Raw genomic sequence first — 214,295 nt, 5'->3', positions numbered from 1 at the left:
GAGCTACAAGGAAATACTATGCTAGATGAACTTGACACATATAGATGTTGGCCTCATTTAGGACAAAACACATTTGGAAATTGGCAGCCGAGTTTGAGGGGAATGGCTTATTTCAATAAAACACATCACATGCAATGTGTTAACAAATGTAAAATGGGAAACAAATAGGAACACTTGCCCTTTCTGCCAAGTCTACCAGTGGTGACTTATTTTTATATGGAAAAATGACAGTTCACAGATTCACTGGTTTCTTCCTTCTGTTTCCATATGGAAATGATTACCTTTTTGCTGTTTTTCTTATCAACTGTTGCTATGATTTAAAATACTGAACCATATCTTATTTCGAAGGAATGTAAAAAGTGGTCTCTTCATCTGCTAAAAGGCACACCCACTGCTGTGTTTTGTTAACCAAGAGTACTTAAAAATAATTAGATCATAATTTTTACAAGATAAAGTTAAAAGTAATAATTTAGCATTGCAGAGATCCCAAACACTGAAACAGTTTCCCAAACCAAACCAGCCTTAATGAAGCTCTGTAACTGAATTACCTCAGTAGGGGGTAAGCTGGTTCTGAGGAACTTTGCCAAGTTAAGCTTAAAGAAAGTCATAAGTTGAAATCATTTTCTTTTTGAGAAAAGAAAGCATAAAGTACCAGTGGGAACAAATATATTCCTAATTTGCCAACTCATGGACTCAATGGCAGGTGACTATTGGAGGTTAACTCCAATTAGAGCCCTGGGTTCACTCATTTATGTGAGTTGAACTTTTTTTATGTACATTATTTTTTAATGCACAACTGCATTATTTGGTAGGTGTGGATACCTAAATATGTGTGAAATTGTTCTAAACGTTTACATGAACAATTTTGTTTCTTATCTAGTTTGAATAATGTCAAGTTTTTGCTATTAGAGTTCTGATAACTTAAAAATGAACCAAAGAGTTGATGCCAGAGCTTCAAAATAAGGGCTGGTATTAGGTCTGGAGGAGGGCATGGCAGCCCACTCCAGGATTCCTGCCTCCAGGATCCTGCCTGGCGAGTCCCACGGACAGAGGAGCCTGGTGGGCTGCAGTCCATGGAGTCGCGGAGAGTCGGACACCGCTTAGCGACTAAACAACAACAGAATGACCAACCAGCTAAGACAACGATGGAATCATAGCTTCCCGGGCAGAGACATCCACAAGCTCCAAATATGTAATTTCTTTTTTAAAGAAATATTTATTTATTCATTTGGCTGAACTGGATCTTAGCTCTGCTGCTCGGGATCTTCGATCTTTGTTGTGGCTTGCAGAATTTTAGTCGCGGCCTGCGGGATCTAGTTCCCTGACCAGGAATAGAACCTGGGCCCCCTGCACTGGGGAGTGATGAGTTTTAGCCACTGGACCACGAGGGAAGTCCCTGAACGTGTAATTTCTTAGATTACTGAGTGACTGATATACTATGTGTCACTCAGACATTATCCCACAGAGCCAAGAGGTAGCCCTGTAGGCAGTAAGTACAGTATAAAGTCAGGCCTACTTCTTATTTTAATCAAGCCTTTTCACTCTTCTCCATTTGTGCTTTTCTTAAGAACTAACTCTTTGACACAGATGTACAGAACAGACATTTAGACTCTGTGGGAGAAGGTGAGGGTGGGATGTTCAGAGAGAACAGCATTGAAACAAGTATACTATCAAGGGTGAAACAGATCACCAGCCCAGGTTGGATGCATGAGACAAGTGCTCGGGGCTGGTGCCCTGGGAAGACCCAGAGGGATGGGATGGGGAGGGAGGTGGGAGGGGGGTTCAGGATGGGGAACACATGTAAATCCATGGCTGATTCATGTCAACGTATGGCAAAAACCACTACAATACTGTAAAGTAATTAGCCTCCAACTAATAAAAATAAATGGGGGGAAGAAAGAAAAGAACTAACTCTTTAGGCAGTAGAACCTGTTTCTTCCCATTCATTCTCTCTTGCTTCGATCTTTGAGGGCTCCCCCACAACACCTCACCAATGTTATTCAGTCAACCAGCAACACCTTTCCCTCTTCCTTAACCTGTCCCTCAGAACTCAGGAAGTGTGCCCACCGTTCACGGCTTTCAGTCCATTCATTCACCCAGCCAGGATCCATTCAGCGCCAGGCACTGAACAAGGATATGTGGACCAATACCACAAAGTCTAAATGAAGGAGCTTTCAATGTAGCTAAGTCTCTGTCCATATCTGGAGCTACAAGTCTAGCTTCCTAATTATTGCTTACTATTTTGCCCAGGGCTTCCCAGGTGGCTCAGTGGTAAAGAATCCACCAGTGCAGGACATGCAGGAGCCACGGGTTTGATCCCTGGGCCGGGAAGATCCCCTGGAGGAGGAACTGGCAACCCACTCCAGTATTCTTGCCTGGGAAATCCCATGGACAGAGGAGCCTGGCGGGCTACAGTGCACGGGGTCACAGAGTCAGACGCGACTGAGCGACTGAGAACACAGCACACAAACATCTTTCCCATGTCCACATTCAGTTTTTTTTTCTTTAAACAGGGAAGCTGAGGTACAAGGCAAAGAACAATGAAGCGGGCCCTCTGGTCTAGGCTTTTGGTTTGTCTGGAACATCTCCTCACTGGTGCTGTAGACTCTGCTCTGCAGTGTACATACCAGTGATTCTTCTCCTGACCACCATGTTTATCACACTTGCATTCCTGTCCAAATTTTGTCTTAAAACATGCTCCATATGTTCCCATCCTGCTATTCTCTCCCCATGAGCCCAGGGTTTGGCAGCCAACCCTTTCTTGTACTTCCACCTACCTTCCAAATATGGTTTTGTCCACCAACTTGTCATTTTTGGCAAATAACAACAGTTATTTAAGAGATATTTGCTCATCTATATCAATCACATTGTTTCCTATGGGTTTTAGGAATGTGAGCATAAAAAATTTGGCTTTATATTTTTAACTAGATATCTTCTTATTCCTACACTCTGAAATGTCTTAGATGAAGCAATGTCAGCCTTATTAGTAAATGAAATCCCATGTCCCACTAGCAGGAATGTTAAGAAAAACAATGTAAATATTTTAAGTTTCCAGAGAACACAGTGTCAGGTCAGTGTTGGAGAAGATATGGCTTCAAGGGAGAGGAGGGAAAAGATAGAAGAGCCTAATCATTTAGGCTCTAGGGAGCAAGTGATGCAAAAAAGACATGAAAAGGGAGGTCAGAGAACTGATGATGATGATCCCAAAGAACTGCTAATAGTTTACAAGCATAAACTTGATGGTTTTCGAATTACGGATTTTACCTAATGGTAAAGAAAAAAAAATCCAAGAATAACTTACACAAATAGCACAGGGAATTCCCTGATGGTCCAGTGGTTAGGACCCTGCACTTCGCAGGCAAAGGGCCTGGGTTCAACCCCTGGTCAGGGAATTAGGGCCTGGAAGCCGCAGCAATGCAGCCAAAAGAAAAAAAGAACAGTATAAAAAGAAACAACAAGCTAAACTACGTGTCACTTAGCAAATAATCCTGTCTTACTTGAGTTTATTTCCTTTGCCAATGATGGAGCCAAAACAATGGACACCTTCATGGTTTCTCTTGTCCTATTTGGGTTTAATTATTTACATGCTAAGTACACAAAAACTCAGGTTTTCGCGCAATCTTTTTTCCGAACATTTGCTGTCCAATAAGATAGCCATTAGACACATGTGGTTAGTAAGTATAAAATACATGCTGGATTTTGAAGATAATATTAATAAAATCATGTAAAGGATTAATATTTTAAACTGTGTAAATGATATTTTGGACACAATAGGTTAAATAAATTATCCAAATTGGTATAATACCTGTTTCTTTTTATATTTTATTCTTTTCATATTTTAAAGTACAGGTACTAAAATTTTAAAAATTAGATATATGGCTTGCATAATATTTCTGTTGGACAGGGCTATTCTAGACATTTCAGGAGCAAAATCCTGGGAATTGTAGAAACTGGAGTTGAACAAAGCTTGTCCTTACTAGGTGAGAGTTCATGGGAACAAGATAGTAAAAGAAACATGACAGGAGGCAGAAAGGTGGGAATTTCCTTTTCTAAAAAAGAGGCCTTTGCTTAAGCTCGGCTCATGTGACCAGCATGAAAGAGGCAGGATGTGAGCTTAATTCAACAAACATCCATCGAACACCTGCAAGGGAAGACTGTGCAAAGATGAGGAAATTTTAAAATGAGGTAAACCTGCCTCCTCCCCTTACGGAGTTCACCATGTGGTGTATTTCTTGCTGCACAGCCTGTGCCTAGCTCGTGTAGATACTCTGTTTACTGAACAGAGTAATACAGATGTCTAACAAACTCTGGAAGAGATGTAAAGCTGCAAAACTACAGACATACAATAAAACCCATCAAAGTTCCCATATTAGCAACAGATCTCACAGCTATTAGATGCAACTAAGGATCTGGAAATAGAATTGAAAATATTTTGTTTCTGAAGTCATCTTATATCAGTAGAAGCCACTTAAGGCAATATAAATTCAACCACCATATTAAGAGAGTGAAAAAGTGCCTTGGCTTGCAAGTCCTGGTCTAAAATCTAAATTCCATCTCTGAACTCCTGTATGTGCATGCTCAGTTCAGTCATGTCCATCTCTTTGCAACACTGTGGGCTGTAGCTCACATAGGCTCGTCTGTCCATGGGATTCTCCAGGCAAGGATGCTGGAGTGAGTTGCCATGCCCTCCTCCGGGGGATCTTCCCAACCCAGGGATTGAACCCAGGTCTCCCACACTGCAGGTGAATTGTTTACCATCTGAGCCCCCAGGAAAGCCCAAGAATACTGAAGTGGGTGGCCTATCCATTCTCCAGGGGATCTTCCCAAGCCAGGAATCGAACCAGGGTCTCCTGCATTGGCTAATAGATTCTTAATCACTGGACCACCAGGGATGTCTCCCTTGCATTTTTTTTTTAAACAAAGTTATAAAAATTCAACACAAACATAAAATAAATTATTTTTAAAAGGATGTTAAGACCTGGAGATAGTTTGAAGAACAGAGGAATAAGTCAAACGAATCAGAAGCCAGCAACAAGGGGTGGAAGTAGTAATGGGCCTCATCATTCTGAACTATCACAGAAATAGGGAGTAGGAATAGCAGGATGCCCCAGGTTGAGTCAGGCGCAGAGGAGGGAGAAATGAAAGACTTTGGGGTCCTATTGTCTCACCATGTTCTTCTAATGAACACTGCCCACTGGATGGGAGGCTAGTAAATATATCAAACACAAAGTCTGGGAGCAGCCTGAAAAAAAAGCTGTATAAAGTCAGAAATCATTTATGTATGAAAGAATCTTTTATCTCCTCCTTGCAGAAACCAGGCATGTCTTTTATGCTCAGATTCCTTTTTTTTTTAATGCTCAGATTCTTTATGTTTGAAGAAGGACATGTGGAACATCTGCAAATTTCTTTGATCTTACATTTTTCTACAAGTCCTATTTTGCAGCTTCTTTTGTCTTCTAAAATTGTGCAAAGCACTTGCACACCCATGCTTTTACCAGATAGGTATCTCATTTCATCTGATTCCCTCCAAGAGCCAGGAACAGTCACACCCCAATTCTGCCAGGCTTCAAAAACTGTGCACCCTCCTGAGAGCGGAATACTCAAGTTCTGTGCCCTTCTTCTCTACCCAAGGATTATGACACAGTAAATCTCCCCTTGTGAACTCTGGTGCTCCTGGTGAGTGGTATGACTGTGGTCACATGTCATTGATTCTGAACTCCTACCCAAGCCAACTTCAATAAGCATAACTCATTTACTGAGGCGTGTAAACAACCCCGGTGCTGAAGCAGCCAAATGGAAAGCTGCCTTTACCACACGCTCTAGAAGGTGTAATAAAGCCATGATTCTGACTTTTTGGCTTGGCAGAGGCGGCTGGGAGGATGCCCTCCCACTTACTTGGGAATACTAATGGCATCTGGGTTCTAGGTGGCTGCCACTGCTGTCTAGGCGAGCACTGCTGGAATCTTGGACTCTGGTAGAAATATACAGGAAATCACATTGCCAAACTTTTCTCCTTATAAAGACAGACGATCTCTCCAGGAATCACCATCCTCCCGGATCTAGGAGGGAGGAGCCACGGGGGAAGCCAGCAGGATACAACTGTGGGGAGGAATTTTAAAGCAGTTTCCTGTGGCTCCAAGGCCCAGTCACAGGGCCATTCTTTCACAATGGTGCCACATAGCATGGGGCGGCTTCGATGATCACCCACAGCAAAGCACAGTGGACGTACCACTCTGCAACCTCGGTCCCCAGCATTTTGGCACCAGGGACTGGTTCTCACGGAAGACAATTTTTCCGCGGATTGATGAGGTGGGGTTGAGGGGTGGGGATAGTTTGGGGATGATTCAAGTGCATTTACATTTATTGTGCATTTCTATTATTATTGCATCAGCTCCTCCTCAGCTCATCAGGCATCAGATCCCAGAGGTTGGGGACCCCTGTTCTAGAGAATTCTCTGAAAAAGTCAAGTTTATTCCCTGACAAGGAGTGGTCTGTGGATGGCTCACTCACTAGGGATTGGGGAGTTGGGAAAACTCTATGTATTCCGATACAAGGTCCCACTATTCTGTTGGTGTCTTCCCTTCATATGTTCAAAACAGAACAGTGACTCTCTCCCTCCAACTTGATCCTCCTCCTATTAATATATCCCTGGCTCAATGATCAGTAATTACTGCTGTCTGCTCAGAGTTCCCTGGTTCCTTCTTCATGTTTACTCCGTCTTTTACTTCCTCTTTAGCAGGATCTTACTTAGGTAGCATCTCCTGCCTGCTTTGGATCTCCGCTAACGCTTCCCCCAGGTTATCGCGATACCCACCCGGCAAACACTCGGCATGAACCGACCCTGTGCTTGGCTCTGAGAACACGGCAGTGTCTGCCCTGCTGGGGCTTCGGGCTCCAGTTGGAGGAGACAGTGAGGAGGACGACACAGACCAACCACTGGGCTGGCCAGAAAGTTCCTTCGGGTGTTTCTGTACAGGCGTATGGGCAAACCCAGCCTTCCCTGGTGCTCTGGCGGTTGGGAACCTGCCCGCCAGTGCAGGAGGCACAGGTTCGGTCCCTGATCCGGGAAGAGTCCACGTGCCGCGGGGCGACCACGCGCACGAGCTGCGATGTCTGAGCCCGAGCTCTGCAACAAAGGAACAGTGCAGAGGCGAGCAGCCCCCGCTCCCGCACCCAGACCGAGGCCACACCCAGCAGCAAGGCGCCAGCGCGGCCCAAGTTAAACAACAGCTTGTTAAAACAATGGGGAAGATAGTACATTAAAAAAAAAAATATGGGAAAACCCAAACCAACTTTTGGGCCAAGTCAATAGATGTGTATTTTATGTACGTACTTTAAAGGAAACAAAATGAAGCTAGGCAGAGAATAACACAGGTTGAAGCTTTCTTGGTCTTGGGTCTTGTTTATTCTACCCACCCTCAACACAACCCCCTCACTGGTGTTTCCTGGTGTCTCTCCCAGGGCTTTCCCCTCACCCCACCTCACCCCACCCCTACTTGGAAATTCAAATGCCACACACATCGTCATGCAACCTTTTCTGATCCTTCCTGGTCAGCAATTCTCTTCCTCTTCCCAGTTTTTTCTTAAGGCCTCCATCTTCCTCTACATTTGTAGTTACCTGCATATTTGCATAACCCCCAAGAAGACTGTAAGCTCTTGAAGGGAGATCTCTTTTCAACACTTTGTCTCCTCCCTACTGTATCTTAAACCAGGAGAGATTAAAGTGGAAAAAAAAAAAAAATCTTTTCCCCTCAATGTGGCTAATACTACTACTGGCCCTATTTCACAGGGCTGTTATGAAGATCAAATAAAACTCAAGATGTGACAGTGCTTCGAAAAAGAAAAAAGGTGTGTACCTTTGTACAGACTGCTTTGTAATCATAATCATAGCAAACATCATTCTGGAAACCTGCCCACACAGGATGGCTAAGAGTGGAGCTGCTACAGGGGTGCGCAAAGCAAAGAATGCTCATCTGGTTAAATACCAAACTCTCTGGGGCTATGGCCTTGATTTTCTGCTATCTCACTTTTCCCATCACCTACCTCGTGATCACAAGATGAAACAAGCAAGCAGACACTTGGACTTTTGCACTGGACTTTTCCACAGAACTGAGTGGCTAAGAGCCAGCCAGAACACCTAGGTTTAATTCTTGCTCTACTTCCTTGCTGCCTCCAGCAAATCACTGAACTTCTCCTGCCTTCATTTCCTCATGCGGCTGTTGGAAGGATTTAATGATTAAATACAATAATGTAAAACGACACTGAAAGCCCTGCCTGGTACAAAGCAAGCAAGCAAGCAATCATGATCAAAGTCACCATAAATCCACTGTGCTTCCTGGTGCAGGGCATATCAGAGGAGGTCCCTGGGAGCCAAGCGTGACTGCTGCTGGTGTGGGGCTGCGCACAAGGAACACACTCTGGAGGGGACACGGGAGCGGAAGGAGGCTGTACAAAGGGCAGAAGGGAGAAGAGGCATCTCAAGAGTCTCAGGAGTGGGGCCAAACCACATGAGGTTCGGTAGAGAAAGCTCAGCAGCTGTAAGAGGCTTAGGACAGTCTTGCAAGTGAAAGCGATTCTCAAAGACACTAGGAAGCGCCCTCAGAAACGAAAGGCAGAAAAAAGCCTTCTCTCATCATTTTTGGCTTTCATCTTTTTAAGTTGTAAAAGGAGGTCGAGGACAACAGGGTTTTCTGATGACATGGAGCACTGGGCTTCAGCACTTCCTGCTGGGAGAACTGAACCCAAGCTGTTCTTTGCTGCCTGGTGAGGAGCCAGAGGAAGACAAGAGTAATCTGAACAGGCATTCCCCACCTTCGGGGAAAGGCGGAACCCATCCTTCTGCAAATCCCAAACTGCCTCACTCCACAAAAACAATTTTTCCCTCCGTCAGAAACAGACGGGGACACAATTAAGCAATGCTGTCGGGCTGGGTCAGTCACAAGTGGCCTGGAGGAAAAAGCTGCTCATGCTGTTCCCTAAAGGGGGATAAATGGCAACAAAGGGAAATGACGTTTGGAATTAGTTGGGGTTGGGGGGGGGGGAGAGAAAAGTGGCCGGCAGAGGCCTCCTTGAATAAACAAGGCTTTTCCCCAAAGGGCTCTGGGTGGAAGGCCGTCAAAGCAAGCTGTCCACACTCCTCCCTGGAAACTCCGGAGGCTGGGACTGTTAGCTTCGATAGGTGGCCCAGGGTCCCTCTCAGCAAGGATACCCAGAAAAAGCCAGAGCCTCCCCCTCCAGAATTCAGGAATGTGGTTTCCAACGCAAACAGATACTAACACTGCAGAAATACAGCTGGAGTGTGTCCAAGCCTTCCCTTTATGTCCTTTGAGTCATTTGGAAATGGTTAACAAGCGGGTTGAACACCTGGGCTGATTACCCCAGAAGGGGATTTCCAAACAGACCGTGTGCTGTAAAATCATCTCTTCCCTTCCCCAAGCAATTCAGCTCCACTTAGTCTCTGAGGTGTGCCCTGAAAGATGCCAAATTTTCTAACTCTGATTTGAGGCTTTACCGAGTTACAGCAGCAACTGCTGCTGACACAAAGGAACAAGGCGCCAAGTAACTGTGCTTTTTAAAAAGGTTTATTTTAAATTAAGAAGAGCAGATGTCCGATGTTTCAAAAAGCCACACATTTGTGGATTTGGCTGACAAAGCCTCTAAGTTGCGTTTCATTTCTGTTCCGAGACTCAGCCAGCCACTCAGAACTGACTCACTCTCTCTGGGCCACAGTTTGGGCCGGCATCCCAACTACAGAGTCTACGATCTCAGACCTCGAATCCAGGGTGTATGGGGAGAGCGGGGGCCATGTAAAACCACCTTTTTTTTTTTTTTTTTAAGTAGCATCAACACCCACACAGCAAACCGTGGAAGGCTAGTAGGTCAAACAGTGAGCAAACAGCTGGCACCTGCCTGCCCCAGCGCCGCACAACTGTAAAGGCAATGAATAAGCAGCTGTCCAGAGCAGGTTTCTGTTATAATCCCTCTTGTGAGTTCTGGTTCAGTATGCAAATACATGCAGGTTATTTGCTGCACTTCAAGCCCTCATTCTCAAGGCAGAGACGTTACCTCAAGTGACCTCTTGGTCTTGCTGGAAAGGGAGGGGCCAGGAACCCCAACCCCTGACTACCAGACACAAACGACTCCATTGCTTTTAGAATTTTAAAGAATATCATGGGCTTTCTTTTCTTGTTGTCTTTGAGAATAAAGGAACAAAACAGTTCACAGGCAGCAGTTCTGTGTAGCATTTCATTTACTATGTTTTGGGACTACCAGAGAAGCTTTGATCATGCCAGTTAGAGGTGGAATGTTACTTGGCTTTCAAAAATGGACACTAAAACTCCTGCTTAGGTTGTCTTAACCTTTTGGGAATACACTAATAACTATTTATCAATAGAATAAACCAATCTTGTGTTTTCCTTTTTTCTACTTTTTGGTTGTGTCGCACGCCCTGTGGGATCTCCGTTCCCAACCAGCGACTGAACCCACACCTCCTGCAGTGGGGGCATGGAGTCTCAACTGCCGGACTGCCAGGGAAGTCCCCCTCGTGTGTTTTTCTAACAGGAATGGGACTTTCAGGTCTACTGGGGAAGATCTGGCAGGCCACCAAATCAGAATTTCCTTTTACTGTTTAAAACCTCTTGATACTTAGCAAATCTCACTGGATATCATAGATGGAGTGTTACCAATAAAGTTATTAAAAGCTGACCATTCCCTTTTTCTTTATCTACCTTCTAGACTTTTTAGCATTAACTAACTATATAACAAATTAGAAAATGTCAACATTTAAAGCTGGTAAGGTTAGACCCTGGTAGCTTAGATGGTAAAGAATCTGCCTGCAATGCAGGAGACCTGGGTTCAATCCCTGGGTCAGGAAGATGCCCTGGAGAAGGAAATGGCTACTCACTCCAGTATTCCTGCTTGGGGAATTCCATGGACAGAGAAGCCTGGCATGCTGCAGTCCACAGGTTCGCAGAGTCAGACTCAACTAAGTGACCCTTCATTTTCCAAGGTTAGACAAGAATTTTCAGTTATTCATAGTAAATTTTGTGTATCTGTGCTTTGTACCTTAATTAGACTAGCTCCCCCCCCCTTTTGATAGGGAAGAAGCGGATTTACTTAGAGATGCACATCACAGACAATGCAGTCAGTCTCAAAAGGCGAGAGCCGCAGTGGGAGAAACACACTCCAAGCCGAAGTGTGGGCCATCTCAGAAGACAAGAGACTTGGAGGCCTGTTTCTAGATTTGAGAAGGTTTTGGTATTACTAATCAAGTCATTAGTTCATTAATTTCTGCTTTTCTCTATTAATCTGTATATTGGATTTAGTTAATAAGTTTTTTAGACAGAGCATATTTACTCCCAAACAAGGGGACATATACAGACAGCATTTAAAATCCTATTTTTGAAGTGAGCGAATGCACTGTTGTAAAATTCTCACATGTGTAGCAAACGCTGTCTTTGATGAATTAAAAAATTGCTAACATACTAACATTAACAGCTTCGTTACATTTTATCTGATGTAATCCTTAGGACAACCGGGCTATATTATAATCTATATTTTTATAGATGAAATCAAGGCTGAGTTGAAAAACTTTCTCCAGGTCACATTATGTTAGAGGCAGAAATCTAAACCACTGTTAACAGACTAAGCACATGGGTTTCAAAACATATGGAAAGGTTTTTTGATGCTAAAAAGATTGGGGACTCATGAGTTCTTTACATATGGGTCAAACAGAGTTCACCCGAGTTTATAAGAGGGCAGTTAGTTGTTTTATCCAGCTTCTTGCATAATTTGTACTTACTGGATCGCTTTGAGTAACAAGCCTCAAGCTGTCCTCCAAGAGCTAGACAGCAGAACACACTGGGAACACACGCTACTCTGTATCCCTAACACAACAGTGTATTTCAGAAACATCACTTCCAGCCTTGTCTTTTTCTGGATTTTTAGAGAACAGATACAGAGGCCATTATCCAAATGAAAATAAAACTCTTGGCTCTAAGCTCTATACTCTGGGTTATGGATATACAGAGAATACAGAAAACACCTCATGCTCCTACATGGCGTTTGAAGGAAGGTGCTCCTTAGTACTTGTGTATACACCTTAACATGTTGCCTTGTATTGTCATTGCTTGACATTCACTGAATTGAGGCAGATAAGATGCTGCGGATATTTAAGGCACAGAGAGACTTAAAACAGAGATGGAATCAAAAGAATTCCCAGGCCCTTTTTTTTTTTATTTGCAGGAACATCAAACCATCCATTTACAAAGTTTCTGGCCTCCAATCAGCTGGAATTAACTAGGCCTGTCTTTGGGATCGTGTTATCTGTGTCCGCTTTGGTGGATTAAAGAAAGGAACCAACCAACTGCAGGAACAGGAAGGTAGCACGCGGCTCCAGCTGGAATTCAGCAGGATCACCTGAGCATGCCACACCTGAACACGCAGCGCAGGGAAGGAGAGCTGCTCTTCATTTGTTTTCCGCAAGAGTGAACAATCCACCATCAGAAGTCAAATGTATTATAATCACTTAGACCTTCAGCCTAAGGAACAAGGCTTTCTAATACTTTATTCCAAAATAAATTTATCAACAAATCCCAAAGTCTAGTACAAACAGTACAAATCAGATTTGCTTTCCTCTTTCCTTTCTTCAGACAAACACCAAATAAAATGCAGGTGAAGGTGATGAAAGACAATGGGAAGCCAACTTAAGAGACTTACACAAACCCTAAAGAATCTAAAAAACTGTAACAGTTAATGTGAGTTTATTGTTGCTTTTCAAGTAACTACTGCTAGAAAGTTTCCAGGTAGGGGGTAAAAGACGGTTAAGAAGTAACCTTTCCAAAACTCACAAGACAGGTTGCTTGTCCTTTATTTAGTTTTGATCACACAGACTATCCCAATTTTGCATAAAATCCTCTTGATACAGTATTATGGCATAAAAGAGTCAAAGTGCCACTAGACCTAAGGACCAATTCTTTTAACCATAAACCATGGTGCTGGGTAATGTCTGAATGGGAACATTTGATATGGATGGTCAGATGAAAGATACCAAAATGTCAGACAGCCCATCGACTGCTGTTGCCATGAGATTCAACAGTCAACATCAGTCTGATAAGCTACCCGACAAGGTGGTACAGCCATGGAGATGTCACGACGGTAGGCAAAACAAGCAGACATTCAGGCAGGATTTGATCAAACAAACCAGGCATTTCTGGTTTGTTGAGATTTAAACTCAATTCTACACTCAACATAATGTCAGTACCAACTTTCCTAAAGGAGAAAAGTGAGACTATTTATCACCATGCCTCCCCACCCTGCCCTGAGCAAAATAAAATGACCAAGTTCAACCAGAAACATCCGAAAGGAAAAATCACATAAGAACAAACACGAAAGAAAGGAAAGAAAATTAGGTTATAAATAAAAGTAAATTTCTGTCTGCTAAAATCAGAATACGTGCTGAGTTAAAAATTAATTGCTATGAGAAAGCTTGTTTTTCTTTTAAAACAGGTTATTTTTCTCTCCATGTCCTTTGATTTATATACTATCATCTCTCCTGTTTTCACAAACCATTAAGTCCCCTCCATACATCAGTACCTAAGGTGCCCTTTCAGCAGTGTGTAGCCAGCTGCCCAATTTCAACCCAACCAAAAAACGCCTTGGTGGTGGCCCTTTCATGCAAATAAATGAAGGCGTAAGAGACTGAGGCTGTGGTGGATATGGCAAGGCTGAATTTAGTTGGTAGAAGCTAAAAGGAAGTTTAAAAAAAAAAAAAACGCTCAAGAAAATGGACACAATTTTGGAATGATCAAAGATGTATTTATAAAGTTTTTTCATGACTTCATTCTAAATATACAGAATAAAAAATGGTGTCAGCTCATTTGTGAGACACCAACAAGATTTTCCTTATACTGTCTCAAAATTGAAAGATCAGTTTCCCAAGAGGGTGTGCAATGCATCATAAAATGGCCTTTTTTCGAAGGTGAGAGAGGAAGGGTTGGGCAGGATGGCATATTAAACTTTACCATGATAGACATGCAAGACTGTTATCCAATCTAGTATGATTTATATACACTTTTGATGACTTAGAAAAACAAAGAAGTCATATTTGACAAGCCTAAAAAGCTTGAAATATTTAACATACTTAGGAATTATTTTGGGGGGATGGTGCTTGGAATTCTTTAATTGTACCACATGGGCCTTTGAAAGTAACAAACAGAAGGCCAGTTTCTGTTAACTTTGCTGCTCAACATCACATTCCACCCTAATAAAATACAACTTGGATTGAACCGAGGGTGGATTCCTTACCTTAACAAAGGAAAAGTATGTCAGTGCAAGATGTGGACTAAACTGCTTTCAGGGGGGAAAAAAATAAAAACTGACACAGGTTGGAAGAGATAATTTTCCCTCCTGATCTGGAGTCCTCCCACTTTAAGGCAGAACCCTTCCATTTTAAGTTCTGCAGTTAAAACCTCTTCCTGCTTATTTGGTTTTCTCCTTTGGGTCCAACCGCTGCTGGATTCGTTTGGCGTAACTCTGCGCCATGGAGTTGATGATGGACAGGACGAAGTAACACACCATTGCAGCCACCAGCTTCTCAAACGCCCAGGACAGCCAGTTCTCCCCCTGCAGGAAGGAAGGCGGAGCCACCCACGGGGAATGCTTCGTTAGTCTGGTTGTGGAAAGGGAGTCATCTACTATGCTTTAACCAAAGTAATGAGAACTCGGAGCTTATAACCTAATAAACAATTACAAATGAAAAGTCTTATCTCTTCAGCTACCCTGAAATCTACATTCAGGCCTTCTTCTCCCCAGTTATTAAGGTTTCACTTTGTTAAAGTCAACGTTGAATACAGTTTAGAATGGGGTGTGAGGTCATTTCTTGTCTTTCACTACATAAAGTCTTTGATTAAATTCTACTATCTGAAGTCATCATGGGGATACCTGTAGAGAATAGTGTCAAGATAGTTTTATATATATCCTTGTTCCAATATTAGGAGCAGCTTTTAAAATATAAATGTTATCCATTTCTGGAGTTATGTTTGGTCAACTGAGGGCAGCAAAGGGCCACATAAAGAGTTGTAAGGTCATTAAAAAAACCAACCAAACCAAACAACAACAAAAATAACCCTATGCTTCCTTCAAGTTCCCCATTTCAGGTTATTGCTTACTCATCCTCTTCTAGTCATTTCCTTTCTTTGCTACAGAACTGTTTATACAAAAGGCAGGTTTAGTTTAAAGTTTTTAAGTTCAGTTATGTTAACAGCTTTAGTTTATATATTTTTTTAAAGATTATTTTTCCCATTAATGAAAAGAAAAAGAGAGCAAAAACAGATATTCAAATGAACTCATTAAATCCAATACTTTGTTATGCTATAAATCTTAACTTTCTAATCCACTTGGAAACTATACTTGCTACTTATAAATAAATCATTGAAGATCAAGGTAATAACTCATCCTACATAACATATCCATTATTTTCCATTAGCCCAATACTTGTTTTGGGGAGCAATACAAAACAGAAGTTACATTTTTCTGCTTTAGACAAAGACACATTTGCCAGTAGGAAGTACACAGAGCTTCAGACTTCTACTAAGCCTGACAAATCTCACTCTATTTGCCTAAAAATGCCAGTGAGTGCTGCGAATGTAACTGCAGCCCGAAACCGTGGGGGTGGGAAAGAGAAGAAAACCAGGGAAAAGTCTCACCTGCGGTGTGCCCGTTTCGCTTCTGTGGTGAAGCTTCTGCCGCTGGGCCTCCAGGTATTCCTGGAATGGCTTCTGCAGAGATGGACCTATGCCGGGGACAGCACTGGAGGCATAGTACAATAACCCCGGGAAAAAAGACACATTTGGGAAGAAAAGCAGGAAAGAATGTTAAAGGAAAATCCACTTACCGCCTTGACTCAAAAAAGCAGGGATTAGACAGAAAGAGGAAAAAACCCAACAACAATCAGCAGAGGTGGCGAAATCCTGTGAACTGTTCCCAATGGATAAATATTCATCCTTTCCCAACCCCTTACAGGAGACAACTCTCTCCCACCAACATGTTTAAGAAGGAAATAGGGGCTGAGAGTCCCTTCCAGTAGAAGAGGTAGTTCTCAGAGTGAGGCGAGCTCAGCCGGCGTTGCACACTGGTGTGGTACAAAGAGCAAAATGAATGACTTCTGAGAAGTCTCACATTTATCACCACCAGTTCCTGTAAGAACTGGTTTGAACCGATTAATAAGGAAATGACTTATGCTTGTGTCATCCCTGGTTGAAAAAGAAACTGCCCGCCCTCTCACTGACTTGTCCCATCTTCTCAGAGGAGGCGGTCCTTTCTCAATCCAAGTCCTTATTAGGACAATCTGTGCGTCATCCTTATCCAAAAAGAATGCATTAGCAAATTTGGGAGGCACCTCCCACTAGTCAGAAGTCAGTGATTAACAAAGGAACAAAGAAGGAACTATGAACCTTGAATCACGTCGTGGTTTATGGTGGATGGCTTGCACAGAAACTACACAACATTACTAAACAACTTGTTCTGAGATGACTGGGATAGTGATCTCTGATAAGTTTATGGGCTCAGAGCTCCCTCTCACCTAGAATGTGTGCAGGCAGTGCTGTTAAACCGGTTTGGCAACTGTAGTCACCGGGCTCCCGATTTAGAAATGCTTGCAGGCATTTAAAAAAAAACGGTAACTTGGGGCGACTTAGAAAACCAAACATCTCTACTTTCTATACCCTCTATTTTCTCATCTGTCATAACAGGGCTAAAAGCTAAATGAGCCCAGTCATTTTCCTGGGGCCAGCAAAGGGTATTTCATGTATTTGCAACAGTGCCTAAAGTATTAATGTCACCACCTTTTTTCTAGAACAATTTCAGTTGCTGCTTTCTCTAACAAAAAGCAGTACAGAAGAGAAATTTCTTGCTACTATATTTACCAGAGGGTAACAAATCCATACTCCTGGCTGACACTTTTCCTTGATCCTGTTAATGATCAACCAACAAGCCCTTAATAGAGTCCTTATTTTATATCCAAACTGTAATTGGTGCTACAGGGAGAGACTAAAACTGCAAGAAGTGGTCTACGTCCAAGAACTCAAATCATTATTATATGGATGCAAAACATACTCGCAGGCACGCACACACACACACACACACGTGAACTCATTTGCGAACAACAGAATTTATAAATCAGTAATAAATTTCTCAATTTTTTGGTAGAGAAGACACACTCCAAAGAAACTGAAGGGAGAAAAGAAAGACCAGTGTGGGGTGAAGTTGTTGAAAAAGTCCTTTAAGGAATACTGAAAGATGTGTAAAAATGCCTGAAGAGATATATGTAGTAGAGTCAATGACTGCACGGATGATTCCAAAAGACCCATAAAACAGACCTCAAAGACGGAGAAGTCTCCTTCCCTCGCACAGACGTCTATGTGGCCTCACGTGAGCCTGGTAAACCAGAAGAGCTGTCTCTGAGCTCTGCTGCTGTTTTTCAGTAATGACTTTTCTACAAGGGAGCAACAATAGTCCAAACTTTCTCTTTAAAAGAAAGGTTTTCCTTGGGTAGTTCTTTATATAATGCATAAAAGAATGCAAATAGCTCATCCACTTACACTTGAAATAAACCACAGAAATATAAAAAAATCCAATAAAATAAATGCATAAGAAGACTGGCTTTGAAGATTGCAGATTTTTAAGAACTTTCCTTCAGAAATTGATTCCTTTTGGGTTTTTTTGGCTGGTGCACAGCTTGCAGGATCTTGGTTCCCTGATCAAGGACTGAACCTGGCTCCACTGCAGTGAAAGGGCCAAGTCCTAACCACTGACCAACAGGGAACGCCCAGAAATTTATTCTTTCACCCTTAATAACAATACCTTATATCATCATTTTAAACTCCCAAGGGTGGCTAGTTAAGAAAAAAACTTATTTAGTGAGATTGAAATGATTGTAGGCTTCTTTGAACGGCTAGGATGTACAGGAAACAACTTCTGTTTCTTCAGACCTCTAACTTCAGACCAAAGTCAAGTAAAGCTATGGCTTACAGTTTTCCTCAAATCGTTCTCGGGCTCCAGGTCAAGTCATTATTTAAAGAGAAAATTAAGAATCAAGACCCAGTGTTAGAAAGGTTCTACTCTGCTGTTGTTGAGGGAAATGAGGAAAGGACTAGCAACAATCATTCTAAATTCCTTTCAAAATAACTGAAAAGCATAAGTGATTTGCCATTATAAGTCCATTAAGGGCTACTCTTTTAGCTGATAGAGAATATATGTTTACATGATGTGTAACTTTCAAAGAATTCTCCTGGACTAATGAAGAGGTTAATTTTTCAAGGTGCTATGTTATTACATGCTTTAGAGTTTTGGGTGGTGGGATGGGAGAGTCAGTTTTTCATAAGAGACTAGAAACACTTGAAAATAGAAAGAAGTTAAAAGTCTTTTATAGCAACATTTTGACCAAAACTTTTATGAAGAAGTGCCACATGATCCAAATAAATCTAAAAAGTTAACATATTTGAAATCTAGGTAATACATGTTACATAATGAATTTTAGTCAAGTCCTCAAGTTTTTAAATATATGCCTCAAAATCTTAGTTTTATTTTAATTTTTTTATGTCTATAAACAATGGCTTAGGTCACACATGCCTCAGCTTATACAAAGCACTCTTATACTAGAGTTTTCTAAATTAACACTAAAGCTCTTTAAGTAATGGACTAGATAAAAACTGAAATTATAGCTTTTACTCTTAACATGCATTTAAGGAAAACAAGAATGCCATCCCCATGACCTCATCCCTCAAGTTATTTTCAAGCAGCAGAAGTAAGAGCCCATTCTAGGAAAAAGAAAAAAAAAAGAGTCCATTCTGACATTCAGGATTAATTTAAGGTACACGCATGAAGAAAGGAGGGAGGAATAACTTGCAACACAGTTGAGTGTCTTTTTATAGTTGGCTTAGGAAATAACTTAAATGCCTTTTCTGAAAGCCATTAAATTCAGAGTACCTTGTGCACCTGGCTAAGGGCCCGCATCTCAACCCATGGTGGGTGGGTAAGATGCTGCAGTTAGGTGCTGATTGAATTCAAAGTATCAGAGTTACTCAATACTAGTTTCCCGTCAGTGGTTGTATTTAAATATACTTAAACTAGCCTTGTAAACAGCCATTTTCTCTAGGTGACAAAGCCTTAAAGAAAAAAGGGAAAACAAAAGCAAGAATAAAATTAATCTCATCCACTTTTCCTTGCTGTAGAGACCTTCAACATGGTGGGTAAAAAAAAAGCTGTGTGGACAGTAATATGTTGATATTTATTTCCTGACATACAAAAGCACTTTTCAGGTAATATAATCATGAAGAAACAAATTTCCAACAAATTATTTAAATGACAATTTTTGAACTTAAGAAAGAAAGAAAGAAATCCTCAGAAAATGCAAACAGAAGAGGAGGAGAAAAGAAATCCACAGAAGTCTAAACCCGCCCAGAGTTCAAAAGGAGTTTCATGGGAACAATATTCTGCATGCTTATATACCTAACTATATGTTAAAACAGAAACAAGACAAACTTCTCTGCAAAATTCTGTCAAGGGCCGTGATCAATACAAAAACAAAATCTATTATTTTTCTCTAGTTTTTAAAGCGTATGTAACTCCGTTTTTGGAATCACTTATAAGAAACTTGTATCTTAAATTCTCCCCATATCAACTCATTATAAACAAAGGTCTGCACTGTGTTCCCACAAAAAGCCAGAAAAATCTTCCAGAGGAAGCATCACAGTCAGCAGAGGTTGCATAGAGTGGGTGATGTGATTACTCTGGTTTTTCACAATGCTCACATTTTCACTTGTTGGTTGGTCATAAGCATATACACCCATTCCAAAAATTCATAGGTCATTGTTATTCGGTTTTCAAGGAACTCCCTTCAAACTGTGTTACTTTCAAACAAACTGGTTCACTAGATGTAAAAAACACACCATTTGATTTACTTTGAATCCATCATGGACACAGTCATCAAACTAGCACTTACTACTAAAAGACCTGAAATCTTCCTGTTTGGGGTTCTTTTTGGATTTTTCCAGCCAGATGTGTGTGTGTTTTTTTTTTAAACTATAATTATTATTAAGTGCCATCATAAACCTGGGGCATAGTGCTTAGTAACACAAGAGTAACATAAACTTATAAAAAATTGATTTGTCTTGCTTAGCTCTATTTATACAGTGCCCATGTGAAGGTTATGCAGTTAAAATGCCTAAGGGAATTAAACAGGTATAATTAAGTAAAGTTCTAACATAAGCTCTTCTTTCTTAACCACTTTTTTTGAAGACCTTAGCATTGATGTGATTGTGTATGTCGTATCATTGGCTTTCCAATATACTAGAAACTGCCTGACATGGATTCCAAGTAAGGCTAAAGGGCAATAAACCTTTGTTATTCAAGTTTTTAAATGTTTTAAAATTAAGAAACATTTCTTTAAACCTTTATTTCACTATTTGTGCAGTACTTTGAGGCTGATTTATTTAACATTCCTCTGATGATTAATTAGAATATCTAAATAACATTCTCAGGGTGTGATTGGTTAAACCACTGAAAGCTTATGAATGTGAGAAAATGACTTTAGAAGATACAGTTCAGGGGTAGTATTAAAAGAAAGGGAAAAGAAGAGTTTAATCAAGTCTACTGCTGCTACAATTCAGACAGCATAATAGTCTTTTGAAGTAGCCTGTTTTTTGATAGCACCAAAAGCAGCTTTTAAAGGCAGAGAAGCCTAGACCAATGGTCTGTGAACATTTCTGATATATGGATATTACTCATGCAAAGAGTAAAATGTATAAATACAAATTTAAAAGGATAAAATATAGATGAAACATTAAACAATTTAAAATGTCTCATTATGATGACTTTCATGTTATCTTTAGCAAATATTCCTGATTAATGGGGCACAGAAAAAACAATAAATTGCAGCATGCCCCCTGTAAGCCCCTTTTGTACTGAGAACTCCTACTCTTGCCCTGGGCTTCCCTGGTGGCTCAGTGGTGAAGAATCCGCCTGCCGATACAGGAGATGCAGGTTCGATCCCTGGGTCAGGAAGATCCCCTGGAGGAGGATAATAGCAACTCACTCCAGTATTCTTGCCTGGGAAATCCCAGACAGAGGAGCCTGGTGGGCTACAGTCCATGGGGTTGCAAAGATTCAAATGCAACTTAGCAACTAAACACCACCACTCCTACCCTGTACTTGTAATACCTAATTTTCAATCTTCTGACATATGGATTGAGGGAGTGCCAATCAGACTGATGGTACGCTACATCCTCCATAGATGTATAGCCATAATTATATCTTTGTATAACCATAATAATGCTGTTTACATTACAAAAACAAAGAAAGGAAATGACAAAGATGAAAATAAATATAAATAGAAGTTCTATTTTAGTCCCACTCCAATGGTGGACACCACTGGTTTAGACCAGGGAACTAAACTGCAAGGGGTACAAACACTATATACATACATACATACATACATACATACATATGTGTACACACACATATACACACATATACAAATATATATATACACGAGTACATATACAAATATATATATATAAAATCTATACCTGTTCCCAAAAGGTCAAAATATCTTCAGGTTTAGTTAGCAGACCAACTCACTGTAAAATTGTTAGGTAACACATTAAGAGAAAAAAAGAAAGCTATTTCTACAAAGATCCAGACTAAAGGTCTCTTTTCGCTTGCCCTTCCATGCTTTAGAGTGAGTGGCTCTTACAGACCACTGTAAAGCAGGCCTTTAAGAACCTGGACAGTCAGACCTCAAGAAACTGAGATTTGTGCCCACAGTTAAACTTATATTTATGTTTTAAATGAGTATTAGAGTTTTTAGAATGTTCTTGATTGAGTGAGAATCACTGTATGTAAATCAATAAATCAAATTTATCCTCTGACTCCAGAGAATTCCCCTATCAGCTGAGATTTGGCCTGGGAGCTGAGGAGTCCTAAACAGACTCTTCTAGACTGAAGCTACAGACTCTTCTGCTAAAGAGATTAAATTTTATAGTTAAGGTACTGTGCTGTGCTTAGTCACTCAGTGGTGTCCAACTCTTTGCGACCCCCTAGACTATAGCCCGTCAGGCTCCTCTGTCCACAGGGATTCTCCAGGCAAGAATACTGGAGCGGGTTGCCATGCCCTCCTCCAGAGAATCTTCCTGACCCGGGTATGGAACCCAGGTCTCCTGCTTTGCAGGCGGATTCTTTACCGTCTGAGCCACCAGGAAAGCCCAATTAAGGTACCAGTAGGATATATTTTCAGGGATGAAATAAAAGCCCATCCATACCCCACCTCCATTACATGCTGATCTGTCTTCTGAACAAAAGAGGCAATGACAGTAAAGCAGAAGTTCAGTGACAAGGTGGACTAGCAAGTCCCTTTCTTGATAACAGTCTTATAAGTAATTCTTTTGTTTTAAGAAATGTGCACATTTTAGTCAAACGCAGTAGAACTGAACACCACTCCTCCATAACCATCCCCCCTCACCCCGCCCCCGCCGGGCAGTGAGGCCAGGATCTAAACAGGCTTAACGGTTAGTATTTTAATGAGTTGTCATTTCCTGTCTGATAAAGATTCTCACAGTATTTAACCACCAGTTTCCCTGGGGCCCGACCAGTACTAGAACTCTATTCATAGTGACTCAGAATGGATCTCAGACTGCTAGCCTGATTCAACAATGATAGATCGCCCTACAAATGAAAACAAAAAAAACACACACAAAAATACCAAAAAAAAAGACCAAAAAAAAAAAAAAAAAAAAAAAAAAACAACCAACACCCAAAACCCTGTCTTTCCTCCCAAGGTAGACTGCTCAGGAGATGAAGCAGGAAAGGCAGAGGGGAGATAGTTCATCAAACAATCTGTCTGAAGAAGCCAAAGGCCATTATATGCTAACATTTATTAATATTTATAGCCTTCTAGTCCTCAGAGATTAGAGAAAGAAAAAGAGAAACAAATTGATCCCTAATTGACCCGTTAACCCAGGAATATGACAAGTAAACGAACTGGTGTCAGCAGCAAATCAACTTATATTTAACCTAGTAAAACTTGAGATCCCGAAATCCTAGGTGACTGAAATGAAAGTGTTAAAATCTAGGGCTTTCTCATATACACAAGTTTGAGTTGATAGTCTCTGGCACCATCTAAAATTCGCTGTGATTCAACCTCAGGATTTGGGATTAAAACATCTTGAGTTTCATTCACAGCTGTGCCCCTTTCAAATTATTAAAACCTCTTTTGTATTCAAGTTAGCCTATTGTCTACTAAGTAGAATTATAAACACATGACACCGTCAGTTTCTTAGCTGCTGTGTAGAAGGAAGACCACTGCTTTATTCAGAAACATCAGGTGTATGGTTTCTACTGCCTCACAGCGTATTTCTATCACCAGCGTCTTTCAAAAAAAGTAATTGGCAATTGCACTTGCTTTTGAACGTTTGGAATTGTTTTCTATGAGAATCAGAATGAAAGTAATACCTCCTTACAATTAGCAGCTACTCTTTGAAATACTCTATCATTAAAGGGAAGCTTTTGAAAACAAACCTCATTTCAGAATGTAGACTTGAGCAACAGAAGCCAAACAGGCATTTATGTTAATGAATGAGGCCAGAGCTAAAGAAGTGGTCTATGAGAACCAAGTAAAGTGATTGGCTGCCAAACAAAACCCTGTTAAAAATCAACTGATTTCAGTTACAGAAAATGACAGACTGATGGTAGCTTTATATGGTGACAAATTCATCTGTGGCTGGCTGAACGACCCACTGGGTTCTAAGAAAGAAAAGAAATCAGCAACAGGGACCCACAGATCCAAAGGTCAAGAATACAGAATAGTTTGTGGAATTTTAAACTTAAGGTGAAATAGCATGGAACCTTACTGGCCTTTATAGAATGATGGTAAATGGATTTTAAAAAAAGGTGACAATATTGACAGGAATTTAATCTCATCAAGAAAAATCTAGTTACTCCAACCATCAGGCAGAAAATCACTAAATGCAGTAGATAACCTCAAAAAGAAAAGCCAGGATCTCTGACCTCAATGAACTTCATCCAGAAGAGTGATTATAGAGGAAGAACAGAGGGAAATGTATTTAAACCTACAGTACAAACCCCAGTAGGTTTCTCAAAATAACACGGGTAGCACCAAGTTTCAGCAGTGCTAGGTTGATACAAGTGTGAACAAGGAGACCGGGTAGAAAGCACTCATGCCGGCTTCTTGTCACATGAGGCAGCCTTTGGAAACCAGCTCTCTCGTCCAAATCTCCAACTTCAAGCAGATTTCCTCACTGCCTTCCACAGAGCTATCTCAATGTCCCTCTTCTCTGCCTCAAAAGATTGGGAAATCTTCATTCCAGCCTTGAAGGAAGAAGTGGTTAAGGAGGATAAATCAATCCACTCAGGCTTTTGATCCTATCTCCTTACATTTCTTACTATTTACATGAATTTGAATATGTTTCAGTTTCCCATGAAGCCAGTGATAATACCCTATAGATTTTATTATGCAGTTTCATAAAAATATGTAAAGCATCTGGCATAGAGTTCTTACTAAATGCTAATATCCAACCCATGTCCTTCCTTTTTTTTTAATTTGCATTTTCCATCTCGAGCTTTTTACTAGAGTATTTCCCTCAACCTAAAATATACAGAGGTCTCCCCTAATAATGAATAAACGAATTCAATTAGTCAACAAATATTTACAGAACATTAAAAAATGTGTAAGGTGTGACCCTGGCCTGACTTTTTCTTTACCCACAATGTAGTCTGATATAACTGGTTTCAGTTTTCCTCATTCTACTGAAATGCTCTAATTATGGTTAATATTAACTTCCTAATACAATGTCCATTTCTCACTTTACAGTCTAACTCCAGAGATCTTGCTTTAACCTTTCACTATCCTGCCTCCCTGTAACTATAACAAAAATACAAAGGAGTTAAGAATCAAAAGAGAAGATAAACTACAGGAAGAGGACATGAAGAGGAAGGACCTTTCTACCTAAAGTACAGAAGATTATATATATTAAAGTCAGCATGTACAACTGAGTCTCAGCAGCTGGGGTCTTAAAAATCTCTGTATCCTCCTCCAGTTAATACAATTATTTGTGTCCCACATTTCCATAACTTTTTCTGATTATCTTACAGTGATCAAAAAAAGTCAAATAGAACTGAGTATGCAAACCATTATATTTTAAAATGAAAGGACAGATTTTTTTTTTCTGTAGAAGAAAAAGTCCAGGCCAACACAGCTCATTCTGACCACCTGTCACAGAGTGAGGAACAAGAAACAACATTAAGATTCAAGCACTTAATTACTCTGGTTAAAATAATCTCTCTTGCCACAGGCAAGTCTGACTCTGAGGTCAAATGTCAAGTTAACTCAGAAATAGGAGACAGCAGAGCATGGAACATTCTGTATCTGGTAAAGAGTCCCTGCTCCAGTCAACCCCATCCCCCGAGTTCAACGACTGAAGTGTGGAAACTTTCTTGTGTGGTGAAACTGGGGATTTTGTCTTCCAATAAGACCCTGGCAACCGAACAATGAGCCAATGATCTGCTTATGATTTGTTAAGAGTCATACTCTTGATGTTATTTTCTGGGAATTCTCATCCTCTATTTGTGAGAATACCGGAACATGTCATCTTAATCATGATTTTAAAGTTAGACTTTGGTCAGGCTCTTTAAGAAATAGGTCCAGGTCTCTCATTGGAGAAAATCTAAAATTAAATAAAAATTAAGTTTAAAATCTTAATTAAAAAAAAAAAAGACTGTAACAAATGTAAGGCCTTTGAAGCTCCAAAGTTCCCTGGTTCTGTCCTCTGACTTACGTCAACTTAGGATACAAGAGAGTGAAAAAAAATCCATTACATGCTTAATCTTTTTTCAGAAACTTTCTCTGTCCTCTTGACAAAAATACCATAAACCAAAAGGCTTTTTCAAGGCTATTATCTTTTTCTAACCTTTCAGAATATGTTACTGACATTGTATCTGTTCACATTTTCATATACAACCAGATAAATCCTTTGACTTAGGAGCAGATAACAGGGACATCTTGCTCTAAGCCTACTGATGCTAATAGTTACTTTCCAGAACTATGCAAGAAATAAATCTACAAATTATTCTTTCCGGTCAAGGGAGGGGAATTATTTACCCTTAAAATTACAGTTTTAAATTTACAGTTTTAAGTTTTGGAAGTAGGGCTTATATTCTCTCTGGGACCTTAGGACTGTCATACCATGACATACTATACTAAAAATACCACACAGGTCAAAGGCATACTTATTATGTAGCTGGGCCATTTCATAGTTACACTAAGACTAGAAGCCATTTGGGGAAGGGAGATTTCTTTCAGCCATCAGTATAGCATTCAAAGCTGTATGAAACTGACAAGAACTCTCACCAGCAGAGATGTAACTGTCAGCTCTAAATGCTTATTTCCGTGCCACCTGGGGAGGTGAGTAGCCCGACATGACAGGCCACAGGTGCACCTGCCTGGACAAAATGTGACCCCAGGCAAAACTAACTTATCAAAACTAAGAGTTATCTTGCCTATGTCCAATCTCCCTTTTGTCTGCCTTCTCCTGCTTCCGTGTTATCCCTTTAATCATACTCTAGGCTCTACTACTTGCTCACCTATCTTGCAAAAAAAAAGAAACATTCCAAATGTTTATCAATGGGAGAGTGGATGAATAATTACTTAATGGGATAATATATAATGGTTAAAATGAACAATTTCTATTTTTTTTTTTCAGGTACAGAGTGTATTACCAGAGACACAGCACAGCAGGTGGGAGAGCAGACAGAGAAACTGTTCAGTGAGAAGCAAGGCAGAGACGCACGCCCTGAGAGCGAGGCTGTGGGCGCCCCCTTAGTGAGGGGGCCCAAAATGAACCATCGCAGTGGCACAGAGTCATGTCAGCAGCATAACAGTCAGCAGAAAGTCTCCAAAGATTACACATAGTCTGATACACATTTCATTAAGTTAAAAAGACTAAAATAAAAAATTATATGAGTTATTTATAGCCACTCTGAGTCCACATCCTTATCAATAAAAGAAAGGAAAATACGGATCACATAGGACTGCAATTGGAACTAAACAGTAACTACAATTCTATGTGAAGTGTGTTCACGGTGTTTAATAGATAGTACTCTCAAGAATTACTCGTAAACTCTTTGATGAAAAACTTTGTCCTGGTAAAAGGCATTTTACTGATCAGAGAGTAAAGAAATGGGCACTTTCTTTAGGAGAAGTAAAGTGAAAGTGAAAGTGAAGCTTCTCAGTCGTGTCCGACTCTATGCGACCCCGTAGACTGTAGCCCACCAGACTCCTCTGTCCATGGGATTCTCCAGGCAAGAATACTGCAGTGGGTTGCCATTTCCTTCTCTGGGGGATCTTCCCAACCCAGGGATTGAACCCAGGTCTCCTGCATTGCAGGCAGACGCTTTAACCTCTGAGCCACCGGGGAAGACCTCTAGGAGAAGTAGGCCTTCCTCAATCTTTCCTGAGAGCACACAAAACAGTCACCTGATACCTGACCTTTCTGTTCACAGTCAGCAGAAACCTCGGAAAACAAGAGGGGAAAACAGGCAACATAAAAATGGAGAGGAAAGGCATTTTTAAAATCCACATGCCTTAGAATTTTAAATCACTGACACGAGTGAATTTCAACTACATTTAGGGTATTTTGAGATAGGACATTTCACATTTTGACTGCAAGTTGGAAAGATTACCAGTGGTCTCCTGAGACTGGGGAAGAAATGCTACTCAAAGAAACACTGTTTGAAAGAATAGCAATTACAAGTGGAAACAGAGAGGAATTAAATAAGCAGCCTGTGTCAGGGTTTATATTCAAACTTGGATTTGTTTTGCCCAAAGCCCATCTGTTCTTTTTACATTTTATTCCATAGCTGTCCTTACTCTCAGGATTCATTTTTCATGCTTCCTTGGCTTTAGTATCTCATAATTTTAAATTTGAACTGTTGCTGACTTTGTCTTTATTTTTTCTTTTGATTTTTATTCTACCATGATAATTCATCACTCCCTTAATTTTAGGTATACAGTTTTAAAATATGGTTCAAACCGTGGTCCACTGGAGAAGGGAACAGCAAACCACTTCAGTATTCTTGCCTTGAGAACCCCATTAAAAATATGAAAAGGCAAAAAGATAGGACACCGAAAGATTAACTCCCCAAGTCGGTAGGTGCCTAATATGCTACTGGAGATCAGTGGAGAAATAACTCCAGAAAGAATGAAGAGACGGAGCCAAAGCAAAAACAACAACCAGTTGTGGATGTGACTGGTGATGGAAGCAAGGTCCAATGCTGTAAAGAGCAATATTGCATAGGACCCTGGAATGTTAGGTCCGTGAACCAAGGCAAATTGGAAGTGGTCAAACAGGTGATGGCAAGAGTGAATGTTGACATTTTACAAATCAGTGAACTAAAATGGATTGGAATGGGTGAATTTAACTCAGATGACCATTATATCTACTACTGTGGGCAAGAATCCCTTAGAATAAATGGATTAGCCCTCACAGTCAACAAGAGTCCAAAATGCAGTACTTGGATGCAATCTCAAAAACAACAGAATGATCTCTGTTTGTTTCCAAGGCAAAGCATTCAGTATCAGAGTAATCCAAGTATATGCCCTGACCAGTAATGCTGAAGAAGCTGAACGGTTCTATGAAGACCTATAAGACCTTCTAGAACTAACACCCCAAAAAGATGTCCTTTTCATTATAGGGGACTGGAAGGCAAAAGTAGGAAGTCAAGAAATACCTGGAGTAACAGGCAGATTTGGCCTTGGAGTACAGAATGAAGCAGGGCAAAGGCTAATAGAGTTTTGCAAACACCCTCTTCCAACAACACAAGAGAAGACTACACATGGACATCATCACCAGACAGTCAACACCAAAATCAGATTGATTATATTCTTTGCATCCAAAGAAGGAGAAGCTTTATACAGTCAGCAAAAACAAGACCGGGAGCTGACTGTGGCTCAGATCATTAACTCCTTATTGCCAAATTCAGACTTATTGAAAAAAGTGGGGAAAATCACTAGACCATTCAGGTATGACCTAAATCAAATCCCTTACGATTATACAGTGGAAGTGACAAATAGATACAAAGGATTAGATCTGATAGAGTGCTTGAAGAGCTATGGACAGACATTTGTGACATTTCACAGGAGGCAGTGATCAAGACCATCCTCAAGAAAAAGAAATGGAAAAAGGCAAACCAGTTGTCTGAGGAAGCCTTACAAATAGCTGTGAAAAGAAGAGAAGCTAAAAACAAAGGAGAAAAGCAAAGATATACCATCTGAATACAGAGTTCCAAAGAATAGCAAGGAGAGATAAGAAAGCCTGCCTCAGTGATCAATGGAAAGAAATAGAGGGAAACAATAGAATGGGGAAGACTAGAGACCTCTTCAAGAAAATTAGAGATACCAAGGGAACATTTCATGCAAAGATGGGCACAATAAAGGACAGAAATGGTATGGACCTAACAGAAGGAGAAGATATTAAGAAAAGGTGGCAAGAATATACAGAAGAATATGTAAAAAAGATCTTCATGACCCAGATAATCATGATGGGATGATCACTGACCTAAAGCCAGACATCCTGGAATGCGAAGTCAAGTAGGTCTTAGTAAGCATCACTATGAACAAAGCTAGTGGCAGTGATAGAATTCCAGCTGAGCTATTTCAAATCCTAAAAGATAATGCTGTGAAAGTGCTGCACTCAATATGCCAGCAAATTTGGAAAACTCAGCAGTGCCCACAGGACTGGAAAAGGTCCGTTTTCATTCCAATCCCTAAGAAAGGCAATGCCAAAGAATGCTCAAACTACTGCACAATTGCACTCATCTCACACGCTAGTAAAGTAATGCTCAAAATTCTCCAAGCCAGGCTTCAACAGTATGTGAACCGTGAACAGATGTTCAACCTGGATTTAGAAAAGGCAGAGATCAAATTGCCAACATCCTCTGGATCATCGGAAAAGCAAGAGAGTTCCAGAAAAACAACTATTTCTGCTTTACTTACTACGCCAAAGCCTTTGACTGTGTGGATCACAACAAACTGTGGAAAATTCTGAAAGAGATGGGAATACCAGACCACCTGACCTGCCTCTTGAGAAATCTGTATGCAGGTCAAGAAGCAACAGTTAGAACTGGACATGGAACAACAGACTTGTTCCAAATTGGGAAAGGAGTACGTCAAGGCTGTATATTGTCACCCTGCTTATTTAACTTATATGCAGAGTACATCATGTGAAATGCTGGGTTGGAAGAAGCACAACAAGCTTGAATCAAGATTGCTGGGAGAAATATCAATAACCTCAGATATGCAGATGACACCACCCTTATGGCAGAAAGTGAAGAAGAACTAAAGAGCCTCTTGATGAAAGTGAAAGAGGACAGTGAAAAAGTTGGCTTAAAACTCAACATTCAGAAAACTAAGATCATGGCATCTGGTCCCATCCCTTAATGGCAAATAGATGGGGAAACAGTGGAAACAGTGACAAACTTTATTTTTGGGGACTCCAAAATCACTGCAGATGGTGACTGCAGCCATGAAATTAAAAGATGCTGCTCCTTGGAAGAAAAGTTATGACCAACCTAGACAGCATATTAAAAAGCAGAGACATTACTTTGCCAACAAAGGTCCGTCTAGTCAAAGTTATGGTTTTTCCAGTAGTCATGTATGGATGTGAGAGTTGGACTATAAAGAAAGCTAAGCACCGAAGAATTGATGCTTTTGAACTGTGATGTTGTAGAAGACCCTCAAGAGTCCCTTGGACTGACTGCAAGGAGGTCCAACCCATCCATCCTAAAGGAAATCAGTCCTGAATGTTCACTGGAAGGACTGATGTTGAAGCTGAAACTCCAATACTTTGGCCACCTGATATAAAGAACAGACTCATTTGAAAAGACTGATGCTGGGAAAGACTGAAGGCAGGAGGAGAAGGGGACAACAGAGGATGAGATGGTTGGATGCCACCACCGACTCAATGGACATGAGTTTGACTAAATCTGGAAGTTGGCGATCGACAGGGAGGCCTGCGTGCTGCAGTCTATGGGGTTGCAGAGAGTCACACACAATTGAGGGACTGAATTGAACTGAAGTTTTAAATATCCTTCAAAGTGCTATATTCCAAACTTCACTAGTTTAGTTTGATGATTTACCATACACACATACACACACACACACACACACATTTATAGTATTAACAGTGTGAAGAGGGAGAACTAAGAAAGGAGAATATTTCTATGGCAAATTACATGCAGTATTTTCAGTTTAGTTCAATGAGTCTATGGAATCAATTTGACTGTTCTCCCTTCCTTTTGTTTTTTAAATTAATTTATTTAATTGTCTCCTTTCCTTTTCTGAAATAAACTGCTAAGCTATTTATTATTATATAAAATAAGAGACTTAGGTCTACTAAAAATTCATTCTCCTGGTTTAAGTTAATTTTCAGTCTAGGCTTGAGGATATTATTTATTAATTATCACCTGAATCCTTGTATAGCATTTCCTACTTCAAAATGTAGGAAAAGAAACCATGTCAACCTTAACTGGAGAATTTGATTAAAAGATAAAAGTTATTACAAAGATCATAAAGATAGCCATTGACATCTGGTAATAAAGAATTATTATACTGCTAGGTCTAATTGTTTATACTGTTTAATATTTTATCTGGAAAACAAGTTGATGGGTAATCCCTACAGACAGTGCTAGGCGGGAAATGATGATATCAGGACATTCCAACAAGTGTCCTGCAAATAGCTTTTAAAATATGATACATGCAAAACCAAACCAAACTACCACCCATTCCAGTAGGCCTTGAATATCTCAGAATAACTTTATGCAAATCATCTTTAGGAGGAATCACTGGAATTATTATTATTTTTTAGGGGCTGTGCTAGAGGAGACAGTCAAGGGAAGGGACTATTGATTTTGAAAAATATAGGGAATAAGAAATTCTTACTTGAGTATATTGGTCTAGCTTAAAAACACTTTTATGGGTACTTACTGTAATTTTATTTTTTGACCACACTTAATGGGATCTTAGTTCCCTGACCAGGGATCAAATCTGTGCCCCCTGCATTGGAAGTACAGTCTTAACCACTGGATCCCCAGGGAAATCTCATATTGCTATTTATTACAGATAACTAATGTAACCTCTTAGAAACTCCAAAGGCTGGGGAAACATAAGAATCTGGGCTACACAAATCATTCGCTAATTCCTATTGGCCAGATCTTTATTTGAACACCATGTGTTCATTTATTCACCAGATATTTATCAAGAACCTGCTATGTGTCAATCAAGATGCCAGGTGCTGTGGACACAACAGCAGACAAAAATAAGCATGGCCTTTGCCATTAAGAAGCTTCCAGGTTAGTTGCAAAAGGACAGTAATCATACACCCTTCAAACATGAACGTAAAAATGCAACTGTCAGTGCATGCGCTACATACTGCTGAGAAAAGGGGTTCCTAGAGAAAAGGGTAATTGTGACCCAGCCAAGGAAGATGCATTTGTGGACATAATAGCTGAAATCTAAAGGATATTATCTAGGCGAGTAGTTCTCAGTGGGACTGGTGGTGACAGTGGCAGTTTACTACTTGTCAGGGAACATGTGACAATGTTTGGGGATAGTTTTGATTGTCACAACCGGGAGATACTAGAGGCATCTAGTGAGTAGAGGACAAGGATGCAGCTAAACATCTTACAACGCACAGGGCAGTCCCTAGCAACAAAAAAGTATCTGGCCTAACACGTCAATAGTGTCAAGGTTGAGAAATCCTGAACAGGGCAAAGGGAAAAACACGAGCAAAGACCAGTCACGGGAGACTCAAGCAGAGAAAACTACAGGGGACAGATCATTCAGGGCCACAGAGACCATGGTAAGGAGTTTTAGCTTTACCGTAAGAATGAAGGGGGAAAACAAGATCCTACCGCCTAGCACAGAGGAACCATATGAATATCCTGCGATAAACCGTGCTGGAAAATATTAAAAAAGAGTGAATATATATGTGTATAACTGAGTCACTCTTCTGTACAGAAGAGATCAGCACAACAATGTAAATCAACTATACTTCAATTAAACATTTTTTTGAAAAAAATGAAGGGGAAAACAAACGAAGGCTTTCAAGAAAAGGAAGAACCAGGGAGTGAAGACCGTGGTGATGACGAGGTCAGACGCGATTTCTAAAAGGTTACTAACCGCAGTATGACAGATAGATCGGAAGGAAATGAAACTGGCTATGCGTGTTTGAGACAGGTAGCTAGCTAATGTAACTTCTTAGAAACTCTAAAGGGTGGGGAAACAGAAGGTACTAGTGGTGAGGATGTAGAAGTAGCTGGAAAACTTCCTTCTCTACATGTTCAGGATGAAAAGAGGAGAAAGAAAGAATGTCTTGTGCTGCATGCACAGTCGTTCCTACGACGTGTGAGTTTGTGCGGTAGTCCTGTATGTTCTTCAGAATTCTCTCAAGGTGGCACAATAATCTCTAGGAAAGGATGAAATGTCATCTTCATATTTCAAAAAAGGGACAAGAATATTCCTTCTTTCTTTTTGAATATGACATAATGTGATTTAAAAACCACTTTATAAGTAAGAATTCAGGCAACAAAAAACTGGAGTAAATAAAATTTAATTTACAAAACATAATCTATATTTCTAATCAGAAGTGTAGGAAGTAATAAAATCAATGGTTGACTCTACTGAGTATATTCTCAAGAATATGTTTTTCCTCAATTGCTATATTAATACTTAAGTAGAAAATTTTAAGAACTGTTTTATCATAGAACATACCATACACAGAAAAGAGTAAATAATATACAATGAATGGTCCAAAGAAAAATAAAACTATTATTCATGAACTCACTATCAAGTGGCAATTTTTCAATAGCAAAATTTCTCATAAAGTTTTTTTTTAATAAAAGGTTTCAGGATAAAGTTTTGTATTAAACTACATAAAGAGCACTTCAATTTGACACTTTTTAAACACAATTTAACACTTACCCACTAACCCACCAGCATAGGACATTTATGCTATTAAATAAAAAGAAAACTCACACACACTGAATTAAAAAAAAAAATCATATATTGAAAAAAAAGGACTCATTTACTATCTGGCAGGATTCACATTCAAGTTGACATTAATTTGAATAACCAAACAGTCCTTTCCATACCGTTTTATCAAAGTAAATTCCAAAAATTTGTGACACTGTCATTTAAAGCATATGTTAAAACTGTTGTTACTCATTTAGACATACAAATAAAAGCTTCAGATAGCCTTTTAAAACAGCCTAATTTTTCTCTAATGAAGTAATAGATTCATAACACATATTTTGATATCTTATCAAGCCTTACTTAATGAAATATTAATATTTTATGTAAGATTATATACAAATGAAATACAACTGTGTATCTGGCATCCAATTTTGGCTGAAAGTCATAGCATTGTCCCAAAGCACCGTTAAAGTCTTAATGATATACACATGTCTTGTACTAAAGAGAATTTCATATTTCTTTGGAGAGGCAAGTCTCAAACTGCAAAGCTTCTTTTAAATCAAGAATTATATGACTTGATACATGTTTGGCTCAGAATTAAACAAGGATAGTCTGAGCTTCATCATTTCCTACTGTAAGAGGTTTATCTTCAATTTAACTAATAATGGGGCAAAAGATTTTTCCTACTCAAAAAATAAAGAGCTACCACAAAAATTCTATACCAATAATTCTTTTTTATACCTCTCCTCTCATTCAAACCATGATGATATTATTAGTTCATAAAGAATTACTCACCCAATGAAAGCCACCATCTGCTCCACTATGTGTTTGCTGAATGTTACGATAACGAAGATTTTCTGTAAAGAAAATGCCAGTTAAAATAAATATATCTCTTATCATCAAAAAAAAACAATATAAACTCACAATTCTGGTAACAGTCTAAAAAGGTAACCATGCTGCTGCTAACTGCAATTTAAAAAGCTCTTAAATGTGACCTACTTTGTATTTTAAAGATGTTTTTCCTTAAGCACAGTTCTCATCTTGCCAGGATACATGACCATGTCTGAGGGAAAAATATGAGTCATGAAACCCAAGGCTGGGTGCATGATCCACATGTTCTATGTGTTTTAGAATGGTGTATACAACTGAAGTCATGGGTTCCCATATGGCCTCCATCACTGAAATTAAAGTTGATCAGTTTGACGACAGGTGTCTGGGCTAAATCTAATCCAGGGGATCTTCCATATCCTTTATGGAAAGTTTTTACAAAAGAACTTGAATAGCCAAAGCAATCTTGAGAAAGAATACAAAGCTAGAGAAATCAAGCTCCCTGACTTCAGACTACACTGCAAAGAAACAGTAATCAAGACGGTATGGTACTGCGACAAAAACAAAAATACAGATCAGTGGAAGAGGACAGAAAGACCAGAGATTAACCTCACACACCAAGGTCACCTTGTCCTTAGAATATACAATGGAGAACAAAGTTTCTTTAATAAACGGTGCTGGGAAGACTGGACATCTACAGGTAAAAGGATGAAATTAGAACACTTCCTAACACCATACAAAAAATAAACTAAAAGTGGATTAAAGATCTAAATGTAAGGCCAGATACTAAAACTCTTAGAGGAAAACAGGCAGAACACTCTGACATAAATGGCAGCAAGGTCCTTCGTGACCTCCTAGGGTAATGAAAACAAAATTAAACAAATGGGACCTAATTAAACTTAAAAAGCTCTTGCACAGCAAAGGAAACCATAAACAAGATGAAAAGACAACTCTCAGAATGGGGGAAAATATTTGCAAAGGAAGCAACTGACAAAGGATTAATCTCCAAGATATATAAGCTCATGCAGCCCAATATCAAAAACACAAACAACCCAATTAAAAAAGTGGGCGGGAGACCTAAACAAACATTTCTCCAAAGAAGACATACAGATGACCAACAAATACCTGAAAAGACGCTCAACACTGCTCATTATTAGAGAAATGCAAATCGAAATACAATGAGGTATCACTTCACACTTGTCAGAATGGCCACCTTCAAAAAAAAATCTACAAACAATAAATGCTGGAGAAGATGTAGAGAAAAGGGAACCCTCTTGCACTATTGGTGGAAAAGTAAATTAATACAATCACTATGGAAAACAGTGTAGAGGTTTCTTAAAAAACTAAAAATAAAACTACCAAATGACCCAGTAATCCCACTATAGGGCATATAAACTGAGAAAACCATAATTCAAAGAGATACATGTACCCCAATGCTCACTGCAGCACTATTTAGAATAGCCAGGACATGGAAGCAACCTGGATAAAGAGGATGTGGTACATTTATACAATGGATTATTACTCAGCCAACAAATATAGTATACTAATGCACATCTACGGTATCTAGAAAAATGGTGCCAACCCCATGGACCGCAGCACGCCAGGCCTCCCTGTCCATCACCAACTCCTGGAGTCCACCCAAACCCATGTTTACTGTGTCGGTGATGCCATCCAACCATCTCATCCTCTGTCGTCCCCTTCTCCTCCTGCCCTCAATCTTTCCCAGCATCAGGGTCTTTTCAAATGAATCAGCTCTCCATCAGATTCTGGGTAATTTTCTGTTTGGTGTTACTGAGGCATTCTTCATTGATTAAGATACTGATACCTTACTTAACTCATTAAGAAAGATGCCTTTAGGCTTACAGGTAGCAAATATTTTCAACTCAGCAAATATTACAAAAAGTAACTACTATGGATAATGTGAGCATTAACAAGACTTTCATGAAACACAAAGATGGGAAGAATACTTCTTTAATATGCTGAAGAAATTTACAAATTTTCCGATATATAGTAGAAAGATGATTAAATACAAAAAATAATACGTATAAGGATAAACTATAAAGGCCTCAGCAGTAAAAACAATGTATTACAGAAGTTCACAGAAAGAAAGAAAAGGTCACATAAGTACAACTAATTTGAGATTCTAGAAAATGATATTAAAACTTAGCTTTAAAGGACTTATAATAATTCTCTGAATTGTTGTTGTTGAGGTTTAGTCGCTAAGTGATGTCTGACTCTTCTGCTACCCCATGAACTGTAGCCCGCCAGGCTCCTCTGTCCATGGGATTTCCCAGGTGGGACTATTAGAGTAGGTTGCCATTTCCTTCTCCAGGGGGTCTTCCTGAGCCAGAGGTCAAACCCGCATCTCCTGCATTGGCAGGTGGGTTCTCTACCACTGAGTCACCAGGGAAGTCCAATTCTCTGAATAAAAATGAGTAATTCTAAATTCTTCTAATTCCTAAAAACTAACTCCACTGCTTTGTTACTGTGTATTAAATAATAACTATAGCCTATATAATTAAATGGGAGGGAAGTGAAATAAAAATAAATAACATCATGTAAGCCATCCACTGAGCATCTCAGGAAAGTGGTTAATTCAGACTGAAGCTTATTACTTCAGGTAGAAGATCGATCAGGCAATGATATTTTCTTAATCAATGTCTGAGGGTTAACAAAGACACTGACCCTGCACAGCTGATATGTGGGAAAGAAACAAGACCAGAAGAATAAGCTCACAGTCCTTTCTGGTATTTGTTTAGGCATCTAGGGCTTCCCTGCTGGCTCAGCTGGTAAAGAATCCTCCTGCAAGGTAGGAGACCTGGGTCTGATCCCTGGGTTAGGAAGATCCCTTGAGAAGAGAACAGCTACCCACTCCAGTGTTCTGGCCTGGAGAATTCCATGGAATGTATAGTCCAGGGGTCGCAAAAAGTCAGACACAACTGAGCAACTTTCACTTCACTTAGGTATCTATTAATGTGAAAAAGATATTTCTTATCTTATGAAAAAAGTAAGCATGTATAGATATCCAACAGTTACAAGATGGATGGTGATTTATAAACAATCTTATACAAATGGTGTATGAAGATTATGAAGCTAATTAGACAATTACTGTAGATCATTTAGTGAGAAAAGCATTAATATATGGGACTCTTCTAAGTATCCATACTAAAAGCCAGTTACTTAGAGCTATAGATCTTTTACTAAAAAACAGAGCTAATGATTTGCTCTCAGTGATTACACCACGTGTTTTCCCTACCATCATTTCCTAACATTCAAAATAAGCCAATGCCAGGATAATTGCACAATTTCATTTCTTGAAAACAAAACAAAGACTTTCTTTTTATATATAACAGTTTGAAAATTCACTGTGCTGGGCTAGACACTTAAGAACATATGTCTCAGAATCACATTCATGCTTGAGGTCTGAATGGGGATTCTACCAAATAAAAAAAAAGGCACAGATCCCCAAAGAGCCCACTCAACCATAGGTACAAAGAAAATAAGGATAGAGTATAAAAGCAAAAAAAAGATATGAGTGTAGGGAACTAATGGCACCAACAGAACAAAGAAGAAACTATACATCTGCAAAAGAAGATTCCTTCAGATTTTGGAAAGAAGAATCATAGGCTGAATCATATATTAAATATTTACTGAGTGCTAACTACATGCCAGATGCTATTCGAGGCACTAGAATACCTTGGAGAGCCAAGAAACAAAAAACTGTCCTCACAGAGCTTATATTTCAGTATGTGTGCATGTGGTGGTAGGGAGAAAGTTGAGAGGCAATAAATAATACACATGCTAAGTAAATTTTATGGTACATGAAATATTATATGAGCATGTTGACTTCTTCATCATTTAGGAGAACAGAAATATTTCTAAGGTATTGTATACAGGTATAAGAATTGAACGTGTCCAGTAGAAAGAGAAATCCTTAATTAACATTATCAGGTGGGTTGATTTCTTTTAGGGGATGTTTAACAGATAACAAGATATAAATAAAATTAACAATATATATCAGGGGAAGTTGTCTAGTTTAAACTGAGGAAAAAAGAGAAGAGGACCAGAAGAGTTTACTATCAGAATTACAGAAAAGTCTGTGTGTAGTGTGTCTGCCCTATTGTTTTAGAAATACTTATAATGTTTATATTACTCACTAATACTGCTTACCCAAGGAATGAGAAAAGTTTGTGGCCCTGAGCTATATCTGGATGCACATCAAGTGACATGCCTTTAGAAAGTATGTCTCTCTGATACAACGGAATACAACAAATGTATCCCGTGGTCTCAGTTTAGTGAAGGAACTCAGATTTTTTTCCTTTCAGAAACACAGATGGGATTTTAGCATTCTTTCTTTGCTTCCTCATAGATACAGGGAATGAATGAGCTTTGACTTTAGAGTTTGGTTTGAATTCTAAGCCCTCCTATCTATGAAATGTGGATAATAACCACATCACAGGATTGTTCTGAGATAACCAATGCAAACTGCTTGGTATAGGTCCTGACAAAATAACAGGGCTTAAACATTTCAGTTTTTGTGATCATATAAATAAATTACAGTTAAGGCAAAGCAAAAGAACGGAAAGAACAATGAAGTTGAAGCCGAAAGACTCAGGTTCAATTCCAGCGGTTACTCTTTTAGGCAACCATTACCTACTTCCTTCTCTAAGTTTGATAATTACAAAATAGGAGTAGTAATTTCTCTATCCCAGAATTGTAAGAATTAAATCAGATGGCATACATTAAGTACTTTAAAGTGTGAAGCACTATATTAAAAAATTAAGCATTATTATCATAACTTGAAAAAAAACTGAGAATGTTAAACACTCTGTAACTATAGGGTACTTTTAGCATAATATATTTTACTGTATTTTATAGAAAGTTAGTATAATTCATTAAGCAGAATATATAAAGTTTATGGATTCCTAGAGAAGATTCTATTATAAAGGGAATGAAAAGAATCTGTTATCATTCCTTAAGTATTAACACTCTCAAAGGACTTCAAAAAGCTAAATGACTTTATTATTAGAAAAATCCTATTATAGTATTTTAAATCTTTACCAAATAACTAGCATTCCAGTATTTAAAAACCCATCGTCTTGAACAACACACTTACTTAAGTAGGAGAAACTACATTCCTTGAAGGAGGAAAAATAAAGTCTTGAAATTTTAAGTGATTATCATAGCAGGATTAGAAGACAAGCTCAATAAGCTCACCCTAAACACCAAAATCTAGTATTAGAAAATGGGCAGGCAGAAGCAGCTCAAGCTTTCCTTTTTTTTAAAAAGAAAAAAAAATAATAATACTTTATTTGTCTATTTGGCTGCCTCAGGTCTTAGCTGTGGCAGATGGGATCTTCATCATGGTGCACAAACTCTCTAGTTGCAGGTGTGTGGGCTTACTTGCTCCCCGACCAGGGATTGAACCTGCTCCCCCTGCATGGCCAGGTGGATTCTTAACCACTGGACCACTAGTGAAGTCCCTCAAGTCTTCCTTTTCATTCTTCTCTTCTAAGAACTGGAGGTAGAGAGGTGGTGAGTTGAAACTTGGGGGATAGAAGTCCTTTCAATTATTATGGAATCAGGCCAGAGTTGAAGACATTACTCACTGTTCTTGCCTTTCCCCTGGTGAATGCTTCCTTGCAAGCCTCATTAATTAAGACATTCTTTTCAATGTTAACTCTATTTTATTCCAGTAGGATTTGCCTTTTATACTACTCCTATCAATTCATATCAAAGTCTCAGAAGCACATATTCATTTCCTCTCATTTAAGTCCTTGGTCTCTTTTCTCTGCTCTTGTACACACACACCCACACCACCCCCACCCCACACACCCACACCCTTATCCTAAAGATTACGTTAAGAGTGGCTTTGAGACTAGCAGATTCTCACTTCTCTAACCAAAACCCACATCTCTTTGCCTCCTCAGGGCCCACTTTCTTCTCCATTCTCCACACTAACACCTGGCTGGTATTTTGTAAAGGATATTAGTGCCTTGAGAGGAAGTGTTATATATAGAATATGTGAAAGAAAAGTAGAATTAATGAAAGAGAATACTTCCTCAGCTCAAGAACAGTTTTTGTTTGGTAAAAGTCTTAAATTAAAAGTTTCAGAAGGCAAAAGTGAAATAAAGAGAAAGGAAGGGACAGAGGAAGAAAGAAGGAAAGGAAACAAGGAGGAACAAGGGGCGTAATTTTCCAACAGAAGAAGGGTAAAACCGCCCTCAGTCCAGTAATCTTCAGTGACGTTCTGGGTCTGAATAGCGACCCACCAAGAAGCAGAACTCAAAATCCGAACAGTTTGTCTTGGCAAGAGCAAGGGGAATATGTTTTCAGTGCCTTTTAATGGGCTCATCATCACTGAGCAGGGAGTCGAAAGGTATAATTACCTGTATATGCATCTTAATTATTGCTTTTCCAATCAGGGTTGCACCAAAGAAAGTCCAAAAAGGTACAAGAAAGTGTCCACATGTTATTCCAGCCAGATCAAACAAAGGATTTGGAATCTATTCAAAAGAGAAAAAATAAAATGAAACGTCCATATATAATCCAAAAAGCAGTTTAATTTTACAACCTATAGGTGTGTGGAATTTTGCATTAATCCTTGTCCACCACTTCAAAGAGAGGTATGGATTCCCTGATCAGTGCTAGACTGTCTGGAATTTAATCCCGTTCAGTAGATACTTGACCACTGGACAGCAGTGAAGTATAAATAAAGAAAAAGCCTCAAGATTATTTCTGTAGTTATTAGGGTCCTAGAATCTTTGGCTTGAAATAAGATTATCTGGAAAGTGCTCACATCTATAGAAAACATTCTTGTAAATTCACAAATACATTTACAGGTGGATGTGCTTTTCATTTTTCAACATAAAAAATTAACTTTTTGTATTTTACTTTATGACAGCCCAAGGCCACAGGGCCATGTGATTTATTCTAGGGAAAAATCAAGTGTGGAAACACAAGAGCACAGATACAGATGTTGTGAATACTCAGTCCCAGACAAAGAAGTGATTCACAACAAATACCTTTCCTGAACATTCCCACATTTCAAGAATGCTAAAAGACAATTTCATGCAAAAATGCAAAGAAACCACAAGCTGTTTTTGAGCACTTCATCCATTCTTCTCCCAAAGAAGTACTCTTGTCCTTGTGTCTATGTTGGTGGAACCACTTATAAGCTAATTAATTTATATAATTTCAAGTCTGTACTTTCAAAGAAAAGCCCAGTTGCTTAAAAGATATTTGTTACGTATGTTCTTTTAAAAACAATGCCATAACTAAATCAGAATTCAAGTATTCTTTTGTTAAAAAATACTCAAATTCAATAATACAATTTTTCTTATCCAAATTTAAATGCTTTCTGTAATTTCATGTCTTACAACCATTGAATAACTGTATCACTTCCACATCCTTACAACTGTCATTTCTTTTATTTCCTCATATGACTCTCATAACTCTATGAATTAAAATTTTAATAGATCCCCTTTATTATCAGGCTCTACCTCATACTGAGATGGAAATTAAAGTGTACAAGATATGCAAATCAGAGTGGATAAAAATTAGAAGTTGTATATTGGATACTCTCAGAAGAGAATAATCAATGTTGTTACAAAGGCATGTTATTTACTTTTTTTCAATTGTTAACCTAATACACAGAAAGGAAGATTAGAATAAAAAGAACTATTATGTAGCTTTGAGATTTTCCCTCAGCTAGCTTTGTTTATCTTAGTTTAAATGTTAACAACAAAATTACTAATTAATAAACTTCTCCTTACCTTACCCTTTACTTACCTTACCTTAAATCAAGTATATATACTTTTAATACTTTAATATATATATATTAATTTCCTAGTAAAAAGCTCCTAGAGGGTCAAAGTGATCTATTAATTTATGTTAAAAATTGACTATTCCTAGTCAAAAATAAAGATGATTGGCTAGCATAGAAAGTTGAATTTTAGCAGGGAAGACACAGGTATAGATGAATGCCAAAGAATAAATATTTTTTGCTTCAATAAATTGAAGGTACTTGAATGATGAAAGCTAACTCTTACTGAATTGTTACGTGCTTTTCTAGGATTTTTACATCAACTCAATCTCCAAAACAATGTTATATGATATGACATCCATTTTATAGATAAGAAAGTGAGACAGACAGGTCAAGCAACGTGTTCAGTATCAGTGGCGGCACAGCAGGCTCTCAACCCAAGCAACACGACTCCCGCACTTCTCTCTCAGCTTCTAAACTAAGGACATCATCACCATCTAGGCCTCTCAGTTTAATCCTATACTGCTGGGCTTCCACAATACCTTTCACTTAGCACCGTCTCCCTCACTAGATTTCAGGATCCTTTAGAAAAGGAAATACAGCTTTCACTTCTTTGTCCAAGCACTCAGGGGTTGATACAAAGCTGATGAATAACAGTAAAAAATGGATGGGCACTGTGACAGTTCATGTATTATCTTAAATCCTCACGGGGCTGCAAAGAGTCGGACACGACTGAGCGATTGAACTGACAAAATCCTCATATAAGTAATGAGTGTCTCGATGCCCTGTTTTAAAAATTAGAAATGTGAAAGTCACTTAGTCACCTAGTCACTGACTCTTTGCAACCCCATGGACTATACAGCCCATGGAATTCTTCAGGTCACAACACTGGAGTGAGTAGCCTTTCCCTTCTCCAGGGGATATTCCCAACTCAGGGGAAGATCCGCTGGGATTGAGCCCAGGTCTCCCACATTGCAGGTGGATTCTTCATCAGCTGAGCCGCAAGGGAAGCCCAAGAATACTGGAGTGGGTAGCCTCTCCCTTCTCCAGCAGATCTTCCCAACCCAGGAATCGAACTGGGGTCTCCTGCATTGCAGGTGGATTCTTTACCAACTAAGCTATCAGGGAAGTCCCAAAATTAGAAAACTAGGGCTCAAAGAGAGTAAACTGACTGAAATTACATAGCTAAGAGGAAAATCTGGTTTAGGAACCTAAGCAAGCCTGACTCCAAAACCAGTTCTCATCTCACTACATCACACTACAACATACCCATACATTGCTCAGATATTTGTCAATGTTATGATAAAGAGCTTCTCCAATAAAAAGAGAAGTTAGGTGATGAAAATTTCAAGTACTGCCAGGATTAAAAGGTAGTAACAGAGGCACATGGATATTTTAGAATATCTCTAGAATGTTGATTGGTTGTTGCTGTTCTTCAGTTGCTATCATGCCTGACACTTTGCGACCCCACAGATGTAGTGTGCCAAGCTCCTTTGTGCTGTCCTCCACTATCTCCTGGAGTTTGCTCGAATTCATGTCCATTGAGTGAGTGATGCTATCTAACCATCTAATCCTCTGCCGCTCCCTTCTCCTTTTGCCTTCAAGCTTTCCCAGCATCAGGGTCTTTTCCAGTGACTTGGCTCTTCACATCAGGTGGCCAAAGTATTGGAGTTTCAGCAACAGTCTTTCAGATGAATATTCAGGGTTGATTTCCTTTAAATTTTGGCACCAAATGTCTTCCCTTTACGGGTATTTACTTTGCTAGGGTGGGAAAGAGGGTACTCAGATATATTCATATCCTAATACATAATGGATAAGGAAACTATGTACCAGCAGATAATAATCTTCTGAATTTACTGATAATAGCAACTTTCATCATATTAACTAGATGCATCTAGTTATTCTGGCCAAATCTACCACTGAACTATCAAGAATTTTGTACAAACTACCAAAGAAAACTTAGATCAAAATGCTTCATTTCAAATATAACTGTTTCTATTAAATTAGAAAAGGACCAGGATAAACATCAACTCACCAAGGATTGTCAATTTCACAAATTTGCAATTTGGGACATTAAGTTTTTTTTTTTAACGTTTCCTGTGTGAGACACAAATAGTTTGACACAAACAGTTTCTTAGTTCACTGTAGCCATAGATGCCCTTAATCTTGCCACAGATGTTTCAACTACCAAGCTAGGTATTACAGTCACTTAAGGAGGTTTTATATGAATTTTTCCTTATAACTATATGCTTGAGGCTTTGGAAAAGAAGTACCTATCTATAACTCTGAAAAGAATGAAGTCATTGTCATTTGCTTAAATGCACTTCACTATATATTCTTTATAGGAAGGATGGATTTTGTCTCTTTTTTCTTATATAATCAAGCCATTTAGGTTTGAAGTCATCATGGCAGGAGGAAATGCTTACAAGTCAGTAAATAAGACAGAAACCTAAACCAACAGAAAACAGCTCATTTGATGAGTAAGATGAATGATTACTAAAATTACATTCATTAAAAGTGATAACTTTTTAAAAATTCATATATCTTTAAAAACAAATTGAATCAAAATATAAATTCACCGTTTAAATACAATTTACTTACTGAAGCACAGGCCAAAATTCCAAAAAATCCAACCTTCTGTACTAGATTTTGAACTGCCAGTTTAGCCCGGGAGGCGAAATCCTGTATAAAAGGAGGATATAAAAACATTAATGATCCCCTCAGTTGCCTATTTTATACACAGTATCAATAATGTATATGTGTCAATCCCAAACTCCCAATTCCTCCAAAAGAAGGTTATATATGCATATGTATGGTTGATTCATTTTCCTGAGCAGTAGAACCTAACACAACTGTGTAATTTACTCCAATAAAAATTAACTAAAAAAAAAATTAATGAAAAGTAGAAGGAAGAAGGAAAGATGGCTCTTTACAGTTTATAATATTAAATGTCTAATAATCTGAAAGCAGTGATTCATTTAATAAGATGATATTAAAAAAAATTACAGCAGGTTACACTGAAAAACATGTGAATAAAATCTTGATAAAATATTAACTACACAACCTTAAAGATAAACTTATAATACATTTCAAGAATAAGCCAAAACACTGTTACTGCATTTTTTTGGTTCTCTTTGGATTATCTTAGAGATGAACAAAATGTTATAAACCAGCCATAAACCAACCCATTTTTTTGGAAATGCTAGTTTACTACTTACCTCTTTCTTGTTCCTTTAATAATTCACAAGACTTACTCCCTGATTAATATCAGGGTAGGAAATCAAAGAATTTTCCAAGACAGAAAATGAAGACACCCCTACTGATCACTAGCCAGAAGATGGAAAAAAAGTTATGTGGCCGTAACTTCGCATTCATTACCCCCAAAACAAATAACGTCCTACACTGCAAAGTTTGTGCTAGAAATAAAAATAGTTTTCACAAACATTTTACTGAAAAGGCTCAAGCCTTTCAGTAATCCTGGGATGCAAGTAGAGCAGATTCTTTACTGAAAAGGCTCAAGCCTTTCAGTAATCCTGGGATGCAAGTAGAGCAGATTCTTCAGACTCTAAAATCAGTGCTCTTTTTATTTCACCATGTCATCTCCCAGACTGAAACATACATTTGGCTGGCTAGTTTATTCCACACTCTTCTTCTAGCATGTGCATGCTAAAATTATATTTATTTATTTTTCTCAATAATCTTATAGAATATTCATAATATAAATGATAGAATAGGATAGGAATAGGGTTTAAAGCATTTGTGGATTCCGACTTAAAAAAACAAACACACCAAAACCACTTTAACCCAAAATATTATGTTGAACAGTTCTATCAAATGACTACAACAGTGAATACTGAAATTAAAAAAAAAAAAAAAAGAAGACCATCCTCCTACTTACTTATTGAGGGTGGTGAGAAAGTCAAAGCAATTAAAGCAATCATATATATTTTTAAAGATGTTAGCAATTAATACAAATACTTTCAAGTTCAAACATACAGGCTCTCAAAGTTAATCATTACATTCTACAATGCAATTTTGTAATTTTACAACTTATTTTCAAACACAGAATTTTTCTTTTCAGATTAGGCTTACTATTTCAGCAAATAAATTGTTTCAGATTTAATATTTTTAAACAACTGAATACCACAGGAAAAAGTTCTTTGCATTTCTTAAAAAATTTCTAACTGAAGGTTTAATTTTTTCTTAAATTAACATTTATTGCATTAAGTGTGAAATAATGATTTTATCGATTTAAAAACTGTTGAGGGACATATAATGAAATCAGTTTTCCTATTAACATTTAAAACAAGTTATACTTCCATTTGTTTTGAATAACTTACATAATTCACAAATTACTAAATTTGTAATTCATAAATGCACAAAACTGGCCATAATTAATAGTAATGTTTTGAGTTTTAAATATACCAAACAATACTATTAGATTATAAATTAGTTATAAAATTTTAATTACTATAGCCCAAGTGTTAAAAATATAAATTCAGGAAAATGTCTTTCTTTACAACTCTTGATATCGTCATAGCAAATCTACTTTAGTGAAAGATGGTATTCACCTGTGAAGAAAGAGTAAAATAAAGAAAACAAAAACTATACAAATTTTATTTTAAAAACCACAAAAGTTTTTATAAACCTATCTTCCAAGTCAGATTAATATAGGAACATTTTTCTACCACAGAATTTATTCAATCCTCAATATACAAAGTTACAAAAAACTCATTTTTTTGCGTAAAATGGTGTAGACAAGATCAACAAAGCACTGAATTGGAAAGGTCTGCTGTCCTATCTCCCTTTATGTTAATTTCAAGGCTTTAGAATTTTGCATTTATTTAAAGCAAGTGACTATGATAGTGCCATTATTTTAAACTTATGTTATTTTTCTACTATAGAGATACACATACATACACTTAAATTAGAAAACAGGTATGATTATATTAGTTGGTTACATAGAGGAGAAAATATTTAACACTATGCAGATCAGCTAACACACAAAATAACACAAATATTTAAGCCTTCATAAGTTCGAATAATCATGTTTTAAAAAACATCCTGGAAAAAAAAAAAATCCTGAAAGTAAGGAGCTATTTTATCCCTTGACAGCATCTCTTTACTCATCAGAAATTAGACAAAAACAGAGGAAAATAGACTCCCTGTCCTTTTGGATGCCCGGGAGTGCATTATCAGTTACCCTTAAGAGCACTTTAAGAATCTTTATTTGAAGGAAAAGGGTCACTCTGCCCAAATCAGTGAAATAGAAAGCTCCCTTTACTCTCTTTCTTCTTTTTAAAATTAACTTTTAGCTGGCATGTCTCACAATGAAAATAAGTTAAGTGCCTTTTTAACAGGGAGCTTTACTTTTTAAAAAGTCTGAAAGTCATCTACTGAAAACAGATTTCATAAATCTTATTATGTGTTACACACACACACACACACACACACACAGAATGACCATGCTACTTTCAGTTCCTATTAATTTATTTTCCACGTCTTTCACAATATTCTCGGAATTAAAATTACATTTATATATTAAATAACCCATAAAAATTTATTTCAATTAAACCAATAAGTCTGCACAGTTACTTTCATTACAAGAAACCAACAGCAGGAGCATACAGCTTGAGGCAGAATTTTGTTTTTCCTTGCCAGGGTAGTGAAAACAAACTCAAGGAAGCATTATACTAGTATCCGTACCAAATCTGAAATATTTTACAATGGTAAATTAACTCATGTTTAGATTTCATAAACATAACTATATTTTGTTGCTTTTATTTTAAACTTATTTCACTTTTAAAGTCATATTCAAAACTTACTGGTATGGCTTTGAAGGCTTTGTTAACACATTTATTAAAAACATTTTAAAACTGTCTAAAATGTCCTACACATTAAATGTGGTTTTACGCTTTTGTTTGCTGCTCTGCAGTTTTAGAAGTTTTTATTTTTAAACAACTTCAATACTTTATTATTTGCATAATCTGATAGCTTTCTAATGATGTAAAAGTAACATTTTCTACACATTAAAATATTTCTATTTGTGTTCTCTTTTAAAGAGAGAGAAATGTACTGTAGATAAAATATTAGAATATGAACCCAACTGACACACACACACACTCAGCAAAAAAACCCTCTTTCACTAACGTTTAAAAGAACAATTTCAAACAAAATTTGCTATTTGGTTTAGGCCATCAGATAAAATAAACTAGACAAGAAAAAAATGTGTACCCTAATAAACAACAATCATTTAAAGGAAAAGTTTAACAAATCAATATGTTAGGTTTTCAACATTAAAGTTAAATATCAAAGGAAATTAATACTTCATTTTAATCTTTTTTCTTGTGTTTGTGGGAACAGTGTAGCAAGGTCAATTTGATTACTTCCTCAACTGTCTTTCTTCATAAAAAAAAAAACCTGTACAACTAAAACCAAATTCCTTTTAATAGTTTCATTTCTCTGGATTCACATTTCACAACATTTATGTATTTCACAATTTTAGTGCCCAAGAGCTCAGTTTCATCCTCTAGCTCTACCTAAATAAGTATTATGCATTCACAGTTAGCAATCATAGATCACTTTCTACTTTTTAGAAGTAAATAAACAAAATACAAGTAAATAAAATTATCTTTCCCACTCTCACTGACAGATTATCATGCTTCTAAAAGTAAGAACGAGAGACACTAGGAACATTTTCCCACTGATTACAGAAGACAAGACAAAGAGAAGTTACAATAAATACTTAACTACTGAGATTTCGAGGATTAATAAAGAAAAGCAGACAATGCTTTCCAGTATGAATATTTCTGTACTACTTTTGTTTCATAATTTTTTCTAAGAAATATTTATGATGAAGATAAGAGAAATTTATATAGCTAATTATAATTAGATTGCAAAATACTAACTTTTGAAGAGGTTGACTTAGATTTAAATATTTGCAATAATATTTATCTTCAAGTGGTAACAGTAAACCTTTTCACTCTCATGATAAGGGATCACATTAAATTCTAAGATTTCCTTAAAAGCAACAGAAAATCCCTAACATGTTAAATGAATGCAATATTACTAGAGATAAATATGTATTTGGTCAACAGCTTATGTTAGTTTGAGCTGATCTATCACCATCAATGTGAGGTAACCGGTCAGCAGTTTTATAAATCAATGGCTTTTTAATATATTATATGTTAAAACTTCTGCTGAGTTAATGCTCTTCTTGGGTGTGACACTGAATTGGCTCCACAGTTCATATTAAAATTCACAGAGCAACTGCTTATTGTCTAATAATTTCTTGTTATAAGAGGAATTTGTGTTAAAATAAACTGCATTTGTGAAGTTCTTTTGACATCTAAAAATAACTTGCTAATTTCTGTGTTCTATTCAAATATACTGTATCATGTTATTATTCTGTATTAACCAGAAATGGAGTTAAGACAGTAATAATGACTTAATATTGAAAGCTGTTTCAGCATCATGGACAATCATTCTGAAATATTAACTTGTTAAGATACTAATAACCATGTAATTAAGTATTTTCTACAATGAAATAATATTACATGTGGTAAACAACATAATTAATGGGTATAATTATCATTTTCACAAAAATTAGAATGAAACACAACTCATAATTTTAGAATCTTTCTCCTCTTAAAAACAGAATAAAATGCAATTTTATTATTATTTTTTTATTATTTATTATTATTTATTTTATTATTTTATTATTATGCAATAACTGCAATTTCCTGTTATCAGGACTCTTTCTGAGCTCTTTCACATACAGATATGAATCATTAATTTATTAAATGCAAAGTGAACATTTCATTTCAGTGTTGACACCCTCAACAATATTATTAATGTAACTGATATGATTAAATATTGCATATTTGAATAGGTAGGTCTCCTTTAAATGAAGTATAATTTCAAAGGAGTCACATATTACCTATTTTGTTTTTGAATTATAATGGACTCATACAAACTAGCAATATGAAGATTGTTAGGAAATAAACTCTAGAATTACAAGAAGTAGGGGAATTAACCTGATGAAATAAAGTGATTGCAATAATGGAAACTAATTAATAATTTTAAATTCAGTACCTATAGGATTATAGGTATTGAATTATAAAATAATTTATAAAATAATTTTATATATTTGTATTTATTTATATATATAAATATATTTATATATATACTATTATATATATATTAAATATATATTTATTTATACACCTATAAAATTATAGGTATTGGATTATAAAATACAACACATTTTCCCCAAAAAAGTGATCAGAAAAGAACGGTTCAACTACTTTCAAAAATGAAAGTTTCAATATCCAATTAAAAAAAAAAAAGACTTATTTACTTTTTAAACTTTCTGGCTGTCCTGAGTCTTCACTGCCACACACAGGCTTTCTCCAGCTGCGGAGAGCAGGGGCTTCTCTTGTTCCGAAGCATGGGCACTAGGTCTGTGTGCTTCAGTAGCTGGGGCTCATGGACTCTACAGTGCGGGCTCAGTAGGCACATGGGCTTAGTTGCTCCGTGGCATGTGGCATCCTCCCAGACCAGGGATCGAACCCATGTCCCTGCATTGGCAGGCAGATTCTTAACCACTAGACCATCGGGGAAGCCCTCAATATCCAATCTATAGATTTTACATTATTAAGCCAGAGATGACAACGAGAATTTCTGTTTAAATTGGAAATTAGGGTAAAATTCTATAATCATGCAAACAGAATGTATCACATAAACACATTTCAAAAATGCAAAGAAACTTCATTCTAAAAATAATTTATGGAGATTTAGAAGTTTTAACAGGAGATTAGACAATAGGAGTTCTCACTCAAGATACCAACATAGAAGGCTCCTGAACTCATCTCCTCCCATGAACACACTGAACTGAACTCACAACTCCCATCTTCTTCCGGTAGAGTGAAAGGGTTGGCTCCCCACAAACCCACGTCTGATGCTCTAAATTTTAAGAGTTCCACCTGATGGACGGGCCCCGCAAACATCTAGCTTTGAAAGTCAACAGACCTTGTGTCCATGAGACCCACAAGGCTATAGTGAACTAAGAGATACCAAAGTAAAAAAGCAGTATTTATATACCTAAATGGAGAAATAGACACCAATACGATAATAGAAGGTGACTCTTTTACCAATGGATAGAGCATCCAAACTGAAAATCAATAAGGAAACATTGGAGTTAAATGACATGTAAGACGAGCTGGACTTAATGGACATATTTACAGAACAGTCCATTCCAAAGCAGCAGAATATACATTCTTCTTCAGCACACATGGAACATTATTCAGGATAGATCCTATATTAGAACATAAGGTAAGTATTAACAAATTTAAGAAGACTGAAATCATATCAGTATTCTCTTCTGGCCTCAATGGTATGAAAGGAAAAATCAATTTCAAGAAGAAAATTGGAAAATTCACAAATATGTGAAGATTTAACCACATGCTATTGAACAATCAATGGGTCAAGGTACTTAAAAGTGAAATAAAAATATTGTCTTGACACAAAAAAATTGGAAACACAAAATTTATGGGATGCAGCAAAAGTAATTCCAAGATAAAAACTGACAGTGATAAATGAATACATTAAGAAATAAGATCTCAAACATCTAACTTGATCCTGAAGGAATGAGAGCACACAGAGCAAAGTCCAAAGTTAGAAGGGAGGAAATAAAGTCATAGTGGGAGTAAATAAAATAACTAGAAAAACAATAGAAAACTCAATGAAACTATAAGATTTTTTGAAAAGATAATAAATTAGACAAAAGTTTCATTAGATTCACCAAGAAAAAAAAGAGAGGACTTATAGAAATAAAAGAAAAAATGAAAAGAGGAGACACAGCCGATACCACATAAATACTAAGGATCATGAGACTACTGTGAACAATGACATGCTGAAAAACTGAACAATCTAGAGAAATGGATAAATTTCTAGAAACCTACAACTGACCAACACTGAATCATGAGGAAATAGAAAATGTGAACAGACTAATTACTAGTAAGGAGACTGAATTAGTAATTAAAAACCTCACAACAAAGTAAAGTCCAGCACCAGATGGTTTCACTGGTGAATTCTATCAAATATTTAAAGAACTAACACCAATCTTCTCAAATGCTTCCAAAAAACTGAAAAGGAGGAATCACTTCCAACTCCATTTTAAGAGACCAGCATTACCCCCAAATCAAAAACAGACAAGGACACTACAAATATAGAAAATTATAGACCAATATCCCGATGAACACAGGTACAAAAATCCTTTAAAAATAGCAAACTGAATTCAACAACTCATCAGAAGGGTTATTCACCACGATCAAATGGGATTTAGACGGCTTCCCTGGTGGCTCAGTGGCAAAGAATCTGCCTGCCAGTGCAGGAGACACAGGTTCGATCCCGAGGTCAAAAGACCCCCTAGAGAAGCAAATGGCAACCCACTCCAGTATCTTTGCCTGAGAAATTCCACGGACAGAGGAGCCTGGAGGGCCACAGTTCATGGGGTTGCAAAAGAGTAGGACGCGACTTAGTGACTAAACAACATCTCTAAATTGTGATGTACCACATGATCATCTCACAGCTGCAGAAAAGCATTTGACTAAATCCAACATCCATTCATCATACAAATTCTCAAAAAGGGGGTAGAGAAGGAATCTAGTACGGCAAGGCGTCAGCTAATATAGTCTTGTGAAAAACTGAAAGCTTTTCCTCTAAATTCAGGAACAAGACAGGATGTCCACTCTTACCATTTTTATTCAAATGGAAAATGAAAAAGTAAAGCCGTATCTGTTTGCAGATGATATATTATATACAGAAAATCCTAAACACTTCAGCAAAAAGCTGTTGGAACTAATCAACTAATTCAATCAAGTTGGAGGATAAAAAAAAAATCAATATACAAACATCTATTGTGGGGACTTCCGTGGTGGCTCAGTGGTAAAGAATCTGCCTGCCAATGCAGGAGACACAGGTTTGATTCCTGATCTGGGAAGATCCCGCCTGCCGTGGAGCAACTAGGCCACAAATACTGAGTCTGGGCTCTAGACCCTGCGAACCGCAGCTGCTGGGCGCACGGGGCTGCAACCCCTGCCTGTGCTCTACAACAAGGGAAGCCCCCGCAGTGGGAAGCCTGAGGGCTGCAACTAGAGAACAGGCCCCACTCGTGGCAACTGGAGGAAAGAGAAAAGCCCGGGCAGCAACAAAGATCCGGCACGGCCACAGACAGACAGGTAAATAAATCTAGTGCGCTTCTATACACCAATAGTGAACTATAAGAAAAGGAAATTAAGAAAATATATGCATTTACAGTTATACCAAAAAAGAATTAAAAACCTAGGAATACATTTAACCAAGGAAGTGGAAAACTTGCATACTGAGGAAAGAAATTAGAAAGACATGATACACTCAAGGATTGGAAAAATATTGTTAAAATGTCTAACCACTCAAGGCAATCGACAGAATCAATGCAATCCCAAATAAAATTCCAAAAGCATTTTTCACAGAAACAGAAACAATCTTCAAATTTGTAGGGAATGACAGAAGATCCAGAATAGCCAAAGCAATCTTGGCAAAGATGAACAAAGCTGGAGCCATCATGTTTTCTGATTCCAAACTGTATTACAAAGCATGTGATATTGGCTTAAAAACTGACACATAGATCAATAGAAAAGAAGACAGCCCAGAAATAAACCCTCATATATATGATCAATTATTTATGACAAAGGAGCCAAGCATATACAATGGGGAAAGAACAGTTTCTTCAATAAACGGAATTGGGAAAAAAAAGATAGCCACACACAAAAGAATCAAACTGGACCCCTATCTTACATCACACACAAAAATCAATTCAAAATGGATTAAACGCTAGACCAGATGATTTGAAACCATAAAACTCTTCCTAGAAGTAAACATAGCGGGTGAGCCCCCTGATTTTGGTCTTAGCAAAGATTTTTTTCTTCTTTCATCAGCAACAAGAAAAGTCAACCTACCGACTGGGAGAAAATATCTGCAAACTATGTACCTAATAAGGAGTTAATATCCAAAATGTATAAGGAACTCATACAATTCGACAGAAAAGAAAATCTAATTAAAAAATAGGTAGAGGATACGAACATATATTTTTCCAAAAAGAGATACATATGGCCCATAAGTACAGGAAAAGTTGTTCCACATCGCTAATCACCAGGGAAATCAAAACCATAATGAGATAACATCTCACAACAGTTAGAATGGCTATCATAAAAGAGACAAGAGATAATGTGTTGGCAAAGATGTGGAGAAAAAGATGGTGACCGTTGGTACGAATGTAAATTGGTACAACCAGTATGAAAAGTGAAACTGAAGTCACGAAGTCGTGTCTGACTCTTCATGACCCCATGCACTGTAGCCTACGAGGCTCCTCTGTCCGTGGGATTTTCCTGGCAAGAATAATGGAGTGGGTTGCCATTTCCTTCTCCAGGAGATCTTCCCCACCCAGGGATTGAAGCTGGGTCTCCCGCATTGTAGGCAGACACTTTACGGTCTGAGCCACCAACCAGTATGGAGGTAACAAAAAAAATTAAAATTAAAACTACCCCTATGATCCAACAATTTCATTTCTGGGTTTTGATCCAAAAGAAACGAAATCACTATCTTGAAAAAAATATCTGTAACCCCCCACACCGCCCCCAGTTTATGGCAGCATTATTATAATAGCCAAGACATGGAAACAACCTAGATGCCTTACTGATGGATGAATGGATAAAGAAAATGAGGGATATGATAGATAGACAGACATACACACTAATATTAGTCATAAAAAAGAGCAGTACTAAATTATCTCACTTATATGTGCAATCTAAATAAAGATCCTGATATCACAGATACAGAAAACCAGGCTGGTGACTGCCAGACACAGAATAATGGAGGGTGGGTGAAATGAGCATATGTGGTCAAAAGGTACAAACTTCCAGTTAAAAGATCAATTAAGTTCTGGGGATGTAATGTATAGCATGGTGATTCTCGTTAATAGGACTGTATTGTATATTTGAAAGTTATTAAGAGACTAGATCTTAAAAGTTTTTCAAAAGAAAAAACTTTCTGTAACAATATATGGTAATGGATATTAATAAAACTTGCTGTGGTAATAATTTTGCAGCATATACATATATCAGGTCATTATGCTGTACACCTAAAACTAACACAGTGTTAGGTGTTAATTATATCTCAATTAAAAAAACATAAGAATTCAGCAGTTAAAAAGAAGGAAAAAGCAAAAAGGAACTAATGGTTCCTTAGACAGTTCTGAAGTGGGGCAAAAATCTGTAAATGACAAATATGAGAAATCTCTGTATTCCAATATGTAATGAATAAACATTTATCTTCTTCATATCCCAGCCAGTAGATGAAATTTTTAGGAAGTTAAAAATAATGGTTATAAAACAGTATTGGATTCTCTAACTAGAATTATCTATTGCTTGCTTCTGTCACTATCTAAAAATGTGATATGGCTTTCTTCTCTCTGACATGTTAAAAACAAAACTGAACATAAAGGCCATCTTTTCGCCTTCAAAAATGGGGGTTTGCATATAAAAATATAAAGATAAAAATTTTGTTTTTTTAATCAAAATCTATGAAGTCATGTCTAAAAATGAACACAGAGAAGATCTATGTATTTTCTGAAACAGTAAGAAACATTTACTTTGGCAACGAGCTAAATTTAGTAAGTACTAAAAACCTGATCCACATAGAAATCTGAAAATTCAGATATTTTTACTATTCATATTCATGTTTCTATTATTTAATGAGGTTTTATGAGATTGCATACTGTGAAAACTTAGTGGGTCACAAATAGCATCGTCTTATAATGAACAGAATAAAAATGTGAGATCAATACATGTGGTATAAGTAAACTGCTGTTTAGTCACTAAGTCTGTTTCATTATTTCATTATTTCAGTTACACATGCATAGGCTCTAAGTACAATCAATGTCGTTCGTAATATGAACATGAACATGAGTTTTGGTAAACTCCAAGAGTTGGTAATGGACAGGAAGTCCTGGCATGCTGCAGTCAATGGGGTTGCAAAGAGTCAGACGCGACTGAGTGACTGAACTGAACTGAACTGAACAGATGATCCTAATGAATCTGTGGTAATCAGGAGCTTTGATAACACAAACATATTAAGGTTGAATAAATTCAAGCACGAAAAGAGAAGAAAAGCTTTAAATGCTGAGTTTTGGGGAAAATACATATAGTTTTTATTACTCATACAGAATTTTAGAAGACAAAATTAGAATCTTTTTAAAAAACCAAAATTCTTATTTAAAAGCAATTAAATTCAACCCATTAGTGCTGGTAACTAAATATATATATATCTCAAATATATATGAAATATATGCAACATCAAATGACAGAACATCAACTATGTAGTTTAGTTCTATCATTTATATATGTATATATAAATGTATATTATAAATATAATTTATAAAATATGCATATATATGTTTATATATATATACATATACAGTATATGCATGCAGTGTAGTAAAGATGAGGACACTGTTTAACCATTAATTCAACAAACGTTTAGTACATGCCAAATGCATGGAACAACAGATACACTGAATTAAACCGATAATCTGGATCCTCACTGAGCTCACAGCCTAATGGGAGGAGACAAAAACCAAAGAATGGGGTGGCAGGCAAGTTGTAATTTTAAATGTGACAGCTGAAGAAGGACTGAGGTGAAAAGGTGATCTTTGATTAAAAACCTAACGGAGGTGAGGGAATCAGCCAGGTTAAGAATGTAAGGGAAGAAAGTTCCAGCAAGTTTTTTTCCCTTGAGAGATAGAGAAATAATCTAGTGTGTATATGGGGTGGTGGGTTGCAATTGGCAGAAATGCGCAAAGAAATGAAGACTCGGGAAGCCTACAATGACTAGGAAAGCATGAAAAACAAAAAAAAGTGCTTAAACAGAATATACGAACACCAATTCTACGGACTTAATGCAGCAACAAATGATAGAGCACCAATTATGCCATTTCCAAACTTCCGTTAGCCACAACTTCTTCATCTTTTCTGCAAAATGATGATAAATAATATCTATCACCATGATAATTTAGAGATAAAACTGATTATGGGACAAAACTGTTTACACTGATATTACTATCAAGGGAAAAAAACCTGCATGTGTGTGCACCAAGTCACTTCAGTCATGTCCGACTGTGTGTGATTCTATGGACTGTCCTGCCAGGTTCCTCTGTCCATGGGATTCTCCAGGCAAGAATTCGGGAGTGGGGTGCCATTTCCTTCTCCTGAGGAATCTTCCTGACGTAGGGATCGAACCTGCGTCTTTTATGTCTCCTGTGCTGGCAGGCAGGTTCTTTACCCTGGCGCTACCTGTGTGTGTTCAGTCACATCTGACTCTCTGTGGCCCCATGGACTGGAGCCTGCCAAGCTCCTCTGTCCAGGGGGATTCTCCAGGCAAGAATACTGGAGTGCACTGCCACGCCCTCCTTCAGGGGATCTTTCCAACCCAGGGATCGAACCCAGGTCTACCGCATTGCAGGTGGATTCTTCACCGTCTGAGCCACCAGGGAAGCCCCTGAGAAGCCCCCCAAAACCTGAGATTGGATGAAATAAAATATCTTGCCCAATTTCTTACTCAGAGACTATGTGAGCTCAGTTCAAGCACAACGTAACAAGTAAGGGAATAAGAGGTTTTCAATTAGTTTCTAACTTCAAAAAGAGAAGAGCAACATAGCAATATCAAGGAAGGAAGAGGGCTGTAAAACAGAAGGAGGGAAGGAAGGAAATGCATTAAGAACTGAAAATCTATCATATCTGCCCTGTACAACCAATTGGTTTACCAAATATTCCATGAAAAAAGGGTAATGTTAGATGAGGTTACTATTTCTGAATACCAGTTCTTAAGCAACATATTCTTATCTCCAGAAAGAGGAAATTTTTTAGTTATTTACACCTGTAATGGTCACCATGGCATTACTACTTATCTTAAAAGTAAAAGTGAAGTCGCTCAGTCATGTCCAACTCTTTGTGACCCCATGGACTGTAGCCTACCAGGCTCCTCCATCCATAGGATTTTCCAGGCAAGAGTACTAGAGTGGGTTGCCATTTCCTTCTCCAGGGGATCTTCCTGACCCAGGGATTGAACCTGGGTCTTCTGTGTGGCAGGCAGACCCTTTACCATCTGAGCCACCAGGGAAGCCCACTTATCTTAAAACTCATGAATCAACTACTAGGTGGTCTAGGAGGAAGAAGAGATGGAAGAAGTAAGGAGGCTTTCTTAGGGGCTTACCCTCAGCATTTGTTAACATTTTCAGATAAAAAGTAGAGAACCTTTTTTGGAAGGTTCAGGTAACCATTCAGAGCTTTTTCCTCCCAGTCCTATCACTTCATGGCAAATAGAAGGGGAAAAAGTGGAAGCAGTGACAGATTTTATTATCCTGGGCTACTGTAGATGGTGACTCTAGCCATGAAAAGATGCTTGCTCCTTGGAAGGAAAGCTATGACAAAACTAGCCAGCGTATTAAAAAGCAAAGACATCACTTTGCCAACAAAGGTCTGTATAGTCAAAGCTATGGTTTCCCAGTAGCCACGTACGGATATGAGAGTTGTACCATAAAGAAGGCTGAACGCCAAAGAACTGATGCTTTCAAATTGTGGTGCTGGAGAAGACTCTTCAGAGTCTTCAAAATCAAGCCAGTCAATCCTAAAGGAATCAACCCTGACTATTCACTGGAAGGATTGATGCTGAAGCTGAAGCTCCAATACTTTGTGAGAAGAGGTGACTCATTGGAAAAGATCCTGATGCTGGGAAAGACTGAAGGAAAAAGGAAAAGGGGGTGGCAGAGGATGAGATGGTTGGATGGCATCAGTGGACTCAATGGATATGAATTTGAGCAAACTCTGGGAGATAGTGAAGAACAGAGAAGACTGGCATGCTGCAGTCCATGGCATTGCAAAGAATCAGACCTGACTTAGTTACTGAACAACAACGTAGTCCAAGTTACTAGCAGTAAAACTGGCCAGTATCTGCTGCTTTCTTTTCCTCTCTCTATTCCTGCTTAGATTTCTGTTGACAAGAAACTATATGGTGATTTTTAGGAAGACAGGCAGGCAGGCAGGCATCCACTCCTATCAGTGCTTGCTGGCCTCTACTTGAAATAACAATGAACACTGTCGCCCAAGAAGAACAACAGGGCTCTAGACATTCAGGGAAAATGTCTGAGTATGCAAGATTTATTAGAAATGACACATTACACAAGTAATGCATTTTTCTTTTCTTCTCTTTTTCCTGTCTGAAGCCAGTATCTCCTCATGTGATCTCCTCATGTCTCACCAGAAAGGGTATTTACCAAATCTTACTTGATGCTAGAGAGGGAAAAATCACCCTCTATTTTTAGCATTTATAATTGATTGTATTTTGGTTTCAAGTAACTAATAAATAACTTTTATTTCCAGATTCAAACTGGAATTTAAAAAACAAAAATCATATGACAATCTGCTGTGTATGTAAGAACAAGAATGTGAAAAAGAAAAAAGTAAAAATGGTTGTAACTTAAACATGCAAAGCTATGAAAACCAGGTCAGTACAGAATTTACAAAGTTGTCAGGGACAGGAAATTTAAAGACTGAAAACAAAGGATAAAGATAAATGGGATCATCACCATGATGAAAATGCAAACAGTAGGATTCTTTCCTAAGACAGAACCAATCATCCCACTAAATAAGTTTATAAATGGTACTGGAAAAAGGAACAGAGCTTAAGTTCCAAATCTATAGTTGAAATTAGAATTTTACGGTAGGAAGTGCCAAAATCATGGCAATAAATTTAAGGATCATGTAAACTTAAGGAGGAGGAAACATGGCAGGTACGTTTCAAAGCAGACAACAGGAGGATAACATATTTACGGATTATTTACATACAAAATGATGGATTATGAAAGTTTTAAGTTATGAACAAAGGAAAGGGAATTGAGAGTGGTCTCCTAAGTAAATAGTTTATCAAAGTAAACAATTTATTTTAAAAATTAGCAAAATGCATTGCCAAACAGGTCTGCAGTTGTAGAAATCTGAAAATACATAAATATATTAACAGTAAAAAATCATGTGCAGCTCTGACAACTTCATGTTAGAAAAGATATAAAAGAATTAGATAAAGATACCTCGGGGAATTAAAATGATCAAAGAGCTTTGGGTATATTAGATACAAAAAATAATTATTTTCTCTAGAAAGGCTGAAAAGGTAACTGACATTTCTAAGTTATGAAAAAAGGATGAAAATTTATGAAAAGAGGAAAAGGGAAGTGTTTTCTTTTAAAAAAGACTTACAATACTAGAATGAGGGTGGCACCCTTTATAACTTGAAAGAGGGAAATTTAAAACAAACTAACACAGACTTAAATAACAGCCTATAAACTTACTGATATCTTTACCTCAGGAAGTAGTAAAAATATAAGTTTTTGTAAGTTTTGATAAATTATTGGATGAAGACCCTTATCAGGGAATGTGGAGAAGCAAGTCTATATAGTACATGCCTACTTTTGAGGGGAGAAATGAATTAATGACCATGCCCACTTCCACGTAACTCTAGTTTAAGAGCAGGATAGTCATGTTGTTACATTATAAGGCCCAAGACAGGAAAATGGGAAGAACACTCTACCAAGAAAAATTTCCTTAAATGCTCAGATAGAGAGAACTACAGATCTATTATGATAAACCAAGAACCTTGACCAATTAGAAAAAAAAAACACCTTTTGAAATAGGAAATGAGCAGTCCATGCCTTGAATTGACTCTGATCTTAGGCCAGAATCCCTAGGAGCATTCAGAAGACACAACAGAGGGTGGGTTTGTATTTAGTGTATTACTGATTTGCAAACCCATGAGCAAAAGCACAATATACCGGCGGTCCAAGTTTCAGTGAAAGGGGCCTTTCTAAAGGCACTTTACAAAAGGTCTTTGAAATACAAACCTGAATAAAAGCTTTAAATTGGTTTAACAAAGGTAACCTAACGCCTGTTCACTGCTTGTCCCCCCACCCCATATCTGTAAACAGGTGTGCAAATGAGAAGAACAAAGCAGACATATAACAAAATTATATTTTTGTCCAGTGTTTAAAAGCAAACTAATAAGAAAAATCTTAAACTACTCATCGTACTTTGAAAATGACTGTGTTAACCTCTATTTTCATTTTTAAATAATCTAATTTCAACTAGAATTGCCTGATCTTCAAAACAAACGTTTCTCTTCGAGAATATAAACAATTTTAAACTTCCATTCTGTAGTAGTCTTTCCTGTGAGAAATAATTAGCTCAAAATTTTCTATCATGTTCTTTTCCCTAAATTGATTTTGTTACAAAAAAAGGGTAAGCAGAATAAAAATGATTTTTAGGAGGTTTAATTTAAATGTATTTATTAAATTTATCTTTAAAATAAAAGTCTGCCCAAAATGAAGTGATTAAATACAGAAATGAACGGGTAAAACAAACGGATCTAGGAATGCACAATGAGCAGACATGTTTCCCAGTGGCCATTCATTCGGCTGTTTGTGTCAAACTGCAACTCTTTCCTGTTAATACCACTCTAAGAATGGGTTAAAGAAACAGAAGAGTCAGAAAAGCAAGAAGGATCAAAAGTCTGGGAGTGGAATGGAGAGAGAAGAATTCAAAATAAAGTGAAACCTTCCCAAGAAAGTAAATAAAATGAGGCATTAAGAATTCCACCATAACTATGCTACATGTGCTTAAAAAACTACAACTACATAACTATCTTAAGTGCTACCTTTTCTTGTTGAACCAAATGTAAGTGACCTTTATGTACCAAAAGCTAACTGTGCTAGTAGTTGCAATATCCTGCAACAGAATCCTTCAAAAGAGACCACTTGGAATTGCTTAATCTTGATGGTACTTAGTGGTAAAATCATGAGCCAGTTCTGAAAGAAGATCTAGCAGGCCTGCCTTTTCATAAACTTAACGTTGTTGGGTGTGGTTGGTTGATTCTGAAAAGAGAAACTACAATAAGCCTTGGTAGCTTTGACACAGCCTTTAAATGATAAAATAAATGGGTTTAACATTTGTCTCTAATGTTTATTATGGTAAAGTTGATCAGTTTAACCCTTTGCAAACAAGCAAGGGATCTTGAAAGCAGGAAACTTTTCTGTGGAACTCCTGACGCAACACAAACCATAGCAGTTACTGCAAAGCTTAATGCAAACCCTCTAGAGTCCACGTTGACAAATTCTTTAACAAGCCCTGTGGTTACAGGGAAGCTGGTTTCACTCTGACTCACTCCTACTCAAACAGTTTACTGGAAATGAAGGGGAGGGGGAATTTTCAGAGAAGTCATGTGATGGCCAGACAAACCACAGCCAGTAAAGGTTCAACAGAGTCAAAAACAGGTCCCAGCAACAACCGACACCCCGAGTGTTCAACTGGCACAAAATTATATGAAAATGAGTCCTGTTGGGTTTCTGATCATCCACACCATGAAGTCTCTCATAAATCTCTGTATATGTTATAAAAGAACAGATACTTTACAGAGGGAAAAACCAGCAGGCATTGACATGGTCTGTGCAACTACAAACACTTCATAGGAAAATGTGCTTAACAAAAAAACGGCATTAAAGGAATGTTAAGGCACTTCAGTGAGTGTGTAAATAATCATTATTAAATGCTTTCCCATTGTCTCTAACCTCAAATGATCAAACATATATTCTATCATTAGCAAAAAAAAGTAAAATTAAAAACCCTTTAATTATCACCTTGCGCTTTGAGAGGATGTTCACTGACTACACTATACTCAGTATCTTGTAATGATCTACAATGGAAAAGAATCTAAAAAAGTATATGTACACATACACACACACACACAACTAAATCACTTTGCTGTACACTGAAACACTGTAAATCAACTATACTTCAATATAAAAAAAAGATATTACTCAGTATTTAAAAAAAGAATATTACAACTGATGAGCTTTTTTGGTTCTTAAGTTATATGTTTTCACTAAATAAAATAATGTAAATAACCTGAAATTTCTGAATAGGATATAGATCTTATTAAGTCAAAAAGGGGTATTTTTAGCCTCAAATATATTTAATACACACTAGTAAAAGATATCAATATTTAAACTTGGGGACTTAGTTTCAATAAATCAGACTAAGTGTAAGTGGCAAGTATTAATTAATTTAAATACTGCTGTCTTAAACGGAAGCTAAGAAAAGCTTCTGTTTAAAATAAAATCAAATCCAGAAATTACAAAACAGCTTTTGAGGAACTACTTAATCTAAGGTGATGTAGACTCACGAATTATACCCAATAAAAAGACAAGCTGACCATGATAAATATGGAGGGGAATACTGTATTCTTTCAAAAGATGAAGTTCTAAGAAATTTAAATTTCTTATTTCTAACTCAATTCTCAATTTTCTACAGTGACAGGAGTAATGAGAAATGGTAACTTTCACAGTCAGCAACTTAATATCTTGCGAAAAAGAATCCAAGTAGCTAGGTCACTTGGACAGATGTCGTTTAGGAAAGCAAATTTGTTCAAACCACGTTCTTCTAAGTAAATATGAACAACATTCCCACCCTATTGTGTAAGTTTTAAACACAGAAATACCACAATCACCCCCATGTTCCCATTCCCCATTACTTCAATAACCCTGACAGACCTAACTTTTTAGGGTACATGAAGCAAGTAAGTTACTTTATCTTTTTCTAAAACTCTTTTATTCCAAATGTCTTTAATTTTTCTTTCCTTTGGTTATGCAGCTTATAGAATAAACAAGTCACCATAATAGCCTTCATTTTTTTCCCTAAAGCACAGAACTTTACAAGCTTTGTTTTACTAAATGTGAATTAAAAATTATGTCATTTAACTTAATGATGTCTACTACATCATCTTCAACTCTTGCTTTCTGATGACTTTTTTTTGGCTGCACCACAGACAAATTCATGCTCCCCTGCGGTGGAAGTGTGGAATCTTTGGACCACCAGGGAAGTCCTCAGATAAAATTTTTTTTAAATGAGACATTCTTTAAATTCTATAGTGCTTTGTAATCAGATGATTATTAAACTCAAAGATGGAAAACAAATCTTTTTTATGTAAGAGGATTTCTGTGTTGAAAAATATTTTATATTTTATTCTGTGGTGGAATAAGACTAAATGTTCCCCTTTGGCTGAGCAGCAACATGGCAGTCTGCAAGAACAAGCACCTTACAAAAGGTGGCAAAAAGGGAGACTAGAGGAAAAGTGGTTGATCCATGTTCTAAGAAAAACTGGAATAATGTCAAAGCACCAACTATGTCCAATATAAAAATATTGGAAAAAGTGGTCATGAGAACTCAAGGAACCAAAATTGCATTGGACAACAAGGGTCATGTTACTGAATTGAGCTTAGCTAATCTGCAGAATGATGAAGCTGCATTTAGAAAATTCAAGCTAATTACTGAGGATGTTTAGGGCAAAAATTGGCTAATTTTCATAGCACGGGTCGTGCTTGTGACAAAATGTGTCCCATGGTCAAAAAATGGGAGCCCATGAATAAAGTTCATGTTGATGTCAAGACTACCGATGGTGATGAGCTTCATCTGTGCTTTGTTGGTTTTACTAAAAAGCACAAGAACTAGATTTGGAAAACCTCACACTCAGCACCGACAGATCTGCCAAAACCAGAGGATGACTTGCAAGAACTTGTCAATACTGACTCCAGACAGCTTTGGAAAAGATATGGAAAATGCTTGCCAATCTATTTATCTGCTCTATGATGTCTTTGTTAGAAAAGTTAAAATGCTTTTTCCCCAAGTTTGAATTGAGAAAACTCATGTTTCATGATGAAGGTAGTAATTTTGGAAAAGTGCATGGGAAAGAGACAGGGGCTAAAGTTGAACAAGCTGATGGATATCAGTTATCAGTCTAGAAATCTGTATAAAATTCAGACTTGTAAGAGTGACAATAAAAAATTTTATTTGTGATGCTAATAAAAAAAGTATGAATATTAAATGAATATGTTTCATCTAGTTGTACATTTTCTCTCTTAACTGATATTTCTAGTTCATTCAAAGAATCTATCACTTGAGTAGTATGTGCAAGACCATGCAGGTGCTGCCAAAAATATACACTTCTTTTGTGGTCTCCTCTCATGGAGTTTATAAGCTCCTGGGTAAGAAGAGAAAAGACTAAAAGTAGTTCTAAAAGAAGGCTGAAAGTGACATAAGAAAGATATAGCAAGAGATGATTTCCAGGGAATGGGAAGTTTTTTTTTAAAACATGTGCCCTCTTCCAGGTGGATAATGCTGCTAATTGTACCATTCAGGGAGAAAATTCACAATTTTGGGCTGATCCAAGAAACGCTGGCCTGGATAGCTATGCAGCAATGTGTGACTGAGCTAAGGATCACCCCATTTCTCAGAATCCTGAGGCCTTCTTATCAGTCAAGTCAGACTACAACCTGAATGGGAAGATTATTGAGCAGCAAAGTTTCACGACCAGAGGTATTTTTCAGAAAATTATTTTTGCTGCTTTATTTGGAAATAGATTGGGGAAAACAGAGCTGAAAGAGGAGATCTATTAGAGAGTCACTAGAAAAGTTCAGGGGAAAGGTGATAAACGCATGAACCAGCAGCAGTAAGGGAAAAAGAGAGGACAGATTTGAAGATACTGTGGCAATAAGTAGAATCAACAGGCTTTGAACGATACTGGACATGGGAAGTGAGGGTGGCATCAGAAGACTTAGATTTTGACTCCAAGTGATTATGAGGATGGTGATATCATTAACAGAACAAAGGAGAAAAATCATAAAGAGAATAATTAAACCTTGCATGAAATAGTTCACAAGGCACATAAACAGCTCTCTAGACCTAACTTTCATAAATGATGCTAGAATTGTTCAAGGTCATAGGAAGCTACATTCATTCATGTCTACCTCCCACAGACATCTAGTAAAAACATGATAGGAAGCCAAGGGCAAAAGGAAGTCAGCTTAGTGGAAAAACACTGCCTAATCTTGCTCTTGGGTCACAAAAATAAAGTAGGTACCATAAAAAATTAGAATTTAAATAAATGCATTAATAATCTTTTCCCTCCCCCAGATACCTATAGAACAAAATCCAACCATCAGTCAAAACTGGAATTTAAGTAAATACTTAGCTTTAAATTGTTACCTAGAAACAATTTCCTAGTAAAAGCATATACATCCTTTAACAGAGCTGGAGAGCACACATAAAGCAATGACAGCCAAGGTTTTTTTTTCATACTTCCTGCTGATAAACTTAATTCTACCAAAGGGCTTTACCTTCAAAAATAAAAAACACATTTCCCACCTCATTCCATTTTACTTAATTTGCTATTTTACCTGATTTGCTACTCTAGCTACAGTTGATCCAACTTTTTAGTATTTTATTGACCTTGTCAAGTTGGGGGTTTTACAGAACACCATCTATGAAGAAATTCCAGCACCAAAGTCAGATAAACTTTTGGATCTTTATGAAACGGATTACTATAAAAACTTTCAAATCCCAATCGATGAACTATAGCTAAAAAGATGTTATGATTATAGATTACCAAATATAATATTCAATTTATAACAACAAAACCTAAGAGAAAACTATTATATTAAAATCACTGGGAAAACAGTGTCAGAACAATACACAAATAGGTAATGACTTGAAAAAGAAATTTAGGTTCCTGTATTATATGATAGGTAAAAATACTTTAATACATAAAAGATTTAAAAGTAAACGAATAAAACCATAAAAGGACTAAGGAAATGCACTGGAATATCATAATTGTAAGGGTTCAGGAAGGTAATTTTAGGCATAACTCCAAAAGGAAACATCTAAGGTAATGGAATAAAGATAAAAATGTAAACTTCTTTATCTAAAAAGCAAAATATGGTAAAACACACAATAAACAATATGGAAAAATTACTGGCAGCATATGACAAAAAGAATCACCTTAAAAATGTCAATCAATAGGAAAATGAAAAATACACTAAATACAAAAAAAAAGGTAAACTAATCAGTTAGATAAAGGTTTTTTCTTTTTTGTTTTTCTGTAGTTTCAAAATTTTATACAATAAACATACTTTGCAGTCAAAAAGAAAATTATTAAAAAAAACAAAGATGTGGAAAATAAGTTGATGACACTGAAAAATGTTCACAATATTTTTATATTAAAAACAAGTCAAAATAATAGACAGAATATGATTCACCTACAAATATTTACAAGAAAAAGGAAGGATGAAAACATACTTTTTTTTTTTTGAAAAGATACTTTGAAAGTATACAAATATCAATTTTCTACAATAAGTTGTATATAATCACTTTGCAATGAGAACACAATTTTAAAAATCAATATTAAAGGTGTTATGATATATATGTTGAAAAAGAACCTAAGACTAATACATAGCATATGATTTTAGTTTTTATTAAAAAAAAGTTATCCATACAAAGAAAATAGTCTAGAATATGGTGGTTATTATCCTACTTTGGGGAGTAGGTGTGTGTGGGTTTTCACTTTTTATTTTTAATACTTCTGGAATGTGTCAATCTATAAGCCTTGACACAATATGAAAATATGCAAACCTGGAAATAATAACAGAAGTAATGAGCTTAAGACAACTTTGTTACTAAAAACATAAAAAATGTTTGCAACATCACTGACTAAGAAATAAAGTAACAAAACTGTCGTAAATTTATTTGCATATTGAAAATAAAAAACAAACACAAGGATGTATTCCAAAAGTGTATCAAAACAATTGAAGTATCTTACTTGGATATAGTAATATTCCACAATGTTAAGTGTGAACAAACAAAAACACAAACCTTATATCTGACAAACTTATTTTACAAAACTCTTCTGTGACTCATGAATTAAAAATTAGTACTCAGCCAATTTAAAATGTGGAAAACTGGCAACAACCCCCACTCCAACTATTCCTTCACCCGCAAAATAAATAAAAGTTGGGATTCCCTCCTGGCTTAGTGGTAAAGAATTCGCCTACCAATGTAGGAGACCCGGGTTTGAGCCCCGATCTGGGAAGATCCCACACGTCGCGGGGCAGCCGAGCCCACACACCCCAAGTACTGAGCCTGTGTTCAAGAGCCCAGGAGCCGCAACTACGGAAGCCCTTGCACCCTAGAGCCTGTGCTCAGCAACAAGAGAGGCCATGGGCACGAGAAGCTTTTTACCACACTGGAGAGTAGACCCCACTTTACACAACAAGAGAAAAACCTGTGCAGCAATGCAGACCCAGCACAGACACAAATAAATAAACAAATTCGCATTAAAAAAAAAAAGTTAAAAACCTCATAAAACCCCTTATCTAAACCTGGCGAGAAGTATGTAGGGATAGATATACCTATACACTGAAACCTATACTAAAGGTCACAAAACGGATGGATACTGGTAAAAAAGGCAATTAAAGGCAATAAAGAAAAGAAAAATCAAATGTAGCAGGAAGAAAAAAAAATTTTAATAAATTCTTCATTTTTTGTTGCATTAACCTGGATGAAAATGGTGCTATGTTGGCTTACAGTAAACAAAGCGCTAGTCTCAAAGTCAGAAAATTGGTTTGAGTATTGGCTCTGAGATTCCTGAGTGTTTCCTATTCAAATCGGGCAAAACATCTTCTGCATCATGGCTGTCTTGAGGCACTTCATTCAAGTGTCTTATAGATAGATTCTTATGAAATTAATGGAAAGAAAACTGATAGGGAAGATGACAAAATTGTTAGGGATGAGTTACTTCTATCACACTATTTTACTTCTTATTTCTAGTTTACATATGTTAACTATATATGGGATGTTAACTATAATTTGGGATATAAATTTTAAATAAAATGTTCATAAAGAGTATATAATTTCTGATGCTGTACAGTGGCTAAGTTTTGTCTGACTCTTTGTGACCCCATGGACTGCATGATGCCAGGCTCCTCTGTCTTCCATTATCTCTGGGAGCTTGCTCAAATTTCTCACTAAAGAACATGAAACAGAAGTATATATTTTGTTTACTTGATTTTTTAATACAAGCAAGTATGAAATTAGGGAATAAGAAATACATAGTTTACCCTAAAATAGTGATGCTAATTATTGGCTTTATAGGACAAAAACAGTTAAACCTCATGACCATCAGAACTGTTGTGTACAACTCAAAACAAAGTAGAATTAGAGAAGATCTATTCTAAAAGTAATCAAAATAACTATGGTTGTAAGAGATGTAGGAAAAAGATTACGATGCTAATGGTAGATAAAGATTTAGAGTCTTCCAGATGCAAAAGTCTTTAACAGCTCAAATTATATGAATAAGATGAAACATGATTTACTTCATCAAATTCTAGAAGATGTGAGTTTTTGGAAGTTGAGCTCTTAGATGGTAACAAATTTACAGAATGCATTATTTACAACCCAAGTATCAAAAAAATGTGAAGAATGAAATGACTTATCCAGCTTATATTCTACTCAATGCAGGGAGCTGCTATGCAGTGATCCATGAAAGGTATCACATAGAGTGAGACAAGGAACTCATTCTTTTTGGAAATAGCAATACCATTTGTACACAATTAAAACTCACAAGAATTTTTAAAATTGAGCCAATGGGAAAAAAAAAAATTGAGCCAATGTGGGCCTCAATAAGCTTTCACTGGCTAATTGTAAGATGAAGCTTTACAGTTTCTCACATGAGTATATCCTCCTGTCACAGGAGAGACAACTTTTTGTTATCCGACAGGCTCATCACTTCCCTCTTTCTAGGAAACATGTCTAAATTCCTTTTCTACAATTGCTCATATTATATGATGTCAAGATCAATTATCACCTCATTCTCCCTCCTAGAGAAATTCTAGTTTGTCCGGTAAGCTTTCTATGTCAAGATGACCAAATAAGACCTTTGCCCCGGTGGGAGGTTAAAGACAACTGCAAATTCTTTGTTTACTCCTGGAATTGAGAGGTGGGTCTAATTTCCCTTTCTGAATCTGCACTGGCTTTAGTGACCTACTTTGCGCCAACACAATGTGGCAAAGTGACTAGGATTCCCAAGGTTATGTCACAAGAAAATCTGCATCTTTCAGAACACTTGCCAGAACTCAGGTGCCATGATGTGAGGAAATCCAAGAAGCCCCATGGAGAATAACTTGAGGTCCTAAACCAAAAGTCCAACTGAACTCCAAACCAACAGCCAGAATCAACTTACCAGTTATATAAGTAAACCATCTTGGAAGCAGATACTTCAACTGATAGTCAAGCTATTTTGCCCAAATTGCACAGCTGTAATCAATATAAGCTATTCTTGTTTCAAATCACTAAATACTGGGGTGGTCTGTATACTCAGCAATAGATAACTGGAACACCTTTTATCTCAATAACAACTCCAAACAGAAACACTGAACTCTGTCTTTGATGAAAATAGCACTAATTAATTAAGACAGGGGCAGATGGGAAGAAAATATTGTATCCGAGAGCCTGCAGTGAAAGACAGGGAAAAGAAGCAAATTGATCTGTATCCACACCACAGAACTCCGCAATGGATCAGCATCAGAATTGCAGAAGAAAGGAGGACAGGGCTGAAAACCAGGAGACTGTATAAACAGTGCTTAGCGCTGTGAGACAACTTCCTGCCCTAGTCCTAAAGAACACATCAACTGTAGACTCTAAACAAAGAAAACCAAAGGTTCTAGACTCAGGACCTGTTTGTGCAGGCACAGTCAGACTTACCACAAAGTAGGTTAAGTGAAAGTCTACTAAGTAAATGAAGATTTCTAACCTGCCTCCCACAGCTTAGCTTTAGAATGTCAGCAGCAAAGTTTATAATCCCTAGGCAAGAAAATAGAGAAGACCCATCACTAGAAAAACTGAACTGTCCCAAAGGAAAGATGGATAGGAACTGATACACAGAGGTTCCAATAAATCAGGTGGCCTGCCACTCCTGTACCTTGCCTCAACATACAAAGTTCCCATTCAGCTTTATGTACTTTATATATATATATATATTTTTAATATAAATATATATATATATTTTTATATAATATAAATAGAAAAAGAAGGATCATCAGGCTTTGGGGAAACCTTCCAACAGGAAACAGAATAGACAAAGGGAAAAAAAAAAATGCCCAGCGTACTGAAAACTTGAAGAAACTGGGGGAAGTATAATACAAACTGCTTTCTGAAAATAAATATATGACAATGGAAAAACATTTTAATATCAGATTATAGAAGAAAAGTTGAAGAAATTGGATACAAAGTCAAATGAGATAAATATTAGGAGGAAAATTATAAAGAAAAATTAAAGATAGGCTATAGATCCCAATATCAAAATAATTCCAGAAAGTAAGAGTAGAGACTAAAGATGGTAAATTGACACACAAAAAATACAAGAAAGTTTCCCAAAACTAGAGGACACCAGGCTGACAAGTTTCCTGAGAGCCTCGCAGAATAAATTTTAAAAAGACCATAACTCAGACTTCCATAGAGGCCCGGTGGCTGGGAGTGTGCAGGTCAACGCAGGGGACACAGGTCTGACCCCTGGTCTGGGAAGATCCCACATGCCTCGGGGCAACTAAAGCCCACGCACCACAGCAACTGAGTCCTGAGCTGCAACTACTGACGGCCGCACGCCCTACGGCCTGGGCTCTGCAACGAGAAGCCTGTGCAAAACCAGAGGGAGTCCAGTACAGCAATGAACACCCAGCCCAGCCAAAAAATAAAAGAATAATAAAACTTGAGTTCTGATCTAAAAAAAAAAAAAGCCCCCTATCTCAGATAACGAATCTAAAAGCTTCTAGAAAAAAAACCAAAACGACCAAAAAGACTAACTAGAGAGGGCTCAGCATGGCATTGGGCTTCCCTGGTAGATTCGGCGGTAAAGAATTCTCCTGCAATGCAGGAGGCCCAGGTTTGATCCCTGGGTCGGGAAGATCCCCTGGAGAAGGAAATGGTAACCCACTCCAGTATTTTTGCCTGGGAAATCCCACGGACAGAGGAGCCTGGTACAGACCATGAGGTCCCAAAAGAGTTGGACAAGACTTAGCAACTAAACAACAAAATCAAGAAAAGAGGAAGATAAGGGATCCAAATCAGGAGAAAAACAATAGTGCAGAGGGTTTCTGAAATTAAAAAAAAAAACCCACCAAATACAGACTGCAGTAGGAGCATGCAGGAACCCAGAGAGATGACCCCAAGAAAAAAACAGAGTTGATAAATTAATTTGTGTTACCAAGCGGAAAGTGATGCTGAGAAGTGTTTCACAAAACTGATAGAAAGAAGAGACTGAAGAAACTATACAAGTGAAAAAATGATTTGACTTCAACTTGCTGATTTTATATAGATAAAAAGGTTTTGGTATGTTAAATGACATGTAATTAGTGTCACAAAGGACAGAGGTATCAGTTACCACAAATGGGGATACTCAACCATCTATGGACATCGTTTCAGTAAATGGAATTTACTATCGATGCTGCCATTCTGAGTTCTGGTTCCAGCTTTACTTCTAAGCATGTAAAATGAGGGAAGTTAACGATTTCTACGACCAGTGTGTTCTCTTGGAAAACTTCTGTTAGCCTTTGTCCTGCTTCAATTTGTACTCCAAGATCTCTTGACTTTCTATTTTTGCATTCCAGTCCCCTATAATGAAAAGGACATCTTTTTTTGGTGTTAGTTCTAGAAGGTCTTGTAGGTCTTCATAGAACTATTCAGCTTCTTCAGCATTAGTGGTTGGGGCACAAACTTGGATTACTGTGATGTTGAATGGTTTGCCTTGGAAACAAACGGAATCATTCTGTCATTTTTGAGACTGCATCCAACTACTCTATTTTGGACTCTTGTTGACTATGAGGGCTCCATTTCTTCTAAGGGATTCGTGCCCACAGCAGCAGATAAAATGGTCATCTGAATTAAATCTGCCCATTTCCGTCCATTTTAGTTCACTGATCCCTAAAATGTCAATGTTCACTCTTACCATATCCTGCTTGACCATGTCCAATTTACCTTGATTCATGGACCTAACATTCCAACTTCCTATGCAATACAGTTGTTTAAATCACTGGACTTTACTTTCACCACCAGACATATCCACAACTGGAGAAGGGGGCGACAGAGGATGAGATGGTTGGGTGGCACCACTGACTCAACGGATACAAGTCTGAGCAAACTCAGGGAGACAGTGAAGGACAGGGAAGCCTGGCATGCTGCAATTCATGACACCACAAAGAGCTGGACACGATTCAGTGACTGAACAACAACAAACCATTTCTAGATCTGCAGCTTTCTACAAAATCAGCTATGAAGTTTTACCTCATCAGCCATATTCACCTGACCTCTCAGCAACTGACTACCGCTTCTTCAAGCATTTCAACAGCATCTGCAGGGAAATGCTTTCACGACTGGCAGGAGGCAGAAAATGCTTTTCAAGAGTTTGCTGAATCCCGAAGCATGGATTTTTTTTTTTTCCGAAGCATGGATTTTAAAGCTACAGGAATAAACAAACTTATTTCTCATTGGCAAAAATGTGTTGATTGTAATGGTTCCTATTTTGAATAATAATGATGTGTCTGAGCCTAGTTATAATGATTCAAAATTCATGGCCCCAAATCACGATTACATCCGCACCAACCTAGAAACACGAAGATACAGGTTGATGGACAGTTTTTGCTCAGGTGTCAAAGGCCTTTTTCCCCCACAACAGTGGGTAAGTTTATTTTAATTCTCCCTTTTTCACTGGGGAATTATGTTTCCTTTAAACATGGTAAACTATTATTTTTCAAAAAATTAATTAGGCAGTTCTACTATTTTGGGCTCATAAGTGGTCCACCTATTTATCCCCCTTATTTATTCAGTGGTCTGCTCAGAAAGACTTATAAACACATAATGGACAAATAATGTTTCAGTTCTTGAATCTCACTGGCTACATGAATTTATCCTGATTTAGTCTGAGTTGTCGTATTGACTCTTTCCCTATTCTAAGAACATGATTATAACCTTTTTTTTATTTGGCTGTGGTGGGTCTTCACTGCAGCACTGGGCTTTCTCTAGTTGTAGCACACAGGCTTAGTTGCCCTCCTCAGCATGTGATACCTGAGCTCCCCTACCAGGGACTGAACCCGAGTCCCTTGCATTTTAAGGCAGAGTCTTAATCACTGGACCACCACGGAAGTCTCTATAATTATTTTTTATGATTCTAAATATTTTACCCTAAACCATGTATGATTTCTTTTTTTACACTGGTAGTTTTGTTCCTCAGAGAAACTATTAAAATTTTTACCTTAATCACAATCTGTTTAAGGGATAATTAGCTATTTTTTCCCCATTGATCTTACTTGTGCAGTCTCTGCATGTTCCAGCATTTCTTCAAATTCCTGATACTCTTCATCATCTGGTTCAGCACCTGAGAGGCGAGCTGCCCTGGCCATGAAATATGGAGGTAGCTCTCCAATTGCTGTACCGATACCCTGTGTAAAAAGAACAGAACACTTACATGAGAGTTTCTCAACACAGTGATGCGAAGCAGATTAAACTTTTAATTTTCAATATCACCAAAAGCATGTTAAGATGTACATATTAGGAAGGAAAAGACATGCTACATGATCGGGAGGACATGAGTTTGAATCCTGCCTGACCTTAATACGGATCTACGCAATGCCTCACCAGATAGCATACATAAAATTCTCAGGCAATCCTGGGTACACTGCAGACACTAAATTAATATTAGTTCTCTAGCATCTCTATTTATATCCTGTGTTCTTATTTTTATATCTCTTTTCATTTTAATTTTAGAAATAGCTCACAGTTTTCTAGACTTTTGAAATTTTTTTTTAATTGAAGTATAGCTGATTTATAAATTTAGTTTCAAGTGTAAAACACAGTGATTCAAAATTTTTATAGATTATATTCTATTTAAAGTTATTATAAAGCATTGGCCTATTTTTCTTGAAGCTTATTTACTTTACACACAGCAGTTTGTACCTCTTAGCCCACTATGGCTATCTTGCTCCCTTCCCCTCTTCCCTCTCCTCACTGGCAACCACTAGGTTTATCTGAAATTGTTATAACCCCTCATTTTTAAAAATTTATACAAAAATATATGTTCATACACTGTTAATTTTGTCAGTCTTCCTCTCCTTTTCAAATGATTTGCTAATGAGCACTTGATAGTATAGCTCTTAGATGTATGTTTTCTAGGAAATCTTCTTGTATTTAGGATGGTGCTTTAATCCGAATACAACTTTTTTGTGTGCAAAGTTAACAAACTGTAGTCAGGAAGCCCCTTGAAATCTCAACATTAGGATGGATAAATTTTCACCGCAGGAAAAATGTTGATTTCCTCAGGACATTGAGTGACTCATGTTTCAGTCACTTTGTGGATTCTTGTTTTTGAAGAGAATTTTTTTTTTTCCCAATCATTTTAGGATATAAGGATGAAAACAAAGGTAAAAGAACCAGGAACTTGGTTTGAACTTAAATGGCTTAAATACAGGATAGATAATGCAAGAGACCGAGAGTACCCAGGAAAATTCTTAACTTTGAGCCACCCTTCTCTGCCCTGGATCATAGTGAATGAAAAAGCTTCAGTAGTTTTCAGAAACAACTTCAGGACTTTTTGTTTGCTCTGTCCTATGGCTCTGCCTGCTAATGCGTTGATAAGAATCCTCAAGGAACTGTACCAAATTCAAGCATCCCGGGTTCACAGTGTTATACGCCAGTGTGTAAAATCAACAATCTCCAAGTTTAGCTGCATTATCTACATGCGAGCCAAGAGTTAGCAAAAGAATATAATTAAGTGCCAAAAGAATAAGACTAGTTAAATATCTAGTTAAAGAACAGAGAAAGGGGAGAGACATACACAGAGAAGGGTGCTGGAAGAAAGCATAAATCATATTCTTTGAAACAAGAAAAGTTAATTTTGCCTCGTCTGGAGGATGTTAGAGAACTAATTATTTTAAAAACTGGAAGAGAAACAGTCAATTATTTATCCTGTCTTATCTATATGGAATATAACTCAGGGTAACCAAATTGATGATAAGAAGAAGTTTCTCTTTACAAAAGTATTCCAGTCATTAACCAAAGAAAAAATGATGCAACTGGAAAGACCCCATTTTATAAACCCCAGGAAAATAATGGACTTATATAATAATGGTGTTAATATAAACAGATAGCCAGACATTATTGCACTATGTGACAGAATACACTAGACCATAAAGTATATTCCTGCAAAAAAATAATTTTCCCCCATGTCTCTCAATCCAGCTATCAATTCACAGAAAACAGATAAATATATTTAAATAACACCAACTGGAATACAAACAGGATAATTCAGACCATGGAAAACTATATTTGACAAACAATCCAGTTTCATCAACCAATACAAACATACTGAAAAGAAAAAGAAACAAACAATCAAAAAAATTTGAACTCTAATTGGATAATAGATTTAAAGAGGCTATTTCTAAACTCTCTTAGGTGTGACAATGTTTTTGAAGTCCTAACATTGATATTTACAGATAAAATATGCTATGTTACCTGGGATATGCTTCAAGATAATTGTGAGTTGAGTGAGGAAGTGTCTAGATAAAACAGTATTAGCCACAAATGAAAGCTGGGAAAGCTGGGTAGCCATTAGTGAAAGGTGGGTGATAGTATATTGAATTAATTATATAACTTCCTATACTTAAATTTTTTAAGACAAAAAGTAAGAAGAAAAGTTAATTGCAACATTCTATTCAAAACATGAACTTCTCTTCTTCTCAAATGTTCAATAGTTCTGAAAACAGTCATATGATTCAAACTCACGACAAATTTTCTTAAAATTAAAAGGAAGTAATAATGAACTGAAATGAAATTAAGACCTACAAACTATTTTATACTTAGTTAATCATTTTCATTGTTCTATTTTAATTCTGTTCATGTTTTCCCATATTAGCAAGGAGATGGTAATCAGAAGTTAGTATTCTACTTTTTACGCATATAAGTAAAAAGGAAACATAGTCTTCCAGACAGGTCCTCTCAAGACACATTATATTCTAAACACAGAAGTTGGATACCAAAGACCATAATTTCATGATTCTTACAAATAATTTTATAATTCTTGCAAAATCAACATGAAAAAGACAAAACTAAACTGTGGAACACTATAAACTGTCAGCCTAAGTTTAATTAAGGGGAAGAAATGACTGGCTTCCTTTTTGCAAAAGAAAGAAAAGTGGTATTTAGTTAAGCAATAATTCAGAAAATCTTCTAAAAATTTTTGACTGTATATCAATTTATTATCTTGAAGTTCCTGTTTCTTGAATTGGAGAAGAGTTTAATATGCACAAAATATGCAAAACCAATAGAGAAACATAATAACTTTGTGGAGTATCAACTTTACAAAAAGATTTTTAGGAGGAGAAAAATACTGAATTTTTGTACTTTCAAAAAGTTTTGTCAAGTGGAATCACAAGTAAATTATGAGCATCTTGCTTTTCTGTGTTAGGAATTATAAGTTTAATGCTAAAAATCTGGGAGTAGAAAATTTTATATATGCTGACTACTCAGAAGTAATGGTAGTTTGGTATTATCAGTATGTTAATAATCTTTAAAAAACAAAGTCATTTTTCTGTTAAATATTCTATCTACTATAAACATGAAATAGAGGTCAAAAGCCAAGTTTGGAGGGTAACTTGGAACCATTGAGAAATTTAAGGTTTTTACAGCAATGTTTAAAAAAATTATACCAATTCTAGTAAAATTATCAGACTGTTTTACAAACAAAAAGAGAGAGAAAATGTGCATCCAATTTCCCTTTAAGTCAGTTTTAAAATGATTTCAGGAAGGAATGAAGTTCTGATATACGCTCCAACATAGATGAAACTTGAAAACATTATGCTAACTGATGTAAGCCACACATGGCTTACATGTGATTCTATATGACTCCATTTACATGGGGTATCAAGAAAGAATTGGCAATTTCACAGAGGCAGAAAATTCAAAATTACCAGGGGCTGGAGAGAGTAGGGAATGAGGAGTTATTGTTTAACGGGTGCAGAGTTCCTGTTTGGGGATTACAAAAAAGTTCTGGAAGTAGATATTGGTGATGGTTAAACAACACTGTGAGTGTACTTAATGCCAGTAAATTGTGTATGTAACCTGTTACGTATATTTTACTACAATAGGAAAAAAACCCCAAAAAACCAAAACCATGAATTAACAAATAAATGAATTTACACCTCCTCACTTTATACCTTATTATCTTTAAGGAGTAAAATCAGGTAGCAGGCCACTGGTAGGACTGAGAGACAGAGCATATCTCTAGATATTCCCTGAAACATTGCTCTCCATGGAGATGTCCCCTGAATCACAGACAAGGAAAAATCTTTGTACTATGCAACAGATTTCTCCTTCATAGCACTTATCACAATTAGTTTAAATACTTATATAATTTTCCCACAATACATATATATGCATTTTCCCATAACTATTTCCCTTATTAGAATATAAAGGAGAAGGCAATGGCATCCCACTGCAGTACTCTTGCCTGAAAAATCCCATGGACGGAGGAGCCTGGTAGGCTGCAGTCCATGGGGTCACTAGGAGTTGGACACGAATGAGCGACTTCACTTTCACTTTTCACTTTCACACACTGGAGAAGGAAATGGCAATCCACTCCAGTGTTCTTGCCTGGAGAATCCCAGGGATGGGGGAGCCTGGTGGGCTGCCGTCTATGTGGTCGCACAGCGTCGGACACGACTGAAGCGACTTAGCAGCAGCAGCAGAATATAAAGCTCCATAAGTTTCACTCACTGTGAAATTTCCAACACTTGGAAGCTTAATAACTATTAATGGAATCTGAAATAATAAATGAAAAAACATATGGAGCATTACACAGAATGGGTGAATTTAACTCAGATGACCATTAAATCTACTACCATGGGCAAGAATTCCTTAGAATAAATGGAATAGCCATCATAGTCAACAAGAGTTCGAACGCAGTACTTGGATGCAATCTCAAAGACGACAGAATGATCTCTGTTCGTTTCCAAGGCAAACCATTCAATCACAGTAATCCAAGTCTATGCCCTGACCAGTAATGCTGAAGAAGCTGAAGTTGAATGGTTCTATGAAGACCTATAAGACCTTCTAGAACTAACATCCCAAAAAGATGTCTTTCTCATTATAGGGGGCTGGAATGCAAAAGTATAAAGTCAAGAAATACCTAGAGTAACAGGCAAATATGGCCTTGAAGTACAGAATGAAGCAGGGCAAAGGCTAATAGAATTTTGCCAAGAGAACACACTGGTCATAGCAAACACCCTCTTCCAACACAAGAGAAGACTCTACACATAGACATCACCAGATGGTCAATACTGAAATCAGTTTGACAGACTATATTTTTTGCAGGCAAAGATGGAGAAGCTCTATACAGTCAGCAAAAACAAGACTGGAGTTGACTGTGGCTCAGATTATGAACTCCTTATTGCCAAATTGAGACTTAAATTGAAGACAGTGGGGAAAACCACTAGACCATTCAGGTATGACCTAAATCAAATCCCTTATGATGATACAGGTGAAGTGACAAATAGATTCAAGGGATTAGATCTGAAAGACCGAGCGCTTGAAGAACTATGAACAGAGGTTCATGACACTGCACAAGAGGCAGTAATCAAGACCATCCTCAAGAAAAAGAAATGCAAAAAGGCAAAACTGTTGTCTGAGGAGACCTTACAAATAGCTGTGAAAAGGAGAGAAGCGAAAAGCAAAGGAGAAAAGGAAAGATATACCCATTTGAATGCAGAGTTCCAAGAATAGCAAGGAGAGATAAGAAAGCCTTCCTCAGTGATCACTGCAAAAAAACAGAGGAAAACAATAGAATGGGAAAGACTAGAGATCTCTTCAAGAAAAAAGGGAACATTTCATGCAAAGATGGGCACAAGAAAGGACAGAAATGGTATGGACCAAACAGAAACAGAAGATATTAAGAGGGGGCAAAAATACACAGAAGAACTATGCAAACAAGATCTTCACAACCCAGATAATCACGATGGGGTGATCACTGACCTAGAGCCAGACATCCTGGAATGCAAAGTCAAGTGGGTCTTAGGAAGCATCACTATGAACAAAGCTAGTGGCGGTGATGAAATTCCAGCTGAGCTATTTCAAACTGGAAAAGTTGATGCTGTGAAAGTGCTGCACTCAATATGCCAGCAAATTTGGAAAACTCAGCAGTGGCCACAGGACTGGAAAAGGTCAGTTTTCATTCCAATCCCTAAGAAAGGCAATGCCAAAGAATGCTCAAACTACCGCACAATTGTGCTCATCTCACACGCTAGCAAAGTAATGCTCAGAATTCTCCAAGCCAGGCTTCAGCAATATGTGAACCATGAACTTCCAAATGTTCAACCTGGATTTAGAAAAGGCAGAGGAACCAGAAATCAAATTGCCAACATCCGCTGAATCACTGGAAAAGCAAGAGAGTTCCAGAAAAACATCTACTTCTACTTTATTGACTACGCAAAAGCCTTTGACTGTGTGGATCACAACACACTGTGGAAGAGTCTTAGAGACGGGAATACCAGACCACTTGACCTGCCTCCTGAGAAATCTGTATGTAGGTCAAGAAGCAACAATTAGAACTGGACATGCAAAAACAGACGGGTTCCAAATCGGGAAAGGTGTACGTCAAGGCTGTATATTGTCACTCTGCTTATTTAACTTATATGCAGAGTACATCATGAGAAACGCTGGGCTGGAGGAAGCGCAAGTTGGAATCAAGATTGCTGGGAGAAATATCAATAACTTCAGATATGCAGATGACACCACACTTAGGGCAGAAAGCAAGAAGAACTAAAGAGCCTCTTGATGAAAGTGAAAGAGGAAAGTGAAAAAGTTTGCTTTAAACTCAACATTCAGAAAATGAAGATCATGGCATCTGGTCCCATCACTTCATAGCAAATAGATGGGGAAACAATGGAAACCATGACAGACTTTATTTTTGGGGGGCCCCAACGTCACTGCAGATGATGATTGCAGCCATGAAATTAAAAGACGCTTGTTCCTTGGAAGAAAAGCTATGACCAACCTAGACAGCATATTAAAAAGCAGAGACATTACTTTGCCAACAAAGGTTCGTCCAGTCAAGGCCGTGGTTTTTCCAGTAGTCATGTATGGATATGAAAGTTGGACTAGAAAGAAAGTTGAGTGCCAAAGAATTGATGCTTTGAACTGCGGTGTTGGAGAAGACTCTTGAGAGTCCTTTGGACTGCAAGGAGATCCAACCAGTCCATCCTAAAGGAAATCAGTCCTGAATATTCATTGGAAGGACTGATGCTGAAGCTGAAACTCTAATACTTTGGCCACCTGATGCGAAGAACTGACTCATTAAAAAAGACCCTGATGCTGGGAAAGATTGAAGGTGGGAGGAAAATGGGATGACAGAGGATGAGATGGTTGGATGGCATCACTCACTCAATGGACATGAGTTTGAGTAAACTCCAGGAGTTGGTCATTAACAGGGAGGCCTGGCATGCTGCAGTCCATGGGATTGTAAAGAGTCGGACACAAATGAGCAACTGAACTGAACTGAACACTAGTGATACAAATTGTGAAATATCAGAAAGATACAAACTGAAAAGAGGTAAGCCACTGATCAGCAACACCAAACAATTCATTTTAATGGGCTCCAAAGACTTATATGAACAGACTGAAAGTGAGGTTGCCACTGATTTTTATAACTGGAAGTACATATTTCATACATACATATTTCAAGGATTTTACTGATTTACTATATTTATAATGAAATGAAAAATATGGATGTGAACACAAATGAGATCAATTTTATGAAAGGATAAAATATAAAAAATATTTCCAGTAGTTTTCTTCATCCAAATGGAAACTGTTATTCATTAGGCATTAACTTCTCATTCCCCACAATGCTGGTAACCTCAAATCTACTTTAAAAAAAAAATTTACCCCATCATGGGGCTTATTTTTAAATTAACTAATTATTAATTTTATTTAATTTTTGGCTGCGCTGGGTCTTCACTGCTGTGATGGGCCTTTTCTAGTTGTGGCAAGCAGAGGTTACTCTCTGTTGCAGCACATGTGCTTCTCACTGAGGTGGTTTCTCTTCTTTAAGAGCATGGATTCTAGGCCTGTGGGCTGCAGCAGTTTTAGCAAATATGCTCAGTTGTTGCAGCATGTTGGCTTAGGTTGCTCCATGGCATGTGGGATCTTCCTAGACCAGGGATCAAACCCACATCCCTTGCATTGGCAGGCAGATTCTTAACCACTGGACCACAAGTGAAGTCCCCCCAAATCTGTTTTTGTGTCTTTATAACAAATCTGAATTCTCTTGACAGTTGATTTAAGCGGAATCATACAATATCTTTCTGTGTCTAGATTATTTTACTTACCATGTTTTCAAGGTTCATCTATATTGTAGCATGTATAAAAATCGCATTCCTTTTCATGGCTGAGTAATATTCTGTGTATATACCACACTTTGTTTATCCACTCATCTATTGAGGGTTCAGCTCAGCTGCTCAGCTGTGTCCTACTCTTTGCGACCCCATGAACCGCAGCACGCCAGGCCTCCCTGTCCATCACCAACTCCCAGAGTTTACTCAAAACTCATGTCCATTGAGTCGGTGATGCATCCAACTATCTCATTCTCTGTCATCCCCTTCTCCTCCTGCCTTCAATCTTTCCCAGCATCAGGGTCTTTTCAAATTAGTCTGTTCTTCACATGAGCTGGCCAAGGTACTGGAGTTTCAACTTCAGCATCAGTCCTTCTAATGAACACCCAGGACTGATCTCCTTTAGGATGGACTGGTTGGATCTCCTTGCAGTCCAAAGGATTCTCAAGAGTCTTCTCCAACACCACAGTTCAAAAGCATCAATTCTTCAGCGCTCAGCTTTCTTTACAGTCCAACTCTCACATCCATACATGACTATTGGAAAAACCATAGCCTTGACTAGACGGAGCTTTGCTGACAAAGTAATGTCACTGCTTTTTAATATGCTGTCTAGGTTGGTCATAACTTTCCTTCCAAGGAGTAAGCATCCTTTAATTTCGTGGCTTACCTTTCTGATAATATGAATAATGTTGCTTAACAGTGAGCTACAAGTTTCTATAGTTATATTTGAGTCCTGGTTTTCAGTTCTTTTGGGTATTTACATTAGAGGAGGGTCACAGAGTAATTCTATGTTTACATTTTCGAGAAACCACCAAAGTCTTTTTCATAGCAGCTGAATCACTTTACATTCCCACCAGCAACCTGGGAGTGTTCCAATTTCTCCACATCTTCACCAATACTCATTATTCTTTTTAAAAGAATAATAGCCATCCTAATACATGCGAAGAGGTAATCCCTTATGGTTGGATTTGCATTTCCCCAACAACTAATGATGTTGAGAATTTGTGAACTTATTAGCTATTTGTATCTTTTCCTTGGAGAAGTGTTTATTCAAGTCCTTTGCCCATTTTTAAATTGGGTTGTTAATCTTCTTATTGTTGAGTTGCATAGTTCTTTAAACACCCTGAATATTAAATCCTTATCTGATATATGACTTATAAACATTTTCCTCCTTTTCGTGGGTTCTCTTTTCACTCTCGTGATACTGTACCCTTTGATGTACAAGAGCTTTTAATTGTAGCAAAGTTCAATTTATCTATTTTCTTTCTTTTGTGGCCTCTACTTTCAGTGTCTTATTTAAGAAACCACTGCCCAATTGTTATGCAGATTTGTCTCAATATTTTCTTCTAAGTGTCTTAGAGTTTGAACTCAAGTTTAGGTCTTTGATGAATTTTGAGTTAATTTTTACATATGGTATAATGTAAGGATCCAATCTCTCTCTTTGCATGTGGATATTCAGTTTTCCCTGGGCTTCCCTGGTGTCTCAGTGGTAAAGAATCTGCCTGCCAATGTAGGAGACATGGGTTTGATCCCTGGGTCAGGAAGATCCACTGGAGAAGGAAATGGCAACCCATTCCAGTATTCTTGCTGGGAAATCCCATGGACAGAGGAGCTGCTGTCCATATATATAACCTCTGTATTCAGTGCAGAGGTTACAAAGAGTTGGACACGAAGTAAGGGGCTAAACAACAATAACCATATTCAGTTTTCCTAGCACTTTTTGTTAAAAGGACTGTCCTTATAAATGGTGAAAACAATAGAAATCAATTTAAACATAACTTGATATATGCTACATTTTTTGTCACAAAAGACAGCTTCAAAGAAGGGAATATTGAAGAACAAACACACACAATTAATCAGCGTTTTCTGACATTCCTGTAAAACTATAATAAGCAAAGCCTAATGCTGACTGCTGTGAGGGTAATACATTTAATTTAAGCTACAGCCTGAATTTTTTTGAGAAGCTAAAAATTTATTTGGGGAAGTAAGCCACTACACCAGTCAATTCAAGTAATTTGAGGCATGCATGGAGCCAGACCAAATGAGCGTTTCAGATAGTACACACCATAGGAATTTGGAAGAGGTAGTTATCACTGCCAGCTGGGATAAAAATTTCTTTGTTGGCATTAGTGTTAATTGAGCCACATATATCATTTTGAGAGAACAAAAGAAAAACAGAAAACTGAAGTTTATATACATATACCCTCTACCCTCTCTAGCATGTTCCAAGTAACTAGTTATTTTATTAACAGCTTTTCATCAAAGGACTAATGTGATGAAATTTATAAAACATATGCAACTAGTACAATGAATTTGTTTCCAGTATTTTTAAGACAGTAACAGGAAATATGACAATTTTTCCTGTTTTTCATATTCAACAAATTCAATAAATGGCATTTCCCTTTTAATTCTTTTAAAGCACAGTGTAATCTCTAACATTTGACTGTGTTTCAAAACTGCCTCTCCTGTGGGCACTGTATTCATCTTCACTTTAATTAAGGCATTTAAGAGATGTGTTTCACATTTTTTATTTTGTAAGAAACTGTTAAGGGAAAAAAGTTACAGGGAACATAAAACTTAATAATTCCAAATAATAAATTAAAAAAATAATTCAAGTGGCAATCAGAAGTCTTTAGCAACTGAACTATTCCTCAATGACAGACACCTGAATGAATTTAGGCATATAAAAAATGCTTTGTGTGGATATAGATTAAAATACATTTACCACTGATCATGTAGTTCAAAATTTCCCAAAATATATTAACCAAGCCATAGAAAGAATTGATACTACTGAAAGTAAAATCATCATATAGTTTGATCTCATTTCAAATACAGTAAAGCTTAGTTTATGAAGAAATGTCTGACCTTTAGTATTACAATTCAGAAAATGAAATGAATCTTCTAAAACTAAACACAGAGTATTTAAATCTAAGAGAGAGACATATAATACTTACCAAATTTGGACTGATATATAACCATTTGCTACATGTTTATCAAATTTTATAAACATCAGTAAAACTTTATAAAGTAATATATTTGCATATTTATATTCATTTTCCCTGCTATTGTCTCCTTGGCATCAATACTTGGTGGTACCTATAGTTTCCTGCCTTCCTTCTGCATGTTATTTTACAAAGAGAGGCTCTGCTGCTGCTGCTAAGTCACTTCAGTCGTGTCCGACTCTGTGCGACCCCACAGACGGCAGCCCACCAGGCTCCCCTGTCCCTGGGATTCTCCAGGCAAGAACACTGGAGTGGGTTGCCATTTCCTTCTCCAGTGCATGAAAGTGAAAAGTGAAAAGTGAAAGTGAAGTCACTCAGTTGTGTCCGACTCTTCGCAACCCCATGGACTGCAGCCTACCAGGCTCCTTTGTCCATGGGATTTTCCAGGCAAGAGTACTGGAGTGGGTTACCATTGTCTTCTCCGAAGAGAAGCTCTAGAGATTTCTTTTCCACGGAAGTTAGGTAGTTGGTGACTTTACTAATTAATTATTTACTGACTTGGTATATGTTTGGATTCAATTTCAACAAGGTACAAAGATCAAGACAGCGAGGTTAATTTTAGGTAAGCATGAAAACGGACATCTTACCCACATGCAGGCCTCAATCCTAACTTTTGAGATGATGCTCCATAAAGAAATGGCTCCTTCAGTGCCCTCTTCATCTGGGCAAATAATCTGATCAGGATAAGGCGGTTCAGGGAAATTAACTGAATTGCACTCATAAGCAGCTAATGTAACTGAAGCTATATGTGGACCCTACAAAAAAAAATATGAGAAAACTTTGATGAGAAATGTTAAAGAAAAAGAAATTATCACAATGTTATTTTAATGTTACCTTAATCACTACACATTAATAGAAAAATGTTAGCTTTCAAAGAACAAGAATTCACCCAGGTATTTCAAGATGCAACTGATAATTTGAAAAAATAATCACTCCCAGAATCTCTTCAAGGTTTACTTTTTTAAAAACCAATTTCAAATTTATGGGGGTAAATTTACATATAGTAAGTCATTTTTTTAGATCTGTAGTTCAGGCTAAGTTTTGACAATTATGTTTAGTCATATAACCATCACTAATCAGGATACAGATACACAGCATTTCCATCAATGCAAAAAGTTCCCTTGTGTCCTTTTGTAGTCAACCTCCTTTCCCTAACACGAGTCTCTGGAATCCATGATTTCTCACTTGATTCTTATTTTATTTATCCATACATGTCATTTGTAAGACATGTAAAAAACCTCCTGTGCCCCTACTCTTTAGGCATACTTTAAGAATACTACTTTTTTCCTTACGTAAAAAAGTTGATGCAGACACAGAAAAATAAACTTATGTTTACCAAAGGGAATAGTGGGAGGGGGGGTGCGGAAATTAAGAGTTTGAGATTAACATATATACACTACTATATATAAAAATGTAAACAAGGATATGCTGTATAGCCCAGGGAACTATATTCAGTATCTTTCAATCACCTACAATGGAAGAGACTCTGAGAAAGTATATACATACACGTATATAACTGAATCACTCTGCTGTACACTTGAAACTAACACAGCATTATAAACTAACTGTATTTCAAAAAACAATAGTTGATGAAGTAACTACCTTATTTATCTTTCTCACTGAGATTTAAAACAAAAATAAAAGTGTGCAACCAGTACCAATGAATTTTTCTTTTAAAGTAATTTTTTCTATGGAAGATTTTGTGCTGCTTTGTACCTTTCTTTTTGAACCATTATAAATTAATAATATATTAGATTAAAATGAGTTAATATTTAGATGTGTGATAAAGGTTTAAATATAATGGTTCTCAAATGAACATGTATGCCAATATGAGGTATCTGCATAATAATCAACAAGGGGCTTTGTTAAAAATATAAATTCCTGGGTCCCCTAAGCATAAACTGATTCAATAAGTGGACATGGGAACGTGTATGTTTTAAACAAGTTCCTTTAGGGTTTCAAGTAGGTTCTTATAGTCTATTAACGGTCAGAAAATAAGCAACCTCAGAAAAATCACTTAACCTACTCTTTAGCAAGGCAAAAGAATCAGATTCATTTGATGGCTTTATCTAGTTTCAAAATTAAAAAACCCTAAATACAATCAAGCTGTCAATAAAATCTATTGCTAATTTCCAAGGTTCTCATGAAGTGTAAGCTCTAGAAGCTGGACACTCTTAACATGTTGCTCTAACATACATGATGCCAGTATTCACTTTAAAACATACTATTGCCATAAGCATAACTTCTACAGCCAGATGTTCTGACTGAGGTTCCGGCCTCTGCCTCTTACTAAGTCTTGCTTTCCTCATCTATAAAATGGTAATGATAAAACACCTTCAGGACCTACATTCTGGGGATACTGTGAGGTTTCAATTAGTTAATTTTAATTTATATAAATATACTTGAATTAGTGCTGGGCATATAGTAAGCCCTCAGAAAGTATTAGCCATTCACTGTTATAAAGAAAAATACTGTATTTGCAGAAAAAATTATACACACACATACAGATGTATATATAGACACACATACAGTAAGTGATCTTTGGATTTAAGAAAGTCTTTTTAAACCATATGGTAAAAGAATTTGTGGTTCAAAGACAAACTGAATAAGATGTAGCAATGAGAATAAAACATTAAAGAACTCCTGTTGCTATAAAAATAAAAGGTGATATTAAGCACATTTTTTTGTTGCATGTAATATGTAAAAGAAAGATATTCATAAATCTAAGCTCCCGTTCCCCCTAAATGCAGGGGCACTTTGTGTTCAAATAAAAATCTATAAAAAGAAGGCCTACACTTGGCACTGAATCAATTAACTATAAAGTTTTCCTCTGAGCCAAAAAGAAACCTATGTGAATTTTTAGTCTGTTCCTCTTTTTCTTGAGTTTTAATTCACAGAAAACTATAAAAAGTAATAATAAGTTTAAAATAATTATAGAATCTTTTAAAAAGGAATGGTATTTTTTTGAGAAACTGTGATTAATCACGAAATCTACAGCTGTTTCTCTGAATATTATTATGTGCATAAAAGATATTTCACAGTTGGAGATAAAAGAATTATTTTGTGATCCTACACACACACACAAACTAAAGTTTGTAGAATTCAGAGGAACTGAATAATTAGTGAAAAATTTCTTGTTGTACACTTATAGATAAGCATCAGACGCAATTAAAAAAAACCTGTTAACTTCCACATTTACTATGTGAAAACACAAAAGAGAAATGTGATACTACTTAAGGCAAGACAAAAGAAGTTCAAGAGTTTGTTCATGATATCCCTACACAACTGTCCTCTACAAACGAACTCTGGGAGAACAAAACTTGAACTTAGACACTAAAATAATGAGATTTCTGGGATACAGAGGAAGGAAAAAACTACATTTCTATTCCAGAAATATAAAAAAAATATGCACCCCAACTGATTAAACAGGTCATTCAACAAGATAAAAGACTTATTCACAGTTTTAATTTTAAGTGATTCTAAAAAGGGAAAATTCTCAGCAATCTGGTGAGAATATTTTCCCTAAAGAAAGGACGGTTCACACAATTAAATTGATATATACTTTCCATAACCACACTAATAAGTCATGATTACTCAGCCTCAGTGGCAGATGTGGTGGTTCCCAGACAAAATGAACATGAGTAACTCAGCTTCTGGTCCGTTGCTCATTCTCAAGAGCCTATTGAGCCTGTACCTCGACATTTTAGTTTAAGCTATGTTAAGTAACAGCAAGCCTCAACAGTTCTTTTTAACATTACAAGTTAATAGTTCCTAAATATAATGGACTTGACTGAAATAAATATTACATGAATCCAAACACAAAAACCAAAAGATGATCATTTTGATTAAGAATTTTAACAGCTGCACATATTAAATTACCTTTTAAGTCGATTTTCTAAAACCTACAATTTACTACAATGTTATTAAACATAAAAGAATCACATTTAAGCCATAAGGCTAGCTGGAGCAAAACATAAAAGTAATACCATGTACTGAGCAGGCAGTTCCAGCTCTCATGCGAGTGGGCAAGTATTGATATGCATGGGCTAGAGATTCTAGCCTATGGCTGAGGGTTTTCTGCCTTATACCATGAAGTGACTGGAACAGATGTTCACTCCTACATGAAACAACTGGAAACCCTACAAAAACATGGGACAGTTCTTTTCAGACATTGTACCACAGGTAGTACGGTGGTACTTTCTTGACTGCTGAGAAAAGGGATACAAATGCAGAAGCCCTGTGATGACTTTGGCTTTCCAAGTGTAGACACACTGCGTGTCTGCAGCAAAATCCACAGTCCAGGGGACTTCCCTGGTGGTCCAGTGGTTAGGACTCTGGGCTTCCAATGCCAGGGTCCTGGGTTCAATTCCTGATCGAGGAACTAAGATGCCACATGCGCTGCAACTACTGAGCCTGTACGCTCTGGAGTCCCCCCACCACAACAAAATGACCCTGTATGCCACAACTAAGACTTGAGGAAGCCAAACAAAAAACACATTTTTTAAAAATTCATATTTGGTGAAACAGATCAGCAGCCCAGGTGGGATGCATGAGACAAGTGCTCGGGCCTGGTGCACTGGAAAGACCCAGAGGGATCGGGTACAGAGGGAGGTGGGAAGGGGGATCGGGATGGGGAACACATGTAAATCCATGGCTGAATCATGTCAATGTATGACAAAAACCACTACAATATTGTAAAGTAATTAGCCTCCAACTAATAAAAATAAGTGAAAATAAAATAAAATACAGGAGAGAAAAAAAAAATTCATATTCCATGGGACTTCCCTGGAGGTGCAGTGGATAGGAACTGGCCTGCCAATGCAGGTGACACAGGTCCCCTGGAGGAGTATTCCATATGCCACAGAGCAGCTAGGCCTGTATGCCAGCTACTGAGACCGAGTGCTGCAGTCACCGAAGCCTGCATGCCCAGAGCCTTCACTGCGCGGCAAGAGAAGCCAGTGCAATGAGAAGCTGCGCAACGCAACTAGAGAGTAGCCCCTGCTCACCAAAACGAGAGAAAGCCCGCACAAAGCAACGGACACCCAGTGCAGCCACAAAGTAAAATAAAGAATAAAAATAATAAAATCTGTTGTCCAAAGAGGAAGACCCTAAGAAAAGCAGGGTAGTACTGCTGCATTGAGAAGAAAATTTGAGTTTGGGGGGCTGAGTGGCTGAAATCTGTGGGGCAGAATACCTAATGCAGAGAAAGGACTCTCCATTTGTGTGTGGGGGTCCCCCTGAGACTCCCGCACACCAAGCTGCATTGCATGCTACGATGAGATTCTATAAGACCAGGCAAAGTACAATTAGTGAGAAAAGAAGCTGGACAATTCTTAGCCTTCACCCAGGGCTGGGAAACACCTGAACTTCAGTGAGCTAGAGTGGAAAGACTTAGCATTCAGGGATGACCTTGCAAAGAGCCTAGTAAAAGCTAAATAGACCACAATAGAGGTTTTAAAAAGACTTAAATGGACCAAGTCAGCCCACTAGTACCTTAGTGCCCAGCAAAACAAAAAAACTGATACTCTGTAAAGGATGATGACAAAATCCAAATAATCAACAACTTAATACCACATTTCATCATCTAATAAGAAATAGCTAGATATGTGAAACAGTTTGGAAAATATGACCCATAACCTGAAGAAACAGAAACAGACCCAGAAATGTTAGATATAATGGAATTAGCAGACAAGGCCTTAAAAAGATTAGGTGGGACAAAAAGTTTGTCTGGGTTTCTCTGTTATGTTATGGAAAAATCTGAATGAACTTTCTGGCCAACCCAATGTGTTCAAAGATTTAAAGCAATAATCAGCAAATTTTAGCCCAGGGGCCAAATTCAGCCTACCACTAGTTTTGCAGAGTTTCAAAGAAGGTAACCATTTACATACATGGCTACACGTGTCACCTCTGGCTAGTTCTCTGCAACAGTGGTAACACAGAGCAGCTCTGACCAAGACGCTGTGGTCTATGAAGTCTAAAGCTTTTATTATTTGGACATTTACAGAAATAGTTTGCTGATCGCTGATTTAAAGGAAAACATAAACACAATGCAGGAAGAAATACAAGTATCAAAATAATAAAATGGAACTTCTAGAGCTGAAAATGTAACATCTGAATAGAAAAATTCACTGGATAGTCAACAGATTAGATACCACAGGAGAAATATTAGAGAACTTGAAGACAAGGCAATAGAAAGTATGTGAACCAAAGGACACAGAGAGTAAAGGCTATGGAGAAGTGAACCTCAGTAACCTGTGGAATAATACCAAACAGTCTAATATATGTGCAACTGGAATTCCAGAAAGAGAAGGGAAAGTGTGTGTGTGTGTGCATGTGTGCATGTTGGCAAAGGGGTGGCCAAATATTTTCAAGATCTGCTGAAAAATATCAACTCATCAACTCACAGATTTAAGAAATTCAACAAACCTCAGTCAGGATCAACATAAAATAAAACACAATCAAATTGCTGAAAATCATCATAATCATATCATAATCAAATTCTATAATTCAGCAATATCAGCAATATCAAGAAAATCTTAAAAGCAGAGGGGATAAAAATAACACATTATACAGGCATATCATGCTTCACTGTACTTTGCAGATACTGTAATCTTTACAAATTAAAGGTTTGTGGCAATCTTGTGTTAAGCAAATTTATTGGCTCTATTTTTCCCACAGCATTATTATTTAAGGTATGTATATATTTTTTAGACATGTAATAGAGTAAAATATATAGTACACATAACTTTTAGATGCACTGAGAAACCAAAAAATTTGTGACTTGCTTTATCACCATATTTGCTTGTGCTCTGGAACCACACCTACAATATTTCCAAGGTATGACTGAGTCATCTACAGGGAAATACAGATAGGGCTTCTCACCAGAAACAAACCAAAAACCAATAGAATTACTTCTCTAAAGTGCTAAAAGGGAAAAAGAAATCTGTGAATCTAGAATTAAGGGAAAATATATTTCAAAAATAAAGATGAATTAATAACATTTTCAGATAGACAAAAGCCAAAAGAATTTGTTCCAGGAGATCTGCACTACAATAAATGTTAAAGGAAGTTCTCAGAAGAAAAGTAATAGCAGATGTAAACTTTAATGTACACAAAGGAGTGAAAAGCATTGGAAAGAGAGAACACCATTTTTCCTCATTTTAAAATCTCTTAAAAAAAATAACTAGTTGTTTAAAGCAAAAACCATGACGTATGTCGGGACTTCCATGGTGGCTGAGCCATAAGTAAATAATCTGCCTGCTAAGGCAAGAGATGAGGAGACATGAGTTCGATCCCTGGGTGGGGAAGATCCCCTGGAGGAGGAAATGGCAACTCACTCCAGTATTCTTGCCTGGAAAACCCCATGGAGAGAGGAGCCTGGTGGGCTACGGTCCACAGGGTCATACAGAGTCAGACATGACCGCACACACAAGCACACACATAAGACACATGCAGAAGTAAAATCTAAGTCAGTTCAGTTGCTCAGTCATCTCCAACTCTTTGCAGCTTTATGGACTGCAGCATATACAACACAGCAAATATAAGACAACAACAGTAAAAAGTATGGGAGGGAGAAAAGGGAGTATAATATTATAATGTGGTTATATTATATATCCTGAAAATAACACTCATTTCACAAGAAGGTAAGTAAAGAATAAGAAACAGGTGGGGACCAGCAGTTTAAAGGCAGACTTAACCATACTGACAACTAGATTAATTGCAAATGTGCCAAATATACAAATGAAAACGCAGAGAGTGTCAGACTGAATTAAAAAGCAAGACCTCAGTATATGCTCTCTACAAAAAGCCCATTTAAAATATCCAGATCCAAAAGTAAAGCAATGCAAAAAGATAAACTGTGTAAAAATAATCATACAAATGATGAGAGTATTCTACATTTATAAGAGACTAAGCAGATTTCAGGAGAGGGTATATTATTTTACTAGAGATGAATAAGGACATTTCATAGTGATAAAAAGGCTAATTCTCAGGAAGACAGAAAATCCTAAATGTGTATGCACCTAATAACAGCATGTCAAAATATATAAAGCAAAAACTAACAGAACTAAAATGAGAAATAAAGACATATCTACAATTAGAGTTGAAATTTCAACACCCTTCTTTTTAGTTGATAGAATAAACAAACTGAAAACCAGAATGAACACAGAAAACTTGAACATGGAACACTATACCCCAAAATAGCCAAATACATATTCTTTTCAAGTATACATGAAAGAGTACACTGTGGTACAAAGTGAGTCTCAGCACATTTAAAAGAATGTACCATGAGACAAGGTAATACAAGCAGCACTTCTTAAGGAAAAGTAGCAAATGATATCCTCAAAAGTTAATTTTTCTATTTAAGGACAGTGTCCTTAAATCTATGTAGTGGTAGTCAATGGAAGTTAAACAGCTATATACAGCACAGGCTGTTATGCCCCAGCACAGGAAGCTCTATAAATTTCCTAGCTAGCAACCAGGTCACTAGTAACATTCACTAACTGCCTCTGAGAGTTCCTAATTACTGCCAATGGAAGTTCCCTTTAATGATCCGAAAGTCAACTTTTATGATTGGGATGAAAAGTTACACTCCCATCAGAGTGACAGGTTTTTAGGGTCCTTTTTTGGGGTGGGTGGTTACTTCAACATAGTCATTCTAAGTGAAGTCAACTCAACAAGACAGTTCAGTTTTTTGTGACATATTGAACATCTGGTTTTGCTTCAGTTCAAAGCCTCATATATCTTAGTCTCATGAGCTGATTACACTATATTTTCCAAAGTTTTGATAGTGGAATAATTTTGCTCTGTCCAGGATAAAAAGATGTAGTGCTTGGCCAGGCTAGAGGATGTCTGGGTGAGAGTAAGACCATAGTTAGCTTGGGGGTGGATGGGGGGTTGGGGAGGAGACAATATTTCTAACAAAAGCAGATACAGGTATTTGCAGGAAAAGTATTTTAACTTAAAACATTCTTTTAAGATAAATTTTACAAGTTATACTTCTATAATTTACATTCTTTCAGGAATAGTAAATATACTATTAGCTCTATCAAATTAAGAGAAATTTAGAATGAAAAAAAAATTATCCTAGAGGTAAAATGATCATTCCTAAAATTCTAACACACAAAAATATCCTAAGCTGGTAGTGAGGAGTTCAAAGCAGTGCCCTGATAAAGCAGTACCTATATAAGTCCTGAGGAAGCAATCCTGGTGCCACAAAAACAAATTAGTAAATGACAAAAACTAGTCTATGTATTGTTGCTTCATTTAAAGACAAGTGTTTTCTGGATTTTTAACTTTGTTTGGTTCCTTTGGGGGCCCTTTTTTCCAGAGACATTTTTTAAAAAGTGAATACCTAAAATTATCGTATTAGTTAATTGTAAGCCTAATTTAGCCAAGCTTTTTTATCAACCAAGATGACAAATATGATATCACAATAATAGTGTAGTATGGGGACTTCCCTGGAGGGCCAGTAGTTAAGACTCAGAGATTCCAATGTAGGAGGTCTGGATTTGATCCCTGGTTGAAGAACTAAGTTCCCACATGCTGCGCAGCTGGGGGGCTGTCCCCGCCAAAGAAGAGTGTAGTATGTGTATGTATGAGTTTTTTTAAGGAAGATGAGCAGACAGACAGACATTCTTCCACTCCAGGCAGCTCCCTCAGAACTGATAAAACATTCCTAAAGACTGGAGTTGTTTGTATAACATCTGTAATGTCAATTCATAGCCTAATCCATCATCCATACACAGAAGTCAAGTGTGATCCCAAAGGCAAAATTTCCAATTAGTTTTGTCTGGAAAGTTTAGGGCAAAGGTAATAAAATCAAGAATCCTGTGCTGATTCACTGGGAAAACATTTGTTTGCCACACTCCTTCACTGAGGAACAAAAGGAGTCAGTGGTTAGTCTGGAATGTGATTCATTAGGAATATCTGGGTGATAAACGAAAAGAGATGACAAATGGTTGTCTGTAGGACTTGCAAAACCTTTGTTTTCTTTAAGTCCAACTTTCAGGGGAGTTCAGAAATGCTTTTACAAACAGGAATTCTACTCTTCAAATTCTTTTAATCACTGCTTTTCTCATTGTAGTCAGAAAACAACTTTACCTAAGGTTATGGTGTACAACAAATAACTCTAGAAGGCTAGAGCATAAAACTGTTGACTCCAAAAGGACACTGAGAGGTTTAACTAGTGTTTGTGGGTTTTTCTCTATGAAGAAGAGTTTATAAATTAAGCCCCTATTCTCTCCCTATAAAAGGTGCTACAGTATGTAAAGAAGCAGTAATTTGGCCAGTAGTTAATGTGGATTTTAGTTTTCCAAAAATCTGTTAACTAGTTAACTAGATGTACTCAGACTTCTATCTCACGTTCCTCATTTGATGAAAAGCCTGATTAATAACAATGATAATAATGCCTGTTCAACCTAAGTAACAGAGAAATGTAATGAGGTTATGTAGTAAAAGAGTTATGATAATATAACCAAAATGAAAATGTGTAAACTCTATAGTTCAGGCTCTAGGTTATAAGGACCTGTCTTCAAAGTCATTTTTATTATATTAAATCAATCCATAAGTAAAGATATGTTTCACTTTTCTTCTCTAAACCTAAACAATTTTGATAATAAAGTTGATTTAATATTCAGGAGGAATGGACAATGTATTTATAAAGAGAACTTTTAAAAAGCTTATAAATTGTCTAAAACATATACCCAAAAGAACAGATTTCAGGTAAACTGAATCTTACTAGCTCTCATTTAAGCGCACATTAATAGATAGTGACTTCAGGGCAGGAAGTCAGTCAGTCTGTGCATATCCTTCTGGGTTTGGTGAAAACCCAGCCCTGTCCTGGAGATCCGGGTTTCTACTTTTGATGTGGTGATACTCTTAAGAGTTAATACATGAGTCATTCCTTGGGGAAAGATGAGGAGAAGAGCTGATCATGCCCTCATCAAAAAAAGGGCAAACAGATCTTTTCTAAGAAGGGCCTGATGGTCTTCCCGCAAGAGCCCTGAGTCACTGCATACTTATAGCCAGAGTCATTATACCTATACAGAGCAATATTAGGTCACACTAGAACCTTCCTTTTGGCAATTTCTTCCTTTTTTTGTCTTACAGAGGGATAGATAGGTAAGCTATGTAGCAATCATCAGAAGTCAAGCAGGAAAAAATGTGAAGAGGTTGGCTAACAATTTTTAAAAGAATTATTCCAGCTCATGGCATTAAAAGATTACTACAACAGTTCTCTTACTGAAACTGCTTCACTATTTCACTTCAACCCATATCCATGCAGTTTTTCAAATAACATTTTCTTTAGGCAATAAATAGCCAAGAGTCAAAAAGTATCAGAAAGGCTTTATATGTATACATATAAAAGAGTACGATAAAGTACTATATACAAACTATGAAGTACTTATTCACTAAAGAAAACAGGGTGCTATAGACGGAGATGTTCTATAAACATTTGATAGTAATCAAGATGTTGGGTTTTTTAAAATGTACAACTTTTACCATACATTAGTGATGAAATAACACTAAACTTTAAGGCAAAATCAGATTTTTAAATTTTATACAGGGGCAAATATCTCACTACTTACTTTCCTTATATTTACTACATAACAAAGAGCCCCAATTTTTCTTATTAAAATGGTCTTTGTTTATGTTTTTAAGTAGAATTCTTTATTCATTTATCTTATTATCATATCTGATAACCACATTCTAAACTTACAGTTTTATGCCCATGGTTTCTCATGGTACTTAAAACACTCTTGACATTCACTGATTTTTACCAATCTTTATCTAAAAATGATATTCTTAATCTAAAATGGTCTTTCAACACAACAACTTAAATACCATTCAGATGATAATGACCTGATGGTATATCTTTTTTATAAAATCTGATCTACTTTACAATGTAACTAAATAGCTTTCAAACTTTTCTATGTACCAACTGCCATCGAAGTAAGACAGTTCTAATGTGAAAATCCCTCCCATTTTGATTCCCAAAGGTGAGGGAATTCAGTGGTTAAACTAGATGCCAAAGAGAAAAGGCATTTTGTACAATACATTCAGCCTTCTATTTACAGCTCAATATTTGAGAGTCTTTAAAAATTTTAAGGTGATTGTTGATAGTTTTTGTTCTCAGAATTCTTTGTCTAAGAGCTGGAGTTGTTTTGAAAGGAACATAGGGCTTGGTAAACCTTTCTCCAGGAAACTGCTCCACCTAGTGTCAAAACTGTCTGGGTACACATTATTAGTAAATTCTTACTGAAGGACTCACTCTCTTTGTATTGTTAAACAGAACAGACTTTATAATCATGAATAGCATACACAGTTTGTTGTTGCTGTTTGTCACTATCTCGTGTCCAACTCTTTTGTGACTCTACGGACTGTAGCCTGCCAGACTCCTCTGTCCACAGCAGTTCCCAGGCAAGAATACTGAAGTAGGTTACTGTTTCCTATGCCAGGGAATCTTCCCAGCCCTGGGATTGAACCTGGGTCTCCTACATTGGCAGGCAGATACTTTACCACTGAGCCACCTGGCAGTTGTTAAATCACCTTGTCTTACAACTTTAGGAATAATAATGTACATGCATATAAGGAGCACGTCTGAGATATATTTCTCATTATCAAGTTCCAATGCTCCTGCTTTTAACCTGGTTGTTTACAAAATTATGAATCATATATTCTAGTAATGGGAAATAATTCTAATGTGGCTACTGAAATTACCTTATCGCTTCTCCCAATTATTTGTAACAATCTAAATGTAATTCAAAAATTATTTCTCAAAATGATTGCAGTGTTGTAAAGGTTGTATTTTTACAACAGACTGGTTCTGCACACATCAATGGTTTCAAACATGAGATTAGAACTAAATTTTGTTGTCATCAGGCAGCTCAACTGGAAGAAATTCTTTTACTTTTCTCTTCATGAAAAGTTGCTTTTTTTCTTAACCCCTTGATGGCCTTCCAGACCACTCAAGCACTGGCACAACTATACTCTCTCCCAAACATCATGTTAAGTCTACTGCTATGACCTGGAAGAGAGAAGAAATCCTTTTTTGGCAAGCGGAGAAATCAAATGCATAACACGTCACGTAAAAATCCTTAGAGAGTGGTTTTCACTAAGGCTCCCAAGTTCAACATGCTTCTTCTGGTGTATTATAGTCATCCCATGAATTAGAGCCAGGGTTAGCAAACTACAGCCTGTGGATTAAACCCAGTCTGCTATTTGTTTTTTGAATAAAGACTGACTGGACAACAGTCACATTCATTCCTACACAGTGTCCCTGGGTGCTTTCTTATTACCACGATAGATCAGAGGAGTTACAAAAGGGACTGCACGGCCTGCGAAGCCTAAAACATTTACTGCTTGGCCCCTTTACAGCGAAAGTGCTGCCCCTGGGCTGTCGTCATCCCTTGGGCCAAATCATTATTAAGGTGAAAATTCTGACACATCCAAACACAGAGAAACATCAAAGAAGTTAACAGCAGTCACGTTCTCTTTATTAAGCTGTTTTTACTCTGGGCATTATTTCCATTAGTAAATAAGCACTCAAGTTCTGAATCACCTGAAAGGGAACCTGCTACATACATGCTAAGACTAAAATAAATTTGTTAACGGATTTCTGGAAATTAGTATGTAAGAGAAGAGGGCTTAGAAGACGTGATCTTAGAAAAATCTACTCGCCACAGAAGCTCTTCTGACTTCTGATCTACTTACAAAAGGGGCTTCCCAGGTGGTGCTAGTTGTAAAGAATCCACCTGCCTATGAAGCAGACTCAAGATATGCAGGTTCAGTTCCTGGGTCAGGAAGATACCCTGGAGCAGGAAATGGCAACCCACTCCAGTATTCTCGCCTGGAAAATGCCATAGACAAAGGAGCCTGGTGAGCTACAGCCCACGGGTTCGCAAAGAGTCAGGCACGACCGAGTGTCTGAGCTGTGCGAGTGCACACATGTGCACACACACACACACATTACTTATTAAAAAGTAAATCAATGAAATCAGTAAACTTGCGCTACTTGCCAGGCAAAATCAGCTCATGAAATAGACATCAAGTTCATGAAATAGTCATCTACTACAGGTGTACTTTTGCAAAATAACTATAAAATTCTAAAACAAAAGAGCAGATGAAAAAAAGTGCATAATGCAAGCATCTTAATAAATTATTTCAGGCACAGGTAGTGGGTTCAATCACTGGGTCAGGAAGATCCCCTGGAGAAGGAAATGGAAACCTACTTCAGTATTCTTGCCTGGGAAATCCCATGGACAGGAAGGCCTGGCAAGCTACAGTCCATGGGATTGCAAAGAGTTGGACACGCCTTTGTGACTGAGCAGGAGCACCTACTTATATATATATACATGCCTACTAACCTTATTAAACAGATACCCTGTGGATCTATTTCTATTATTTCTTGTTTTGATGAAATTATATTGTTTCCTCAGATATCTGATTACTTTGGATTGAGTGTCTGACTTATTATTTTTTTAATATAATGTGACGCCTAGGATGACTTTATTTTCCTCTAGACTTAAAATTTACACCTGAGCTTCAGCCTCTGTATGGGCTGATTTGTATGATATTCATCCTTACATTTAAATTATGGCCTTTCAGGGCCCCAAAGCCAAGCCTGCAGGTTTATCAGGGCATATATTTGACCGGTTCCAAACAATGTCTGAAAAGGAGTGTTTTAAAAATAAAAACAGAGTACGACTAATGATAATAATAATAATGATGATGATGATGGTCACTTAACATTCACTGAGCACCTTATATATACTAGCCACTGAACTGAAAAGTATACATGTCTTATTTCATTTACTCCTCCAAATAGCCTTATGAGATAGGTACTATTATTATCATTCCCATTTACAGCTGAATAAACTGAGGCTTAAAGAGTTAAGATATTTGCCAAATATCACAGAGTTAGTAATACTGGACCATGCATTGAAACCCAGCTCTGACTATGCCCTATTACCTACCTCCCATGATAGGAATATGTTAGTCCTATAACAAAATCAACCTCCATGACTTGCATATTTTTAAATAATAAAGAAAAAGAATTAAGGCATTGTACCTGAAACTGGGCATGCCACAGGAGTATGTTCTGCATGCAAACATATATGACAATGAAAAGAAGGTCTAACTAATAACTGCTTAACTAATTAATGAATGTGTAAAATTATTAAAAAAAATTTTCATTCCCATGCATTAACTGGTACTATGCAGCCATAAATACAGAAAAAAACAGAATATGCCTCTAATCTATTTGAGGGTTTCATATTTACCCAGAATAGAACCTGCAAATACAGGATAGTATATTGGTTGTATTAGCAATGCCACCTAGTGGCAAACTAATATACCCATAGATAGAAAAAAAGTCCTAGAACAGTGGTTCTTAACCTTGCATGGGTTACAGAGTCTGGAGAATCTAACACTATAGGTCCTTTCTCCCAGAAAGACGCACAGTTATGAAGATATATAGCAAGTACAGTGTTCAGGAAATTAAAAGACCTCCTGAAACCCATTTATTGACTCTTAGAATTAATGGAATGAACCAACTAACCCAGCCGAGCTGTGCCATGCTAAGTTGTTTCAGTTGTGCCCGACTCTTTGCAACCTTGTGCACCACAGCCTGCCAGGCTCCAATGTCCATAGGATTTTCCAGGCAAGGTTACTGGAGTAGGTTTCCACGCCTTCCTCCAGGGGATCTACCCAACCCAGGAATTGAACCCATGTCTCTTACCTCTCCTGCATAGGGAGGTGGATTCTTTAATATGAGTGCCACCTGGGAAACCCCTCAACTAACCTAGAGGCCCAACCAACTTCCCATGAGCCTTGAGAAGGAATCTATTCATTTTTCCCTTCAATCTCTTCCTCTCTGTTTAACAATCACTATTTCTGCATAAACATTGCAGACAGATTCTTTACCCACTGAGCCACCAGGGAAGCCCTCTGCATAAACAATATCTAACTTTTCCTTTGTGGTTACATACCTGTTCTCAGCAAACCGCAAGATTTCTACTGCTCCCAAATCAATTTACAAAATTTGACAGTAGGCCAAACAAGTCATTTTTCCTGGTTGACTTTCATTAATTTTAACATTTAATCAAGCAACTAGTCTTACTTCTAATGCTTAAAGAAATGATGGAGAAAAAAAAGATGAAAAAAAAAAAAAGAAATGATGAGAAGTTCTAGAACATCTGAATTAAGTTATAACTTTCAACTGTAACTAACTATAAATGAAATTGCTGAATGATAAACTTCAAAATCAAGAAAATTTTTCCATTTTAAAGGCAGATACGTAGGTAAATAATATTTTAGGAAATAAAGTAACATTTTCAGATCACCATTGAGTTAAACAGTGAGTTATAATTAATTAAATGATTACTTCCAGAAGAGGTAACTTACATACTGGGAAGAACCTAATTGAGAAATTTTGTCTATGCAGGAAAAATTTTCCTATTTCACTTTAAAATCATAATTTCCAGTAAAGAGAACCATGATCAAGAATGAACTAAATTTTTTCTCTGTTAAACTCAGGTTCTTTTTCACCTATTTTACTATAAATTATTATCTTCTTTAAGTTTTTCATGTGGACAGTTTTTAAAATCTCTACTGAATTTGTTACCATATTGCTTCTGTTTTATGTTTTCCTTTTTGGCTAAGAAGCATGTGGGATCTTAGGTCCCTAACCAGGACTGAACCCATACCCCCCCCCCCCCCCCCCGCACTGGGAGGACAGCACCTTAACCATTAGACTGCCAGGGAAGTCCCTTGCTGTAAACTGTTGTCAAAAGAAGGGTCATATTTCTGACCAAACTTCTCTCCTAATATAGTCAATTGTTCTCTTGACTGAAGGGCACATGGAAAGGGTGCCTATTTCATCAGCATAAAAATGTATGGCATGAGAACGTTAACATCACATCTCCTTAAGTGAGGATTATGTGAAGGCTCATAAATGAAAGATGTAATTAGGACTTTCCAGATACAATCACATTTCACAAATATAAAACAAAAGGAATGATGATCTATAAGGAAAAAACTGTATCAACCATCACCACCAAGAAAACATTAAAATCTAATCATAGATTATTTTGAATCACTTTTTAAATAATAAGAGATCAAATTCTTAAACTTTTATTTGATACTGCTTTGCCTCTAGTTTCCTGGCTATTTTTCTCCATAACTGCCAAAGTTCACAAATGCATAGTCTACACTTACTGATGACATTTTTTTACTACACATTTGCTACACTATTGTTTATTGACTATCTTGGCCCTTAGAAGGACTACATGAAATAACTCAGGTAAAGAGCTGAGCACAGAGTCTAGCATGTGGTAAACATTCAATAGATGTTAGTCTATTGGTCAGGATAGGTTAAAATAACAAATAGCCCCCAAATCTCAGTAGGTTAAGACAACTAAGTTTCTATCTCCCTTACTCTACATATCCATCAGAGGCTAGCAAAGTGAATAGTCTGAGACTTGGGCTCCAGGTAAAACACAGCATGACAAACATTGAAACTTCCATCAGGAAGCAAGATCTATCAATTATGCTCACATTTCATTGATGAAAGCAAATCACCTAGCTGGAGTTCAACAGGATGAAGATGCAACATCTCCTCACAAAAATGAATACCAAATATGGATAAAAAACAATAGAATTGACTTCAGTTAGTATTAACTCTGATGACAATAATGATGACAATGTTTGCCATTTTTGGCAGTAGTAGCAGAAACAGCTGTAGTTAACTTCTTGGAATCTGACTTTCATCCCAATCAGGTAATTAAAAATAAACAAAAACCAGTGACATCTTTTATCTTCCTTTTGTTTGACTTCTCAGAAAATTATTTTTTCCAAATACTTGTTTTTCTTCATTTTCCCTATTAAACCTAAGGAATTCTGGAAGGAATTCTGTGTTTAAGAACTAACAAATTTAAGAACTAAAGATAATCTGGTCAAATTGAAATGGCATATTCTGGGTACCTCTTTATATTTCTAACATTAATATATTGCTCTTCAAGATTTCTCATTCTGAATTTGTTTGCTATATTGACCTTTCATCCATTTTTGATCACTACTATCTAAAAAAGTGTTCTTCTGACCAAATCCTCACTGATTCATGATAAAAAAAAAAAAAAAACTCTCAAACACACACACACACAACTCACAACAAACTAGGAACAGAAGTGAGTTTCATCAACTTGATAAAGAACACCAACAAAAACCTGTAGCTAACATGATATGTAGCTTCATGGTGAGAGACTAGAGGCTCCCTCGCTAAGGCTGGGAACAAGGGGATTTCCTTGCCACCACTCCAATTCAACATCAGATGGAGCTGATGCAATTAAAGACAAGGGGGAAAAATGAAAGGGTACACAGATTGAGAAGGAAAAAAACAAAACTATTTGCAGATGACATGATTATCTTACATAGAAAATCCTAAAGAATCAACAAAGTCCTGAAACTACTAAGGTTGCACAATACAAGGTTAATATACAAAAGTTGATTACTTTCCTACGTATCACCAATTAATATACATGATCTATAGATCATGTCCCTAGGCACTTACCCAAATGAGCTGAATTCTTATATATGTATCTCCAAAACTCTGCACATGAATATTTATAGCAGATTTATTCATAATGGTTATAACCTGGAAATAACCATGATGATCTTCAATGCATGAATGGATAAAAATTGTGGTGGTACACCCAGGAAATGGAATATTATTTGGGAATTTAAAAAAAAAATGAGATATTGGCACTTCCCAGTGATCCAGGGGACTTTGTGCTTCCAATAAAGTGGGTGTGGGTTTGATCCTTGGTTGGGGAATTAAGATCCCACATAAAGTGGGGCATGGCCCCCCAAAAAATAAAGAACTGAGGTATCAAGCCATGAAGACAATGGAGGAACTTTTCATCCATATTGCTAAGTGAAAGAAGTCAAGCAGAAAAAGTCTTCTACTGTATAATCCCAACTATACGAACAAAATCAAAACTTACAGAGAGAGTAAAAGATCAGTGTTTTCTTAGGGTCTGTGAGTAGGGAGAATGAGAAGGGTAGGAATAAACAGGTATAACACAGGGTATTTTGAGGAGAGTGAAGCTATTCTCTGATACTGTAATGGAGAACGTATAACATTAAGGTCTTGCCAAAACCTATAAACTATATAAAACACAGAGTGAACTCTAATATAAACAATTGGCTTTAGTTAGTAATGCATCAATATTGGTTCCTCAACTGTACAAAACCGGTTTTAATGATCAAGATTAATCATGAAGGTGTGGTCACACCAGATATCCTGGAGTGTGAAGTGAAGTGGAACTTAGGAAGCTTTACTATGAACAAAGCTAGTGGAAATGATGGAATTCCAGCTGAGCTAGTCAAAACCCTAAAAGATAATGCTGTTGAAGTGTTGCACTCAATAAGACAGCAAATTTGGAAAACTCAACAGTGGCCACAGAAATGGAAAAGGTCAGTTTTCATTCCAATCCCAAAGAAAGGCAATGCCAAAGAATGTTCAAACTACCACTTAATTGCTATTTTCACATGCTAGCAAGGTAATGTTCAAAATTTTTCAAGCTAGGCTTCAACAGTACATGAACCAAGAACTTACAGATGTACAAGCTGGAAAGGCAGAGAGGCCAGAGATCCAATTGCCAACATCTGTTGGATCATAGAAAAAACAAGGGAATTCCAGAAAAACATCTACTTCTGCTTCATTGACTATGCAAAAGCCTTTGACTATGTGCATCACAGCCAAAGCCTTAAATGTGTGGATCATAACAAACTGTGGAAAATTCTTAGAGATGGGAATACCAGCCCACCTTACCTGCCTCTTGAGAAACCTGTATGCAGGTCAAGAAGTAACAGAACTGTACACGGAGCAATGGACTGGTTCAAAACTGGGACAAGGCTGTACATTGTCACCTTGCTTAATTTTACTTCTATGCAGAGTACATCATGAGAAATTCCAGGCTGGGTGAAGCACAAGCTGGAATCAAGATTGCTAGAACAAATATCAACAACCTCGTATATGCAGACGACCCCACCCTAATAGCAGAAAGCGAAGAGGAACTAAAGAGCCCTTGGTGAAAGTGAAAAAGGAGAGTGAAAACTCTGCCTTAAAACTCAGCATTAAAAAAATGAAGAGCATGGCATCCAGTCCCATTACTTCATGGCAAACAGATGGGGAAACAATGGAAACAGTGACAGACTTTCTTTACTTGGGCTCCAAAATCACTGTGGACAGTGACTGCAGCCATGAAATTAAAAGACGCTGGCTCCTTGGAAGAAGAGCTATGACAAACCTAGACAGTGTATTAAAAAGCAGAGACATCACTTTGCCAACAAAGCTCCGTATAGTCAAAGCTGTGGTTTTTCCAGTAGTCATGTATGGATGTGAGTTGGACCATAAAGAAGGTTGAGCACTGAAGAATTGATGCTCTTGGGCTGTGGTGTTGGAGAAGACTCTTCAGAGTCCCTTGGACTGCAAGGAGATTCAACCAGTCAATCCTAAGGGAAATAAACCCTGATTATTCATTGGAATGACTAATACTAAAGCTGAAGTTTCAATACTTCAGCCACATGATGTGAAGAGCTTTCTCATTGGAAGAGACCCTGATGCTGTGAAAGATTGAGGGCAGGAGGAGAAGGGGGCGACAGAGGATGAGACAGCTGGATGACATCACTAACTTAATGGACATGAGTCTGAGCAAACTCTGGGAGATAATGAAGAAAGGGAAACCTGGTATGCTGCCGTTCATGGAATCGCAAAGAGTCAGATGTGACTGAGCGACTGAACAACAAAAATGCAGATCTGGTTATTTTGCTTTTAGGGCACTTAAAAGTAACTCTAAATGCTATTGACAAATAACAAAAATCAAATTAATCTAATGCTGAAAAACATGGTCTGATCCATCTGGATGCCAGTTTATTACCAGCAATGGTAATGCCACAATGTTTTTATATGGTTTTTATGTATAACGCAACACAGTTCCAGATGTTCCTTGAATTTATCTCCACATTGCTTCACTAGAAATAATATACATGGCACTGAGAGTAATGAGAGAGTGATACTTCTCTTCAAACAGTTTTTGCAGAATTCCTTCTAAACTTGTGGAAAAAATTTAACTACATTCCCTTAATCCTGCACTGTGATCAAGGGCAGAAATAACTACTCAGTTTACAGAAACAAAGATTTGACTTTTCACTCAAATACATGTTGTAATAAATGTTTATTTGTATGTTTTAAATCCTTTACTGGTTACATGAATCAATGGAACTAAAATAATAATGTGTTTTCACAAGACAGTTTATAAATGCCATTTTATAAAAGTTTCTCAAGGATATGAAAAGAAACAGAAAACGTGAAACTTCTGTTTCAAATTTTTCTTACTCTTACTTATTATGGGATTTATAAGCTTCGTTAGAATCCCTTTTAAGATTCAATAGAATCTGCTAGTTGGGTTGCTTTATAAATACTTCGAAATTAATCAAATGCAACTAATGAGTTCCTTAATCTGTCTTCCCAAGGAATCTAAGAGGACAGGTCTAGAAAAGAATAGAAAGGTAACTGGTATTTTCTTCTTTCCTCCTCTGCCTCAACCTCTAGTATAGCATTATATTTCTAGAATAATTAAAGAAACACTGATATGATCACTTATCTAGGATTTATGTTTCTATCTGGGTTAAAATTGACAAGCAGTCATGAACAGAATTCTAAAATACCATGTTTTAAAATTCCCATATACTCACAGAACTTATATATTATGGATTAATTCTTAGGCTTCAGACCACTAGTTAAGCAGCCTTCTGAATAGTCATTTCCTAATATTTATCATACTTGCTTCAGAAATGAATTCACTGAAGCATAGAGATTGGAAGTGTTTGCACTGCTGAGCTCTAGTCAGCCATCAGCACTGCTATGACAACTTCTCACCTGTCTTCTCCATCAAGAGCAAGCTATTTTCAAATATGAAATTGTTTTCAATACATTATTCAGAGACAGGAAGAGAGTGAAACAAGAGAAACATCCAGGGCACAAATTTAATGAGGCCTTCACTCATGCGCCCTACATTTCTATGACCCTAAAAGTAACTATATAAACTCTGTGCCCTCGATGTCAGGCTTGTCACCCCCTAGTCTTAGCTCTGCCATTATTAAATGTATATTTTTTTAGGAAGGGTACATTTTATATTTTAATTTAAAAGAGTTTAAGAAAGCATCAGTTCTACACACATAATACTTCATTAATTGCATTCAATAAGAATACCAAAATAACTACCCAGTTGTGTACACAGTTATCTGAGAATGTGAGGGAAGACACCATTTCTCATTTGCTATTAACACAGAAAGTTACTGTCCAAGTCACTTCTAACGCTTACATGGAATTTCCTACAACTAAATAACTTCAACTATTACAATGTAACTGCACAAGCAAGAGAAACAGTATTCCAAAATCGCCGACAGAAAAGATGTTTCCTGGCTGAATTAATATAAGTAAACAATCTCATTTGCCTAAGGCTTGTCCCCTCCCTTCTCTTTTTAAATTCTCAACTCAAAAGGAAAACCAAAACAGAGTTCCAAATCAAACCTAAAGCACTGATTGGGGCTCAGACGGTAAAGCGTCTGCCTACAGTGCAGGAGACCCGGGTTGGATCCCTGGGTCGGAAGATCTCCTGGAGAAGGGAATGGCAACCCACTCTGGTATTCTTGCCCACCACCCCCCAAAAAAGGGGCTCAAAGAAATATAAAACACAAAGATATTCAAATAAAAACCTTAGAATTTTAACTTCTGTAGTGTAAGCACAAATTAAAACATAATCTCTTTCAATGTTGATTATTAAAAGATAATCTTACCAGATAAAGCAGAAAGGTGTGCAGCCCTGTTCCAAGCCCAACAGAAGACAAAATTCCTAAGCCTATCCAGTAGGCATACAAAAGAAACTGTTTCTCTATACGTTGCACATACTGAAAAACAAAAGTGATAAGGTGATAAAAAACAAAATCAGAATTCTTAAGCAGAAATATATTTATCAACTACAATTTAAAAAAAAACAAAGAACTTAAGTTTCCAATAGGAAGAGTATTAAGACTGAAGCTCCTTAAAGAGACCTAATTCCTCTAACATGTGGTAGCAGAGATGACCAAAAAAAAAAAAATCATGTGATTGGAATAAAGCTCATTTCTACGTTTTAAAAGTCCTACTATTACAATGACATTTGTAGGAAATATGCAAATTGCTGATAACTATGAGAATAAAAATTTTAAAGACACTTAAAAGTTTCACAAATTTTGTTTAAAAGAGCATGATAATATACAGTGGTTAAGAGACAGGTGGTTATTTATATAATATTTGGAACCAGAACTTATTCTTGTTGATCCTAGTAAAAAAATGTACATAAAATTATTTTTATATATTTAAGACCAAGATGCTTTACAAGCAAGCAAACTGCAGCCCACTGGGATACAGACTTGGAAGATTTCCAGAGTTTAGATGCTCATACTGGACAGTAAATCCATCAAGCTGGTTCCCTGGAAACTCTTAATAGCACACACAGATTTCTTTAAAATATATTTAAAACCTGCACTTATATGTATAAAAACTTCTCTGATTAGAAGCAAACTGCTTCACCCCACTCCTTTGAATGCCATTTATTGTTTCCTAATTTTATAAGCAATATGTGTTTATTACAGACAAGTAGAAATACATAAAGTAAAAAACAACTATCGCCCATAATCTCCACCCTACCAAAGATAATCACCATTGGCATTTTGATGAATATAGAGGTAAACTGCTCTAACATGTGAAATGGTACCATTTTAGAACTATTTCCTTACCAGAATACATGAATATTTTGCTATTTTAACAAAAGTTATTAACAAAATGTCCTATTTTCCCTTCATTTATGCTGTACATATAGACAACAGGCAAGCGAACTTCCCCCCACTTTATACATATAAAACCGAACTTTCAATCTAGGATGATATATGAGCTTTGATAGGTCACAGTATAGAAAATATGAAGACTCTGGTAGTGATTAAAGAATTCATGCTGCTTTGACTAAATATTGCCTGGAAAGTTACATTTAAATCCTTAAAGGTAAAAAGTAATGATATATACCAAATGTAAATACTAAGCAGCCATGAACTACCACAAGAATATTTTTAATATTTGGCCTTAAAAATAAGACATTAAGATACCATTTATGATACAAATTTTTAAAAAAATCAACAAAACCCACAACAAAACCCAAAACAGTTCCATTCTGAAACCGCCTGGGATTAGGGAAGGAACAAGAATAGTGCTGGACCTCTTACCTGTTGATGTGCTCCTTCAACATAATACGTAGCTGTAAGCACAGCAAGCAGCAGTAAAAAAGACACCACAATGCTTTGACGATGCCATAATCTTAAAAGCAAAACAAAAAAATGAGACACATCACAGTCTCATTTTTAGGATTCATCACTCTCAAGACATTTCTCATTTAAACAATGAAGTTTTTTTAGCTCAGGCTTCGAAGTGGTTCTTGGTGGACTGAGCTCTTTTGTTCTTAAAGACTACAGTCTCTTGATGTACAGAAGAGAATAAACAAGATACATGGGTACAGAATCTAATTTCTTACTGCAAACCCCACTGCAGCCCTCCCCATACCCCCAAATTATTGCTTATACTCCAACCTCTAAGTGGGACAGGCCAAAGAGGATATATGTGTACCTCTAGCGGATTCATGCTGTCGGATGGCAGAAACCAACACAACACTGCAAAGCTATTAGAAACGAATTTGAAAAAGTATATACTGGATAGGGCACTAGCCTTTAGTCAGAGGACTTGGATCAGAGTCTCTGAAGTACTGCACTTAGAGTAAGACACTCAACTAATCTGATTCTGTTCCTTGTTTTTAAAATCATAATGATCATGTACTTATTTTACCTTCTTCACAGAATTGCTAGAAGGATCAAATGAACTAAAAAGTGTTACAAAATACTTTATAAACTGGAAGTACAATAAAAATGTAAATATTATTACAGATATCTTGGAAAGGTAAACCAGAAAGTGATTAAGGCAATTAAAAGTTCAACTTGCTCTTTATGATATCAGAAACAGGGCTTATAAGTACTAAATTTAAAGATAGAACACAATCTCCATGGCAGAGTCCTTTTCATTGGATCAAACTATCAGTAGTGCCACGTATCCTGAACCTTGACCTGCTAAAGAATCAGTGTATCTAACGTACACAGGCCTGATTGCTCCTGAAGGTAAAGCCAGAAAAAAAAACTTTTCATTTTTAGGGTTCTTCTTTGCATAAAAGATTCAATAGGAGACAATGGTCAACTCTAATAATCCAGTGAACAAATAGCAGTAAGGTTCCCTAATCTATTTTTCTTCAAACTACATATAAAGAGGAAAATAAATATGTTCCTGTAACATTCTAAATTTAATTAATCCATTTTGACAGAGCAGGTGGCAGGAATAGGAGATTGCTGAAGACTTCTAGAATTAGTAAAAAATAGTTTATATAAAAGTTAATGGAAGACTCCTTACTTTGAGGTCCATTCCTTCAAGATTACTAGGGTTTCCAGAGAAAAATACTGCAAGGTAATGAGTGGCTGTCTCCACAGGACAATATTCTGTCTTTCTTCTCTATCCCTCCTCTTCTTTTCATTCACTGAAGAGGGGTCTGAAAAAATTAGTGCAGAAGTTAAAACAGGATGCTACTTTTCCCAGTCACTCTCAAAACTCACCTATCTTCCCATCCCACGTTTGAAGGACTGCACAGAAATCTCAAAAGCAAACCACCTGATTCACACTGTGCCAAGTCTAGGCTATGTCCTGCTGTTCTTCTCTTACCATTATTTTTGGAATTATTTTAGAGTCAGGACACAAGTTCCTCTTATACATTACCGAAAGTGAAGTCACTCAGTCGTGTCCGACTCTTTGCGACCATATGGACTGTAGCCTACCAGGCTCCTCCGTCCATAGAATTTTCTAGGCAACAGGACTAGAGTGGGTTGCCATTTCCTTCTCCAGGGGATTTTCCTGACCCAGGGATTGAACCCGGATCTCCAACACTGCAGGCAGACACTTGACCACCTGAGCCACCTGGGAAGCCCATACATTACTGGAATACTAAATTAGTCCACTTTCTATGAAGGGCAATTTGGCATCATATCATAGAACAAAGTGATTTAGAGCTCAAAATGTGAAGGCCAACTAGTAGTGTTAGTCACTTAGTCACATCCAACTCTGCGATCCCATGGACCATATAGCCTGCTAAGCTCTTATGTCCACAGAATGCTCCAGGCAAGAATAACTGGAGTGGGTTGCCACTGCCTTCTCCAGGGGATCTTCCCAACTCAGGGACTGAACCCAGGTCTCCTACATTGCAGGCAGATTCTTTACCATCTGAGCTATCAGGGAAGACCAGCAGGTTCTGCTCTAAAAAAACTTTGTGAAGGGACCCTGGCTCTGCCACCTCCTGGTCAAAGCGAGTTAACCTTTCTGTGCCTCAGTTTTCTCTTCTCTAAATAGAACTACTTTTTAGGGTCTTGTTAAAGATTAAAAGAGTTAACACATGTATATATATGTGCAATTAAGGTTACTTATTATTGCAGATAATAGTAAATCTCTTGGCATCATCTCTCAAAATTATAAATGCACATACTCTCCAGTTGAGCTATTTAAAATCCTAAAAAATGATGCTGTGAAAGTGCTGCACTCAATATGCCAGCAAATTTGGAAAACTCAGCAGTGGCCACAGGACTGGAAAAGGTCACTTTTCATTCCAATCCCTAAGAAAGGCAATGCCAAAGAATGCTCAAACTACTGCACAATTGCACTCATCTCACAAGCTAGCAAAGTAATGCTCAAAATTCTCCAAGCTAGGCTTCAACAATACGTGAATCGTAAACTTCCAGATGTTCAAGCTGGTTTTAGAAAAGGCAGAGGAACCAGAAATCAAATTGCCAACATCTGTTGGATCATAGAAAAAGTAAGAGAATTCCAGGAAAACATCTATTTCTGCTTTAATGACTACACCAAAGCCTTTAACTGTGTGAATCACAACAAACTGGAAAATTCTGAAAGAGATGGGAATACCAGACCATCTGACTTGTCTCTTGAGAAATCTGTATGCAGGTCAAGAAGCAACAGTTAAAACTGGACATGGAACAACAGATTGGTTCCAAATAGGAAAAGGAGTACGTCAAGGCTGTATATTGTCACCCTACTTATTTAACTTATATGCAGAGTACATCATGAGAAACGCTGGGCTGGAAGAAGCACAAGCTGGAATCAAGACTGCCGGGAGAAATATCAATAATCTCAGGTATGCAGATGACACCACCCTTATGGCAGAAAGTGAAGAAGAACTAAAGAGCCTCTTGATGAAACTGAGAGGAGAGTAAAAGAGTTGGCTTAAAACTCAACATTCAGAAAAATAAGATCACGGCATCTGGTTCCATCACTTCATGGCAAATAGATGGGGAAACAGTAGAAACGGTGGCAGACTTTATTTTTCTGGGCTCCAAAATCACTGCAGATGGTGATTGCAGCCATGAAATTAAAAGATGGTTGCCACTTGGAAGCAAAGTTATGACCAACCTAGACATTACTTTGCCAACAAAGGTCTGTCTAGTCAAGGCTATGGTTTTTCCAGAAGTCACGTATGGATGTGAGAGTTGGACCATAAAGAAAGCTGAGCGCTGAAGAATAGATGCTTTTGAACTGTGGTGTTAGAGAAGACTCTTGAGAGTCCCTTGGAGTGCAAGGAGATTCAACCAGTCCATCCCAAAGGAGATCAGTCCTGAGTCTTCACTGGAAGGACTGATGTTAAAGCTGAAACTCCGATACTTTGGCCACCTGATGCGAAGAGCTGACTCATTGGAAAAGGCCCTGATGCTGGGAAAGATTGAAGATGGGAGAAGGGGACGACCAAGGATGAGATGGTTGGATGGCATCACTGACACAATGGAGATGAGTTTGGGTAAACTCTAGGAGTTGGTGATGGACAGGGAGGCCTGGCGTGCTGCAGTCCATGGGATCGCAAGGAGTCAGACACGACTGAGTGACTGAACTGAACTGTCACTCAATAATTCTACTTAGGAGAACGATTAGGTGTAAGGAGAAATGACTTTATACAAGTTTACTCAGTGTGGTGTTATCTGCTTTAGTAAGACGGAGGAGTGATTAAAATATGTTATACCTGAACAATAGAACACTAGGCAGCCATAATAAAGAATAAGTTCTTGGGACTTCCCTGGTGGTTCAGTGAATAAGAATCCACCTGCCAAAGCAGGGACTCTGGTTCAAGCCCTGGTCTGGGAAGATCCCACATGCTGCAGAGCAATGAAGCACGTGGGCCCCAACTACTGAGCCTGTGCTTTAGAGCCTGTGCTCCACAACAAGAGAAGCCACAGCAATAAGGAGCCTGTGAAACGCCATGACGAGCAAGCCTGAACGCAGCAGCGAAGTCCTAGTACAGCCCAAAACAAACAAACAATAAAAAAGAGCAAGTTCTTCATGTACAATCTCTAGAAAATAGTGAGTTAAAAATCCCAAACAAATGCACACCATGGAACAGAACAGTACTGTGTCATTCTCACATTAATTTTAAACTCCAAAGGTGTAGGCAATAGTAGAAGAATATACAAATGTATGTGCTTGCTGAAAGGAATGAAAAAATGACACGTAAAAGCTCCGAATGGGACGAGACTATGACACATGCAATGCCTATCTCTGGATCCTGGGACTCCTGGTGAAATGATTCAAAATGTATTGACAACCAAAGTAACGCAAAAGTCAGTTAAGTGCTGCAAACACATTCTGCAAAGCAATGTAGTGATCAAAATGAACAGATGGGAACTACTACTTCAGAAAGCTTGCAGTCCTTCCAGTAGAAGATTTCTAGGATATAATTATTACTCTGCTGAAATACTGATATTATTTGCAACGTGTTTGAGAGGTCATATGATTAAGCTAAAAAGAAAATCATTACAATTAACAGAAAAGGAAAACCTTTCACTTTCTTTTAAACACATAAAGGAAAGTTCTTAAATCATCTATATAAATGATAACTATAATTTTTAGGATAAATGTATAAATAAGAGTCATACATACTGAAATTTACCACAAATACCTAATTCAATTAAAATACAAATTTACTTGTCTCAAACTAAAATTTCAAAAGAAATCCACAATAACCACATTCTGACTTTTTGGATAATTATAAAAATTACAACTAGAAGAATAAATAAATTTATAATCTATCTCAAAGGTTACAAAATAGCATGATACAACTGAATGGCAAACAAAGTCAAATAAATATTACCACACCGTAAGATTAAAAAGCGATAATTTTGTATCTAGAACACTGCTGATGTGACTATGGCCAAGCTGCTTCTGCTATCACTGTGAAAAATCACCTTATAGGCCCTTATACATCCACAATTTAATTTACTATGAAGATGAAACAAAAGATAATCTTTTACAAGATTTATAAGAATTTTATGTATTTTATATATTATTTTATTAACAAAAGATAATACATATTAGATATATTTCTATTTTATTCCAATGAAAAGGATATCATTTAAACTCACAGATCTTCTCCCTTCAAACCACCATCCTTTACCTGTGAAGTTTCCATTATATTGTTCCTTGTTCATTGTTACACGTCTCTGGTCACAATTTTTTCCATTCTCTGCCATTTCATAGATCAAAAACTCTTGAGGAGCTAATAAAACAAAATAAAATCCAGTTCTATGTTACATATTCCTGCTTTGCTTCTGTGGCTGAATGACACAGAATACAAAAACAACATGGTAGGAATCCCCACATGCTATCTCAATGTGCTGACACCTTAATTTTTTCTGTTATAATCAAGATTTAATAATCTGTATAAATGTCTAATAGAAGTATTAAAAATAAGAAAGACATGTTGTTGCACTCCTTTTTCAAACAGCTATCCCAGTGCTTTTCCAGATTAAAATTTGCAGGCGATTTGTCCACAGAAGGTTATAAAATACTAGCACCTTCAAACAGATAACTTATGTCTAAAGTCTTTCTAATTCATTAATACCATACACACTATCTACTCAAATTTTACCAATCTTTCAGTCCTTTGGCATTACTTAAAAAAAAAAAAGGATTACATTATGAAACATGTTAAAAATGTTGACAACAGATCCAAGATTAATTATATTTAGCAAGTAATTCCACTGAAAGAAAAAAAAAAAGTACAGGCAAAGAAGGTGAAAATTTTAAATGTTTAAGATAAGTTGAATGTACTCTTTAGGGACTTGCCTGGTGGTGTGGTGGTTAGGAATCCGCCTTCCAATGCAGGGGACATGGTTCCGGTCCCTGGTCAGGGACTGAGGTCCCACGCGCCCTGCCTAACTACTGAGCCTGTGGGCCCCAACTGAGACCTCAGGCAGCTGAGAGTGAGTAAATATTTAAGTGTACTTGTTATATCACACTTCATATTACGAGTACAGATGTAAATTTTTTACTTAAAATCTCTATCTTACAACACATAAACTGTGCTGACGTAATCATTCTATGCAAAAACATCAGATTACCTGTGCCACTCTTTCAGGTGCCAGTAAAGCAAACCTTGCTACTCAAAATGTGTATCACTTCAAAGTCTCAGTGCTGAGTCCTCTGCATGTGCCGTGAGTCCTGCTAGATTTAGACTCAGCTGATGACAATATGACGGAGTCATGGGTTCAATCTTCCTATAGTTTGTTAGTTAGAACTATTTTATCCCTTGACTAAAATTCCAACTATACTTTAGGCTTCATAAAGGAAAACAAATATAAGACTATAAAGGCTGAAGAAAAAGTCTACATTCATTACCCCAACAGAAGGTTTCTTCTTTTAGACACAATCCATTTCTGGACACCTTTTTTTGTTGCCTTCATTTTTCAATAAACAAATTAACATATCAGGAAATAAAGCATAGGTTTTCCTCAGCACAGATGGAGAGCCTGAAGCAGAGGACTGTGAGTCTAAAATCTGGATCTGCACACCAGATTTGCTACTAACTAGTTGTGTGATTTTAAGTAAGTCTCATTTTTTTCTAGATCTTGATTCTTTGGATCTACAAAAGGAGAACAAAAATTCTCATGTCCACAGGATTGATGACAATGAAGGAGTGTGTATTTGGGCATGCTAGCGTGCATATAAACATAAATGGCAATACACCAAACGGGGAGGTATATGAAGCAGTAAACTTAGCAACTGTCTATGTGAGAGAAAGTACTTCATAGCACAGGCCTCACACCTACCACATAGGTTACATCAGTGCTTTTCATTCAACACTCAGTATAAAAGTTCTGGGGTCAGTAATGGCCACTGAAGACACAAATGTGAATAACACAAGATTCTTATCCTCCAGTAGTCTGGTAGGGAAACCAGATGAACACAAGACTTCAATTATAACACAAAACAATGAAACAGATATACAATAAATACCTTAGCAGAAAGAAAACAGGTTTTGGAATCTAACAGAACTGGATTCAAATCCAAACTTTCCAGTATCTATTTTAAGCTTTGGCAAGTTTTTACATCTCTCTGTATATCAGTTTCTTTAATTTGTAAAACAGAGATAACACAAAGGGTACTCTGAGGATTAAATAAAATAAGGTACATAAAATACTAATATTGCCTCATCTTTTATAGGCACTCTGTATATGCCAGTAACAATGATGACAATGTTAGGTAGTTAGAATAGGGAAAAAGGAGTCCAAAATGGTGGTGGCTAAAGGCTTCCCTGGTGGCTCAGATGGTAAAGCATCTGTCTGCAATGCTGGAGACCCAGCTTAGATCCCTGGGTCAGGAAGATCTCCTGGAGAAGGAAATGGCCACCCACTCCAGTACTCTCACCTGGAAAATCCCATGGACAGAGGAGCCTGGTTAGCTACAGTCCATGGGGTCGCAAAGATTCGGAAACGACTGAGCGACTTTACTTAAAAGACAAAGAAGGGAAAAGCTTGTGAAAACAGAACAAAGGAAGGTCGGAAAACTGGAGTGAGGACCTCAGGTAAAACAAACAGCACTCCAGGCTGGTCTGAATTTACACAGGGAAGGCCTAGGAGGAGAGAAAAAACATAAAAAGAGGAGCCAAAATTGGGCCAGGGCCTCTCTTCTCTTCTTGTCTTTTGGGTTGGCATGCCCTCACGCCTCAAGGATGTATTTTCCTTTGCTCTGTAAATAAAACTGAGCTGTAACACTGGCCTGTCTGAGGGCTGTAATGCTGGTCCATCTAGTCGCTTCAAAGTTTTGTTGCGACAAGACAGAACTGAGGAAACCACAAACTCCCCCGACAATAAGGAGACAGAAGGCACCGGATGAAGTATGGGAGGCAGAGGGCAATACATCCATAGTAGTCACAGAAGCTGAGACTTGATTCTGTAAACTTGTTACACTTCTGTGACGATGGTTTCAAAGACAAGCAATTAAAAAAAATATGAAGATAATTTGTGAAATCTGTATGATCAAAGCATCACTACAGGTTTACAAAATACAAATCCATTCCACAAATCATACTTTCTGGTTTTGTTAATAAAATTAACTGAACATATCTTAAATGAACCATATAATAAAGAAGTTAAAAATTTTCCATCTTCCAATCATTCAATAGGAAGTTAAAGATTTTCCATCTTCTAACCATTCATATATAAGTTCTGTAAACACTTAAAACTGCAAACTCATATTCAGCCAAATTCTGCAGGCAATTTATTTTCGAGATGAACAGCCATTCACCTACATCACAATAAAGAACATCTAATTAATTTGTGATGCAAAGATGTAAGAAGGCACAAAAGAGCTGATGTGTTATAAAGGAAAACTCTAAAACCTTTCCCCCTACAAAATATCAATAACTCATTTCCCCAGTCTTACTCTTTCCCATGGTTATCACCTTTGAGAGACAAAGTTTTATTCAAAACAACTTGGGTCTGTTTAAGTTCTTACTTAATAACAATGGTATTATGCAACCATTCAAAGATGTTTTACAAGACATTTCAAGAGGAACTTTTACTTGAGCAAATAATGTGTTCTTACACAATATGCTAAAAAAGAAAACAGTCCACTGACATTTCCTACTCAAAAAATTCTCTAGAAAAAAAGTCTGGAATTTTGTTTTGTAAGAAATAACATAAGAGACTAAGTTATTTTAGTTTGTCTACTTCTTTACAAACAAAATAAATTCAGAGTTTAAAAAACAGTTTTTGAAAAACTTTTGCCAACCTCTAGCCCCACACTTACCTACTAGAGGTTGGGAGACGAGGCTGAAAGTTCAAACCCTCTAATCACCTCTAGGTTTTTTTGGTGACTTCTCCCCACTCTGGAGGTAACAACGGGCCCAACAAAAGTTGCCTCATTAGAATAAAAGGTGCTCCTTTCACTTACATCACTCAGGAAAACTACAAGGGATTTGGGAGCTTTGTGCCTGGAATTGGGACAAAGACCAAATATATATTTCTTATGCCATAATTACTCAATTACATAAGGACAGAACTACACACTTACAGAAGAAGAGAATATGCTGATTATGGGCTGACTTGTACCTCCCCCCCCTCTTATATGCTGAAGCTCTAATCCCCAAAGTGACTGTATTTATATTATAGTTGGGGCTTTTAAGCAGGTAATTAAGGTTAAATGAGGTCCTAAGGGTGGGACCCTAATCAGATAGATCTGGTGTCCTTAGAAGAGGAGGAAAGAGACACCAGAGACCTCTCTCTGTATGCATACAAAGGAAATGCCATGTGAGGACACAGAAAGAAGACAGCCATGCACCAGCCAAGAAGAGAGCTGGCACCTTAATTCTGGACTTCCTGCCTCCAGAACTGAGAACATTAACTCAGTGCCCCAAAGCTGCCAATATGTCTCGACTGATCTGAGGCCAAATCAGGGCAAGCGGCATTTCACCTGTACTCCACACTTCAAGACTGAATGCATCCATGCTACTCTAATTCTGTTCTCCTTCCCACCTGAAAATAGCTTTATTTCCTTGGAGCTTAAAAAAAAATCCTACCAACATCGCTTACTAGTTGTATAACCTTGGGTAAGTAATTTAAGCTTTTGCATTTGAGTTTATTTGTAAAATATCCCCATTCCTATTTTCATGTCATCCTTAAATGTTCTTCATGTTGCTCTGAGGACTCTCATTTATTTTCTCTACTTTAAGAAAAATTATATATAATTGTCCTGCACAGCGTCTGGCTGGCACACAGCAGGCACTTAATGTTAGCTTCTCTACACCCTTTCCAGGAATGTCTCAATTTTCCAAAACAACCATAGTCAATACTGCCTGAGTATTCATTTACAGGCACTTGTTTTCCATATTTCTATACTATTCAAGAGCCTGCACGACTGATTTTTACAGAAGCATTGACAGAAAGATCTTGGTTTGTTATGCTAGATAACAAAAATAATTATTTTTCATCAATGCAACCACTTTGAAAAGTACCAAAAGGACAATCTGTTAAAAATCATTATAGGATAAAAAAGAAAATGTTTGCTTCTTGGCAAGAAAACTATGACAAACCTAGACAGTGTGTTGAAAAGCAGAGACAATACTCTGCCAACAAAGGTCCGTATGTATAGTCAAGGCTATGGTCTTCCCAGTGGTCACATACAGTTGTGAGAGGTGGTAAAGAAGCTGAAGCAGAGGACCGAAGAATTGATGCCTTTGAACTATGGTGCTGGAGAAGTTTCCTGAGAGTCCCTTGGACAGCAAGGAGATCAACCAAGTCAATCTTCAGGGAAATAAACCCTGAATACTTGTTGGAAGGACTGATGCTGAAATTGAAACTTCCGTATTCTGGTCATCTGATGCACACAGCTGACTCACTGGAAAAGTCCCTGATGCTCGGAAAGATTGAAGGCAGAAGGAGAAGAGAGCATCAGAGGATGAGATGACTGGATGGCACCACTGATGCAGTGGACATGAACTTGGGTAAACTGCGGGAGATGGTGAGGGACAGAGAGGCCTGGCTTCCTGCAGTCCATGGGGTCGCAGAGTAGGACAGACTGGGTGGCTGAACAAAAAAAAAAAAAGCTCTAGCCAATGTATCGAGGGAAAGATGAAATAAACATTTTCAAGGAGAGCCACTTTTCAGTTTAATGAAGTAGCACAAATTCTGAAAATGTTACTAAATATTGTCAGTCAGATCCCTGGATGTGGGAATAAACCCAAAGTATTACTAGCCTGTTTAAAAGACTGAAATCTCCTCGAAAAGGAGCCTAGCACATAGACGTGTTCCTGACATTCAATGTAGCCTTGCACAGAGACTGTTATAATATCAATTTGGATGGCATGCATTGAAGTTAGTTTTGTTTCTAAGAATAAAATTGTTGAAATAAACTCTACAGGTCTATGGATGGGATGAGGAGACAAAAATACGAAAGCAGATTAACTCAAATATCTAACAATTTTCACTGTGCAAATATATCTAGATACAAGAAATGCTTTAAAAGGCTGTAACTAGTAGATTTTAAATACAGCTGAAGCACACTTAAAACCTAAGGTTGATATTAAAATATGTGGAGTTTTTTGTTTCTGTTGCTCAGAAAACTGCTAAAATCAGCTCACAAAGGTTCTTTGTAGGCTGTGCATCCAGTGTACTAAGACTATAATGCTCCATTCATTTTAAACATTAGCTACACTTGTAATGCAAAAACAATGTCAAACTAAATTACTGTGAGTTCCCCAAAGTGACAGAAAAAACACTGGAGGATGTCATGAAAATACAACTTACTGAGTGACACAAGACTCACTGGAGAATTTACCAAGATGAAAATAAAAAGGAAACAGAGTAGTCAATTTTCTTCGTCACTGAATTCCAAAATAAAATGAACATACTTCCTTTTAAGAAAACCATCTATCCACATGATTCTACTTTCTCACAAAAATATTAAGTCAGCTTTCTCAATAAAACTACAGTGTTTATCATACAAGGCACACAAAGACAGCCAACTTGAGAGTATTACATCTCTTGGTAAACTTTTTTCTTTTAGAGTGTGTGCCCTTGGTTGGATTATTTAGTATATTCAGTCACAGACCATTCCAAAATAGTTATAGACTTCCCTAAAAAAAGGTTAAGAAACTGCAATTTCTTCTTGGAAACATAATAAATAAATACTGTAAGTGAAGAGTAATACATCTTGACCAGTGAGATTCTGACACAGTTTTCTGTTTGTGCAGGAGCAGAAAGGCAAAGATAATTCCAACGCCATGCACAGTATCAGAGTGATTATCAGACCCTCTGACTCCGAGCCAGAGAGTACCCATCACATGGTAGTGACAGTTCAACAATCTGTTCTCTTAAAATTCACAATTTGAATGAGAATATATGAAAAACATTCCTTGAATCTAACTTTCTAAAGTTTGGGGAAATGAAAAAAATTAAAATCCCAAGTTAGTTAACAATTTAAAAGCATTCAGAATGTCAATAAATCTCCTAATAATGGGTTAGCAGGTTATAAGCATATTTTTCTGTCCTAAAATATCCCTCAACTTAATGAAGCGAAATGTAAAGTATAGGCAACTCATCAAACTCTTCTAATTGTTGAAAAAGGCCACTGCTCCAGGTCTAATTTTTAATTAAATTTTAAGTAAAAATCCAAATTAAAACAAAATAAATACAACCTGAAAAACACTTTAGGAACTCCCTTTTTGCAAGTCTGATAGGTTTTGGGTGTAAAAACACGATTTTATCTTCATAGGCAAAATGTATAACTTGTAAAATTACAACCTAAAAATCCCATTTTTCACTTTCTCTCAACCTACTTCTAAATGTTCATTCAGTTTTTTATAATCAATGCAATCTTAGCAAAACATTTTCACCAAAAAGATGGAGAGTACGAGTAAGGTCAAGAATTAAGATAATAAAAGGAGTAACAGTCTAGATCTGGGAGACTCTGCTGAGAGACCTTCAGAATGTCATTTCGCACCCTGACTCTCCCTTTCCTCATCCAATTATCAGGCACGTAGAACAAGAGACTGCCATAATTTTCTTCCTATTCTAGTAGTCTACGAATCCTACTCAGACTAAGGCCAGGGTTTTGGATTTCTATAATAATAACTACTTCTGTACAGTGATATATAGATTGCATAAAGAGTTGCTAATATGCTACTAACAACATTTTGCAGGAAAGTCATTTTTACACTTGCCTTCTACAAATCAGAAATTGAGGGCTCCAAGGGCCCCAAAGAGCAACTCAGCAGCATATAAATAACAAGGTAAGAGTTTGACCTCACTTTCTCAAGCCCAAATTCAATCTCTTCTACTACACAAAACAGTCAAATGACAGTATTTTCAATTCTCACCAATGAATTCTGGGGGAAAAAAAGACCAAAAAAAAAAAGGCTCAAAGGTTTAGCTTGTCCTAGCATTTATAAATGTTCCCCATTATTAGAATTAAGAGAACACTAAGCTCTATTGCTTCTCATTATTCAAACTGACTCATCTGTAGGTTATTACTGTTTGTATATTTCTCTGACAAAACTTTACATTCTGATTGCTTAACAGATCTCACTATTTTATTGCCCCTAAATGCCTGAGGAACAAACATAAGCTACTCTATACAAGCCATTAATATGAAAAGTTAAGTCACAGAATATTTTCAAATGACAAGGGTATATGCTTCAGATTATTTATATCAAAATGAAGGCTTTAATCCAGATAACTCTAAAATTTGTGATTTATAAACAGATTGAATTCACCTAAAGAATACAGCACCAAAACTTATAACATAAAAATAGATTAAAGATACACAGAGATATGAATAAATGCAACATTATATTGGGAGGTTTCAAAACAACAATTAATTACTGATATTTCAAGCAAACAAAAAAACAAGAACAAAACATCCAGGAAGGCAGAAGATTTTACCAATAAAATTAAGAAATAAAATATAGGGAGGGCAGCTATGTACAAGATTCAGCATATGACCATTAGAAAATATAGATTTTTTTCATAAACCACTTATGATTATTAAGCTAAGAAATAAGTCACAAAAAATTCTAAACAATGGGCATCATAGGCCACATTCTCAACCCAGAAATCATGTCAAACTTTAGCAACAAAAATATAAGATTTGCACATATTTAGCAGCTAATGCACACAATTCTAAATAACTTGGGTCAAAATAAGAGAAAACTGAAAAATGCTCAAAACTACTGGAATTAATAAGTGAATTTAGCAAAGTCACAGGAGAAAAAGTCAAAATCAATATTATATACTTGGAATAAACAGAAAGTTAAAATTTTCAAAAGTGCATATACAATAGCATCTAAAATACTTAGAGGCAAGTTTGACAAAATACGCACAAGACCTATTCTAAAAAGTTTTTAAAAATAAATCACAGAGGATCTAAATAAATGGGAAAACATGTATCACGCTCACCATTAGGAAGGCTCAATATTGTTACTATGTCAATTTCCCTGAAACTGATGTATAGCTTTAATACAATCTCAAACAAAAACTTAAGCAGGCTTTCAAAAAAATCCAAAGTGACAAATGGATTCAAAATTATATAGAAGTACACAGAACTTAGACTAGCTAAAACAATTTGGATAAACAACAGAAGTGGAAGACTTGCACTAACTGATTTCAAAACTTGCCTTACTACAAAGCTACAGTATTCATGACAGTGTGGCTTTGGCAAAAGGACAGACGTAAATTAATGGAACAGAGTAGCGAATACAGAAACAGACCCACATACATAGGGTCAATTAATTTTCAACAAAAGTACAAGGCAATTTAATGGTGAAAGGAATAGCCACTCAACTGAATATTCTTATAAAAGAAATGAACATTGACCCTTATTCTCATATGATCAACTGATTTGAAATGGATCACAGATCTAAACATAGGAACTAAAACTGTAAAGCTTCTAAAAAGAAAAAAACAAAAACAAAAAATTTTGGCAGTCTTGGGGTAGATAGATATTTCTTAGGATTTAAAAAGCATGAACCATAAGAAAAAATATATATAAACTGGACTTCATCAAGTTTAAAAACTTTTGGTCTCTGAAACACAGTTTAAAAAAAAAGGTCAGCCACAGAATGAGAGAAAATACTTGGAATATATATATCTGATGAAGTTCTTGTATCCAGAGTATATCTATCTTTCTATACACACGTTAGAGTAATAAACAATGAAGATGTGTTTTACAGGCATAGAGACAGACAAACTGACCAAGAAACAGAAAAGATGGCTTCTCCAAAGATTCTTGTTGGACTTTCCCGCTGGTACAGCGGATGAGAATCCGCCTGCCAATGCAGGGGACGTGGGTTCAATCCCTGGTCCGGGAAGATTTCACACACAGAGGAGCAGCTACGCCCATGCGCTACAACCACCAGGCCTATACTCTAGGGCCTAGAAGCCACAACTACTGAAGCCCATGAGCCTAGAGCCTGTGCTCCACAACAAGGGAAGACGCTGCAATGAGAAGCCCACGCACCACAAAGAAGAGTGCCCCCAGTGGCCGCAACTAGAGAAAGCCCATGTAGCAACCAAGACCCAGCACAACCAAAAATAAATGAATAAACAAACAAATAAAAATTTTAAGAAAGATTCTTGTATATTTGGAACTCTACATGACAGAAATGGCAAGACAGATCAGTGGGAAAAGAAGAGACTACTCAAAGTGATTATCCATAAAAGAAAAGAAAATCTGGATCCCACTTTGAACCATGCACAAAATTCGATTCCAAATGGACTGAAGATTTAAAAGTCAACAATCAAAACTTGAAGAAGAAAACATAAATTCCTTTCTGCCTTGGGGTAGGGAAGGATTTCCTGAGACACACAAAAGAGCTGACCATAAAGAAAAAGACTGATCAACTGGACAACTTGAAATTAAACTTAAAATTCATCACAAGGTATCTTAATGAGACCACAAGCCAGAGGAACATATAACTGAAAAGAACTAGTAGCCAGAGTACACACAGAATTTTACATTATTAAGAAAAAGACAACGCTACAAAGCTGAAACAGGCAAAAGGCATGAAGAGGTATTTCATCACAGAGGATCTACCTGACCTTACTGATAATCAAAAAATATAAACCAAGGGACTTCTCTGGTGGTCCGGTGGTTAAGAATCTGCCTGCCAATGCAGGGTCTGATGCATGGTCCGGGAAGACCCCAGCCACAACTACTGAAGCCCACTCATCGAGAGCCTGTGCGCCACAAGAGAAGCCTCCGCTCCCTGCAGCGAGGGAAGGCCCATGCGCAGCAACAAGGATCAGCACAGCCAAAATAAGTAAATAAATAAAGTCATTTACTATTTCTCATGGTTCTGTGAGTTAGATTGGGCAGTTCTGGTCTGGGCTAGCTTGGCTCTAGAGCTGGGCTGGTCTAAGCTGGATGCTCCAACCAGTCGCCCACACCCCAGCAGGTTAGCTTGGGCCCTTCTTCGCGCGGTGGGCTCCGGGTTCATCAGAACATTATGAGAAGACCGGCCCCGACGTGCACGTGCTTTTCAAGTCTCTCCTTGTGGTCATCCTTCCTGATGTCCCTTTGCCCAGAGTAAATCACATAGTCAAGTACAGAGACAAGGGGTGGAATAACAGGCTCTAGAAGTAAAAATCATATTGCTGAGGGGTATGCATAAAATGATGAAAAGAACTTGTGACCATTCTGGAATCCAACAATTTCATAACCCACTAGATCACTCTTCTTTACATGCATTCCTTTGTATTGAAATTTGTATTTCTCATCCTGACCTCTAGATTTGTACACCTAATGGCAGAATTTGCATGAATCCTAATCACCAGAAATTTAACATGTACTTTCTTCTCCCTCCCCATCCCCCTTCTTGTAATAAACCTGGTCCTTCCCAAACCTTTCCTTTCCCAGTACTTGGCATAACCATCCACCCAGTTACTAAATCCAGAAGAACAGTCATCCCTGACTCTTCTCAATTCCTTACCCCTCATATCCAAGACTAAGTCCTACTCCATATATATCTAGTGTCCACCCACTGTGCTCTCCACGTTTTTACATCCACTCTGATCCAGGCCATTCCCTCACTTGGACTACTGCAATGGACTCAATGTCTCTCTCCATTTCTACTCTTGCCCCCTTCAATTCATCTTTCACATATGAGCAAGAATAAACTGCTTATAAATCATACTCCTCTCCTACTTGAAACTGTAGAAAGACTAGTGCTAATTACACTAAAAATCAAATCCAAACTCATTTCCATAGTCTACATAATCTGGACCCTGAAAGGTTCCTACCTCATCTCACATCACTATATTCTTGGTGATCCATGCTAGTCTTAAACAAGGACATATCCACATTAACTCTCTCTCAAATCCTTGTTTGTTTCCTTCCTAACATTTATTACACTGTGCTTATCCTTTCATTTTTGTATTTTTTTCTCTATAGTGTTCCTAACTAAAATATCTATTGGTTTTTGTTTCCCACTGTTTTCCCCAGAATTTGGTAAAAAGCTTAAGACATAAGGTGTTTGTTCACTGATTGGATGAATGGACAGATATGGCGAGAGATACTGCAAAATGATCTTCTCATGCAAAGAAAGTAGTTTACAAGACATCGTTAAGCATCAAACCCCCAAATTTCAATTCTCAAAGTCTGTGTTATAGCTTACACATATAATGTAAACTGTTAATAATACAAAAAAGTTGAAGTAATGCCCTACAAGAACAACTCATTTGGTTACGAATCCTACATATGTTGTAAAATATTCATGAAACGTGAATATATACATGTATATATTTATTGAAACTTCATTAATAATGAGGTAACAATAACCAAGTAAGCAGCAACACAAAGATATGCTTCCCAAAGAGGGTTGGGAAAACATTCTCAGCAACTGCTCAGTAGACCACACAATGACATAACAACTTCGGTTAACTATCTGGCCGCGCTTTTCTAAGGCTTTACTTAAACCTTACTCAGCTAACCCTAACAATAAAGGTATGTACTAACCTCAATATCTAGGAGTAAACTGAGATAATAAGAGGCTAAGTAATTAGCCTAAGGGTTACCCAGTAGTAGATGTGGAATTTGAACAAAGGCCATCTAAATTCAAAGCCTAGGCTCTTAACACTATTTATGCAGTCCTTCCAGGGAAATCTATAAAGATCAAGATTTTATTAATGAACCTCAAGAATAAGAGAAAACACCACAATGACCTACTGAAAAGATTTTTTCATTTCTGGAACACTGACAAACTCTTTAAATTATAGTTGAGACTAAATAAGTTTGGCGAAATCAATGGAAGCAGAAAGATTCTTAACCGGACAAAAAATTAACTCTTCTACAGTGGCTCTTTACCCAGAATGAAATAATTACACTGAAATTATAAACAGCTTGGGGAAATTTTTTTATCAGGAGCAAAGAAATTAATACAGCTTCCTCCTACTCATTAGCAAGAACACTCACTCAAGTAGAGACATGTGTTACAAAGATCTTCTGTCTTTTCCACTTGCCAGAAAGAAGACACCTTGATATCCAATAGTAGTGAAGCATGAACTCAAGAGTAACTATTCTGAAGAACAGAAGTAAATTTTTCCTTTCTTTATACCACTCCACTGCAAATCTTGCCAAGAACAGTTTTTGTTTTCCTAGAATTTACAAGACTAAATCAGCTAAAAAGGGGGAAAAAAAAAATGTATTCACACATATAGATCCCTTTAGTACATAAGAAACCATTTTCGTGCACGCCAGGAAATATTGCCAAACCAAATAAAGATGCCTGGAGACAACCTCAGCAGAAAGAAAGAACACTTGGGACCTCATTTCCAGCTCAGGTTCTCGCACTACCTAAGCCATATGACCTCAGGCAAGCCAATTACTGACTGTTTCTGGGCCCTGATTTTCCCCTCTGTTAAATGAGCAGAATCCAACTATGTGTTCACAGAGGTTGCATCTCATTCTAAATATTGCTTTCAATAAGTTTCAGTGAAATAACGTAAGGCTTTAGCTAACTACATGTAAGCACCCAAAAGTTCAACTTCCTCTACACTTGTAAATTCTTAAGTGACAGTACCTGAAGGCCAAAAAAGATCAAATTTAAACTCCCAAATGCAAAACTAAACTCATTTTCAAGACACCTACTTATTAACCAAGGTGACTAATACAGTAGATTACAGTTTCAACTACTCCTGGCCAGCTTTTATTGCGTTCAAAAGGAGGGCAAAGATCATCTGACAAAAGTATGTGATAAAATTTTCAGAGAAGAAACATACTTAATAATACAAAACATCCAATTCTGAAATGATCAAAGTTAACAGTATTCTCCACTGATATATTTTCTGCTTTCAGAGTAAAATAACAGTATCACTATATTGTCATTTATATAGTGATTTCACATTTACTATCTCACTTAATCATTGTGACAATCTGTGAAGTAAGCAGCATTTTAATCAACACAATTCAGGTCAGTTTAGAAAGTAAGGTAACTTACCAACCTACGCTCTGCAAGTGTTGGAGCCCAGACTCCACTGTAGGTCTTCTGATTTAAAGTTTAATGATCTTTGCAATCCTAAAAAGTGATAATTCAAACCAAACTCAGGAAGAAGTTGGAAAGTGGGAAAATCTGGATAATCAGTCCCTGAATAACTGGACTGAACAAAAAGAATATAAGACCAGGTTTAGCAGTGTCAAGTTAAAAAGAAATTTACCAGCTGTTAAAAATGGTAACATCTAATTTATATAATTCCACATCTCAAAAATCTTGTCACCTGATTTCAGACAACTGTGAAAAAAATTTTTAACTTAAAAAGAAGAAAAATATAAACAAGAAAAAAAATATAAAATAAAAACAAACTGATTAAACTAGCTATAAGATATTAAATTGCTAAAAGGCACATTAAATCACTTCTTGAAATCTTTCAGAAATTTGGTTATTCTGGAATGTTAATCACAGGTATTAAATTATGCTAATCAGGTAGGATATAGTCCTCAAAGGAAAAAAAAATGCTTCAACCTTTTAAAATAATATGGGCAAAGAAGTATAATACAAAAATCTCTACTGTAGAGTCATTTCACACCTATATAAATTGGCCTCATATGTCTGGGACCCACCACCTCTTCCAAAGGTCAATAAAAACATAATCCAAACATAATGCATAGAATGCTGCCTAGTAAATAACAGTTTCTTACTATTATCATTTATGTTAAGAATACACAACTAAAATCAGGGCTGAAGACAATAATACAATTAATAGGTAGTAAGCAGTCAGAACATTAAATTCTCTACAACATTAGAAATACTTGTACAAACTCTTCCAAAGGATCAGTGCAATCTATCTACAAAATTTTTGACAAGCTCTAAAGGGGAGGCGAAAGACATTAAAGTTAGGAAAAGGAGCTATGTTGTCAAGACAGGTATCAGTGCCACAGCTTATATATTATGAGATTTTTTTGATAGGAATTTTCAGGAAAACAAACAAACAAACAAACAAAAACCAGTGCAAAACTTACTGGAGGTCACAAATAACTCTCAAGCAGTGTCACATAGGGTCACATATGGCTTCCTGGAAGTTTATCAGAGATGTAGCTAACCTTCAACTTTTATCGCAAATACCCTCACCGTAAAGAAATACAGGCGGTCAGGGATTTGGAAAAGGCAGAGAACGCTATTCCTCATGGAAGTGGGAAATAACGTGGAGGTCCTCTGCCAGAGATCTACGGAGGGAGGCCCCATTCCCTTGGCCACCAACGCTTTAGAAGGCACTCACACGTCTGAACTGTGTTTAGAAATGAACAGATGATGGAATCAAGGGGTAGTGGCTGGGAGAACGGGAACCCCGCTGACAAATCCCGAGAAACAGCTTGGTCATCAGCAGGCGAGATCTTCATTTACTCTAAGGTTCTAGACTCCGAGAGACGAAGAGGGGCTGGGTACTCTACAGAAGCTCAGGGCGGCTTCCCATCCCACCGCGATGAGGGTGAGGGGAATGGTCGGCAGTTCAGTGCATGGGTTCAGCTTACCAGTGGCCAATCACCGGGAGGTGTCCCAAATAATTTAGATACTGTCAGACTGAGACAGAGTCAGCAGCGCTCTACAAGACTGCTGGCAGTCGAACCACGGTGCCCTACATCTGCACCGTCTGGGCGCAGAAGTCGAGCTCTGAGGATCGTCTCAGGCGTCCGTCCCCAGTTCCCCGCGCTCGCTTACCTACCCGCTCTCACTCCGGCTTCTCGGATCTGGGGATCCTGAAAGCGACTCCCGACCGACTCTCACACCCGCCGCTGGGCTCCGGCCAACAGGAACTCGCTCGCGTCACTTCCGGTCCGTTCTCCCCCGCGGGAGACCGCCTCCAAAAGAAAAACGTTCCCCTCTCCTTTGGGCCACCTCAGCGGGTCGTCGCGGGATTTCAGTTCGGGTCTGGGTTAGGGACCTGTGGGCGGGGCCAAAGGAAGAATGACTGTTCTCGTCGCCGTTCTTGATCCGGAACTTGTTGTCGAGATACCCCGGAAGAGGTAACTCGCGTGAGAGCGGCGTGTTCGGTACCCAGAACTGAAGAAGGCGAAGGCGCCAGTGAGGCGGAGGAGAGGTGCGCTTGGTAGGTCGGCCTCTCCCGGGAGAGGGATGTTCTTGTTGACCCTCCAGTTGGAGTGTTTATTACTGTTTCATTCTATAAGAAATCACCCCCTCACTCTCATCTCCTTTCTGAACTGTCTTCCACCCAAGTGGCCCCTGGAGCCACTCTTCCGGTTTGGCCAGTCGTCTTTTGAAAGAAAGGACCTAGCTGCTAGGGAGGGGAAGGGCCCAAAATTTTAGTTCCCGGTCAAGGGCTCCGGTCGGGGAGCATCGATGCTCTCGCTCCGAGTGTGAGAAAATACCGAGCAGGCCTCACACTCTGCCGAGTTTTGAAGACCCACATCGTAGCAAGTTGTCCAGTGCTAGGAGGAAAGAAAAGACTTCTAAGAATATGATGGAAAAGTTGCCGCGCTGTGTCCCACGAACATAAAGAAATCTCTAATCCTTGAACATTTTACCCCAGGCACTGTACTAAATGTCGCGAATATGCGCCACAGTGGTTATGTGTGATTGCTCCAGGACGTTTTTGTGTTTTAAGTGGAGAGATAATTATTTAAGGGAGAGATTGCTGCTTGAAAACACCTGGTAATTTGGTGTGACTGAATAGTGGACTATGTAGCAGATTAGGTTAGAAGGATAAAATAGGTTGAAACCAAATTGTGTATTCTTTGAATTTCTGCTAAGGGATTTATATTTTATTGTTACCCCACCGAACTTGAGTCCGCTTGTGCAACTCGTAACGAAAACCAGTCTGTTGACACTGGGTTGTGGTGAAGAAAAGCACGTTTATTTCAGGGCTCTAAGCAAGGGACTGGGAGACAAGCCTCAGATCCACTCCAATTGGGTGTTCAGTTAGGGTTTTGTTTTGTTTTTTTAAGGAGAGAACAAAGAGGCTGGAACTAATCATTTTTTGACATTTCTGTGACTTTTTTTTTTTAATTGGAGGATAATTGCTTTACAGTGTTTTGTTGGTTTCTATTAAACTCTGTGATTTTTTTCATAATTGTAGTTTCAGGAGTCAGGATGTCTCTGGTTTATAATTCTTCTCTGGCCAGGTGGTCCGTGGCATGAGGGTCTGTTAACTCATCTTGCCCGGGAGAAACGACCTGAGTTGTAGGTGGTGTCTGCAGTTTTACTGTATTGACAGTGTATTGACAACAGCCGTTTTAGTCATCAGCTCTGGTTGATTAGTCTCAAGTTTTGCAGGATTGAGGTCACAGTGGACAAGAGAGAGAATAAAGTTTTGGATAGAGAGATTAATCATAAACTTGGTAAGGGGACTGCGTATTAGGAGGACTTGGTTTCCTTATTCCTTAGATGCTTATCCAGTGAGTTTTGAGCAGAGAAATTACAAATCAGATTTGTGATTTATAAGTACAATTAATTATAATGGCAGATGTACTAGGACAAAATGAAGAATATGAAAAGATTACTGGAAGTTTGAGAGGGAAGGAAAAATACTGAGTTCAGTATAGACCACTTCATAGACATCTAAATGGTAAAATCTAGCAGAAACTGGAAGTTCAAGTGTGGAGCCCAAGAGAGGCTGTAAGAATCCTCAGCATCTATTGTTTCAGGAATAAGTGAGATTGTTCATTTGACAAACTATTTATTTATTGTCTATCTCCTCCTACTAGAATGTTAGCTCCACAAAGAGAAGGATTTTGTTTTGTTCAGAGCTCTATCTCCAGGGTCCAAAACTGTGCACAATAGGCTCTCAGAAAATATTGATTGATTGAATGGAAAGAGGATATATAAACCAGCCCTGTCAAATAGAAATTTCTGCAGTCATGGAAATGTTCAGTGTCTTGCTAACTCAGAGTGGAGCTTAGCCACTTAAAAAAGTCATTTAGCTATATGTGGCATCTTCGTTCCCTGACCAGGGATCAAACCTGTGTCCCCTACATTGAAAGGTGGACTCTTTTTTAAGTAGAAAAGAATAGCTTTATTGTTTGCCAGGCCGAGGGGACCACAGCAGGCCCTCAAAACCAGGAGTCCCCACTTGGGGAAGATAGAGAAGTTTTATAGTAACTCTTCAAAGGGGGCATGACCAGCTCGTGGCCATTGTTCTGATAGGTTGGCGGTGTGGTAAGTGGGAGTCAGCATCATCGACCTTCGGGTCCACTGGTCTGGGGTCTACATGCTTCTGGTCCACTGGACCATCAGGGAAGCTCCCTAGCCACTTCTAAGTTGTTGAGCTATTGAGCATTTGAAATGTGGCCATATGTAACTTAAAAACTGAATTTTTATTTCATTTTAATTAAGTTTAAATAACTGCATTTGGCTAATAGTTGTTATATATGACAACATAGGTAGAGACTGAAAAGAGGGTGAATTAGCTTGGCTAATACACACATCAGTGGCAAACAGAAAGAGATAATGGGGAAAAGGTGTCAGAAAGGTAGGATGATAATAGGGTGAATGTTGTGTTAAAGAATTCAAGGGAAGAAGGTTTAAAGAAAAGTTATCAGTGATGGTGCAGAAAACTCAAGATGAGGCCTAAAAAGTGGCAGCTAGATAGTGTCTTAATTCTTTAGCAGTTTCAGTCGAATGGGAAAGGTGGGCAGGTAACCGAAGAAATTTAAAGATGAAGAGGAAAAGTGAGGCAGTGGTTTAAGGGTACAAGAGGATGGATTTTTAGATTGGAAAAGGCCAAGGGGCAGTTGCCAGTGGAACAGGATTAGCGGGTGGAGCATGGTTCAAGAGGTAATAGAATCACAAGCATTGGTGAGAGGGGTTTAATCTGGCCATTTGAAGGCACCAAGAGGAGGGTCTTATAGGACTTGTTCCTTTTGCAGTGCCATCATTGCCTGGGACAATAGAGATGAGGCTAAAAATAGTTGACCTTAGTTTCAAGCACTGGGTTTATTGATAAATGTTTATAATAGATATGCAGAAAGGGGGACAACCTGAAACACCTTTTATGGGTTAGAGGATGATCTGATCAGGCTGATAGGAGATTAAAAGAACAGAGATGTTAGCATTAAGCTCACATTAATTAGAATTAATTGGAATTAGGGACTTCATAAGATTAGGGACAGAAGCAATAAACAAACTTGGTTCTTTCTGGAACTTTTTCTGCTTTCTATTTATGGTGACTCATTAGTATATCTTTTTAAATAAAGGTGAGAAAATGAGAAACTTTCCACCATGACCTTTTAGATGAGTATATTTTATACTGCTCTTACTAGTTTTGTTGCTGTGGATAAGCAACTTCTCTGATCATTATTTTTCTCATCTTTAAAGAGAGGCTGGTACTATCATCTTATTTTCATAACAACAATAATGGAAGTAAAGGGTTTTTAGCTTGCTATTCAACACACAATAGGTCCTCTGTATGTAGTGTCTTTCTCAAGATAGTACCTGAGTCTGGTATGTGGAATATTTGGTTATTTTGCAACCTAGTAATTGGTGCTGAAAATCCTTCTAATTCTTTGACATTGAAGTTTGTATATATGTATTTTTATATAATTGAATGTTTGTTCTATTTGTAGTCTGGCAGTTAGATTATCATAAAGAAGTTCTGCTGATCTGTAAGCATCATATAGTAACTAAATGATAGATGCTTTATGAGATAATGTGGGTTCTGATAAGAATTTTTTTTTTTAAGAATTTTAAAAATTCTTTTGTGTGTGTGTGTGTGTGTGTGTGTGTGTGTCTGCCAAGGCATCTAGAGCCATAAAGTGCTGTCAGTGGAGCCCTGTGACCATTTTAGGCACAGTTGTGAAAGAGGACTGAAACGAGGTGCTGAAGATCTGACGGTTTATGACCCTCTTTGTCACTCTTTGTCACTCTCCTCTTATCCCTGATACCTGTTTCCTCAGGGTTCCTTTCTTCCCTCTGTATGCTTGACCCGGTGACCTTATCCGCTTATCAGCCTTCAGTCAACATGTTAAGTTCTTTTAAACATGTGTTTCTAGCTTACGCTTATCTTCTGACCTCTAAAATGACATGTCTTTTTCTTTTTCCTGGACATCTCAACCAGGATGTCTTTCGGTCAAATCTGATACAATATATTTAAAACATTTCAGTGTCTTTTGCTCTCAAACCTGCTGTTTTCATCAGTAAAGAGTATACCCCAGTCTCCATTTGTTCAAATCTAGGTGTTGTTCTAAACTTCTCCCTTTCTTCTGTCACCAGACTTCCAGTGAATCACCAATTTATAGAGGTGTGCTTCCGCCACTTCTTTCCTCTCCCATTGTCACCACTGCTGTCTGACTGTCATCTCATCTAGACTGCTGGGAAAGGCACCGTAGAGTAGTGTTAAGAACACAGGCTCTGGAGTCAGGCTGCCACTTACTAGCTTTGTGAACTTGGGTGAGTGACATATTCTCTGCCTGCCAATTTTCACATCTGAAAAATGGAGATAATAATTACATGTTTACTTAAAGGACTTCGGGGTTGGGAACACTGAAGGAGACAGTTCATGTAGAGTGTCAGTACCTAATATATAGCAAAGTATTCAGCAGTTGCTACCGGCCATGAAGTTAAAGGACGCTTGCTGCTTGGGCTTGCCTGCAGTGCGGGAGACCCGGGTTCAGTCCCTGGGTTGGGAAGATGGAGAAGGAAATGGCAGCCCACTCCAGTACTCTTGCCTGGGAGATTCCATGGACTGAGGAGCCTGGTGGGCCACAGTCCATGGGGTCTCAAAGAGTCGGACACGACTGAGCGACTTCACTTTCTACTCCTTGAAAGTTATGACCAACCTAGACAGCATATTAAAAAGCAGAGACATTATTACTTTGCCAACAAAAGTCCGTCTGGTCAAGGCTATGGTTTTTCTAATGGTCATGTATGGATGTGAGAGTGAAGAAAGCTGAGCACCGAAAAATTGATGCTTTTGAACTGTGGTGTTGGGAGAAGACTCTTGAGAGTCCCTCGGACTGCAGTCCATCCTAAAGGAGATCATTCCTGGGTGTTCATTGGAAGGACTGATGCTGAAGCTCATGGCCACCTCATGCTAAGAGTTGACTCATTGGAAAAGACCCTGATGCTGGGAGGGATTGGGGGCAGGAGGAGAAGGAGACGATAGAGGATGAGACGGTTGGATGGCATCGCCAACTCAATGGACATGAGTTTGAGTAAACTTTGGGAGTTGGTGATGGACAGGGAGGCCTGGAGTGCTGCGATTCATGGGGTCGCAAAGAGTCGGACATGACTGACTGAACTGAACTGCTATTATAACATTATAGCAATCCCCTGTATCTAATCTTGCCAGCTTCTAATTCCTTCTTTATACCGAAGTCCCAGGTGATCTTTTAGAAAACAAAAATCATTTCCCTGCAGCAGTGTCTCATCGTCCCTAGAATTCCAAGCTGCCAAACATGGCTTACGAGGCCTTTTGCGGTCTGCTTCCTGCCCTTCTTTCTTGCTTTTTCCTCTGCCGCTCTCCCCTTCCATCTTCGGGGTGTCTGGACCACTTTCAGGTCACTTGCACACCATATTTCTCTCCTCTGGCTTTCCTACTTGGTGTTCATTCTGCCTGAAAGGATCTTTCCTCATTCTGTCTTCTTACTGATCCTTTGTTGCATTTTAAATATTTCCTCAAGGTGGCCTTCCCTGACCTCCTGAACTGAGCTAAAGCACTTTATATACTCCCCTACCATCTTTTCATAACATTGCCAGACATGTACTTGTCTCTCCTCCACTTATCTGGGAACTGTCAGTGGCCAGTTTTGTTCATCACTATACTCCCAGTCTAGCAGGGTATGTGTCTGGCACAAAGGAAGCCAGCAGACATTTGTGTGTTTTTTTTGTTTTTTTTTAACTTCTCTTTGCCTTCATTTCCTCATTTTCAATATATAGAAAGAATGCTGACCTCTTACGGTTATGTGGATCAAATAACACAATACCTTCAAAATACCACTGAAGCTTTGAGTTATGACAACATGAAGTCTTACTAAAATAAAAATGACCCTGGCAGTCAGTGGTTAAGACACCACTCTTCAACTGCAGGGGGCACAGTTTCAATCCTTGATTGAGTAACTAAGATTCCTGCATGCCACATGGCATGGCCAAAATTTTTTTTAAAAAATAAGAGATTCAAAATTAGGATTGGGTCATCTCGAAACCACTACCAGAATGTAAGCTCTGTGCATGAAGGGACTGTTTCTCCTCTACTCCCCTAGATTCTAGAGCACAGTTAATATCTGTGGGATGAAGGAGGCATAAAAATAAAAGAAGAAAGCAGATGCACCTAATGACAGCCTTTTGACTGTACTGCACATACCTATTCCTATAGCAACACTCTGGACTTTGTATCACCTTATAATGTTCTATTTCTAAACTCAAAAACCCAGATATCTCTCTCTAACCTCAGCCAACTGCCTTTCCAGTTCACTTCCATCATACCTATTCTTAATAGCATGTGGATATCCCCTGTCACCTTCCTGTCCTTACTTCCTTTCTCATGGCCTGTCATTGCAAACATTCTTGCTCTCACCCCAACTTCCCTTATGCCCTTGTGTCTTGGTGCTCACTGTTAGTAGAATTCAAACTTGCATAAATCCAGCCATCTGTTATAAAGGGGAAGATGAAAGAAGAATATGAGAGCGGCAGATTTAGTTATACGTTTGGAGGCAGTGATTAGGTGGTTTTAGTCTTTCGCCTTCTACTTTCTCTGTGAAGTATTAAGTTATCCCTTCTGTGTTTTTACCTGAACTGAGGCTGCTAAGTACTGCTGGAGAAAATCAGCTGGTAGATATGGTACCGTTATCCATCATTATTAATCCTAACCATGTTTTCAACATTGCTCCGCAGTCCTACAGTTGGAATGAGCGCAGCCATCACCGCTGCAATCCTGCTGTTTTGCTGCAACTTAAATATCAGTCTCCCTCTTTTCAACTCCAGTTTGACTTTTGTACAAACTGTCTTCCTCCAAGGAACCATTTCCTGTTTGCAAGTCCACTCCTTTGAGATCTGGAGGCAGCCATGACTTATATGAAGCTCTATTTGCAAAGGCAATGAATTTTTGTTTCTGAATTAGAGACTTGAGTCATAAGGCACTGGAGAAGTGGTTCTCAACCCTATTGCGGGCCCAACACACACTTTTAAAAAAATAAAATTTGTAACAAATGTAAAATGGTATAGACATTTTAGAAAATAGTTTGGTGGTTCCTCCAAGTTACAGAGTTGCCATATTAGACCCACCAATTAAGACTTCTAGGTAAAACCCCAAAACAAATGAAAACAAATGTCCACAGAAAAGTTTGTATGTATAGCAGCATTGTTCATAATAGCCACAAGGTAGAAACAGCCCAAATGTCCTTCAACTGAATAGATAAATAATGTGGTATACCCATTCAATGGAATATTATTCATCAGTAAAAAAAGGAATGAAGTATTGATACATGGTACAACATGGATGAACCTTGAAAATATTATGCTGGATGGTAGAACTCTGAAACAAGAAGCCACCTTTTGTATGGTTTGATTTATAGGAGTGTCCAGAATAAGTAAATCCATAAGGACAAGATGAGTGGTTACCAGAGACTAGGGGACGGAGAAATGAGAAGTGAGTGCTAACGGTTACAGGGGTTTCTTTGGGAGGCAATGAAAGTGTTCTGAAATTAGATAGTGGCAGTGGTTGCACAATATTGTAGATGTTAAAAACACTGAATTGTACACTTTAAAAAGGTGAATTTTATAGTATGCGAATCACATCTCAAAAATGAGGATTTCCCTGGTGGTCCAGTGGTTGAGAACCGACCTTGCAGTGCGGGGACGCGGGTTCAATCCCGGGTCAGGAACCGAGACCCCACATGTTGTGGGGCAGCCAAGCCCATGTGCAGCCACCCGAGGCCCCACACCATGCAGCCGAGACCCAGAGCAGCCAGTAAAGTCTAACGTCCTGTACAGTCTGTTCTTCTCATCCGTGTGCAGTCTTTAAAATATCTGATAAGTTTGCACACTTTGCCTACAGTATAATTTCAACATCCTAATTTTAACTTAAATGAGGATTTTTTTAAAAATTAATGATAAAGTATGAATTTCCAGGACTGCCATCTGTGCCACGCAGATTATACACTGTAGAATTCCAAGGGCACCACTTCTAAGGTCTACATACATGATGTACTTCATAAATGCTTAGATACCGTGTATTCCACTGGAAGAAACTGATGACTGTTTATACCTATACACTGAAGTATACTGAATCCAACAGCCTCAGATGTAGACTTATGTAAATGCTTTATTGATGATTCAGACACCATGAACAGCTTTGCTGGGGTAATAGGAATTTCTAAAGTAATAAAGGAGAATCTTCCTTTGTTTTTTATTATGGTTGTACTACTGGTAAATTCAGTGTGTTTTAAAACTATGCAAAAAGTACTTTGCATTCATATGCAAGGTGACACTGGGGTCTAGGCTCAGAGGCTAAGGTTTTCACCTACAGTAATGTCCAGGGGCACCAGTATTCACGCATGAGGCTTTCAGCTTTCTGTGCCAGGGTCGGTAGACGTCAGCAGCCCACCTCACTCCAGGCCCGTTGCTATGACAACCAGGAACTTGTCTGAGGGGTTGGTACATCAAGAACTACTGCATTATTGAAGACACAAGTGAATAAGCACTATATTTCAGAAAAGAGTGAGTTACTCCTGGTTCTTTTAGATACTTTAGGCATTTTGGTAAAACAGAACATTTCCTTTCTCCACAAGACTTAGCAAAGACTGAGGAGGAGAGCTGTTATATCTGAGAAGTGTACTCCTCACATTGAGATTCAAAATGACCTAAACTGCTTTGCCTGTATTTTTGAATTTTTTCTAGTACCCAGGGGAGAAAAAAAAAACAGTACCTCCCCAAGATCCAAAACAAATTTTGCCTTTTTTCTGGATGAATTAAAGTACTGCTGCTTATATACTGTCAGAGTGTTGTCTGATAAACGTGTAACTAACTTCCCCTCCCTTGATAATCACTGCTTTCTTTTCCTCTCAGATGATCTCCAGATCCCTGGTCATGGAGTATTTGACTAATCCTGGTGCACTTAGCTTGGCTGCCGGAGTTGCCTGTGGCGTGTGCCTGGGCTGGGGCCTCCGAGTGCGCTTTGGAATGCTCCCCAAGAGCTCAGTGAGGGAGACAAATGCTGACGCTGAGACGGAAGCAAGCATCCTCGGAGAGAGTGGGGAGTACAAAATGATTCTTGTGGTTCGAAATGACTTAAAGATGGGAAAAGGGAAGGTGGCTGCCCAGTGCTCTCATGCTGCTGTTTCTGCCTACAAGCAAATTCAAAGAAGAAACCCTGAGTTACTCAAAGAGTGGGAATACTGTGGCCAGCCCAAAGTGGTAGTCAAAGCTCCTGATGAAGAAACTCTGGTTGAATTACTGACCCATGCAAAAGTGCTGGGACTGACTGTAAGTTTAATCCAAGATGCAGGACGTACTCAGATTGCCCCAGGCTCTCGAACTGTTCTAGGAATTGGACCAGGACCAGCGGACCTAATTGACAAGGTCACCGGTCACCTAAAACTTTACTAGGTGTAATTTTGTATGATGATGGTGGTCCCACCACCACAAGTGTTTGAAACTGTCAAATTCTAACAATAAAAGCTGAACTTCTTCCCCCAGCTAAGTATTCTTGAGATGAAATTCCATTCACGTGTTCTTCTGTCATGTACTTGGCCTGGTTACAGAGTTATCTTGGGCTAAAAAAAAAAAAAAGTTTGGTTAATAGTCCTGGTGATTCAAGTGATGAGTGCTGAAACAAGAAATGTTTAAAATGAGAGGCACAGATCACAATAAAATTGGCCTAGAGGTGGGAAACATTTCCTGTGAGTGATTAGGCCCCTTTGTGTGTTACTAGGTTTTCTTCCAAGACTATGTTGCTGTCCTCCTTGGAGGATCAGGGGTTCTAGGGTATTCCTAATTTAGATGTAAACTGCAGTTTGTTTTTCCTTACCTCAGTTTTTGAGTATTTAAAATCTAACCTTGTGGATTCTTCCCAAAGCTGAGGTTTTTCCAGCACCCGCGTGCCATGTTTCACATTCATTCCCTCGCCCACGCTGGCTAGACTTTCTCCGCGGTGGTCCCACATCTCCAGTCCACCCCTTTCCTGACAGTGAGGGCACTGAGACTTGTGAAGTGACTCACCTGGACCTTGAAGGTGGTTATGGGCCCATAGAGAAATTCATGGTAATTGTGCAGTGGCTGTTACTTAACATCGTAACATCCCAGTATTTTCTTTACCTAGAACTTAAGGAACTGGACAGTTCAACTACTTATCTCCCTTTTGATCTTTGTACATTCAGCATGACATAATCCAAATAATTACCAGCTGCCCAGAATATGAAGGTTCCCGGCTCCCAAGAGCCACATAGCTTCCTGATCTCCTTTTTGGCAAAAAGCCATTTGTCTTGAAAGCTTCCTTTGGGGGGATTCTGACAGTATTTCTAAATTCAGAATATTCCTAAGAACTTCGATGTCAGGGAGATTATTTTGGTAACAGGCACATATTGATTGCAACTCACCATGGTTAACTTCAACAATTAGCATTAGTTAGTTGTTAACTTCAACATAAGCAGCCATGTAGCACAACCGCAAGGTCTACGGTCAGTGGCGTCTGGCCAGGACACTAGAGACTCCTGCAGCCAGGCTGAGAGGCTCCAGTTGGTCAGCCTTTTACACTGGTATCTGACAGCACAGAAGAAATCGCAACTCTGAATGACGCCACAGTAGCAACTGTTTCTAAACAGAATGTTTATACTGGTTTCCAAAGTGATGCAACAGCATGTAACTGAGTTGAAGGGAACTCAATCCTAAATGTGTGATTCCACTTCAGATAATTTCTGAGGCTTGCCTCAGATTGATGGTTCCAGGTTCAAAGACAGTGCATTCCCAACAGGACCATCTGCTCTGGCTGACAATGTAATTGAGGAAAATCATGGCATATCTACTAGAACGAATAGTATACAAACACTGGTAGTTAAGGAAACATGTTTTCTAGCTAACCTGTACTTTGCTATTTATTTTGTAAGGTTCATAATTTTATTTCATGGTTCACAAAGCAGAGAACCCTGGGGTCTCTAAAGACACCTGCAAAGGGTCAAAACAATTTTCCTGATACTCATTCTTTTCCATTGTTTTGACATTTGCAGTGATGATAAAAAAGCAAGGGTGGGTAATACTGCTGGCACCTTTCACAAATCAAGACAGGGGCACCTATCTGTACAAGGAGTCACTGTAGTTGTCACTGCCCTATAATTTAAAAAGCTTAATGTCCTTGATGAAGCAGTAAAAACATTATTAAATTTGACCCGTGACTGCTTGTCTCAATATTCTCTGTAATGTCAAACACTGCTGGTGCACACTGAGGTGTAACTGTCACCTTAAGGAAAAAAAAAAAGACTTGTGTGGCTGAGTCCTGAGCTGAACTAGCTGCTTTTGTCATCAAACATTTTTACTTGCAAAACAACTGACACAATCTAGTTATGCAGATCTAGATGTTCAGCAGATATAAACTACAAAAGATTCATTTTCATGGTTCCAGAGTCCACATTTCAACTAATCACAAGTGTCTAGAAAGGTTATTAAATCCGCCTTCCAGTGCAGGAGACCAGTTCAATCCCTGGTCAAAGCACTAAGATCCCACATGCTATGTGGCCAAAAAAGACTTTTCCTTTCCTAACTAAATAGCTGTATGAGGCCAAATTTTGAATACAGAAGAGTCTCTGTTCAAAAAAGTTGTAAAAAATAGTACAGTGCCATTCATTCTTGCTTGACTTCTGTTTGGGGAAACATGCTCACATTATTGCTTACATTAACATGCAATGCTTATTAGTGTCATTTAAATGGGTTAACAGTTTTAAAAAGTTGTTTTAACTATTAATAATAAGTAGGAATAGATACAATCCCACATAAACTAGTGCTCTTTGGGATCATCAATAATTTGAATATGGTTACTTTATAGTAAACTTCTAAATCAGGGAGTTTAAAATCTTTTATTCTTTTTCAAAATTGAGCTGGTTATTCTAGGTTTTTTCACTTTCATATTTATGTGAATTTATGGCGGGGGAGCCTTCTATGATACCGACAGAAATGATACCGACATCAACTTTATAGGTATTTTTGGTGAAAACTGGCATCTCACAAGTTCTGAATCATGAATGTATTTTCTCTCTCCATTTGTTTTAATCTTCAGTTTTTTCAGCATGATTTTGTAGTTACCTTTTGTTAAATTTATCACCAGTTAATTCTCTATTCTTGTTTTGCAAAATTTCATATTGGTTTTATTGCTCTTTTAATTTTGAGACCTTGCTAAACAAGCTTTTTAAAGAGCTATTTTTATAAAAACATTGCTTAGGATTTGCTGCATACAAGATTAGGTCACCTATGAATAAAAATAGCTTTACATCTTCAAAAAAATTGCATATTTTTGATTATAGACAGATCCTAAGAAAAAGTTTGAGAACCACTACAGTGAGATATCTGCTTACATGGAGACCAACCTCTTGCTATTGTACCAATGCCTGTGTTGAAATGATTGTCAACAATTACACCTTTTTTTGGTGTGATGTCTACATTTGGATACTAGGGAGGAGGATCATTGAAAAATGTTTACCTCGAAAGTTTCCTATTAATCTTTTTCCCATTCTTCCCTTCTGTTTTAGTTACTTTTAGAGTGGCAACAACTCTTATTTTTAGTTCCTTCTGTCAGACCATCAACCATCATCCTATTCAGAGGAAAGTTATGGAAGATCCCTTATAGTTTATTACTAATTCATTCTGTTTCTTCTTGTACAGCACTCAATACTGCTGCCCAGTATTGAGCTACCTGTTTTGTGATTTAAACACTTCTCCAAATAATCCTGAAGAACAGTCATGGTGTTAACATACACGTGAGGGGACAAGCTCAGAAGCTCAGCCTGCCCTCAGTTTAAGCCCGAGTAATGCACTGCTGCAGCTCCTCTTTATACTATAGCCCATCATATGGATGGTCTAAGTGGCAACTCGGTATCACAGACACAGCACCAGGTTAAAGTTTTTAAAAAACAATTCTTAACTATGCTGTAAGAGAACCTGTACGGAAAAATTTTAACTTGTTTCTATTAGGGAAGGGAAAAGAGGAAAATTCCGTTGATAAAAACCAGTTGATTCTAAGTATGTCTACGAGAACAAATCTTGATTCTGAAAAGGAGCTCCCAGGGACCATTTTTCTTCTCCCTCTTGATGTTGATAAACATGAAGAAAGAGGGCAGAGACCCAGGAGAAACACCAGTATGCCCAGGACCTGAGCAGCAAGATGGTCCCTAAGACAAATCAAAAAACGAAAAGGGATTTTTCCAACTAATACAGTAATTTCCTATAGGAATATAGGTGGTGGGGGGAAGAAGACAGGAGTTCTAAGGTTTAAAAAAGCACTTCTGTGGAGTTTATGGTTAATGACTCGACTTTAAAGCAATACAAAGCTAGGTGGGGGCTCTCTAGCTCTACTGAGAATTAACTGTGAAATGAATTTAGGGTAACATTCTCAGTCATACACCAAAAAACTTGAATTCAAACACTGGTTTTAAAAAAATCAACTTAAAATATTCATAATTTGAAGACCTTTACAATTCATGGTGAAGGACAGCATGTTCACTATGTGCTTATACATTGTTATTTCAAGTTAATAAAATTTAACATCCATGACCTCTTCATCTGAATGAAATGCTTAAACTGGTTAAAATGATGGAGGTAGCCCACGTCAGCACTGATGGGTTTTTCTGACCTCTGCATGGACCTCACAAACTACTGGAATGCACAGTGTGATGCAGTGTTTTCACATGTCCCAACCCCTCTTCTCTCTATACTACCTTAGTATCCAGTATGAAATGGTTCTTGTGGTTTAAGAGAGATTTAAGTAAAACTGCCATTCTCCATGTTGTTTCCACAGTCCAGTAATTTATTTTAAATTTGAGTAATTTCAAATTCCACAAACAAAACTGAAGAACAGCAATATTTTGTCTGAATTCTTTCTTCTGTACACTCAGTGATCTAAAACACCACAATATCCAACATACACACACCTCAGGGAAGGGTTAGTAAATACACACAGATTGGAATCATGGTGCTCTGTTCCTGAATGGAATGGTCCCACAGAAAGCACAGGATACAAGCACAACGTAAGGGCACCTGTTACATGTGAAGTGAGCAGAAACACACTAGCGTCTTCTATATGCGTCATGAGGAAACCTGCATAGGTTAGAGGGCCTTTTATGCTCATTTAAGTCAGGCAAGTTGTCTGTAATGCATTTTTCAAACAATTTGGAGAGCACTGCGATCCCATGGAGGATATGCTCGTTAGTGTTGTCTTTGTTGGCATTGACAGTCTTGCATGGTCATATACCAGTATTTTTGCTTTAGCTTGTCTTGGAATAAAAGATTTAAATGCATTTAGACAATACATACTGTAAGCTGTTTACATACACTAAATTTAAGAGATTCAATATTAGAGTTTTTTTTTTCTTTAAACACTACAGAGTGCAAATCAGGTTCTTCACAACAGATTGAGTATTAAGCAGTTCTTCAAAGAATGAGGGGGGAAGAAGAAAAGCCCAAGTGAATAAAACATTGAAACTATTCCCCTTTGAAAATAAATTCTAAAATGATACGGAATGTGAAATAAGCTTTTAACATAGGTGATCCGAGTTTATAGTTAGAAACAAAAAGTAGTCCTTCATGAAATAAAGGTTACAAGAACATGTGCCTGTTTTCCCCTGTTATAAACTGAGAAGCGGGTAGAGACGATGTTTCGGTACGAAAATAGGCGACTACAGGATCAGCGTTCCGTCTCACATGCTGTACCCAAAGCCAGGCTGTGGCTGCCCATAGGGTGGTGCAGTGTACCCATACCCAAACGGCGCCTGGGCAGGGACTGCAACGCTGGGTCCTGCTGTCAGCATCAACTGGGGCTGGCCTACAGAAGAGAAGAGGGGAGCGGGTGGGGGCGAGGAGGCGGAGAGACCGTTAGCACTGCAGGACGACCACACCCGACCCCCGACTCCAGCAGCATAACCACAACTCAGAATGAATTTCGGGGGGAGGCACTTCTGACTGACTGTCTCAATTTTAGCATGGCAGTCACCCTAGGAAGGGTCCTGCCTAAAAAGCCAACAAAAACCATGCAGGGCCAAGGGCCAGAGCTGTAAAAGTAATTATGTTACTTCAAATGTCATGTAAAGCAATATGCACATGCATGCTCAACATGCTTAGGCAAGACATTCAGCAATAAGCCTATCACTACCACATGGTGTTTGCACATTTTATCTGGTGACAATATAATTAGCACAGGAAAACAATTTTTTAAGCTACACATTTAACACAACTGAACTTTTAAAGTTAAGATTTTAATTCTTGATTTAGACGTGTCTAAATGGTAACAAGACCAAGTATCCAGTACCAAAAAAAGAAAAAGTTGAGACATATTCAAATATGCATTAGGTGTGAAATACATTAGAGGATACAACCTCTTTCAAATACTAAGCTAACACTCATGAAGTTTAAACAGTTACTGTACAGAGGAACCAACCTGTGGAGAAACTAGCTAAATAGAAGAACATACCTAGCACCTCTCCCCACCTCCTGCAAAAGAAGTGATCTTAATCTCCCTCTCTAATGTAAATCCAGAGTAGTATTTCTCCCACAAGTGACCTAATGTCTCTCCTTTGGTGAATAAAAACCCAAACTGCCTTCAGTGAATAAACTCTTCAGGAACCAGCAGTTTGTTAAAAAACCATTTCTAACTTTGATACTGACATTTCCCTTGAAGTTTCAACCCCACTTTTTTTTCCTAAACAACATAAGCATTTTTTTTCATTAAGCTTTTCAGTTTCTTTGTATCACAATGGAATAATGAGAAAACAAGAACAATAAGGAAAAACTGCATGAGTGTGCAAATCTCTAATAAAGAGCAGAGAACTTCAAGGCAACGGGAGGCAGGAGGGAGCTGCCTGACAAAGTGCCAGAGCCGTTCTCACATCATGCTTCTCCACAGCCAGCGGGCCAGGACCGGGGTGTGTGTGGGTACGTGGGGGTGGTACCGGGGGTGGAGTGCTGAGAAGGCGGCACTGTCAACAGCTGTCTTTAGCTCAACTCCATTTTCAACTGCTTACAGGACTATCCATTTAAACACCCTCAAGGTAAGCCAAATTCAGTAGCTTCCCCCAATTATTCCCCCCACCCTGTTTCTACCTTGTTTCTTATCACAAATATGTCAAACATCTTGTTCCCATCTCTAAGAATCTACTTTATGTTCTCCAACTTTATCAAAAGGACCCTGTCCTCTAAATTCCCAAAGTCCTTTTCATGTGAAGTAAAAACTGGAGATAATGCCACAAGAGATTTGTGTAGTGTCATCTCCTTTAGCAGGCTGAGATACAGTAGTTGTAATTGTATACCTTCCTCCCAACACCACCTGGTTAAAGTGCTATAACCTACACCCTTCAAATTCACTACTCAAATCACTCTGTTCACCAAGAGAAACAGAAGGGAGAAGGATTTCAGAAAGGCACATGTAAGAAAACATTAAATTGCCTTAAATATTCAGAGAGTCTGAAGATCCTCTCTGGAAAATCTTCAAATGGAAACTACTCAGTTATCAGTTTCAGTCAGAATTTAAAGAGATGTACTCCTTCTGTAAAGCATACTTAAGATGACTATGGCATGTTCTCTCACCTTCTCCACTTGAAAATTGAGTTCACCAATAATTCTTTGTCAGTAACTCATGAATAGGCAATCAGTGATCAGGCAATAGATAAATCAGGTTCTGATCTCAAGTAACTGTTTTTTGAGATTATCTTTGCATTTAAAATTATCTTAGTGAATAACATCAATGCCTGCTCTAAGGTTGTTTTCAGAAAAAACTGACAGTAGAGACTTATTCCTTAACTTACTGAGCCTATGGCACTTTAGAATGAACTGTTTGTCTACTATATTTCTGAGGTTAAGCAAAGAAAGAGATTACCATAAACAATAGGTTGTGTCTCCGTAGCTTGTTCTTCCTCTTTTCTCAGTGATTCTGAAGCATCTAATTTATCCACCTAGAGAAAAACAGGTAATGGTAATTAGAACCTCAAAAGTATTATAAACCTAGGTTTATGGCAGAAAGTGGAAAAGCCTTAGTATGTTAAATTTTGTCAAAATAAAACAGACTAGAGTAGAAAGAACATTTTCAGGCCCCTTCAAATTCAATGGTAATGTTCATACTTCAGTCAAGGTGATTTTTAGCACTGTCATTATAAACCCTCAGGAAGGAGGGATTTATAAATGCCATAAAAGCTCACGCCAGGCTACAACTGGGCATGCTAGGATGCAGCCAGCCTGAGGGAGGGAGATAACCAGAAGGAACCACTTTCTCTGATGAAGTTTTAGCCCTATTAAAGATAATAATGAACTCATGACTGGGCAAGACTTCCTTCCCCAAAGGAAATGGTATTCAAAAAAGTGAAACAAGTCTTGTGACTGGATAAGTACGTTTGCAGAACCAACTATCTTTTTTGCCAACTGTGCACAGCTTCTGTCAATACTAATTATGTGTGGGCTGAAGTTTAAGATTCAAGTGGCTCCATATTTAATCTTTTTTATATAAAGACAGGCTGCATGTGTTAATGCTCTGTTTTCTAAGTAACCAAGAATGTCTGATTTTCCCCCAACTTCTTTGAGAAAGAAATGTTTAGCTTTTAATTAAGCCCAAGAAGTAAATGACTGTTATATACTAGCTATTCTAAATAAAAGTGGATAGTATCAGACAGAAATAATACTCTAGAGGAGTCCAAACATATTAGTGAAAGAAAAGAGCTGAAATACATAGATCCTTCCCTAACTAGTTGTGTGACCTTGGCAAACGACTGCACTGACCCTCAAATTTCCTTGTCTATATAGTCAGTCAGCTGAATGAGAAAATCTACAAAGCTCCTTCTAGGATTAGCACAATTTGAATCTGGAATTCTGTGAAGGATTAGGGAGGATGGCAGCAGGACACAGACTAGGAAATCTCCACCATACCACTTCCACTTGCCTATTAAACTGTGCTGTATCTGTCTTTTAGACTATATAGTCTTGTCGTTGGTATATCATTACACTTGATGTGAAACTAAGTTTCAAATCTCAATGTTATCTATTACTAGAGGGTTTCAAAGTCCTAAGGGTGCTGAGATGGGGAGGCAAGAGTGCAGGATAGAACTTTTTTATGAGTGTTCACTGCATGTCCTTCAAAAAAGGCAAATAGTGAAAAATCACTCACAAAAAAAAAAAGACATGCAGGGCTTCAGTGAAAAGGCTTTAAAGACTTGGTCCGGGAAAGGTTAAAGCAGCACCTAGTTTCTATTTGCAACTATTTAAAAAACACTGTTTCAATCCTACACAGGCCATTAAGGTTAGGACAGTATTTTACATGTATTTTAATTGTTTTATAGTGAGTATCTTAAATGTGGGTCTAATCCACCCTAATTTGTCACAGAGCAAAATGTGAGAAAAGTAACATGAGTCAGACTCTAGACACCTTCAGATAAAATGTGGTTTTTCTACCTAGGAAGATGAGTTATTAGTTTACTTCTGTATTTCATTTTTAAAATTTTATAACCTAAGGGCTCATGTGTTAAAACTACCCCGCTATCAAATGAAAGACTACTATGGAATGTAAGTACCACAAGAAACACTATTTCGCACCCAAACTTAAAAACAAAAATCACTACAGCTCTCTAATTTAAAATACAATCTGTGACACCAAGGACAGTCAGATGGGGTTTTGCTACGTATCCAAGAGTGAGCTAAAGAAGTTATTTTTAAAAAGTACATGGATGAGTGTACATTAATAACTTCTAAGAAAAATCAAACAAAAAAACCCACTGCATAATACATTGCCAGACTTTCAAGGAAAAGATTCTAAAGTGAACATATGTTTAAAAGTTAATGTATGAGTTGGATGTTGAAGACAGAAGTATGTTAAAGATTCAGAAGAGCTAGCAATGTCTAATGCCCAGGCACAGACATAGGCAGGTTGGGCATACAGACAAAACAAAAAGTAACAACTGTGAAGGAGGAGCATGGAGCTAAGCAAATATTGATTTTTCTATTTAATGGGACAGCCTCTGGCACAGCAATATCCAATTATTGTTTCCAATGACCCAATTTGGACTCCTCCAAACAGAAAAGCAAAGAAGGCTTTTATGAACACAAGCTTTTGTTAAGAGCTGTAACAAAAGTTTCTGATCCTTAGATTAAAAAAGAAAAATTACAGGTAAACATGTCACTGAGTTCAGTTCCATTTGTACTATTGAAAATTCACGATAATGTAAAAGGCTTTTCCACAAAGACTGCAATATGCTGCAGAGGAAAAGTTTAACATGCAGTCAGTTATTTTGGTGTATGTGTGCATGAAAAAAGGCAAAAGTACTGAAGCAAGAAGTGAGATCTGAAGATGACTGTTGCTATACAGGCTCTCAAGAAACACACACAGCCCACAGCAATGCTTTCAGAGTTTCAAAAGTAGTATGATGTAATTGCAATGACTGCTGTACATGCTTGATTTAAAACAATGCATAACACTGCAGTTCAATTACCTATTTTTCACACACACGCTTTCTAACTGCCTTGCTTACTAGCTGCTGAAGGGCCTCACACACAATGCATTTTACTCAGGTTTGCCCTAAGTTCCAATGGTGACTCCAGTTTGGTTCAACATAATTCCAAAGTACTGTCCCCCCTCCAAATTATTTTAAATTGCTTTAACTGTCCTTTACCTTCCCACCCTTTTCTCACCACAATTTGATACCAGACATAAGTTTATAAGTTTGTTTCATTTATACTGGGACAGGGACAAGCCAATGAAGGAAGCAGCAACCAAAAGGTGCCTAAATTTGACTTTGGACAAGCCAAAGGGATGAGTAACAGCAAATTTGTAGCTTCAGAGATGTACCTTATTATAGAAAGCAGAGGTTAAAATGGTTTCATATTTTACAGAAATAATCCATGTTGCTTAGCAACAATTGTAGCAAGCTAATCTGATGATTTAAAAAGTTTTGATTCCTCTTGAAAATGAACTAGCACCATAAGAACTGGACACCTGGAGAAACATGAGGAAAGTCTCTTCGGAAGCAGCTAGTATCTCTTGTATCTACTTTCAGCAAAAAATTAGTAAGAATCAAGAGATCAGAAACTGGATCACAGTCCTTCAATACCCCCAAAAAAAACAAAAAAACAAAAACACACACACCCCCCAAAAAGCCTTTTAGGGCATGTATATACATATTTAAATTCAACAACTGTCAGGCACGCTCACAAAATAATACCAGAGGCTGTTTAAAATTTACTTTGAGTATTGAGAAAAATCCTATTATGGTCCAGATACCCTGACAGGGAAGAGAAATTTCCTGAAACTTTGGAATTAATATGGAAACTCAACATGCTCAGTTTTTAATAATATATTTAAGAGAGACTGTGAACCAACTACTGATAAGCCTCCTGCCCTTCCTAAAGCCTATTAGCCGATTAGTAGCAAACATCTACTAATGTCCTAGAGCTCTATTATAGTTATATTTTAAGGGACTTGCAGAGGCTTTAGTGAAAATTTATTGGGGGGAAAAAGCAGAAGCAGCAGTGTAGAAAAGGAAGGAAAAAAAATCATGCAAATTCCTTAGACTTAGTCCTCCAGACTTAAAGATGGAAAAGAATCAACTTTCACCTTTTCCTTTATTGCATCAACCTGCAAAGGAATTCAGAAGGTGCAGCTTAGAAAAAAAATCAAATTCCATATTGAGCATAAAAAGGTAGAATCAGCAACAAAGGTTTAGGGGAGAAACATCTAACCACTAAAAAAAGGTATGAGAGAAGTGAAAATAAAGGGCATACTGGAAGCAAAACTCAGAATTCTTTTTTAACTTCAGAGCTTATTGCAGAAGAATTTATGCTAAAGTCAAGTGTGAAAGAAAGCAGCTTAATCGCTAGTAAAATTTACAGCACTTTGGTTAACAGCAGCTTAGAGCCAGGTCTCACAAGTTGGCAGTATGCATAAAAGAAGCTATTCTCATCTGTGGCTAAGATAATAAAGCAACTTTCTTTTTCCTGTTACATTGGATTTAAGCAGTTTCTACAAAGAAAAATGTTAATTCTCAAAAAAACTGTAACTTAACACAATGATATCTAATTAGATGGTAGCCCAAGGAAATACTCAGTTATACTGGGGGTTGTTAGTAGTGCACCTCCTACCCCGACACCCGCTTTTAACTCAGACATGCTGAAAAGATCAGATGCGAAACTGACTTTAATAAGCATGTTTTGCTTTGACAAAATGGATCCTTTAGGACTATTTAAAAATGTTCCACAGCAGGACAGGGTAAAAACATCCTAACATCAAAAACAGATACTAAGAAGAATAAGTTAATTTTATAAGATGATTATACCCCCAGCTTGTTTAATGCACTTTTAGGAAATGTGTCATTAATTGTTAACCTCCTATAATATTTTTAGGGTTAAACTATCAAAATATTGAGAAGATTAACAGGACATTAATAATACAGATGCAGCTTTCCCATGGGAAACAGGCATACATATTAAAGCCAAGAACCAACCAAAGAGAAGGGAATCTACACTATTAAGTAACGGTCATCTGAGTTATAAGAATTGATTTGAGGAAGACGTTATTTGGACAAAAAATGTTTCTATCAAACATTAAAAAAACAAAAACAAAAACCCATACAACATGGACATAATACTATCTGCCCTTCAGAAATACATTCTGTGGTATTCTGAGTGTAAACATTCTGCCAAGATATGTCTGAGTTACCTTTCCATTCAATGTCACTTGTCAGGTATTAAAAATTACTGGAGAATAGGAATATTTTATGATCAACTATATTAATTCTACTAGAGAAAACACTTGAAAACAAAAAATCTATACATGGAATTTTACATATCCTCAAGATAATTAGTTCTCAGAGGTGCCATTACCTTTGTCAAGTATTCCTTCATGACTTGGATGAAATAGGGCATGGCAAAATCCATGATATTGTGCCTCCACGCAGTTTCCAGGACAACATCTGGCCTTAAAAGATCATAACAAGTAAAGAGACACGCTCCAAAGCACTCTCTTTTTTCTTCCTGCAAAAACCACTGTAGGAGCTCTTCAGCCAATTCAGTATCTTTAGATTCAGAGGCATACTGCATTGCATCCTATTTAAAGGAAAGGAAGAAAGTCAAACATTAAATTCAAATATGATAAACTGGTAAACTGAACAACACAACAGGGGAAAAAAAACTCTCAGTTATATCATTTAAGTTAAGGATTTCCTGAAAGAAAAGGAAAAGACAGAGGAAAGCATTCTTTTTTTAACAGAGAGGTCTGACATAAGCATACAACAGTCTCCAACATTAACAAACTGACATAATTATCATCTCCTCAACTGGAAGCTGAAAGGCAATTTGCAAATAGTATTTGCAAAAACTAATACCTTTATAGACCATAATCACTTCTAATATGCCATCTTAGGACTCACACAAATCATCTAATACTTGGCTTAAAAGCCCCACCCCACAATCCTTCTTCACCTTGTACAGGCTATCTTTCTTGCACAGCTCTACACTCTGTTTCCAGCGATTATTGCCTTTGAAGAGGTAAGCAGCAATTCTTCTGAACTCAATGAGTTCATGCTTTTCCAAACGCTGAGCAAGTGAGATATTGTCAAAGTTGTCATAAGCATCTATTGATGTTCTCAGAGCCTTAAAAAATAAAACAAAGCCATTGAAATGCCAAACCAGTATTTCATTTTAGTTTAAATTTTATGTTCCATCACTCTTGATCAATGAGCCATTACTGTATATGACTGACTGCATGTAATGTGATCACTATCTTGCATGATAAATATGTTTAATACAACTTGATCAATCAGCCATTACTGTAATTAAGACAGCCTAGATTCAAGAATCAAACCATAAAGTTGTACTATGAACAAGTATCAATATTCCTCAATCTAATTGTTAATAACAATAAGGTCCTTGAAGGCACTACAGAATTTCTAAGGGAACAATTTTCTCCAAGGTTTTCAGTGTCAAGGACTAACTTGAATGGTTATGAAACTGGAAAGATTTGTAATTTGGAGGGTTAGATTTTATGCCCTAGGGAAACTCCTGATACAATTCAACATGGTATTCAGTCATAGAGATCAGCATGGGATCTGCACCTGAAAGAAAACCATGTTGACAAAAAAAGAAAGAAAAGGCAATTTAGCTTAACCTTAACTTCTACGTTTTTGCAAAATTCTTCACAAAGGAAAGTTTACTAAAAGACAGGTACAGATAAGCTATTGGGCAAGAAAAACAAGTGAATGAAAGAGTTAATACCATATAAAGTTTATGAACTAGTTTAAGAGATCAAAGACTTTTTCAACTCAATCTACAATATAGATGTTTACAGATGAAGTAACCATAGTATTTTTCTAAAGCATTAACTTGGACTCTGCAAACTTGGCATTTAATTAGGAGACATCAGATTTATCAATCCTGAAAACCTCACTAAATTTAGATCCAAGGCATACAAGTAAGTACCTACTGTTTACAGTCCTAAGGGATGATAGGCTTTTTTAACTGCAAAATATACCAACTTTACAATCATGAGAATTGTAAATTTTGAGAATACGTGCAAGAACCAAAATGTTTTACCTGATAATCTTCTTCTGTAATAAAGAGGTTGTTCAGTGATTCATTCACAGATTTGTTGTTGTGGTTCTGAACTGAACGCAAATAGGGTTTCACCAGTGGTAGCTGTTTAACCTTTAAAATAAAGGTGTGAAAAAAAAAATAAAAATAAAATAAGGGTGTGTTACAAATGTAGTACATTGCTAACAAAGTTATCCAAGAATGTCTTAGCTTCTTGCTAAGCATTTTTGAGGTTTTAAAAATTACCACCTTGCTGAAATAATTGACTGCACGAGTATGATCCAACCGTGGAGACAGCACCATCAGCAAATCATTTAACAACAGTGGCTTGAATTCTAAGTAGAATTGTATTGCTCTGTAGTATAGCTCCACATTGGCAACCTAAGACAGCAAAAATCCATACATGAGGTAGAGTTATTTCCACGTGAGCTTCCTCCTTCTAAAGACTATCTTCTAAAGAAGGTAACACACCTTGGTAATGATGTCTTTGAACTGCCCTTCTTTCCATGCATCAGTCGGATGATTCATCATGGTAATTATGGCATTATCATATTCTTCATATTTGTCATACAAAAACACCAATTCTGCCCAAAGATGGGCTTGTTCTGCAGCTCTTAGCACCTGCACAAGGAAGATTTAATTGCTTTAGATACAGGTCTCTAATTCTAGTTAATAGCAAAAAATAAATTTTTAAATGAAAACTGAAATTTAGTTTTAGCTATAGAGTTGCCTTGCAATGAAAGGTTAGTTACCTTAGGAATATTCACTCTGGACCAGAACAGCTCCAGGTGCTCCCTCATTTTCTGTGGCTTAAACTTAGAATACAGAATAGCTAATTCAGTGAACATCCCCATGTGAGCTCGCTCAAGTCCCAGTGCTGCTTCCAACATGGTTATCAGCTCTTCAAAATACCCACGATCCTAAATAAGAGAAAAATGCAATTAAAGATGAGAACATCAGTGGCAAAAGATCTCAGTTAACATAAAAGTTAACATGAAAGACTTCAGTGCACTACCTGATAGTAGTTGATAAGTTCCTCCAACTCGTCTGCATGTACTACAATATGAAGCCCACACATCTGAGCGAGACGGAACTCCTTCCCATCCACACAGGCAAAGCAGACCTACAATTTAAAAATTTTCAATTATGTGAACTCAAGTGTAACATGGCTGGTTAATTCAATTAATCAGTTTAAAGAATATTCCTAAATAGCATCTTAATTCATCCATCAAACTGTCATTTAGATTACCTCTTTCCATGTTCGAGTACTGTTGGCTTTCCTAGCTCCATCAACAGCTGCCTGATATTCACCCAGGTGAACCAGAGTAGATGCCAAGCGTCCAAAATTGGAAACATTATTGTACAACAACTTAGCAGCATCATACATTTTCTCATCATAACAACGGTCACCAACCTGAAAAAAAACACAAACCATTTTCAGTAAGCCAAAACTCAGTCTTCTTTCTAAAGTTAGGACTCAATTTATTATGAAGAAACATCTTCCCAGTAAGATTTTTCCTTAGTAACTTTCAGTTGTCATGTGTTGATCCTAATATGCTAGTAAAGTTGCCCAACTATTTTTACACTCCTTAAAAAGAAAAAAATCTGAATGAGAAACTCACTTGCTGGATATGAGCATTATTTGGCCCATTGATGAACTCTTCCAACTCTGCTAGGCGGTTTGTTTTAGCCAGTGCAAAGATCAATTCTGTCTCCACATAGGACTCACGAGCCTTCTTGCGGGCCATCTGCAAGTACTTTACCAGCTCTTCCCAGTTTCCTAGGTACAGAAAAACAAATTAATAAATCCAAACAATAACATACCAACATCAATCTTCTCGTTCAAGTAAATGAGAACTGCTATTAATTTCCTTTTCAAAGAAACAGTAGAGAGAATAACAAATGTAAACCTAGAAAGGGATCAAAATAGTGAAACTTCTATTAATGCCTCTGTATTATTACTGACCAAATGAAAAGCTGAATCCTTCTTCTCCTTAAAGTTATCAGATTAGAACTAGATCAGAATTTAACGAGACTTCAAAACAGAAAATTAAACTTCCCCATAGAGCTTTTAAGTTCACAAAACACAGCCTCTCTTTATCTGCACTAAAGAGGAGGGCAAACCACCAGACAGTCTCTAGCTCCAACACAACGCAGAACGGATGTAAAACTTAATGCTCAGCTTAGGCACATCTTCTGGCAAACACATAAAGGTGAGAAGTCATACCACTAGTATTGGCGGCCTGAACAACTTCCATGTACGATGAAGGATCATCTGCTTTGATGTAAGAATCGATGGCTTCTTTCACCATTCCTTTCTGCAACTGGGCTTTTGCGAGCTGACTCCAGACTGCCGGTTCATTGCAGCGCTCAGCAAACTCATATGCCCGATCCAAGTTTCCAATATGTTCGATTAAGACCTAGGCAACCAATTCTTCATCAGTTATAGAACAATGAATCTTACGACATAGCAATTACATTTAAACGGTTAGGATTTTATTGCTCTTCTATTATCACAGCAATAAATTGCCCTTTCTCAGAGGACAATGCATATACTGAACCAAGAGAAGGCATCACACTTAGGAAATCAGCTCGGGTAATGTGAAGGTTTACCTGCACTGCTGAGGTATTGACATCAAATTTCCGGAAAATGGCAAATGCTTCTTCAAAGAGCTCATTGCTGATGGCGATGTTGGCAATATCTGGGGCATCATAATTATCCAAGCGGTTAATGTACTCCATAACACGGGTACGGTCAGCCTTGATTGCAGTGAGGATGAGGAGGTTTTGCAGGTTTCTTTAAGAAAGAAAGATTTGAATGCAGTATTTGAAAAGCTCATTAGTCATAACAAATAAACACTGTAGCTATTAAGTATTTGGTCTTAAGAGGGAGGGTCACAAGAGGGTATTAGAAGAGTGAGAATTAAGGCAACATTCTCTAACATTTGTCTTTGTTCCTTTCCCAAACTGACAGGCCATAATTAAAGACTGACTATAAAGAGCCAGGAAACCCCTCTCATAGCATACCTGTGTTCACTGAATACAGAGTTATCAAGGACAATTTTCTCCAGCAGTTCAATGAGTTCATTAGGAAGGTCTGCTGTCATAAAGGCCTTGACAGTTACTGACACTTCCTCAGGGTCCTGAGTTTCAGACAAGGCTGTCTGTACAACCTGCAGAGGATATACAAAGAATAAGCACTGAGAATCCAGGTGGTTTTGGTGATATTATCTAATAAATAAGCTGGCCTCTCAGTAGAAAATGAAACAGGTCGAGAAGAAGGAATGAGATAAAATACCTTTAATTTACCACCCAAAGATTCTTCTACGTAAGTCCACATATATCCGTAACGTGTACTTCCAATTTTTTTTTTTTGGGGGGGTGGGGAGAAGGCGAGGGGGAGAATCATCCTACTTTGTATAATTTCTATCTTTTCCCTGACTAAAATTATCCCTAATAACCACTCCTCATTATCACTTTAATGGTCACATAAAGTTCAACCATATACATGTGGCATTGTATACTCAGCAATTTCTCTATTTATGGCTATTTGCATGGCTCCCAGATGCATCAATGAGTATTTGCTCTAAGAAGTTTTGTATCAATTTGGGATTTTTCCTTAGAAATGCTTCCTAGGAGAGGAATGAAAAATTAATATTCTTCAATTTACTCTTCTGTATTTATACTTCTATTAATAATTTAACAAATACTAACCTTCAATTTTTAAGGTTTTAAAAAATGTTTTCAATTTTTATATAGTTATAAACTCAAATCTTGTTTGCTTACTATTGAGACTTACTTAACGTTTATCTACTAGATCATTCACTAGTCTTTATCTTTTGCTGATTTACCATTCTCTTGAATGTTTCCAATCAATTTACTTCTCATTTATCTGTAACAGTAATTCTTACTAATTTTATTAAATGTCTAATTTACTGTTATCCTTTTAGCTATGATGAATTGAGGGAGTCTTATGTAATTAAATTCTCTCCTCGGGGAAGTATTTTCTGGAGAAGATACACTTCATTTTTGTTAACATTTTCATACATATATTTTAGTGTAACCTTTATTTTCTTCTATTTTTTACTGCCATCTCTCACAGTTAAATATGATCCATTTGAGTATATTTGGTATATGATGAGGGAAAACATTTTATTTATAGTTAAAAAGATGAGCCTTAAGTGCATTTGGAAATTTTACCTGATCAATGAGGGGTCTCCTGTAAGGATTGCTTTCCAGCAGCACACTACCCCACAATTCTGGGTCCTTCCGCCGTACCAGATAGCGAGAAAGACTTTTGAAGAGGGAATTCTCATTGCAGACCTAAATGAGAAATTAAAGATTAATTTCAAGGTAAACAATAAAAGCTTTCTATAGACTGACTTTAATTTTAAAAGGTTATATCCTATCATTATACCCTATTTAGTGTTTTATACCAAAAAAAAATCTAATACTTCTACATGTAATCTTTAATAAGTCACAACCATATTTTTCTTATTAAAATTCAATTAACAGAAAAAACACAGTTATTAATTTTTGAAGGCTTTTAAAAAGCACCCTGATGTTAGATCTATATTTGGACTTTATATTTTACTCTATTGGCCTGTGTATTCATGCACCAGGATGCAATTTTTAATTATAGAGGTTTTGTAATGTGCTTCAACATCTGGTAAGGCTAGTCCATCTTCAGAGCTTTCCTTCAATGTTTATTTTCCCATGCGTATATGCATACATATGTTCATACTTATATGAATTTGTATGTTCACAGATGCATTCTTTCCCAGCTCTGATCAATCAAAGACCTTAGAAGGAAATACACCCTAGAGTCTAGATCTGGGTTTCTAATGGCACTTCCCACTAAAGAAAATCAAAGTTCTTCAAAAAAATTAATGATACACGGCAGGGGAGCATATAAAATAAGCATGGTATAACTTGCTGGGCCAGGAAACAAGATGTGCTCAAGAGCAATGAGATCATGACACAAAGCCATGAGAGGCAGGCTGATGGGATTTCTATCAGCCAAAACAGGGATAATTTGAAAATCAAAACCATGAATTATTAACCCACAGAACTCGTAAGTGCACGAAAATACACATGCTGACTGATAAATGTGGAGAAAGTGATGAAGTTGGAAAACTGTCATTTTGCAACCAACACATTAAGAATAGCTTACTTAGAATTAACAGATTCAAAATTGGGGGCAGGGACACACACAAAGAGGATACTCACATGGTCTTAACTGTTTCTTCACAGACTATTTAATACCTGCAAGGGGAAAACACACACACACACACACACACAGTAGGATACTCTCATGGTCTTAACTGTCTCCTCACAGACTACTTCATACCTGCAAGGGGAAACACATCTATAAGGGGAAATTTATTTCTACAATGGAGAAGCTGACTTGATAAAAAGTGACCCCCAAAATGAAGGACTAAAGGCCATCAGGTGCTTTTGCATGTTACAGCATAAGAAAAACATCACTTAAGTAATGTATTTTGGATGGAAACATACAATCTAAATCTAATCAGGAGGAATAATAAGAGAAATTCAAAGCAAACAACATTCTATTTTTTTAAGAGATGTTTCACTAATAAGAAATATACAGCAGGCAGTGTGGAAGCTGTCAGACGCTGGAAGGAGGCGGGGCATGTGGAGCAACTGCTCAGTGAGTGCTGGATTTCCCGTGTGGTGATGAAGACACGGAACAAGAACTCTGAACAAGAGAGAGAGAGTGACTGCCCAACACTGAAAATGTGCTAACTGCCACTGAATTATTCACTTTCAAATGGCTAAAGTTATGTGAATTTTACTTTCAATTAAAAAGAGAAAAAGACTATTTTTACAATTATGCCTGTCGATAAAAGACAAAGAAAGGCTGAAGAATTGTTTCAGGTTAAGAGACATGAAAGATATGACACATACAAACAGTATGTAATTCTAGGCTAAAGGGAAAATTTTCTTTTAAAAGACTCTCAGGTCAATTGACAAAACCAGAATGAAACAGATTTTTAACAGTATTGTACTGGTGTCAGATTGACTGAGGTTGCTATCCATAATGTGGTCATGAAGGAGAATACCCTTATTCCTAGGAAATATACACTGAAGGGTTACTAGGCCATGAGGTATGCAACTTATTCTCATAAGGTTAAAAGTTTAGAGTGCTTTTACATATACACATATATGTAAAAAATATATACGTGTGTGTACATATAAGTGTATGACAAAATAAGTGATAAAACCAGGGGGCCTAAATGTCAGTGGGTGAATATAAACTTAATCAACTAATTTGGCCAGTTTAAATTCATAATTATCAGCAAAGTTTTTTTTTAAAAAGCATGTATCCAAAAAAAAAAAAAGCATGTTATCTTCCAAAAATGTGCCATATCACCTAAAACCACCCTGAAACTCTCAAAATTCACTAGTCTAACATTATATAACAGGTTTTAAAAATGCTATCTTCTCTATATGCATTCAGCCGGCAGTACTCACATTGATAAGCTCCAGATCACATTGGCCACGCTCGTAAGCAACACAGGCCAGATGCGGATCTCTCTTCTCACAATACTTTCCAACAACACGACTGTCATAGTAAGGATTTTCCCGAAGAAACCTCTCTGGATTGTTATTACTGTCTATGTAGATTTTGGCTAGTGCATTGTGAGTAGCAGGCTCTTCACAGCCCTCATGAATTCTGGCCTCCAGCCAAGGCAGAAGCAGTTTCAATCTAGTAAAAAAAATAAAACAGGAAAAGAAACACACAAAAAACTCACATCTACACATACTATATTACAAATAGCACACTTTTGACATGCTATGTAAGTACCTTATGGTTTATAAAGTGCTTTCCCATACCCTATTTTGAATTCTCAACATTCCTAACAGAAACTGGGAAATTAAGACTCAGAGATGGTTAAAGGATTTGTCCAGCGTCACACAGAAGGTATATAAGACTATCTTTCATACTCTCCCAGACCTATCTGCTACATTATCTAGACAGGATATAGAGAGAAGAGACTACAGATTCACAGATTATTCTTTTTTATATGGGGCAAATGGCTGGACTTTTGAGTAATGTTGTTTAGGAGGAGGACAGAGATGTGGTATGAGAAAACAATCTGAGGTTCCTCTTAATTTTACCACAGTTAACACGTGATATTACGTATAGCCAAAAGAAGCAGTACCCTAAACACATACTGGGAACAAAATCTGGTAACTTGGAAGCTCTAGTTTTAAAATTCTAGCAGTCATAAAACCAATCACTCCATGAAGGGTCACGGTTTTGCTAAGTTATAGCTTGTGTTCCAATGGTCCAGATGACCAACACTCTTCCCATGGTTTAAATAACATGTTAAAGAGTTACAAGAAATCCACGGAAAGAGGTGGCAGGCTATAGTCCATGGTGTCACAAAAGAGTTGGATACGACTTAGCAACTATACAACAATAATCACTTTAAATCAGTTTCAAGCTTTAAAAATATAAAAATCAGTATTATATTCTATATCTCCATTGTCCTTAAGTGCAGAATTTTTCAAACATTTTCTGAAACATTTAGATATAAATTCTGTGATTACCATTAGTAGAACACTTGTACCAAGCCAAGTTAAAATTAAACCCTATTTTTTTTTCCCTTTATTTTTATTAGTTGGAGGCTAATTACTTTACATCATTACAGTAGTTTTTGTCATACATTGAAATGAATTAGCCATGGATTTACATGTATTCCCCATCCCGGTCCCCCCTCCCACCTCCCTCTCCACCCGATCCCTCTGGGTCTTCCCAGTGCACCAGGCCCGAGCACTTGTCTCATGCACCCAACCTGGGCTGGTGATCTGTTTCACCCTAGATAATATACATGTTTCAATGCTGTTCTCTTGAAACATCCCACCCTCGCCTTCTCCCAGAGTCCACAAGTCTGTTCTATACATCTGAGTCTCTTTTTCTGTTTTGCATATAGGGTTATCGTTACCATCTTTCTAAAGTCCATATATATGTGTTAGTATACTGTAATGGTCTTTATCTTTCTGGCTTACTTCACTCTGTATAATGGGCTCCAGTTTCATCCATCTCATTAGAACTGATTCAAATGAATTCTTTTTAATGGCTGAGTACTATTCCATGGTGTATATGTACCACAGCTTCCTCATCCATTCGTCTGCTGATGGGCATCTGGGTTGCTTCCATGTCCTGGCTATTATAAACAGTGCTGCGATGAACACTGGGGTGCACGTGTCTCTTTCAGATCTGGTTTCCTTGGTGTGTATGCCCAGAAGTGGGATTGCTGGGTCATATGGCAGTTCTATTTCCAGCTTTTTAAGAAATCTCCACACTGTTTTCCATAGTGGCTGTACTAATTTGCATTCCCACCAACAGTGTAAGAGGGTTCCCTTTTCTCCACACCCTCTCCAACATTTATTGCTTGTAGACTTTTGGATAGCAGCCATCCCGACTGGCGTGTAATGGTACCTCATTGTGGTTTTGATTTGCATTTCTCTGATAATGAGTGATGTTGAGCATCTTTTCATGTGTTTGTTAGCCATCTGTATGTCTTCCTTGGAGAAATGTCTGTTGAGTTCTTTGGCCCATTTTTTGATTGGGTCATTTATTTTTCTGGAGTTGAGCTGGAGGAGTTGCTTGTATATTTTTGAGATTAATCCTTTGTCTGTTGCTTCGTTTGCTATTATTTTCTCCCAATCTGAGGGCTGTCTTTTCACCTTGCTTATAGTTTCCTCTGTTGTGCAAAAGCTTTTAAGTTTCATTAGGTCCCATTTGTTAATTTTTTCTTTTATTTCTAAAATTCTGGGAGGTGGGTCATAGAGGATCCTGCTGTGATTTATGTCGGAGAGTGTTTTGCCTATGTTCTCCTCTAGGAGTTTTATAGTTTCTGGTCTTACATTTAGATTTTTAATCCATTTTGAGTTTATTTTTGTGTATGTAAACCCTATTCTTGAGATGGTTTCACTGCTAGAGGAACTTCCTACTTAACCTCATTACTTCCCACTAACCTCATTTACTATGTCAGCACTTTGTGAACACAAAATGTCCTGGCTAAAAAAAGACTTAATGATATAAGTATCAGAAGCACTCACACTATGTTCTGTTCTACTGGAAATTCCTAACTCATATTATCATATCAAGGTTCAACTTAAAAACAAGTTTAACCCAGAGTTACACAGGGAATGCTTTTCTCTTGTCATACTTGATAATTTATCAGAGAGGAATTAGTTACTAGGTATCATACCTAAAAGGCTTTTTACATAGCTTACATTAAAAACACATAGCTATGTGGTTTGACTTAATGTAGTTATAAACATGCAAAAAGAAGGTGAAGGCTCATTACTAGAGAAATGTAAATCAAAACCATAGTGAGGCATCATCTCACGCTGGTCAGAATGGCCACCATCTAAAAGTCTACAAATAATAAATGCCAGAGAGGGTGTGGAGAAAAGGGAACCCTCTTACACTGCTGGCAGGAATGCAAACTGGTACAGCCACTATGGGTAACAGTGTGGAGATTGACCCAGCAATCCCACTGCTGGGCATGCACACCGAGGAAACCAGAACTGAGACACATGTGCTCCAGTGTTCACTGCAGCACTGTTTACCGTAGCCAGGACATGGAAGCAACCTAGATGTTCACTGGCAGATGAACAGATGAGGAAGGTGTGGTACATATGCACAATGGAATATTATTCAGCTCTAAAAAAGAATTCATTTGAGCCAGTTCTAATGAGGTAGATGAAACTGGAGCCTATTATACAGAGTGAAGTAAGCCACAGAAAGAAACATCAATACAGTATATTAATGCATATATATGGAATTTAGAAAGACAGTAAAGATGCTATATGCAAGGCAGCAAAAGAGACACAAGATGTAAAGAACAGACTTTTGGACTCTCTGGGAAAATGCAAGGGTGGGATGATTTGACAGAACAGTATTGAAACATGTATATTACCATATGTAAAATAGACGACCAGTGCAAGTTCAACGCATGAACCAGGGCACTCAAAGCTGGTGCTCTGGGACAAGCCAAAGGGATGAGGTGGGGAAGGGGTTGGGAGGGGGGTCAGGAAGGGGAGACGCATGTGCATAAATGGGTGAGTCATGTCGACATATGGCAAAGACCACAGTACTATACAGAAATTATTTTCCAATTAAAATTAATTAATAAAAAAGGTGAACGACTAGCTTAACAGATATTCTGTATGACAGCCATATAGAGCAAGTTACAGCTATCTTATCACTTCTAAATTAGGTATCTCTAGGGAATTAAGATCCATGAGTACTGAGTAGTTTTAGGCAACTAACAGGTTATACTTCTATTTAATACCATGCTAGGAGGGACTAATAATTTATCCTACTTGTGAAGATTAAAACAGTACTACACCTGTTTCTTTTTTCAACCTCAGCAACAAGCTCATCAGTAGAGAATTGACCTCTTACAACAAGAATCAAGTTTTTAATGACATCTTCAGAGCAATCAACATCAAGTAATCCCCCAATAACCACAGGAAGTCGACTTGGATTCACCTATGGTTTAAAAAAAGAATGTCATTATGTTACTAAGAAACAAAACTGAAGAGTTCTTTAAAAAAAAAAAAAAAAGCAAAATGCAAAAAAAAACGCATTTTCCCTCTTCAACCTCAGTTTTAAAATTCAGTAATAAATGGGTTCTAAATTTGAAACCAGACAAAGGAATTTAGTAGGAAGTCTGCCTTGCTTACTCCTAAGGAGAAATAAGTCCAAAGAAGCGAGAGGAACAGAATGACTGAAAATATTATCTGGTAAAAAGACCTCCATCATAGCAAAACTGACCTTCTATTTCTGGAGTTAGAATGCTAAGTTTCTAATACATTTATTTAAGATGGTTTTAACAATGTGATTTGGAGCCTATGGCCTCGACATGGATACCTCAGGGACTATCAGATAAGTAGGGCGTAGGCCACTCAATTTTTCAACTACTGTAGTTCTGTTCTGTTTTACATACTTGGAATGCATGTACAATTTTAATTCAAGAAAGGACTCCGCTGAGGAGAAAAACTCTGAAAGCCACCGCAGCACACCACCCTCACTGCACACGGGGCTTCAAAAGGGTGGAGACGTCCAGTGTGAGAAGTGAGATCTGTAAGGCTGTATTTTCAAGTATTTAAGTCTTACTTACCTTCTGTACATATATCTCTATATACTTCTGAAGATTATTTCTATATAAATAGAGCACCAAATCATGGACAAAGTCAAATCGATCACACACAATGATAAGTGGTAACTGATCTGTTAGCTTCGCTTCCTGGGGGGAGAAAAAAGAAACCTTAATTTTCTTCTTCTGTGAGGTTATCAGTGTAAAATGAGAATAGGTTCCACACTTGTGGGAAAGGCTCACATAAACTTGATTCTTCTTCTAAAAAAAGAAATGTCCCAATAGTTGGAGAGCGTCCAACTCAGTTTCCATAAATATTTATGAAGTAATATCCAGAGTCACAGCAAAATACCAGGTCCTTCCCATATATACCCTTTACAACAAAAGAGTAATAAGATTTATAAGCCTCCAGTGGCACTCAGGATATAAAATCATCACACCAGGAATTTCATTAATAGTAACAACTGAATTTGTAGTTGCTTTAAGAGCTAGATTCACATTGTCAAAATTAGGCATATATGGCTCACATTTGATGCACACCGATGACTTTTTAGAAAACCCCTCCCCATTCCAATCTATACGGCCAGCTTCTAATACTGTTATAATAAATCCTACAAGGAGCAGCATGATGGTGACTGCCATGAATTTAAATACACCACATGTTGCTATTTAAAAAAACAAAAACAAAAAAAAGGTTTACAAAATAAAAAGCATTTAAATCATCTTTAAATTGCTAACTGCTTTTACCATTACAAATACCAAGCTATAATCCTACTTACAGACTGACACAGATGTTATAGACAGGTAGGTTAACACCTGTACTGGGCATTTACCTGATACATGTCCTGTTACATTCCATAGACATTAGGTACAGCACAAAAAACAACAGGTTCCATCAGGAATTCATTTACACACAGTGAAACATTTCTCAATAAATGATTCCTCTATGACAGTCTACTAAAGGAGAACTAAGCAGGACAGGACTTTCCTCAATGACAGCCACTAAGAACATTATTTGCAAGATTAGAATAAAATTCCTAAGTCGAGCACATATAAGCCACCCAATTATAAATAATCTGAAGATTGGTCTACAAAGTGTTCGGGGAACACTAAACCTTGGAGTTGTAAGAAATCCTGTAAAATAGTAATGAAAAAATCAAAATGGCTGTAAATCTGAAGTTGAAGTCCAGCTGCAGATTTTTTACATCAAGGAAAGTCCTTTAGCACCATGGAAACTCTATACTAACAGCTGCTATAATCATTTCTAAAAAGAGTGTTTGATCTACCTATGCAGAAGATTTTTTAATAGGGTAGGTTTCTCCTACAAAACAAACATCAACACACTAATCATTATCTTGTTTACTATACATATAAAGTATTACCTACAGTATTTTACCACTTAGGGAGAAAACATACTTGGCAAGTAATCCAAGATTACTTAGGTATTCTATTCTCATGCATAAATGTTTAAGATTTCTGCTGCGAAAGATAACTTATTTGTATTGGCAAAGAAAATTTTAATTTGAAAAAAGTAGAAAAACTGGGATACATTCTCAATTGCCTAAATTTGCATATGATTTCATATACAAAAATAATGCTATCAACATTTTAAAATTTTACTTAAAGGTTGCTCCTTAGATACTATGATTAGGATGTTAGGATCAAAATGGCAACTATATAAACAAATTCAGGTTTCCTTAAGCACAAAGTTTGGAGCTACATAAGGGTTAAAGTAAACATTCCCCAGAGAGGTACATTCTGGTGGGAAGAGACAGTGTTAAGTGTTGTGATGAAGAAGAGAACAAGATAAGGGGGTAGTGAGGAGGGACAGGTTTTATTTTAGATAGAAGGAGGGTAATCTGAGACATCCTTCCTCATGACATTTGGTTAGAAATCTCTAAGAAGGTACAAAAGCAGGTCAGGAAGGTCTGCGAGGAAAATGGGAAAGGGCAAGCAAAGGCCCTGGGACAGGAGAGGTTTGGGGGAGTTACAGGAATAGCAAGCAGGCCAGTGAGGTTGAAACAAAACCACGAAAAGAAGAAAAATGGAAAATAAGATCAAAAATAGCAAGAGGCAAGGGTCTGAAGAACAGTTTTATGTTTTCTATGCGAGATGAGAGTTCCACAAGTTTAGGGCATGAGCCAAATAACGCTAATGACAGAGCTTCATCCTGCTTACAGGCTACTGCAAAGGAGCGCTCACATTCTATCCCTCTTTGTTCTCCTGGTGGCTGGCATATAACTGGCACTTGTCTAATATTCAAGATTAGATTCGGAGAAGTATTTTTATTATCACAGTTTACATACAACACCAGTCAATTATTATACAACTAGTACCTCCAAAATGAAGCTGAATACCAGTGATGATGAAATGTAGCATGTAGCTACAAACAGCAGATCAATAAGGAAAGTGAGTAAATGGTCCAGTATGTTCATTCTCATGGGGCTGAATATCCAACAGTAGCATCTTAGCACTGAACTCCCATCTCCGATTATTAAATAAGAGATTAGGTTTTTCCTCTAACTTGGGCAGGAATTAAAATTCCTTCAAGTCAGGAATAACTTAAAACCAAAAAGAAACAAAACCTGCCTGCTAGAAAGGTTGATAATACCTTATTTTCAAGGCCACCAACACAGCTTATTAACCACAGTTATCACTTCACCTGTGGCATACCAGGTACCTGGCAAACACAGCTTGTGGCTGGGGAAACCAAGGCTGAGACACCTTCATTAATTTGCCTGAGGTAAGAGCTAGACATTTACTGAAGGAATAAACAGCTCATTATAGAAAGAAAAGAATTTGAACCAGGTCTGACTGGTTCAAAAGCCCGTAATTCACACCTACTCTCCTCTATTAGATTTGCACACAATTCACAAGCATGGAGGGAGGATTCCTCATCTAATTAGATCTCGTGGGCTAAGCAAGGTAAGACAGCCACATCCTAGTTTCACGAGTTTTTCTTTGAAGGTCAAGATCATAATTAGGTGAAAATAGTTAACTTAGTCCTGCTTTACATATATATGATAACTCAAATATTACAACTCAGTGCTAAAGAAATTACAATATAAGCATAAAAACTGAGAGCTTAATAAAAACAAAATCAGTAAGATCTGGTAGCACTTTTTAAAAAAGGACACAGTATTGATACTCAAAAGAGGAACTGACAGGTACTACAGGTACACTAGATCAAGCAGAGTATCAAATCTTTCTCATTTGGATGTTTTTTTCTAACACCAGGAAGTCTTGGGTTCACACATATCATACTAGCCAGGTTCTTCAGAATATTCATGATGGCCTAGACATTATACTTTTGGGGGAATGTTTATCTTTTAATCTAAAATATAAGGCAACTTCAGCATTTTACATCATTACACTAAAACTCCTAAGGGTTTAGCTATTTAATCTAGGTATTAAGTTCTTCAAAAGAAGAATCAGTTAATACAACTATAGATTATCTAAAAATGATCACTGTAGGAGTACGAAAAGCCTACTTTTCCCTACTAACTTATACAATGAATATTCTGGTTTTAGTTTCAAGCTAAAATTCTTCCAAAAGAAAAAATACTTAACAACTTTATATACAATCTTTGAACTCATTCAACATATTCTTAATGTAAGTATAAAGGTGATGCTTTTGAACTGTGGTGTTGGAGAAGGCTCTTGAGAGTCCCTTGGACTGCAAGGAGGTCAAACCAGTCCATCCTAAAGGAAATCAGTCCTGAATATTTATTGGAAGGACTGATGCTGAAGCTGAAGCTCCAATACTTTGGCCACCTGTTGCGAAGAGCTGACTCACTGGAAAAGACCCTGATGGTGGGAAAGACTGAAGGCAGGAGGAGAAGGAGACAACAGAGGGTAAGATGGTTGGATGGCATCACCAACTCCATGGACATGAGTTTGAGCAAGCTCCGGGAGTTGGTAATGCACAGGGAAGCCTGGTGTGCTGCAGTCCATAGGGCTGCAAAGAGTAAGACATGATTGAGCAACTGAACTGAACTGAAAGTATATAAATATATGTATTGGGGGGATCTGAATGTTCTGTAATTTCCTAATTTTTATAAATGACTGCCAACGTTAAAGTCTTATTTTCCCCACAAAGTAATTAATAGGTATGACAAAGCTAAACATTAAATAAAATAAACTGCCCTTAGGTATGCCTTAAAGACCTAAGAATCTTTAAACTATTATTCTTCACACCAACACAAGCAGTTCTACTTCTCCAAAACCAAATTTGTGAGTCACAAAGCTGTAGTTTTTCTGTTTGACTGTGCCTTCAATTTATAAATTGTGCATGATTAACATTTAATTTCTAGAATTGGGCTAATTGATGACAGAGAAAAACCTATTTCCTTTACACAGTGGAACCCTTTGCATACACAGGCCCCTTAAAAGAACACTGAGGGCAAGCTGACGTTAATATTCAAAAAGTGCCTAAATGATATTCTAAAATAACACTGAGTGTCTCCAATCACTTAACAAAAATTAAAATGAAAGAAAGGAAATTCCTTAAAGATAGTGATTTTTTTCTCTTCACTTAAACAGATGGTCATTCTTAAATATTACTTACCAATTTCCTTCCTTATTTCAAAGGAAACCACAGAGTATGAAATTTGGAAGAAATCATTCAGTACACAACTTTGAGATTCTAAGAATTTCACTTTTAGGAAAAAAAATTTTTTTAACTATGCGCAAACCCTTGCAGGACTGCTGATCTTCAAACCAACTAGAAAATGCACTACTCAAAACCACTTACCTTGAGAAAATTCTTGACTCGCTCAGGATCATAGCAGTTGCTTTCTCTGCAGATTCTTTCTACTTCTTTGATCTGCCCAGTCTTGCAAGCTGCCTGAATATATTTAAAGTGCACATCTGGGTCTTGACTAAAGTTAACAATGGATCCCAAAAAATAAAAAAGACCTTAAAAAAAATAATTGACATTAAGCACAGGTGTACTTTTGAGAACAGATCTGAAAAAATACTTAAGCAATTAAAAAATATTATGTCAATTATACCAAAATTTAAAAAACAAGCAAACAAAACACTGTTATACTGAACACTCCACCCCCAAATAAAATCTAGTTGCTGAAAAAGCTCAATATTAAATAATCCACTAATCAGTTCAATAAACGGATTTATACCCTACAGAAGAGAAAATTCAATGTTTTCTACTAATGGTAGTTGAGAAACAGGAGACAGCTACTTAATATCAAAACTAATTATCACAGCATATTCCAGATGAGAAATTTTGAATAAAGTCCACTACTGCAGGTGCTTTTACATATGCAGCTAATAGAAAACACACAAAAGTAGCTTAAAAAGAATTTAATGCAGTGCTGTCCAACAGGATTTTCTGCAGTGATGCAAATACTCTATTAAGACCAGCACTATTTAACATAGCAGCCACTAACCAGATGTGGCTACTGAGCACCTGAAACGTTGCTAGTGTGACTGAAGAACTAAAGTTTTAATTGCATTCAATTTTAATACTTTTATTTACACAGCTACATGCGGCTGGTGGCTATGTACTGAATGAACAGTATAAATGTAGCACACAGTTAACATACAAGAACTGAAAAAATTAAGAAAACTATGTAGAACTCTCTTATTCCTTCTGTCTAGAGTAGTCCTACAAAAAGAGGGAGGAAAAGTTAAGCAGAGACCAGATGTTTAGCTAATGAACCTAAAAGCCACTGACAGTGATCACATCAGTACTCAGTACAGCAGTGGTTCTCAACTGTGGACGAAATGGTTTTCTTCCCAAGAGACATTTTCAGTGGTCACAACTGGTGGAGCTGATGTTTCTGGCATTTACTGAACTGAAGCCAGCAATTCTGCCAAATATCCTGCAGGCATACAACAATTTACCCTCCAACTCAACAAATTATCCAGCCCAAAACGTCTATAGCATGGAGACTGAGAAAACCTGCTACAGGGACAAGTCACAAAATTTCCTCGGCTAGAATCATTTGCCATTACAAGAGTCAGACAATATAAATATGATCATTATATACCCGATCATTAGTATTTCCATCTTATTCAAATATGCCAAAGCTACATATATTTGTAGTTAAGATTTTGCCTTTAATTGACCTATAATATACCCATGCAGACAGTCTTATTCACTTCATGACCCTAGAATCTGACACAGACGATGCCTGACTATATTTATTGACAATAAAACTTAAAATATTCCATCAAAATAAACTTGTAGAAAGAATTTCCAATAGCCTATGACCATTAATAAACTATGACCTATAGCCCTCTTGGCTACCTTAAGTTATTTTAAATGACTCGAACTTTTAATTACCTTCAAAACTCTTGAAAGATTCAAAAAGTTCAATCAGAGACTGAGTGGACAGTTGTTCGTGATACTTAGAAGCCACTTGTACACAGATCTGTAGATTCTGACGAATATTGGCAGACAGCATGGCCCTGAGACATTCCAGGGAGTCTTCCACTGATAAGGACCCAAAGTAATTCACTAACCACTGGAGGACAAAATAAATAAGTAAATGAAATAATATTAAATCTAATGGTGGTATAAAATTACTATCATTCACAAACATACACAAACACATTTTCGGTATACCAATTAATGGTAACTAATAGGTAAGACACTGAAATACCTCAGGGTTAAGAAGATGGGTATGAACGACCGCACGCTTGATATCATACAAGTCAGTGAAGTGTTCTAACGCGCGCTGCAGGAGGCCAGCCTTTTCACACAGCTGAGCGATATGAGCCCGGTCATAATGCGTGAACATCTGATTGCCTAGAATAGCATCTGCAACCTAGAAAACCATAAAAGGATGAGTTTATCTTACCATTCCACCTATATCAGTAACTCCATATCCAAATTACACCTTAAGATCCAATACTGGACTGATAAAGGAGAGAAAGTTACAAACAGCATTTTAGCCAAATTTTCTAAAATCAGGAATGGGCATCCCAGTAGCTTCAAATAACATAATCTAAGAAGCTCTGAATTAACAGCTATAGAAAAACAGTTGACGGAAACACGCTATAAAATGCATGAAAACATATACCTGAGGTGCATGCATAAGGTTCATCTCAAGCAACCTCGTCTGTAAAGGACCTTCAGATGGGCGATTATTCTTCAGCGCATCAAGCAAGAATGCAGTACACTGCTGAATTAGATTGTATTCCATAAACACATCGACAATCTGCAAAAAAAGATGTAAGGGAAACTGTTTTAAGATACTTAAACACTACTTTATGATACTGTTGATAATATAAGTAAGTGAAAGGAAATTAAACATTATCTCTTTCTTCATATTTAAAACACTACCAGATTAAATCCCAGATTTAAAGAATATTATTTAGATAACATAACCTCATAATTTAACAATAAGTTTTATCTTCCACAGTTACTTTAGCTAGTAAAAATAACCATAAAATATTTCAAGATACTATATAGTAGCAGAATATAAACTGCAAGATTTAAAATTTTGATGATTGATTGACTGATGCACACGTGCATGCCACACCACACGGCATGCTGGACTTTAGTTCCCTGACCAGGGACTGAATCTGTACCCGATGCAGTGGAAGCATGACTCCTAACCACTGGACCACCAGGGAAGTCCCTGATGAACTGTTTAAAATACACAAAAGCATAAAAATGAAAGAGTCCTTGATTCCCACTTCATATATGCATTTTCTCTCTCCCTTCACCAAGTGGCACAGACTAGCCTTTGTGTTTTATTATACCTATATTTTTCACATTTTTAATACATATATCACTCTAAATGAGGTGGGATTTGTTTTGCATGTTTTAAAGCTATATATATAGATGGTATCTTACTGTCCATTCTTCTACAATTTGCTTTTCTTGGGTAACATAGTTGAAATTTATCCATGTAGGTAAATAAACATAGCTCTAATTTCTACAAATAAAAAAGTTAACCTGTTCTTCTCCAGGTTGTTTAAACTCAGATCCCCCCCCCCCCCCAATTCTCTACATAAATTAACTTCTACAAGATACATTTTAAATTGTTTACCTGGGTGATATCAGCAAGAGGTTCTTCATCCTGAACTAACATTTGAGCAAACTGCTGCCCCTGATCTGGACTGATACGCATAACATTTCTCAGTAGAAAGATCCAGTCTGGAGTATATCCAACCTAAAAACAGACAAAAATGTAAGCCCTGCTGCAGAGTTCCATTTTTATATTATCTAAAGGCTTTTTTGCAACTATACTCCAATAATGAATTTTAAAATACAGAAGAAATCACAAAACAAAAACAAACCAAAAGCAGTGGGTACCGCCCCCCACCCCCACAGGAAATAAATGCTTCTTCTATAGAATCTTCTTACTACAGAACTACTGGTGAAAATACAAATTCAGTTGTAACAGATGCTCAATTCAATTTGATCTTGGTTTACATAAGACAATTTGATCTTGGTGATAATATATTTGAACAAATAGCTATAAGATTTTACAATCAGCTTATTCAGTCTCACTGAACATGAAAAAACTTGTTCTAATAGGTTACACATGCCCTAGCAGTTTAAATTCTAAATGCCATGCAAGAGTAAATGTCTCCATTTTTGAAAAGTCATTCTGTAAATGAGAACCATACTAGTACTTTATACTTTCCCAAGTAATCATAAAAATTTAAGGAAGTTTACTATTAAAACTGAGAGTGACTATAGGATAATTTCTCTCTTAATGTTTTAATGAATTTATGTTCAGAATTTGTTTCATTGAACTCACTTTTTTAGCATATAAAACAATCTTCTGGACTTGACCTGTTTCTGCAAAGCATTGAATGACTTTATTCGGAACGTTAGCCCTTAAGTACACACTAAGTGCCAATGTAGGGTCCACAGATTTCACCAGGTCTCCTAGTTCTTCAGAACATTCCAGCTGTCCAAAGGGAAAAGAGACTGCTTAGTAATCCATGAGCGACCTTATAAATAAGCAGTTGTTACTACTTCCCCTATAAATAAGAACTAATATGACAGGCATTTAGTTACCCAGTTGTCCCAAAATGTATTATAAATATGCAGGAGTTATGGTTATAAAGACTCCTGATTTTGAATTCACAGCAGAGTCTCAGTAGAATTCTCCACACATTCTACATTCTACTTAAGGATAAAAACCCACCAAGACTTCACATGTACAGAGTCTACCAACTATCTTGTTAGGCGTATAAATATTTAAGAAGCAGAATCTTGTACTTCTCACTATTAAGAATATTCAGGTATCAGTGCCAGATGGTCTCAATTTTACAAGAATAATCCAGCTCCTAATGTAATGCTATCAAATGAAAATCTGATATTCAAAAAGCCAGCTGAGGTTTACCATAAAGACCACTTAAAAATTAGGGAATAATCTGTAGGACCTAAGGCTTTATTATCTTCTTGACTTTTGGATTTGAAGTTGTAAAGCAGGACACTAATTTCACAAGGTCAAGCAGATAAAAATTTTAGAATTTTAAGGTGCTATACATGCAGACACACTCCTCTGTGCCATTCAATCTGCCTAAGCTGCTCAATCTGGAAAACCGCTTCTCTAAAGGAGCTTTGCTTTACACACTAGAGTTGACTTTCTATTTTATGAGTATGTCAAAAGAATAGCGCTTATCATTGATATTCAATAATGAGATGTTCTATCAGTCTATACCCTCTCAACTGAACACACTAATGAAGAGTTGACCAGTGGTCCTTTTTACCACAAATGAATCCTACATGACCATTCACCAAAATAGGTAATGATACCCAAAAAGCTCTCACATTGTTATACTGGTCAACTCAGTTACCTTGGCTGTTCTCATCCTCCCTTATCTTAAAACAAGTAGGACGGACCTCAAGTACTATGTGGCTAGTAACCAGTCTTCAGCAGACTCCTGTCCAAGCATCCCAACTCTGAAGTTCTATCCTCCAGTATCCTCTAAGACTGACAGAAGCTGGGTCAAGAAACAAGGACTTAGCATTGGTAATGTAGAAATACTACCAACATACACTAAAGCTGAAAGGTGTAACATTAAGTTATTCACAACCCAGAGTGCTATAAAATAGTACCACCTCAGTTCTTGACACTGACCTAAGACATGACAATTCAATATTGCCACTTTGTGGAGAAAGGCTTTCTACACTGGTATGAAAGCAATAACATCACTAATGGGTTGTTTAAACTCATTAGTTGTCTTACAAATAGGTGACATTTTCCATAATATACACTAGAAAATATAATACTATTAGATGCTCTATGTGAAAAGAAACTCGTAACTACTGAGCAAATATAAAATGGATACAGAAATCCCACAGTAAAGAAAGCTGATTAACAACAGTTTTCAAATATTCATATTTAAATAACTTCAAGAAACTAATAAGTTAAATATTTTTTCATGTAACGCCAGTTAACATTCTGTGAAATCACTTTGGGAATCTATATCACTGCTGATCAGATAGTCCTGCTGTCTTGTTAACCAATTCAACTTTGTATATAACATATTTCCCTTGCACACCTAAACCGGTTACTGGCATTTGATACCACAATTTTGTAACTTGGGAAGTTCTAAAAGAAAAGATACAATGTTGTATGGCTGAAACTACTGGGAATCCCAAGTGTGGGATGCGGGAAACAGGAATACATTCTTAGGTCCTCATGAGTTTATACATGTTGACAAATATGAACATGCAGTGTCTCATGCTAAGCTTAACCACCAAGCAAGTAATCCTGGATTCCCTTTTAAAATAAAGACATGCTACCCTCAAACATGCCACAAAAATAACCCATTTTCAAAAGAAAACATGTCTATGAATCTCATGCAGTGTCTATTCTTTCACCATTCCTACAAACAATGAATCATGGATGGAGATGTTCTGGCACAGCTTGTATGTTTTTGTTTTGTTTTTTTCCAGCCTGTGTTTTTAACTTGCTTACATGGTATTTAATCAAAGTGAAAATATGTTAACGTAAGTTAATATACCTTATCTTCTTTTAACCACTTCTCCAAAAGCTGTTTCCGCCCCTGCTGAAGTACAGGCCTACACAATTCTAAGGATTCATATTTATTTAGCTGACCCTGGTCCAAAAGGATTCCAAAGTACTGAAGTAGGGGTGAAGTTTGACCTGGCTGAGCTGGAACACTCTGGAACCGACGGATGGTGTCTGGGGTACGAAGAATTCCCTTTAAGAAACAGAAATGTTAAGGACTCCTTTTAAAGATGATTCAGTATCACACTAATAACTCCATGGATCTGTTAAGTCAATTTTAAAGGCATGATTCCATCTACTGAAACCAAATCTCAACTTTTCAACATGTTGAATGGTAAAGATTCAGGCAATGTCTGTCTGTCACACTTCTCGTTCAACGTTATGAGATTATTCTGAATCAGAAACATACCAACCTAATCATAATACTAGTGTGTAAGAGGATAGTTACAACTAACTATTATTCCAGGTTCACATTAGGTTAAGTAAAAATTTCATTACCAGTCAGGGAGTAAGGTATTAATTCAGTCCAACAGAACACAAAAATGATGAGGATAAATTCAGGTCAAGTTCAGACAACTCTTCATAACATGAACTGAACAAGATCTGTTTAATCTTTAGGATATAAAATCAGTAGCTATCATAAGATCCAACCAAGTAAACATTATTACATCTATGTAAATCAGAGCCTGTTAGATCTACACATCATTCTAACAGTCTGTTTTAAAAAGTTAACCAAATCTAGAGCATAGAAAAGTAACTAAATCTAGAAGTAACTCATTCTACAGGAAAACATATCCTTAAAAAAGTCTCATTTCTCTGTGGGAAGCTGGTTCCACTTGTACCAGTATTAGAAATAAGAGCACACTGGCATCAATCCAAACATGGCAATTTTCATTTTCATAACTACTTACCTTTGGTGCATTAGCAGCCACCTTTGCTGCCTCTGAGTAATTTCCCTGGGCAAAAAGAGCATTAAATTTCCGGGCAAAGAGTTCTTCAGCACCAGCTAAGTTGTTACGTACAGCCATTCTCAGAGCCAAATCAGGATTTTGTAGGACATTGGTGATATAAGGGATTATGTTTTCTTCTTCCACACATACTGAGAGAACCTGCAATTTAAGATCTAATGAACAGCTGCGATGTGTTCACGTGAGCATCAGATACCAAATATGTTTAATGATGATGACTTCTGAGTGACAAAGTAATAAAACTGTGACGGCTGCTTTCTTGCTGACGCAAAAAAAAAAAAAAGAAAAAAGAGGGCAGAAAAGAGAAGACTACGGGGTGCTGCTAAACCAATTGGGGGTTCCTAAAATAGAGCTGTCTTGTAATATAAACAACTCCCTATCTCATACAGTCCAAACTCTAATTGCTTTGCTCCCATCCATTCTTAACATGGCATGTGCTCACCTGGAAGAAGTTGAAGATACATTCCTCTTAACTCTGACTTTTCAGTAATTTTAATTACATTTACATTCCCAGAGTTCAGATTATATACGCAAAGAGGGAAAGGACACTGAATCTACACACACCTTATATACTGCAAGGTATACAGTAGATGCTTAATAAATGCGGCACCAGCAAAGAGCAACTTCTAATTGCTTCTTTTAGAAGAACAATTAATTACCTACCCTCAGTCCCCCTAGTAAGTCACTGTCACAGAATGCCAATCTATTTGCTTAAAAGCTGAATTACTGTCAATTGCCAAAGAGAAAAGGAGTCCTTCATCATGCATCCATTCCTCTCCCCAACACCAGATCTGGGTATACACCCCAGCTTATAAACTACTTCTATTCCCCATAATGACCAGTTCTCATACCATTATTTCTCATTTGAGTGTGTCTCAGTCACTATTCCACATAAAGAAAGGAACTTATCTTTGTCTTTAATTGTATTTTTAGCACCAGGCAGTGTTGAACACAAAGTAAATGCTTAATATTTGTTAAATAAATGAGAACTCAATAACCAAACAAGTAATATCTATTTGCCTGTTCTATTATTCCCTTTGAGGAAAATGAAATTTTAACCTCCAAAAGTCTTTCATTTCTACAGATCTGACCCCCATCTTCCAAAGCTTAGGTCATTCTATATCTGCAATGTGACACTCTACCCCATATTAAGACATCTTTTTTTAAAAGGAAGAATTCTTTCTTTAGAGTTATTTACATTTTCATCTTTAATACTACTTCCTAGGAAAAATAATGAAGATGAACAAACCCACTTCTAACTGTACTTTCTATAGCCTTCCCCAAATGCCAAATCCATAGTTTTATCTTTATCCCATTTTTAGATTGTATTAGCAGAGTTCTAGAAACCAGTACTTAAGACGTACAGGGGGAAAAAAGGTTCTTGTATCTTCTAAAGTATTCAGTTCTACCAAGTTCAGACTGTCATCTTGATCACTTTTAATTTTGCAACCCACAGAAATCATACTCATTCCTTCAAGACATTGGGTTGGGTCCAGCTATAGTTGGCTCTGATCAAAAGAGTAAAGCCCTGAGCCCTATAAGTTATTGTGAACATTCATCTTATTCAAACCAGCTGGCAAAGAAAAATTGTGGAGAGAAGGGAAGGGAAATAATCAATAATCAAAGTTATGAACATTAAATATATAATGGTAAATTTTCCAGGATATTTTAGCTAAAACAATTATCTATGGCTTAACAACTTTATGATTATAAAATTATCAGTAATCTAGTTCATCAAAAGACACATTCATTCCCGATTTTTCCAAGAGAGGCACATGCAACTCAATAAATGAATGCTACTGAATTTTTAAAGTAGCTTTTGTGCCAGACACTGACTAGTGCAGAAATACAATTAAACAAAGAAAAGCCCCGTTCCTGAGGAAGAACAGCGACGAAGCAGTTAAGCAAGCACCTGTAACTCCCTGTGCTAAGGGCCACAGGGAGGGCTCCCTGAGGTCTAGGGACATAAAGCAGAAGCACCTAACCAGGTGTGGAACTGATGGAGAGGATGGATACGGAGGAGAGACTCCCTTTCTCTACAGTACTTCTTTCTTCAGATACATACTATGTTCTGAAAATTAATAAAGGAAAAAGAAAAAAAGACACCTATTTGCTTTCATTTACCATTGAGGAAAAACACTAATTTGGAGGAAAACAAACAAAAGGAAAGGTCAGTAACATTTAACCATTTTTTTAAGGGAAAAAGATACTTCCAAGTATAATATTTTAAATTACATTAAAACACTAAAACAGAAAAAAAGATCACTTGGGTTAGGTGGTGTGAGGTTTGTCAAATGTGACAAGTCAGAACAGCTAATTGGGTAACTTTTCAAGTACCCCACTGAACCTATCATAGCCACTGTAACATATCACCTTCCCACATTAAACATTCATTAAAAATTAAAGAGGTGAGAAAAAAAGACACAGGAAGAATTCTTTTCCTTGTAGTTGATAATGAGTCTTACAGATTACAGGAAGAAAACCCCTATAAAAAGTATACAGTCTGGGAGTTCCCTGGTGGTCCAGCCCTAGGACTCACCACTACTGGGGCCTGGGTTCAATCTCTGGTTAAGCAACTAAGATCCCACAAGCCCTGGGGTACAGCCAAAAGAAAGTTTACAATCCGTCAGATGTCACCCTATCAATTTCTTTGCATGAAGAGCCACTTCTCTTGGTAACAGAGACACAAACACAATCCTTAGGTGGCTATACTGTATGCCAAACAGTTCCTCTCTCTGAGATAGTGTTAAAGAGAGACTGTAGAGTATACAGTAGTATATAATATATATATGCTTCTGTATTTTTAGATATACATTATTCTATGACATCCAAAATTACCATTTACTTTTTGGAAAAAGGCTAACCGCAGTTAAGTGCTATTTTTTAAATGACCTAGTTGGATTCTGAAGGTGCCCTTACCTGTCCCTTTCTGTTTACTCCGATTATTCCCGCTGTGGCTTCATGAGGCGCGGTGACAAAGATCGTTTCTCCACTGATTCTATTCATGTAGATGCAGGTACCAGTCTCAAGGTCATAGAGGTGGATGTAACCATACTTAGTAATCAAGAATACTACATCATGCTTTTCACTGATCTGTATAAAGAAAATAAATACTTCAGTAAAATAATGAACCTACAATCAGATAATTTAGTCCTATTCCATTTTAAAGATGGTAAAATTCTAGGATTTTGACAAGAGGCATTTATGAAAAATTAAAAACTAGTATTTATGGTTTATTCATTTTTATTGCAGATTCAAATATGCAATGTCCCAAGCTCTTATATAAAACACAAAGATATTAATAAATTGTATAAGACGAAAGAGAAAACATAATTTTGAAGAACCTAGGATAACCCAATTTATATATTACATAAAAGAGTATTACTTTACAAAGTTTCACTATTTCTGAGTAAAGGCACCACTTAAATTATACTGTCAGTAGAATTTTTTTAATTACTTGTGTTTAGAGGACAAATTTTAAGTTCCTTTGTTTTGCTTAAAATACCTGCATCGCAACCGGAAAGTCATTTTGTGCTTCTGGAGGAAAGAAAACATCCACTGCCTTCTTTGGAAACGGCTGGTTCCCTGTCGGTGGTGTGCCAACTTCAATGATATGCAACTGTTCAAAAGAAAAGTAAAACTCATGATCAACTGCTAAAAAGGACCACAGCAGCTTTATTTGTGAAATCAACCAAATGTCCTACAATAGGTGAACATTAAACTATATGGTAACAACCATACCATGGAACACTCCTCGGTAATAAAATGAACTTTCAAAAAAATAAAAGAAAATGAACTTTCATAGTGTCCAGTGGAAACACACAAAAGAATAGCTATTCTTCATAGTGACTATAAAGGGGTAGCAAGAAGGCAATCTTTGTAGTAATGGAATAGTATGTATCTTGAATCTGTACGTGACAAAATGACACAGTTATGTGATTATACCAATGTCAATTTCTGGTTTGTCAAATGTACTGAACAGCTATGTAAGATGTAACCATTAAGGTAAACTATGAACAGAGCACGGGATGTCTCTGTACTGTCTTCGCAGTTTTCCATGAATAAAATGCATTACTTCAAGATAACAATTTTAAAAAGTCAGTTGAATAGCTCAACCACATCTCAATCTACCTTAAATTAAGAATGGTAAAACAATACCCACAAAAAGACGTTCTCATGGCTTTCGATTATAATTGAATTTTCCAAATAGAAACCTAACCCTTTGCCCACACCTACTCTAAATACAGGTAAGTATACACCCAACGTGAGTAGTCGCTCTAATCACATACATCTCAGAAATCTGGATGAAAGCATTCTGGTTTAAAACATCTGATGCTGTACATCAGTAAGCAATGGCGAGAGGGCTCTCATACCGTCAGTGGAAGAGTACCATATGTTCTGTTTAGTCATGTGAGGAATGGACTTACACAACAAGTAACTCAAGTTTCCAAGATATATAACCATACGAAAGTTACAGGGTCTCATCCTTAATTATGATGACTAGCCATACTGAAAAAGTTGTCTTCCCTCAAAAAAACCACGGCCGACTATAAAATATATAGCACAATACATCAAGTAGGCTCAAGAACCTATAAACTGGTTTTCTGATACTACAAAAATTATATACAAGGTTTTTTCTTAAGAGGACCTATCAAAAAATGTCAGAGCCTTATGTCTTAATTAATGCATCTAATTTCTAATGCCTATGGATTTTTTTGTTTAAAATTCACCAATTCAGATCTAAGCATCTGAATTTTATTTTCTATCCTTGGCCTATTGAGAAGCTGGTAGGAACATTCCTCGGTTTAGGGATTATTACTCTGAAATTTTAGGGAGAACTCTACCTCTGTACACATGTTCCCGCCCAGATTACAGGTTACTGATTACTGTATTTGAAGCACTCTCTATCTTGGTTTTTAAAACTACTTGGCATGGGAAACATATCAAGACTTCAGAGAATCTGCTATGGTGATGAGAAGAGCAGCCAGACCCTGTCTCCAGGGGCAGGCGTGCCCAGCCAGCGTCCAGCAGCGCAATCGCAGCAGCAGCAGGGCCTCAGAGCTCTGCGCCAGGGCTTCTGGCTGCTGCCCACTCTCTCTCATTCCTCCTGATTTTCCCAGCTTGGTTCTAAACCTTCTTAGCGAATGCAAACTACCCACTGTACTTTCATTATTAAACTTTATGCTCTAATCAACCATACCCTGCAACTAAGAACCCTAACAAAGCACTTCAACTTGTCCAAGAGATTTCAACGTACAGTCAGGGTTGAGAAGCTCTGATATAAGGTACTGAAATTGTGGTCCACTCCATCTAGTCATCTACAGCATTTAAAATGCACATTATGAGCTCCACTTACTGAATCAGACTCTCTAGATGAAAGGCACACAAATGTATATTTTAGCCACCCTAGTGATTCTTAACGCATAGGAAAGCCTTTGGTAAAGACAATGAAATAAAGTCTATAAACAGCAGATACAGACAAGTTGCTTAAGAAACATTCACTTTAGACAAGTATCACCAGAAACAGAATTTAAACAAAATAAGTCACCACAAATCTGAATGTTAAAAAACAAATTAACAAGAAAGAGAGATTATTTTGAAATCAGATAACAAATTAATTAGTAACAGAAAGACAAAAGGAAAATTCTCATTAAAACAATTTCCAAAGGCAAAACTCACCTTCCCTCCCGCTTGGCCCCGTACTGCAAAACAAAACAGCGTTGACTCTTCTGCATTGCCTTCCATCTTAAACTGTGCGAAGCTAGCCGCGTGTCCTTCAATGGGCTGAGACACTTTCCTATCTACGGAATATAACTGCATAGCTCCTACCACACGATTTTGCTACAAAAGATCAAGCAGAATAAAGTTTGGGGTCCCAACAAACCAGTAACTTCCAAATACAATAATGAGTGAAATAATCAAAACACATTATCATCTTTAGAAGGATTTACAATTCCTTTTCTCTCAATGTAGATTTGATACTTCTTAATTTAAAATTTAGTTGCAAACATTCTCTTATTAAAGCTTAACATGAATGTTTAAAATGTGCCTCACATACAACCATTTCTTTACACTATCTTTTTTTTTAAAAAAGAAAGATACACGAGTACTCATTCTGCAGTAAATATCCACAATAAATTACAAATCACTCGAACTCACTCCCTCAACCCGCAGAGAAGACCTAAAAAAACTGTATGACAGTATAAGGGCATTAAACCAGCAACTTTTATTTCATTTAAAAAAGGGCGGGGGGGGGGGGGGGAGTCAGATTGGCAAAGAAGATCCAATTTCAAAATAAACTACATTCCAAGCACATAAATTCTCTAGACCTTTTCTTTATTAAAAACTAGAAAAACGTTACCTGTGCAGATATGCCAGTCAGAAGTAACCACTTTTGCTTTGCATCGGTTCGATAATTGATAATCTGGCACCCTGCGAGGCTCGAGTGGCGATCAAACATTTTCACCGGCTGCGACTCTCCTTCCATGCTCCAATGATAAACTGCATTATCCGTGACAAGGGCAACCGTATTCAAAGAGATCCATTTCCAGAAGGTGACATCATCAGTCATGGTATGGGCCTTCATTTTACTTTTCATTTCAATGTTAAATATCTGGAGAGTTTTCCCAGCTAAAAACAAAAGAGAATTATGAATCACTAAGAAAGCAAAGCTCAGGATAAATTAGTATCTAGCTAGATCAGAGTATCTCTGCAACAAAATCTGTTAACTTCCAAACAAAATGGTTCTAGCGTGAGACTAATAACATCTACAAAAGTCACACTGACAGAGCTGCAACCACTGAAGAGCTGAGACTGAGCAATCTACACCTAAACGTGAAGCAAAAACTATCACCTCTAATAAACACATTTTAAACAGATAATATGACTTCCAAAGAGTTCTAAATCCCAACTAAAAATGAACAGCTCCCTTAATGATGAAAAACAAGTTGTAACCTTCATACTTAAGAGTGCTTGTCCATAAACTTAATGGTTGGTACACAGAAAAAAACAAATCTGATTCAAGCACATGGGGAAAACGCCTACTTTTTAAGAAGCAGCCATCCCCCATTCAAATAGATCTTGTGGAAACTTCTTTGGAAGAGGACCTACTTGAACTCTACCTTGAACCGTAACACGCGAGAGAGGTGCATGCTACATGGTGCTGGGTTAAGATACAAAGGGAAGGCAGAGGTGCTACAGGAAAGGAGAGGGAGACAAAGCAGGATAGTTTCAGATGTTAACACACTAGAGTTAAGAACAAAATTCAAGCTTCAACCAGTTAAAACAGCAAACATGGATGAAATTTGCTGTGACTGTTAAAGAGTTCATTGAGTCAGATGCAAGGTTTATACTTATAATTTGAGACCCATCACAATCCAAAAAGTGATCTGCTTTAACTTAACAGAGATCAAAGCCCACAACTAATACTAGGCTGTCTAATTCATATTAGTCCTTAGAGACTAAGGAAAACTCCATTCCTGAGCCTCAAAGAATTTGGCCCCTGAGGAACAAAAATTATAAGCTAGTAAGGGAGTAGGTGTGGAGAGAGGGATGGGACGGGACACAGAACATACAGCTTTGTACCACAACCCTCCTTGATTACTACATGGGTAAAAACTTCTTTCATAAAATGAAGAATGTTATCCCATCCCACACAATATGTAAACCACAACCAGACTTGAACAATTGTGAGAGTTATGGTCCTGTTTATAAAAAGAAACCAAGGGAATTGAAACTGGATTCAGAAGGAAGCCATATTTGGGAATGACTTACCCCAACCCCTAGTTAATTCCATGTTTTGTTCTTTATGTGAAAAAGGAGCACATGTACATGGGGTGTTTTGGGAGGAGGGCAAGGGCTGACAACTTAACTGTGTAGTGTAGACATACAGGCACAAATCTGTAATAGCATTACTGTATGGGGCTCTGAAAACTTTTTCAATTTATTCTTTTTATAGAACAGGACAATAACTAATACAATCTAATTTAAGAAAACTCACCATCTGCACACATAAGAAAGCATTAAGAAATGTGATAAAATAACAATAACATTAAAAATAGAAAAGAATTATGAGAAAATTAAAACGATGGCCTTTTAATAGAGAGATGAGAGCTGTTAAGCAGTTGAATTTAAATTCTTTAAGGAGGCTGAAGGGAACTTACTACCTTAAATATGTACTGCAAATAACAGACTACTGCCACAAAACAAGTATCACAGGTAAAATCTGGACCATCCTTCCCAGAGATGAGATCAACTTCTATCTTGGAGATATAACAGTGACTTATTTGAATATGCTTTCCACTCCATCCCTCGCCCAACCAATTTAATTTCCAAACAGTGTTACTACTAAACACAAAATATAAATCATGTGGAAAAAACAAGTCTATTTAAATACACAGCACCTGGAACAAGTCACCCACAAATTTACCAAGAAATTACTAAGAATCTGAACACTTCCTCCTACTACCAAGAAGAAAAGCAACAAACCAAAAAACAGGCAATTAAAATGTCTCTTTCAAGTTCAGATAGTTTGTTACCTAGCCCTCTTAAGAGTCTGTTTTAAATAGTCAACTCCACTCTCAGTCTAAAGTTCAAAGGAAAAAAATTAACATAAGACTCCCAGAAAGTATGAGGGTCTCTGAACTCTGTTTGGACTGACAGGTTGTAGAGTTAGTTCCCTACTATAACAATTAAAAAGTTAAGTCTGAATAAACTAACACCATTGATTCAAAAAAACTAATACCACCTACATATACACACACGTTTAAAAACTAGTATAAGTTTAAGCCAGTTTTAGAATTTGTTAATTTAAATGTAACACAAACCTGATGTATAAAAAAGACACAGAATGAAGAGCAAGTTTATCACCACAGCAAAATTCTGCAATGTTTAGTCGCTAATAGTAAAGTATATTTTACTCCAGAAAACCAATCACTAATTTCTTATGTCTTCTGTAAATGGGGTTATGTTTTCAATATAATCTTACCACACCATAGGTATAAAGCTTAAATTCATTTAATCTAAATCTTAAAATTTTCCAAGTATATTTATGAATAGAAAGTAAGACAGCTCACAGAATTATGCCAAGTCAGTCATGAAAATAGTTTAAAAAAAAAATCAAACACAGTAACAGCTTTAATTTTGCAAATCTATTTAACCAAACTTAATATACTAAAAAAAAATCCTAATTGCTGTATTTGAATAAATTCCTACAGGAAAGGTTTTAAGAAAAAAACACAGTCTGTTTATACCTTTTAGTGCAATTACTTTGCTGGCTGGATTCATGATGGCGCTGTCTGCTGAAATTGGTCTTCGAATTGGATTACTTGGGTCATTCATATCAATAATTACCACCTGGGCCTGTTCTCCTACTTTCTCTCTAATGCAGATGAATTTGTCTGACTCCATAGTCAAGGTACTGAAGCCAATGTTTGCTGGGTTTATACCCAGGTTCTGGAGCTGAGGGAAGAAAAAAACAAAAAATATTAATCATGCTACAAAGTGAATTAGAAAGACTTGATATTCATGTGTTGTCATCATTACAAATCCTCTATTACTACTTCAAGGTCAACACTGACAACTCCATTACTTGGATTCAAATGAGGCAATTAATATAATGGACCTTCTCTCTTCCAACAAGTATGGCATTCAATATAATCCTGCAGTTGTAACTTGAGAGGTATAACCATCTGGTTACAACTAAGAGGCAGAACAGACAGATACAAAGGGAAGAGCTACATCTGAAAGGTAGCCTTTATAGGTCAAGGAAACTGAGGTAATCAATGTTTCTTGGTTTGGGATCTCTGAACTATTGGATCTGTCCTCTCTAATCCCCTTTAGCATTTAGTAGTCACTTGATCATATGTACTGGACTTCAGGAAACTGAAAATTATTGATAAATTATACCATAAAATGAGAGAGTTAAAAATTTCACAGGGTTCTTGGTCTAAAGAAACTTGGACCAGCCAGAGCAGACAAGTAAGTTACAATACTTTGCAAAAAGTGCCAAAACAAATATATGTAAGAGACAGTCAGTCAAAGGAAGACTACAGGTAAGGGAGTGAATGTGTTCAACAGAAGTAGACTAGAGAATACACCACAGAGGATGCGCACATATTAAGGACTAGAAATATAAAGGTGTGGTCTGCTGCGGCTTCCCTGGTGGTCCACTGGTTAAGAGACTGCCTTTCAATGCAGGGGATGCTAGTCGGGTCCTTGGTTGGAGAACTAAGACCCCACATGCAGTGGGGCAACTAAGCCCTGGGCTGCTACTAAGGCCCAAAAGAGCTAAATAAATAACTTAAAAAAAAAAGTGTGGTCTGCTAAGGGAATTCTAAGTGCTCCTGTAACACTGGGAACAGAGATTATGCAGGAAAGGCTTTTGTAGAAGTAAGATCACAGACGCAAGTATGGGCTAGACCTGTAAGCTACATATACCCCGGGAAGAATCCTGAATGGATCCTCAGGAAACTACTTAAGGAAAACAGTGGAGGCAGATTTGCTTTGTGGACGCAGAAGCTATTAATTTGCTAAGCAAATATATAAGATCTAAAGATGACACGTCTTTGAAAACTAGTTAAATATGTAAGTGAGAACAAGAGGAGAAGGAGATTTCTATCAGAATGGGTCATTTCTCTAGGTGACTAAATGTAGTATAATAGACCACCGCTCAAAGGCTACCTGAAGGCGTTCCTTAGCTTTGACCAGCCTAAGGGTTTGTTTTATTTTCTTCCTCCAACAGGTAACAAATTCACACAGAACAAAATACAAAAATTTAAAAGCATGGGAAAAGAAAAATCACTGTCACTACTCTCTTCTGGACCAGCTGAGCCAAGGAAACTGTGCACGCATGCTCACTCAGTCCTGTCCGACTCTGCAACCCCGCGGACTGCAGCCCAGCAGGCTCCTGCTCTGTCCGCGGAATGCAGGCAAGATACCCGAGTGGGCTGCCCTTTCCTACTCCAGGGGATCTTCCTGACCCAGGGATGGAACCCATGTCTCCTTCACTGGCAGGTGGATTCTCTACTGCTGAGCCACCTGGGAAGCCCTCAAGGTAACTGTCTTTTACACCAATTATTCTGTCAAACTCTTCTGCCAAGAGAGCTTAACTATAACCAGTCCAGGATCTCAAAAGAATACATCGTAAGGTTAAGAGACTACATTGTACTTTCACTTCCCTCTTACACCTCAATGACTGCAGGTACAATGATAAAGTTACAGTAACTTTGTCACTGAATACTAGGGTAAGGAACCCAGCAATTGTCTAACTATTAACACAAACACGGTAATAAAGTGGAAGATTAACTAGCTGTACAAGCTCAAGTATATGCTGCAGTGCAAGGCAAGTATACAAGCTGTGAGATATGTAACTTATGAGTGAGTCTGGTTACAACAAAACTTTATGAAATACCAATTTTCATTTCTTCCTAACTTTTAGTGACATTCAGTTTCAGAACTAATAGAGGAAGAGAAAAAGAAGTGGTCCTCAACAATCCATGAAGGGAACTTGTGGGGGGGTTAAGGGAAGCCTTGTGCAAACCAGGCTGTCTAATTTCCTAAGAGGTGGATACATCTTTATTTCAGAGTAGACCAGTCCTCAGGCCCAAGTTTGAGAATTACCTTTCCAACAATCAAAAAAATATTTCAGTAGATCCTAGAGCTCCCAGAACCATATACATAAAAGCAACAAGTTATCTTCTAAACTACTCTTTCAAACAATTCTAGGCTTCTAAGTTACTACCAAGCATTCACCAAAGGCAATTTTGAGTCTCAGCTGTCATAGCTTAAATCCTACAGTGTCTGAGAAAGTAAAAATAAACAGTGCTAGTCAAATAGTAAAATTAAAACAAGGATGCAAACCACAAACACACTGAACTAAATGATTCTAAGAGATTCCTTTTTATCCGTCCACATAAGAAAACTCGGTAGAAAACAACTGTTATGAAAAGACTATGAGGTAATAAAGAGGGAAAATGCTAAGTCAAGAAACATGTGTTTTTTATTCTCTACCAGATCTCCAGATAAATGCAGCAAGAAATGTCTTCAAATGCCAGCAGAGAACTTCAGCCTCAGAGCTGTTTTATTTGCAGAAAAAGCAAAGATTTGGTGCAAAGTGGGGGCAGTTCCTGATACTTCTCCTCAATCTATGTAGCACTTTTACTTTTTCTCATTAAACACATTCTACCAAGAAAGCTGTGTATATTTATTTTTTAACTTTCTCTATCAAGGATGTACTCCATATGAAAGATTTACACTTTATTTAAAAAAAATTAAATAAGAAGTAGGTGGCAAATCCTCACCAATCTACACATTTAAACATTTTAAGAAGGATACTTAAGTAATGCCCATTTACACAACTAAATAGGAAACTGCTCCTTCCTAAAAAACCTCTCCCAGTTGTTAGGATAAGTGACCTATTCCAATCAGTTAACAGAAAGTTATTTGGGAGGGGGGTTCAGGATGGGGAACACATGTACACCCGTGGCGGATTCATATCAATGTATGGCAAAACCACTACAATATTGTAAAGTAATTAGCCTCCAATTAAAATAAAATTTTTTTTTAAGTTACTTTTTCTCCCTTGTCTTCAAATAAGGTCAGTAAGAATTTTTCCTTACTGCTGATACTTCTCAGTGAGAATACCCAGAACACTCACCAATTCTTCCCCTATTTTCCAAGGGTATATTAAAAAGAAAAACATCCCAAAACAATTCTCAGTTAGATGCACTCTCAAAATGGGATCACATAAAAGTGTTATCATACTAGATATCTGTGTCTAATAATATCTGTATAGATCAAAACACCATATACTAGCCATAAAATATTCTAGTCAGTTATAAAGGTCTAATGGTATATGAGCTATATACCACAGAAACTGAATCACAGACTGTAGAACAAACCATTAATAAATTCAGAGAACATATTAATATTAAGCGTCTCCATACCTGCAGCTGTTTTCAGAGAATACACAATAATACTCAAACTCTGTCCACATTTTTTAATCCTCTCAATTGGCAAAATATTGCTACTTTTGAAGCTGTTTGTTGTTCACTTGCTAAGCTGTGCTGGACTCTCTGCGACCCCATGGACTGTAGCACGCCAGGCTTCCCTTTTGTCCTTCACTATGTCCTGGAGTTTGCTCAACCTCCTGCGCATTGAGTGATGCCATCCAACCATCATATCTTCTGTCACCCCTTTCTCCTTCTGCCCCCCAATCTTTCCCAGAATCAGGGTCTTTTCCAATGAGTCAGCTCTTCCCATCGGGTGGCTTAACTCTATTGGAGCCTCAGCTTCTGTCCTTCCAATGAACACTCAGGGTTCATTTCCTTCAGGATTGACTGGTTTGATCTCCTTAGTGTCCAAGGGACTCTCAACTGTTGAAGTTGGGAATATTCTATTTTGAGATATATTTGGAAGTTTCTATAATAAAGTATCTTTTTTAAACTTCAAATAATTTTTATTATTTTATAATTATTTATAAAATAAGGATATGGAGTCAATACCCTTCAGTCCAAGAAAATGGAGTGCTTTCTTTTTGAATAGTTGTGACATGCATATGACCATTCATTCTATACAAAAGGGTATAACTACTATTAAAAGTCACTCACTCCATGTTTCCAGTAATACCTCTCTCCCGCCAGCAATTAGGGATACTTTTCCATCTTAAACATCCTATGCACAGATGGAAAAAAAAAAAAAAAAAAAAAAAAAAAATATATATATATATATATATATATATATTTCTCCAGTTTCCCTTAAAAAGAAACAACGCTAGTCTCCCTTAGGGAAAAAAAAATAAACCACTAATGGTACATGCACAAAAGCACAGAACTATCCATCGCTCCCTTTTAAAGAAAGCCACCCAAACTTGCCATTTGTTTAGTTTCCAGGATAGATTCTGTATACTAGTCTGTAAGTGGCACTACTGTTTAAGACTTGACATTCAAATCTAGTTCAGATTCTAAAAAATAAGTAGTCATCCATCTCTGGCTACCCACTGGGGATTGGTTCCAGGTGCCCTGGCAGACATCAAAAATCCACAGATGCTGGTTAAGTCCTTTATAAGTATGGGAAACCACAGACACGGAGGAGGGTTGACTGTAAATAGATTTACTGTTAATCAGCACACCCAAAACTCTGGAGTGCCCTGTCATTTTACAAATGACACAGAATTGTTTCCTCTTCCTTTCCCCTCTCCCCCCAATTTGGATTAACACACCAAGGGGAAAAAAAGACACTGCATTCTTAGTTTTGTAGTGAGAAACAGTATTTCAGATCCCCCACAATCCAGAGAACACAGAAGGTTCTTCATTCAAATAGACAATTACTGTACAAATGTATAACTCTGATTATAAACTACAAATGCCATCCAGAATCAGTTCTGTGGATTCATCATAGGAGACAAAATGTCTGGGTTTAGCCCTAGTTTTGCCACATAAATGACCAAAGGTAAATCAGTTATCTCTGTATATCTATCATTTCTTCATCTGAAACATCTGAGATCATAGTACATTTCCCACAATTGTGAGGATTTAATTAAAGTGCTTTCAGAACATAGTAAAGCCTCAATAGACACTACTAGTACATATAACACATGAGTGCTCTGGCCAGCTTAAGATTAGCTTTTTTTGAATTTGCATTTTATCTGTTTAATTCAGCTGTGCTAGAAGTTGGCTAAAACTCTGGGTGTGAATTTCTCTGAACTACTGATAAAAAGATTACTAGTCTCTCCATGCTTAACTAGACACTGCATGTTTGTTTTTTCTTTTGAGAAAAGGAAATTACTCTTTAAAATGTCCAATTCTGCTATTTAATTTACCCAACTAAAAGTCAGGCAGAGACCAGAATCTTCAAAATCACGTAACACCCTTTGGTCTCGGTGGCAGAAGCAAGATGACGAAGGGAATGTCATCGTTTGGAAAGCGTGGGAATGAGACGCACACGCTGGGCCGCCGCTGTGACTCTAAGGCCTACCACCTTCAGAAGTCGACCTGCGGCAAGTGTGGCTACCCTGCCAAGCGAAAGAGAAAGTATAATTGGAGTGCTAAAGCTAAAAGACGAAATACCACCAGGACTGGTTGAATGAGGCACCTAAAAATTGTATACCGCAGATTCAGGCATGGATTCAGTGAAAGAACAACACTTAAACCCAAGCGAGCGGTTGGTGCAGCATCCAGTTCTTCCTAAGGATTTCAACAATTAGTCGTGCAATAAATGTTCTGGCTTAAAAAAAAAAAAAAAATCACGTAACATGGAATCATGTAACATATCCATGCCAAGTAACCCCATTTTATTTCAATTCTTACTTTTAAGAGCACCATGGAACAGTACTACTAAGGCTTTCTAGCAAACCTAGTAAATATGTCTCCTAAACCTTTGTTTAGGGAGCAAGCCAGGGAAGCTAATGCAAACAGAAGGCATAAGGTCAGGAGCAATAATTCTCTTTACCCTAAAGACCTCAAGGCTAAGAAACAGGTGAAGTGGAAAGCAGGAACAGTCTTTCTCCCTTAGTGTGCCAAAGAGTTGAAGCTACCTGGTTCAGAGAGACACGCACACACTGCCCCCCAACCCCCGAAACACTTCCAAAACCAAAATTTCCCAATTTTTCTTAATCTGCCCATGCCCCACTATTTCAGATCCATTTACCCAAGTAAACTGTAGCTCCTCAAATAAAAAAACTTTCTTAACGAATGAAAGTCTCTGCCATTTCTGCCTCTCAATAGTTCTAAAGGCTCAAATATTCTTACATAAAAGGAGAACATTCCTTTACTAATCGTATATGGCTAATTACTTTTCAGGATAACTACAGATTAAAGGATTTATGAAGCCCAGGATTCTGCACTAATATAAACAAAAAAGGAGAAGTTGTTTCTTGCAAAAGAAAGCTAACTTAAAAATGGTAAAAGACATGGAATTCTTTAAAAGTCAGTCTTTTGTGATCAACACAATAATTGATTCAGACAAAAATCATCAATGGATACAAAAACAGGTGAAATTTTGAGGAACAACAAGTATTTGCAATGTCTCAAAATACCTCCCCATTTACAAATCACTTATTACAAAGGGAAAAGGAGATATATGGTGAAGAAAACTGTTAGGCCCAACCCTCATCAAAGGGTTGTGACAAAAGTTAACATAACTAGCAATGAGTCAAAACGATAGCATGTGCTTCCCAATGTGAAGCATTACAGAGAATACATCCCTCCTGTAGTATCCCAGCCAAAGTATACAACCTGAATTCAACCATGAAGACACATCAGACAAACGCAAACTGAGGAACATGCCACAAAAAAATGACCTGTATTCTTTTAAAGAGACAGGACAACTTATTCATAATCCTGAATTTTCTTACAAAAAACATTACTGGAACAACTGATGAAACTGAGCCTGAGATAACAGTAGTCTGTCAAATTCTTCACCTCAATCACTGCAGCATGGCTGTATAAGACCATTTGGTTATTCTTATTAAACATACTAGAGTATGTAGTGGCAGAGGCATCATATCTGCAAATCACTTTCAATCAGTTCAGTAAAAAAAGAAACATGTAGTGAGAGAGGATAAATCAAATGTAACAAAAAAAAAAAAAAGAACTGACAAATCTGGGTAAAGTGTGCAAAGAATCTTTGTACCATTCTTCGACTTTTCTGTAAATCTCAAACTCTGTAAGAATTAGAATGTTTTACTGTGTTCATGGATTGGAAGAATCAATATTGTCAAAATGGCTATACTACCCAAAGCAATCTATAGATTCAATGCAATCCCTATCAAACTACCAACGGTATTTTTCACAGAACTAGAACAAATAATTTCACAATTTGTATGGAAATACAAAAAACCCCGAATAGCCAAAGTAATCCTGAGAAAGAAGAATGGAACTGGAGGAATCAATCTGCCTGACTTCAGACTATACTACAAAGCCACAGTCATCAAGACAGTATGGTACTGGCACAAAGACAGAAATATAGATCAATGGAACAGAATAGAAAGCCCAGAGAGAAATCCACGAACCTATGGTCACCTTATCTTCGACAAAGGAAGCAAGGATATACAATGGAAAAAAGATAACCTCTTTAACAAGTGGTGCTGGGTAAACTGGTCAACCACCTGTAAAAGAATGAAACTAGAACTCTTTCTAACACCATACACAAAAATAAACTCAAAATGGATTAAAGATCTAAATGTAAGACCAGAAACTATAAAACTCCTAGAGGAGAACATAGGCAAAACACTCTCTGACATAAATCACAGCAGGATCCTCTATGACCCACATCCCAGACTTTTAGAAATAAAAGAAAAAATAAACAAATGGGACCTAATGAAACTTAAAAGCTTTTGCACAACAAAGGAAACTATAAGCAAGGTGAAAAGACAGCCCTCAGATTGGGAGAAAATAATAGCAAACGAAGCAACAGACAAAGGATTAATCTCAAACATATACAAGCAACTCCTTCAGCTCAACTCCAGAAAAACAAATGACCCAATCAAAAAATGGGCCAAAGAACTAAACAGACATTTCTCCAAGGAAGACATACAGATGGCTAACAAACACATGAAAAGATGCTCAACATCACTCATTATCAGAGAAATGCAAATCAAAACCACAATGAGGTACCATTATACGCCAGTCAGGATGGCTGCTATCCAAAAGTCTATAAGCAATAAATGCTGGAGAGGGTGTGGAGAAAAGGGAACCCTCTTACACTGTTGGTGGGAATGCAAATTAGTACAGCCACTATGGAAAACAGTGTGGAGATTTCTTAAAAAGCTGGAAATAGAACTGCCATATGACCCAGCAATCCCACTTCTGGGCATACACACCAAGGAAACCAGATCTGAAAGAGACACGTGCACCCCAATGTTCATCGCAGCACTGTTTATAATAGCCAGGACATGGAAGCAACCCAGATGCCCACCAGCAGACAAATGGATGAGGAAGCTGTGGTACATATACACCATGGAATATTACTCAGCCATTAAAAAGAATTCATTTGAATCAGTTCTAATGAGATGGATGAAACTGGAGCCCATTATACAGAGTGAAGTAAGCCAGAAAGATAAAGACCATTACAGTATACTAACACATATATATGGAATTTAGAAAGATGGTAATGATAACCCTATATGCAAAACAGAAAAAGAGACTCAGATGTAAAGAACAGACTTGTGGACTCTGGGAGAAGGCGAGGGTGGGATGTTTCAAGAGAACAGCATTGAAACATGTATATTATCTAGGGTGAAACAGATCACCAGCCCAGGTTGGGTGCATGAGACAAGTGCTCGGGCCTGGTGCACTGGGAAGACCCAGAGGGATCGGGTGGAGAGGGAGGTGGGAGGGGGGACCAGGATGGGGAATACATGTAAATCCATGGCTAATTCATTTCAATGTATGACAAAAACTACTGTAATGATGTAAAGTAATTAGCCTCCAACTAATAAAAATAAATGAAAAAAAAAAAAAAGAATTAGAATGTTTTTTACAAGAGTCGTAACTGGAGGCAACACCCAGATCTTGCATGGATCCTGCTTTAAACGAATCAAATATTTAGGGACAATAAGGGAAATCTGAATATGGATTGGTTTTCAGAACATTGAGGAATTGTTAACTATTAGGATGCTATAATGATACTGTGATTATAAGAAGCTTTTCTTATTTTCTAAAGATGCATGCATACTGGAATATTTATGAAACATTGTAATATCCTAAATTTTTAAAAAAATGTTTAATTAAAACAAATACAGCAAAATAGCATTAAAAATCTAGATGACTTGGGTATATGCTCTTATCAGTATTATGAAACTGTGCAAATTTATTATTTTTTGAAGCTTTAAAAGAGGGATGAATCTCTGCTCTTATAGATTGCAGAACTTGAAAATTAAATTGAAGCTATAAGGATTAGACTTTATTGGGACAGTTTACCTGCAGAGCAGGAAGGAAGAATACAACCTCAAAAGGCAGAGATGAAACTCAAACCACTCATCTGGTCTGACTTTGCTCTGTAAAGGAGCTGAGTAACATCTGCCCAGTCAGAACTGAGAGGTTTGCTACACTGTCCAATATGGCCACAGGGAGCCATGTACTTTTGCTTAGTAAATAAAATTTAAAACTCAGTTTCTCAATCACATTGATCTCATTTCAAGCACTCAACTGCCACATGTGACTACCACAGTGGAAAGCACAGAATGTAGAATATTTCCATTATTGCACAGTTCTACTGGAGAGCACTGTTCTCAGAAGTTTTTCTTGCGAGTCCAACAAGGAGAAAGGGAGAACTTCTTTTAAATTAAAATCTGGCAAAATATAAAGGACAGCTGGCAAAAAGACACACTCACCCTAGATAGGGATTGCAGACAAGACAAGGAGAAGCAGGAAAAAAATTACAACTTTCAGGTCTCAGAGTCCAGGTAGCTGCAGGAGGCTTCAGCGGAAAAAGTCTACAAAGTTCAAAGCTACCACAAGTCCAAGGAAGAGACCACCTCGCTCTGGGTGCCTTTTAACAAAGCACTAAACATTCAAATAACTAAGGCCCAGGTTAAAAGGGACTGATGTAATTTCTTCAGAGAACAGGGGAAAAGATAAGCCCATCTCTGTGCCTGATAAACTACCACTGCCTCAATTTCTAAGATGCTCATCAATGTCAAAAAGCTTTTGGGGAAAGAAGAGTACAACTGTAAGAAGAATCCTCAATTTAAAAAATGTTGACTCTGAAAGAGACTGTATTAATATCAAAGAAATGTGGTCACATTTTTTAACTTCAGCAATATTAGATTCAGAAATCCAAGTTAAATGCTCATCAGTTTTTAACATTTTAAGCTCTTATCTTCCGGTCTTGGTTTTGAAACCATACTTGATTTAACTGTCCATGTGGCAAACAGAAGAGAGAAAGCGTCTCTCTGTGTGTGAGGGGGAGCAAGGCATGAACAGGAGCTGTATAAAAGGTTTATTTAAGCAATTTAGTAAATGCTAAGCTCTTAGAGCTTCCCTGCTGACTCAGATGGTAAAGAATCCACGTGCAGTGCGGGAGACCTGGGTTTGATCCCTGGGTCGGGAAGATCACCTGGAGGGGGGCATGGCAACCCATCCAGTCTTCTTGCCTGGAGAATCCCCATGAACAGAGAAGCCTGGCGGGCTACAGTCCATGGGGTCTCATAGAGTCAGACACGACTGAGCGACTAAGCACACAAGCTCTTAGATGGCATGGCGGCACAGAAGAGTTTGAGAGATTTCTATCCTTTTACAGCTATTTAACTCTGGGGCCGTGGCGTCATGACAAACTATTCTAAAACAGACTGGCCCTGATGTCATGCTACTAACATTACATAGCGAGGGCCAATGTGGGAATCACTTTTTTTTCAAAATTCTTGTTACTAAAGAAACCTTGGAAAACCTTCACGTATCAAGGAAATCAGGAAATCCACTGACGATGAGTCAGCATCTATTAGAATACATTAGTGATCAAACTATGAAAACGTTGTTAAAGGAACCAAATGGACTATGTCTATATTTAATCCAACAGTATACATGTATTAAAAAGGGTAGAAAATTCTGCCATAAGACAATTCAACCAACTAAAACCAGACTACTTTTTCCATGTCCAATTCTTTGACTAGCTAAAAATGACACTCTCCATCAGCATAAGGTCTGTCTAAGCAATCAATCACAACTGTGTCTATGCCTACAAATATACAATTTAAAGAATGACAAATTTGCTTTGAGTCTACTAATTTCAACCAGCACTTCCTACATCTGATCAGGCAGGAACATTCACTGGAAACAGGCTTCTTTATAAGCACACCCGTGGAGTCTGCTTCCTAATGAATGACTAGTAAGCTCACAACACAACTCATTTATCAGCTGAATCAGCTGAAGATCAAAATATATTAAATTTTGTGTTTATGACAGCATTATTATGGATGTTTCACAATCAGTGCTTGGCTTTACACTTTCCGGGTTCCTTCCTCCTTGTTCCATCTTAACAGAATGTAAAGGAAACACGCACAGATAGTGTACTCCAGACAAGGCAGTTTTTGTGCCTGCTCTCCCGTATAGTCCTACTTCAGTTACATTTTCTGTAAGTGAATCACGCAGCTTTTTGGGGGAGGGGGAGCTGCACTATGTGGCTTGCAGGATTCTAGTTCCCCCACCAAGGATGGAACCCTCACCCCCTGCAGGGGAAGCGCAGTCTTAACCACGAGACAGAGGAGGAAGTCCCTGAATCTTGTATCTTGATAAAGACTTAATAAGTCTTTATTTACTTTACTGCTACAGAGTAAAGAAGTCAACAATTTTAGTCCTGTTGATATTTGGATGTCACCCAATACTGATAATTTTAAAGTGCTTGAAGATCTGGTTAACTTCCTACCCAGGGATTTCACTCAGCATGACTTCCTTTAAAAGTTCCAAACATCCTCAACCTTCACCGCCATTAATCACAGTGAAGAAAATGCTGACAGTAGTTAACTGCTGAGCCTTTCCAGGAACCTAGCACAACGTCAAAAACTGCAATTGCTGTTTTCTATAGGAAATTTTAAAAATGCTGAAAATGCAGCATTCCTTTAGTTCTTTCATCAACAGTATAGCAGCCAGTGTTTTCTATGTACTTCACACATTTTAAGCAACAAATAAAAATGCCCTTGTGGACTCCATACTTAACCTATACATTTGTTTCTACTCCATATAAATCTCTGAAGCAATCATTCTCAGGAGTTTTTTTTTTTAAAAACTCTGGTCACACACACCAAACTGTTTAAGTGATATTTTCAGGAAAGAACCATAGTTGCAGACCGGAACTGTAAGGCTACTAGCTTTGGTAAACTATCAGGAGATTCAAAGAATTTTTCCTACTTGTAGCCAGCTAACTGGAAAATTTCAAACCTTATATGTGACTCATTCTTTAAAATAACCCAATAATTTGATGAAATATCACATATTAATTCTAATCAAGCTGCAGGGAAATACAGGGAAATTTTTATACCCCAAATCTTGCAGATATATCTGACTCCCCAGGGTTTTGTCCTTTCCTGTATAAATGCCATTTAGCTGGCACAAAATAACTGAATGCTACCAAAGACTGGTTCCAGGTGGTGGTTACAGGTAGTATTTCAGAAAAAATGGAAATGCAATCTAAAGCAGAACACACAATTTAATGGAGGGCAGAACTACAAAGATTGGAAGAGAACACACAGAAATAAAAACACTAAACAGGGTATTCATTTTCCCAAGCAGACTATTCCCTGGTCATCCAAAAAAGCTTTTGATAACTGTTGGAGAGAATGTGGAAATGCTGGAACTCTCATACGTGGCTGATGGGGATGTAAAACAGTGTAGCTGCTGTGAAAAAGCTGGGTGACCCCTCACAAAGTTAAAATAGAGTTTATCACAGTGTTACAGTGTCAGTCACTCGGTCATGCCCGACTCTTTCTGACCCCATGGGCTGTATCCCACCAGGCTCCTCTGTCCATGGAATTCTCCAGGCAGGAATACTGGGGTGGGTTGCCATTTCCTTCTCCAGGGGATCTTCCCGATTCAGGGATCAAACCCCAGTCTCCTATACTGCAGAGTTACCATATGACCCAACGATTCCACTCCTCAGTATATATTAAAAAAAAAAAAAACTAAATATAGGTATTCAAACAAAAACTTGTACATTAATGTTCATAGCAGCACTATTCACAACAGTCAACAGGTAGAAAGAACACATGTTCCTCAGTTGATGAAAGGAAAAATAAAATGTGGTATATCCATTCAAAGGAGTATTATTCAGCCATAAAGAATGAAATACTTATACTAATACATACTACACAGCTAAACCTCAAACAGTATGCTGAGCACAGGAGGTTAGACACAAAAGATCACAGACTGTGTGATTCCATTTATAGATAAATTCAGAGACAAAGCATATTAATGGTTTTGGGGTATGGGAGGAAGGAGACAACTTAATGGATATGAGGTTTCCTTTCAGTTTAATTAAATGCTTTGGAACTAGATACAGGTGATAACTGCAAAATACTGTGAACATACTAAATACCATTATATTGTTCATTTTAAAATGGTGAATTTTAACTTTAGATGTGCTTAATATATAATACAAGTAGTCATTTGACATTTGACATAGACAAGTAGACATTTAAAAGTATAAAGTAACTTGGAAATGACTTTCTACTCTTCACATTTCAGAAACCATTTTAAACTCTTCAAACCCATGTGTCACAACAGAGTCTTCATTAGCAGTAGAAAAGTCATCTCCATTCCATCACAGTGCTTTTAAAAAATTCATTATGGTGCAATCATGGGAAATTTATATAACATGCCTCTAATTTCTTTTTATGTATCAGGAGTTGTTTTATACTTCTTTTTGGATTATAATCTCCAGAAACATCTCCCTAATGGACTGGTTTTCAAGCAGTATTTAAAATGTTTGCTTACAACATCAGACAGTTTTGTGAGGCAATACAGAGAAAAATAATTATTAGGTGTTACCTCTTACCAATGCAGCTGATTTCAAGTCCACGGTAGCCTTCACTGAATGGTGTTGTAATATTCAATTCAAACAGAAGCAACTATGAAAGGACTCAGTAATATGAGTACTTGGTAACACTGTTTATGTAAAGAAACTCTTTCCAGAGGAATATTTTATGGTTTAAAAAAGAAACCTGCCATAGATTTGCACAGTTCAGGAGGAGAGAATGTAAAATATTATAGAGAACTGGGAAAGAGATGGATTTTGTAAACCATCTTCTGCCTACCAGTTGTCTTGCCTAATTATTAATCTTTCAAATAATGAGATCTACCCAAAGTCAGTTTGTCAAGCTGAGCAAACATGGACAGTCTTTTGCTTCCCTCTGTCCACAATAGTCATTTTTAAGCCCTCTTTCTGATAAGCAGTTGGTCAGAAATAGATGAAAGCCAAGTCTCAATCCAATTTTCATTTTTCATTTCACATGATTTCAAGGGTCATTAAAAACTGCAACCCCCAGGACCTCCAATTCTTCCTTCCCTACTTCAGAAATGGACTGGATGAAGAAAACAAGGAGAAGGAGGAGGGTCTGGTATAATTCCAAGAGCCTGACTTCAGTAACTCACTAAATGGGCATTTTTTCCCCTCTCGCATAGCAATATGTTCAGCTCTACTGGATGAAGAGGCCCTCCAGCATAAGGGCTAAGGATGAATATTTGAGTATCTGTATGGGCTAAGCATGATGATATAAATACAAACACATACTATAGTCTAACTTAACAACTGCCAAAAAGTATTATTTTAATTATTTAATAAATGAGGAAGTTGAGGAAAGCTAATAAGACAGAGCTTGGATTAAACATCTGAGACATTTTCCACAATGGTGTATTGCATAATTAAAAAATTTTAATGTGACAAAATGGTTTCAATGGACCCAGTTCCTACTCTCAAAAACAGGCTTTAGAATCTGCTGTACTTCAGGGGACTTCCATGCCAGTCCAGTGGTTAAGACCCAAGCTTCCACTGCAGGAGGCACAGGTTTGATCCTTGCACAGGTTCAGTTCAGTCACTCAGTCGTGTCCGACTCCATGTGTTGCGACCCCCGTGGACTGCAGCGTGCCAGGCTTCCCTATAATCAACTCCAAGAGTTTACTCAAATTCATGTCCATTGAGTCGGTGATGCCATCCAACCATCTCTTCTTCTATCGTCCCCTTCTCCTCCTGCCTTCAATCTTTCCCAGCATGAGGGTCTTTTTCAATGAGTCAGTTCTTCACATCAGGTAGCCAAAGTACTGAAGTTTCAGCTTCAGCATCAGTCCTTCCAATGAATATTCAGGACTGATTTCCTTTAAGATGGACTGGTTGGATCTCCCTGCAGTCCAAGGGACTCTCAAGAGTCTTCTCCAACACCACAGTTCAAAAGCATCAATTCTTTGGTGCTCAGCTTTCTTTACAGGTAGGGGAACTAAAGATCCCTCATGCTTCGAGGCATGGCCATAAATAAATAAATAATAAAATCTGCTGTACTTCAGAACTTAAAGAAAAGCCCTTACTTACCCAATGATTCAGAACAGGAAGTATTACTATTACTGGCAGTTCTGCCTCCGAAGCCCAATCCTACGACTCTCTAACCCCTTTCCCATCTCCGGTTATGCTACTCGACCTGAACGAGTGTGCTCTACTCCCGCGTCCTCCTCCCCTCCTCCCCAAGCACAGCAGTCTTCCTTGAGTTCCACTCCAGTTTTACACTAGAATAAACACAAAAACATGAATAATATAGTAAAGCAGAAGTTTCCTGCTTTCACAAGTGGCTTCAAACTGGAACACATTCACTCTCCAGTCATTAAGAAAGAGAAATTTGAGAAGTTCAGCCTTATGAAAGGGATATGGATAATTCTTGGATGTTACAAGTTAACCTGATCCCAATCATTCTGCACAACTTTTTACCAGGAACCTGGATAAAGCCCTTCAAAAACCTCAGCTAAATAACTGTTTAAAGGCACAGAAAATCAGATGTTGGTTCACCTGGCCCCTACTTTTCTCTTAATATAAAAACTACTGACCTAAAAACAACCTACTAGTAGAATGTATACAAAGACCACCGCAGCACAAATACAAAGCATACAGATCAATCACCAAGTGAGGCAACATGCCACAATGAAAGAGCAAATATTAAAGTCTAAGCTCCCACTCACTAACTGTGTGCGACTCTATAGGTTAACTGCTATGAACTTCTATTTTCCCCATCAGCAAAATAAGGCTAACCCTACCTACCTGAAGGGATGTTCTTGCTAATCAAATGAGATCATAAAGGTAAAATATTTAGCAGAGTTCCTGACACACCATAGGTGTTCAAATAACTCTAATGGTCAATTTTTGATCTTGTAGATTTCAGGACAATTAAGATTTGATGAATTGTTACACCCTCTAAAACAGAATAAACTATCTTAAATTACGCCTTTTGTAAAACAAAAGAAGGGACAAAAATCTAAGTCTGACAGATGGATTTTGCATAATACATTCAGATCCAGGCCTCCTGCCGCCCCCCATAGTTAAGAGCATTAGCCTCAGGTGCTTGGCCAAGAAGGGGGTGGGGGGGGGAGACATCCAGAGCTGTAAACTTTGCTATGGCTTACAATTTGATTTTATGAAGTAGCTTAAGCACTGCTATGTAAATAAATTTTTTAAAATAGCCTCTTTCTAATATGAAGGACTAAGATCTCATTTCCTATCTAAGCAAACACACAATTCTGCACTATCATTTTATATAAGGACAAATAAACAACACTGACAAAGGCCTGACTGGCATTCCAGGTGGGCATTGTATCAGATGTGGTTTATTAGGAGTCTCATCTATCTGACCAAGGGACACTAATTAAAGATGTACCAATGGCACATGTGAGCACTCATGGGCTACAATACATGATTAATGTACAAACTTCTTTCTTTTGGGTAGTTTCAGAGCAGAATCAATTTTGTGTCCTACGACTATTTGTATTCAACCCTGCACTATCAAACAGTCAGTAACAACCATGGTTACAATTACATGTGGACAGCCTCTGTGAACTAGTCAATGCAAGTTGCAGTCAGTTCTGTTCACCACTTTATCCTTAGTGTAACGTAATTGTTGATACATAGTAAATATTAAAATTTCAGTAGCAAATATTTATAAACCATAAAAATCTAGGTCTTAAGTCTACAAATATGTGCCACTGGCGGAGAGGTGTCTGAATAGAATATACTGGACAGAAATTATACAGCTGACAATCAGTCCCTCCCAGTGATACATCAAGGACTTTCACATACATGACAGACCTTCACGGTAACTGTGAGGTAGCACACCTATTTTACAGAGAAAAGGAGCAAAAGGCGAGTCTTAACCTGCCTTCTCTAACACTCCAGCCATATTCCACAAGCCACATGCAGTTCTGAGCACCTGAAATGCGGTCATTGTGACTGAATTTATTCTCAATATTAAGTTAATTAAAATTAAACAGTAACAGATAAGTAAATTATGGCAAACTTATATTTGAAATAACCTATATATGCAAACCTGTTTTTCCAACTATAACTTTATGAATGCTGAGATGTGCTCTAAGTATAAAACACCTATCAGATTTTGAAAATTCAGTACCCCCAAAAAAGGAATATAAAGTATCTCACCTGAAAGATTTATACTGATTACACATTGAAATAACACTTAAGGTCCACTGAGTTAAACAAAACATTAAAATTAATTTTACCTGTTTTTTACTTTTAATATGGCCACTGGAAAATCAGATATGGCTTGTATTTTTCTACTGGATGGCACTGATCTCAACACCCTCCAAACCCCTGCTCTGTCTACTATACCACATCATTAACCACACATTAAATCAGTAGAGAAATCACTTCTCAGACCAAAGTCCAACAGAAAAACAAAAGGCACACCAGGATACTGCCTAACTTCTCATCTTAACACCAATCATTGTTTTTCTTTGAAATGTTTAGTGTCAGAAGACCTATATTTAAATCTCACTCTGCTGTATTCCTTTGGGCACTAGTTTAAGTCTTTCTCCAGCTATTTTTAAGATATTAAGTGAAGACTTGGAAGCACCCACTACATTCATAGGACACAACAGACTCTTACAAGTGCTGCTCCTTCCATTCACTAGTCACTGTCCATCATCACCACTTCCCAAAAGAGACAGTATTCAACCAACAGTCTGTATTAATAAGCATTAGCTAACACAATGTCCTAGGGACTTCCCTGGGAGACTAGTAGTTAAGAATCCACCTTCCAATGCAGGGGACATGGGTTCAACCCCTGGCCCAGGAACCGAGCGCCCACATGCTGCAGGGCAACTAAGCCTGCATTCTACAATGAAGACTCAAAGCAGTAAAGTAAATAAATATTTTTAAATGTTCCAGACATATAAATATGGGTGAGCAAATAAATCTTCACTCTTACAAAGCACATCAATATTGCCTGCAATTGTGCAGTCCAATGTCCTCCTTAATAGCTTCATGTAGCTACTGACATTTACACTAACTGAGAGGAAGTAAAAATTTAGTCCCTCAGACATAACAGTAACATTTCAAGTGTTCAATATGCCTTTGTAGCTAGTATAAATTTTCATCATGGAAGAAAGTTCCATTGGAGAGTAGCTTTCCAAAAAGTTAAAGCCACATAGTAACAGTGACAGGAAAACATCTTGTTAAATATAATTCAAATATTATATAGGTTAAGGTTCTTGAAATCATGTACTTCACTCCACACCAAAATGAAAATGGCTGTGATTCTACACACATAGCATTTTATATCTTAAATTATTTCCTAAACAGAGTGAAAGCACATTCCCTAGAATCAGCCACACCCCTTTACAAGCTGAGTAAACTGACCATTAGGAAAATACTGAAAAGCCTGATACACCATAACCGGGCCTAGAGTAGACCGCCACGCAACTCTGGCAGTATGACGCCTCCAGGTGGTAGAGTGAAGCATGTAACATATCCCAGTCAGTCAGCACTGCTTTCTCTTCACAAATCAAAATAACCATTATCAAGAACCCCACCACCACTGAATTCACAACACATCCCATGCCTGCATTTATGGCTCAAAGGGAAAAGAACAGGTTTGGGAGATTTTTAATTCAGACCCAAAGAACCTGGGAATACAGCAGAATGTGTCAATCAGCGCAAAGATACTAAATGAGCTAAGAAAGGATGATTGCAGGCAACTCTATACACAGCCTAAGATTTTTTTCAGAACCTGCAATTCTAACAAAATCTTGTTCAAATAGGCACTCATCTGTTCACTGCTATCGGCCTAAACATCTTAAAAAAGGAAAAAAAAACTTTGTAACTTAAAATATTAATGTTCATTTGATGTAGTTCTAAGCCCTTGATGACAGACCCTTCAGTTGGTCCAAGTAGTTAGGTGGTATAAATTCATTTCAAGTTCACCCTTTGACGTTTTCACAGGTTAATGCTACACTCAAGTTCCTCAATTTTTGTTCCCAATTATTGTTTCAGAAAGATTTTGCAAACTGGCAGAGGCTCAGAGGTCAAAGACCTAAGATGCCAATTAAAATAATCCTTATTAATTTTTATAAAGGGAATGAATAAAAATGAAAAGTCAGGAATTATATTATTCTAAAAGAGGCTGGTGATTGGGACTCTGAACAATTAATCATTTTCAGTTAGAGTATATAGTCACCATAGCAAGCTTAAGCTTAGGCATGGGCTAAATATACTGCTCCTGAAATTGAAAGACTGAATTCTTTAAGTATATTTGCATAGCTACTTTACACTCAACTCTTCAAAGCAGTTGAGAAGATGGCTTCACTCAAGTATTTGCAAAAACTATGAACCACTTAGAAAGGAGACCTATATTAAATGTGTCTTCAATTAGTGACAAGGTTGGAGTACAACCTTTGGAGTTATTCAATAATCTTGTTTCTTCATTAATAGAAAGAAAAAACTATTGCTCAAACTACCACTAGTCAAGAAACAAGATTTACTAGTGGGATATGCCTCTGTTTTGTAAAGCAAACAGCAATTGTTAACTGCTTTTCTTGTGTATGATTTTACATACTTTTGTCTGCAGGAAGATTATATTCCAGAAGCAGTTCAGTGTGAGGACAAGGGTGTGTTTTCCCTTCATACTCAAAAACATTATTTTCCTAACCCTTCACATTCAACAGTAGTAACCACAGCAATAAAAATTTTGATGGAGCATGAACAATAATTTCTGGGTCCATTCTGTCACTTAATGTTTCTTGACCTTCTGTCAAATAGTGTTCTATTGCATCGCATGAGTTATGAAAACCAAAAATGACTGAATAAAAGTACAGTACTTAACTCATTTTTTTGAGTAAAGATTACTCATTATATTTCAAGACAAAGGAAAAGAAGTCTTGCTGATGCAAGCAAAGGTGATAACCTGTAAAAAAAGAAATTATGTTGACAGCCAGACTATTAAATCTAATAGCAAGAAGCCTTTATATACGTTATAACAATGGCAGAAAATAAATAGCATTTCATGGTAAAGTGTCTAGTAGATCACTAGTATTAGTGTCATGTCAAACCACTGACATCTCTTATCATTACGAATTAGTCCTTCAAATGTCTGAGGGGAGGCAGGACTCTTCAAGGATGTAACTGGAAAGAAAACATACTTTATGAATAAATTTATTTCAGCCTAAGTAAAACAAGGATTGGTGAACCAGGAAAATCAGAAGCTCAAAAAACGACTTAATTCAGTCAAGTCCTCCAATGATCACCTGCCTGGGCCCGCCATGGGCAAGCTGCCAGACAAGACAGTCTGTTGCCTACAGGATACTGCACCATGGGGAAGAACTCTAGAACCTACTAAACGCAGCCAATTACAGACCAAATAACCCTGCATATCTCAGGGCAAGTGTGCTGTATCCCCAGGGTTCATTCAATTCCCTGCAATGCTGAGGGAGGTACTCACGCCAAGCCAACTACCTGCTAACCTCCGGCAGACCCCACGATAACCTCTGGACAACTCCTTTCTGTTTTCTAGAACCAAAGAGGGGATCAAAGCTGCACCATTCGCAAAGAAATCAATAAAGTGAAAAAAGGTGAGTCTCCCTAGGAACCTTGATCCCCCCGGCCACGCACTCTGAAATTGACACCACCCTGATAAATACATTCCCCCATTCTATCCTCCTCCTTTTCCTTCAGTGACCTTCCCCGTTCCTAGTGCCTTGGGCAAGGCAAGAGAGGAGCTGCTGTCGTTCCCCCACCCCCGGGGAAGGTGCCTTTCCCTCTGAGAGGCGCAGAGGGAGGAAGGAAAAAAGCTTGCTCCTCCCCATCCCACCCGCGCCACAACTCCTAGGTGCAGGCACGATGGGGGAAAAGGGGAAAGAGAGCGAGAGAGCAATGAGAAGTGACAGCCCTGCGCTGGCTTGGAGAAGAGAATTCCTGCTCCGGAAGAAACGCGGGAGATCACCACCACCGTACAACTCCCCCCGTCCCCGGCTCCACGAACCCAAATGAATGAACTGAATAAAACCGGGGGGTGGAAGGGTTTATCATGCGCAGTCCTTGCCATCCAGGAAGCGAAGACACAGAGGCCTTCAAACCCCAGCGTGGCCTCGCTCCCCCATGGATCTCGACTCGCTCCTCGCCACCCAAGCCCCACATCAATCATTTAACCCTTTAAGCTTTCGGAGATAGTGCCCCGTCCTCCGTCCGCCTACCTCAGGAACCGATACCCTCCCCCCTCTCCGATTCTACTCTTTTTGGCTTGGACTCAGACTCCCGCTTCTTCCTTCCGACCTCCCCCGTCTCCACAGCCTTCACGAGCCCCGGCCCACCGCACCTGAAGATGCTCCTGAAAACGAATTGGCAGAATCTGGGCCATGGCGCTGTCGGGGGGTATGGTCTCCTCCTGTCACTGGGACTGCGGGGCAGTGGCTGCCCGGGCTCTCCAAGGAGAGGAGGAGAAAGGGGAGGGGGGAGGCTGGGCTCAGCAGGAGAGTCTCCGGGGACGCAGGAAACTGGCAGGCAGACGAAAGAGCTCAGGTCGGGGGCGGAGGCTCCAGGGTCCGGGAGAGCCGCAATGGCGGAACCGGGCGCAGCGCAGACTCCGGAAACGGCTGAGCCCTGCGGAGGGATCCCGGCAACAGAACTCCGCCCCAGTCACTTCACCCCCCCTCCGCCTTATGTACCCCTCCACGGAGTGCCGCGGTGCCGCGGGGCGCAGGAATTCGGGGCGCAGTGCGCCGAGGGACTCGCTGACGGCTGCGACACGGCAATAAATAGAAGCATCGAAGGGACTACTTTCTTTGCCTCATCACTTTCCCCAGCCGCCTGCTTTTCCCTCCCCCTCCACCACCTTTTTTTGCATTTTGCCACATCATGCGACTAAGGGCGAGCAACGTCATTTCCGTGGGCGCTTTAGGTCCCACCCACGTACTTCCGGGTGCACGTGACGCTGGTCGGGAAAGGTCGGCTGGTCGCTGCCAGAATGCAGAGCGAGTTCTGGGGAAGTGCGGCGTCTCCTGGGAATGAGGTGGCTGTTGGGCCGCCTTGAGGAATGGCGGTGCTGCTGCCTTCCCCTGTGCGCCCTGTCTGTTTAAATCGAGTCCCTTACGAAGAGGACGTGGCATGGGCAGATGGGCTCAGCCTCCCGCCCTCTCGGTGACTCAGGGAAACGGCCTCCCTGCAGAGCGCTCTTGGCAGTAGGCTGCTGCCCTCCTCCCCCGCCTGGTTCCGTGTGGTGGGTGGGTGGTGGTTACATCCCAAAGAGGGGGCGTTGAAATGGGGTTTAAAATCCTCTCTGCCCTTCTGACGGTTGGAGAAGCTGACGCTTGGATTCTAGCAGAGCTAATAGTCTCTTCGGATGTTAAACAATTGACTCAAAGGGCGGTGAAGGCCATTGATGAGGTATCTCAGATAGGCCTTGTGATGGCCTTTCTTAACGTTTCTGCGGACATTTTGGCAGACTTGTTTATGAGTGTAGCCTAGTAATTTGCTGGAGATTTTGAGTGTCCTAAATACGCTCAAGAATAGGACTGAAATTGTAGCAGGAGGACTTTTTTCCCAGCCATGTCAAATAATGATCCTCAAAGGTTTAGGTTAAAGTTGGGTTTTTATCTCAGTGTGGCTAAGATACGCTCTTGGAGAAAGAGATTAACTGTTAGCGGTGTGTTTCAGTGGACCACCTTAACAGTGTAAGTTAGCAGTGTTTGGGAATGCAGGTACCTCAAAGCTGAAGCATCGTGTCTTCTCACTGCGTAAAGCTGTCTACGGTATTCAGTATCGGTTAATAACCTTCCCAGTACTCTCTTGCTAAAGTATAAGCTATAATGATATGTCATAACAGCACAGATACAGTAAAGGATAAAAGAATTTTCGTTTTGTGCCGTTCATTTTAAGAGCGATGTAACTTTTTCCAGAAAGATCTTGAGAAACTATTCAGGTACACGTTAATTATTTTTAGTGCCCTTTTCAGTTAAACATAAAACCCCTATTAGGTAGACAGTAGTTTTGTGTGTCAAGCAGTTTTACTTAAGAGAAATTTGCTTAATCATTTAAATTGCTTTTAATATTTTCCCCAAAGTATATCTCACATACTGAGGATGAGACAAGAATCTTTGGCAGTTAAAATTGCAGACAGAGACTATTCTGCAAAGAAAAGCCCCACCACCATGTCATCAGAGTGAATATTTATGCTTGGCAAAGTTTCATTATGTTTTGTTAAGCTAAATACTTGAAGATGTTCTGTATTCTGTGGCATTTGAAATGACCTTTCTAATAACCAGTTTAAACACGAGCTGCTTTGAATCTTTTGGAAGTATGCAAATTTTAAATTAAAAATCTAAAGGTGTTGCTGCTCTATTATACAGTTAAAGCAGTAGCTTTAATCAACTTACATTTCCAGTCTCAGAATCCGGGATACAAATGAGCTATGATATGAATCGGAGACCGAAATTTTATTAATAACAGTCTTGCATTTTCAGACAGACCTCTAATTTTAAATATACGGTTAGAATCCACAAAGCAATGGATTTTAGCTTGGCTATTTGGTGTGGAATGTGTAACCAAAAGTGCACGGAGATTGTTAAAGTGACTGCTGTGTCATCATGCATAGAAATGAATGCCTTGTTTTCACAATCATTTACATTATACCAGCTCATTTTGAACACTGTATCCTTCAGTAAACCTAGAATTTTTCAAGAGAAAAAAAAATGTATTAGATGATAAACATTTAAAAAAAAAAAAAAAGGACACCAAAGCCCAAATCTGTGCCTTTTAAAGACTAATGATTTTTGGCTGAGGTAATGAGAGAGCTTTTTATGGTAGTACAGTGTTCCTGTTAATGTGTAGAAGCAGGACAAAAGGTTATCAATACTTTGTTTATAAGCCCTAGAGGCTGAGTCACTGTTAACGGTTACCTGAGCAGTAACTAAATGGCTTTGTTTTCAGGCACTACCTTAAGTTAGAGAAGATAGGGGGAGAAAAACACTCAACATCTGTTACCTGGTTTATGAGGTTATCAAACTATGACAAAGTCTTTTAATAAGGCTATAAATGTTATTGTCATCATGGCTTTTAGTTTCAGAAATCCAGTGTTTTAGCAAGGTAGCAATGTTAATAAAATAGTCAAATTCTTTTGAGTTTGAAGGTATTTTTAGCAGAATATTCAATAGTAGGTACTTGTTTTGAGTTATACCAAGTGCAAATAGCAAAAACCACATTGTTCCTCTGCTATCTTGAGGAGTGCCAGTTTCTCAAAACCTACACAAGAAAACTTTGTCTCCTGAATATTATGCCAGGACCTGTGTTACACCGATATATATATATATATATATATCAGTGAGAATGACACATCAGAAAAACTTCCTTGTAGGATTCCTCTGTAGTTTTTCATCTGCAAGCAATGGTGGATTTAAGGCCCATACCTTTTAACTTGACCTTTTAAAAATAGCATGAACTAACTGCATTGCAGAAGTGACAAATAAAGCATTTCTCAGACATTAAGAGATTTAATTTTGAAGCAGAAGTTTAAACTTAACCCACTGTACCAAATATTTTAAATTCAGATTTTAATGAAATCAAGAAGGATATACTTTAGCATTACCTAAGTAAGATATGTGGTTTTGCCATTTAAACAGCAGCTTTGAGAAACATCTCAGCCCCCTAGGACCACTGCTATGAATTCCAGCAGGATTAAAGAGCATATCAAAGGCCAATAAGTGACTCAGTTATCAGTGCCCGCTTTGTTTTGATCCTGAACAAGTCACCAATTATAGGTGAAGCCCACCCAAAATGATATTTTTTTTTTTTTTTTTTTAACTCTACCAGTTTATTGCTACCAACCCATCTCCCTCCACCCTCGTGCACACATGCTCAGTCATGTAATCCCATGGACTTCAGCCCGCCAGACTCCTCTGTCCATGGATTTTTCCAGGCAAGAATACTGGAGTGGGTTGCCATTTCCATCTCCACCAAAACGATATTTATAAAGCAAGACAAAACTTTTCATGGCATTATTTTAGTATAAAATGGATCTTAACATATATTCAGTTATCACTCACTGCCCAGGCCTGTCCTAAACCTGATTTATATAGACAAGTTTTATAATATATCATGGATGGCAGTAAGATCTGAAGTGAATCTATTCTGCATCAGGATCAACCATGTTCCAAGTAAGCAGTCAGTCTAGCCCTGTGGGAATACAATCTGGAGTCTAGCATATTTTAGGCCCCTCCCAAGTTTTCTAAAGGTTAAATCAGATTCCAGCAGAGGAATGAAGTAGCTCAGAACATTACCTTAAAAAGTCAGCTCAGAAAAGTTGGTTCAAATATAGTGATACACAAAGCTTTGGGGACAGAAAAACCCAGAATAGCACCAACACTACTGATAAACAAAGTCAGATACTGTGTCACAACCTCCTTTTCACTTGGAAACACAAAAAGAAGCTTAAGATCTACAGAATGCAGGGGTGGGAATGATGGTTATGGGCTTCCCCCATCTCCACCCTGTTCTAAATAAGTACAACTGTCTCCTTTCACCTCCTGGAGTTACTGTTTCCAAGGCAGGGTATGACCCACAAACATGTTCTACCAATTTTAACATTCTGTTACACTCCAGGGATAGTTCTGCAAGTAGCAATGCACAAGGCAGCCCTGCTGTTGCTGTTCAGTCACTAAGTCGTGTCTGACTCTGCAACCCGATGGACTGGAGCATGCCAGGATTCCCTATCCTTCACAATCACCAAGAGTTTGTTCAGACTTGCCCATTGCATTGGTGATGCCATCCAACCATCTCATCCTCTGTCACCTTCTCCTCCTGCCCTCAATCTTCCCAGCATCAGAGCCAATTCCAATGAATCGGCTTTTTGCATCAGGTGGCCAAAATATTGGAGTTTGAGCATCAGTCCTTCTAGTGAATATTCAGGGTTGATTTCCTTTAGGATTGACTGGCTTAATCTCCTTGCTGTCCAGGGGGCTCTCAAGAATCTTCACCAGCACCACAATTCAAAAGTATCAATTCTTCAAGACTCAGCCTTCTTTATGGTCTAACTCTCACAAACATACATGACTACTGTAAAAAACACATAGCTTTGTCTACACAAACC

At 37.6% G+C, this 214,295-nt stretch overlaps 3 protein-coding genes and 1 pseudogene across 11 annotated transcripts; 2 read left to right on the top strand and 2 right to left on the bottom strand.

Annotated features, from left to right (window-relative positions):
* Window positions 1-12,851: 12,851 nt before the first annotated feature.
* Window positions 12,852-131,358, bottom strand: VMP1 (vacuole membrane protein 1). Of its 6 annotated transcripts, none has more exons than XM_070478571.1 (13): window positions 131,186-131,358; window positions 129,470-129,547; window positions 115,655-115,756; window positions 111,568-111,703; window positions 110,343-110,433; window positions 108,882-108,992; window positions 86,609-86,776; window positions 74,950-75,081; window positions 45,231-45,311; window positions 41,254-41,370; window positions 34,832-34,893; window positions 15,705-15,807; window positions 12,852-14,622 (listed from the first exon to the last, which is right to left on the bottom strand). In XM_070478571.1, the coding sequence occupies exons 3-13, from the start codon at window positions 115,728-115,730 to the stop codon at window positions 14,479-14,481; spliced, it is 1,221 nt and encodes a 406-aa protein (XP_070334672.1). In that variant the 5' UTR covers window positions 115,731-115,756; window positions 129,470-129,547; window positions 131,186-131,358; the 3' UTR covers window positions 12,852-14,478. The 6 variants fall into 6 exon arrangements, with proteins under 6 accessions (XP_070334672.1, XP_070334674.1, XP_020764449.1 ...); XM_070478573.1 differs by having other exon boundaries at window positions 129,474-129,547; XM_020908790.2 differs by having other exon boundaries at window positions 131,190-131,358.
* A 57-nt stretch (window positions 131,359-131,415) lies between these two features.
* On the top strand, window positions 131,416-141,111 carry PTRH2 (peptidyl-tRNA hydrolase 2). 3 transcript variants are annotated; one of them, XM_020908848.2, is made up of 3 exons: window positions 131,416-131,573; window positions 135,692-135,868; window positions 140,483-141,111. In XM_020908848.2, exon 3 carries the CDS (start codon window positions 140,483-140,485, stop codon window positions 141,020-141,022), a length of 540 nt encoding a protein of 179 aa, XP_020764507.1. In that variant the 5' UTR covers window positions 131,416-131,573; window positions 135,692-135,868; the 3' UTR covers window positions 141,023-141,111. The 3 variants fall into 3 exon arrangements, with proteins under 3 accessions (XP_020764507.1, XP_020764513.1, XP_020764502.1); XM_020908854.2 differs by lacking the exon at window positions 135,692-135,868 and having other exon boundaries at window positions 131,417-131,564; XM_020908843.2 differs by lacking the exon at window positions 135,692-135,868 and having other exon boundaries at window positions 131,423-131,573.
* Window positions 141,112-145,403: 4,292 nt separating this feature from the next.
* On the bottom strand, window positions 145,404-210,000 carry CLTC (clathrin heavy chain). Of its 2 annotated transcripts, XM_020908755.2 has the most exons (33): window positions 209,532-210,000; window positions 187,498-187,705; window positions 184,608-184,876; window positions 183,926-184,087; window positions 181,752-181,865; window positions 181,166-181,339; window positions 178,190-178,387; window positions 177,271-177,471; window positions 175,050-175,202; window positions 174,333-174,455; window positions 173,358-173,495; window positions 172,938-173,102; window positions 172,619-172,799; window positions 171,065-171,228; window positions 166,336-166,461; window positions 165,562-165,704; window positions 161,666-161,900; window positions 159,371-159,493; window positions 158,198-158,343; window positions 157,784-157,967; window positions 157,398-157,590; window positions 156,793-156,950; window positions 156,420-156,584; window positions 156,186-156,293; window positions 155,923-156,090; window positions 155,642-155,791; window positions 155,420-155,551; window positions 155,174-155,284; window positions 154,064-154,234; window positions 153,467-153,688; window positions 152,202-152,222; window positions 148,485-148,560; window positions 145,404-146,438 (listed from the first exon to the last, which is right to left on the bottom strand). In XM_020908755.2, exons 1-33 carry the CDS (start codon window positions 209,571-209,573, stop codon window positions 146,314-146,316), a joined length of 5,049 nt encoding a protein of 1,682 aa, XP_020764414.1. In that variant the 5' UTR covers window positions 209,574-210,000; the 3' UTR covers window positions 145,404-146,313. The 2 variants fall into 2 exon arrangements, with proteins under 2 accessions (XP_020764414.1, XP_020764416.1); XM_020908757.2 differs by lacking the exon at window positions 152,202-152,222 and having other exon boundaries at window positions 209,532-209,998.
* LOC110127248 (large ribosomal subunit protein eL37 pseudogene) lies at window positions 193,133-193,481 on the top strand (annotated as a pseudogene).
* Window positions 210,001-214,295: the final 4,295 nt, after the last annotated feature.

The sequence above is a fragment of the Odocoileus virginianus genome, chromosome 17 (genome assembly GCF_023699985.2).
Source record: "Odocoileus virginianus isolate 20LAN1187 ecotype Illinois chromosome 17, Ovbor_1.2, whole genome shotgun sequence".
Taxonomy (NCBI): domain Eukaryota; kingdom Metazoa; phylum Chordata; class Mammalia; order Artiodactyla; family Cervidae; genus Odocoileus; species Odocoileus virginianus.
The sequence above is the reverse complement of the archived record's forward strand: the minus strand, read 5'-3'. Positions and strand labels throughout refer to the sequence as shown.

Excerpts from the sequence above, each read along its gene's own strand:
- PTRH2 (XM_020908848.2), top strand. The coding sequence starts at position 140,483 with ATGATCTCCAGATCCCTGGTCATGGAGTATTTGACTAATCCTGGTGCA.
- CLTC (XM_020908755.2), bottom strand. The coding sequence starts at position 209,573 with ATGGCCCAGATTCTGCCAATTCGTTTTCAGGAGCATCTTCAG. Across the intron at positions 178,388-181,165 it reads GAGTAAACAGAAAGGGACAG|GTTCTCTCAGTATGTGTGGA; the intron begins GTAAGGGCACCT and ends CTTAAATTGCAG. Across the intron at positions 171,229-172,618 it reads ATCTTTCAAGAGTTTTGAAG|GTCTTTTTTATTTTTTGGGA; the intron begins GTAATTAAAAGT and ends ATTTTTTTTAAG.
- VMP1 (XM_070478571.1), bottom strand. The coding sequence starts at position 115,730 with ATGGCAGAGAATGGAAAAAATTGTGACCAGAGACGTGTAACAATGAAC. Across the intron at positions 110,434-111,567 it reads TTGAAGGAATGGACCTCAAA|ATTATGGCATCGTCAAAGCA; the intron begins GTAAGGAGTCTT and ends TTTGCTTTTAAG. Across the intron at positions 86,777-108,881 it reads ACACCTTTCTGCTTTATCTG|GGTCCACATATAGCTTCAGT; the intron begins GTAAGATTATCT and ends TTTTTTTTGTAG.